This window comes from Lutra lutra, chromosome 6, assembly GCF_902655055.1.
Source record: "Lutra lutra chromosome 6, mLutLut1.2, whole genome shotgun sequence".
Taxonomy (NCBI): domain Eukaryota; kingdom Metazoa; phylum Chordata; class Mammalia; order Carnivora; family Mustelidae; genus Lutra; species Lutra lutra.
In genome coordinates, this window is record NC_062283.1 from 105,894,850 (window position 1) to 106,136,108 (window position 241,259).

Sequence of the window (241,259 nt, forward strand, 5' to 3'; positions counted from 1 at the left end):
ATAAACAAGATGTTTGAATATTTCACTTTTTGGTTTAATTTTCAAGGGTCTGGTTATTGTTTTTCTATAAAATATTACCCTGCCTAATAATTTCTGAACTCCTTATTCTTTATGTTCAACTTTTTTTGTAACTTTATCCTAAAAATTGCATGTCTAGATTTGCTCCCCAATTTAGCAGTGTGCGTAAGGTTTTGGGACCAGAGAAACCTGAATTCCAGCTCCAGGTCCACCATTTGCCTATTGATGGACCTCAGTCACTTGTTTCATGTCCGTAGCCCTTAGTTTTCTTATTTATGAAATGTGTATTGTCTCATTTATACTCCAAAAAACCTGGCTCATAATGTTTCTGTGAAGATTAAATGAGCTGATTTATATAAAGCTGTTCAGTGTCTGGCACAGAGTAACTGCCTAGTAACTATCAGCCATTGTTATTAAAATGTAGTTATACAAATGTTCTGCTCCTGCCAGTTGCTTCCTCATGATATACTAAAATGTATTCTGCCTCATCTTCATGCCTTCTCAGAGGATGCCACACATCCAAATACTAATCATATATCAAGTCTGTCTGTCATGCATCCTCATAAAATCATCCCTCAGAATATCTTCACTCCTTTTTCATCAGGTAATTATTGACTACACATATCATTTGATAGTTCATTTTTTACTGTTATTTATCTCTACTTCCCGAAACTATTATTTATACTATTATTTCAATCTTTGTGATTTCTGGTGTTAAGGATTTATGTTCAGTATTCCAAACCAGACTGTAAATTCCTTAAGGACAAGCATATCTTATATTTTTTTATACTCTATTATACCTAGCAGAATGTCTTGTTCTGTATGTAATATGTAGTGTTGATTTAATTTTTAAGTCTGTAAGATAAAGAATCTAAAATTATCTTAAATATATTTGTTTTACAACTGTGCTTATAGCACTGACTACATAATGGGATTTGGAGTCCTGAGAAATTACTACAGCCAGTGATGTGCTGGAGCTAAACGCTACTCTTACAAGAGCCAGTGGTGTGTATCTCTTTCCCAGTTCTGCATGCAATGATTTCTCATTGGTAGTTTGAAACAATCCATATTAGGAGTATTTATACTTTGGGAATTGGCAAACACTACAAATCTGAACTTACTTTTTCTCATCTCTTTTGTTCGCTTTCATTTTTTTCTTTCTTCCTTTATTTCCTTCCTTCCTCTTTTTTTTTCTTTCTCTTTCTCTCTCCCTCCCTTCCTCTCTCCCTGTCCCTTTCTTTGTTTCTTTCAAAGAAAATTATTATATATTTCCCAGGACACCACTGTTTAGAACCCACAAAGATAGATTTAGAGCCATTCATAAGATGTGTATAGATTTAAATACCTCTTAACTATTGAGCAAACTCAAATAATCTATGACTCTTTTCCAGAATCGGAAGGCATTCTGTGAACACAGAAATAACATATTCATGTGTTATAATTTACAATTATCATTTAAATATTAATATCCTCTGCAGGTTTCCTGTCTCACCTTTAGGTCTTTGATCCATTTTGAATTTGTTTTTGTGTATGTTGTAAGAAAGTGGTCCAGTTTCATTCTTCTGTATGTTGCTATCCAGATTTCCCCACACTTGTTGAAGAGACTGTCTTTTCCATTGGTTATTCTTTCCTGCTTTGTCAAACATTGGTTAACCATATCGTTGAGGGCCCATTTCTGGGTTTTCTATTCTGTTCCATTGATCTATGTGTCTGGTTTTATGCCAGCACCATACTGTCTTGATGATTACAGCTTTGTAATACAGCTTGAAATCTGGAATTGTAATGCTTCCAGCTTTGCTTTTCTTTTTCAAGATTACTTTGGCTATTCAGGGTCTTTTGTCATAAAAAAAGAATGAAATCTTGCCATTGCAGTGATTTGCATAGAGCTAGAGTATATTATGCTAAGCAAAGTAAGTCAGAGAAAGACAAATACCATATGATTTTACTCATGTGGAATTTAAGGAATGAAACAAATGAACACGGGAATAAAAAAAGAAAGAGAGAGGCAAACCATAAAACAGACTCTTAACTGTAGAGAACAAACTGAGGGTTGCTGGAGGCGAGATGGGTGGAGGATAAATGGGTGATGGGTATTAAGGAAGGCACTTGTGATGAGCACTGGGTGTTGTATGTAAGTGATGAATCACTAAATTCTATTCCTGAAACTAATATTATGCTATATGCTAACTAACTAGAATTTAAATAAAAACTTGAAACAAAAAAAATATGCTTTGCAAGTGATCTTGTTATTTGGCAGATAGTCCATATGTTTGTATAGTGTAGCTATGGCCTTAGTAGCTATTTTCCAGGGATTTTATGTATGTATAACCTATAATCCTTCTAAGCCACGAGCTCCTCAGAGGAATTTACTGGATTAAAGACAAGTGTCATTCAAGAGCTATACTAATGACTGTACAGGGCTCAAAGTAGTCACTCAGGAAAAAAAAAATTATGTCCATTTATTATTTAATTTTAAAATTTAACATTTTTGAAGATGAGAGGGAATTTAAAAGAAAAAGAATATGTTCTTGAAACTAAATAATTACCAGTGCACGATTACGTTCTTAGCCTTGGAGTTACAGATAGAGATTGCAGCAGCTTTTTTTTTTAATCTCTCCTTTTGTCATTTGTTCTGTAATTCAAGCTTCAGTATTTAAAAGTTTCCATTGTCTGCATTAGGTCAGCAATATAATCCTTGAGAAGCTTATATCTGTTTAAAACCATCAGCTTGATTTTTTTTTTTTTCCCTAAAGCACATCCAGTTCAGGTCCTGGAGTCAGCTCTGAGCCTCTCCGTATTGCATTCAGGAATAATATTCTTGAATGTGAGAGAGAAAGGAACAAGAGGAGGACGCATTAGTAAAATCTTGGTTCGTATGTGATATATTTTTCTGCATTGAAAAGATTTGTTATGAAGGTTGATATAAAATACCACTGAAAATAAAAATATCATTCCATATCATCATCACGTACTAACAGTCCAGTAATCCATCAAACATTCAAGACAATACTTTATTGTATGTGAGCCTAGAAATCCACCTCTTATTTCAGGAAAATGAGAAATTGTCTTACCACAGAGGCACTTGTGTTTAAATCATCTTGACCAAGAAATCCAAAGGAGAGCCGAATCCCCAGTATACAGTGAAACAGACATGGGGTTCTAACTCCCTTGCAATAAATTAAACTTTAATGACCGGATTTCCTCATTTGCAACTTCCCAATTTTGACAGTTCAAGTTTCTGGTCCTGGAACGCTCCCTGTGCTTTCTGCCGGGGCCTGAGCACCTTACGCTCCCATCCTCCAGCAGCAACTGCCTGCAGACAGACTGAATCTAGGACCTAACTTCTCTGTTAGAATGAAGATTAACGGGGCACCTGGGTGGCTCAGTGGGTTAAAGCCTCTGCCTTCGGCTCAGGTCATGATCCCGGCGTCCTGGGATCGAGCCCCACATGGGGCTCTCTGCTCAGCGGGGAGCCTGCTTCCTCCTCTCTCTCTGCCTGCCTCTCTGCCTACTTGTGATCTCTGTCTGTTAAATAAATAAATAAAATCTTAAAAAAAAAAAATGAAGATTAACAGGTGTTAAAGACATGTTAGTATTTAGATGAGTGGCTCACCCAGATGTAAAAAGAAGAGATTAAAGAATATTTGGGGCAGGGGCGCCTGGGTGGCCCAATCATTAAGTGTCTGCTTTCAGCTCAGGTCATGATCCATGTCTGGCTCCCAGCTCAGTGGGAAGCCTGCTTCTCCCTCTCCCACTCCCCATACTTGGGTTCCCTCTCTCTTTCTGTCAAATAAATAAATAAAGGCGCCTGGGTGGCTCAGTGGGTTAAGCCGCTGCCTTCGGCTCAGGTCATGATCCCGGCGTCCTGGGATCGAGTCCCGCATCGGGCTCTCTGCTCAGCAGGGAGCCTGCTTCCCTCTCTCTCTCTCTCTCTCGTTGCCTGCCTCTCTGTCTACTTGTGATCTCTCTCTGTCAAATAAATAAATAAAATCTTTAATAAATAAATAAATAAATAAAATCTTTAAAAAAAAGAATATTTGGGGCAGAAACTGCATCTCTGGAATATATAGTGTGACAGGATCAAACATTCCAAGTATTTGTCTTTTGTGGGATCACTAGAACCTTCCTGCTCACATTCTAAATGAGGAGAGTATCCACGATGGGATGTCTAAATAGAGACCCAAGATTATGGTGCTTACTGGGGTAAAGCAGCAAGGAAAAACATCCAAACTAAAAAGGCAGTTTACTCTGTAAACAGTAATTTTAAATTGACATTTGACTTTAGATAAGTTGAAACATCTGAGCCTAAATCCCATGCCAAATTAAAACATACATAAAAACCATACTTTGGGGTTGCAGACCTTTCAGAGATGGAGTGGTAGTATAAGTATATTCTTTACACAGACCTGCTCCTAGTCATGTATCTTCCATGTTTAAAACCTTTCAATTATTTCCTGTTTCACTGTAGACAAAGTCCAAGCCTCAGAATGGCAGGGAAGCCCTAATGATCTGACTCCTCTTGCCTCACAGTTCACTCCTTGCCCCCAAATATTTTCTGGGCTACTCATACCACATTTCTCCCATTACCTTGCTTTCAGGCATTTTCACAAGCTGTTCTTTACCCAAAGCCTCTGACTGATTCCTATATATCTGGGAGGACTTCGCATGGGCCTTTCTCCTGGGAAAACTTTGTACACTCCTAAAGGCAAGGCGAGGTGCCTTTTGTATTTTCTCCATACCCCAGGTACTTCTTCATGTAATGCAATGATGTATTTTAAGTGTCCATTTACATCTCTCTATCTGCTAATAGGAAGCCAGCTTCCTAAAGGCAGGGGACAGTTCATTTGGTTCATGCTGTGTCTACATACATACTACCTGCCTGTCAGTAATCACTGCTTACTTAATGAATAAATTAAGCTCTTGTAACATTCTTGCGTCATTGCAAGGAAATTGTGAGAGAAGAGAACCTATTTTGTTCATTGTATGTACAGCATACATCATACCTGACAATAGTAGATGCTTGATAAATATTTATTGAAGAAAAATTTGGAATACTGAATAACATTTAAACTATAATGCATTGCCTTTGATGTAATGGCTAACATGACATTAACACTAATATCTCTAACAAGAATGCTAAACAGTTTCAGTTCTGTTAAAATCATAATAACCCAGGGGGGAAAATACCATTCTTGTTATAACAATCATTACTACTGTAAATATTAATTATTTTGCCTATTATAGATCAAGAATTTTTCCCCCTCAGGTATTTTCCTGATTAAATATTTGTAGTCTATTGAGTAGTGTTTTCAGATTTGCATCTTTGATTTTTAGTAATATCTAGCATCCTTGAAATATGTTATTTTTAAGCTACAAAAAGCACTTCTTGATTCCTACATAGGAACGTGGTTGGGTTTCTACATTCCTCAAAGAAAAAACAAAAGAAGTTATTTGTACACATCTTCACCTAGAAAACTTCTGGAGAAAATCAAAACGTTTAGCTAGAAAGGTACCTGAGGGATGATCTTGTTCAGCATCACACTTAGGAATGAGTGGTTTCTTCCTCCTTTTAAAGGAAGAGGAAGGCAACTAGTATTTAACTAGTCTGCTCCAAATAGTTAAATATTATTCCTTAAAAATGATGCTCGTCCACACACGCATACACATCACTCACAGTCATTACCTCTACATATAGTGTAGACAATTTGCATAACTACTTTAAATGATAAAAACACTTACAAATCTACCTGATCAAGGAGAGGTAAGTAGAGTGTGCATAGATTTATGGTAATCACATCACATCCACACAAGTGGTATTCTCCACCACTCCGCATCCCAATCTCTACCACTGGAGTGAAAGAATCTCTTTTGTAGTCCTAAGTCAAGAAAATCTCTGGAGTCATAATGATTATTGTCATATAAATTATATTACTATAAAAATATACCCCTATTTCATTTTTTTGAAGATTTTATTTATTTATTTGACAGAGAGAGACACAGCTAGAGAGGGAACAGAAGCAGAGGGAGTGGGAAAGGGAGAAGCAGACTCAGTGCTGAGCCCCTAGGGAGTCCTGATCCCAGGACCCTGGGATCATAACCTGAGCCAAAGGCAGATGCTTAATGATTGAGCCATCCAGGCTCCCCCCTAGTTTATTTTTAATAAAGTAAAAGGACAACAACAAAAATTATTTGGTATTCATTTCTTAATCTTGAGAAGTGCTTGAAGTTTGAGCTTCCCATTTAAGAAAAATGAGCAAATTACAAAGTTAACAAAGTCTTCATATTTCCTCTCTCTCTCACATAGCACTCTGTTCCTTACCTCCATAGTTCCTCATTTGGGCCTGACTTCTTAAAATGTTCTTTTCTCTCTTTGAACTCAGGAATCATCAGGCAAAGCTAGTAACATCAGAGGTGTTCACTGAATAGCTGAGCTGAAAAAACCCACCTTCTGAAAGCAGAGTGAAAGTGGAGCCTCATGGTGGTCTGGGGAATATGGCATTTCCATTCACAGTCCAAGCAACAAGAGAAACAAGGTGAGAGCATGAGAGTTGGGCATCTTAAGGTAGTGGCAAAAGAATAGTTTCAGGAAAAGCTAGGTGGAGATAGTGGCTATCCAGTAGGTTACTTATTATGTGGTATGTCTGTCAGGAGCCTGCATTTGCATTCAAAGTCAGGGACTCAGGAAAACAAACAAGAATAAATCAGGGTCCAAGGCCAAGGGGGAATGTGGGTACACAAGAAGGGGACTAGAATAGAGCTTTGAACACAAGGATCAAAGTAGAAGACGCTTATCAAGCTTGGGTCAATACTGGATGGCTGAGGATGCTGAGCCACTGAGTGTTGGTCTAAATGATTCAGAAAGATCCTTGGGAAAGGTGTGCTGGGCCTTGAAACATATTTAGAGACACCAGACTTACAGAGGATGGGAAGGTAGAGTATTGGAGTTGATTTCTAGACCTTTCTCTCATCTCATGATTTCCTTCAGAATTCCTGCCCTGGTCTCAGGGGTTTCTCTATATAATTAATCCTTTCTCCTTATGCAATTTTAACTATAGGATGGCCCCTTACCAGTTAAGACTGTCCCTTCCCACATCTCCAGAAGGCCCTCACAAGTTAAGGAAGAAGCAAACTGTCAGCAAAATTAGTCCAGTGAGCACAAGAAAATACTGAAGCTGAGCTACCTCTGCTTCTCACATTTTTTATCTCATACAGAATGGCAGCCAGAGTAGTAAAGTACACTCAAGGAAAAATATGTTGCTCTTATAAAAGGTAAAAATGCCTGATGAAATGTACTTAGGAAATAACCATGGCTGACCATTAATCAACTATGTATCCATATCACTAAAAATAATCTATCACATAAATTCCCTCTTCCCTCTTAGCTGTCATTATCCTTGATCAAGTCTTATTATTGCTAATTTGGATTCTTAGAGGTCTCTGTTGGACAATCCTATAGCAATTAATTTTTCTCTGCTCTAATTCTATCTATATATCAAAGCCACTGTGATTTTTATCACTCTGTTACTCCATATTTTTCAATGGTTACATATTGTCTACCAAATTAAGTTCACTTTTTAAAATCTGGCCTAAACATTTTTGCAATATTACTTTCCACCATTAATCTGTACCCAATAAATCTATAAACTTTTATTATTCCTGGTTTCCCAAATACAGTTATCTCTTTCTCACATCAGGCCCTAGTCTTTGCTGTCCCCTGCTGAGCATGCCCTACCTCCATCTCTACCAATAAAGTCCTACACATTCTTCTAGATTCTGCTTAAATGTCTAAAGTATTTCCTCTCACCTCTTCAATTTTCCATGGCTCTCTGTCTCTCATGTCAACTTTACTCATCCCATTCTGTGCTGGACTGAGAGTTTTCTGTGTCCATGGCATAAGGCTTGCTCCTCTTAATATTAATAAACCTTTTAATTTAACTGAAGCAAGCATGATTCTTATAGACACACACATATGAGCCACACACAAACAACACTATTTTGCAATAGAGTACTATGCCCAGTAAATTTAGAATTTTTTTAAAGTGATACCTGTACACTAAGCTTCCATGGAGAAAGTACAAAGATTCTAATCTTACAGAGACATGGTCACCATGCAGAGTGTATTTTCAGTTTTCTAAAGTTTGATTTTGACCATCATCCTCTTGAAAAGTCTCATGTCTACAAAATGCTTTCAGAATCTTTATGGAAACCACCATGTAGTCAAATGAAAGAGGAGAATTGAACTAATCAGGAAATCATAAAAATCATATTTTAGCCATTCAGTCATTCTGGTAAAATCTATGGAAACTGCACATAGTAGCCAGGGTTTGTTTTTTTTTTTTTCTTTATCAAATCAAGCAGTTGACTCAAAAGGAAAGCTTCATGACAAGGTTTGTTTTGTTTCTTTAGTAGTGGTTTCATAAGTATGGGTCATGGGTCAGGATGGAGGTAAATGTTAAAGCCCTCTTAACTTACAGGGGCACCTGGGTGACTCAGTTGATTAAGCTGTCTGCTTTCTGCTCAGGTCATAATCCCAGGGTCCTGTGATCTAGCACCTGTTTGGGTTCCCTGCTCAGCAGGGAGCCTTTTCTCTCTCCCTCTGCCTGCTGCTCGTCCTGCTTGTGCTCTCTCCCTCTGTCAAATAAATAAATTAATTTTTTTTAATCCCTTTTAATTTAGAAACTCCAGCCCCTGTCATCTTGGTATCTAAATAGTGCTAGGGAGAAAATGACGTATTCCACATGAATCTGGAAGTAAACATGATCAATATCCTGAAAACCAAACTTGACATGGCTTTCGATTTTAAATGAAATCAGTATAGTCTTCTTTTTTAAATCATTCATAACCGTCTGACTCAAAAAACAAAACAGACAACCAAACCATTAATTTTGATTCTACCACAGCAAAACAAGTTTTGTAGTAAAAAGAGAAGGGCTAAGAGAATGAGAAGCTTTGGCTCCTAGTTCTAATTTAACCTCTGGCCCTGTAAACTTGGGTAAAACACTTCACCATTTAAATATCCCACCTCCAGTCTATAAAATAAGGAAGTAATCCTGTTGCCTTACCTACTTCATGATGAGGATTGAATAAAATAAATTAAGGGAAAGGATTTTATAAATTAAGTACCAAAATATCTGATGATTCTGATGCCACTTCCCATTAATCCTCCAATGATCTCCATCCAGCAACTGTATAGTTGGGCTAGCTGTCTTCCTCTCCACTTCATAGGCCACCATCTTGACAGAGTCTGTGGTTTTCTAGTTACCTGAACTTGCGAGGGCCTCTGGCTCTTCCTGTCTGCGCAGCTGAGTCTTGTACTTCCTTCAGAGACTTTGTTCCCCATGAAACTTTCGACCTACTAGGATCTTTTTTTTTTTCTTCCAGAATTCGTTGTACACTTATACCCTCCACCCCAAGCAGAATATTAGCTTATGACTTTGTATATTCTGGTTATTACAATTTCAAATCTTTGTGTCACTAGAGTATGAATCTGTATGTATAAAGACTGTGTCATCTAGCTCTTTTATATAACTCAAAGTGTCTAGCTCAGGGCTGGGCACTTCTTAAAAAGAATGAACTGGGGGCACCTGGGTGGCTCAGTGGATTAAGCCTCTGCCTTCAGCTCAGGTTATGATTTTAAAGACCTGGGACTGAGCCCTGACTTGGGCTCCCTGCTCAGTGGGGAGCCTGCTCCCCACTCCTACCCTCTGCCTGCCTCTCTGCCTACTTGTGATCTCTCTCTGTCAAACAAATTTTAAAAATAAATAAATTAAAAAAAAAAAAAGAACGAACTGCTTATTTTCCAACCTTCTTTTCCCAGAGTTACTGGTTAAAGGACACTTCATACCCTAATTTCTGATATCTAATAAATCAAAAAGACCTCTCTGTTTCATCTTCAAAATAAAGTCTCATATATAACCACTTTTCTCTTTCTCACTTCTCATATCCACATTTCATCTGCAGCCCTTTAAAACTTTACACTGCTTCCTTGTTTCAGCAATGGCTTTCAAATGATATACAGAACCAGAAAAATCCACTTTTAGAAACCAATTATGCCTGCTTTCTGCTTAGAACCCTTCAGTGGCTTTTTTATTACCCTTTAAATAAAATCCCACCACACAACAGTGGCCTCCAAGGCCATATATGTTCTGGCCCCCACCAACCTCTACAACTCACTATGAGTCATTCTCCCCATCTCCCTCTATCCCAGGTATATGGCACCATTAAACTTCTCACAGAAGCCATGGTCATTTGTCTTAAGGCCTTTGCACAGGTTTTTTTCCCTCTACCCAAAGTGTTCTTCCCTGGCAGTTCTCATAATCAGTTCCTTCCCTCCATGTACGGAAGCACCATGCTTGCTTTTTCTCCCCTAATTCCTTCTCTTTAAAGGGGACTATTTGAGCAATCCCATCTCATACCCTATTTATTTCTTTCATCTTACTTATTCTAATGGGTAATTATTAGTTGTTTTCTGATTTACTTCTGCAGTTATTTCTCTTGTCACTAGAGTGTAAGATGCATGAAGGTAGTAGGAACCATGTGTTTTTTTTTCCATCATAATGCATTCATAGTACCTAGTACAATTGCCTACCACACAGAAAGCACTCAAAAGTATTTGTCAAATGAAAATTTAACAAGTGAGATTTGAGTATTTGGTATATGCCAGGTGCTAGAAATACAAAGTAAAATAATTGCAAGTTTGTACCCCTAACTCCATGTTCAATGATGTCATCATGTTTTTAGCTTAAATTTGGCCATGGTGAGAGTATTAACACAAGAGAAATCATAAAATACTGAAAATCTGGGCTTCTGTCCATGCTACCCCTGCCCCTGCATGACATCCAGCTTATGAGGACATTACTCCAGATAGGAAAGTACATAATTATAAATACATGTGGAAAATATCATGGGAAATAGTTCTGGGAAGACTAAATATACATGTACAAAAGTTAAAGTTGGACCCTTAACTTACATCATATGCAAAAAATAAAATGGATCAAAGACCTAAATGTAAGAGCTAAAATTATAAAACTCTTTAAAGAAAACATAGAGAAAGTCTTCATGCCATCAGATTTGTTAATTTCCTGGCTATAACACCAAAAGCACAGGCAACAAAAGAAAAACATAGAAAAATTGGACTACATCAAAATTTAAAACTTCATGCATCAAAATATGCTATCAACAGAGTAAAAAGGCAATCTACAGAATGAGAGAAAATATTTTCAAATCTATATGTGATAAGGTGTCCAGAATATATAAAAATCCTACAACCCAACAGCAAAAACCAAATAACCCAATTAAAACAGAGGCAAAAGACTTATACATTTCTCCAAAGAAAATACACAAATAGCCAAAAAGGTACATAAAAAGATGCTCAACAGTACTAATCATTAGGGAAATGTAAATCAGTCCAACTTACAAAGAGACACTACCCCACACAAATTAGAATGGCTATTATTTTTTAAAAATTGAAAATAAGAATTTCTTGGCAAGGATCTGGAAAAATTGGAACCTTTGTGCATTTCTGATGGGAATGTAAAGTGGCACTGCCACTGTGGAAAGCTGTATAAAAATTATAAATGGACTTATCAAGTGATCTGGCAATTCCATTTCTGAGCATATTTTCAAAAGAATTGAAAACAGGGACTTGAGCAGATATTTGCACACCAACATTCATAGCTGCATTATTCACAATAACCAAAAGGTCAAAGCAGCCTATTGTCCATCAGTGGATGAATGCATAAACAAAATGTGGCCTATACATACAACAGAGTATGTTTCATCTTTAAAAAGGAAGAAAATTTTGGGACGCCTGGGTGGCTCAGTTGGTTGAGCGGCTGCCTTCGGCTTGGGTCGTGATCCCAGTGTCCTGGGATGGAGTCCCACATCGGTCTCCTTGCTTGGCAGGGAACCTGCTTCTCCCTCTGTCTCTGCCTGCCTCTCTGCCTACTTGTGATCTCTCTCTCTCTGTCTGACAAATAAATAAATAAAATCTTTAAAAAAAAAAAAAAGGAAGAAAATTCTAACACATGCTACAATATGGTAAATCTTGAGGACTTTAAGCTAAGTGAAATAAACCAATTACAAAAGGACGAATATAGTATGACTGCAATTTATATATGGTACTTAGAGTAGTCAGATTCATAGAGACAGCAGAGTGGTGGTTGCTGAGGGCTAAGAGGAGGGAAGGGGAGTTACTCTTAAATGGGTATGGAGTTTCTGTTTAGGAAGATGGAAAAAGGCTGGGAGTAGATGGTGATATTTGCACAACAAAGCGAGCATGCTTAATGCCATGCAACTGTACACCTAAAATGGGAAAAACAGCAATTTTTGGTTGCATATATTTTATCACAACAGAAAATAGTTACAAAAAATGTTATGGAAGTATAACAGAGTAAATAGCTGGATTAGGAAAGATTCTGGTGTAGGAATTAGGACTTCACAGAAGAGGTCACTTCTAAACAGAAAGAAGGGAAAGATATTTCTGGACAAAGGGAGAGTATGGACAAAGGAAAGGAATATGAGACTGTAGAGTACATTCAAGGGATGGCAGATTGGTGAAGGCTGGTCATGTAGAGAGCCTGAGCTGCAACCATCAAAAAATCCCCACAGCTCTGAATTAAAGAAATGTTATATTTCTACTTAACTTGCAACTTGACAACTTTCATATGTTGTATTTGGTATTCACCAGACTATATAATTATCGAGCATATCCACTTTCCCATTCTTACTAGATTTCAGGCAGTTTACTCAATTTAACAATAAACTTGAAGGTGAAATTTTTGCCCAAGAAGTGGAGAACTATATTTTACAGATGGCAGGCAAAAGAGATTTTCAAGGGGTGCCTGAGTGGCTCAGTTGGTTGGTTAAGTGCCTGACTCTTGATTTCAGCTCAGATCATCATCTCAGGGTTGTGAGATCAAGCCCTGTATCGGGCTCCATGCTGCGGTATGGAGCCTGCTTAAGATTTCTCTCTTTTTCTGCTCCTCCCCCTCTCTTTCTCTCCCTCCTGGTCTAAAAAAGAGAAAGAGATTTTCAGTATCCAGAAGTCAGAGTGAGAAGAATTGATACCAGTGCATTCCAGAGCCAATATGCCCAAGTATAAGCCTGGAGGGGTTGTCTTAATTCTCTAAGATGCTTTCAAGAATTATCAAAAATTTCATTATATTTTTTTCTCAGTAATCTAAAAAAAGTAAATGTTTTAAGCCAAAAGTTAATGCTTTGTCTTGCATGATTAATTGCACAGGTGTATTATAATGTTGCCAAATAAATTTCACCTGTTATTGCCACTTTGACCATAAAGAGTTGACCACAGTGAAAAGAAGTAAAAATCCTAATATTCTGTCAATATGATTCAGCATGGATTATGTCAATATTATTAAAGTGTGAAACAGTGTTTCTGCCACCAAAAACTATTGGATAATTAGACCAAGGCAAACCTGCTTCATTTCATCTAAATGCGTTGAACTGGTTCACATACCTCTCAGAGACCTATCCTAAGTTCCAAAGTTTCTTCCAAGATAAAGTCTCATGTACCAGAGGATCTAAATGAAGGAAGAAATAAATGGGCAGAGGAATGAGTTTTAAACAAACAAACAAAAAGTTTGAGACAGGAGAGCCTCTTCTGTCTGCTTCTTTGCATTAAATATGGGTTAAATATCTTCTGAGAAGGTAATTTGCAGGCCTTCAACTGAAAAACTAAAGGCATTTCTTCTGAACAAAAGAGTTGTTAATGATCATTTTTTCTTCCTTTCATACATCATCTCACTCTACCCTATTTTGTTCTTCTTTCTTACTCTTATTATAATCTGCATAAGAACCTAATTTAGTTAAACATCTTCCACCCAGTACCTTGGGAGAATGGAGGTTGCTTCTGTCTTTGGGTTTGGTTTTTCCCGTAAGTATGTTGTGAAAACTATATTTTAACTTTGTATCAAAACGCAGGCAGTTTCTTTCTAATTTTAGTTTCCCTTTCTGAACAGCAACCTGTAATCAAATTTTTGGCAGATAAATATATTACAGGGCTTTTCATTTTATGAGTGCTACTATTGAACTCAAGCATATAATATGGGAAGTTAAAGAACTTTTTTCATGCCAATCATTAATCTCCTCCTCCTCTTTGTTCCCATCACACTGTAACTCCACCTCTATTATTGCCTATACCAATTCCAGTGTAGTTAATATTATATTATCTGCTCCATGAAAGTAGGATTAAATTTAATTTACTCTTTCCTTCAACAAGCATTTATTGAGTGGCAGCTGTGGGCCAAGCACTAGACTATTGATTGGAGATATAAAGAGAAATCAAATAGAGTCCCTCTCCTCAAGGAGCCCATATTTTCCCCTTATTCTATCACATGCACTGTATATATGTTTGCTTAGTTAAATTAGTAGTATATAGTATATAAAACTATACATATAGTATTATATAGTGTATTGTATACCTAAAACTAATATTGTATGTTAACTATAGTGGATTTTTTTTAGAAGTTTGTCTTTAAAAGCATGAATTATTTGATATTTGTAAAATGTAGAGATGTTACTAAAGGTAAATGTTTATCATAAAGAGCTTTTAAATAAACCTTTCTGTCTGAGAGTAGGAATTGTTTCTTTACAAATCTCTGAAAGGTTTTTGGCTGCTACTGCCATCAGCTCTACCAAAGTTCCTTCTTTTTAAAATAGTAACTGGATATATATATATGTGTATATGTATACACGTATACACACACACACACACACATATCTCCAATTTTTATTTGTAGAATATACATATGATACATGTGTGTATATGTGTATGAATGTATGTATATATTTGGATGTATATGTTATAAATGTGTATCACACTGTACAGTACAGCAAATCATTTGACTGTTTATGTTGCCTCAAAATTTTCTCTCAGTGCCTTCATTAATTTTCTGTTTTTTTAACTGTATGGCCACATTTCCTAAGAGACTTATTTACTTCTGAGTTTCCTAGTTACAGCTTTATAGATGGCTAGAAGTTCTGTGGCCTTTTGTTACTCTAAGATTGAGTTCTGAGTTTATGACTCACTTTCTGGAAGTCAATTTTCTAACCCAGAGTCCATTTAATTTCACTGGCCATGATAATTTTGAAATAAACTCCTATATGTCCATAGTTAAAACTTTAGGAGCTATTATCAGCTCGAGTTTTACATTAAATTTCATTTTAATGATCACATTGGGCTTTATATTATTTGCTTCCTTAAATGCTTTTTTAGTAGGAAAATAAAAATTTTTTTATAGTAAACCTATCATAAAAGGAGGCAGGAATATGTGTAACTGAACACTGCTACTTGTTGTCTTACAGGTTTTAGCCTACCTTTCCTGCTATAAGTCATTGAGTAGCTATGTATATTTGGAGAACAGGAAATAGCCTACCGTGATTCTTTTCTGAAGCAACCAATTAGAGATATGCATTATGATAGTGTTCTGTGACTGCCTTTTCTTGACCTTGTCATCCCATTCCTAATACTATCATTATGCTTCCCGAAGCCCTCAGTCCCTGGCCCTGCCACTAAATTCACTTCAACTTCTTGCCTTAATTAAAAACTCACTCTACTCTGAGATACTCACTGCTTCTCCGTAGGTCTCCCCAAATGGAGAGGGTGGTCGTCTACACCCTTGGTGTCTCAGAATGAAGACGCAGAGTTCAGGTCCTCTGCATCTGGTGGTGCTTCAAACCAATCATGTAAAATCCCTCTCTCCCTAAGTTGGGTCTAACTTCAGAAGTTAAAGGGCAAATCTGGGGAGCCGAAGGAGTCATAGGTTTGCCTTCTTTTTCTTTAAAGACTTTTGAAGTATCCTCAGTATGTAAAGGGGCCAGAGCTGACCTGACTAGACCTCACATAGTAAGAGAAGCAAGGGACACCTTTTTACCTTGCTTATGGCAACGTTTCAAGTTCTTTCCCATACTTCTAAATCTAAAGTTCCTCAGTCAGGGAACCATGGGATTTATTCAGTAACAACCTCTAACAAACCCTGACATTGGTCCTCCATTGGGGAGGCCCCCACTCACCTTAAGGGAAGTGTTTCTCATTTATAGTGATCCCATAGCCCTTTAAAACCTTAATATATTATCTCTGTTCAAGAGAGAGACTTGGCCCCATATCTGGAGTTCTTAGAGAACTTTTAATTCTGTAAAAATACCCAAGCCTGAAACTTCCCTGAGCTCGGCTGTGAGCTGATGCTAAATTACTGCACACTTAACTTTATGTTTTTGCAGGGGGTCTGTCCGGTATCCATTGCAAGGTGATCGTGATGGGGTCCCCACTTGCTGGGAATGGCCAGCAATCCCTGTACTGATGGATGAAAGGTTATTCCAGACTTTGCTGTAAAAGAGAGGAGAAGGCAAGGGAGGTCAATGCTCAGAGACAAAAACCCTTTGCTCTTCTTTGCTCCTGCTTTTATTGGTCCTTCAGGATAATTACAAATCCTTTTCACTGTTTCTCAAGCACTGAAGTGTGACCAGGGGTCTTACAGGAACTAGGAGGATCTGTTTATAGGAAAGATACAATATGCTAATCAGTGTGTTCTTTGAGTTCTGCTAAACAGAGCCTAGGGGACAATACAGACATCTCTTAGATTGCAGGGCGGCTGTTTGGGCTAGGAAAGCTTCAGGGAAGTCAACTCCCTGCAGCATTCCAAAAGCAGAGCCCTCAGGTAGGCCTCAGCATTCCAAAGGTCTACGCCCTTCTGCATAACTTTCCCTGCCTCCAGCGGCCTCAGTGTTACATTTTAGCAAGCCAGGTCTTAATGGATGATTTCATGCTGTACATTAACCCCAACATCCTTAGAGGTCCACGTTTTCCAGCCATACCATATTCCACCCTTCCTTGTACTCAGAGTACCCGTGGATTCCGTGGATAATTCCCTCATATTTACTGAACAATGCAGCACCTGACATAGTCTTCCTTTACATGCCACTTTCACCATCATTTTGGGTGACATCCGGTCCAGGCATAATCCCAGTTTCATAATTTCCCAACCTTCTCATCTTCTGTTACCTTTTCCTCCACTTTATTTCAGTCACCCTCTGTTATGACAAACCTGTATTGTAACATCACTGCTTTACCTCCAAAAACCTAAATTCAACTATCTCATTTTTTTTTTATCAACTTCTTACTGTTGGGTCCCCCAATAATGAGTCCATGGTCAAAGGAGTGAGACTGATACAAAGCGAAGGTCAAGAAAAGCTTTATTTCGTGCCAAGCATCAAGAATCAAACTGACCAGCCAGGGATGTCTCTTGCAAAGAGACGATGACCCTTTGCCTTACAGACTAGCTTTTAAGGACAAAGGCCATGTGGTTGGGCCTGGCCATGCACAGGTGGCCAATGAGATTGTAACACAAAGAAAGCTGCACAGTCCTGCTAGGTCACACATAAGTGACCAATTGAATTACAATTTACCCTAGAGTAGATATTTGAACTAGCCTATCACCTTGGTCAGAATTGGCCCCCAAAAGGCACCCAAAGGGCAGGGCCCATACTGCTTGGTAGCTAGGAGACAGTATGTGCCCCCACTGATTGAATGCCTCCACCTGGCCTGACCCACCCTTGTATTTGGGTTTTGTTACTTGGGACTGGTTTCCGGGACTTGTTTTTAAGTAAGTTCCTGAAGGGGGGTGGGCAGGGTCAGGATGGAGCTGCTCTGGTTAAATAGGCCCTTACACTTACCCTTTCCTTCTAAATCCCTCGCTTAATTCTTCATTACATATTCTTCAGTACAACAAACACCTGATGATTCTACTTTTTTCCTATGTGCACCTTTCTGTCTTTGCTTCCTTCTCTAAGAATCCATAGTTTATTATATAAACATTTTCTTGCCAACATTCTCAATAATATTAACCCACTGTTTTTCCAATTGCTCTGGATTAGTGAAACCCCCATTGTGGACCAAATCTACATGTCTATATTTAAGGCTGAAGAACACAGCTGAAGAAAATAATAAAAACAGATCCATTATGCAGAGAAAGGGGAACCCTCCTACACTGTTGGTGGGAATGCAAGCTGTTGCAACCACTCTGGAAAACAGCATGGAGGTTCCTCAAAATGTTGAAAATAGAACTACCCTATGACCCAGCAATTGCACTACTGGGTATTTACCCTAAAATACAAACTTAGTGATCCGAAGGGGCACGTGCACCCGAATGTTTACAGCAGCAATGTCTACAATAGCCAAACTATGGAAAGAACCTAGATGTCCATCAACAGACAAATGGATAAAGAAGATGTGGTATATATACACGATGGAATACTATGCAGCCATCAAAAGAAATGAAATCTTGCCATTTGCAACGACGTGGATGGAACTAGAGGGTATCATGCTTAGCGAAATAAGTCAATCGGAGAAAGACAACTATCATATGATCTCCCTGATATGAGGGAGAAAAGATGCAACATGGGGGGTTAAGGGTGTAGGAGAAGAGTAAATGAAACAAGATGGGATTGGGAGGGAGACAAACCATAAGTGACTCTTAATCTCACAAAACAAACTGAGGGTTGCTGGGGGGAGGGGGATTGGGAGAAGGGGGGTAGGGTTATGGACATTGGGGAGGGTTTGTGCTATGGGGAGTGCTGTGAAGTGTGTAAACCAGGTGATTCACAGACCTGTACCCCTGGGGATAAAAATATATGTTTATAAAAAAAAAAATCCATTAATGCCAATGCAAATTGATGGTCTTCGTCCTGAACAAGATCCACAGTGCTGCTAGCAATTCTTCCATGCTATTTCAATCAAGTCTCTAACTCATTCTCCATAGTGGATTACAAATCTCAGCTCTCCTAGAAACACCTAAACTACCTCATCACCCCCACTCTTAACACATGACCTTGTCCTGCTTCACAGAGAAAACAGGAGCCATTATTCAAGTGTTTGAGCTTCCTATTCCAAACACATACATTTATTTGCATTTGTCCCTGTCCTTTCCATCTTCCTTCCTGCCTTAGTAGATGAGGTATCCTTTCTTCCATTTAAGTTTGATGCCTCTGCCTAAATGTAGGATCCCATTCTTCTCACACCCTCAGGAACCTGCTTTATCCATTATTCCTTTTCTCTTCTATTTTTACTCTTCTCTTTTATTGTTTCTTTCCACCAGCATTCAATATATTCAAGCCTTTCAAAATTGTTTTTTCTTTTCTTCATTGACCTCACATTCTTCTACAATTTAATGCAATATCACAGGGTTCTTTACCTTTCTCTATTGCATATTTGTAGAGAGAACTCTGATTTCTAACTATTGTAGCAGTATACCTAATAATTTGCTCTATCATATAATATGTAAAAATTATTTTAGATTACTACAATCTCATCACCAAGAAGAAAATTATCATATGACGTTCAATATTTCTTCGCAAATATTTTTGTCTTTAGAATATAATTACAAGTTTATAGTCAGAGTACTAGTTCAAAGTTACTCAAATCAATTATATGTGTATGGTTACTTTATCACTTTGACAAAAAGGCTAATTTGTTTCTACTTGTATGTAATTTTATGGTTTATTTTCTTTATTTAAAAAAACTCATTTTACTCTTGGTATATGCACAAACTTTCACATGGTTCAAATTCGAAGGTGAACTAAAAGAAGACTCATTCCTATCCTATCATTCCATCCCAGTCTCACCCGCCCCTGATGGGGAATCATTTTCATTAAGTCCTGGTACATTCGTCTTGCACTTCTTTTTTCATAAAAATTTGGTATCTTTATTCTTTTTTCACCCATATTTCTTCACAAATGCTACCATATTATATACATTTCTTGTGTTTGCTTTTTTCACTTAACGATATATTCTGGTTAAGGTCTGTAATATTATTTTATGTTATATTATATATATATATATAATTTATATTTACCATGTTTCCCTCTCTATGTAGTATTTCTTCACTTTTCACTATTTCTTTGGTATTTAGAAGGATTTTTCTTTTCTTCTAGAGGTTATAACTTCTCCAATATCTTTTTGCCAAAAATAGTCCGCTTTTCCTTGAGGCTTCTATGTTTGGTTTGTTAATTCTAAATGATATATTTGACTGAACATATTATTTATACACCAAGGAGTTTATTTTACTCTCTATCTTCCCTCCCCATTTCCCTATCATTTGTAAGCAGTTGGTTTATTTCTATTTTGTCAGAATATGTAATGCTTACATAATCTTCCTCTACCCTTTGTATGTACCCCTACATTAAAATATATTCAATATATACCATCAATCCTTGTGCCTGGGTTTCTTCAGTCTTCTTTTTGTTAGATAAAGCTCACCCTCTAGTTGTATTTTTGAATACAGTACTCCTTTAGTTCTCACATTTTCAAACTGTTTTTATATAGCAGTGACATTTGAAGAACAACTTTTCTAGATATAAAGTCTTCAACTCACATGTTTTCCTCTTGCTTTATAAACATTTTTGCACCAAAGTTGTCTTGCTTTGTATCTTGCTTTCACAAACTCTGATTTCAGCTTTGTTTCCTTGTAGGTTATTTGGTCTTTTTGCCTGAAGACCCAGAGGCTTTTTTGTCTTTCATTAAAGTCTAAGAGTTTTACCAGGATGTTTCTCTGAGTTCACCATCTGGGAAGTTTTTTAAATTATAACTTTAAATAACATCTTTATTCCATCATTTTGTTTTTCTTAGTCAAGGACACCAATTATATGTGTGTGAGATCATCTTTACCTATCTTTTATAGCTATCACTCCCTCTGATTGTTTTTCTATTTTATTTTTATGCTCTTAACTATTTAAAAACATTTCCCCCATGTTATATTTTCAATTGATTCTATTCTATCCTGGTCAGCTTATAGGTAAGTCTTCACTCCTGAGATGATTTTGTTTTTTAATTCTGTTTCTTTCTGGAGTTTTCTTAATTCTCATATTCCTTTCCTCATCCCCTTCTGAATTTCTGATTAGCATGGGCTAATATACCTAAATGCTTTATTATTAGTATTTAATACAATTTTCCTACTTTTTATGGTCTTTTTTTTTTGGAATTTTCATTAACAGAAATGTTTTAATTCTTACTATCTGTCTTGTTTTTATAATATTCTTTATGGTTATTGTCAGCTATTTTCTATTTATTTTAAATGCCTTAGATTAGATTATCAAAAAGAAATAATTCTATCTAGACAGGTATGAGGCATTTGGTGACTTACTAGTTTTCCTAGTTCAAGAGCACCCTCTTCTGTTGGTATAATGAATTGTAATTTCTTTACTAAATTGCATTTTTTATGAAGAGAATTGGTTTGTCTTTTTAGTTTGTAATTCTTTGCTTACTTGTAGCTTCATTTCCCACTTTTTTTTTCCCTTAATTTATTCACTACCAAGTCCTTTTAATTCCCCACAAGTGGGACCCTGTCCAGATTTCCATCTAAGATTTTCTGAACCTTTGAGCCAACTTCTTTTTGACTTTCTGGAGTTAAGTGTTCTGATATACAATGTCATATTAAAAAAAAAAATTATTCCACTGACACTAGACTAACATTGCTTTCTCTCTTTCATGAAGTCTCCACCTGACTCTACTTTGGTGTGTGCTCCAGATTTGCCCTTGCGTTTATCTGTCTATCTATCTCTATCTATCTGTCTATCTATCTCCCTTCTTCCCCATAAATTAACTTATGGTATTCTTCATCTCCTAGTTATGTTGTGGGCATGTATCTGTGTGATTTTACTTACTCTTTTATTTGTATAATTTTTAGAAGATGTATGTGGAGTTTTTGATTCAGGTGGCTATAATTTTCCTTAAATTGTAATGTTTCTCAGGGTCCTGTCTTAGAATTGTTCTCTTTTTAGTTTTCACAAACATTCTTTAAGTGACCACAACCAATTCTATTCCTTTAATTTAATTAATTTTAAGACTTATAGGCTGAAGACTACCAAACTTTATTTTATTGGTGGCTCCACATTTTTTTAATTAATGACCAATAAGATATCTCAACAGGTTATTTCCCACATGCTTTTATATATGCTTAACATGCATAAAACTAAATATCTTTTATTCTCCATCCAAGCCCATATCTGGTTCTGTCTCTTATGTTCATAAATTATATCACAGCACCATTCCCAATGTGCCTTGTCATAGTCATCTAAGTCAGAAAACTACCTACCTCTCTTGGCCCATCAGTTTCCAAATGCTAATGATTCTACCTCCTAAAGATCTCAAAATTGTCTTCTACCAGTCTCCAAATTCTGTAGTTTAGGGCAGCGTGAATTCCTGACTGGATTATTACAGGGGCCTCCCCAACTGTAATTTCTGCCTCCACTTTTCCTTCTTCTACTCCACAGCCCACATAATTCTGAAAAAAAAGTTTAATTTGATTATGTCACACACATACCCTCACAGTGCTACACTGCCTTCATAATATAATTTAACTCTATCAGATGTTCTAAATGACCACACATAATCCCATGACTGCTTACGTCTCTAGACTTTCCTCTCACCAGTCCCTGCTCTGATGTCTCCCTTCCCCAATAAAATACACCAAAATAGAAATGCCATGCAGATTGTAGTATCCAAATTGACCACAGCAATATTTCTATTCCATGATGCTGATACAGAGGCATACTACTCCTGCTCAAAAAGTGAAGTCGAGGGGTGCCTGGGTGGCTTAGTTGGTTAAGCAACTGCCTTCAACTCTGGTCATGATCCCAGAGACCTGGAATCAAGTCTCACATTGGGTTCCCAGCTCTGCGGGGAGTCTGCTTCTCCAGCTGACCTTCTTCCCTCTCATGCTCTCTCTCACTCTCTCTCTCTCAAATGAATAAATAAAATCTTTAAAAAATAATAAAAAATAAAAAATAAACATTGATTTGAAAAAAAAAAGTGAAGGCTAATTTCCCTCCCCTGAATATAGTCTAGCTTTAGTGACTCACTTTTTTTTTTAAAGCTTTACTAAGGAATAATTGACAAAACTGTCAGATAGTGTACAGCCTGGTGATTTAATATACATGCATATTGTGAGATGATTTCCTTCCTAAAGTTAATGAAAACTTCAACCAATTCACATATTTATGCTTCACCCCTTTTTTGGTGAGAACATTTAAATTCTACTTTCAGCAAATTTTAATTGTACAATATAATGTTATCAACTATAGTCACCATGCTACATGTTAGATCTTCAAAACTTACTCAAAACTGAAATTTTGTATCATTTTTTTTTAATTTTTTTATTTTTTTCAGCATAAGAGTATTCATTATTTTTGCACCACACCCAGTGCTCCATGCAATCCGTGCCCTCTACAATACCCACCACCTGGTGCCCCCAACCTCCCACCCCCCACCCCTTCAAAATTCTCTGATCGTTTTTCAGAGTCCATAGTCTCTCATGGTTCACCTCCCCTTCCAATTTCCCTCAACTCCCTTCTCCTCTCCATCTCCCCTTGTCCTCCATGCTATTTGTTATGCTCCACAAATAAGTGAAACCATATGATAATTGACTCTCTCTGCTTGACTTATTTCACTCAGCATAATCTCTTCCAGTCCCGTCCATGTTGCTACAAAACTTGGGGATTCATCCTTTCTTTCTTTCTTTTTTTTTTTTTTACAGCTTTATAAACATATATTTTTATCCCCAGGGGTACAGGTCTGCGAATCGACAGGTTTACACACAACACAACACTCACCATAGCACATACCCTCCCCAATATCCATAACCCCACCCCCTCTCCCAACCCCCTCCCCCCATCAACCCTCAGTTTGTTTTGTGAGATTAAGAGTCACTTATGGTTTGTCTCCCTCCCAATCCCATCTTGTTTCATTTACTCTTCTCCTACCCCCTCAACCCCCCATGTTGCATCTCCTCTCCCTCATATCAGGGAGATCATATGATAGTTGTCTTTCTCCGATTGACTTATTTCGCTAAGCATGATACCCTCTAGTTCCATCCACGTCGTCGCAAATGGCAAGATTTCATTTCTTTTGATGGCTGCATAGTATTCCATCATGTATATATACCACATCTTCTTTATCCATTCGTCTGTAGATGGACATCTAGGTTCTTTCCATAGTTTGGCTATTGTAGACATTGCTGCTATAAACATTCGGGTGCATGTGCCCCTTCGGATCACTATGTTTGTATCTTTAGGGTAAATACCCAGCAGTGCAATTGCAGGGTCATAGGGTAGTTCTATTTTCAACATTTTGAGGAACCTCCATGCTGTTTTCCAGAGTGGTTGCACCAGCTTGCATTCCCACCAACAGTGTAGGAGGGTTCCCCTTTCTCCGCATCCTCGCCAGCATCTGTCATTTCCTGACTTGTTAATTTTAGCCATTCTGACTGGTGTGAGGTGATATCTCATGGTGGTTTTGATTTGTATTTCCCTGATGCCGAGTGATATGGAGCACTTTTTCATGTGTCTGTTGGCCATCTGGATGTCTTCTTTGCAGAAATGTCTGTTCATGTCCTCTGCCCATTTCTTGATTGGATTATTTGTTCTTTGTGTGTTGAGTTTGCTAAGTTCTTTATAGATTTTGGACACTAGCCCTTTATCTGATATGTCATTTGCAAATATCTTCTCCCATTCTGTCAGTTGTCTTTTGGTTTTGTTCACTGTTTCCTTTGCTGTGCAAAAGCTTTTGATCTTGATAAAATCCCAAAAGTTCATTTTTGCCCTTGCTTCCCTTGCCTTTGGTGATGTTCCTAGGAAGATGTTGCTGCGGCTGAGGTCGAAGAGGTTGCTGCCTGTGTTCTCCTCAAGGATTTTGATGGATTCCTTTCTCACATTGAGATCCTTCATCCATTTTGAGTCTATTTTCGTGTGTGGTGTAAGGAAATGATCCAATTTCATTTTTCTGCATGTGGCTGTCCAATTTTCCCAACACCATTTATTGAAGAGGCTGTCTTTGTTCCATTGGACATTCTTTCCTGCTTTGTCGAAGATGAGTTGACCATAGAGTTGAGGGTCCATTTCTGGGCTCTCTATTCTGTTCCATTGATCTATGTGTCTGTTTTTGTGCCAGTACCATGCTGTCTTGATGATGACAGCTTTGTAATAGAGCTTGAAGTCCGGAATTGTGATGCCACCAACTTTGGCTTTCTTTTTCAATATTCCTTTGGCTATTCGAGGTCTTTTCTGGTTCCATATAAATTTTAGGATTATTTGTTCCATTTCTTTGAAAAAAATGGATGGTACTTTGATAGGAATTGCATTAAATGTGTAGATTGCTTTAGGTAGCATAGACATTTTCACAATATTTATTCTTCCAATCCAGGAGCATGGAACATTTTTCCATTTCTTTGTGTCTTCCTCAATTTCTTTCATGAGTACTTTATAGTTTTCTGAGTATAGATTCTTAGTCTCTTTGGTTAGGTTTATTCCTAGGTATCTTATAGTTTTGGGTGCAATTGTAAATGGGATGGACTCCTTAATTTCTCTTTCTTCTGTCTTGTTGTTGGTGTAGAGAAATGCAACTGATTTCTGTGCATTGATTTTATATCCTGACACTTTACTGAATTCCTGTACAAGTTCTAGCAGTTTTGGAGTGGAGTCTTTTGGGTTTTCCACATAGAGTATCATATCATCTGCGAAGAGTGATAGTTTGACTTCTTCTTTGCCGATTTGGATGCCTTTAATTTCCTTTTGTTGTCTGATTGCTGAGGCTAGGACTTCTAGTACTATGTTGAATAGCAGTGGTGATAACAGACATCCCTGCTGTGTTCCTGACCTTAGCGGAAAAGCTTTCAGTTTTTCTCCATTGAGAATGATATTTGCGGTGGGTTTTTCATAGATGGCTTTGATAATATTGAGGTATGTGCCGTCTATCCCTACACTTTGAAGAGTTTTGATCAGGAAGGGATGCTGTACTTTGTCAAATGCTTTTTCAGCATCTATGGAGAGTATCATATGGTTCTTGTTCTTTCTTTTATTAATGTGTTGTATCACATTGATTGATTTGCGGATGTTGAACCAGCCTTGCAGCCCTGGAATAAATCCCACTTGGTCGTGGTGAATAATCCTTTTAACGTACTGTTGAATCCTATTAGCTAGTATTTTGGCGAGAATTTTTGCATCTGTGTTCATCAAGGATATTGGTCTGTAGTTCTCTTTTTTGTTGGGATCCTTGTCTGGTTTTGGGATCAAGGTGATGCTGGCCTCATAAAATGAGTTTGGAAGTTTTCCTTCTATTGCTATTTTTTGGAACAGTTTCAGGAGAATAGGAATTAGTTCTTCTTTAAATGTTTGGTAGAATTCTCCCGGGAAGCCGTCTGGCCCTGGGCTTTTGTTTGTTTGGAGATTTTTGATGACTGTTTCAATCTCCTTACTGGTTATGGGTCTGTTCAGGCTTTCTATTTCTTCCTGGTTCAGTTGTGGTAGTTTATATGTCTCTAGGAATGCATCCATTTCTTCCAGATTGTCAAATTTGTTGGCGTAGAGTTGCTCATAGTATGTTCTTATAATTGTCTGTATTTCTTTGGTGTTCGTTGTGATCTCTCCTCTTTCATTCATGATTTTATTTATTTGGGTCCTCTCTCTTTTCTTTTTTATAAGTCTGGCCAGGGGTTTATCAATCTTATTAATTCTTTCAAAGAACCAGCTCCTAGTTTCGTTGATTTGTTCTATTGTTTTTTTGGTTTCTATTTCTTTGATTTCTGCTCTAATCTTTATGATTTCTCTTCTCCTGCTGGGTTTAGGGTTTCTTTCTTGTTCTTTCTCCAGCTCCTTTAGGTGTAGGGTTAGGTTGTGTACCTGAGACCTTTCTTGTTTCTTGAGAAAGGCTTGTACTGCTATATATTTTCCTCTCAGGACTGCCTTTGTTGTGTCCCACAGATTCTGAACTGTTGTGTTTTCATTATCATTTGTTTCCATAAATTTTTTCAATTCTTCTTTGATTTCCTGGTTGACCCATTCATTCTTTAGGAGGATGCTGTTTAGTCTCCATGTATTTGGGTTCTTTCCAAATTTCCTCTTGTTATTGAGTTCTAGCTTTAGAGCATTGTGGTCTGAAAATATGCAGGGAATGATCCCAATCTTTTGATACCGGTTGAGACTTGATTTAGGACCAAGAATGTGATCTATTCTGGAGAATGTTCCATGTGCACTAGAGAAGAATGTGTATTCTGTTGCTTTGGGATGAAATGTTCTGAATATATCTGTGATGTCCATCTGGTCCAGTGTGTCATTTAAGGCCTTGATTTCCTTGTTGATCTTTTGCTTGGATGATCTGTCCATTTCAGTGAGGGGAGTGTTAAAATCCCCTACTATTATTGTATTCTTGTCGATGTGTTTCTTTGATTTTGTTATTAATTGGTTTATATAGTTGGCTGCTCCCACGTTAGGGGCATAGATATTTAAAATTGTTAGATCTTCTTGTTGGACAGTTCCTTTGAGTATGATATAGTGTCCTTCCTCATCTCTTATTATAATCTTTGGCTTAAAATCTAATTGATCTGATATAAGGATTGCCACTCCTGCTTTCTTCTGATGTCCATTAGCATGGTAAATTCTTTTCCACCCCCTCACTTTAAACCTGGAGGTGTCTTCGGGTGTAAGATGAGTTTCTTGTAGGCAACATATAGATGGTTTTTGTTTTTTTATCCATTCTGATACCCTGTGTCTTTTGATTGGGGCATTTAGCCCATTAACATTCAGGGTAAGTATTGAGAGATATGAATTTAGTGCCATTGTATTGCCTGTAAGGTGACTGTTATTGTATATTGTCTCTGTTTCTTTCTGATCTACTACTTTGAGGGTCTCTCTTTGCTTAGAGGACCCCTTTCAATATTTCCTGTAGAGCTGGTTTGGTATTTGCAAATTCTTTCAGTTTTTGTTTGTCCTGGAAGCTTTTAATCTCTCCGTCTATTTTCAATGATAGCCTAGCTGGATATAGTATTCTTGGCTGCATGTTTTTCTCATTTAGTACTCTGAATATATCATGCCAGCTCTTTCTGGCCTGCCAGGTCTCTGTGGATAAGTCTGCTGCCAATCTAATATTTTTACCATTGTACGTTACAGACTTCTTTTCCCGGGCTGCTTTCAGGATCTTTTCTTTGTCACTAAGACTTGTCAATTTTACTATTAGGTGACGGGGTGTAGATCTATTCTTATTGATTTTGAGGGGGGTTCTCTGAACCTCCTGGATTTTGATGCTTGTTCCCTTTGCCATATTGGGGAAATTCTCTCCAATAATTCTCTCCAGTATACCTTCTGCTCCCCTCTCTGTTTCCTCTTCTTCTGGAATCCCAATTATTCTAATGTTGTTTCGTCTTATGGTGTCACTTATCTCTCGAATTCTCCCCTCGTGGTCCAGTAGCTGTTTGTCCCTCTTTTGCTCAGCTTCTTTATTCTCTGTCATTTGGTCTTCTATATCGCTAATTCTTTCTTCTGCCTCATTTATCCTAGCAGTGAGAGCCTCCATTTTTGATTGCACCTCATTAATAGCTTTTTTGATTTCAACTTGGTTAGATTTTAGTTCTTTTATTTCTCCAGAAAGGGCTTTTATATCTCCCGAGAGGGTTGCTTTAATATCTTCCATGCCTTTTTCAAGCCCGGCTAGAACCTTGAGAATCGTCATTCTGAACTCTAGATCTGACATATTACCAATGTCTGTATTGATTAGGTCCCTAGCCTTTGGTATTGCCTCTTGTTCTTTTTTTTGTTGTGAATTTTTCCGCCTTGTCATTTTGTCCAGATAAGAGTTTATGAAGGAGCAAGTAAAATACTAAAAGGGTGGCAACAACCCCAGGAAAATATGCTTTAGCCAAATCAGAAGAGATCCTGAATTGTGAGGGGGGAGAAAGGGGATAAAAAGGGGTTCAGAAAGAAAGAAAAAAAAAACTATTAAAAAAAAGAAAGCCGATAAAGAAAAAATATAAAAAGAGGAAAAAATATATATATATTAGATAAACTATTTAAAAAACGTTAAAAAAAAGAAAACGGTAAAAGTTAAAAAAAATTTAGCAGAAGAAGAGAAAAAGAAAAAAAAATTGAAAAAGAAAAAAAAATTAAATTAACTGCAAGGCTAAAAAATCATGGGGAGAAAGCCATGAGTTCTGTGCTTTGCTTTCTTCTCCTCTGGAATTCCGCCGTTCTCCTTGGTAGGTGAACTTGGTCCTGGCTGGGTTTCCCGTTGATCTTCTGGGGGAGGGGCCTGTTGTAGTGATTCTCAAGTGTCTTTGCCCCAGGCGGAGTTGCACCGCCCTTACCCGGGGCCGCGCTGAGTCATCTGCTCGGGTTCGCTTTCGGGAGCTTTTGTTCCCTGAGCGCTTTCCGTAGAGTCCGGAGGACGGGAATAAAGATGGCGGCCTCCCGGTCTCCGGCCCGGAGGAGCCGAGAGCCCGGGGTCCCACTCCTCAGTGCGCCCTCAGAGAACAGCGCCAAATGACTCCCGTCACCCTGGCCTCTGGCCGCGCTCCGAGCTGACCGAGCCTGCGACCGGTTCAAGGCAACCCTGAGCTGAGAGTCACTCCTCGGCTCCGTCTCTGCAGCCGGCTTCCCCGTTCTAATACCGGTAAGCTCTGCGACACTCAGACACCCCCGATCCCCCTGCGACCCTGCGGGACCTGAGGCCGCGCCTACCCCGCCTGGGCTTCACCCCAGTTAAGCCTCTGGAGCGATGTCCCTCAGCGGAACAGACTTTTAAAAGTCCTGATTTTGCTCCGTCGCTCCGCCGCTCGCCGGGAGCCGGCCCCTCCCCCCGCGGTCGATCTTCCCGTCGCTTTGGATTCACTTCTCCGCCAGTCCTACCTTGCAGAAAGTGGTTGATTTTCTGTTTCTGGAATTGCTGTTCTTCTTCTCTTCAATCTCCCGTTGGATTTGTAGGTGTTTGCAATCTTTAGATAAGCTATTTAGCTGATCTCCCGCTACCCGAAGTAGTCTCAGCCTGCTACTTCTCCGCCATCTTGACTCCTCCTCCAAATTTTGTATCATTTTACCAACCCCTCCCTATTTTCCACACCCCAGTTACTTTTCTACTATTTCTATGAACTCAATTATTTTTCTACCTCCCTCCCTCTCTTTCTCTTTCTCTCTCTCTCTTTCTCCCTTTCTTTCTTTATTTTATTTTATTTTTTTTCAGTCTTCCAAAATTCATTGTTTATGCACCACACCCAATGCTCCATGCAATACGTGCCCTCCATAATACCCACCACCAGGATCACACAACCCCTCACCCCTCTCCCCTCCAAAACCCTCAGTTTATTTCTCAGAGTCCAAAGTTTCTCATGGTTTATCTCCCCTCCAATTTCCCCCAGCTCACTTTTCTTATCCATCTCCCAATAGTACTAGAAGCCCTAACAACAACAATCAGACAATAAAAAGAAATAAAAGATATTCAAATTGGCAAAGAAGTCAAACTCTCTCTCTTCACAGATGACATGATACTTTATAAGGAAAACGCAAAAGATGCCACCCCTAAACTGCTGGAACTCATACAGCAATTCAGTAATGTGGCAGGATACAAAATCAATGTACAGAAATCACTTGCTTTCTTATACACTAACAATGAAAATATAGAAAGGGAAATTAGAGAATTGATTCCATTTACTATAGCACCAAGAACCATAAGACACCTGGGAATAAACCTAACCAAAGACATAAAGTATCTGTACTCAAAGAACTACAGAACACTCATGAAAGAAATTGAAGAAGACACAAAAAGATGGAAGAGCATTCCATGCTCATGGATTGGAAGAATAAACATTGTCAAAATGTCTATACTGCCTAGAGCAATCTATACTTTCAATGCCATCCCAATCAAAATTCCACCAGCATTTTTCAAAGAGCTAGAACAAACAATCCTAAAATTTGTATGGAACCAGAAGAGATGCCAAATTGCTAAGGAAATGTTGAAAAAGAAAAACAAAACAGGGAGCATCATGTTGCCTGATTTCAAGCTACACTACAAAGCTGTGATCACCAAGACAGCATGGTACTGGCACAAAAACAGACACATAGACCAGTGGAACAGAGTAGAGAGCCCAGATATGGACCCTCAACTCTATGGTCAAATAATCTTCGACAAAGCAGGAAAAAATATACAGTGGAAAAATACAGTCTCTTCAATAAATGGTGCTGGGAATTGGACAGCTATGTGTAGAAGAATGAAACTCAACCATTCTCTTACATATACACAAAGATAAACTCGAAATGGATAAAAGACCTCAACATGAGGCAGGAATCTATCAAAATCCTAGAGGAGAACATGGGCAGTAACCTCTTTGACATCGGCCACAGCAACTTCTTGCAAGACATGTCTTCAAAGGCAAAGGAAACAAAAGCGAAAATGAACTTTTGGGACTTCTTCAAGATCTAAAGCTTCTGCACAGCAAAGGAAACAGTCAACCAAACAAAGAGGCAACCCATGGAATCGAAGAAGATATTCACAAATGACACTATAGACAAAGAACTGATATCCAAGATCTATAAAGAACTCCTCAAACTCAACACACACAGAACAGATAAGCATGTCAAAAAATGGGCAGAAGACATAAACAGACACTTCTCCAAAGAAGACATACAAATGGCTAACAGACGCATGAAAAAATGCTCATCACCTTTAGCCATCAGGGAGATTCAAATCAAAACCACATTGAGATACCACCTTACACCAGTTAGAATGGCCAAAATTAGCAAGACAGCGAACAACAAGTGTTGGAGAGGATGTGGAGAAAGGGGAACCCTCTTATATTGTTGGTGGGAATGCAAGCTGGTGCAGCCACTTTGGAAAACAGTGTGGAGATTCCTTAAGAAATTAAAAATAGAGCTACCCTATGACCTTGCAATTGCACTACTGGGTATTTACCTCACAGATACAGATGTAGTGAAAAGAAGGGCCATCTGTACCCCAATGTTCATAGCAGCAATGGCCACAGTCACCAAACTGTGGAAAGAACCGAGATGCCCTTCAACGGATGAATGGCTAAAGAAGATATGGTTCCTATATACAATGGAGTACTATGCCTCCATCAGAAGGGATGAATACCTAATTTTTGTATCAACATGGATGGGAATGGAAGAGATTATGCTGAGTGAAATAAGTCAAGCAGAGAGAGTGAATTATCATACGGTTTCACTTACTTGTGGAGCTTAAGGAATAACACAAAGGACATTGGGAGATGGAGAGGAGAAGTTAGTTTAGTGACTCACTTCTGATAAGTGAAATTCTGTATAAGTAATGCTGCATGATTTCCAGTACCAGGTCATAATGTCAATATAGTTTCAGACTGATGTTCTCCTCTACCCTGAATGACCAAATATGAAGCCCAGCTACTATACTGGAGATATCATGATGAGAAATCATGTAGAGATAGAGGGAGAGGCATAAGGTCCACCTTTTCCAACCCTAATAATTTACGTGTAGGCACCAGATATATGAATAAGTCACCTTCATATTTTTTCAACTCCAAGGCCTTGAGCTAAACCTATGGTGAGTGGAACAAATGTAAACATTCTGATGAACTGCCTAGCATGAAGATTCATAAGTAAAACGTAGGCCATGAACTTGTGGGATAGTTTGCTACACAGAAAGGAGAAGTAAAATAAGCAGTCACACACAACCTAGCTGTATTAAACTATTTTAAATTCCCAGATGTTGCTTGGTCTACTTTGTGTACTTCATACCTGGAACATTCTCTTTTTTTCTCTACCCTTTTAGCTATATAATAGCTTTTTCCTTCAGGATTCAGTATAGAAATTGCTTTTGAGCCTTTTCTAATTCTACCAAGATTGTGTTGGTTAATTCTGTGTGCCTTTATAACATCTATATTTACACCAAACATTAATTATAATTCTAAAAGATATTTAAATTGCTTTAGTTCTTTTAAGTCTGTATGTCCCATGAAGTCCGGGACATCACTATATCTCTAGAAAGTAGCAACACTGTCTGAGACCAAAATTATTGTTGGATAAATAAATGAAAATAGATCACATGTAAAATTGGGTTAAGAAATTCAAGTAATGCTTGATACCAGGATGAAGATTATTGAAAAATTAATAACTTAATAACAACTGGTATCACCAGTGGAACACCTGCTACAGATCAGTTGCCATTACAAAAACACCTTATAGGAACTATCTCATTTAAATTGTAATTTGATCCTATAAAAAGGTACAGGCTCAAGTATAGCCTTTGTTATCTTGGTTCAAATCCCAGCTTCACTCAACTTTTTTATCTGCAAAGCGCTGATTAAGTCAGTTGAATTCTCTCAGTTTTCTCATCCATAATACAAAAATAAAATCATTTTAATATGAGAACTAAATGAAATCATGTATATATTATGCCCAGTATATGATAGATATTCCATGAATTATATTTACTATCATTTTCACTTTTCAAATGAAGAAACTGAGACAGGTAAAGATATATAGAAAGTTAAATAACTTTCCCAAGGTCATATGGCCAGTAAGAGGCACAGCTAGAATTTCATCCTAAGTTTATCAGACCTACACGCATGCAACAAGCCAGTATGCTGTACATTACACTCATTCTTTCCCAATTTAGCACTTTGACATTTACTCATTACATGCCCTATTCTGGTAATTCATACTTTTAAATGACACCCTTATTGAACATCAAGGGGAGGAGTGAACAATTAAAGAGGAAGATGTTAATGCAGAAGCATTAACTCACTGAATGAGGGACTCTAAATAAAAGTATCGTACTAAGGTAATGTACCCATTGGCTAAAAAGTAAACAATACTTGAATGTTATAAAAATATATTTATTTTCATTTTTTTTCTTTCTCTTTGTTAAGGTATATTTTTATTTAAATTCAATTAATTAACGTAATGTATTATCAGTTTCAGAGGCAGAGGCCAGTAATTTATCAGTCTTTTATTTTAATTTTTTTAAGATTTTATTTATTTATCAGAAAGGAAGAGAGAGAGAACACAAGCAGGGGGAGCAGCAGAGGCAGAGGGAGAAGGAGCCTGATCCAGGACTCCATCCCAAGACCCTGGGATCATGACCTGAGCTGAACACAGATGCTTAACAGACTGAGCCACCCAGGTGCCCCCCATCAGTCTTATATAGCACCCAGTGCTCATTACCTCATGTGACCTCCTTAATGTCCATCACCCCATTACCCCATCCCCCAACCCACCTCCCCTCCAGCATGATTCCTATGATTCCATCATGATTCTCATGATTCCTATGGAATCAAATCCAGTTTGATTCCTATGATTAAGAGTCTCTTACAGGGCGCCTGGGTGGCTCAGTGGGTTAAGCCGCTGCCTTCGGCTCAGGTCATGATCTCAGGGTCGTGGGATCAAGTCCTGCGTCGGGCTCTCTGCTCAGCAGGGAGCCTGCTTCCCCCCCACCTCTCTGCCTGCCTCTCCATCTACTTGTGATCTCTCTGTCAAATAAATAAATAAAATCTTTAAAAAAAAAAGTCTCTTACAGATTGTCTCCCTCTCTGATTTTGCTTATTTTATTTTTCTCTCCCTTTCCCTATGATCCTGTTTTTTTTCCTTAAATTCCACATATGAGTGAGATCATATAATTTTCTTTCTTTGAGTGACTTATTTTACTTAGCATTATACCCTTTAGTTCCACCCACATCCCTACAAATGGCAAGATCTAAATTTTTGATGGCTGAGTAATATTCCAGTGTGTGTGTGTATGTGTGTGTGTGTGTGTGATATATATATATATCTATATATAGATATATATATATATAATCACATCTTCTTTATCCATTCATCTGTCTGTGGACATCTGGGCTCTTTCCATAGTTTGGATATTGTGGACATTGCCATTGAAGTGCAAGTACCCCTTCAGATCACATTTGTATCTTTGGGGTAAATACCTAGTAGTGCCATTCTGGGTCATAAGGTAGCTTTATTTTCAACTATTGAGGAACCTTACAATATTTTCCAGAGTGGCTGCCTCAGCTTCCATTCCTACCAACAGTGTAAGAGGGTTTCCCTTTCTCCACCTCCTCACCAACATCTGGCATTTCCTGACTTGCTAATTTTAGCCATTCTGACCGCTGCAAGGTGATATATCATTGTGATTTTGATTTGTATTTCCCTGATGCTGAGTCATGTTGAGCAGTGTCTGTTGGACATTTGGATGTTCTCTTTGGAGAAATTTCTGTTCATGTCTTCTCCTTATTTCTTGACTGGATTATTTGGGGGTTTTTTGGGTGTTGAGTTTGATAAGTTCCTTATAGATTTTGGATACTAGCCCTTTATCTGATAAAATATTTGCAAATATCTTCTCCCATTTTGTCAGTTGTCTTTTGGTGTTGTCAACTGTTACCTTTGCTGTGCAAAAGCTTTTTATCTTGATGAAGTCCCAGCAATGCATTTTTTTTCCTTTTTTTCCTTTGCCTTTGGAGACATGTCTAGCAAGAAGTTACTGCAGCCAAGGTCACAGCCATTGCTGCCTGTGTTCTCCTCCAGGATTTTGATGAATTCCTGTCTCATATTTAGGTCTTTCATCCATTTTGAATCTATTTTTGTGTATGGTGTAAGTAAATGGTCCAGTTTCATTCTTCTAAATATGGCTGTCCAATTCTCCCAAAACCGTTTGTTGAAGAAACTATCTTTTTTCCATTGGATATTTTTCTTGCTTTGTTGAAGATTAGTTGACCATAGAGTTGAGTGTCCATTTCTGGGCTCTCTATTCTATTCCACTGATCTATGTGTCTGTTTTTATGCCAGTACCATACTGTCTTGATGATTACAGCTTTGTATAATAGGGCTTGAAGTCTGGAAGTATGATACCACCAGCTTTGGTTTTCTTTTTCCACATTCCTTTGGCTTTACAGGGGTCTTTTCTGGTTCCATATAAATTTTAAGATTATTTGTTCCAACTCTGTGAAAAAAAAAAGTTGATGGTATTTCAATAGGGATTGCATTGAATGTATAGACTGATTTGTGTAGAATAGACATTTTAACAGTATTTTTTCTTCCAATCCATGAGCATGGAACATTTTTCCATTTCTGTGTCTTCTTCAGTTTTTTTGATGTGTGTTCTATAATTTTCTGAGCATAGCTCCTTTGCCTCCTTGCTTAGGTTTATTCCTAGGTATCTGATGGTTTGGGGTGCAATTGGAAATGGGATTGACTCCTTAATTTCCCTTTCTACTGACTCATTATAAGTGTAAACAAATACAACTGATTTCTGTGCACTGATTTTATATCCTGCCACTTTGCTGAATTCCTGTATGAGTTTTAGCAATTTTGGGGTAGAGTCTTCTGGGTTTTCCATATAGAGTATTATGGCATCTGCAAAGAGTGAGAGTTTCACTTCTTCATGCTGATTTGGGTACTTTTATTTCTTTTTACCATCCAATTGCTGAGACTGCTTCCAGTATTATGTTGAACAACAGTAGTGATAGCAGACATCCCTGCCATGTTCCTGACCTTAGAGGAAAAGATCTCAGTTTTTCCCCTTTGAGAATTATATTCACTGTGGGCTTTTGTATATAGCTTTTATGATATTGAGGTATGTTCCCCTATCCTATACTGTGCGAGTTTCAATGAAGAAAGGATGTTTTACTTTGTCAAATGCTTTTTCTGCATCTATTGAGAGAATCATATGGTTCTTATCATTTCTTGTATTTATGTAGTGTATCACATTAATTTATTTGCAGATGTTGAACCACCCTTGCTAAATCCAGCTTGGTCGTGGTGAATAATCAATCCTTTTAATGTACTGCTGGATCCTATTGATATTATCTTGGTGAGGATTTTTGAATCCTTGTTCATCAGGGATATTGGTCTGTAATTCTCCTTTTTGGTGAGGTCACTGTCTGGTTTTAGGATCAAGGTAATGCTTGCCTTATAGGAAGAGGTTGGAAGTTTTCCTTCCATTTCTGTTTTTTGAAACAGCTTCAGAAGAATAGGTATTAATTCTTCTTTAAATGTTTGGTAGAATTCCCCTGGGAAGCCACCTGGCCCTGAACTCTTGATTGCTCAGAGATTTTTCATTACTGCTTCAATTTCCTTGCTGATTATGGGTCTGTTCAGGTTTTCTATTTCCTTCTGGTTCAGTTTTGATAGTTTATACCTCTCTAGAAATGCATCTACTTCTTCCATATTGCCTAATCTGTTGGCATATAGTTGCTCATAGTATAGTCTTATAGTTGTTTGTATTTCCTCACTGTTGTGATCTCTTCTCTTCCATTCATGATTTTATTTATTTGGGTACTTTCTCCTTTCTTTTTGATAAGTCTGGCCAGGGGTTTATCAATTTTGTTAATTCTTTCAAAGAACCATCTCCTAGTTTCTTTGACATGTTTACTGTTCTTTTGGTTTCTGTCATTGATTTCTGCCCTAATCTTTATTCATTCTCTTCTTCTGCTGGGTTTAGGCTTTATTTGCTGTTCTTTCTCCAGCTCCTTTAGGTGGAAGGTTAGGTTGTGTATTTGAGATTTTTCTTGTTTCTTAAGGAGCACTTCTGTTGCTATACACTTTCCTCTTAAGACCATCTTCGCTGCATCCCAAAGGTTTTGAAGAGTTGTGTTTTCATTTTCATTTGTTTCCTTGAATTTATTAAATTATTCTTTAATTTCCTGGTTGATCTGTTCACTCTTTAGTAGGATGCTCTTTAGCCTCCATGTATTTAAGTTCTCTCCAAATTCCCCCTTATGATTGAGTTTAAGTTTCAAAGCATTATAGTATGAAAATATTCAGGAAATGATCCCAATCTTTTGGAACTGGTTGAAACATGATTTGTGGCCCAGGATGTGATCTATTCTGGAGAATGTTCCATATTCACTCAAGAAGAATGTTTATTCTATTGCTTTGGGATGAAATGCTCTGAGTATATTTGTGAAGTCCATCTGATCCAGTGTGTCATTCAAAGTCCTTATTTCCTTATTGATCTTCTGCTTAGATGGTCTATACATTGCTGTGAGTAAGGTGCTAAAGTCTCCTACTATTATTGTATTATTATCAATGTGTTTCTTAAATTTTGTTATTAATTGGCTTATATAATTGGCTGTTCCCAAGTTAGGGCCATATATATTTATAATTGTTAGATATTCTTATTGGATAGACTCTTTAATTATGATATAGTGTCCTCTTCATCTTTTATTACAGTCTTTGATTTAAAATCTAATTTGTCTGATTTAAGGATTGCCACCCCCAGCTTTCTTTTGATGTCCATTAGCATCATAAATGGCTTTCCATCCCCTCACGTTAAATCTGGAGGTGTCATTGGGTCTAAAATGAGTTTCTTGCAGATAGCATATCAATGGGTCTTGCTTTTTTATCCAATCTGATTCCGTGTCTTTTGATTCAGCATTTAGTCCATTTACATTCAAAGTAACTATTGAAAGATATGAATTTAGTGCTGTTGAATTACCTGTAAAGTCACTGTTTCTGTATATTGTCTCTGTTCTATTCTGGTTACTTTGGGGCTCTCTCTTCACTTAAAGGATCCCTTTTAATATTTTTTGTAGGGCTAGTTTGGTGACCAAAAATTATTTTAGTTTCTGTTTGTCCTGAAAGCTTTTTATCTCTCCTATTTTACATGACACCCTAGTCATGTAATAAAGTATATAATAAAGTCGTGTAATAAAGAATAAAGTATTCTTGGCTGCATATTTTTCTCATTTAGCAACCTGAAAATATCATGCCAGTCCTTTCTGGTCTGCCAGGTCTCTGTGGATAAGTCTGCTGCCAGTCTAATGTTTCTACCCTTGTAGATTATGGACCTCTTGTGAGCTGCTTTCGGGATTTCCTCTTTGTTCTGAGATTTGCACATTTCACTATTATATTTTGGGGTGTCGACCTATTTTTATTGCTTTTGAGGGGGCTCTCTGTGTTTCCTCAACTTGGATGCCAGGTTAGGGAAGTTCTCTACTATAATTTGTTCCAATATGCATTCTACCCCTCTCTATCTTTCCTTTCTCCTGGATATAGTTATTCTAATATTGTTTCACTTTATGGTATCACTATCTCTCAAATCCTCCACTCGTGATACAGTAGTTGTTTATCTCCCTTTTTCTCAGTTTCTTTATTCTCCATTATTTTGTCTTATATATCACTAATTCTCTCTTCTGCCTAATTTATCCTAGCAGTTAGAACCTCCATTGTGTATTGCATCTCATTAATAGTCTTTTTTATTTCAACTTGGTTAGATTTTAGGTTTTTTATTTCTCTAGAAAGGGATTCTCTAGTGTCTTCTATGCTTTTTCCAAGCCCAACTAATATCTTTATTATCATTTATTCTGAATTCTAGTTCTGACATCTTACTTATCCCCATGCTGATTAGGTCCCTGGCAGTCAGTACTGCCTCTTTGCCTCTTGTTCTCTATTTTGATGTGAGTTTGTCCATCTTGTCATTCTGTCCAGAGAAAATAGATGAACAAGAGAATAAAATAGTAAAATGGCAACAACGATCTCAGGGAAATATACGCTAAACAAATCAGAAGAGACCCAAAAATGATAAAAATATAAATAAATACATTAAAAATTTTTAAAACAGAAAATATAAACAGAAAGGTGAATAGAATAGAGCAGTACACTAGGTTCTGGGTTAGTACACTAGGTTAGAAGGAACTGTATCCCAAAATTGTAAAGAAGGAAAAACTTACATATATGCAAAAATAAAATTTAATTCTATGAAAGGATAGAATGTAACAGTAAAAATGAAAATGAAAACATGTTTTTAAAAAAGAGTTGATAAAATAAATTGGTTGAAAGAGGAAAGAGAAAAAATTAAAACTGAAAGAATAAAGAAATATGGGGGGGAAATCATAAATTCTAAGTGCTGTATTCCCTTAGCACTGGAGTTTTGCATTCTCAATGATTGGTAATTTTGGCCTTTGCTACATGTTCTTGCTGATCTTCTGGGGGATGGGCCTTTTGCACTGGTTCTCAAGTGTCTTTGCTACAGGCAGACTTGAACCACCATTGCCAGGGGGCAAGGCTAAATAATCTGTTCTGCATTGCTCTCTGTGGCTTTTGTTCCCTGAGGACTTTCTGTACAACTTTAGAGGATGAAAATAAAAATGGCAGCCTTCCAATATCCACCCCTGGAGCCAAGAGCATGGGGCCCCACTCCTTAGTGCACCCTCAGGGAAAAGCTGTCAATCACTCCTGCCTCCCTGGTCTCCATCAGCACTCTGTGCTCACCCAGCCTGTGACTAAGCATTTGTGTCTCAGGCACAGGACCCCATTTCCATTCTCTAGACCCTGCAGACTCCTGTAGTGAACACCCTTGCTACTCCTCTTGGGAGACAAAGGGATGTCTCACCAGTTCTGCCACTTGTTTGGGCCTCTGCTTGGAGAACAGTCACCCAACTATGTAGTGGTTCATGGTTTATGGCACCCCCCAAGCTGAGAGTCCACGGGGCTCACTGATTTAAGCCAACTTCCCTGCTTTGATGTCTGGGAACTCTGCCATACGCAGGCACCCCCAGTCTTCCTGTGACCCCGAGGATCCTGAGACCACACTGTCCCACCTGGGATTCCAATCCACTTTTTCACCTGAGCGCCTTTCAGGCAAGGACATCCCTCAACAGAGCAGACCTCTAAAAGTTGTGATTTTGTGCTTCTCTGCTATATCACTTTCTGGTAGCCAGCTTATGGAGGCTCCCTCCCCCTGTGTTTTCTCTTCCTATACATCACCTCAGATTTACTTCTCCAAACCTCCCACCTTGCTGAACATGGTCACTTTTCGATTTATAGAGTTGCAGCTATACTTTTATGCGATCTCCTGTTGAGTTTGCAGGTACTCAGAATGATTTGAAAGCTATCTAGCTGAAATCATGAGACCGGCTGAAACTAAGGTCTCCTAACCCTCCACCATCTTAGACTCCTGAATGTTGTAAAAATTTAAACACTAATTTGACCCAACCAAAATTCTGATACTGCTATGTTAAGAGGAGATGGTGCTGAGGGAATGAGAAGTATTTCAACATGATAAGCCCTCTCTGTCATGGAAGGAAGTCAACATATGATTTCTAAAGTCAATAACTAAGAAATAGCTATACATACATATTATTTAGAAATAAAAGCTAAGGAAGGTTCCAGTCCAAGGTAATGATATATAAGGTTCCTGAACTTACCTCTTTCCAAGACACACCAAATTTATAACTAGATTTGGATAAATTCCCTCTGGAAGAGCCCAGAAACTGTTAAGTGACTCCTACACATTGGATGAAGAGGAAAATGCCCACATCAAATGGGCAGGAAAGGCTTAGACACACTCACCCTAAACCCCACCCCAGACATAGAAACATATAATCAAGAAGGAACTCAAAACACTAAGATCCTCCCTGAAGAGTGAAGGTTTGGACTCAACATCTAGTTCCCCAGCTTTTTATTTTATTTTATTTTATTTTTTCAGTTTTCAAGATTCATCGTATATGCACCACACCCAATACTTCAGGCAATACATGCCCTGTTAATACTCACCACCAGGCTCACCTAACCCTCCACCCCCTCCTCTCTGAAACCCTCATTTTGTTTCTCAGAGTTCACAGTCTCTCATGGTTCAACTTTAAGATTTTTACTTAAGCAACATGTCCCCAAAACACCTACCTCAGAAAGCCAGAGGGGCTGGCATCCACAAGACCCACAAAACTATAGCAAACAAATAACAGTAATTAATGGTCTCATAAGAATTGAGTGGATATGCTCCCACAGATCAGTATAGAGAGAGCAGAGAGAAACATCTGTCTCCCAGTCTTTCCCAAAAGAGGCCTATTTGCATACTTTAAAAGCTGCCACCTCAGGGTCGAGGTTCTAACTTAACACACACCTAGAGGCTTACTGTGGTTGTCCCCAGAGACTGGGCAGGCCACCAGACACCATCTCTCTGTTTTCCCTCTGGCCCATTTTGGGTCACTGATATTTCCCAGGAAGGAGCTTGAGCACATGACTGACAGCTCAGCTTTTGCAGCTCCTGTCCAGGAAACAAAACCATTGGTTACCTGACTCTAGTGGCTGGGCGGGGGGGGGGGGGGGCGGGGGGTGAGCTGCATTTATAGGCTTTACAGGACTGTAGCCAAAAAGAAACAGTTATTACCTGGCTGTCTATAAGGTTCACTTCCTTCATGAGACCTCTCAGTCAAGACTGGAACAGCTGGCTATTTTATCTAATATGTAGAAAGCAATACAGAGAGTTGAGAAAATGAAGAACCAGATGAATATATTTCAAAGAAAAGAAAAAAACAAAACTCTAGAAGCAGGCCTTAATGAAATGGAGATAAGTGATTTATGTGATAAAATGTTTAAAATAATGGTCATAAAGATGCTAAGTCAGTAGAAGAATGTATGAACAAATCGAGAATTTCAACAAAACGAGAAAATATAAGAAATCACTAAACATAAATCATAGAGAAGTATATAATGTACTGAAAAAAATTCAATAGCAGGCTCAACAGCATACTACATCAAGTGGAAAAAAGTATCAGCTAGCTTGAAGACAGTGGAATTCATTCAATTTAGAGGAGCAAAAGGAAAAAAAAGAATAAAGACAATTTGAGACTTATAGAACACCATCAATCAGACCAATATTCTCACTATGGGAGGGCACTTAAATAGAAGACAGAAAGAAAGGGGCAGAAATATTAATTAAAAAAATAATGATTATAAGCTTTCCTAACCTGGGGAAAGAAACAGACATCCAGATCCAAGATGTCCAGAAAGTGCCAGACAAGATGAATCCAAAAAGATTCACACCCCAACACATTATAAGTGTACTGTCAAAAGTGAAACAAGAGAATCATAAAAGCAGAAGAGAGAAACTACTTCTTACTTCCAAGAGAATACCTATTAGATTATCAGCAGCTTTTTCTGCATAAATTTTGCAGGCCAGCAGGGAGTCACATGATATACTTAAAGTGCTAACAGAAAAAACTACCAACCAGTCATACTCTACTCAGCAAAACTGTCCTGAGAACTGAAGGAGAAATAGAGTTTTTCAGACAAGTGAAAGCTGAAGTAATTCATCACCACTAAACCACCTTACAAAAAAATAATAAAGGGATTTCTTCAAGCTGAAATGAATGAATGCTACTTAGTAAAAGGAAAGCATGAAAGTATAAATTTCACTGATAAAAATAGATATATAATTAGATTCCAAATACTCTAATATTGGAAAGGTGGTGGATGAATCGCTTACAAATCTAGCAAAAAGATTAACTGCGATAATTTGTTAATGGATACATAAGGTTAAAAAACATAAATTGACACATCAAACACAATGTGGGCAGGGAGTAAAATACAGTGCTTTAGTGTACATGCATGATTAGGTTATTATCAGTTTAAAATAAGCTGTTAGGTAAATAAACTGTTTCAGGTAATCACAGTAACCACAAAGCTAAAATCTATAGTAGATATGCAAAAAAAAAAAAAGAAAGGAATTTAAGCATGCCACTACAGAATGTCATCAAATCACAGTCACAAATAACAGAAGAAAAGAATAAAGTAGCTATAAAACAGCCATAATACTATTAACAAAATGGCAATATCTATCCATACCCATCATAATGACCTTAAATGTAAATGGACTAAATTCTCAAATAAAAGAGTAGCTGAATGGATTAAATAAAATAAAATAAAATAAAAAAGCCAATGCCAAAGAGCAAATATATGCTGCCTACAAGAGACTTAACTTCAGATTTTAAAGACACACACAGATGGGAAGGGATATAAAAAGATATTCCATATAATATAATGATAAAGGGGCCAGTCCAATAAAAGGTGTTCCTAACATATAAAGTGAATATTAACAGACATGAAGGAAGAAATTGATTGCAATACCGTAATACTAAGGGACTTCAGTACTCCACACTCAACAATGGATAAATCATTTAGACAGAAAATCAATAAGGAAACATGGATTTAACAGATGTTCATAGAATATTTCATCCAAAAGCAGCAGAATATGCATTTTTCTTAAGTGTACATGGAACATTCTCTGGGACAGATTATATATAAGACCACAGAAAAAGCCCTAGTAGATTTAAGAATATTAAAATCATAGCAAGCATCTTTTGCAACAAAATGGTATGAAATTAGAAATCAATTATAAGAAGAAAACAAAAATTTACAAATATGTGAAGATTAAACAACATATTACCAACCAACCAACTGAGTCAAAAAAGACATTAACAGAGAAATAAAAAAAAAACCTTAAAACAAATGAAAACAGAAATTCAACATATCAAAACTTGTGCGATTCTGCAAAAGCTGTTCTAAGAGGGAAGTTTATAGTGATACACTCCTACATTTAAAAAAGAGAGAGAAAGAGAGAAAGACTTCCACCTGAGAGGAGGAGTCAAGATGGTGTAGGAGTAGCAGGCTAAGATGGCATCAGATAGCAGGAGTTCAGCTAGATAGTTATCAAACCATTCTGAACACCTACAAATCCAACAGGAGATCAAAGAGAAGAAGAGCAACAATTTTAGAAACAGAAGATCAACCACTTTCTGAAAGGTAGGACCTGCAGAGAAGTGAATCTGAAGCAACATGAAAATAGACCACAGAGGGGAGGGCCAGAACCCAGCAAGCAGCAGAGTAATGGAGCACAAAATCAGAACTTTTAAAAGTCTGCTCCACTGAGGGACATTGCTCCAGAGGCTAAGTGGGGGTGGAGCCCCTGTGGGGACAGCATGATCTCAGGTACTGTGGGGTCACAGAAGGATCAGGGGTGTATGAGTTTAGCAGAGCTCATAGGTATTAGAGTGGGGAACCCAACTACAGAGATGGAGCTGAGGAGTGAGCTCTCACTGTGATCTGTGGAACAGTCAGTCCACTGCTCTTTGAGCAGGGACCCCACAAGTGGCAGATCCAGGGAGACCCCCCAGGAAGAGCAGCAGGGATCTGCTGGGTTTGGAGACTCCAAATGGGGTTGTCTTCCAGAGACAGAAACACTCGGTCACAAGCCAGGTGAGCTCGGAGCGTGGCTGCAGACCAGGAAGAAGGGAGTGATTGAGTGCTTTTCTCCAAGGGTACACTGATGAGTGGGGCCCCTAGCTCTCAACTCCTCCAGGCCACAGCTTGGGAGGCCACCATTTTTATTCCTGTCCTCCAGAGCTCTACAGAAAGCATTCAGGAAACAAAAGTTCCCGAGAGCAAACAGGAGCAGATTGCTTAGCCCAGCCCCTGACAAGGGCAGTGCAATTGTGCCTCAGGCAAAGACACTTGAGAATCACTACAACAGGCCCCTCCCCCAGATGATCAGCAAGAAATCCAGCCAAGACCAAGCTCACTGATCAAGGAGAACAGTGGAATTCCAGAGGAGGGGAAAGCAAAGCATGGAATTCATGGCTGTCTCCCCATGATTCTTTAGTCTTGCAAAGTTAATTAATTTTTTTATTTTTTTCTTATTCTAATTTTTTTAACTTTTGTTCTTTCCTCTTTTAACATTTTTTAATGAGTTTATCTTAACAATATCTTTTTTTTTAATCTTTTTGAACCTTTATTATTATAGTCATATTTTATCTTTCATTGTATCTAACTTTATCTTTTGTATACACATAGGGCTTTTTCTTCTAAAAATTTTTGGGATACAACTTCTTCTAATAAATCAAAATATACTCTAAATCTAGCACAGAGTTTGTTCTAGTCTCCAGCCTGAGCAAATTCTCTCCACTTTCTTTTTCTTTCTTTTCCCAAACAACTTATCTTATCAACACCTTTTTTAGAATTTTTTTAAAATTTTCATCTTTACAGTCATTCCAGCCATACATCATGTTTACCCTTATTTTTGTGTATATGTATATGTATGTGTGTGTATATATATATATATATATATGTGTGTGTGTATGTCATATAGATAGATAGATAGATAGATAGATAGATATTTCTTTCTCTAAAAGTTTGGGAGGAAGTTTATTCCAAGAGACCAAAATACTCCCAAAATCAAGTGGGTGGCTCTGTTCTATTCACCAGTCTAATATATATATTTTCTTTTTTCTTAATTTTTTTAAAACTTCTTTTTAAAACTTCTTCTAAACTTTCTTCTTCCCACAATTTAGGGTCTCTTCTGATTTAGTTAATGCACATTTTTCTGGGGTCTTTGCCACCCTTTTAGTATTTTATTCTCTCATTCATATATTATTATCTGGATAAAATGACAAGGCAGAAAAAATCACCACAAAAAAAAAAAAAAAAAAAAAAGAGAACAAGAACAAGAGGCAGTACCAAAGGCTAAGGATCTCATCAATATGGACATTGGTAATATGTCAGATCCAGAGTTCAGAATGATGATTCTTAAGGTGCTAGCTGGGCTCAAAAAAGGCATAGAAGATATTAGAGAAACCCTGCATGGAGAAATAAAAGCCTTTCTGGGAAATAAAAGAACCAAAATCTAACCAAGCTGAAATCAAAAAAGCTATTAATGAGGTGCAATAAAAAATGGAGATTCTCACTGCTAGGATAAATGAGGCAGAAGAGGGAATTAGTGATATAGAAGACCAAATGATGGAGAATAAAGAAGCTGAGCAAAAGAGAGACAAAGAACTACTGGACCACAAAGGGAGAATTCGAGAGATAAGTGATACCATAAGATGAAACAATATTAGAATAATTGGGATTCCAGAAGAAGAAGAAAGGCAGAAGGTATATTGGAGTGAATTATTGTAGAATTTCCCTAATATGGCAAAGGGAACAAGCACCAAAATCCAGGAGGCACAGAGAACCCCCCTCAAAAGCCATAAGTATAGGTCCACACGCCGTCATCTAATAGTAAAACTTACAAGTTCTAGTGACAAAGAGAAAATCCTGAAAGCAGCCCAGGACAAGAAGTCTGCAACATACAATGGTAAAAATATTAGATTAGCAGCAGACTTATCCACAGAGACCTGACAGGCCAGAAAAACTGGCACGATATATTCAGAGCAATAAATGAGAAAAACATGCAGCCAAGAATACTATTTCCAGCTAGGTTATCATTGAAAATAGAAGGAGAGATAAAAAGCTTCCAGGACTGGGACGCCTGGGTGGCTCAGTTGGTTGGATGACTGCCTTCGGCTCAGGTCATGATCCTGGAGTCCTGGGATCGAGTCCTGCATCAGGCTCCCAGCTCCATGGGGAGTCTGCTTTTCCCTCTGACCTTCTCCTCGCTCATGCTCTCTCTCACTGTCTCTCTCTCAAATAAATAAAAAAAAAAAAAATCTTAAAAAAAAAAAAAGCTTCCAGGACAAAGAAAAACTAAAAGAGTTTGTAAACACCAAAGCTGCTCTATAGGAAATATTGAAAGGGGTCCTCTAAGCAAAGAGATAGCCTAAAAGTAGTAGACCAGAAAGGAACAGAGACAGTATACAGTAACTGTCACCTTACAGGCAATACAATGGCACTAAATTTGTATCTCTCAATAGTTACCCTGAATGTAAATGGGCTAAATGCCCCAATCAAAAGACACAGGGTATCAGAATGGATAAAAAAACAAAATCCAACAATATGCTGTCTACAAGAAACTCATTTTAGACCCAAAGACACCTCCATATTTAAAGGGAGGGGATGGAAAACAATTTACCATGCTAATGTACATCAAAAGAAAGCTGGGGTGGCAATCCTTATATCAGATCAATTAGATTTTATGCCAAAGACTGTAATAAGAGATGAGGAAGGACACTATACTATACTCAAAGGGTCTGTCCAACAAAGGATATAATAATTTTAAATATCTATGCCCCTATGTAGCAGCCAACTACATAAACCAATTAATAACAAAAATCAAAGAAACACACTAATAATAATACAATAATAGTAGGGGACTTTAACACCCCCATCACTGAAATAGATCATCCAAGCAAAAGATCAACAAGGAAATAAATGCCTTAAATAACACACTAGACCAGATGGATATCACAGATATATTTACAATATTCCATCCCAAAACAACAGAATACACATTCTTCTCTAGTCCACATGGAACATTCTCCAGAAAAAATCACATCTTGGGTCACAAGTCAGGTCTCAACTGGTATCAAAAGATTGGGATCATTCACTGCATATTTTCAGACCAAGATGTTCTGAAACTAGAACTCAATCACAAGAGGAAAGTTGGAAAGAACTCAAATACATGGAGACTAAAGAGCATCCTCCTAAAGAATAAATGGGTCAACCAAGAAATTAAAGACTTTTAAAAAAAATTCATGAAAACAAATGAAAATGAAAACATAACTGTTCAAGATCTTTGGCACACAGCAAAGGTGGTCCTGAGAGGAAAGTGTATAGTGATATAAGCCTTGCCCAAGAAACAAGAAAGGTCTCAAGTACACAACCTAACCCTACACCTAAAGGAGCTGGAGAAAGAACAGCAAAAAAAGCCTAAACCCAGCAAGAGAAGAGGAATAATAAAGATCAGAGTAGAAATCAATGAAATAATTTATATGGAACCAGAAAAGACCTCGAATAGCCAAAGGAATATTGAAAAAGAAAGCCAAAGTTGGTGGCATCACAATTCCGGACTTCAAGCTCTATTACAAAGCTGTCATCATCAAGACAGCATGGTACTGGCACAAAAACAGACACATAGATCAATGGAACAGAATAGAGAGCCCAGAAATAGACCCTCAACTCTATGGTCAACTCATCTTCAACAAAGCAGGAAAGAATGTCCAATGGAAAAAAGACAGCCTCTTCAATAAATGGTGTTGGGAAAATTGGACAGCCACATGCAGAAAAATGAAATTGGACCATTTCCTTACACCACACACAAAAATAGACTCAAAATGGATGAAGGACCTCAATGTGAGAAAGGAATCCATCAAAATCCTTGAGGAGAACACAGGCAGCAACCTCTTCGACCTCAGCTGCAGCAACATCTTCCTAGGAACATCGTCACAGGCAAGGGAAGCAAGGGCAAAAATGAACTAATGGGATTTTATCAAGATCAAAAGCTTTTGCACAGCAAAGGAAACAGTGAACAAAACCAAAAGACAACTGACAGAATGGGAGAAGATATTTGCAAATGACATATCAGATAAAGGGCTAGTGTCCAAAATCTATAAAGAACTTAGCAAACTCAACACCCAAAGAACAAATAATCCAATCAAGAAATGGGCAGAAGACATGAGCAGACATTTCTCAAAGAAGACATCCAGATGGCCAACAGACACATGAAAAAGTGCTCCATATCACTCGGCATCAAGGAAATATAAATCAAAACCACAATGAGATATCACCTCACACTTGTCAGAATGGCTAAAATGAGCAAGTCAGGAAATGACAGATGCTGGCGAGGATGTGGAGAAAGGGGAACCCTCCTACACTGTTGGTGGGAATGCAAGCTGGTGCAACCACTCTGGAAAACAGCATGGAGGTTCCTCAAAATGTTGAAAATAGAACTTCCCTATGACCCAGCAATTGCACTGCTGGTTATTTACCCTAAAGATACGAACGTAGTGATCCAAAGGGGCACGTGCACCCGAATGTTTATAGCAGCAATGTCTACAATAGCCAAACTATGGAAAGAACCTAGATGTCCATCAAGAGACGAATGGATAAAGAAGATGTGGTATATATACACAATGGAATACTATGCAGCCATCAAAAGAAATGAAATCTTGCCATTTGTGACGACGTGGATGGAACTAGAGGGTATCACGCTTAGCGAAATAAGTCAATCGGAGAAAGACAACTATCATATGATCTCCCTGATATGAGGGAGAAAAGATGCAACATGGGGGGTTAAGGGGGTAGGAGAAGAGTAAATGAAACAAGATGGGATTGGGAGGGAGACAAACCATAAGTGACTCTTAATCTCACAAACTGAGGGTTGATGGGGGGAGGGGGGTTAGGAGAAGGGGGGTGGGGTTATGGATATTGGGGAGGGTATGTGCTATGGTGAGTGCTGTGAAGTGTGTAAACCTGGTGATTCGCAGACCTGTACCCCTGGGGATAAAAATATATGTTTATAAAAAATAAAATTAAATAAATAAATAAATAAATAAATAAATAAAAGAGCAAAAATCAGAAAGTGGCACTATGCAAAACTAAGAAGCTTCTGCACAGCAAAGGAAACCATCAACAAAATGAAAAGACAGTAAGAAATGGCAGAAAATACTTGCAAATCATATATTAGATGACTTAATATCCAAAATATATAAAGAACTCATACAGTTCAATAGCAAAAAGCAAACAAATCAATTAAAAAAAAATAAGGGCAGAGGAACTGAACAGACATTTTCCCAAATAACACATACAAATGGAAGACAGGTATATGAGAAGTTGTTCAACATCATTAATCTTCAGGGAAAAGTAAATCAAAACCACAGAGAGATTTTACCTTATACCTGTTAGACTGGCTATCATCAAAAAGACAAGAGCTAACAAGTATTGGTGAGGATGTGGAGAAAAGGGAGCACTTGTACACTTTTGGTAAGAATGTTACTTTGTACAGCAACTCAAAAGTATGCAGGAAAAGAATATGGAGTTTGTTTTTTTTTTTTTCAAAAATTAAAAATAGAACTGCCATGTGATCTAGCAATTCAATTTCTAGCTATATATTCAAAGAAAATGAAATCACTATATCAAAAGAGATATCTGTACCCCCAGGTTTATTGCAGCATTATTTACAATAGCTGAAGTATGGAAACAATATATCTATCAAAAGATTAATGGATAAAGAGAATGTGATGTGTGTGTGTGTGTGTGTGTGTGTGTGTGTGTGTGTGCAATAATATGTAATAGCATTCATTATAAAAAAAAGAAGGAGGGGCACCTGGGTGGCTCAGTGGGTTAAAGCCTCTGCCTTTGGCTCAGGTCATGATCCCAGAGTCCTGGGATCAAGTTCCCATTCTGGCTCTCTGCTCCGCAGGGAGCCTGCTTCCTCCTCTCTCTCTCTGCCTACCTGATATCTCTCTCTCTCTGTCAAATAAATAAATAAAATCTTAAAAAAAAAAAGGGAAATTTTGTTATTTGTGACAACAAGGTTAGACCTTGAGGGCATTTTGCTAAGTGGAATAAATCATATAGAGAAAGACAGATACTGAATATCTCACTTATAGATGGAATTTAAAACAAACATCCATACAGACAGAGAACAAACTGGTGGTTGCCAGAGGCAGAGGGTAAGGGGAGGACAAAATAGATGAAGGTGGTCAAAGGGTACAAATTTCCAGTTATAAAATAAATAAGTCCTGGGGTTATAATGTACAGTATGGTGACCATAAAAATACTCTGTTTTATATTTGAAAGTTACTTAGAGAGTATATCTTAAAAGGTCTTATTACATGAAAAAAAATTGAGTAGGTGAGATGATGGATATTGACTAAACTCACTGTGGTGATCATTTCACAACATATGCATATATCAAAACATGTTGTATACCTTACATGAATATAATGATATATGTCAATTATATCTCAGTAAAACTAAAAAAATCAATTTGATTAAAAAGTAAGAAATAAAAGGTAAGCATAGCTGAAATTCTTGAAGGTTTGTGCCTGTGGATAAAGGACTTGAGGGTAGAAGGGAGGAGGAGTGAAGAACTAATATTTCCATTTTAAACCTTTAGGAAACATTTGACTTTATAAAAAATGAGTATGTGTTTGATTTAAAATAACTAAAATAGATTTTTTTTTCTCCATCTAGAATTTATATTAGTGAGTGGAGTAAGATAGAGATCTAACATTATAGTTTTCCAACTGCCTGTCCAGTTGTGATTTAGGCCAATTTTTATTACAGAGAAAAGTAGTTTTTTTTTCTTTCTTTCTCACTTTTTCACATTATTTTTATTTTATGGAGCACCAAGAAACATAAAAATATAGATTCATACACATACCCAGTTCTTTTTCTCCGTCAATGCCATACCATTAGATAATTTATACCTGCTTTTATTCAAGTCACAAATGGGAAGAGCAGATTGGTCAGAAACATCAGGTGCAATATCAAAACTAAATTTTTAGAGGATGAACACATGAGAACATTTGTTTCACATAGGTTTTTCCTAAGACTCTCTAGACACTTTCTATTAAATGTGAATTAAAATAATCTAGCACACAAATGGCCAAAAAGCACATGCAAAAGTATTCTACATCAAGGGGGGGGGAATGAAAATTAAAGCCATAGTGAAATACACTACACATCCACCTGAATGACTAAAATGTAAAAAGTGACAACACCAAATGTTAGTAAGAATTTAGAGCAACTGGAGTTCTCATAAATTGATGATAAGAATATAAAATCATACCACCTTTTTGGAAAATTTTCTGGAAGTTTCCAATGAAATCAAACCTACATCTACTCCTATGACCAGCAATTCCACTCCTAGATATTGAGCCAAGATAAATAAAAACATAAGTTTGCAAAATGGCTTATGCAACAATGCTCAAGTTGCTTCATTCATAAAAGCCAAAAACTGGAATCATCCTGGGTGTCCATTTAAAAAATAAATAAACTGTACTATATTCACATAATGAAATTCTACACAGAAATTAAAAAAGATCAAACTACTGGTACAAAAAGGATGGATAAATCTCAAAAACATTTTTGTGATTTAAAAAAATCTGTTACAGGCTAAATTATATTTCCTCAAATTTAAATATCAAAATCCTAACCCCTAATACTTCCTCAGTATGTAACCATCTTTGGAGATAGGGCCTTTCAGGTGGTAATTAGGGTAAAATGAGGTCATATGGATGGGCCCTAATACAATATGCTGATGTCCTTATAAGAAAAGGAACTTAGTAACAAACTATAGAAATGATCCCTGAAAGAAAAGGACCACCAGTACCCCAATGTTCATAGCAGCAATGGCCACATTTACCAAACTGTGGAAAAAACCAAGATGCCTTTCAATGGACTAATGGATAAAGATATGGTCCATGTATACAATGGAGTATTATGCCTCCATCAGAAAGGATGAATACCCAACTTTTATATCAACATGGGTGGGACTGGAAGAGATTATGCTGAGTGAAAGAAGTCAAGCAGAGAGTCAACTATCATATGGTTTCATTTACTTGTGGAGCAAAAGGAATAACATGGAGGACATTGGGAGAAGGAAAAGAGAAGGGAGTTAGGGGAAATTGGAGGGGGATAGGAACCATGAAAGACTGTGGACTCTGAGAAACAAAGTGATGGTTTTGGAGGGGAGGTGGTTGGGGGTTCGGTGAGCCTGGTGGTGGGTATTATGGAGGGCATGTATTGCATGGAGCACTGGGTGTGGTGCATAAACAATGAATTTTGGAACACTGAAAAGAAATAACATAAAATGAAAAAAAAAATAGAAAAGAAAAGGAACTTAGGACATAGACAACACAGAGACAGAGAACAACCATAGAGGACACAGCAAGTGTGTAGTCATTTGCAAGCCAAAGGAGAAAAAAAAAATCTGTCAACACATGCATGTTCTTCCAGAACACAGGCATCTAGCTTCCAGAACTGTGATAAAAGACATTTCTGTTGTTTAATCCTTAGTCTCTGGTACTTTTTATGGCAGTCCTAGCAAACTAATACAGAAGCCTTACACCAAAGAGTACAAATAATACAACTCCAATTTTATGGAATTCTAGAACAGACAAAAAAAATTTTTAGTGAAAAAAATCATAACAGTTGTTGCCTTTGAGGAGTGGGCTAGGGCATTACCTAATTACAAAGGGACATGACAAAAGTTTCTGGGGTGATGATAAATTTGGGTGATAAATTCTATTCAGTAAATAGAGTTACCCTTCTGAAGTTTACTGATGTGATGTCATTAATGTGTCTACTGTGTAAATACTAAACTATAAGCATTTTTCCTTTATCTAATGCTGGTGAATGTTTCTAAAACTTTTCACCCTATTTCAGCAAAGTGAGTGGTGTAATGGTGGTGTGTTTGTCAAAATCCATGAATGTTCACTTAAGATTTGTGCATTTCACTACACATAAATACTACATCAAAAGAAAAAAATTGTAAAGAGTCAATGAGCCCATCCCTGACATAGTAGCCATTCTCTTCCCATTTCTTCTTTTATTGCTGCGGTTGTACACCCAAGCACCAGTGGTGCCATTGTATTTTGTATTTTTCATTTGAATATTTGCTAAAACCCATCAAGGTGGAATTCCCTGGTTACCATGTGTCTGCTGTGCTCATTTATCCAAAAGGATTAGTTGAAGAATGAAGCTGACTTGAGAGGATACTTAAATTTTAATTCCCTAATTAGGGGGGGAGCTCAATTGTACCACTGGCCAAAAGATGTTTTGATCCTCAACCGAAGTAAATTTTATGGAATGAAAAACATAACTTTAAAATATACAGGGACTAATACTCAAAATTATTTGAGAAACAAGAAAATAGAAATTTCAAAAAACTAACTAATAGCAACTGAACCTGTTCATGTTATGTGGTTCTGGCTTTCTTCAGGTGTAAAATGAGGAATCCCCTGGACTAGTTCAAACTTCAAGTATATCAAAGAGATTACTTCGATATCAGCCACAGCAACTTCTTTCAAGATGTCTCCAAAGGCAAAGGAAACAAAAGCCAAAATAAACTTTTGGGACTTCATCAAAATCAAAAGCTTCTGCACAGCAAAGGAAACAGTCAAGAAAACAAAGAGGCAACCCACAGAATGGGAGAAGATATTTGCAAATGACAGTACAGACAAAAGATTGATATCCAGGATCTATAAAGAACTCCTCAAACTCAACACACACAAAACAGATAATCATATCAAAAAATGGGCAGAAGATATGAACAGACACTTCTCCAATGAAGACATACAAATGGCTATCAGACACATGAAAAAATGTTCATCATCACTAGCTATCAGGGAGATTCAAATTAAAACCACATTGAGATATCACCTTACACCAGTTAGAATGGCCAAAATTAGCAAGACAGGAAACAACATGTATTGGAGGGGATGTGGATAAATGGGAACCCTCTTACACTGTTGGTGGGAATGCAAGTTGGTGCAGCCTCTTTGGAGAACAGTGTGGAGATTCCTCAAGAAATTAAAAATAGAACTTTCCTATGACCCTGCAATTGCACTACTGGGTATTTACCCCAAAGATACAGATGTAGTGAAAAGAAGGGCCATCTGTACCCCAATGTTTATAGCAGCAATGGCCACGGTTGCCAAACTGTGGAAAGAACCAAGATGCCCTTCAATGGACGAATGGATAAGGAAGATGTGGTCCATATACACTATGGAGTATTATGCCTCCATCAGAAAGGATGAATACCCAACTTTTGTAGCAACATGGATGGAACTGGAAGAGATTATGCTGAGTGAAATAAGTCAAGCAGAGAGAGTCAATTATCATATGGTTTCACTTATTTGTGGAACATAACAAATAGCATGGAAGACATGGGGAGTTAGGAGAAGGGAGTTGGGGGAAATTGGAAGGGGAGGTGAACAATGAGAGACTATGGACTCTGAAAAACAATCTGAAGGGTTTGAAGAGGTGGGGGGGTGGGAGGTTGGGGGAACCAGGTGGTGGGTATTAGAGAGGGCACGGATTGCATGGAGCACTGGGTGTGGTACAAAAACAATGAATACTGTTATGCTGAAAATAAATTTAAAAAAATGATTAATAAAAAAAAAGTTCAAGTACATTTTGTATAAAGGGGGAAAAAACTTCATTGTTACCTATGTCCTACTGCCTATGGGTTGTCTCACATGTCTTCCAAACATTAAGAGTCTACTTATTGAGAAATTCTACCTTGTATAATTTCTTAAATTGCCTTAGGGCATCAGCTACACAATCTCCTCAGTATTTTGACTCTTTACGACCTAGATATCAAGTTCATTTGTTTCTCAGTGAGTCAAATCCTTTTTACATCACTAAGTACTTCTCATTCAATGGGAAGGAAGTGAGTGGGAAGCTATGCCTAAGGGCAACCCACAGAGTTAATGGCTCCACAGATTTGATCTTTTTTTTAAGGTTTTATTTATTTGACACAGAGATAGAGAGTACAAGTAGGCAGAGCAGGAGGCAGAGGGAAAGGGAGACTCGGGCTCTTTGCTGAGGGAGACTGATGTGAGGCTCAATTCCAGGACCCTGGGATCATGACTTGAATCAAAGGCAGCCGCTTAACAGACTGAGTCACCCAGACACCCCCACAGATCTGACCTTCAAGAGGGAAACAAAGAGTGGTCCTAAATCTATGAGTCTTGGGATAAGGCAATATAAAATCTTAGTCTGTATTACCAGAGTTCTTCTCACAATTGTCAGCTTTTGGACTATACCTGAAAAAAAAACTTGTCTACTTTTCTACATAATAGCACCTCTGAAGAAATCTCTTACTACCTGAACTCTTCACTTTTCTCCCATGTAGTCTCCTGTAAAGAAAAGATATTGACTTCAGTATGGTCTAGGATGAATGCTGCTCTGTCTGTGGAGTTAACCTAATCTTATACTATTTAGCTGTGAGAACCAAGACCTAGTTATAATTCAAAAGACATCTGATAGGGGCACCTGGGTGGCTCAGTGGGTTAAAACCTTTGCCTTCAGCTCAGGTAATGATCCCAGGGTCCTGGGATTGAGCCCCGCATTGGGCTCTCTGCTCAGCAGGGAGCCTGCTTCCCCCTCTCTTTCTGCCTGCCTCTCTGCCTACTTGTGATCTCTGTCTGTCAAATAAATAAATAAATAAATAAATCTTTAAAAAAAAAAAAGACTATGAGTTCCACCCAAAATGCAAATCATTTTGGGGGGGCCTGTCTTTCTATAAAAAATATTACAGAGAAGTGTATTTTGAATCCCTTTTATGTCTCTTTAAGAATAATAACTCAAAACATATAAATAAATCCTTAAATACATAAAACCCTAAATAAAAACCTTACAAAATTAAATAATATGTAGGTTCTAAATCAGAAAAGTGGTATCAGAAAAATATCAGAAATATTATTATTGCTCTGTGAAGTTTCTACACACTATGTTACCCTGTCCAGTTTTACTTTGAGCATACATTTGGATCTTTTTACTCTATTTGTGAACTCAGATGTGACAGCACTTCAAGGATAATCCTCTGTATGATTTTTGAGCTTCTCTCTCCTTGGCCATTCTCTACTTCACATATACTCTCATTAAACATCTCTCTCCTCAAGTATAAATCATAATCAATTGATGCCTCAGCTAACTCCTTTTCAAATCTTCCTGTTGCTTGGATGCAATGAAATATGAAGCTCATTAGTTCTACCAATAAAATACCTGCACTATAATGCTATATCTCAACCCAAATCAACAGGAATTAGAAAATCCCAGAAATAGAGGTGTGCCTGGGTGACTCAGCCAGTTAAGCATCTGACTCTTGGTTCCAGCTCAAGTCTTGATGTCAGGTTCATGAATTTAAGCCCTGCATTGAATTCCACACTGGGCATGGAACCTACTTGAAAAAAGCAAAGCAAAGCAAAACAAGAAAGGAAGGGAGAAGGAAGGAAGGAAGGAAGGAAAGAAGGGGAGAGAAAATAATTTCTGAAAATAGTAATGGCCTGATCAATAACCCAATGACTGTAGGACTTTATAATCCAAACCCCAAGAAGTAAATAAATGGGTATTTGTTGAGCCTGATTGCACTTTTGACCACATTTTTCACTGACTATTATTTCTCAAGGTATGGCACGATGGAAAGTAAATGAAAATTTGTTAATCTCTGAAGTGTCTAGAAAAGCAATTCTACCATGTCCAATCTCTCAGACTTCTTTAGAACTTAGACTAATATAAAAATAATCATTTGATGCACACCAAATTTTAGCTAACCTCACAAAAGGATCTTTTGGGCTATTGAATGTCAGACAACTGTACATTTCTCAATTTAGTTTCCAAAAGACATTAATGTGGCAAATCTCAATGTGTATCTACTGACTGACAAGATACAATTACTTTTTGTGTGGAATCAATTTAATAGATAACTGAAGATTATAGTACCCAAATATTCATTAGATAATACAATAGTGCTAGAAGGTAATATAAGCTGTGCCAGTGGTTCATTCAAGTTTTCATCCATAGGAAATCTAAATGTATTAGATCATTCTTCACACATTCTCTCCAGGCCTTTGCCTGCAGTTTTGAATGAAAAAGAAATTTAGGTTGTTAAACTCAATAATCATCATAACTTTACAATATTAAGTGCAATTTCTATGATAAATCCAAATATAGTTTTACAAATATTTTTAAGAGACTAGCTTTACTAAATATTCCAGATTAAGTCATTTTAGTATTCTCATCTGGAATTGCTAAAATGTGAAATGATTTCTTCTAAAACTAACCTGAACTTCATCAGCTCGCTGAAACTGTCATCACATATTTATTAGAGTGAGTAGCATAACAGATATAAGCTAACAAGTATGGAATGACAATTTCTATCACTACCACTAAAGATTAATAATAACAAAATTGAGAGCACTTTTTTTTCTATAGGGGGAGAATGCTTCTTTTAAGTACACAGATAGAAGATAAGTTGAAACCACTGTTCACCATGTCTATGCTGAGGAAATAAAATTGGCTTATCCTATGTCTTGATTTAACTGTACCTGTAGGGAAAAACATAATATCCCTTTTCCCTTGAGCTTCTTCCCTAAAGCTATTATTCATATCTGTTGCTAAAAGATAGATCTAAACAGAGGCTCAATAATGAGTAATAATAAGTAAAAATATTTTGGGAAATTGTCACTCTTGGTAAAATATTTGAGAAAGAAATGTTGAAAGTATAAATATCCATTGAAAACTAGACAGCTCTGGGGTATCAAAGCCTGAGAATCAGGGTGACAAACATGACAAGCAATAAGAAAACCCAAACAGAAGCATTCTCATATACCCAGTCATTACTAACTAGATGATGAAACTATATAGCTTATATATATATAAAACAAATACATAACAATAAAAATCTCTCATTATTTCAGATATCCCAAAGACTACTAAGATAAATATGCCAATTTGGCAATTTATTTCTAACAGCTTTATTGAAGTGTAATTAATATACAAAAAAAACTATGCTTATTTAATGTATATAATCTGATGGGTCTGAAATATCCATACATTTATGAAACTATTACCACAATCAAGGCAATAACACAACCAATAACATCCAAAAGTTTCCTTCAGCTAACATGGAAATCTTAAAAATCAAAAATTTTTATTATCTTGGAGAATTCAGGAAAATAAAGGTACAAAGGGGATGGTTAACATTTCTATGATTTCACAGTACAAGAGAAACTCTTTGTATTTTGTAGATTCCAGAAATCCCCTCAGTGGAAGGGTGTGGGAAATATATAATTATAATGTATCATTAATCTCATAAGAAAGAAATATCCCCAAGAAAAAATCTTTTGATACAGACTTGGCATCTACCCAAAATGGATAAATGAAGCATTCCCAAGCTGGTTTAAAAAACTAATCCTAAAGAGATGGTTAAGTATAATTTCCTGCCTGATACCAAAACATGAATTCCTTTATCTTCTCAAATTAAAAATATCCAATCTCTAAGCTTCCTGCAAAGGATTAGTTGATCTATGAGAATTCATTGTCACAATTTTAAGTTCATTCTATAATATAGATGAAAAAACAAACACATACAATAAAAACTAAGATTTCTAGTTAAGCTGTTGCTTTCATATATGAGAAATATTAACTAATTACAAAGACAATGAGCTGGTTTCAAAAACAAGCACTCACTTATCTGTGTTTTACTTCATTAAACATAATGAATCTGCCAACTTGAGAGTAGGCAAAAAAAAAAAAAAAGAGAGAGAGAGAGAGAGAGAGAGAGATTCTGACACCCTATTGTCTATTCCCCAGCTCAGAGAAGCACACATCCATTAACCTGGTAAGTGAGCAGGGCTTCTCTATCAACGTTCAGCCAAATTTCTGAATCAGCCAAAATATCAATTCTCATCCCATACCACACTCTTACCCAGTGAATCTATAAAATACTGAGCAATTACAATGTGCATCAGAGAAATAGACAGTGAAACATGAGTTTACATCTCATGCCAACAGAGCCTCACTAGAGAATTGTTTTGGGCTAGGCATTTGGTGTGTCACATCATCCTACAGCTAGAGATCTAAGAATCTACAACTCCCAAGTATTCAGTGATTAGCACACACATTGTGTAGCCAAAAAAAGAGATGGAGAGAGAGAGAAAGAGAGAGAAGGAGAAAAAAGGAGAAAAAAATCCCTGAAGCTCAAATGAATACTATTTTTTCTCCTTAGTTCTAAAAGAATAAACTTTAGATAATAAGTTGTGATAAAAAACAGAAGAAATTTTTAGAAAAATGTTTGGATTCCATAATAAGGTGAAAGAAGATATGGTTTATATGATGAAATAGTAGAAAGTGATAAGGAGTAAAATAGACTTAGATTTAAAGATAAGGGAGTGAGATATAACGAGTTCAAGTAAGAAAATTAAATATGCAATAAATAAAAAGTAGGTACAGCAAAAACAAATGGCATAGTTTAAATCCAGTAATCAATGAGAAGAATAAATTTGAGAATATGTTTCAGAATGCAAAGGAGAATAGTAAATATTGAGTCAATATGGAAGAAAAATAATGTATGTATTCATTGTATGAAGTCTAGATGTTTGTAAGAACGTTTTAAGAGTAGGAAGAAGTAAGAAGTTAGAAACAAAGAGTCACCAAAGGTACAGTGAAAAACAATCTTCCCAAACTAAAACAAAACAATGTGTGAATATACATTCATTTATTACTTACATAATTATTTGGGGTCTCATTCTACAAAATACACAGGATAAATTAAACAAAAGAGATATGTGCCACATTCTTGCCTTTGTCAGTAATTGGAGAGAAAGACAGATAATCATATAAATAATGTAAAATTACAACCAGGTCAGAAGCAGATGGTGTATAAGAGTATGTGATGGAGGGATTTGACCTAGTCAGGAAGTCAGAAGTTTCTCTGAAGAAGTTTCATTTCATATGAGTCCTGAGAGGCAGTGGGAATTAACCAGGGAACTGGAACATCCCAGACAGAGAAATAAACTATGTAAAGTGTTTTAGTAAAACTGAACATAACATGGTTGAGGAACCATAAGAAGCCCAATGAGACTGGGGCCAAGAGACTCAAGAGGAACATGTATAAGATGATAATGAAGGGGTAAGTAGGGTCTGCTGTAGATCAGAAACTTCAGCCATTTATTATTATTTTTTTTATTACCATTTTTTTCTTACCAAAAGAAATACTTTTTACACCATAACCCAGTACACATACACATATGTATATATATAGAAATCAATTTGCTATTTCATGAAAGCATTAAAAAAACTATGAAATAGAACAGAATATGGCAGGACATATCAGAGTAATTTTTTCATGGTAAGAGTAGGCAACAGTTGATAAAATCTTTTGTTTAGATTTATGTACATTATGTTTTATGTGTGTGTACATACATTATATGTGTATATACATACATACATCTATATATACGTACATTCACATATGTGTATTTCATTGATATAATTTTTTCAAGCTCTTATAATTTAACAAATTGACCATGTTAGAAATTTTGCTTTTTCTTCAAAAGCCATTGAGGTCATTTAAGCAGATATGTGAGATGAACAGATTTGAATTTGGGGGGAAATAGTTTATCTTGCTACAATGCAGTTTTTTCTAAAGAAGCAAGTCAGAGGCTCTTACAGTGAGAGTCCAGGTAAGAGATAAAAATGACTCTTTTTTGTTTTAACTTTGCTGGGTAGCAGAGGAGACTGAGAAAGTTTCCAGAGATGATTAGGAGTGAAAAATCAACAGCACTTTGTGATAAAAGAAATGTGGACACATTTGTCAAAGATAACTGTTTGGTTGAAGTGGGCCTATAGTATTACTGAAAAGGAATCCAAGAGTAACAAAATATTGGACTTAGAAGAATAAACAAAACCATCTAACATGAAATTCTCCAGAAAGCACATGTTACTAACAAATACACTGAAATTGGGTTGGCTTCAGATTATTCTTTTACAATGTGAAATGCCAAGAGGCAATGAAAAAAAAAAAAAACACAGAAGGAAAAAAAGTTGGTGAGCTAAAGAGGTTATGCTAAGCCAACTTCCCATTCAGGCATGAAGGAAATAGAAAGTTATTATAAAATACAGACATATTGAGAAAAATGTATCATCCACAATCTTGAAAAGAAATTACTTGAAAATATGCTTCTACTAAGAGATAAATCCTGATTTAAAAATAAAGAATAAGGAGGTCATTGTAAAAAAAAAAAAAAAGAGCAAACAAGATTAACAGTGGATAATGAAAACAATCTAAAATAGAATTGAGTTTAAATGATTACTAAAAATAAGGTAAAACTGAACACAGAATAAGAAAAAAAACTCATGAAAGAAAAGATGTATATTATAAAACATAATGAAATTACAACAGTTAGAGAATAAAGCATAAAATATATTAACAGATGATTAAAAGTATGCTATATTCCTCACCTAACAAAAGAATAACCCAAAAGATGCAATTACACTAGATTCTGATGATTAGACAAGAAAATTTAGGGCATATTTTTGAATAAGTAAAAGTATAGCTACTCCAGCAATGTCTACAATAGCCAAACTATGGAAAGAACCTAGATGTCCATCTACAGACGAATGGATAAAGAAGATGTGGTATATATACACAATGGAATACTATGCAGCCATCAAAAGAAATGAAATCTTGCCATTTGTGATGACGTGGATGGAACTAGAGGGTATCATGCTTAGCGAAATAAGTCAATCGGAGAAAGACAACTATCATATGATCTCCCTGATATGAGGGAGAGGAGATGCAACATGGGGGGTTAAGGGGGTAGGAGAAGAATAAACGTAACAAGATGGGATTGGGAGGGAGACAAACCATAAGTGACTCTTAATCTCACAAAACAAACTGAGGGTTGATGGGGGGAGGGGGTTGGGAGAGGGGGGTGAAGTTATGGATATTGGGGAGGGTATGTGCTATGGTGAGTGCTGTGAAGTGTGTAAACCTGGCGATTCATGTTATTTCTTATGCTCGCTCTCTCTCTCTTTCTCAAGATGAATAAATAAAATCTTAAAAAAGAAAAGAAAAGAGGAGAAAAGAAGAGAAAAGAATGTGGATGGACATGAAAATAGAAACTTTAGATATATGACCAAATTTATTTATGAAGACAATGTCCAGGGTTTTATTTAAGCCCCAAAAGTCAGGAGAACAACAAAAGAGAACATAAGCAAAGTTGGAGAAAAAAAATAATTAAAATAATTGCTTAAATTTGAAAATAATAGAAGTTGATTTTAAAATTTCAAAATTTGACTCTCTGTAAAAACTAATACTCTTTAATAAATTTACCAGAAAACAAAATACAAAGATAATTAGTAATGAGGAAGCATACTGGAGGAGATGGCAGAGTAAGAGAATCCTGAGCTTATTTTATTCCACAGACATATGAAGGCAACAGCTACATTTATGCAACCAACTCTGAAAATGACCTGAAGACTGGGTGAAGAGATTTCTAGATTTAATCCTAGGGAGAAGCCCACACTGAAAGGAAGAGGAGAGGCAGAGATGTGGTTGACAATCAAATCCCCAGCATGACTAACAATAAACAGGAGGGACATCACAAGCATGGAGGAGTAAGAAGATCAGACCCCATACTAGAAACCCTTGGTCCTGTGAATTTGCACTAGGAAGACAAGTCACCATAATGTCTAGCTTTGAAAAGAAGTGCAGCTTAATTCCAAGAGCTTTAAAAATTAATGAGATTTAGGTCTAGAAAATCTAAGGCTAACAGGAAAATGAGTCCCCACTTTTTTTTTTTTTACATTTCAAATCTTGCTTTTATTTTATTTTATTTCTTTTTGGTGTTCCAGAATTCACTGTTTATGCACCACACCCTGTGCTCTCTTAAAGAGCAAGTAAACTAAATAACTCAGGTCTGAGATAGCACAGAAGCAACAGTTTGAAACATGCCTAGGATACACATGAAGATGATTTATTGACTAATTTTAGAATGTGTGCCAGAGGGCAGAGATCTGCAAGAGATTTCTCTGAGATCATAGGTGCTAGTAAATGCCATTTTTCATGCCCTCCCCAGCCTAGATAGCAGGATGCTTGCAGGAGCCGGTTCTAACATGCTCCATCTACCCTGCCAGTACTGTGTGCCATTCCCCAGCAGACCCATTCATCCAACCCATGAGCCTAGACAAGCATCTCTCCAAAGCAGTCCCTACCCCACCACACTCAGGCTGGGACTGGTGCCATTTCAATTACTCCTGCTCTAGGAAAAGGAAGAAATAAACTAACACCCAGTGCACCCACAGTTCCTGCAGGTAAGCCTCATAGCTAACTGTGTGGGGGCAAGCCCTGCCCTTTATCTCCAGATGTGACAGAAGCTAATTGCAGACAGTTTGAATGTTGGCCCCTCCCACAAATTAGCTCTCAGTGGCTGCAGCCAAGCCTCTCAACTGAGTAAAATAAACCCAGTATGCCCACAGCAGGCAAAGTGGGTCATTAAGGCAAGTTGGGCTAAAGTCAACTGTGGCTCAGCCACAAAAAGAGGGCATACACAGTCCATACAGGGGTTACCCCCTTGTTCTGGTGACTAGGTGATATTGTGCTGTGGGGCACCACAGTTCCTTTCAACACATGGCTACTACTTTAATATCAGAAAACAGAGCTGACCCACCTAACAGAGCAGAGAAAATATAAAAAGTCAGGGCTGAAGGATATAATAACTAAAATGGAAAATATGTGAGAGGAAATCAATAGCAGCTTAGAGGATATAGAATGGACACATGATCTGGGAGAAGTGTGATGGAAAGCAACCAACCTGAACAGCAAAAAGAAAAAAAAGAGTAACAAGAAATGAGAATAGGAAAGGGAACTCTGTGACATCATCAAGCACAAAAACATTTGCATTATAAGGGTCCCAGAAGGAGAAGAGAGAAAGAAGGGGGAAGAACACATATTTGAAGAAATAATAGCTGAAAACTTTCCTAATCTGGAAGAAGAGACAGACACCAGGTCCAGGCAGCATGAGAAGCCCCTAACAAATGAATCCAAAGAGGTCCACACCAACAAAAATAATAATTAAAATGGCATCAAGTAATGACAAAGAGAGAATCTTAGGGCACCTGGGTAGCTCAGTTGGTTAAGCATCTGCCTTCAGTCCAGGTCATGATCCCAGGGTTCTGGGATCAAACCCAACATCAGGCTCCCTGCTCAGTGGGGAGTCTGCTTCTCCCTCTCTCTCTGCTTTTCCCTCTGCTTGTGCTCTCTTCCTCTCTCTCTCTCTCTCTCTAATAAATAAATAAAATCTTTAAAAGAGAGAGAGAGAATCTTAAAATCAGCAAGAGAAAAGAAAACAATTACATATATGGGCAACTCCAAAAGGCTATCAGCTGATTATTCAACGATAACTTCAAAGGCCAGAAAAGAGTGATGTGATACATTCAAAGTGCTAAGGGAAGAAAACCAGCAATCAAGAATACTCTATTGGTAAAACTACCATTTAGAATTGAAGAAGAGACTAAGAGTTCTCAGAAAGAAGTTAAAGGAGTTCATCACCACCAAGCCAGCCTTACAAAAACATGTTAAAGGGAATTATTTAACTGGAAAGAAAAGCCCATAACTGGAAGAAAATTTGAAAGGAAAAAAAATTTACAGCTAAAAGCAAACATAGTAAAGGTAATAGATTAATTATGTATAAGTCAGTATGGAAGTTTAAAAAAAGTAGCAAAATCAATTATATCTACAAAAATTAGTCAAGGAATACACTAAATTTTAAAAAATGTATTATAGATTATCAAATACATAAAACTTGGATGGGTAGTAAAAATTTAGTGCTTTTAGAATGTGTTTGAACTTAAGCAAACATCAGCTTAATATCAACTGCTATATACATTGGATGTTATTTATGAACCCACCAGTAGCCACAAATAAAAAAAAAAAATCTGTAATAGACACACAAAAAATAAAGAGGAGTCCAAGGATAATATTTTTTTTAAAGATTTTATTTATTTATTTGACAGAGAGAAATCACAAGTAGGCAGAGAGGCAGGCAGAGAGAGAGAGGAGGAAGCAGGCTTCCCGCTGAGCAGAAAGCCCGATGTGGGGCTCGAACCCAGGACCTGGGATCATGACCTGAGCCGAAGGCAGTGGCTTAACCCACTGAGCCACCCAGGCGCCCCAATCCAAGGATAATATTAAAGAAAGACAAACCACAGGGAAAGAGAGCAAGAGAAAAACAGAGAAACAGAGAAGAACTACCAAAAAATTTTAACAAAATGACAGTAAGTACATACCAGTCAATAATTACTTTAAATCTAAGTGGACTAAATGCTCCAATCAAAAGACATAGGATGTTGAATGGATTAAAAGAGGGAATGTACCTCTGTGCTGCCTACAAAAGACTCAATGTTAGACCTAAAGACACCTACAGACTGAAAATGAAGGGATGGAAAAAGATATTCCATGCAAATGGAAGCAAAAAATAATTAATAATAATAATAATACAGAGTAGTAATACTTACATCAGACAAAAGAGCCTTTAAAATGAAGACTATAGCAAGAGACAAAGGACATTACACTATGATAAAGAGAACAATTCAACAAGTGGATATAACAGTTGTAAGTATCCATGCACCCAAAATAGGAGCACCTAAATACAAAAACCAAATAGTAACAGAAAGGAAAAAGCTGATAGTAACACAATAATAGTAGGGGACTTTAACTCCCCATTTACATCCATGGAGAAATCATTCAAACAGGAAATCAACAAGGAAACAATGACTTTAAATGACAGATAGGTTTAACAGATATTTACAAAATTTTCCATCCAAAAACATCAGAATACACATTCTTTTCAAATGCACATGGAACATTTTCCAGAATAGATCACATTGGACCACAAAACAAATCTCAATAAATTTAGGAAAATTAAAATCATATCAAATATCTTTTCTGACAATGGTATAAAACTAGAAATCATTTACAAGAAAAAACCTGGAAAAAGCAAACACATGGAAACCAAACAACATGTCACTAAGCACTCAATGGATCAGTGAAGAAATCAAAGAGGAAATTAAAAAATACATAGAGAAATGAAAATGATAGTGCAATGGTCCAAAATCTTTGGAATGCCTCAAAGCAGTTCTAAGAGGAAAGTTTATAGCAACTCAGGCCTACTTCGAGAAACAAGAAAAATCTCAAGCAATCTCAAATAAACATACAGGAACCTGAAAGAGCACATAGTCAAGCCCAAAGTTAGTAGAAGGACAGAAATAATGACCAGAATGGAAACAAATACAGACAAAAAAAAAAAAAAGAAGAAGAAGAAGAAGAAGAAAGAAAAGAAAGGATCAATGAAACCAAGAGCTTGTTCTTTGAAAAGATAATGAAATTGATAAAGCTTTAGCCAGACTCATCAAGAAAAAAAATAAAAAGAACTCAAAGAAAATCAGAAATGAAAAAGGAGAAATAACAATCAACACCATAGAAATATGAAGAATTATTAGAAAATGCTGTAAAAAAAACTATAAAAATTATGCCTACAAATTGGACAACCTAGAAGAAATGTATAAATTCCTAAAACTGAATCAGGAAGAGGTAGAAAATTTAAAGAGAACAATTACTAATAATGAAATTGAATCAGTAATCAAAAAACACCCAACAAACAAAAGTCCAGGATGAATTGTTTCACAGGTGAATTCCACCAAATATTTAAAGAGTTTAAACCTATTTTTCTCAAACTGTTACAAAATAGAAGAGGAAGGAGTGCTTCCAAACTCATTCAATAAGGCCAGAATTACCCTGATACCAAAACCAAAGACACAACAGAAAAGAAAACTACAAGCCAATATCTCTGATGAACACAGATGCAAAAATCCTCAACAAATATTAGCAAATCAAATTGAACAGTGCATTAAAAGGATCATTCCCTATGATGAAATGGGATTTATTCCTTGGATGCAAGTCCAGTATTCACAGATCAATCAATGTGATATATCATATTAACAAGAGAAAGGATAAAAACCATATGATCATTTCTAGATGCAGAAAAAGTATTTGACAGTACAGCATCTATTCATGATAAAAACTCTCAATGAAGTAGGTTTAGAGGGAACATACTTCAAAATGATAAAGGCTATATGTGAAAAACTCACAGCTAACATCATACTCAATGGTGAAAAACTGAGAACTTTTCCTCTAAGACCAGGAACAAGACAAGGATGTCTGCTCTTGCCACTTTTATTCAACATAATACTGAAAGACCTAACTGCAGCACTCAGACAAGAAAAAGAAATAAAAGGCATCCAGACTGGTAACGAAGAAGTTAAACTGTCATTATTTGCAGAGAGCATGATACTATATTTAGGAAACCCTAAAGACTCCACCAAAACACTATTAGAACTCAAAAATTTTAAAAAGTTGCAGGATACAATATCAACATACAGAAAACTGTTACATTTCTATATGCTAATAACAAAATAGAAAGTGAAAATAACAATCTTATTTACAGTTGTACCAAAAAGGAATAAAATGCATAGGAAATAATTTTAACCAAGGAAGTGAAAGACATAAACTCTAAAAATTGATAAAATTGATAAAAGAAATTGAAGGCAACTCAAACACATGGAAAGATATACCATGCTCATGGATTAGAAGAATTAATGTTGTTAAAATGTCCATTCTATGGGTGCCTGTGTGGCTCCGTGTGTTAAGCCTCCGCCTTCAGCTCAGGTCATGATCTCAGGGTCCTTGGATCAAGCCCCACATTGGGCTCTCTGCTTGTCAGGGAGCTTATTTCCCCCTCTCTCTCTGCCTGCTTCTCTACCTACTTGTGATCTCTATCTCTCTCTCTGCCAAATAAATAAATAAGTAAAAATGTCCATTCTACCCAAAGCAATCTATGGATTTAATGCAATTCCTATGAAAATATCAATAGTATTTTTCACAGAACTTAAATCACAATTCCAAATTTCAGGATATACTACAAAGGTACTGGCACAAACACAGACACGTACAGCAAAAAGAACAGGCTAGAGTACAGAAATAAACCCACATTTATATGGCTAATCTATATACAACAAAGGAGACAAGAATATACAATGGGGGAAAAGACAGTCTTTTCAATAAACGATGATAGGAAAATTGGACAGCTGTATGCAAAAGAATGAAACAGTCCATTTTCTTTCACCATACACAAAAATAAACTCAAAATGGATTGAAGACATAAATGTGAGACCTACAACCAAAAAACTACTAAAGGAAAACATAGGCAGTAATCTCTTGGAAATCAACCTTAGTAACACCTTTATGAATGCCCCTCAGGCAAGGAAAACAAAGGCAAAAATAAACTTTTGGGACTATACCAAACTAAGAAGATTTTGCATGGTGAGGGAAACCATCAACAAAGCAGAAAAGCAACTACTGAATGAGAAAAGATATTTGAAATGATATATCCAATCAGGGGTTAATATACAAAGTATATAACAAACTCATACACCTCAACAGAAAAAAAAAATCCAATTTAAAAATGGGCAAAAGACTTGACTAGACATCTTTCCGAAGACAACATACAGGAGGCTAACAGACACATGGAAAGATGCTGAAAAACACTATTTGTCAGGGAAGTGTAAATCAAAACCACAATGAGGTATAATGTCACACCAGTCAGAACGGCTAATATTAAAAAGAGAAGAAATTACAAGTATTTGTAAGGATGTGGAGAAAAAGAAACCATTATTGATGGGAATGTAAGTTGGTACAGCCACTGTAGAAAACAGTATGGAATTCCTCAAAAGTTAAAAATAGGGGTGCCTAGGTGGCTCAGTGGCTCAGGTCATGGTCTCAGGGTCCTGGCATCAAGCCCCGCATCGGGAATCTCTGCTCAGTGGGGAGCCTGCTTTCCCATCCCCTCTGCCTGCCTTTCTTTCTTTTTTTTTTTTTAAGATTTTATTTATTTATTTGACAGACAGAGATCACAAATAGGCAGAGAGGCAGGCAGAGAGAGAAAGGAGGAAGCAGGCTCCCTGCTGAGCAGAGAGCCTGATGCGGGGCTTGATCCCAGGACCCTGAGATCATGATCTGAGCTGAAGACAGAGGCTTTAACCCACTGAGCCACCCAGGTGCCCCTCTGCCTGCCTTTCTGCCTACTTGTGATTTCTCTCTCTCTCTCTCTGTTAAATAAATAGATAAAAATATTTTATAAAAATAAAGTAAAAATAGAAATATTGTATGATCCAGTGATTCCACTGGGTACTGAATATTTACCCAAAGAAAATGAAAACACTAATCTGAAAAGCTATATGCACTCCTATGTTTATTACAGCATTATTTACAAAGGCCAAGATATGGAAACAACCCAAGTGTCCATTAATAGATGAATGGATAAAAACTATATTGTATAGAAACAGATAATGGAATATTACTCAGCCATAAAAAAGAGATCTTGTTACTTATTTGTAATAACATGGATGGGCCTAGAGTGGATTATGATAAATGAAGTAAGTCAGGCAGAAAAAGACAAATGCCATATAGTTTACTTATATGTGGAATCTAAAAAGTGAAACAGATGAACAAACAAACAAAAAAAAACAGATTTTGAAGTACATAGAACAAACTGATTGTTGTGAGAGAAGGTGGGTTGAGGGGATAGGTGAAATAGATGATGGAGATTAAGAGGCACAAACTTCCAGTTTTAAATAAATAATTCAAGGGGATGAAAAATACAGCAGGAAGATATAGACTATTATATTGTAACAACATATGGTGACAGTTGGTGACTACATTTATTGTGATGAATACTACACTTTAATAAGACATTTATAAATATGTTAACAAAGAAATGTCATAAATTTCTATTGTTTTCATTTCTCACTACATTCCCATCTCTTAACATAATCTGGTTCAGCTCCCACTGCTTCACTGAACCTGTGCCCTTAGGACTGTAAGTCAGCTCTTCATTGCTATCCTCAAAGGCCCTGTTTCAGCCCTCCTTTTCCTTATATTCTCTGTGGCTTTTGACACGTTTCCTCCTGAAGTAATCTGTCAGTCTCTGGGATGAAGCAGCATTACCTTTATGCTTTGTACTCTGTCTCTTTGGTGACTGTTCTTATCAATCCTTTCCCCCCAAACACAAGTTTTTTACAAGGTTGCAACCTTTGCCTCTTCTTTCAACTAATACTTTCTCTTCTGGGAAACTTATCAACTCTTATTAATAATTGAACTATCAATCATTTCTAGAAGGATGACTCCCATATTTTTGGCAATCATTGACTCTTCTATTAAGATGCAGGCCCACATCTTCAAAGGTCCAGTTGATGCTTCACATGAATATCCCACCATTGCTTTAAGGACAAGAGACTTAAAATAAAATCCCGCATCTTCCCTAACCATGTGCTCACTCACCTGACTTTCAGTTCATAGGTCTTTCAAACCCCCAGACCTGAAATCTGAAACCTACTCTTCAAACTCTTAGGTCTAGCTCTTATTTTCATCTAGGTTAGTTAACTTGGCTTCTTGAGTATTCGTAGTCTTGATTTCCCTACCTGTAGAATGCGGTTAAGGTGAAACTGAAATGAGAAGATGAGGTCATGGATGTTACTGTGATCTGTAAATTTAGACTGCTATGTGCATGCTATGTACAACTATTTTCTCGCTCAGCCTAGAACATGGCATATAGTAGACACTCTGTAAATATTTGGTGACTTACTGAAATAGTGAATGAACAAATGGTTGAACTATTGCAACCTGTACTTCTTTTGAATGCCTATAACATTTACTGTATGCTGTATCATCCTTTTGGCTCAGATTATGTACTACCCAGTCTTTTGTTAGGTACATATTCACTATATGTGTCCTGACTTCTTGAGCAGATATTCGGATTCCTTGTCTTTCCTTATGTTACTCCCAGGGCTCAGCAATGTCCATATACAGAGCAGATATGAACTAGTAGTATTTGTTTTTGTTTTTGTTTTTGTTTTTGTTTTAAGATTTTATTTATTTGACAGAGGGAGATCACAAGTGGGCAGAGAGGCAAGCAGAGAGAGAGAGAAGAGGAACAGGCTCCCTGCAGAGCAGAGAGCCGGATGTGGGACTCGATCCCAGGACCCTGAGATCATGACCTGAGCTGAAGGCAGAGGCTTAACCCACTGAGCCACCCAGGTGCCCCAAACTAGTAGTATTTGACTTTACATCTCATTTATAAATCTTAAGTATATATCAACTAAATTTTTCCATTGAAGGGAATTGATGCATGTTATTTTGCAAGCCCATATTCTTCAGGATTTATTTATTCATATTTTAAATCATAACTCATATCGTTCAGAAACTAACACTAAACTGTGATTTTAATGGCATGGTGAAATAGGGTTTAGTCAAGGCTCCTCACTTTTCAGATTTGCTTCAATGCAGTCATAAAATTCCTTCCCTGTTGACTCTCAGCGGCCAAGGGCATCTTCACTTAGATATGTGTAATTTAATCAAGCTGCTCTGGCTATGTTAAACTAATCTATGTGTGGAATTGTAACTATACATTGTACCAGAAGTCGGAGCAATTTTCTTTCTTTCTTTATTCACAATGGCATTTCCACACTCAAACAATAACTTTGCTGTCTTTTCTCCCCCTTTGTTATGGAAACTTGTTCCCAGAGGGACAAACAAAGCAAAGAAACAGTTCCCACGCACTGACCAGCAGGGCAATTATGACAGAAGGGGAAATACGTTACATCAAACTGCACAGCCTTTGGGTTATCTCGTCTCTGTGAAGAGGATTTTACAGCTGGATTTGAGTGGGTGGAATTGCTATGTCACCCACAAAAGTATTTTTATTACCAACTTCCCAGCAGACTTTTACTCATAGCTCTGTCTTTATTATTCTGAATATTGGCACATTAAATGCACTAAGGTTTAATGAAATAGAAAGGAATGGATGATGGACACTTCTCTGTCACATCTGAGCCAAACAGGGTTTTACATCTCATAAGTTATAGGTGACTGCCACAGGCTTGACTCATCAAATACAGATGAGACACATTGAATACGGATGTCATAGGCTAACAGCTCAGTATATTTATTAGTCTGAATGACTCTTTAATTTCCCTTTCTCGAATAAACTCCTCCAGGGATGTGGCTTAGACAATTTTTAGTCCCTCATAACTTATTTTAAAATCACCCAATATAGAATTTTCAATGTACAATTCTCAAGGGTTTCACTATGAAAAGCATAGATTCCTAAGTTATACACCTGTACTACTTTTCTAGGGCTGCTGTAGCAAAGTACCACAAACTGACTGGTTTAGACAACAGAAATTTATTTTCTGAGTTCTAGAGGCCAGAAGTCCAAAATTAAGTTGTCAGCAGGGCCATGCTCTAAGGAAGTTTGGTTCTAGGCTTCTCGCCTACCTTCTATTAGTTCCCTGGCTTGGTGGCAGCATAACTGTGATGTTTACAATCCCTGTGTGGATATATCTCTGTGTCAAAATATCCCCTTTTAATAAGAACACTAATGATCTCATCTTAATTTGATCATCTGCAAAGACCCTATTTCCAAATCAGGTCACATTCACAGGTCTTGGTAATTAGGACTTCAACACCTTTTTCAGGGACGCAATTCAACCCATAACAGCTTCATGCAGTCACTGCAGTAGATGCCCTTCTTTGGGACAGAGCAACAAAAGTCAGCTTGAGCACCACAGGAATCCAGACAACCTTGGATTTGAAGCCTCAGAAATGGCAATACTTCCATCTCCCGAATCATAATTCATGGTTTTAGGTTATATCACATTTGGTTGTTTTTTTTTTTTTTTTCTTAAAAGGAAGCAAAATTGTCCAGACTGGAGAAATGTTGATCTACAAATAACCATACAAACTAGCTTTTTCCACTTTTTTTTTTACCATGAGAAGAAAGATTTGGGCATTACCAGCTATACCTAAAGGTTATTAGATACTTTAGAAAACAAAATAAGCAGAAAAGATGCAACTCTACCTGACATTATTTCTTAGGGGAAGAGGGCAAAGCCCTTCAAGTTAACAGGATGCACACCAAAGTAATAAAGGACAACATTTCGAAAAATGGACTTTTGATTTTTTAAATTTAATTTAACTTTTTTTCAGTGTTCCAAAATTCATTATTTATGCACCACACCCAGTGCTCCATGCAATACGTGCCCTCCTTAATACCCACCCCCAGGTTCACCCAACCCCCCACTCCCCTCTCCTCCCCTCCAAAACCCTCAGTTTGTTTCTCAGAGTCCACAGTCTCTCATGGTTTGTCTCCCCCTCTGATTTCCCCCAACTCATTTTCCTCTCCATCTTCCCACGATGTTTTTATAAGTTTAACACTTAACATTGTGGAAACTTTCTCCTTTGAAACATGTAGTTTATTTTCTTTTTCATTTTTATGGTCTCTTGAATATTATATTCAACTCTACAGCATATTGTGATTCAGGTGGTTTCCCAAGCTAAGTATGTTTATGATAACAAACACAATAATACAAAATAATACAAAGTAATAATTAACATTTTGTTCTTCCCATGTGCCATGCTTTGTGGTAAATTCTTTGCATGTATTAATTCACCTAATCATCACTGCAGCCCCCTAGATAAAGCATCAGTGTTTATCACCATTTTACAGAAGAGGCACAGAGCTAACTTCCCTAGGGCCACACTACTACTAAAAAGTGGAACTGAAATATGAAGCTGGAAAGTCTGGCTCTAGAGAATTGGTATATTAACTTACAAATCTGTAATTTTTAAATGTTCCAGTAAGCCAAATTACAAAAACTGAAGTTCTTCTTTTAACTAGCCTTTTGAAATTATCCTAGATCTTACTGCCACCTAGATGAAATTGTTCACTGAAACCAAGATTACAATTTTTTATTCACCATGAGTATAAGCTTTCTGTTTGTTTATATTCACGATTTGGGTTTTTTTGTTTTTGTTTTTGTTTTTTACTTTATGGTACTCTTAACTGGGTAGACCTGACTAAAGTAAGGCTGTTTTGAGGTAGGTTGGTTACTCATATAATCCTTGGGGCGGGGGATATATATATATATATATATCTATATATATATATATATATATATGTATATATATATATTCAATCAGAGAAGTGAAAACATACACACAAACACATGGACACAGATTTATTAAAAAGAATTCACTTGTGTGATTGGGGTGGTTGGCTGAGTAAGTTCAAAATCTGTAGGACTGGCCATCAGGAAAGGGAGATCACAGAGGCTGTAACTCATAGGCTCAAGTTGAAGCAGCTGTCCACAGGCAGAATTCTTTTTCTCAGGGAATCCTTAGCCCTGCTATAAGATCTTCCAGGCACACTGTCTAGGATAATCTCTCTGAGTTAAAGTCAACTGATCATAGAAAAATAATTACATCTGCAAACTTCCTTCAAAGCAACACCTAGATTAGTGTTTATTTAAATAGTTGAGGACTATAGCCTAAAGCTGACATGTCAACACACACATTTTTACATATTTATATACATATATACAATATGTATTTGTATGTACATGTTTATAAAAAGAAGTTACTTATTCCATTTAGGTTTTTGGACTGTATAATAAACAATACAAAAAGACAGTTTGGGCATTGTCAAGTGGAACCACTTCTTAATGAGAAAAGGGTGTTTTTTTTTAATTTCCAAAGAGGAAGTTTTATCCAAAACTTTTTTTTCAAATAAAAGTATTTAGATGAAGAGGACTCAGTTGTAAATTCTTCTAAGAGAATTTTTTAAATTGCTGTTTCTCATATAATTTTACTTACAAAATCTTTCCAGGAAAATGATGCAGATAAATTTAAGTATTACCAGTTTATGGAATAGTCTGGACTTGGTGGGACTCTGATGGAAAACAACTTTTCTTCCACGTGTCTTTCCAAACCATCTCTTTTGGACCTCCCATCTACACCCATGGGTGATATCTCAGGCAGACCTCAAAGCTCTTCCAGTCACTTGCAGTTCGATTTTCTGATATTAAGAAAACCACTCCAACCTCTTGACCTCTCACCCAGTAGCTGCCTCCAGCAGCTCCTGGATGGGAAAAGAGAAAGAGTGAAGAAGTCTGAGATGACTGCTGCTATTGTTTCAGCAGATCTCCAGATGCTAGCTCTTCCTGTCATGGGATCCTTCATAGACCTCTGATGCTGTATTCCTCCAGGTCACAAGCTGCAATTTCAGTCTGGCTTACTTGACTCTCCCTCACTTATACCCTAAACAATGTAAACTCCTTTAACTGGGGTCACTTCCCCTCATCTGGCAGTGCTCTAGGAAAGTGTCCTTTCAGGATGGCTCTAGTCCAATCAACTTTCATATGATCTACCTAGCTCATGGGAACATTCAGCATCTGGGGTAACATACCATCTCCAAAGTAGCCTTTCATCCTTGCTTTGCCATTAGGGAAAGCTACAGCCAGCCCCTGGATGATAGGCTACTGCAGACAAGTGACAAATACCAGACACTCCAAATTCTAGGACATAAGATTAGGTCCTCCCAAAACTTTCCAACAGTGTTCTCTTCCCACTTTCCCTTAAGCCCAGCAAGGGTTGAGTGGTGAGCTGTTGGCTCCTTTCTTATAGATAATCTCCATACATGGTGCTCCTAAAGCATCAACTGTTTGACATGTGGGGGAGGGATGATAAGCACAGACCTTCCTACCAAGCCTACAGCTTTCTTCCAAGAAATCCACCCCTAGTCTATCACCTCTAGCTCACCACTTTTCTTATTATTAAACTGGAGGTGAATGATAGATCACAGAACCACTCTCACCATCTCTTAGCAAGTCCTGTGTGCATAGTCTATCACTCTTTAGAATCCATGGATGTTTGACACTGTTGACTTTTGCTTGGAGCCTCAAGCAGGACTGTGGACTATGGGATATTCCCACTTAACTTCCTTCCATAGGTTAAGGGAACAATTATATTTTGAATAATAAAAAGTATTTCTTTGCCAATTAATCTTTGATGTATCAATACATATTGTATCTACAAGCATAGTTCTGAAGCAAATCTTTCATGACATTATGAGGAGAAACTTTTGTCTGTTCTTTAGGAATAAAGTGGAATAAAATATGTTCATGCTTTAGGAATTTGTTATGGCACTTCTGGGCTTGTTATGGACTGAATGTTTGTGTCCTCTGAAATTCATGTGTTGAAGCCCTGACCCACAGTATGGCTGTAATTAGAAAAGGGGTCTCTAAAGAAGTAAGGATAAATTAGGTCATAAGTGTGAGGCCTTGATCTGATAAGATTAGTGGCGTTATAAGACCAGAGAGTTTGCTTGTTCTCTCTCAACCTGTGTGCACATAAGAAGAGATCATGTGAGTGTGCAGTGAGATCGTGACCACTTACTAAGCCATAAAAAGGAACAATGAAATTATGATCTTAGATTTCCTAACTTCCAGAACTATGAGAAATAAATTTCTGTTATTTAAGACACCCGGTTTATGGTATTTTGATATGGCAGTCTTAGAAGAACTTAGAGGGCAATTCACAGCTCCACTTACTCGTTCATATTTTCTCTTAATAATTGTGATTCCTGGATCACTAGATTAAGAGGTCTCCATCATCATACTAGATCTAATCATAAATGTTTATCCTATAAATACAGTCTTGATGACACATTTCCTCTAAGAAAAAAATATACATGTTACAGGAAGAAGATCAAATAACAAAGACTCATTTCAGAAAGTAAATCACTTACCAGTTAATCCAAACTGCTAGCAGTATATGAAAAAGAGACTTAATTTGGGAGCAGAGAAATCAAAGTACTAGGAAGAATAAAGTTAGGGCCTCTATTAGAGACTTCACATAATATTTGTGTGACTTTAAAGAGGCAACCATTCTGTGAGTTTTTAAAAAAAGAATTTATTATTACACAACCAAACCCATGGCACATAGTTTAGAAAAATAGGAATGTAGGCAGCTGCCTCCATTGGCATCATTATGTGACCACAACCAAAGAGGGTGATGAGTAGTTAACTCCTGTTGTTATTTCTCTCTATCAAAATTAGTCCCACTAATGGTTCATCATACTGGATGATGATTCTAAAAGATTCTGTCAAAAGAGAATCTCCTCTACTACTCACTAAAAATACTACTCATCCTTTCTAGTTACTCAATGCCAAATCAATTCTGGTTCAAGACCAAAGCTAATATTAGAAGAAAAAAAGTCTTCAAGTGTTTGTTTATTTTAAAAGAACAAAATCTACCCTAGGGAATAGTGGAAAGTGTAATCCTTCGGTCCACAGGGGTGTGGTGGTAGGTGTTATGTGAGGCCAGGCCTGAGAGAAAAGACAAGGAAAGGTTTTCTTTTTGTTTTGTTTTGTTTTGTTTTCCCATTTTCAGACTAGCCATCTGTGACTTAGAAATAAAAATTAAAAAAAAAAAAAAGAGAGAGAAAGAAAAAGTCTTTAGGAATCTTTGGCTTTCCTTTTGCCAATATCTTTGAGAGTTCACTTTCTGTTCAAAATGTAAAAGGGACATAATTATTTCCATGTCTGACTAATATGCACTTGTTTGTGAAGGGCTATAATTCTGTAACCCATGTGGATCATGGTCTTGGTGTGTACTGAAAGTAAAAAATGAGAGCTGTTTTCATCCTGGCTCCTCTGCTGACTGAGTCACCATGTCCTTGGGCGAGTTATTTCCTCTCTGTGTACTTGCTTTTAAAAACAGAGAGATAATAGTGTTCCTGACCTCCTTACCTCACTGAGATGTTGTCACCATTAATAAGCAATAGACCCATATTTTTAGAATAGGAATGAAATTGCTTAAATTTTAAAATACTTTCTCTCCCATAGGTTTATTTTGTACATTTTAAAATTCCTAAATGTATTACAGGGCAGATTTTGTGAGGCAAAGGGCCTTACAAAGGCAGAGTTATAGTTGACTTTGTGGGACAAATCATTGGAATCTTTTCAGTTTCCTTATGAATAGGACAAAGACTGATGACATTTATTTATTTTGGAGACTTTTTTCAGAAAGTAACCTCCCAAGTAAATTTTAAAAATTATAGAATGAGCTAATAAGAAAAAATTATCACATTATAGTAAAGATAACACTAAACTAAGAGTTGGGGGACACAAAAATCTAGATTCTAGATCTTGATTAACTTACTTAAGTCAAATTAGCTTCCTAACCTTGGTTATTAGTGTAAGAAATGAGAGCAGATGATAGTAGTTATTAGGTCTAGAATACTAAACAGAACAAGATACAAATGAAATAATATATGTTTCCTTAAAATGATAAAACACTGTGTAAATGCTTTAGGTTTTGTTGCTGCTGCTGAGCCAACCAACCCCTTTCTCTGGTCACCACAGCATCACCTCATCTGCTTCAAGGACAGTGGTTACACCAATTTCCTTGGGTATGAAAACAGTGCCAACATGTTCCACATAATTGGAGCTCCCACCCAGCCATTTTTCACTTTGACAGGGGGAAAAAGGGAAGGGAAGGGCCATGTTTCATGGTTAGGCCAATCTTTGATTCAGATGTAAAATGAAAGCTTTGAAGCAGAGGTGATGGGTCTGTGTTGGCTAGGAAAATGAACTGTCTCCCTCCAAGAAGCCTTAAGTTCCCTTATTTCAGGGTGTGTCGCAAAGACATAAACAGACAGTCAATTTTCCATACAATAAGGTTTGGAGTATTGCCAGTCTAGTCAAGGGCTGAGGGAAAGATTTGTGGAAGAAGGCTTTCAACATTTTCAAACATTGAATGGCAAGAAAGCATTTCTTTCTGGATGAAGCTCAATTAGTCTCTGAATCAGCAAATTAAAAATAAATAAATAAATAAATAAATAAATAAATAAGGAAGAACATGAAGTCTCCTTGATTCCTTTGCCCTCTGTTTGAGACCCAAGCATTCCTGAATCATCTCAGAAAATAACCTGTATTTTGAGTTCACCAGAGTTTGTCAGCCTTCCTTAGACACTTCAGGCCATCCTTACAATTCTTTGTTCTTTATACTGCATTCCTCTCAATTGTATACTTAATGATCTCTTTTCTTATGCCATTGTCTATTATTTCATGAGGAACCATCTTTGTAACCAGATTATAAAATCTGTGGGTGTAGGAATCATGCTTCTGGCTTTTCATGTCACTTTGTAACCTTAATTCCCTGAGATTCAGACTTGGTGGACTCAACCCTTCCAGGGTAGGTCTTTGTGTGTTTTTGTCTTTCTTTTACTGGTCCCTGAACATCACTCCCCATGACTGACAGTCACACGTTTCCTTTGGTGCTTTGCTCTCCATTTCCCCTCCTCCTGACTATGTTTTATGCTTCCAGACACATAAGTGACATCCACAGACCATTTACAGAATTGCCCTCTGGGAAGTGAGCCCTGAGATGCTGGCTATGGTGGATCTAGAAAGAATAAAAATATACTCAGTATGGAAAAAGAATTCCAACAATCACCCCATGGTGAGAAATAAATATTGGCAACAGATATAGAAAGGAAAAAAGAAACTATTTCTCAAAACTGAATATCAAATGACAACTGTGCATTATTTTAAATATGAGGTGATTCCAAGAGCAAACAGAGAACAGAGAACTTTTAGAAATTGGGGTTTAACTCCCATGTTTTCACCCTACCACTTTCTACAGTTGCTTTAGGCTCTTCAGAGTAGATTACCAAGGTCAAAGAATACTCAGTAAGGGTAGGAGAGTGAGAGAAAAGGAGAAGCAGAAATGGAGGAAAGATCAGTCACTCTCAGCTGTTCAAAATACTATGTATATCTTCTTTTCCACTGGAGCCAGGACAATGACAGCTAATACACTGTAAAAAGCCAAAAATTTTAGCCCTTGGATGGAATAGAGTGGATTAATAGTTCAGCTTTATGTAGAGTTACTGAGACAAGGATGCAGGTGCCTAGGGCTAAGGACTAATTTAGCATGAGGATGTGCTAGACTGATGACTCCAAATGTTCACATCTTCTTGTCATCTGTGCCCTTTGAGATACGCCTTTGCACATTTTCCTTTTTATTAGGTGAGATCTATTTTTTCATCTCTTGAATCTGGGCTGACTTTGTGACTTGCTTTGGCCAATAAAATGACATAGAAGTGATGGCATGCTAGTTCTAAGCATAGGCCATGAGAAACTTTTGCTTTACCTCTCCCTCTTGGAATTGGCCTACCAGCAGAAGGATAAGACTGGGTTGGCCTGCTGGATGAGAAAAAACACATAGTGCAGTCTTCTACCACATCACCTGAACTATATCAGCTGACCACATGAGTGAGATATTGCTAAAACATTCTATTCCTAACCAATCCAACAATAAATATATGGAAGATGCATTAGTGAACCGAGAAGAACTAAGCAGTGATCAGTTAAGCAGTGCCCAGAACTACCGAGCTAGCCCATAGATTCATGAGCAATAATGAACACAATAAAAGAGGATACAGAGTCTTTCAATCAATAGCTCGGCCATGAATTTTGCCTATAGGAAGAGCCACATACATAAATATGAACATAGCCAAGAGCCTAAGCAAATTACTTTCAGAGTTCATACTTTTACCAGGAATCCAGAGTGGGTTGTGGCAAAGCAAGCATTTTTAATAATAATAATAATAATAATAATAATAATAATAATAATCTTAAAAGCTAACAAATGCTTATTTCAAGGCCACCATCTTCTCTGATTTCTACAAACATGAGATGCTATTACCCTGGTTTTAGGAGCAGGAGCTGAGGGTAAGAGAAGTAGGTGGGTATCAAGAGCTAAGATGGAAACTGGTTGTCTGATGACAAAGCTCAGTTTATGAACACTACACAATAGTGTCACACTGGGGAAGTGGCAGTATTGTCACAGCTTGGTGCTTGCCAACCAAGGACCAAGGTGTGAGGCAACTGTCCTATCTACAGTGGGAATAGGGTTTGGGGGTAACTAACTAGGCTTATGCAAAGTTCAAGGAGACAAGGGGGCAGCTGGAAAGAAGGCAGCTGTGTAACACCTGTCAGATATTGCAGCAATAAACAAGCCCAGCAAATCCTACTTCTCTCCAGAGAATACTTGTCTCCATGGTGAAATAATGCAAAACTGAGCAAGAGTCAGTCAGAACCCGGGAGAAAGGAGGACTCAAGGTCACAAAGGCTTAGCAGATTGCTCTTTACTCTCTGCCTCTGACTCATCAATCCCAGAGGAGTAGCACTTGCTTGCTATCAGCTTTCCCAGTCATCTCAACAGACAACAGGATGGGGGGAGCAAATCTGGAATAAATCTTATTCCGTTGGAAAACTCTTTGATTTGGTTGGGGATTTCTCAGTGCCCCCTGTAAGCATGGCAAAATATATTTACCTGTTTTCTGTATGTTTAACCTTCAATTCTCATGAAAATTACTATGTTGAGTGCTCTGGAATATCCTTTTTTCAAGAATCAAGTTATAAATTTATCCCTTTGTATAAAATTAATAGCTCATTTTGCTGTTAACAGCAACCATGAGATATGTATTAGTATTCCCATTTTACAGATGAAGAAATTGAATTTTGGGGAGAGGGTAAGCAACTTGCCAAAAATCATAAAGCTGAGCCCCAGTCAAACCTATGTTGGCAACTGTCATAACTCATGCTTTCAACTCTTATCTATTGTCTACAATAACTAGTATTCCAATGGAACTTTTTTTTTACTATGCCAATAAATATTCTGGATATGTATTCTGGAGTCAAGGGTAAGACTCATTTTGAACTCTTGTCTTTCTTCTCTTTAAGTAACAATTTAGAAATGGCACTGAAGATAGAATTCCAGAGTTGTCAGCACTCTGACAGGTAAGTCCTGTGCATCTTAAGAATTATTTCCCTTCTAGGGACGCCTGGGTGGCTCAGTTGGTTAAGCAGCTGCCTTCGGCTCAGGTCCTGATCCCAGCGTCCTGGGATCGAGTCCCGCATCGGGCTCCTTGCTCGTCAGGGAACCTGCTTCTCCCTCTGCCTCTGCCTGCCATTCTGTCTGCCTGTGCTTGCTCTCTCTCCCTCTCTCTCTCTGACAAATAAATAAAAAAATAAAATCTTTAAAAAAAAAAAAGAATTATTTCCCTTCTAACATCATCACACTTGCAGATTGCTTTTAGCAAATTTCAGTTCTGGTGAAATGCAACAGCAAAACCATTAGATTTTTTCTCAGGTGTTTATTTTTCAAAATTAATACTCAGGACACAGGTTCCCATTTATGAATCAACCCCACCATTGTTTTTTCTGAGCTATATTGGAAATCTGGGATATGTATTCACCCAGCCAACCTGCTGTTGCTTGGGACACAGTGACAGGGTGCACTCAGCCAAATGATGCAGCTGTGGGGGAGGGGCCAGTCAAGAGACTAAGCATGTTCTGTGGATTATTTTCTTACACTCAATTCTGTTATGGTGAGTTTCTATGTGGAGAATGCCTGGATGACAAGTGGAGGAATATGAGTGCCAGATCTTCAGAAAACTCATCATTTTCTTATCATTTCCTTTTTCTTATGCCTTTGCACTTTCAAAGTGTTTGAAGTTCACGTTTTTGTCCAACACAAGTCTCACTGTATCTGACCAGAGCATAGTGGAATAGGAGGGCATCCAAGTCCTCTATTTCAATCTTCTCCAATGCATGGAGTCTACCCATTGCACTCTTTTAGGAGATATATAACTTTTGTTCAAATATTTCCAGTGACAGACAATTCATTAACTCATAGGAAAGTCCAGTTAATTATTTGAGTCATTCAGTTTACCAGTGTGACAGATATTAAAGGTCTCCTCTATATGTCAGGCATTGCCCAGAGATGATAAAACATCCTATGCTCAGGAAATTGACAGTCCAATATTAGAACCATAATCAGCCTCCCTTTAGCATCTAGCCCTTGTTTTTTTTCTTCTCTCTTTTAAAGAGTGACAAGGTAAGTTCAGCTTTAGACACCTGTCCCTGCAAAGTAATGATCCTTATGCCCCTGGGAGAAACTCACTGTGAAGTTAGTATCAGTCACATACATCTTCCTGACAGTGAGTCATAAAGCTTTTCCTTTTGACAGGTTAGAATAGGAGAATAGTTTCTGACCAAGAGAAAATAGGAAGGGAGATCTACTGGTGCTGAAAATGTTTATCATGGCTAGACTTTGTTGATTTAGCATCAATGTTAACTGTGCCACAGAATGTGAAAAGAATAGGATTTGTTATTAGCATATCCCTAGGTGCTAATGATCAGCACTGAATCTCTCATGACTTCTACTGACCACTTCCTACTTCTTAAAATTTCCTTTTCCTTTGCCTTTGTGATTGCTCCTTCTCAACTGGCTTCACTGGTTTTTTTCTGCTGTTTGGTTACTATAAAACTTAGTATTCTCCAGTATATTAAATTTGTCCCTATCTTTTCTTATACATAAGTTCTCTCATGCGGTTCCCATTGCTTCCACTAAATCTAAAATTTGACCATTCTACTCTTCACTTTGTATCTGCAGCTTTCATATCTCTCGTGGGTTCCACAACTATATTTCCAATTTCCTAATCCACTGTATTTCCTTTAGGCAAATCAAGTTATTCCCTTTTCCTGTCCCCTTTTCAGTTTGGCAAGCTCATATTCATTTTCAAAATTCAATCCAAATGTTGTATCTTCTGGGAGACATTTTATGATCCATCCAGGCAGTTATTAATGTATCCCTATGCATTGGTGAATGGTTAGCAGTATGTGCATCAGACATCAGACATGGTAGATGCTGTGCTGAATAATGAATGTACCACATTTAGGAGGATCTAAAGTCTGTACTCCATAGGGTATATAATCCAGAAGAGAAAACAGAGGTTGTACATGTAATTTAGGTACATTGATTTTTATAAGGAAGCTATGTGTTATGGTTACCTATACTATAGCTAAGACTATCCAATAGCATATTCTATATCTGTGAAATGTCCTGTATCTGCATAGTCCAATATGATAGCTACTAGCTACACATGACTAATAAATAAATGAAACATGTCTAAGGCAAGTGAGAAATTAAATTTTTCAATTTATTTGATTTTAATTTATTTAAATTTAACTATCCAGCTAATAGCATCTATATTGGAAATGTAGTTCTATTTGTTGAGGAAGTTTTCTCTGAAAGAATGAAATTTATTTTTGCACATGAAAGGATGAACAGATCTGAAGGGCAGTTGAGAGGTGGAAAGAATATTAGAGTGTAACACTGTAAAGGTCCCAGTCTCACAAATTCATGTTCCTCTATTAATCCCATACCCTACCCCCTAGCTTTTGTAAACTTAAGATAGTTCCTGACACATAGTAAGTGCTCAACATGTATTTGCTATTATTATTATTATCATCATATTGTTCAGGTTTATAGACTTCATAAGTTTTATTATGTGAGTTCTCCATTTGTGTACTGTTAGTCTCCATCAATTTCATAAAAGTGGGAACTGTCTCAAATTCTTTTCTGCTTTGCCATAGCATCCTAAAGAGTTCTGTGCAGGCAAATTCACTCTCCACCTGAAACATGATACATTTTAAGGGAATTAAATTTCAGTGAGGGCATAAAAATTCAAGGGACGATCATCTCCACACACTAAGGTTCTGAGCCTTACAGCTCCCAAGGTCAAAACAACGAGTTAAGCTAATCAATTCTGAGAACTTTCAGTTAGTGCTTAAAGTAAGTGTTATGCCTCATGTCCTCTGTAGTTTTGGATTCATCTGCAAGCCACTTTGCAGTGAGAATTTTGCCTCTTACAAGAAATGTAATCCCACCTCACACCCTGCTCCACATTGCCATCGAAAAGAAAGCATTCCTGTCCCTTTTGTACAGATACAATTTTACCTTGTTCTTGTTTCCTGTAAGCTTTTATTTATAACATGGGAAAGGTGTGGGCAAAGGAAGTGCTATTTTGGAATGCATGCTTATCAACACATAACAGGTGTACTATGAATGCTGGAGGAGCTGTTTTAACATAGTAAATTCCTGAAAGTACCTGCCAAAGCCAATAATGCAGGTGGCTTGGCCATCTGAGCAGCTGACTCCACAACCTCATCCCCAAACCTAAAGAAGGGCTTCTGCTTATTTTTAAAAAGCAAAATCCACCAAGAAATCTGTATAAAGTATCAAGAGCTATAGATAGATGAGAAGAAATTGGATACAGAGAATTGAAAAAGGGAATTATCAACAAACTGCAGGTGAGAGAGAGAGGCAGAAAATGACTGACAAGACCACAGCAAGGTCCTTCCCACTACCAAACCTGATTCTGCCATTTGTCGTTAAGAGAGACTTCTCACCAAATTTTACCCAGTGTTTAAGACCTCGTTTAAATCCCATTTTTCCCTAAAGATCAATGAAGACCTGTTATTGCTGAAACACCAGGATATTTTTAATTTGTATGTTGGCATTTAATTATACATTGTCTTATGTTATTCATTAAGATTTCATGGGCTTGGGTTTAGCTTCCCAACCAGAATATAAATTTCATAGAGTGAAACAACTGTGACATATCTATCCTGAATTCCCAATGTCCTAGCATGAAGCAGGGACCTTCATGGAGCCCTTGATAAAAATCTTCTGATTTATTCAATTATATGCTAGAAGGCAGACCAAGCAGTGAGACCAAAAAAAAAAAGGAGGTTGGGGGGGGAAGAACCGGGTTCAGGGCTTGCCCTAATGAAAGCAGCTAAACTTTCCTGAGATGACTCATACAATAAGAATGCCAACACTAATGAGCGGAAGTGGGGTAAATGGCTTAGACACTTGAACTCTGCTGTTCTCTTATTATTGGCTGACATATGGATTACATTGTCCCCTGACAGTCTATAAGGGGCCAAGTTCTTGGAAAAGAAATATCTATTCCAACATTAAGAAAAGGTCTATATAAAAGGGTTTCTCACTCAAGAGGCTGGTGAAAATTACTAATCAGGCAAGTTGTCTGTCCTATGGTCCCCGAATATTAGAACTAGAAGGAGATTCAGATATAATCTGACCCGAGTCCCATTTCACCATCAAGGAAACTGAGGTCCAGTGATATGAAATGATTTGTTCAATGTGATATACCTGGTGAGTGGCAGAACTGAATCTAGAACCAAGGATTTCTGGTTTCTAAAGCCAATGATCTTTCCACATCAGTTTCATGAGGAGAAACAGAATTCTACTGGCCTAGTTAAATAAAAACTACCTATGATTAGTCTGTTTTTCTCCTCATTTGATTTCTTTCTTTAACCAGCATGGACCCCAATCACTTAAACTATTCTCCCACCAAATCTGGATATCAGTTTCCTCATCTACATGTCCTATTGCTCCTGCCCCAAAACTCTACACAAAGTGAACCCAATAATTTTCCTGTTCCTGTACTTCCTATGGCTCCAACTCTCAGCAGCTATTCCAAACCTGGAGCTCTCTCCTTTGCTTCACATGCCTCACTCTCATTAGCAGCCTCACCTGCTACTTCACAGAAGAAATGGATATTTGTCATGTAAAATTCCTCAAACTTCAACACAATCCACAAATTTACATTGTTTCCACTAAACCTTACTTCCTTCCCTCCATTTTACATCTTCAGGGCCGGGTTCTATCAACCCCCTTTCTGCTATATAATCAACCTCTCTCTTTTTGTTGGCTTCTCTTCAGCACATAAATATGTTCAAATATGTCAACATGTCTTCGATAAACCCTGTCTTGACTCTGTATTATCCCTATAGCTGTCATCCTACATATCCTTTTCTTCAGAACCCAAATCCTATGGAGGAGGTTATTCTTGGTGACTCTAATTCCTTGCTTCCCGTTTTCCTCATAGCACACTGTAAACTGGTGATTCTTGCCCTTAATTCTGAAAATTACTAGAAAAGATCACCTATAATATCTTAATGTGCAATAATCATTTTTATGCCTATTTTTAATTATGGCAAATATATGTAACATAAAATTTCTCATTTTAGTCATGTTTATGTGTATAATTTTATGGCATTAAGTATATTCACAGTATCATACAAAGCATCACCACTATCCATTTCCAGAAGTTTTCATCATCACAAACAGAAATTCTAAATACATTATACAATAACTCCCATTCTCCTCTACTCTCAGCCCCTTCTTCTTCTACCTTATGTCATTAGGAATTTGCCTATTCTAGATACCTTGTGTAAGTAGAATCATACAGTATTTGTCCTCTCATGCCTGGCTTACTTCATTTTGCATGTTTTCAAAGTAGACCCATGTTGTAGCACATTACCAGAATGTCATTCCTTTTCAAGGCTGGATTATTCCATTATATGTACATGCCACATTTTGTTTATTGACCCATCAGTTGATAGACATTTGAGTTGTTTCCACCTTTTGGCTTCTGTGAATTATACTGTTATGGACATTGGTATCTGTTCTGCTTTCAGTTGTTTTGTGTACATATGCAGAAGTGTAACTGCTGGATCGTAAGATAATAATTCTATGTTTAACTTTTTGGGAACTACCAAATTGTTTTCCACAGCCGCTGCACTATCTTGGTTTTGACCACCAACGCATACAACTTCCAATTTCTCCACATCCTTGCCAATGTTTATTATTTGGGGGAGTTTTTTGTGGGGGTCTTTTTGTTATTTTTTTGAATAATAGCCATCCTAATATGAGCAAAATGGAAACAAAAGGATATGAATTTGTAGTTGGCGAAACCAGTTGATATTATACACTGTAGGTTTCCCAAAGAGTTGCTGAAGTTGAATGAGGGAAACATTGAAGTTTCCCATGTAAGACAAAAAAGAAAGAAAGTAGCCCAGAGCTATGAAAAGGACCATGCTGACAGAGTTGATGCTGCTCCAGAAAGAGCAGAGAATATACATTAAGGAGAACATAAAGACCCAAACTTTGGAAAGTAAATGGCATTTAGGACTCTTGTGATCTCTAAAAGCTAATTGTAGAGTACAGAGTTCAGTCAAATCGCGGTTGTTAAGATGGACAAAATAGCAAAGAATGTTTTCATTCACTTTAAGCTGGAGACTGTGCAAGTACTTGAAATGACTTCAAAATGATCTCTATTTCTGTTTAATGCCAGCCAATTACAGATGAAAGCATGACAGACACTAATTTTTAGTGAGTATTTAACCAAGAACTATTTACCTTGGTTTTCCACTGCATCTCCAGCCCTCATATTTGTACTATCCAGTAATGAAAACTCAACCTTGGTAGTCAGCTGGATATCCCTGAATCAATAAATCTAACTTTTTTTTTTAAAGATTTTATTTATTTATTTGACAGAGAGAGATCACAAGTAGGCAGAGAGGCAGGCAGAGAGAGAGGGAAGCAGGCTCCCCGCAGAGCAGAGAACCCAATGCGGGGCTCGATCCCAGGACCCTGAGATCATGACCTGAGCCGAAGGCAGAGACTTTAACCCACTGAGCCACCCAGGCGCCCCAATAAATCTAACTTTTGTGGGTTGCCGTTGATCTTCAACTTGTCCTTCTTTGGCTATGACTAGTACTCACTTAGGTCCCCATTACTGAGTTATTCTTCCTCTAAGACTATGGATGTGCCACCACCTGCACAGACTGCCCTCTGCTCTGTAGTCCATCTCAACAGCCTTGATCTAGGTGAACCCTCTCCCCTAAAATTAGTTTTTAGAGATCATAGGACTTGTGAAAGAAAAGCTTAAAGTAAATGAGAATGCCCCAGTTGACACTAAATGAAAAGGGTGTGGGCTCAGATTCAGAGAATTTCCTTGAATTGATCTATACTTGTGCAGTCAGAAGCTTTTTCAAAAATGCCATCCTACTCAACGTTCTAAAAGTATGATTTTTTTATTTTAATGGGAAATTTATATTTGATTGAAAAGATAGAATAACATTCTCAGTTTAATATTTCCCAGAGAAGCTTGTCATTCACTGGATCATATGCTTAATATAGGTTCAAAACATAGAATTTAGGTAATTTATTTCCAAGTAGGAGGATGAATTTATATGAATCAAAGAACAAAATAATAATAACAACTTTCCTTTGAAGAAGAATACTTTAAGGGATTACTTAATACACATTTATTAAGTACGTTCAATGTGCAAAGCAATATCTTGGGAATTGAATAATATACAAAGATTTTTATGACATGTCTTCTTCAGGAAATTCACTGCCTAATAAGAGAAATGAATACACAAATATCTTACTGTATTTTTTATTGTTGCAAATGCCAAAAAACTAAACATTATGATTGGGAACTTGAAGAATGATGCAATCCTTCCTGGATGATAAGATCAAGTATATTGGAGGAACAGGTACTTGGATTTTTTTTAAGGATAAAATAGGTGTAGAGATAAAAAGGTGGGATGTATATTTATAGGGAAAAGAACCACTGGAAAATCAAAGACAAAGAGGAAAACACCATGGACTGTGTTCGTGAGCTATCAAGTACAAAAGTTTGGTTAAAACATAGTACCTAAGTGGGAAGAAGTGGAGAAAAGAGGCTTAAAACCAAATCAATGGGACTTTCGAATGGTAGGAGTTACCAAAAGTGTTTAAAAAGACACAATTCACCAAGATGGAGGCAGAAGAAGGAGAAGAAGGAGGCAAGGGAAATAAGAGGCAACTAAGATAACTCCAGAGAACTATCAAGTATCTTAATTTTCAAGATCTTCTTGTCCTCTATGTGTAATGTGTTTTGATACTATGCAATGACTGAGTATCTGCCCTCTCTGTGTATACAGTGCTACCCTGCCTGACTGTACATTTTACCATGATTTACTGCTAGATCTATCCCTCTGAGTCCAGTGTTCAGTGAGAATATATACGTCAAGGTCCCAAGTCTTCCCAGCCTTCACCTTTCTGCTGTAGTTAACAAAGCCATGGCTGGCAATGTATCAAAAGGATTACTTAACAGACATAATGGGCTGTGTGTATAATATTACAGGCAAAACTAATGATGGGTTTCAACACCCAATGAAAGAGGCAGAGAAGGAGTGCCCCCTGAAGGTAAGAACAAACCTAGATAGTGCAATGCCATGGACTCTATAAAGCAGTGTTTCAAGAACAAAGTATTGAAAACCATCTGTTTCTGTGGACATGAACAAAAAAGCTATGGTATTTGGGAATGACCATATTTTATACATATCACATATGTTCTAATTTATACTTCAGTGCAGATGTTCCCCAAAGACATGGTTTGGGGTCTTACTGCACACCTACCATAATGCCTGACACATAAGAGCATCCAAGTAATTGTTTCTTCAGTAAGTGAATGAAGTGATAGGTAGTAGTCATTCAATATCACCTTCAAAAGAAAATATTGCTAATTACGAAGTCAGGGAGGAGGGTAAAAAGTGAATGGTAAGGAATGAGAAGCAAAAAAATGCAGACTGAAATACTCAGAAAGGAAATAGTAAGATAAACTAATGAATAGCACAAGACATTAGTAGGGGTTTGTGTTGGTGGTGGTCAGTGTTATTATTGTCTGCTTTTGCCTTTTGTTTTTTAAGTATAAAGGATATTGGAGACCTTGTATGGGTTGTGGAGAAAGGACAATTAAAGGATGATAAAAAGCAGACATAGGTAGGGATAGTGTGAGAGAAAAGATGACTTACAAAACAAATAAATGTTCTTGATGAAGTCCCAAAAGTTCATTTTTGCTTTTGTTTCCTTTGCCTTGGAGACAGATATTGAAAGAAGTTGCTGTGGCCAGTGTTGAAGAGGTTACTGTCTATGTTCACCTCTAGGATTCTGATGGATTCCTATCTCACACTGAGGTATTTCATCCATTTTGAGTTTATCTTTATGTATGATGTAAGCAAATGGTCGAGTTTCATTCTTCTGTATATAGCTGTCCAATTTTCCCAGCACCATTCATGGAAAAGACAGTCTTTTTTCCATTGCTTGATTAGTTTTTCCTGCTTTCTCGAAAATTAGTTGCCATAGATTCGAGGGTCCATATCTGGGCTCTCTATTCTGTTCCATTGATCTATGTGTCTGTTTTTGTGCCAATACTATGCTGTCTTGGTGATCACAACTTTGTGATATAGCTTGAAATCAGGCAATGTGATGCCCCCAGCTTTGTTTTTCTTTTTCAACATTTCCTTAGCAATTCAGGGTCTGTTCTGGTTCCATACAAATTTTAGGATTGTTTGTTCCAGCTCTTTGAAAAATATTGGTGGAATTTTGATTGGGATGGCATTGAAAGTATAGATTGCTCTAGGAAGTACAGACATTTTAACAATGTTTATTCTTCTGATCTATGGAGCATTGACTGGCCTTCCATCTTTTTGTGTCTTCTTCAGTTTCTTTCATGAGTGTTCTGTAGTTCTTCAAGTACAGATCCTTTACCTCTTTGGTTAGGTTTATTCCCAGGTATCTTATGGTTCTTGGTACTACATTAAATGGAGCACTGGGTGTGGTGCATAAACAATGAATTCTGGAACACTGAAAGGAAATTTAAAAAGAAAAGAAATTTTTAAAAAAAACTTTACAACAACAAAAAGAAATAAAATAAATTAGAATTCACTCTATTGAATTATTCATAGATTCACTTCATTGAATATGGAAAATAAGAGAATACTATGTTGATACTATGCTTGCAATGAAAAAAATACTCTCTGTCTTGAAAAAAAATGCTTTTTTCTTAAGACAAAATAAAAGAAAGAAAGAAAACAAGCTGAGGGTTACTGGAGGGGAGGTGGGTGGGGGGGATGGGGTAATTGGTTGAGGAGCATAAAGGAGGGCATGCGATGTGATGAGCACTGGGAGTGATACCCAGCTGATGAATTTTGGGGCACTACATCTGAAGCTAATGATGTACTGTATGTGGGCTAACTGAATTTGAAGAAAAAAATGCAATCCAAGGTTCTATGTTTTCTTGTTTTCCCAAATAAATGAATAAATAAATATCCAAAGAAGATCAGAAAACATGAGATAGAGCAAGTCCTCAGAAAGGAAGTGATACTTATTCTAAGCAAAGAAAGGAGACATTTTTATGTTAAAAAAAAAAATCAACAGATCTTTGGAACATAAATATTGAGCTAGATATAGAGAAATCCCTAGATGAAGAATTATGTAATTATGTTGGCCTTCACTTCCCATGAAAGAAGGAATGAGAAATTGTACAGAGTTGAGGTTTGATGATTAAGAAGAGTAGGAATGATTAAGAAGAGCTATCTTGGAAATACATTTAAGATTTATAATACAGAGTTATTAACCCTGAGGGCCATAGGTGATGACAAAGGACTTTGTGAATTGTAGGAGGTTCAATCAATGTGTTTTGTGACTTCCTCCATGAAACAGCTCAGGGATTTGTTAGACAGGTACATGCAAAGGTCACAGAATGAGGGGCTTCAGATCATTAAGGAGAGAAAGCCAGTTGGTAATAAAAAGAGCTAGAATTTCTCAAAATTTAACTTTAATAATTACTTGCTTAGCAATGATCTCTCCCAGTGAAGTGTAAGCCCCATGTAGGCAGGGTACAGTGCCAATTCAGAGTCAGTCCTCAAAAGATAGTCGCTGAAGCACAGAAAAGAGACGAGAGGAGAGGGAGAGGAGAAGGGAGGAGAAAATAAGGAAGAGTAGTAGGACTTTTAGACCTTTTGTTTAGAATGAATGGTCATGTTGTTCTTCATGTTATTTGAAAGAATGTTCCCTTTGTCAAGAGGAACACCCACTATACATTCAGAGCACAAAATAACGTGCTGAGAACTATTTTACATTCTTTCACTTACTTTAGAAGAAGAAGCTAAAAGCATGTTGAGTGTATATTAGCTAGAGAAAAGTCATATAAGGCAGTCAATAAGATGCCCATTAAGTTTTCATTCCTAAGAGAAAGTGAAGTCTGTTTCTGACAGCAATATCAGATTAATCAAGAAGTCTCTTAGTGAAAATAACAAGAAAAATGGCACAATTTACTATTACCAAGGACATGTTCAAAAATAAACCTATCTCATCAGATCTTTGAGTAATATCAGTTATCTTCTATTGCAATCTCAAATACTTGATAAAATGTGTCCCTGCCTCTCAAATATGTTTTCAGATAATTCTTCAGAGAAAAGTGGTGTTAGTTACTCAGGTGATAACCATCTGCATAAGGGGACAGTTCAGTGAGTAATTTTTTACAAATGCTTTTTAGCCAAGTTTGTAACAATAAAAGAAATTTAAAAGTAGTCACATCCATAATTAAAGCCTTATCCAGGCCAGAAGGTGTCTTAGTAATAGAAAAGGAATGTGGAAGGAGCTATGATCATAGGATCAGTAACATCATGGGAGGACTTCAGGGTTTCCCTGGGTCCCTGCATTTCTCAAGGTTGAAATCTTCCAAAATTTTCTGAGGGACATGTTATTTCTTTTGACTCATCTTCTAGTCCTAGAATCTCCCGGGAAGGACCTATGGAATATATCACTTTAATGGATAGGTCTAGCCATCTAGTCCATAATTGATGCTAACAGATGCAAGAGAAATAATGCAGATGATTAATAGTGACTTAGAAAAATCAACAGGTGCAATTCTACTCCAGTTCCTGGATTAAGAAATATAGAAACATCCTTGGCATACCCCATCAACTTGTCCCTCCCACCACACCACGCTTTTGTCCATTCTGGCCATTCTGACTTAAAATTAGATGCCCTGGCCAGCACTCTAATCACAGTTGAACCTACGCTATGGTAACAAAAGGCTGACCCCTAAGTGCCTCCTATGCTACTTTAGTAACATCTCAGCACACCCAACAGAGATCTCATTCTGATGACACTCTGCCCTGAGCTCCCCATCCTAAGATCTTTCTATGTGACCACTTCAATATTTATTCTGATACCTTCTTGGGGTTCTAGCTTCCCTGAGAGGACTGTAGTCCTGACTTTATGTTTCCAACATTTCTTTCTCAGGAAGTAAAGATCTTACCCTCAATACCACCCAAGTGTTTGTGTTATTTATTGCCTACCTGGATTGCCAGAACTTAACACAATGTCTGGCACATAGCAACTACCTTGTAAATATCTGTTGAACAGAATTGAAACATGACCTGCTCTGGGTTTCCTGGGTCCAATGCCAATTGTTTGAAGTGTGCCTGAGGACTATCACTTCCTACCTGCCCTCTGTGCTGTTCCTTGCTTGGCCAACGGCAGCTCTGCTGCCAGTCAGGCTGTTATTGAGTGTGGAAGGCCTAATGTCAGGTTTTAATCATCTGGTTGCCATATCCCACTTTAGGTAATAGTCAGGCCTAGCTAATAATTTCCAAAATTTGACAAGGACAATCTACTCCCAGGTCCAGTGCCTCTTACAGTTACTTTCCCATTAACAAAGCACCTATTTTGAACTTGATTCCCTAAGTCAAGTCAAATTTTATGTGATGCTCCTCAAACAACTAAGCCTTTAGGTATTTTCTGTATTATATATAGACTTAGTTCCTCTGGTGTGGTATATAAGTCTCACACGCAATGCATATGACAATGCATGTAACTAATATTTTAGTATTGACCCACATTCTGTCCTCTTCTAAAAGTTATCTAGTTAAAATGTACTAGACTATTCCAGGACATTCTGAAATTTTATCAAGTAGACACAAGTTTTTCTTGGCAAGAGAAACCGTAGTCAACCTTCAGAAAAGGATGTTTAGAGAAAATATTCAGTTACTTATCCTGTGTCAAGTAAAAATTTAAGCAAGAAAATATGTGATAACAGTAGCTGCTCATCTACAGAATGGCATATGTATCAAAATGCTTTTGTTATTTCACAATGTAAGAAATTTAAGATGTAATTATTATCAGATGTTTATATATGCATAGGACTTTAAACTCATGCTTTCATCTTCTCTGTCAAGAAGAGCAGTCGTCAGCCTGAAAAGTTCAGAAGAAACAATAAGAGGGAACTAAAACCAAGATAAATGTAGAGATGATAAGTGTATAATTGTAGAAGAACTTAAGTCTCATGGTCTGGACAAAAATGTATATGGATATTTCAGGGGAAGGAAAGTAAGACGGGGAGATGTAAACAAATTTTCTGAATTGAATCTATGAGGAGCCAGGGAAAACAGAAGATAAGCCACTGTGGTTCACATTTCCAAAGAGGAGAGACAGATTTTACAAAACACACACCAAAAGATTTGATATGTGTTTTGGGCAAAATTCTTGACTGAATTATTAAAAACTGGGTTTGTAATACATGAAAAGAAAATAGGGATAATGAAGAATAAATCATCCCAGATTAATTGTTGGTAGAGTTACTAAATTGGCAAGAAGGAATGATATAAACGTGGCATATCATAATTGCAGCAAGATGTTAGACAATGTCTTTTATAAAATTTTTCTTGTGTTCAAAACAAAGAACTATAAACTGGATTACAGAAATTAGTTAGCTTTAAAATGGGGTTGAAAAACTGCAGTTAAAAAAAAAAATCAGTGTCGATGTAAAGGAAATTCCAAGAAGGTCTCTCGTATTTCCTTCAGTGCTTTCAGCGGTGGTTTGAATAAGAATTCTCAGCAACTCTCAGAGTACCTATGCTGGGACAGATAGCAATTACCCACATGACAGAAACAGGACATGAAAGAGCTCATTTGGCTTCAGTATCAAACCAAATCAAACAAAAATGAAACTTAGAAGAAAGAAATAACTTTTCACATGGATTTGAAGGGCCAGAACATTATTATGAAAGAAGGTATTGAGAGAGATGGAGTAGGGAATAAAAAGCAGAGAGCTTTGGTAAAAGGACAGTGTATTAAGCATCCTAGGACAGCCATAACAAAGTATCAAAAACCAGGTGACTTGAAATAGAAATGTGTTGTCTCACAGTTCTGGAAGCCAGAGGTCTGAAATCAAAGTGTCAGCAGAACCAAGCTCTGATGTCTCTAAGGGAGAAATCTTTCTTGCTTCTTCTAGCTTCTTGCCAAAAATCCTTGGCATTCCTTGGCTTGTCCATGTATAATTGTAATCACATGACAATCTTCTTCCTGCATCTTCACATCATCTTCTTTCTGTGCGTGTCTGTCTCTGTGTCCTAATTTCCCCTTTTCATAAGGACACCAGTCACATTGCATTAGAGCCCGCCCTAATGACCTCATTTTATTTAATTACCTCTGTAAAACCCTGATTCCAAACAAGGTCACATTCTGAGATATTGGGAGTTAGGACTTAAATATATCCTTTATAGGGGGACACAATTCAACCCATAACAAGCCACTCAGTGTGAATGAATAGCAATGTGGTCAACATGAAAAGCATGACTGCAAAGATCAGGAAGAAAGGGAGTTCTGCCTCCCAGGTCAGGGCTCACCTACAGAACTGAGGTCGGTTCTAGGCCCTTTAACAAGTGATCAGGATGATGAGGATACTTAAAACCAAATTTTTGGACCATGTTTTAGAGGAAATGGGAATGTCTAGCCTGAGGAAGAACAGGCACAGGGGGAAATGAAAGCTGCTTTCAAATACATGATCAGCTGGCTGAAAGTAGAACTAGAGTTGTTTTTTATGGCTCTGAAGTCAGAATTATATTACTAAGAGAGATTGATTCAACTGGATGAAAAGAAAATTCTAAAAGGTAGTGTGTCCAGAGGCAGTTAGAATTTCATAGAAATACTGGATTCTCTATCTTTGGATGTCTTCAAGCAAACCTTGAACACAGAGGGAGGGTGGTTTAAAGGGAATGATAACATTGGAAATTAGCTTGGATCATGAGTCTTCTGACTTTGATATTCAAGTAGTCTATGAAAGAAGTTATTCTTTTAACTAAAAAATATTAACACCCAAAGTAACCCATAATATCTTCTAAGGAAATGGAATATATAACCAAAGTTTAGGATTATCTTCTATTAAAAAAATGTGAAGGAAAGAAAAATGAGAGGGATCATATATTTTAACTGTATAAATAAAAAATAGATGGTGTAAGTAAATGAAATAGGATCAGTAAGAATATAGAAAAACCACAGGATCAAATAAGGGAAGCAGAAACCTTATCCAAGTCACAAGAATTTTAAAATAAAAGCAGCATTTCAGTTTTTATAGAAGTAATGTGAAAGATGAAATATAGAACAGGAAACAGAAAATTCAATAAGGACTAACATTTTCTACCCCAATACCCAAGAGCATAAAGGAAACAGGTAGAATAGATATTGTCTGATGAAGTGAATTGATTTCTCTAAAGAGGTTTGGAGGGAGGAAGAGATCAGTGAAGATGAGCTAATAGAAGGAGGTCATGTGGGCAATGGAAAGGGTACCAAGTTTGGAAATAAGTCTGAAGACCAGCTCATCTTGGCTTAGCCACCAACCACTGCACACAGTCGCAAAAAACACTTCTCTCCTTCTCAGTTTGCTCTGTTATTAAAAAACAAACAAAGAATCAGACGATGTTTTAACAATTCCATCCAGCTGTAAGTTGTGACTCTGATGACTATCCACAGGTAGGGAGTGAGGAAATATTTTAACACAATAATGACTTAAGAACATACAACTTTAAAACACTGAAAGTAAGAAACAGCAAATGTACCCGTGTAAAGGACTGGAATCATAAGCAAAGGATTGAAACAATAATAATGATACTGTAAATGGGGATGTGCCAATAAGCCAAACATCTACATACAGAGACTCTTTGAGTTTCAAGGAAAATAAAAGGGAAGTCATTAAATAGTTAACGTATTAACTATTACACTTGAAGTGTTAGCTTTGTACTACCAGTGAACTTATGAGTACCTTGTATATAAGTTACAAATATTTCTGTAAACTCACTCATTCCTAGTACATTGCTTTGTAAGATCCAAGATATAATATACCCACAAACTGGAGACTATGTGTTTGGCTTCCAAGTCTAATAATGTCAATTTCTAGGGAGCATAATTTAGATTTAAGTTCTCAGTTAATTTTTCTGCAATAGCAATTTCATAAAAATTCTCCACATTTGATATGAATTTAATGGTTACTATAACCTTGGTTTTTAAATCTAAAGAAAGACATAAATCAACTAATATTCATTCATTCATTCATTTATTCATTCATTCATTTATATTATATTCAGTTAGCCAACATATAGTACATCATTAGTTTTTGATGTAGTCTTCAATCACAACATGTGCCCTCCTTAATACCCAACACCCAGCTACCTCATCCTCCCTCCCTGATCTCCTCTAAAACCCTCAGTTTGTTTCCCAGAGTCCAGAGTATCTCATGGTTTGTCTCCCTCTCTGATTTCTTCCCCTTCAGTTTTCCCTGTAGTCCTCATGATATTCCTTATGTTCCACAAATAAGTGAAACCATATGATAATTGTCTTTCTCTGCTTGATTTAATTCACTTAGTATAATCCCCTCCAGTTTCATCCATGTCAATGCAAATGGTGGGTATTCATCTTTTCTGATGGCTGAGTAATATTCCATTGTATGTAAACTTTTATTTCTAATTCAGAATAAAACATACAATAAAACAAAAGGATTCAACATACAAAAAAGGTTTAAGTTGACAGTGTTACATTGGGATCTTGAAGGATAAGTAGGAAGAGTTGTGATTTTTTTTTGCATTTTTAAAAAATTTCTTTTCAGCGTAACAGTATTCATTGTTTATGCACCACACCCTGTGCTCCATGCAATACATACCCTCCCTAATACCCCCCACCTGGTTTCCCCAACCTCCCACCCCCCGCCCCTTCAAAACCCTCAGGTTGTTTTTCAGACTCCATAGTCTCTCATGGTTCACCTCCCCTTCCAATTGCCCGCAACTCCCTTCTCTTCTCCATCTCCCCATGTCCTCCATGGTATTTGTTATGCTCCACAAATAAGTGAAACCGTATGATAATTGACTCTCTCTGCTTGACTTATTTCACTCAGCATAATCTCTTCCAGTCCCGTCCATGTTGCTACAAAAGTTGGGTATTCATCCTTTCTGATGGAGGCATAATACTCCATTGTGTATATGGACCACATCTTCCTTATCCATTCGTCCATTGAAGGGCATCTTGGTTCTTTCCAAAGTTTGGCGACCGTGGCCATTGCTGCTATAAGCATTGGGGTACAGATGGCCCTTCTTTTCATTACATCTGTATCTTTGGGGTAAATACCCAGTAGTGCAATTGCGGGGTCATAGGGTATCTCTCTTTTTAATTTCTTAAGGAATCTCCACACTGTTCTCCAAAGTGGCTGCACCAACTTGCATTCCCACCAACAGTGTAAGAGGGTTCCCCTTTCTCCACATCCTCTCCAACACACGTTGTTTCCTGTCTTGCTAATTTTGGCCATTCTAACTGGTGTAAGGTGGTGTCTTAATGTGGTTTTAATTTGAATCTCCCTAATGGCTAGTGATGATGAACATTTTTTCATGCATCTGATAGCCATTTGTATGTCTTCATTGGAGAAGTGTCTGTTCATATTTTCTGCCTGTCTTTTGATATGATTATCTGTTTTGTGTGTGTTGAGTTTGAGAAGTTCTTTATAGATCCTGGATATCAACCTTTTGTCTGTACTGTCGTTTACAAATATATCCTCCCATTCCGTGGGTTGCCTCTTTGTTTTGTTGACTGTTTCCTTTGCTGTGCAGAAGCTTTTGATCTTGATGAAGTCCCAAGTTCATTTTCGCTTTTGTTTCCTTTGCCTTTGGAGACATATCTTGAAAGAAGTTGCTGTGGCTGATATCGAAGAGGTTACTGCCTATGTTATCCTCTATGATTCTTATGGATTCCTGTCTCACGTTGAGGTCTTTTATCCATTTCAAGTTTATCTTTGTGTACAGTGTAAGAGAATGGTCAAGTTTCATTCTTCTACATATAGCTGTCCAATTTTCTCAGCACCGTTTATTGAAGAGACTGTCTTTTTTCCACTGTGTATTTTTTCCTGCTTTGTCGAAGATTATTTGACCATAGAGTTGAGGGTCCATATCTGGGCTCTCTACTCTGTTCCACTGGTCTATGTGTCAGTTTTCATGCCAGTACCGTGCTGTCTTGGTGATCACAGCTTTGTAGTAAACCTTGAAATCAGGTAACATGATGCCACCAGTTTTATTTTTGTTTTTCAACATTTCCTTAGCAATTTGGGGTCTCTTCTGATTCCATACAAATTTTAGGATTATTTGCTCCAGCTCTTTGAAAAATACTGGTGGAATTTTGATCGGAACAGCATTAAAAGTAGATTGCTCTAGGCAGTATAGACATTTTAACAATGTTTATTCTTCCGATCCAAGAGCATGGAATGGTCTTCCATCTTTTTGTGTCTTCAATTTCTTTCATAAGTGTTCTGTAGTTCCTCGATACAGATCCTTTACCTCTTTGGTTAGGTTTATTCCCAGGTGTCTTATGGTTCTTGGTGCTATAGTAAATGGAATCGATTCTCTAATTTCCCTTTCTGTATTTTCATTGTTAGTGTATAAGAAAGCCACTGGTTTCTGTACATTGACTTTGTATCCTGCCACGTTATTGAATTGCTGTATGAGTTCTAGTAGTTTGGGGGTGGCATCTTTTGGATTTTCCATATAAAGAATCATGTCATCTGTGAAGAGAGAGAGTTTGTCTTCTTCATTGCCTATTTTGATACATTTTATTTCTCTTTGTTGTCTGATTGCTGTTGCTAGACTTCTAATACTATGTTGAACAAGAGTGGTGAGAGTGGGCATCCTTGTCGTGTTCCTGATCTCAATGGGAAGGCTGCGAGCTTTTTCCCATTGAGGATGATATCTGCTGTGGGTCTTTCACAGATAGATTTTATGAAGTTCAGGAATGTTCCCTCTATCCCTATACTTTGAAGCATTTTAATCAGGAACGGATGCTGGATTTTGTCAAATGCTTTTTCTGCATCAATTGAGAGGACCATGTGGTTCTTCTCTCTTCTCTTATGGATTTGTTCTATCACATTGATTGATTTGCGAATGTTGAACCATCCTTGTAATCCAGGGATGAATCCCACCTGGTCATGGTGGATAATCTTTTTAATGTGCTGTTGGATCCTGTTTGCTAGGATCTTGTTGAGAATCTTAGCATCCATATTCATCAGTGATATTGGTGTGAAATTCTCCTTTTTGGTGGGGTCTTTGCCTGGTTTGGGGATCAGGGTAATGCTGGCTTCATAAAAAGAGTCTGAAGTTTTCCTTCTGCTTCAATTTTTTGAAGCAGTTTCAGGAGAATAGGTGTTATTTCTTCTTTGAAAGTTTGGTAGAATTCCCCAGGGGATCCGTCAGGTCCTGGGCTCTTGTTTTTTGGGAGGTTTTTGATCACTGCTTCAATCTCGTTACTAGATATCGGTCTATTCAGGTTGTCAATTTCTTCCTGGTTCAATTTTGGGAGTTTATAGTTTTCTAGGAATGCATCCATTTCATCTAGGTTGCTTAGCTTATCGGCATTTAACTGTTGATAATAACTTCTGATGATTGTCTCTACTTCCTTGGTATTAGTTGTGATCTCTCCCTTTTCATTCATAATTTTATTGATTTGAGCTTTCTCTCTTTTCTTTTGGATTAGTGTGGCCAATGGTTTATCGATCTTATTGATTCTTTCAAAAAACCAGCTTCTAGTTTCATTGATCATTCTACTGTATCTCTGGTTTCTACCTCATTGATCTCAGCTCTAATCTTGATTATTTCCCTTCTTATGTGTGCAGTTTTTTTGATTTGTTGTTGATTCTCCAGTTCTTTAAGGTGTAGAGACAGCTGGTGTATTCTGGATTTTTCAATTTTTTTGATGGAGGCTTGAATGGCTATGTATTTCCCCCTTAGGACTGCCTTTGCTGTATCCCATAGGTTTTGTACCAAAGTGTCTTCATTCTCATTGGTTTCCATGAATTGTTTAAGTTCTTCACAAAAAATGGAGAAACATTCCAAACAGACCATTTAAAGCCATGGAAGCAGGAAACAAAATGAAAGATTCAGGAAATCACAACTGGCTAAGTATTTCTGAAACAAAGTACTAAAGTAGACAGTAAGCAAAAGGTGAAACAGAAGGAGATAATTAGTTCACAAAGGCCTTCCTGGATCACTCTAGCAGGGAAGGTCTTTCTTAAGGGCAATAAAAAGCCACTAAAAGACTTTGAGCATTTAAATGATAGGTACAACTGGTATTTTGAGGAAAATTATTCTGGCTGCAGAGTGGGGCGGGGGGGTGGTATGAGCTGGAGAAGAAGTGAGAGAGGCAGGGAAATGAACTGAATTAAAGCCATAGCCAAGGAGGTGGGGCAGGGAGGTTTTAGGAGTGAAATTGGTGGGATTTTGGTAACCAGTGAGACATTTCAGATCTGCTATAGAGCTAGTCATAGAGAAAGAACCACATAAAGAAAAACAGGTTTGGGGGAGGGAGGTCCAGTTTGGACCATATTTAATTTGAGATGCTCAAAAGACAAATACACACACCTCTATATCACCTTTTTCTTTTCTAGCCCATACACATTTAAAAAGTCTAATTTTAGACAATACAAAACCTAATTATCTGATTTATTTTATTAGTTAAATCTCTCTGTAAGAAAATAAAAGAGGGGTGCCTAGGTGGCTTAGCTGGTTGAGTGTCAGACTCTAATTTCAACTCAGGTCCTGATCTCAGGGTCATGGGATCGAGCCCCATGTCAGGCCCTGCATTCAGTTTGTCCCTATCCCTCAGCTCCTCCTCTCTATCTACCTATATCTATCTCTAAAATAAATAAATAAAATCTTTAAAAAAAGTAAAAGAGAACTGTTTTCCTCCAGACTAAAATCAAACCCCTGTGATGCTCTAGGGAATGACAGTTTCTAAAACAAAACCTCCCCTAATGCTATAAAAGGTAATATCCAATCAAAGACCAGTTAATCAAATGCTTTGTCAATAAAAAGTAATTGTATATGTCACACCTGGATCATCAAAGTTTAAGGAATGGGAATGCAAAAGATATGCTTAATAACAAAACTGAACACAACCTCATCTTCCAGGATTCAAAGATTCTTCAAGTAAGTGTGCTCTTTGCACCTTACTTAAAACTGTGCATAATGTGTAGAAATGTTTTTTTGCCTTTGCTGGATAGCCAAGTCAACTATCCTGCTCTGTGTAATGGTTTGCATTTGGTTTGGATAGAAGAATCTGAGGGTAAAAGGGAAGGGGACAGTAGGCCAAGTTTGCGTTCTCCTTTGGCAACATAGGGCCAGACTCACAGGAATGTGGTCAAGACATAATGTAACATTTAACTGATATTTAACATGCCATAGTTGGGAAGGCCACAGAGTTGCTGCAGTGTGTGTCAATAAGCCCTATGAGAAAAACAGACTGTACAAATGTTATTTCCAAAAGTCACACACTGGCAGGGTGACAGACACTAACACATTTGGGTAGCAATAGCCAATCCAAGGTTTTCTTGCATAATTAGTAGATTTGGTACTCTTGAAAAAAGGACATTTTCCATGAAGAACTTGCTTTGAAGGCAGACTTTCACTGCCAGGTCTCCTGGGAGAATCATTTTTTCCAGCTCTCACTTTTGCTATCTCTGACTCATCTCTCAAAGTTTAAGGAAAAACATTCTTATGGGGGGAACATGTTGGGGTCAAGATAGAACTTTTTGAGTGTCTGCAAATATCCACTATTATCAGAGCGTCATGTAAGTTTGCGAAAGCTCCAGTGTGGTGACCCCAGTTTGGGGGTCCATCTTGGTTATAGGGGCAGCTTGACATGCAGCACCAATGGTGCACCAATAATATTTCATATCATGCACCAATAGTCCCTAAGATCCACAAACCCTGTCATTCTTGGGAGGAAGTAATGATTTACTCTTGAAAGAGGAAATAGGGATAAAGTTCTGGATAATGTAGGGTGGGCAGTCAGGAGGAAGTGGAGGAAAGGGAGATCATCCAGACACTTTGAGAAATGACTAGAAAGTATCAAACAAATTTGGGTGGCCTTCCTAAGCCCCTGCAAAAATAATCCCCCCACCCTGAATTAGCTATGATAGAAACAAATACGGCCCAGAAGAACAAACTTTGGCTGTCTTGGCCTCTTGGATTTTAAAAGCATTTGAGGGAAATAAATTGACCCTCTGATGCTGTAGTGATTAAATATGGCATTATCTTTGACTTCTTGTTGCAACTGGTTCATCTTCCAAATTCTTTCTCATTCCTTATCAGTACCTCAGGTTTAAATTGATCAAATTGTGAGTAGGGGATATACAAGGGCAGATAATGGCAACTAGTTCTTACTGGTGTGTTAAATATGACCCACACTCCTAACCGGTGGACTCTGCTTCATACCACTCACTGAGCAGTAAACTCTCAAGATCTTGGTTCAAGCTATCAGTAACCTCAACTAAGAATAATTCCTTTTACCAAGGTTCAAGGAGATAATTAGAGCTCTCTCTGGCAGGTGAGTTTGGCAGAGACTGGCCATATGCCTTGACATTGACAGTGTAGCCTGCCTCTACCTCTGGAGGCCTCATCACTAGGGTTCACACAACTTTGGTCCTACGTAAGTTATATACAAGAAAAATAAAGAAATTCTCCTTTGAGGTGGGGGGGCTGATATTTTCTGATCTTTTTTTTTTTTTTTTGTAAGAACAATTCACCATTCTATAAGCAGTCTTCTATGGCCCTGGTTTTATTTTAATTACATATATCCATCTTCTTTTTTTTTTTCTTCTCCCAAACCTGGGCAGTAAAGATTTACACATTTAAAGAAACCACATACAGAAAGAAACCACATTCTTGGAATGAAACACCCTGAAATAGCATCTACATATTTCTTTTGATGGATGTTGATGCCTTCCACAGGTTTAAAATTACTCACAGCAATTGGGGCAGCTTTTAAGGGGTTGGGAGGGTGCCCACCCTTCTTCTGCAGGATCTGATATGCTTCTGACCTACTGTCTGTGAGCAAGGCAGGCCCCAGGAAATTTTTCTTGGAGTTCTGGTTTACTTCCTACCAAAATATAAAAGATTCTGATATCAAGTTTGTAAGTCATAAGAAAATGCATGTTCTTATTGGAGTCCAGGGATTGGAATGAAAGGCTGTATCCTCTTGAGTTTGATTTTACATATGAAAATTTATAAAATCAAATACATATGGACACACACACACATACACACACTTTTATGCTAACTTTTTGTTAGACTTAAACTTATTCATTCCTCAAAGGCCATTATAAAAAATATCTGGTGAACATATTATTCCTATTTAAGTAAAAATATAAATTTGAAATCAGAAGGTTCTCTCAGTGTACCTCCTCTGGAACAGAGTAGTGACTGCCCAGAAAAAGCCTTTATTGGTAACACTTTATTGGGACAAAATCCTTGGAGAACCATATCATGGAGGGTTGTAGCAGACAACTACAGGAGCCCCAAAAGGGATAAAATCTCCATATGGCATGGGTCAGAGTATGCTAACCCTTTATGCTCCCAAAAGGCTCTGGAAGAATGTACAACTTTGAGCTGTGACATTGCTGCACCTCTGGAGAGATGCCATTTCTAAGTGATGGCCATGGCCCTTCCACAAGAGACAGCCTGTGTCTCCCAGACCACCGCAATTATGCCTCTACTCTCCTGGCCTCTGCCCGCAGCATGGGTCAAGATGCCACTATCCACTTAAGAGCACTCTCGTTTACAGTCCCAAGGGGATAGTGAATACCACATATGTGAATTTTGGGGACATGCACTAGGGAAAAAACCCAGCTTGAATCAGAAATAGTACAACAGTAAAACCCAATATATAGTCAGTATTTTTCAGGGGTTCTATATAAGTGAATGTTCCAGAAAAACAAAAATAACTTTTTAAATCTCAAATGCTTTTAAATGATTGATTTGATGAAACAAAATCCAAAGTACTATTATGCTCTTCCTTACCTTCTCAATTTTTGGATAATAACTTTACCATTATTAATAAACTGAAATCAAAATTTTCTATTATTAAATATACCTGATTTAGTGCCATATGCATTCTCTTTTGATCTCTTACCCCATCCTCACATAACCTGAGCTTTAGCTAAAATGGACTATTCTCCGGTTCCCTTTATATTTATCACTTTTAACACTTCAGCCTTAATTCAGGCATGTTTGTTGAGAACAACTCTAGCTCTTCTCTGGTCCCCATTTCCGCAGCTCTTCCCAACTTTCCTGACTTAATGCATTAGGTGGTCCCCTCTGATCCACCTTTTTTGCACAAGTACTGGAAATAATATTTCCCTAATTGAATGTCAATTTTTGAAATTTTTGTTGTGACATTTGCTAGTCTTTTTCATGATTATTTATATACTTATTTATGTGAATATAAGTTGTTGAGATCAACAGGCATATTTTATAGACCTTAGTTTACCCTGTTGTGTTTTAAAATAGTACCTGACATGAACAGATATTTTAAAGCCATTTGCTGAATGAGTTTATAGTAAAGGTCTTGGCTGGCCAAAAATGAAATTTGTTATAGCTGGCAAGTGAAGCTAAGTGAACCTCCCTCCATTCCCAAACCAAGTTCCTTTGTCTATTCTACAGTCATTAATCTAAGTAGAGGCTGAGAGTCTCCCTGAAAAAAACAAAAAACAAAAAAAAACAGTCTAACCCTGTCCAGAATTGGAATCCATTTCTTACTTCTAGTGCATGTTCTAGTGCATGGAATAAAGCCTACCACATGGTAGATGTTCAATAAATAAATAAACCAAATATTGTGACAGAGCCAGGTTTACTGACTTTTCCTTGGCTAATTTAATGAAGAATATCACCTCATCTTACAAGAGATTTTAGTCTTCACCTGCAGGAAGAATAAGGATGTTGGTGACTGACAAGACTATCAAGGAGGTAAACCACGGGCCTAGTGTCCACTATGGCCACTGTGTCGCCCTAGCCTGCAGTGGCAGTCACTATATCTTGACTCCTTAGGCTTCAGCTCAGGAGAGATAAAGGCACTTATGGAAGAGTATTCCCAGCTTTTTGGAGACAAGAGCAGCAATGAAGAAGAATCCCAGGCTCCCTCTATTCCTCGAATAGCAGTGGGAACAGGGATGATTCGTATGAATCATGACCTCACAGAAGATTCTCTCAGAATATATGGGTATAATTTACAAGGGAACGGAGTTGCTACATAAAAAGATTGCTGTCGTTAGCTGGTAAAATTTGGTCTTATTGTTTAAGATGATATTATTTTGCCCAAGGATAGGTATGGTACCACTTTGGAAATGAATAACTGACTGACTGAAGGAATGAATGAATGATCACACATAATAAAACTGAATTCTTAGAAAACTGTTTCCCTGCCCGCAAAGATGTTAAATATTTTAGTAAATCCTAATAGGGAAATATTTAAAGTCAACAAGTATCAGAACCAATGGGGATCTTAGCAACCAACCAGTGTGGAGCTCTGGTTTGCTGATGAAACTCCAGTCTTATGGCTTGTTTTTGACCTAGTTGGGACCAGCATCCAGGCCTGCTGAGGCCCGGGACTGGAACTTTCTCTGTACTAGAATAGACACTCCCTAAAGCATGAGGTGGAAGTCAGTTTTTCTTGGAGCCAAACTGGGACAAGGAAAAATGTCTATACTAAGAAGAATCAGGCTCTGAACCCTAATGTTCAGGTCACACTGATCAGCATCAATGACTCCTACTAATGAACAAGCCAACTAATTTCCATTCCTATTAAGAGAAAGAACTACATAGTGTATCAAAAATTTGATCTTTTGTTTAATAAAAGCTACCACAAAGACCATACTTCCCTTGAACCATCACATCTCAAAGTAAAATGACTTTGAATTGCATGAACTCTAAGAGTCATTTATTTCCATGGTTGTTTTTAATTCAGGAGTGGAGGGAAAAGAGGAAAAATTCATGGATAGCAATAGAATAAGGATAAGTGTATCTGGAAACTTTCCTTTAGCAGCTAAAATTCTGCTTAGAAACGTGTGTGTGTGTGTGTGTGTGTGTGTGTGTGTGTGTGTATGTGTGTGTGTGTGTATAGTGTGTGTTCAATTACAAAGTCTTTTTAGTTGTAATGATAGTCAGCCTTTCATCCATTCAGCAAATATTTATTAAGCACCAACATCTTGTCAAGAATTATGCTAGATATAGAAAAATCACAAGGACCTAAGAGCCAAGTGCAGACCACATGGATGACTTACCTAAGGAATTGAGTCCTAACAGACAATAGTTTTTAACCCCATGAGGCCTGGGAATAAGGGGACTGCAGACTGAGGCAAAAGAGAACATAGTGTTCTTGGAATAGAAAGCTGTTCATGGAGCCTGGAGTACTGAGTGGGGGAAAGGGTGCAGTGACAAAGGAGGCTGGCGGGAAGGAAAGATCATATAAGGGTTTGAGCTGTGTCTCACAGGTGATGAGGAGATATGAGAAATATCGAGGAAGTGTTACATGATCTGATTCATGTTTAAGAAGAAGTCAATCTTAAATGGCCCTTAAATATAAGAAAATAAGCTCTTTTTAATTTAGAGATACTGCTTATTACCTATTGGATTAACAAAAACCAAAAATTTTACATAGGGCAGAGAAACAGGCACTTACCCATATTTCTGGCAAGAGTAATAACAACTTGACTACACATACTAAAATTACAAGTGCACATATCTTTGACCCAACAATTCCAACTCTCAAAATCTATCCTGCAATTACTCTCACGCCAGTATAAAGTGACTTGTGTAAGACTTCCTTCATTGTAGCACTGTTTGTAATAGCAAAATATCAAAAATTATTAAATGTCCATTAAAAGCAGACTGGCTAACTACATTATATTAGCTTCACATTATGGACACTTTGCACTTTAAAAGAATAAATAACTTCTTTATATGGAAAGGTTACCTAGATACATTGTATACTTTAAAAGACAAACACAAAACAGTGTGTACAGCATGGTATCTATATGTAAATAGGAAAGACATATTAATATATTTTGTTGTATATGTATAGAATATCTATGGAATAACATAAAAAAAAATCCTCACCATGATTATCTGTGTGGAAGGAAACTGAGTGGCTGGAACACAGAGTTGGGAGGGATGCAATCATTTGTGACCTTTGCCCAAAGAATTTTCATAGAGTGATGTGGGCAGAACCCAAACCACAGCTGAGGACTGGATGGATAAGGAGTGATGGATATATAAGACCACTTTCAAGAAGACTGGTTGTGGAGCAGCTGAGAGCAACAAGGCAGGGTTCAGTGTGGGAATAGGAGAGCAATATCAGACCAAGAAAAGTCTCTTTTGAACTGGAAAACAGACTTGAGGTTGTTTTCAAATACAGACACAGAGACCAAAAGGTGAAAAATATAGGATAAAGAAGGAGACATTGATGATATGAGGCAAGTGAAGAAACAAAAATATAATGAATTTCCAAACAAGATTTAAAACCACAAGTTCTTGCCTCTCCACCTACTTGTGATCTCTCTTTCTGCCAAATAAATAAATAAAATCTTAAAAAAAAATAAAAAAAATAAAACCACAAGTTCAAGGATGACACATTTTTTCTACTTTTTTCTTTCTTTTCTTTTGCTATCTACTCTCTATTGTCTTTAGAATGGTTGTTTGTACCAAGAAAGACTCACTAAATGTTTATTTACCATCCAATGTCATGGCACCCAAACTTGTGTCTTATAATATTTCTTTTCACTGAACATGGCTACCACATGGCACCTCCAAGAAGATATGCTATAGCCAACAGTATATGCATGTATTAAAGCAAGATCAAAGTGACATGCACCCACTTTAGAAAGTATAGGCAGGAATCCTACCAACCCTACATCCCTACCTGTCTCTGGAAGAATGAAGAACATTGCTCTTCCCTCCATCTCCCTGGCCTCCACTGTGAATCCTGCATAGAGCTCCTAGCTCTGTTTGGGTCCTCCACCACAGGCTGTTTTCAGCAGGTCCAGACCCACATTCAGTGTACAAGTCAGGATACAGCCCCACAAATTCCTTGCTAAGTTTTTAGTGTTTTCTATACCCCAGCATTCCAACCCCGCTGCCTGACTTTTTTCAAAGTGAAAAATTTGACTTATACTCCCCCTAGTGACAGCCCCAGGAATGCCTTTCAGTGACCTAAAGCATTCCTCATTGCTAGCAAAGAGAAAGAGCTAGCCCCAAATGTGCACTTTCATTTCCTTCATCCCTGCTTGACACGTTGGCTGGCATTGCTTTCTGTGATTAGAAAGAAATATTCAGCAAACTGAATAGTGAGAAACAATAGATGGGAGGATGAGTTTCAGTCACTGTGTAATGAAGACATTGTCAAATCTTCCTTGTTCTGTGAGGAGGAAAGTATTAGAAGCAGAAAGGCTCTGGATATGCAAAAAGTAGAGGAGAGAAACATGGAATATGCTGGATGTGCCCAGTCTGTTTTTGATCACTGCCACACACAGGCTCAACTGAAGAAGACAGAAATCATAAGGCTTAGGGCAGTGAGGACATACAGCCTGTAGAAAAGACAGCTTAAGAGGACAGTGATAGCAGTGATTAAATATGTGCAGGCTGACATGTGGAAAATTAAACTTTCTTGTTCATAACAACTCAAATTAGTGGCTCTCAAACATTTAAGGGTCAGTTTGAGAACTTGTCAATCTATGAACTTTCTCTCCAGAAAAGCATACTTTCATAATTTACAAAGAATCATAGGGAAAACTTAATGGCTAATAAACATAGAGACAGATGTCAAGTCTACTTAAAAGTTTGGGCAAAAATATCTGGGATATACTATTTTTTACCTGTCAATTTGGAAAAGATCAAATAATTCAATAATGCAAAGTGTTGTCCAAAGTGTTGAGAAACAGGCATTCTTACACTATTGATTCATTATAAACTGGCACCATCTTTTTTGGAAGATGCTCTATGTGTTAAGCATCTCCCCATGCTATAATTACAGTTCCCATCTTTATGCCTATTATGATTCTCTAATTTATATCACCAATGCAGTTCAGGCATCTCTTTGAGCTTTAAATATGAATAATGAACTGGCTTCACTTAACTGTCTCAAGGTTCTGCAAATCCAATATGTGCAAGGCAGGATTAAAAACTCCCACAAACAGGGCCCCCTGGTACTGTTCCCTGCTGCTCTTTAACACCCCCATCCACTTAGTTGTATTAGTCAGAAATCCCGGAGGCATCATTGACATTTTCTGCAACTACTTCTGCCTACTTGCCATGTCACCACACCACTTTAAGCCTTCATCATGTCTCACCTGGAAAAACTGTAATAATCTAACCTGTGTCCTGACACCTACTTTGTTCCTCAGAGGGCTACAGTCAGAGTAATCCTTTCAAACCTTAAATCTAATTATCATAATCCCCTTGCTTAAAGTCCTGCAATTGCTTTTAAGATAAAGCAATCTACATTTACAGAATCCTAAATGTAGCCTGGAGACTCTATAATGTCTCGCTTCTTACTACATTTCTAGGTCCCTTTATCCCATACGCTCCTTTATTTCCACACTCCTGCACTCTGACACACTCCAGCTCTCTGACTTCTTTCTCTTTCTTTAAAACTCCTTTTTTCTCCTGCCACGGGGCTTTTTTATATGTGCTTCTTCTGTCTCAAATGATCTTCTCCTCTCTTCACCTAGTTAAGTTCTACTCAGGATATAATCTCAGTCCCTAAAGAAGTCATCCCTGTCACCCCTACTCAGCTCAGTTTTCTTTTGTTATTTTGTATGTGAGAGCATAGAGTTTTGTATGTTTTTCTTTATGGCACTTATAACAATTTGTAATTATGTCCTAATCTATGTGATTATTTTAGTTCTATCTTTTCCTGCTACTAGACTGTAATCTTTATGACAGCAGAGCCCTTGTCTTTCCCAAAGTATGTTAGTGTGTCTTGAAATAGCAAGACATTGTGTGTGTCTTGGCACTGTGTGTGAGTGTGCATTTGAAAATGTGAGGAAGAAAAGACACAACAGTGTTAACAGTGGTTATTTCTAGGTGATGGCCTTATGCATGTTTTTTGTCCTATTTCATTTTTCTGTTTTTTAGTATACTTTATACAATGGGCATGCATTTATTTATAACCAGACAAAAATCAGTATTGTATTATTAAAGACCTAATCAACTGAATTTCAGAGGAAATGTCAAATATGAGTAAATCAAAAAGGATTACCAGAAAAAGTATGGAAAACTAACAGCATAAAACAGAGTCTAAAATGAAATTGTTTTAAAAAAAAAAACAACTAACTAACCTTGGGGTAAGCAACAGAACAAAAGAGGTTGTTTTTTTTTTAATCTGAATTAGCATCCTCAGAGACATTTGAAGAATGCTATTTTTATCATAACAAATGGCTATGAAAAAAGAGGGCAATCAGAGAACAAGAACAAGATTGATATAATTAAAAATATATTTTCAAAAAGTAAGTGAATGAGCTGCATGATAAAATATACACAACTGGGGGCGCCTGGGTGGCTCAGTGGGTTAAGCCGCTGCCTTCGGCTAGGGTCATGATCTCAGGGTCCTGGGATCGAGTCCCGCGTTGGGTTCTCTGCTCAGCAGGGAGCCTGCTCCCCCCCCTCTCTGCCTGCCTCTCTGTCTACTTGTAATCTCTCTCTGTCAAATAAATAAATAAAAATCTAAAATATATATATATACACAGCCGAAGTTAGTGAGCTAAAAGATAAGTCAAGTCAGTCTCTCAAAACAGGAAATTTAAAGCAATGGAGACTATGAAACAATTGTCAAAAGACATGGCAGGTAATCTAGGTGGTTCAATCTATGTAGAAGGTTAAAAAAAGAAATAGTAGAATAAAATTTATCTGAGCTGGAGACAAAAGAGATTTTAAAACTGAGTTCTAGAATGTACCTATGTTTAGAAATCAAAGAGATAAGAAGAAAAGAACGAAGAAAACTGAGAGGTAGTAATAGGCAGAAACTCATGGGAGTATCATGTCCTGGAAGCCAAGGGGAAAACATGCTTCCAGAAGGGGAGAATAATCAAAACTGCTGATGGGCCACGTAAGATGATCACTGGATTTAGCAACATGAGTGTAGAAAGTGACCTGGATACAAGTGGTTTCTGTAGAACCATGGGAAGAAATTGGAGACAGTGAGTGAATATAAGTAAGGCTTTAGATTTTTCTTACTATAAAAGGAAGAAAGAAGTGAAAGATAACTGGAGGGGAAAGTAAGGTCAAGAAACAATTCGTTAGGGCGCCTGGGTGGCTCAGTGGGTTAAGCCGCTGCCTTCGGCTCAGGTCATGATCTCAGGGTCCTGGGATCGAGTCCCACATCGGGCTCTCTGCTCAGCAAGAAGCCTGCTTCCCTCTCTCTCTCTCTCTCTGCCTGCCTCTCCGTCTACTTGTGACCTCTCTCTGTCAAATAAATAAAAATTAAAAAAAAAAGAAACAATTCGTTATGAAAAATAACAGCGTCTTTGAAGGTTAATGGAAAATCCAATAGCGAGCAGGAACTTAAACTTGATGAAGCAGGAATGAAAGGAGGAATAACTGGAGCCATGTCCTTGCACAGACAAAAGGAGATGGGATGCAAGGCCAAAAGAGAGAAGCTGGGCTTGGCAAGGAGCTTGGAGAGTTTAGTTAAGAGCAGGAAAAAGGGCTACTTTGGGAGATGTGGGGGGTGAGTAAACGAGGTACCGGGAGCCTGTGGAAGTGAAAGTCTTCTATTTTCACAAAGCCTTTGACTTGACAATAAGGACAGAAGAGTGGAAAAGAGAAAAGAGTAGCATCTATGTATGACTCAGAGATAGCAAGAAAATCCACTTCACCTTGATGCTTACAATAATCTCCTTCAATGAACTCAACTGGGACAGCAGTTGTTTGTGCATAAACTCACATTTCCTTTTCTGTGGGTTTAAGCACATGACTTGCTTCTACAGTGATACTATCACTATGGAATATCACTATACACATAGGTTATATGTACATATATTTTTAAAATGTCATTCATTAGTCTCAGCATTTAGAAAACGTATATAAAAACTGAAACCAAATATAATTAAAGAGCATAATGAAACTATTATAAACCTTGATAATATAAAGACAATATGATAAATAGAATTGGGGCAAGGGAATGAGGTAGACATAAAGTATGCTAAAAATCTCATCTGTGTGTGAAGTTAATAGATGCTGTGTAGAATTTATATATCAAAATTTAGCCCTTAAGGCAACTACCAGGAAAAAAAAAAACTGAAAATAATAATATAACACTTTTAGGAAACAGAAGGAAAGATAGAAGTTGGTTAAAGTTCTTTAAATTCCTCATCTTATAAATCACTGGGTTAATATATCTATATACTCTAACTTCATAAATCAAGAAATTAAAGTGTAGTTTAAAATTATATTGGTCAATTCCCAAAAAAAGTGAAGAACAACATGACTACTTCTAATTAATTACTTCTCATACATTTCAGTATCATTTGATTTACCTGTGTGTTAGTACACATGGATTATTTTCATGATGTTAAAAAGATTAAGTAATTTCAGAATCCCTGAATGCTATTTTTAAATCAAGTAGGACTTCCAAAAGATTATAAAACTAAATATTTGTGAAATCTGGCTCATTTCAGACTTGACTCCACCAAGTATTAACATTAATGTGCTAGCTTTCATCAAAGGGTTGCTTTGAGAAGTAATCATTAAAAAATATTTCCTGTTTATTTTAAAGCTGTTGTTGAGGTCAGTGTTTATCATATGATGTAACATTCACTATAGAGACTTTCAAGTTAGTGTCTTTTAATTTCAGTGCTAAATAAAGCTTTGCTTCTGCTGAAAGTCTGTCTTACTTTTGTTGTTTGTTGGTTTTGTTCACCTTTTTGACCAACAATCAAACGGAAAGCCTTATCCCAACAATTGTGTTACTCTGTATGGATGGCATATTTGTATTTTCCTTCTCCTTGGTCCTGGTTTTCTGTTTATATTTTATCTTTTAATTTTACCTATTTGGAACTGTATGATGTAACATCATTTGTAAATTGAAGTAGGGCAAAATAAGTAAAGTTTGTTACATAATAAAATACACTGTGTTTGACCATTAATAAAATGCCGTAGTCCTTCTACTTTCCCAAACTGCCAAATCATACGCAAGAGGTTTCCATCACCCTATAGGTTCCACTGGCTAAATTTAGGTGCAATTTTACAAAGTATGGACCAGTATGTCCTCAAAGTTTTTCAAATAAACTGGACAAAATTTTCAAACACACATACAGAGAGAAAGCTTAAATACAATAAATCTAAATACCAAATATGAAAGAACATTTCCAAGTAGTCAGATCCATTCAAAGATGGGAGTGGACTACCCTATCTTCAGCAATTTGTCCTCTCCTAGGACTCCATATTCCTTTCTGCTGGAGTAAGGGAAACACATGTTTAGGTTCCCCACACCAGGAACACTGTCCAGTATTCCGCCTCTGATGATCTCAGTGTTGGAAAACATCACTGGATTATATATTCAGGATAGGAGACTTGATGTCTAAATCTCTGCCTTGTCCTTTCCCTATCCCCGAATCGAAGACAAGTATTAGTTTCATTGGCCATTGGCTCAGTCAGTCTCAGTCACCATGAAGGAATGTCTACTTCACCTGTAGCCTTGGTCCCTTTGGAGACAGTTTATTTTTTGGCCTCCACCCATTTCATGAATTAGTAAGAAGATGCCTGCAAAGGACAAAAGTGCTAACTCAGCAGCCTTAAATGTAGTTTGGGAAGCTACAATGAAAGTATATACAACATTAAAATTGCCCCTCCATGAGCTCACCTCATTGTCAGATTCAGCTGCAGAGCCAACACCAATGCTGGGGTGCCTGTATGTCTCAGTCAGTTAAGCAGCTGACTCTTGATCTAAGCTCAGGTCTTGATCTTAGGGTTGAGAGTTCAAGCCCGCATTGGGCTCCTACCTAAAGAAAAAGAAAAAAAGAAAACCTAATACTGAATCCAGCTACTTTGTAAGCAAGTCATGGTAATCATCTAATACTTATAACCATTGGAACAATTTGTAATCTTCTATTTTCATATATTGCTGCATCATATACAGTACCCATTTTTCTATTATTTTAAGGGATTAAGCAGACATGGTTACTCAGCATTACAAACCAGAATCTTTTCTGAGGTTTTGATGAGTTGGGAAATACTCAGGGAAAAAATTTCAGAGGACTTGAATCATTTAAAGAATTATGCAGAGCAATACCATATAAGGTCATATAACAGAGAGTGCCTGGATCACCAGTGACTTTAATTCTCTGAGGGTAGAAACTGTAAAGATTCATTCAGACTAAAAGGGGCTCCAGTGTCTGATGTCCATAATATCTCCTCAGAGCTCAAATTGCAACCCTGTCCTTGGGTAGAAGTGAAAGAGCCAAGGAAAGAAGAAAGACAGACTCTGGGTTAAAAATGAAATGAAGGAGGGAAACTCAGGACTTAACAACACCTACATTGTACCACCTAAGCCAGACACATCTAGATCTGTGTTCAGACTGCATCAAAAAATGGTCTGCAAAATTTCATCCCTTTCCATGATTTAGCTATTTTGTAACTTTTTCTTAGTTCTATGTAGAATTGTCATGGTAAAAAGCTAAAAAATTATAGATGTTACACAAATGATAAATTAGAGGGTGAGTCTCCACTTTACAAAAGGATTATTGGCTTCACAAAAGAAAAAGTCATAGCATTTTAAAAATGACTACATCCCATTTTAGACCTAAAATATATCATTTGTTTTGGTCAAGATCCCAACAGATAACACCACACTCAAACCAGGATCATTTATTATGCAAAATTTCTGTAGCTCAAGCTTAGCTCATTATTACCTAAAGTCTTGACCTAAAATATGCTCAGTGTTATGCTAGATGCTGGAAGAGATTCAGAAGTATACAATATTCCTTTCTTTAACTCCCTTAAAGTTTAATGAAGCTTAAAGTTTTGTTAGAAGGACAAGACATATGTATATGAAGTAGTAATAACCACTATAAACAGAATTTGTTTTAAATTTTGTGGTGTGTTTTGCAAAAGCTTTGGAAGACTGGAGAAGCTATGATGGCTAAAGTGATCTAGGGAGACTTCATGGAAAAAATAAGAAGTGTATAACCAGAATGGGACAATTTCTCCAGCTAAAGAGAAGAAATGGAAGGAACACAAAATGGGAACAGTTATAGATGTTAACAAGATAGTCTGCAGACTGAGAAAATAAGTTCCGGAATACAAGGCAGATCCTCAACACTGGTGCTTCTTTTAAATGATGGGCCCTATTTTAGATCTAAGCCATATTTTAGATCCAAATAGATCCAAGCAATGTGAGATGATAATCCATTCCACCTCTACTCACTCATATAGACCTCCCTCCAACAGTTCTGAAGACAGATGGATGAAGATAGAAAGTTAGAAGGAAGTTAACTGATAGATGCTGTAAGACTACAGCTGCTGACTAAACATGCAAAAAGAAGCCTCCCATTTCACCAGTTACATAATTGTTTTCCTTTTCTCCACTAGCAACCAAATCAACCCTGATGGCAGGTCACAGCAAGTTTCCCGGCTATGGTTCACAAAGATTAACTTCTGTGTATGAGTTGAAGAGACACTAGGTTTGAAAATGAAAAAAAAAAATTTTTTTTCCCTTACCTATGATATCAATTTAATGCTTGTTTTTTTGTCCAAAATACCATTTCTTGCTAGGTGAAGTGAATCCTTACTGGGTGGCTCAGTCATTGGGTGTCTGCCTTCCACTTGGGTCAGGATCCCAGAGTCCTGGGATCAAGGCCCACATCAGGCTACCTGCTCGGTGGGGAACTGCTTCTCCCTCTCCCATTCCCCCTGCCTGTGTTCCCTCTCTCTCTCTCTGTCAGATAAATAAATAAATAAATAAGAAATAAGAAACATCACATCATCAAAACTGTCCCACTAAAGTGCCCTGAGGCTTCCCTGCTCTGTAGATAAAAATCTTAAAAGAACATTTTGACCTGGAAATCAGGAATATATAAGCCAAACCTGAATGTAGACAAATGGTAGGGTGACAATGTAACTTAGTCTCCATCTTTCCTTTCTCCTTCCTTTCCTTACTCACACTCCTATTTTTTTAAAGTGGTTGTGCCATTGCCAGTAAAATCAAGGATGATGGAGAAATCTCTTTGGGGGTATTCCCAGTTACTGACCTCACTGAAAGGGAGTGGGTGGGAATACCACAAAATGCTTAAAGGAGCACATAATCAATCCTAAAGGAATTCCGTTCTCCCCAAAGCAAAAGTTTGCGTGACTCACCAGGGTAAAGATGAAACTGCCATCTTTCTTTCCATAGCTGATGTAGTCACATAGAAAACTGATTGGAACTAAGCTCCAGGATAGGATAGAGATTTTGATGTTTTATGTACCAAGATAAGATCTTGAAAATTGATGAATTCGTATGCTTTCTTTCTATCCTGAGATCTCTGTTTTTGATTCCTGTAGTTCTCCACCTGGCTATACCAAAACATCTGGGAAGCTTTTCAAAAATGCTGACCTCTCTACACATTCACACACAAAAACACCTCAAACCTTCTTTCAGGGTGTTTTTTTTTTTTTAATCCTTGATTTTCTATGGTTTGAAAATGAGATGTGTATGTGTAGTTTTTTGGCATTTATCCTGCTTGGTGTTCTCTTAGATCTGTGGTTTGGTGTCTGACACTAACTTAGGGAATTTTCACTCATTATTGTTTGAAATATTTCTTTTGCTCTTTTGTCTCTTCTGATGCTGGTATTGCCATTGCATGTACGTTATACCTTTTGTAGTTCTATCATCCTTGGATATCCTGTTCTAGTTTTTTTTTCCAGTTTTTATTCTCTTTGCTTTTTGGTTTTTATGGATTTTATTAATCTATTGTCTAGCCCAGATATTGTCCAGTCTACTAAGCCCATCAAAGGCATTCTTCATTTCTGTTACAGTATTTTGCTTTATTTTGTTTTTATCTCTAGCAACTTACGGGGTTCTTGCTTAAAATTCACATCTCTCTACTTACATTGCCTGTCTGTTCTGGCATGCAGTCTGTCCATTAGAGACCTTAGCATATTATTAGCATATTAAATAATAATTAGCATATTAACCATAGCTGCTCTAAATTCCTGGTCTGACAGATTTCTATGACGTCGGACATTTTTCTCATGTTCCCTTCCAGCCAATCACCACATTCCATAAGCAACCAGTTGTGACTTAAATCATATGGTACATACTCTTGTATATGATTGCTTATGCTCAAAATAATGTTTTTGAGATCCATTCATGTTAGTGCATATAGAAGTCATTCATTCCCTTTACTTTTTAATGTACAATTTGCTGACAGTCACTGCATACATTGTTATGCAACCACCACCTCAATGTAGTTCTGAAATAAATTTTATTACCTCAAAAGAAAGCTCCATATCCATTAAACATTATACCCTATTCTCGCCTTCATCCTTCCCCTGGCAATCACCAGTCTTCTTCTATCTGTATGGATTTACTTATTCTGAACATTTCATATAAATGGAATAATATAGTATATGACTTTTCATGTCTGCCTTATTTCTCTTAGCATAATGTTTTCCAGATGCATCTGCATTGTAGCATGTATCAGTACTTCCTTCTTCTATGGTTGACTAATATTCCATTGTATGCAAGCACCACATTTTGTTTATTCATTCAGTGGTTGATGGACATTGTTTCTACCTTTTGGCTATTGTGAAGAGTGCTGCTATGAACATTCATGTACAAGTATTTAAGTATCTATATTCAGTTCTGTCAGGAAATATCTAGACGTGGAATTGTTATGGCAATTCTATGTTTAACTTTTTGAGGAATTTCCAAACTGCTTTCCACAGAGGCTGCACCATTCTACATTTTATACCAACAACATACAAATGTCCCAGTTCTCCACATCTTCACCAACAGTACTCATTCCTACTTATCCCTGTTAGTGTTCCATTGCATAAATATATCACAATTTGTTTATTCCTTTTCTAATTGATCAACATTTAGGATATATGGGTATTATGAATAAAAATACTCTGGACATCCTTGTACAAGTCTTTTTGTGAGCAAATATTTTCATCTCTTTTTGGTAAATACGTAGCAGTGGAATTGCTGACTCATAGGATAGGGATATGTATGTATAACTTCATAAAAAATTTCCAAACAGTTTTCTGAAATTGTTATTCTATTTTACAGCTCTGTCAGGAATCTATGATAGTTCTCAATTCTTTATATCATGGCCAACATTTAATGTTATCAATCTTTTTAATTTTGGTCATTCTAGTTGGTGTAGAATGTTATCTGTGGTATCTCATTGTGGCTTTAAAATTCATTTCCCCAAACACAAACAATGTTGAGCACCTATTCTTCTGCATCTTGGTCATTTGTATATCTTACTTTGTAAAGTGTATAAGTTTAAGTTTCATTCATTTTTCATGAGTTGTTTGGCTTTTTTATATTGATTTGTAAGAGTTTTTTATATTTAAATATTCTTGAATATGCATTTTGTAAATGTGTTTTTTGGGTCTGTGGATTGCCTTTTCATTTTCTTAATGGTGTCTTTTGATATTCAGAAGTTTTCTATTTTGATCTTCAAATGTCCTTTTTTCTTTATAATTAGTGCCTTCTCTGTCCTAAGAAATTTATACCTACCCCAATTTTGTGAAGATATTCTCATGTTTTTAGAAGCTTTTTAAAATTTAACTTTTTATTTAAATCTATGATCCTTATCAAATTGATTTTTGATTATTTTATGGAGTGGTGTCAATAGAGTTTTTTATAAAATTAGACATTTATTCTAGCACCATCTGTTGAAATGGTCCACTCAGTTACTGATTTCTCTAATTCCTTCTTGCTCACTTGGAATTGCAGGAGCAATTGTACCATGTGCTAGGAATGGGCAATAAACCCACAGTATCTCCAAGGTATTCCTGTATATCCTTCTAGATGGCAGGGTCTCTGTGTGTGTGTGTGTTTTTTCAAATGTCCTTGACAATGTTGGTGCCTATAAGCTCCTAGCTTCTCAGTCCTGTCCAGCCTTTTCCTGACCCCTCTGAGGCCAACACTGGTAATATAACAGTAGGCACAGATCCCACCAGCTGGTAGGATCTGGAACTCATCTCATTACTGTGGTTCTGTGATAGCTAAGATGAGCCTTGGGCTCCTGTGAGTATATGGAGTTACAGCCTTCCCAAGTCCCATTGGGTTTACACAATCCATAGGACTGGGCAGCTGGACTGCCTGAGTTTCCTGATAGGTTTTTGTTCTCCATCCAACCTTGGGAATGCTGTTCCACTGAAACTCCTCAGTGAGGGCCCAATAGTCAGCTAGCTCTTGCCAGTGTTCCCCTTCCTACAGGACTCTAAATTGGATCCTCACCCCTTGGCTGCTGTGCCCATCTGCCCAAAAGCATTTCCTGGAAATTTCAAACACAACAATCCACCAACAAGATCAAACTGCCCCTGGGTGCTAAAATCACCAGGCATCGTTGACACTGGATTTGGGTCACTTTCATCAGCAATCAAGCCTAGAATGGTTTCCCCCACCTTTAGAGTACCCTGGTCCCAGGAGCTCCTCTTCCCACCATTCCACTGCAGTCAACTCAGCATCTGGTTTACTGAATATTTATATGTTCAGCTGTTTTCAGCCATTTGTTTTCTTCTTTTGCTTAAAACTAATTACCCTTTACTGAGCACTGAGTTATTTAAACTGCAGTAGGGGGTGACAAGATTTTAATTAATTTACTTACCAATGTTTCAAAACAATGAAAACTTACTTTTCTGCCCACCCTTTCCTATGGTTGGCTCAGTGTCCCTTGCTGTGAATTAACTCTCACATTATAGCCCATTCATCCTTGTCAGCAGAAACAGCAGGAAGGAAAAAGAAAAGAATGGAGAAATAACCAAAGGAGATTTATTTACATCATGTGTTCTCCTTTCAGGGTGGAGAGGGTAAGGTGAGCAGTATCCTTTAATCCACTGATGTCAAGATGTCTGCCTTTCTTTTTTTTTTTTTAATGTGTGTTTTCATTTGATCTAAACAAGTGTGCTGGGCTACATCTTGCTGCTTTCATATATCAGACAACAACCCCTCTGTAGTAACAAGATGGAGAAGCCTACAGTTCTACTTTGCCCAAAGTGACACATATAGGAGATTATTTTTAAAATGAAAGGCATACTTGCCTAATAAATAATCCTGGGCAAGTTTAAGTGGCAGGCTTGTCTTTCAAAGAAGGACAATCATCAAAAATATGTTTTATGACATGCTGAGCCATTATTCCCTAATGTCACATTTTTTTTTCTCAAAGACAACAGTATTTTTGAGATCATGTAGCTAATGAGCACATAGTATTGGAGGGCAATGAAGGAATTTTGCACCTTGTCTCAATTTCAGCTGCCACCTCCCAGTTGGAAGGAAGCCATGTTTCAAGCTAAAAACAAAACACATTTCTTAGGCTGAGAAGAAGACTGGGTATAAAGTTGGAGAAGAAATGGAGCCCTAATCACCTTGGGTTTTGCTATTATACATAATAATTAATGTAGAAGAATAAAATTCAGAAGACAAAATAAAATTCATAAAGGCAATTCCCCTTTATATACAAGCCAGACCCTACATGTAAAAAGAGTGTGTAACTAACTAATCAGTTGAATTGAACATGATTATGTATTCCTGTCTTTCTAGCAGTTTGCAGTGGTGTCAAATTCCTACCATAGGAGATGGAACAGAGGAGCAAACAAAGCAGGGGCTGTAAACCCAGCCCCTCCAGCACTGGGCAGGGAAGTGAGTAGGTGAGGTGAACCCATTGGGGATGCTGATAACCATGAGGGCACAGTCCTTTTCTACTATCTGACAGGCCAGCTGCTGCTCAGCCCCAGCCTAGCAAGGCCATATGGGAATGCCACCCCAGTGTTGACAGATACTCCGAGGTTTTTCAAGAGAAGTCGGAAATCTGGGTATTTATGAGAATTTTCTAGATTTCTAAATATTGGCAATTGGCTTAAAGAATGTTCAAACCCCCTAAATCCAACAGTAAACATGTGCACACCAGATGCTACTTTCAGACTTCTGGTTTGTGAGCTGTGTTCTAAAGCATGGGAAAGAGTGGGGAGGAAGAGGCATATTTCAGGCTGGGTGAAGTCCTGCAGAGGTGAGATGAGCATAGCATAAACACATATCATATGTGTTTAATATTTTATTTATTTTTTTAAAGATTTTATTTATTTATTTGTCAACGAGAGAAAAAGCAAGCACAAGCAGGGTGAGTGGCAGAGGGAGAGGGAGAAGCAGACTCCCTGCTGAGCAAGGAGCTGATCCAGGTGGGACTCGATCCCAAGACCCTGGAATCATAACCTAAGCTTGGGAACTGACTGAGCCACCCAGGTGTCCTATTTAATATTTTAAATTTAATATATTATATATATATAAATGTCTAAGCCTTTTGTATCAATGAATATATATATATACCCATATATATTCATAGAAATGGTCTTTCATTCATTATTTATCTATATATACACCATCATTCACATTGCCTTGCATATACAAGGGAGCTGTTAAATGTTTGTTCAAAATGTACTTAGTGAATACCAATACATGCCAAGAACTGTTCTAGGATCCTGAGACAAATTAGCAGGCAAAGATTCTAATTCTCAGGAGGGGTCAGTTTCTAGGGGTGGGCAGTCCGGTAATCAATGAACATAATAAGTCAATTATATTTTGTGGTAGGAGGTAGGAAATGCTACAAAAAATGAAAGTAAAGTAGGTGAAGGGGGCTAAGATTACTGGGAGTGGTACAGCTTGCTGAGATTATACTGAGTGAAATAAATCAAGCAGAGAGAGTCAATTATCATATGGTTTCGCTTAGTTGTGGAGCATAAGAAATAAAACGGAGGACATGGGGAGATGGAGAGAAGGAAGTGGGGGGAAATTGGAGGGGGAGATGAGCCATGAGACACTGTGGACTCTGAAAAACAATCTGAGGGTTTGGGAGGGGCGGGAGATAGGAGGTTGGGTAAGCCTGGTGGTGGGTATTATGGAGGGCACATATTGCATGGAGCACTGGGTGTGCTGCATAAACAATGAATTCTGGAACACTGAAAAGAAATTTAAAAAATAAATAAAAATTTTAAAAATATATATTACATTGGTTAAATTTTTTTTATTCTAAAAAAGCTAAATGGATTTTTCTATTTTTATTTTAATTCCACTATCTTTAACATATAGTGTTCTATTCATTTCAGATATACAATGTGGTGATTCAGTAATTCTATATATTACTCAGTGCTCATCATGGTAAGTGTACCTTTTAATTCCCACTACCTGTTTCAGCCATCCCCCGCCCACCTCCCCTTTGGTAGCCATCAGTTTTTCTCTATAGTAAAGAGTCTGTTTCTTGGTTTCTTTTCTCTCTCTCTCTCTCTCATTTTTCCCCTTTGTTCATTTGTTTCTTAAATTCCACATATGGGGACGCCTGGGTGGCTCAGTTGGTTAAGCAGCTGCCTTCGGCTCAGGTCATGATCCCAGCGTCCTGGGATCGAGTCCCACATCGGGCTCCTTGTTTGGCGGGGAGCCTGCTTCTCCCTCTGCCTGCCATTCTGTCTGCCTGTGCTCGCTCGCTCTCCTCTCTCTCTGACAAATAAATAAAATCTTTAAAAAAAAAAAAAAATAAAAAAATAAATTCCACATATGGGTGAAATCTTATGGTATTTGTCTTTTTCTGACCAACTTATTTCATGTAACATAATATACTCTATTGCAAATGGCAAGATTTCATTCTTCTTGATTGGCTGAGTAATATTCTTTTTTAAATTTTTTATTTTTTATAAACATATATATATTTTTATCCCCAAGGGTACAGGTCTGTGAATCGCCAGGTTTACACACTTCACAGCAACTGAGTAATATTCTTTTGTAGATGCACCACATCTTCATCATCCATTCATCAATCAGTGGACAGTTGGGCTGTTTCTATATCTTGGCTATTGTAAATAATGTTGCAATAAACATAGATGTGCATGTATCCCTTTGAATTCATGTTTTTGTATTTTGGGTGTAAATACACAAAAGTGCTATTACTGTATTGTAGAGTAGTTCTGTTTTTAACTTTTTGAGGAACACTCCATACTGTTTTCCACAGTGGCTGCTCCAGTTCCCAGTCCTACCAACAGTGCATGAGGGTTCTTATTTCTCCACATCTTTGTCAACACCTGTTCTTTCTTGTGGTTTTTGGTTTGTTTGTTTTTTTTTTTAAATTTAAGCCTTTCTGACAGGTGTGAGGTGATAGCTCATTGTAGTTTTGATTTTCATTTCCCTGGTGATGAGTGATGTTGAGTATCTTTTCATGTGTCTATTAACCATCTATATGTCTTCTCTGGAGAAATGTCGGTTCATGTCTTCTGCCCATTTTTAAAAAGATTTTATTTTATTATTTATTTTATTTTAGAGAGAGAAATAGAGAGAGAGCACAAACAGAGGAGCAGAGGAGCAGAGGGGGAGAGAGAGGGAGGGGGTTAGAATATCAAGCAGACTTCGCACAGAACGTGGAGCCCAAAGTGGGGTTCAGTTTCATGACTCTGAGATCATGACATGAGCCAAAATCAAGAGTCAGATGCTTAACTGACTGAGCCACCCAGACATCTCTCTTCTGCCCATCTTTAGATTGGACTATTTTGGGGGGGAGTATTGAGTTGTATCAGTTCTTTATATATTTTGGATACTAACTTTTTATTGGATGTGTCATTTACAAATATCTTCTCCCATTCAGTAAATTGCCCTTTAATTTTGTTGTTTCCTTCATTATGCAGAAGCTTTTCATTTTGTTGTAGTCCTAATAGTTTATTTTTTATTTTATTTCCCTTGCCTCAGGAGTCGTATCTAGAAAAATGTTGTTAATGACCTATGTCAGAGAAATTACTGCCTATGCTCTCTTCTAGGATTTTTATATTCAGATCTCACATTTAGGCCTTTAAATAGATTGTTTTTATGTTAACCTAATGGTAAAGCAGGATAGGAGACATCCATTAAATCCACTGGTAATTCCAAAGTTTTATTTCAGTGATTATGCCTAGTTTTTCTTCCACTTTTTTTTTTAACCAAGGACTATGTAAAATTACAAAGTGAATTTCTAATTTCACATTTTTGTAATTCTTTTCCTACTCATATACTGGTTAATCATTTGTTTATTTGTTCAGCTATTATTTAATGAACACTCACTATATGCAAAGCCCCAAGTCAGGGATAGGGTAGAGAAAGGAGGACATGACAGAGACAGAAATAAAAGAACTTTGGTAAAACAACCTCAGGGACAAAAACTGTACAGAAATATTGGCCAGTTCCCCAAGAATGATATGCCTTTAAGGATCAAATTGGTTTTCATCACTGCTGAGAATAGTTTCATCTCTGAGGGAACCAGAGCCATGTCTATCCATCTGTAGAGATGTGGGTGGCCTCTTATATATTTCACACCATTTCTGCTGCTTCCCCTCTCTAATCAGACACATGACCATGGTAAAAATTAAATCAGTGTGGGCTCCCAGTGTAATCTCAGGAGCCAATGCTTCTACCTTTCTGTGATTCTTTCTTGTAAATACTCATGCATTTTTAAATTATCTATAGGACGATAGAGTGTACATAATAGGCAAGATATGGTGATGGTGAGACTACTGGTTTGGGAGGCGGCATTTATGTGCATACCACTGGTAACTTGTAAGATTTAGTCTTTCCGACTGCAAAATGAAGTAAACCTGTATATCCTTCACATTTCACAGGATTCTTGGGAGAACCAAATGAGTCACTGGAAGGACCCCTGTAAACTGTAGCTAATAATAATAAGACAGAGTTCAAGTTTATTGAGCGCTGATCACGTCAAGCATAGTCTTCCTTTACATATATTAACTCAGTTAATGCTCACAACAGTCATTGAAATAGGTGACATTATCTTCAAGGAAACCCAGACACAGGGAGGTCCAGTGACTTGCATAAGGTTAAACAATAGTCAAATGGAACAGCCAGCAATCTATCCAGGCTATTTGACTCCAGAAACAAGGTCTTTAACCCCACTTGTAAACATGCTATACAACTCATAGAAACATGATCCATTCACTGTGTTCACCATCTTCAATATGCAAAGTGCCATGCTAAGTAAGATGATGAATAGAGGATTTAAAAAAATTTTTCTGCCTTCAAAAACCTAACGGATTCATAGGAGAGCCAAAGCAATCTATCTCATGCTGAAGTCCTTAAAAGCACATGTGTGTGTTCTCATAGACATCACATACCCATCCCTGTCTTATGTCTTGACTCAAACTCCTTACCATCAGTAAAACTCACATGTGAGTGCTTAGATCAAAGGAAGAGATCTTCCCACATATGAAAAAATAGAGCCAAGCTCAGTGGTGATGGGGTTCTTGAAAACAGAGTAGGTGTGGTGGATGTTAGATGGCTAGGACCTAAATTCTTTACCACCAACAGCTACTCCAAGGATGTCCTTTCAATTGGAGACAGATGTGGACAGCCCATTTTCTCAGTGTCATGTTTTAAGAATGGATCAATATCACAACCTCCCAAGTGATATCAAGGAATAGCACATGCTTAAAAGAGACAGTTTCCTATGGAGAGACTGAGGGGAGGCTGTAGGAGACCCTTACAAATATGTGTTACATCATAACTCAGCAGTGCTTACCTCCACTTTTCAAATATTCTCTGCTCCAACATGTTCTGGGGACTTATGCTCTTCTTTGTGAGGTGGAAACAAGTGCTGACTGGAGGTCTTCAAGGATTCATTTAGAATTCATTCCCCCACAAAATAATCAAGAACTCATTTTTTAAAGCACCATTACATTTTCATTACTTTGTTCTATTTTATTTCTCAACATCCCAGTGAAATTTCTATTCTGCTTGGTCTCCTTCAGTGACCCACTGCTTAACTTTCTACAATCCAAATTTCATAAAAATGCAGATCCTAGTGTTTCTTTATTATTACCTACATATCACAATAAGGAAATTAAAAAGGGACTGCTTTAATTTCATAGACTTCTGATGACACATCACATTAAGAAGTGGTTAGAAAGGTAGCTGGTAATATGAATTGAGCAACTCAAGTTTGGATCTTTAAAAGGCACATTTAAAGTGGGGAAACCCCCAGGATCTAGCCTCATTTAAGACTCTTCCAGAAAGATGAAGTATGAAAACAGATAAAGAAATCTTAGTGCCTTCAGTATCCACTCTGATTCTGAGTTTCTTCCTGTGAAGGGGGTCATTTAACTTTTGCCTCTTGCCCTGAAGGCTTAGAAAAAAAAATAAAGAACCTCTTTTACAGAAACCAATTCAGATTAACCCTCCAAGATAAACATAAACTGAACCTCCCAAATCTTTGGGGGCATTAATTATAGATTGAAAACAAACAGCAAATGAAACAACACAACCAAAATAATCCAGAGAAAGAGGGGATGGTCCCAAGAGGCAGAAACCAAGTTCTAGAGAGGATGCATTTATCCCCAGAGGCATTTGCTTCCCCCGCCGCCCCCCCCCCCCGGTCTATTCCCATGAGAATGAGAGAAAGCAACCAAGTAGTCGAGGTTTTCCGTGCCATTCATACCAGGGTAGTTAAAATATTTCATTTAAAAAAATCTTTTTTAATAATGTTTTTGTTATGTTATGTTAGTCACCATACAGTACATCATTAGTTTTTGATGTAGTGTTCCATGATTCATTGTTTTCATATAACACCCAGTGTTCCATGCAATCTGTGCCCTCCTTAATACCATTGTTTGCGTATAACACCCAGTGTTCCGTGCCATCTGTGCCCTCCTTAATACCCATCACCGGGCCCACTCATCTCCCCAGCCTCCTCCCCTCTAAAACCCTCAGTTTGATTCTTGGAGTCCATAGTCTCTCATGGTTCCTTTCCCCCTGTGATTTCCCCCACTTCATTTTTCCCTTCCTTCTCCTAATGTCCTCCATGCTATTCCTTATGTTCCACAAATAAGTGAATCTGTATGATAATTGTCTCTGTTTGACTTATTTCACTTAGCATAATCTCCTCCAGTTCCAACCATGTTGATGCAAATGTTGGGTATTCATCCTTTCTGATGGCTGAGTAATATTCTGATGTATATATGGACCATTTCTTTATCCATTCATCTGTTGAAGGGCATCTCTGTTCCTTCCACAATTTGGCTGCTATGACATTGCAGCTATGAACATTGGGGTGCATATGGCCTTTCTTTTCACTACATCTGTATCTTTGGGGTAAATACCCAGCAGTGCAATTGCTTGGTCATAGGGTAGCTCTATTTTTAATGTCTTGAAGAACCTTCACACTGTTTTCCAAAGTGGCTGCACCAACTTGCATTCCCACCAACAGTGTAAGAGCGTTCCCTTTTCTCCATAACCCCTTCGACATTTGTTGTTCCTTGTTCAATTTTTGCCATTGAAACTGGTGTAAGGTGGTATCTCAATGTGGTTTTGATTTGAATTTTCCTGATGTCTAATGATGTTGAACATTCTTTCATGTGTCTGCTAGACATTTGTATCTATTCTTTGGAGAAGTGTCTGTTCATGCCTTCTGCCCAATTTTTGACGTGATTATTTAGTTTTTGGGTGTTTGAGTATAAGAAGTGCTTTATAGATCTTGGATACCATCCCTTTATTGTAGCGCCATTTGCAAATATCTTCTCCCATTCTGTGGGTTGTCTCTTTGTTTTGTTGACTATTTCCTTTGCTGTGCAGAAGCTTTTTATCTTGATGAAGTCCCAAAAGCTCATTTTCATTTTTGTTTCTCTTGCCTTTGGAGAAGTGTTTTGAAGAAGTTGCTGTGGCTGCTGTCAAAAAGGTTACTGCCTATCTTCTCCTCTAGGATTTTGATGGATTCCTATCTCACATTGAGGTCTTTCATCTATTTAGAGTTTATCTTTGTGTATGGTGTAAGCAAATGGTCGGGTTTCATTCTTCTGCATATAGCTGTCCAATTTTCCCAGCACCATTTATTGAAAAGACTGTCTTTTTTCCATTGGATAGTTTTTCCTGCTTTGTCAAAAATTAGTTGACCATAGATTGGAGGGTCTATATCTGGGCTCTCTATTCTGTTCCATTGACTTATGTGTCTGTTTTTGTGCCAATACTATGCTGTCTTGGTGATCACAGCTTTGTGATATAGCTTAAAATCAGGCAATGTGATGCCCCCAGGTTTGTTTTTCTTTTTCAACATTTCCTTGGTGATTCAGGGTCTTTTCTGGTTCCATACATATTGTAGGATTGTTTGTTCCAGTGCTTTTGAAAAATGCCATTTTCATCAACATGGTTGGAGCTGGAAGGGATTAATGGATGGAAAGATGAGGAGCTTCCAAGACCAGAAGAAGCTGAAAGAATGTCTTCCTCCATTCTTCCTGTATAGGACCCTCAGACATTTTATGACCAATTCTTATCCTCAAAAATTCCCTAAACTCCAAAGCATGTTTCAGCTTCCAAGAGCTCTCACAAAAATCACAAAAAACTTTTTTCTCCCATCTAAACCCAAATCCTTACTCAAAAAATTCCTTACTCCTGAGTATTTTTTGATTTGTGGCTAATATTTCCAAATCAACTGTAGGTGTTGCAGTACATGCTTGTTGCAGACTGCTTTGATTGACTAACACCAGAAGCAAAAAATAGAATTGACCAAATCTGTTAAGTCTATTCTTATGTCAAAACACTAGCTTTATTGGGCCAGGGAAGAATGATGAAGAGTGTTGTTTCAGTCTGGTGTTCAACAACATTCGACATGCAAAGAAGGAGCCCTTATACACCAAAAGGCAATTGCTTGAACTTCAGTATTTACTAGAAATGTCCACAGATGAAAACAGAGGAGTATGTTATATTGACTTTTTTCCAATATATATGTACAACTGCAAACTTTTAGTCACAAACCTACTTTTTCTCTTTGTCTCTTAATTCCTTCCTACCTTGAAATTGTTCACATTATCCCATTTACAAGTTGTGTCCTCTACAATCTTTTAAAAGCTACATTTTTTATTTCTTTTGGTGGCATGTAGGAAAGGATAAAGCCTGTCATTGTAGGTAAGCTAATATTTCTGAAATTAGATATATAAGAAAGGGAAAAACAAGCGTGTTATTTCATCCCCCAAAATTGACATGATTTAAAGTGACTGATTATTAAGCTAAAAGATTCTTCTCTACATGTTTGTTAGTCAGTAATTTGCTTAATTGCATTTGATTAATCAAACTGAATTATATTTTTCCTTTTGTATACCTTTATTGTTGGTGCTGATTTCCAACTATTAAGCAACAGATATCTTCATTATTGCAAATTAGCCAAAGAGTTATTAATCAGAACAAAAAAAATAAGTATAAAAATTCATAAGTTAGAATGTATTAAAATATGGGAGAGGTTGGTAAAAAGCACAAACTTTTAGTTATAAGATAGTAAGGTCTGAGTATCTAATGTATGACATAGTGATTATAGTTGATAGACTTCATAGACTATAGTTGATTGACTATATCGTATAGCTGAAATTTGCTAAGAGTAGAACTCCAATGTTCTTACCAAAAAAGGGGGTAGGTGGGGAATATGTGAAATGATAGATGTGTTAAGTAACTTCATGGGTATCTTTTTACACAATGCTTTTTTTTTAAAAAAAATGTGTCCATCAAAAGGAATGATAGGAGAAAGAACAGGAAAGCTTCAAGTAGAAGACACTAGCAATTCATGAAGAATTTCTACAAATCATTACAAAAAAAAAAAAACAACGTAATAGAAAAATGAGTAAAAATTTGAACAGATATTACAAAAACAGAATATCCAAATGGTCAATTAATAAGTGTAAAAGCACTCAATCTCATTAATCTCCAGGGAAATACAAACAAACCTACTATGAGATATAAGTAAATATAAACAAGAATGAATAAAATAATCTAGAAGGGAAATAGCAACTTTTGGTGAAAGGAATGAGTGCAGGAATTAAAATATACTCTTGGTGGGAAAGGTAGCTGGTTGGAAAACTGGCAGTATCTGTGAAACTTGAACATGAACTACCTTACAGTCACCAGAAATGTGTACATGTGTTCACCAAAGACAGTGCTAGAGAGTATTCCTAGGAACCATATTGATAATAGCCCCAAACTGGAAACTACCTAAATGCCCATTAAAAGTATAATGAATAAAGAAACTATGGTATATTCACACAACAAAATATGACACAGTCCTGAGAATAACCACACTATGACTCTGTAAAACAGTGTGGCTGACACTCATGATCATATCACAGAAGAAGCCAGACACGAAAGAGTACATACAACATTTTCTAGTTACGTAAAGTATAAAAATTGGCTGTTAGAAGTGGTTACTCTTGGGAAAAAGGACTCAAGCACAACAGAGGCCTTCCGAGTACTGGTAATATTCTGATTTTTTTTTTGTCTGGGTGCCACTTACAAGAGGCAGTTGTTTTGTAGGTGAAACCAGTAAGTTACATACTTATAACTAGAGCGCTCTTCTGTTCTATAGTACACTTCAAAAAGGTAATAAACAAAAAGCAAATTGGACATAACTAACTTGCCTTTTCACGAAAATGCTCTCAGTCCACAAACAATGCTGTACATTTTAATAGATGAAGATTGCCTGCCTTTTTTTAAATTGACCTTTGTAATCAAGAAAATATATTCCTTGAAATGTTTTCTTCTACCACAAAGAGCAACAAGTACCAAAAATTTACAAACAATACCTATTTTTCTTTAAAAAGATGCAATAATTCCTTTCACTAAGCTAAATAAATAAACTAAGAAGTTTTTGTGCTGATTATGATACTGTTTTGGTGTACCTGATGCTTTATGGTTAGTAAAATACTTTCTACATTCACACACAATATCTGTCCCCTGAGCCACATGTTAAATAGAGCCAATATTATTATTATTTTCCATTTTATGGATAAGGGAAATGAACCTCAGAGAAGTATCATGTGTCCATGATCATAAAAAAATAATAACTTATCACCTGGGTTCAAATTTGATGGAGAATTAATGCAATACACTACAGTTCAGCAGATAGCCTTATTTTAATTTTTCCTGTACTCAGAAAATTTCATAATCTGCCTGAAACTTCATAATCTGCCTGAAGTGAAGCAATCCCCCTGAAAATTCTAGATTCATCATTCCTCCACTAAAGCTGAAGTGTTCTTTAGTGCAGAATTGCATAAAAGATTAATAGAAATTTCTTTTTTCCTTTTAAAATATTTTTATAGCTGGTGACAATTTTTGTTTTTAGTATGAAAAACCTACCTGAAACTCCTCAGTATGTTTAAAATGAGTTCACTTATGTTCCTTATCTTTGCTCCGAGGTAATTAAAATGCTACAATACCTGGATCACCTTTGACTTGGTCCTTGGTGCCTTTGTCTTGAAAGTCAGAAAGGTAATAAAGGGTTAGATGACAGAGGTAAGTCCTCAATTATATTTTGTGACTTTTATATGTATTATAAAAAAAATTATAAAAAATGCAAGAACCTGAACTTTAAGTCTGCTTAGCACCTATTCTGATTATTAACTTTACAACCAAATATCTTGCATACACATAGACTAAGAAAAATAAGAATTCAAAACACACTACCTCCTAGATGGGCTGACAGTTAGAAAACAGAATGTGTGAGGAAAAACTAAATGAATAAGGGATGTGTGTCATAAAGCAGAGAAACCTCAATGGCAACCTACTAGTTTTCAAGATTGAACTGTCTTATCAGTCACATAAGACAGAAGAGAAGAAAAGGAGGTGAAGTAAATATGTAAAATGGTATGGCTTTACTCACGGACTCTAGATTGACTTATGAGCCACTGAAAGCATCTCTTTCCAGGATGGATCTCCAGATTCACACACTTGTCCTTACTCTGAAGCTTAAGACTCAGCATTCAAGTTCCTAGAATAATAGGAATCCTCTCCTTTTTAAAGTAGTACTTTATAAAAAAATGACATCAATATTATTATTACTATTATTATTATGAGGTATTACTTTTGAAATATATTTTAACATGTTTTAATAATCATCATACTTTCATTGTATCCTTGGCCTCTTAGTAATAGATTCAAATCAGCTTTAACAGTTGAAAAATAACAAATAAGATTACCATGAGAAAGTGATACCTTATGTGTAAGTGGCTAATAGAATAAGTAACTGATTTTGGTGCTTGAAATTCCTATAAGCTTTTATATTCTCTATCCATTCTGCAGTATATTGAATAATAATATTCATAGGGGCGCCTGGGTGGCTCAGTGGGTTAAAGCCTCTGCCTTCGGCTCTGGTCTTGATCCTAGGGTCCTGGGATCGAGCCCCGCATCGGGCTCTCTGCTCAGCGGGGAGCCTGCTTCCCCCCTCCCTTTCTATCTGCCTCTCTGTCTACTTGTGATCTCTGTCTGTCAAATAAATAAATAAAATCTTTTTAAAAAGTATTCATAGATGAAAAGGGCTTTTCAATAAATGTTAAGTAAAGAAATTTTATTATGTTAAAATATCACCACTGAGGCTAATTCAGTTATTCTCAAGGCTGATCACTAAATTGGTGGCCAGGTTGCCTAAACAGCATTGGCTGTACACCACACTTACATGACAATCAAATTCTTAGGAATGTGAAACTTCAAGGTTCTTTCATATGCTGACCAGAAAAGCACAGAATTTCAGATGTCTCTCACCTCTACAGGCAAGCATATGGCATGATGGAGACTGAAAACAACGTTAGGAGCTTCTTCTTGTCATGGCTCTAAAACCAAGGTGCCACTTTTTTTTTTATAAGTAATATTATAGCAGAACTATGGGATTGAGTCTCTGTACAACTCCTGAACTTCCCAGATACTCCCACCAACTTCTACACCTACTGTTGTGCATTACTTACCTACACTCCCAATCCAGTCATTTTATCTGTCAAGGTCTCTCCTGACTCTCAGAGAATTATGGCAAAAGCCAAACTTTACCGAAACAATATAACTGCTTTCAAAGAACAGAATGCTACAGTAATTCTTCACATGTATCTGATGGTTCTAAAATGGTGCTAAAACAAAGTCATCTATTCTCTTTGACTAAAAGTGAAGAATTCTTCCATGTTTGAGTGACATCTAGAATTTAGAGACTGAGGACTTCAATTCATAACCAAATATTAGTTCTTTATTGCTGCAATAAAGAATTACAACATAACAAATAACCCCAAATTTAGTGGCTTGAAACAGTACAAACTCTAAATTTCTCTTAAGTCAGGAAGTCAGTACAAGTCTCACTGGACTAAAATCGAGGTATTGGTCAGCCATATACCTTTTTAGAGTTACTGGGGGATGATGTTCCCTGCTCATTTGGGTTGTTGGTAGAATTCAGTTGTACTTAACAGGTTAAAGGCTGAGGTCCTTGTTTCTTTGCTGGCTATCAGCTGAAGACCATTCATGGCTTCTAGAGGCCATCTTTCTGCATCTTCAAAGGCAACAAGATGGGTTAAGTCCTTTTAATGTTGCATCTCTCTGACCCACTCTTCTTCCATCCTATTCTACTTTTTTTTTAAAGATTTTATTTATTTATTTGACAGACAGAGATCACAAATAGACAGAGAGGCAGGCAGAGGGAGAGAGGAGGAAGCAGGCTCCCTGCAGAGCAGAGAGCCCGATGTGGGGCTCGATCCCAGGACACCGGGATCACGACCTGAGCTGACCACAGAGCTTTAACCCACTGAGCCACCCAGGCGCCCCCATCCTATTCTACTTTTAAGAACTCATGTGATTAGATTGAGCCCATCTGAATAATCCATGATAATTTCCCCATCTCAAAGTCTATTACAGTTACATCTCTTTCAATTACATCTGTAAAATGCCTTATGCATTATAAGAAAGCATACTCCCAACACCAGGGATTAGGACATGAACTTCTTTGAGGGGCTGTTATTCTGTCTACTCTCCCAATCTTATATGTCCCTGGCTGAATAGTTTTCTCTTTTGAAAAGAATAAGCTTACTAAAGCATTTCAAATGAAGAAAATTTGCTGACTGACAAACTGATTTTATAGAACTTAAATAGCAAGGTCATCTTTGCTTCTTATTTGTTTTATGCTCGTATGTTATCAGTACAATCTACATGAAGAGATGAAACGGGTGAGCAGTGCTATGAACTGAATTATGTTGAAGCCCTAACACAAAATGTGATAGTATTTGAAGATAGAACCTATGAGATGTAATTAGGTTTGAATGAGGTTATAAAGGTTTATGATGGGATCAGTCCCCTTATAAAAAGAGATACCAGAGAACTTGCCCTCTCTTTCTCTTTGCCTTTAAGAACATGGTGAGAAGGCAACCATCTATAAGCCAGGGAGAGAGTTCTCAACAGAATTTAAGCATGCTGGCATCCTGATCTGACTTCTAGACTCCAGAGCTATGAGAAATAAATTTCTGTTGTTTAAGCTACCTAGTCCATGATAATTTATTTATGGCATCCCAAGCTAAGATAGTCAGAAAAGTGGATATAATCCAAAGAGACTTATCTCCATATTTTCAACCTAAGGAAATGTAGTATCATAATAAAGGTGAAAAACAACTTCAAAAAGCAGTAAACTTTATATTCCATTCAATATGCTTTTATGTTATCACAATTTTATTAGCTAATAGCAGAAAGTCTTACCCAAATACGTTGGGATTTTTCTAAAAACTGATTATCGTTGGAAGGTTTGAGACCTTTTTTTTTAATTTAAATTCTTTTTCTTTTTTTTTCTAATTTTCTTTTATTTTTTCAGTGATCCAAGATTCATTGTTTATGTACCACACCCAGTGTTACTTATAATAATGATTTCCTCTTGTATGTGGTTATAGATCAGATCTCTATCAGCTAACAATAATAATGTCAAAGAATAATTTCTTTGAATATGAAACTATATAAAATTTGAACCAAGTATTAAGAGGTTCGTTACCAATTACTAAGGCTTACCAATGGATTTCTCTTACCCCACTGTAGATATAGCAGGTTTCATAAGCTTAATGCAAAAACATTGAAGATTGTTAGTGAACTGATTTATCTAAATGTTTCTAATTTTATAATCTTAAAATATTGCTTATATATTTGCCTTTTTTAAGATCAGAGAACCTCCTCAATAACACAATGGCAGGATGAAAAGAAATCAACACAAAGATAAAGCTGTTCATTTTGGTGAGCAGCCATACCATGGTATGATATCAAGGACCCAGGAAGGTCCTTTTGGTAGATAGTCTCTAAAGATGGTTACCATAAGTCTCTTCCCTCCCTATACAAATATTCTACCCTCCTCCCAAGTCTTCCTCCTCTTGAATCTAGATTGCCCTTGAAACTACTTTGACTAAAAGATTACAGTAGATAATATTCTCATATTTCTAAGCCCAGACCTTAAGAAGACAACCAGCTTCTACTTTATTCCTCTTATAATTATCCTTCTTGGAACTCAGCCACCAACAAGTAAGGAGGCTCAAGAAGCTAAATAGAGAGGCCACATGAAGGAGAACAAAGCCCCTTGCCAATAGTTCCAACTGAACTCCCATCTGGCAGCCAGAAATTACTTCCAGCCATATGTCTGAAACCATTTGGACCTTCAAGCCATCCCCATCCTACTTCCCCAGCTGACACCACATGAAGCAGAAGAATTGCCCATTCAACCAGAATGGGAGAAAATGGAAAATAAGAGCAGGGTGAAAAGGAAGATGAGCATTATAATTTTTAATTGAGTAACTAGAGAAAAATTCATGAGAATGTAACATGAGGGAGTGAGCCATGTTGATATGTGTCCTAGGCAGTGGGAATGGCCAGTGAAAAGGCCATAATCCATGAGTACCTGGCATGTTTGAAAAGAATCAAGGAGTCCAGTATGGTTTGCAACAAGGTGATGAAGGGGGAGAGTGGTAGAGAGGTCCAAGATAATAGGGGTCCATAATAGATGGGGCTCTGTAGTGGGTTGAATGGTAGCACCCAAAAGTATATGCCCACATCCTAACCCCTGGATCCTGTAAATGTGATCTTACTTGAAAAAAAAAGTCTTTGCCTATGCAAATAAATTAATGATTTCAATATAAGATTACCATGGATTATCTGAGTGGACTTAAATGCAATAACAAGAGAAGAGAGAAAAGTCTATATGAAGATGGAGGCAAAAATTGGAGCCATGCAGCCAAGGAACACCTGGAGCTCTTAGAAGCTGGAAAAGACAAAGAAGCTTCTTCCCTAGAGCCTTCAGAGAGAGCATGCTGCTATCTTGATTTCATACTCTGGCCTCGGGAACTTGCAAGATTAAACTTCTATTGTTTTAAGACACCAAGTTTGTGGTACAGTCCTAGAAAACTAATACAGTCTTCCTAGAACATTGTTAAGATTTTATTTTGCAACTAGACAAATATGGGATCCATTACAAAGTTAGAGCAGAGAAGCAACATGATCTAAATTACATTTTGTGATGGACTGCTAGGTTGACAATAAAGTGTTAGGGCCCAAGAGTAGAAGTCAGGATACCAGCTGGGAGTCCAATACAAGCAAGAGAAAAAAGCACAGGCAAGTATTGCTGCAGTGTTAGGGACAAAGAGTGGTTAGATTCTGGATATTTTTTTCATGGTAGAGAGAACAGAGTGTCTTGATAGGTTGGACCTAGAATATGAAAGAAAGGGAAGAGCGAAGGATGACTCCAAGGTTTTGGATGTAAGCAAATGGAAAAATGGAGTTGTCATTAACTGAGATGGGAAATCTTGAACGTAGACAAGATTTGGGGGGAAAGATCAAAGGACATCAATTTGGACCATGTGGAATTTGGGGTTTTATGAAATGTCCAATTGGAGATGTCAGGCACCCCGTTGTATATCGAAATCTGAAGTTAAGAATAGACTATGGGGGGGGGGAAGAATAGACTATGGGCTGGAAATATTAATTAGGGTACATCAGCATGTAGATGATATTTAAAACCACAGAACTTGGTGAGAACAACAAGAAAGTAAATATAAAGAAGGGAAGAGGACTAAGAACAGAACCCAGAATGCTCTAGCATTAGGAGTGAAAGGAGCAGAGGACAAGAAAGGAGACCAAGAAGGAGTAATTGATAAGAAGAAATCCAAAAAGTGTGGTATTCTGGAAGTTTAAAAGTATGTCAAGAAAGAAGGAGTGATAAAACTGTGTCAAACATGCTGTTGGGACAAGTAAGATGAGGACTGAGAATTACCCAATGGCCCTAACAACTGGGAGGTCCCTGGTAAATTTAACAGTCCAGGTGAAATATGAGGGCATAAACCTGGCTACAGTGAGCTTAGGAGGGCATGGAGAACATGAGCATGGAAAAATCATTAGAGGAACTCTAACACAAAGAGAAGCAAAGAGATGAAATGGCAGCTGACAAGGGAAGGAGGGCCAAATGAAAGGGTTTTTTTGAAATTGAAATAAAAAATATCATGCTAATGGTTGTCATTGAAAAGAGAAAAAGAAGAAGAGGAGGAAGAAGAAGAAGAAGGAGAAGGAGGCAAAGAAAGGGAAGAGAATTGCTAAAACTATGTTCAATGCGATGGGATCTATTGTGCAAGAGTGAGAGGATTGGCACAGTGAGTTCTTCTCCAGTGTAGCCCAGAGAAAGAGGATGTGGTTATTGGTGAGGTAGGGTGATAGTAATCTGGGGCTATTCTCCTTTCTTTGCCTCAATATGATTGGTGAAGCAGGAAGTGAGGCACCAGCTGAGAATCAAGATGGGAAAGAGGGTGTTGGAGGTTGGAGCAAGGAGGAGAAGATATGAAATAAATGTCCAGGACAGTGGACAGGTAAATAGCTAGGAAATTAGACTGATTGTCTAGCAGCATTGAAGACCCATTAGATGTTTGTAATGATAAGTTTAAGGTGCAACTGGTCAGCACTGCCAAGTGTTTTCTCCAACTAAGTTCATCTGTACTGAGGCAGTCATAGGGCAACCAGCTCTTGGGTTTAACCAGGGCTCCAGGTTTACTAAGAGATTCCTACAACGTGAGAGAGGCAAAAGATAGCCCAGGATGTGCACTGAGAGTGGCATGATGGTTGGCTTTGGAATTTAAGCTGATAAGGAAGGGAGAGATGCCATCAGGGGGATGAAGGGTAGTGAAGAGTGGAGAGACTAATGGATATATGGCCAGGAAGTTGGGGGATCAAAGAACTATTGAAAGTACCAGAGACAGTAAGCTGGACATGAAAAGAAATTCAAAAGAATTTAATGTTGTAAATACTGAACACCAGAACAGATCAGAAGGCGGAAGCCCTCCCACTGGACTTTGAATCACTTTAGGAGAAAAGAGAACTTCCCTATCTATTATTTCCTCTGCTAAAAATGTATTTTACTTTAAAAGCTCTTTATTTGTTCAAGTTTACAGAAAAGCAGGCAGGCTGTATTTTTATCCAAGCCAGTTTCCAGCTGTCCCATCTTCAGAGGTGATTCTCACTGGATTCACAATACACTTTTCACTTTACATGTTGAATGTGTAGATGTTTCTTCCCCACACCAATGACTATGATCTCTACCTGTCTTTCCCAACCCCTTTTATAACCTATAGTTTTTCATTCTTTTATTCTCCTTATCACTCATCTCTCCTAAAATTAGAATATAATGCTTAACCCCGAATAAAACAGAGCTGCCACACCATTGCCAAGAATAGTGAAAGGACTAACTTGCTATCCTTTTATGTCATTTACTTTCCCAGTGTCATGTCACTGTTGGGTTCAGTGTTTTTCAGGAAGTAGACACCCACCTTCTCATTGAGTAAGTGCAAAGGGTGAAACACGTCTCACAGAGCCATATTGCATCTGGAGATCTCTCCAGGGGGAGATATGCAAAAATAAGCAACAGCCCCAGGCAAGTAGGTCTCATTATATTTTTATTAACACAGTAACTCTTTTACCCAAGCAATATCCCTAATTGAATAATTACCTCCCACATTGCTTTCCCTTTGGCTTTGGAGCTAAACACCAGGCTCTTTCTTAATTAGCGTTCTGAGCTTTGAGTCAAGTTCCTTATGTTCTGTTACCCAGCTGCTACACAACTACCCAGATGTTGCACGAGGCCCTACCTAAATATAGCTCTTTAAGCACATTCAGAATCCTCCAGGAAAAAATAAATAGCACTAGTATAAGATTTTATTGACAAGAATCCATGTCTACCACTTAAAAGTGCTTTTTTAAAAAAAATAGAAATAAGTCAAAGAAGCAATATGTTATACTGACTATAAAATTTCAAACTACTGACCTGATCAGGTAAAAAGAGCATCAGGTAATAAAATGTGGTACAAGTTCATTAAACAGCACTTTATAATTACTGAGTAAAGTAATTTAGCAGTAAAATGGTAAGTATTAAATAAGGTATGTTGGGGGGGGGAATCTACTTATGTTTTGCATTTAAATGTTTTAGTATTTAAATGGAAACCAAGAAGGCAAAAATATTCTGAAGTGAAAACAGAACTGGAATTTCCATCTTCCATCCACATCATAAATGAGATCATTCCACAGCAGTGCCTCCTTGCACACCACTTTGAAATGAGGGCACTCAGACAGCATCTGTGGCCTGGGTCCAATGCACAGAAAATCTACCCTATACTGGCTTCTGAAGGATGCATCACACATGTGTGTGCATTGAGCATCCAAACACACACACACACACACATACAGTGTAGATTTACAGCTCTACTGAAACTCACATAATTTATGGTTATGTCTTTAAAATTTATGACTACACTACTAAAGTAGCCTCAGGCAGAAGTGGCAGAAAACATCGCTCCTTTTATATCATTTTGGAAATAAACTTCATTTATTTGGAAAGGTAACAATATATGACACTTTGACATCAAAAATAATATTTAAGAATATAGTGATCTCCTAGAGCATCATTTCATATCTCCAAAAGGGTTAACATCTGAATTACATCTGAATTTAGAGAGCCATTCATGCCGCCCATGTGGCTCTGTCCACTCATGGAGATCACAGTTGTACAGCTTTGTCTGAGCAAGTCACCAACCTGCTGTAACTCTTCTTTGTTGACTTTTTACTTACAAGAGATGTGTTATCAACACAGAATATCAAGTGCATTGTGCAACACTTGCCTTCCTTCAGGACAGCATGCCAGCTTGGTGAAGAATTAACAGATGGAGCTATGGGCCAGGGTACAGAGGTGGATAGATGGCACTGCTCTGCAAAGGGAAATATTTAAGGGAACTCACAGCTGGAAGGAGAAATGAAGTAGGTTAATTATTTCAGTACAGTGAATAGCGGGCATTGTTTGCATTGACAACGGGCCCCTGTGGGAGATGAGTGTATATACCCTGTAGGGGCAGCCCACTCCTATCTGGCACCTACCAGCCCTACCTGCACTGTGGTCAATGGTGACTTTTAGAGAAGCTTGAGCTTCTGGGTTCCCAGGTAATGACCAGCCTGCCTTCCACTTCTCTTAGCACATCTAGGGCTACCTATGTCCTACAGCTCTTTTGCTCATGTCCAAAATTTGAAAGAGAAGTACTGCCATGAAATTTATACCACACAGGGCTCATTTTTGTTTCCTTCAGAATACTATAGAAATCAGACATAAAGGATAAACTAAGGGGCTGGGTCTGAAGGAGATTGAAGAAGCAGAAGGAGGAATGCCCCACTGCATTCATTCATGTCTGAAATTGAGGGAGATCAGGGGTGGGGAAGGAGAGAAGGAAAACGACTTTTTGGCAGGGAGGGAACACCTGAAGTCAATGAAAGGAATGTTAGGTAACTTTGGAAATAATTTCTTCAAATTCTTCAGTTTCCTCCTGCATTTCCTGTCAGCTGTTTGGCTATCTACCAGGGAAAAGAAAAATCTCCTAATACTGTTCCAGTGGGAATTTGAATTGTTAAGTATGAAAAATAACAATAGCCCACAGGCTAGAGAAGGAAATGGCAAAATTCCTAAATAACTTGAGGTGGAGAATAAAGAGAAGTGTAAACTTTTGTGTTTTTCCACTTTTCTGTGTGGTAATGCACAAGATAAATCTCCCTGCCATGAAGACTGGTGATGAATTGATATGGAGTAGCCCCACACTCTGGCAGAATTACACATCCACTAAGTATTTTGCAAATAACTAACATTGAACATTCAGTAAAGTGAAAGTTAAGGATTTGGTTTCTCCAGCCAGACAGACTATACTTATGTCCAAGCTCCTTTCTATCTTTGTGATACTGGCAAGTGATTTACACATGTTGAAACCCAGTTTTCTCATGTAGAAAACAGGAGCAATAACAGCACTTCTCTCACAAAGTTGCAAAGATGAAGTTATTAATACATGTAAAGTATTTGTAACACCTGGTACATAGTAAGTACACAACACATGTTAGCTATTATTATTATGACTATCATTACATCAATAATAGTTACTCCCAGGGGCACCTGGGTGGCTCAGTGGGTTAAAGTCTCTGCCTTCGGCTCAGGTCATGATCCCAGGGTCCTGGGATCAAGCCCCACATCGGGATCTCTGCTCAGCAGGGAGCCTGCTTCCTCCTCTCTCTCTGCCTGCCTCTCTGCCTACTTGTGATCTCTGTCAAATAAATAATAATAGTTACTTCCAGATGTAATAACAAATACTTTGTATTTTTAAATAAATTTTCCTAAGTTCTGGTGAAATTAATCATCCAGTGTTTATGATATGACAGAAAATTTCATGAAAATAATGGTATTTTACTTTTGTTTTTATTCCTCAATACATACATATAAATTTAATTACATACGTAACTACTTGTGTATGTACTATAAATATACATAATATTTTGTATATTTTTAATATATTTAATTATACATATAGTTTTAATTTTATATTGCCAGCCTAGATATCCTAGTGGAGTTGACAAAAAAAAGGGTTGTAGCCTTGTTGCAAAATGGCAATAAACTGATTACTGTAGAGCTGAAGTTAAGTATAGCTCTAGTTTTTTGCCATTCCATTAAGAAATAGGGAACAGAGGCCAGTGGGTTCTATTACCCTGCCTGGCAAGCATTAAGCAATGTCATGCGTGGGTAGATGGATGGATGGATGAATTGCTCCCAATATGTTTTCAGGATATCCTTCTATCGATATCATTTCCCTCTGCTTTATCCTTTAAATTTCCCTTTCAAATATTGATTCACATGTAAATAGCTTTTGAGTTGATCACAAGACAGAGTAAAAAGAAAACACATATTCGCATGTCATCCACCATGCTTGTCATAATTCTCTCCTATGCCTCTTTTTCTTCAAAAGCTGCCAATTCTCTCATGCAATTTACCTCAAATAAATTAAAAGCAGAGGTATTTTTGCACCTACCATAACCAGTATACCGTCCACACCCTGCAATAGACGATGAAATAAATGTGAAAAAATATCATATAATAGTCACTCTGTCCATCTGTTTTCTTAGAATTTAGGCTCCAACAGAACCAAAACCATGTCTTCCAGAAACTGTGCATGTCCAATAAATATGATTTGAAGCAGTCTGTCTGGGAGGACTCAGGTTCTGTATGTGGTTGTCCTTATTCCAGCTTACCACTGCCTGCATGATGCTTATTCCTCATTCTATTTCCACTTGCTTCTGTTTCTTGTCTTCTTCCAGACTATGGTCAAGGCCAGAAAGCTCCTCAGTCTACCCTTTGCTCAGCTAGGGGTGTCTCCTCCCTTCTTCAACTTGCCTGCTATTAAACCGAGCTTTTTATAATACTCAGACTATGTCAGCCCTCTCAGATGAATTACTTTTTCTTTAAAAAAAAAAATGATTCATGATCTTGACCCTGGGGCTGGAAAGTAATGTCTCATTGAGTGAAAAGGCAGCATAAAACTTTTGAGAAACTAGTTTATTTTTCAGCTCATACCTGTTAACTTTCCAGCAGTTGCTGGAAATTATTGTGAAGAATACAAGAAAGAATTTGGCCATGTTGTATGGAAATAGCAATAAAAAATCTGTTCTGTATATAAAAAATTAAGGAAAGCAATTATTACTAGTCCAGCTACTAGTAGGATTCAGTCATTGTTTCATGTGTCATTCAGGATATAATAACCTCTTTGGGAAAAGTTTATTCCAAAACATTACTACTAATAACTTTTTCGTCATCTTATTTATGTGAGGTAAACTTAACTGATCTTAGCACCAAAAGAAAAAAGAATGAAAGTAAAATTTATCAGGTTAAATCAGTGTCAAATTACTAATTTGCATTGGTAATTCTGAATTATTCTGAAAGACTAATTAAATAGGGAATAAGAGGAACCAAAAAGATTAAGTCCAGTTGCTCTACTTATTTTTTGCATTTAAAAAAATGTATGTCATACATTATTTCAATAAGAAAAAATAGTTGTATTTTTTATTTCAAATGTAGCTGAAGTGTCTGTTCATATCTTCTGCCCATTTTTTGATATGATTATCTGTTTTGTGTGTGTTGAGTTTACTCTTTCCATTTTGTATCTTATAGAATTCTACTCCTTTGTCCATTTACAAATAAATATTTATTTAAAATATACTTTGTGCAATGCAACAATATAAATAAAACACAATTCCTGACCAGAATAAATTCGTATTTCAAAAGGCGAATAAGTAAATAAAAACAGCAATACTATATATGAAAGAGTAGCAATTTCATCATAAGATGACTCAAAGAAGCAGTGGGTAATTCTCTCAGGAGAGTTAGTAGGTAAAAATATAGAGAATATATCAGATAGTCTAAGTGGTAAAGAACATTCTCAGAAGAAAATAAACCACATGTGTGAAGACATGGACACATGAACCAGCATGAAGTGTCTCGAGAACTGCAAGCCAAGCATCATGGCTGGAGCATGAGGAGAGAAGGTAGGTGGTGAGGTGGCAATTTGCCAGGGCTAGAGTCATAGTGGGTTTGAACGTCATGATAAGAAGCAGAACCAGCTCTTTGTGCCTGCGCCTGTGCAGCTACCGAGGGCCTCATGCGGAGAAGGGCTCCATGCCTGGTTTAATGCTCCACTGTCACCATCTTGAAGTTTTTAATTTTGAACAAAAGGTCCTGTATTTCATTTTGTACTGGGCTCCACAAACTATGGCCATCCTTATGTTTAGGAGTTTAAACAAGAAGGAATCCTTTAAACAGCATGCATGAAATCATTTGGCATTCCCTTTGCCAGAATATACAGTGTTTAATTCTCAGCCTCCTAACTCAGCCTACTTTCCACTTAAAATCTTAAACAATGGTATATAAGTTTATAGATGAGCTTTGGTTTACATTCTAGTTATACAATGATTTATATTATTGCTTATCTAGAGAATAACAAATTAAGTTATGATTGTCAAAATCATTCATAATTCATTTATCTGTCTTTAAAATGAAAGTCCTTGGCCCAATAAGCAATGCTTAATTCAACTCCAGTAGTCATATTGAAATGGATCCATTTCCAGTATCCATCTTTTATTTGAAGCATCACATTGATTCAGTTTACCGTTTCAGTAAGAATGACTTCTCCATTTTTTTCCACCACAACCCTAGACCAACATAGCCAACATGTTTTAGTTTTTCGTTTTGCTTTGTTTTTATTGAAGTACAAAATTTAGGAGACACACAAATCTTAAGAGATTAATAAATATATACATGTATATGCATTATAGTATATACATATACACGTACATACTCATGAATGTAACCACCAACCAAGGTACAGAACCAACCAGATCAAGGTACAAAATATTTCCAACACCCAGAAAGATACTTTATACCCTTCTTAGTCACTACTCTCCTAGAGTTAACCATCAGTTTGACTCCTATCATCATCTTGCCTATTCTTTTTAAATTCTAGTACTGTTAACATAGTGTTATATTATTTCAGGTATGCAATATAGTGATTTGATAATTCCATACAATACCCAGTGCTCATCACAAGTACCCTCCTTAATCCCATCACCTATTTCATCCATCCCCCCACCCACCTCCCCCTGGTAACCATCAGTTTTTTCTCTATAGCTAAGTCTGTGTCTTGGTTTCTTTCTTTCTCTCTCTTTTTTCCTTCTGCTGGTTTTGTTTGTTCATTTATTTGTTTCTTAAATTGCACATATCAGTGAAATCAGATATTTGTCTTTCTCAGACTTATTTCACTTAGCATTATACTCTCAAGCTCCAACCATGTCATTGCAAATGGCAAGATTTCATTCTTTTTTATGACTGAAAGAAGATGTAGTGTATATACACACAATGGAATATTACTAGGCCATAAAGATGAGTCTTTGCCTATTCTTGAACTTCATATAAATGGAAATTTTGGTGTATTTTACTGATTATTATGTCTGTGCAGTTTATTTCTATTGTGTTTAACAGTATCTATTTTTATTAGTGTGTGAATATACCACAAATAATTTATCCATTCCACTATTAAAAAACATTTATTACTGAGTCTCACTGATGAATCTTTAATTAGTTTTGAAAAGTTTTTGGTCATTATTTAAGCATTGCCTCTCTTCCAGTCTGACTTCCCTGTTCTGAGGTTCCAATTACATGCTTATTAATTTTTTGAATGGGTCCCACAGGTCTGTATGCTTTATTCTGAGCATTTCCTTGCCTTTTTCTTTCTGTACTTCAATAAGATACTTCCTGTGGACTTCCACTTCATGCATTCTTTCTTTTTCTGTGCCCGATCTGCTCTTAATCCCATCCAATGAGTTATTAATTCTGAAATTAACACTGTATAAATTGCATTTTCCTGCATCTTCATAGCCTAGCCTTATTTTTTATTGTATGTAATACATCATATATAAAAGTACTGCAGAAGCTACAGATGATATTTTTCCCCAATGAGGATTTATTCTTTCCTCTGTTAGGGTGTTTTAAAACACAGGTTTTATTATTATTTTAGGTATGGCAAGTAAAACATCAGGAGATGACTGACATTGAAAAGATAATTTGTTATACCCACAGATCCTAAGAGAAGGGAGCATGCCACACCAGAGGAGGTCACATGAGAAATTTCCAGATTGGTCAGGAGACAGAGGGAGGGGGAAACCATAAACAAGAGCCTTTATAGTAGTTCCTGTGGAAAGGAAATGACAAGGCAGGGTAAACAGGCTTATGATTGGCTCGTTTGAATATGCACAGGCTCTGGGGCATAAGGGCCCTTGTTAGGACCTGGCCATGGAGCGATTAGGACAGGGGGATAGTGGCCTAGAGTAAGAAAGTCCATTAAAGTTTATGGTCAAGAGTATGGACTCTGGGGGTGCCTGGGTGGTTCAGTGGTTTAGGGCCTCTGCCTTCGGCTTGGGTCATGGTCCCAGGGTCTTGGGATCAAGCCCTGCATTGGGCTCTCTGCTTGGCAGGAAGCCTGCTTCCCCCTCTCTCTCTCTCTCTCTGGCTGCCTCTCTGCCTACTTGTGATCTCTGTCAAATAAGTAAATAAATAAAATCTTTAAAAAAAAAGAGTATGGGCTCTGGATTGGTTGACTTGCATTTGAAAGGTGTGCTCATGGGCAAGTGCTTACTCTCTCTATGAACTTGTCAGTCCTAGGAGGGGCAGTCCCTCCAGAGTCAGCAGGGTCCCAAGATATCAAAGCATCAGAAAACAAAAAATAAAAGACATGGTTAATACATTAAGGAACTGATAACTTCAATAAAAATTTGTACTAACTTGAAGGTAGGTTAAAGTATTAGTAAGAAGACTCTGGTTTGTTCTTATTCCTCAGACATTGCTCCTTGAGGCTTTCCTTTGGTAGTTTTAGTATTAACTTGATGGCCTCCCATCCTACACAGATTCATGATTTGGCAAGTGTCTTAGGGAGAGAACTTCCATATTTGTTTTTCAGGCTACTTCCCTCCAGAAGGACTTTGTTTCCTCAGCACCCCTGGACAATGGGAAACTTCCTTTTGCCTTCATGGCCAGCAACACAGACTCCAGCACCACCACTGAAACATAGTAAATGGCATATAGGGAAAACTCAGCTTGTGTTCTGGCCTCTCCTTCTTCTTCCTATTTGTTACACCAGTCCCATGGTACCTCGCTAGCTTCTCCTTTCCCTAGTAAAATTCCTCCACTTAGGAAAAGCTTAATCCTTAGTTCACATTGCAAATTGTTGATGTTCCTGGAAACAAAACTGCTAGCTGACATCAGTTCATGTCAGAAGAGCTTTTTGCTCTCTGGAATATCATTTATTTAATCCTCATTATTTTCTCAGCTTTTCAGTGCCATTAATAGTATTGTTTTTGCAACTTACTCTATTTTTATTAGTTTCAGTGAGGGAGTAGCCTGCCACAACCTACTATATCCTACCCAGAAGCAAAAATGAGTATAGATCATGTGTTTTTAAGGCTTATCTTCTATTTCAAAGAAGGAGCAAAAGTAAGAAAAATTTTTTTAAAAAGATAGATGAGAAACACTTAATGCATTAGAGGGTACCTGAATCACTATTCAAAATATTGAGAAAAAATGCACATTAACTGATTTTTTTATTTTAATCAAATGTATATATGGGCTTTCTAAATAAGTATTCCTAGCTGTCTTACTTTGTTGGTTGACACAGTTCCTCATGATTCAAAGAAAACAAAGACACTGAAGCCATGAGCAGGTAGACTTACAAGGGACTCACAGTGAAGAGAAGTCAGGAATTATCATTCTCACTATACACACGAGGGATAAAGAACTTAAGAAAATTGTTCAAAATAAGTTGGAATATACAAGCAAATACCATACTAAACGTTAAGAGATTTTGTTTTATTTTCTAAAGAGTGAGAGAGTACAAGAAGGGGAATCACAGAGGAAGAGAAACTCAAGCAGAATCTCCACTGAGTGTAGAATCCAACATGGGGCTCAATCCCACAACCCTGAGATCATGACTGAAGCCCAGTGAAATCAAGAGTCAGAGGCCCAACCAACTAAGCTACCCAGGTGCCCCTAAACCTGAAGAGATTTTAAAGGAATGTTGGCAAATATCCCTAAATACATATAGTACCACATCTATAACATAATAGACATTTTTTAAAAAAAGATTTTATTCATCTGAGAGAGAGAGAGAGAACACAAGCAGGGGGAAGAAGAGGGAGAAGCAGACTCCTGCTGAGCATAGAGCCTGACCGGGCTTGATCCCAGAACCCCAAAATCATGAAATGAGCCAAAGTCAGACACTTAACCAACTGAGCCAACCAGGCATCCCAGTAGAATTCAATAACTGCTTATTCAATTCAACTTTTAGCAGAATGAATAGATGAATGAATGATGACTTTTAAATATTTCTTATTGGGTGCCTGGATGGCTTAATTGGTTAAGTGTCTGCCTTTGGCTCAGGTCATGATCCTGAGGTCCCAGAATCGAGTCCTACATTGGGCTCCCCACTGACCCCCCCCCCACAGAGAGAGTGTTCTCTCTCTCATGTTCTCTCTCAAATAAATAAGATCTTTTAAAAATATATATTTCTTTTACTTTTCTAAACAAATTAGCTGTAAAAATAATAATGTTTGGAAGATTCAGTGGTAGAGAATAAAACCAATAACTAAAAAATAATAAATTTCAATTAAAATGTCATGATGTAGTAGTGTTTCTAAAGTCCATTGAAAGCACACACACACACACACACACACACACACACACTCATGCAAGATTCTGAATAATGGCAACTGAAATTATAATCCAATAATTTAATCTAGCACAATATTGGCAAAAGCTCCTCTTCCTTGAAAGAAAAATGAATCACACAATAACCGTTGAAGTTGACACAACAGCTAAACCAAGTCTCAAACTAATATTAATGTTGGAATCTATAATGTCTATCACAGACTGGCAAATAAAACGGACTTTGACTCTCTATAGGGCAACAACTGATTCGTAGTTATTAACAATGTCTGCTATCCCCACCATGACTACATTTGTTTAGCAATAGCAAGTCAATGTAGCATGGTGATTAAGAGATCTGGAGTCGGGGCACCTGGGTGGGCAACTGGTTAAACATCTGACTCTTTGTTTCAGCTCAGGTCAGGAACCTGGACTGGGGCTCTGAGCTAAGTACAGAGTCTGCTTGAGACTCTCTCTCTCTTCCTCTGCCCTTCCCTCTCTATAAGTGCTTTCTCACTCTAAAATAAGTAAAGAAATCTTAGAAAAGAGAGAGAGAGAGATCTAAAGTCAGTCTGCAGGGATTTGAATACTGGAAAGCTATTTGACCTACTTAAATCATGGTTTCCTCATCTGTATAATAGGAAAAATCATAGAAAGAATTTCATAGAGATTAAATAAAATAATATAAATTACCTGTTTAGGATAGTGTCTAGCACATGGTAGAACCTTAAGAATTGCCAACTATTATTTTGTCAATCTATCTCTATTATATATACATACATTTAGGTTTATTTTTATATGTTTATGAAAAAACATATAGCACATATAAAGTGTGTATATAGTGTGTATTTGCCATTTCTACCACCAACACCCTTGTTCACACCCTTATCACCATAACATATGGCAATGTTTTCTTAACTGTTTAAAATAATTATTGTGTATATGTCATATGGCTACTAGTGGATCAAAGGAACATGTAAGGATAGTACAGTTGACTATGTAGTTAAAGCTCCAACTTCCATTCAACCCCAGATAATTTATCTAAGCCGCTCATGGAAATTCCATTCCCCTTGCCAGTAATTAGTTCCAGAGTGGACATCTGACTCAATTTCCAGCAATGAGAGAGTAAAGAATGACCATGAAGGGTTACTGGCTTACTCCTAAAAGAGAACCACAGAATGATTTAATCCATTTTCCTTGGATATCATGTAAGGAATATGATAGCCATCTATCTACCAGCCAGAGGAAGACATCTTTAATAGACATGACAAAGAGCTATAAAAAGAATCTGAGTTTGTGATGAAATTGTTGAGACACTGAGCCAAACTTAGTGTCTAACTGACCTCAGAACTTTCTGTTACATCTGGTATTAAGTGCACTTATTAAGTCACTATGAGCCCCCATACTAACACTAGTGGCTTTTAGTTAGTGGGTGCTCAGCAAATATTTCTTAAAGAGATTTTAAAAAATCAATAGAAGGATATTATCCAAGGTGAGATAATTAGTGCAATACTTATCTATAAAACAAACTATTTTTAAGGCATTACTAAGAGGATCCCTTAGTGGAAAAATAAAAACTAAAATCTTATCAGGTCAAAATCAAAAGGATATTACTGAGCTTCAGTAAAAAAAAAAAAAAAAAAGGAAATGAAGGCTCTGTCTGCTAGGAAAAATGAGGCAGAAGAGAGAGTCAGTGATATAGAAGACAAAATGATGGAGAATAAGGAAGCTGAGAAAAAAAGAGATAAACAACTATTGGATCACAGGGGGAGGATTTGAGAGGTCAGTGATACCATAAAGTGAAACAACATTAGGATAATTGCTGTCCCAGAGGAAGAGGAAAGGCGGGGGCAGGGGGAGGAGACAAGAAGGTATATTTGAACAAATTATAGCTAAGAACTTCCCTAATCTGGGGAAGGAAAACAGGCATTTCAGTCCAGGAGGCACAGATAACCCCCCTCAAAATCAATAAAAATAGGTCAACACTCTAACATAAAATAGTGAAGCTTGCAAATTTCAGAGATAAAGAGAAAATCCTGAAAGCAGCTTGGAACAAGAGGTCCATAAACTAAAAGGCTAAAAACATAAGTCTGGCAGCAGACCTGTCCTCAGAGACCTGGCCTGCCAGGATGATATATCAGATGATATATTCAAGGTGCTAAGTGAGAAAAATATGTAGCCAAGAATACTTTATTCCAAAAGACAATCATTCAGAATAGAAGGAAAGATAAAGAGTTTCCAGGACAAACAGAAACTAAGAAGAATTTGTGATCACTAAACCAGCCCTGAAAGAATATTAAAAGGGATCCTTTAAGCAAAGAGAGGGCCCCAAAGTAACAAAGAACGGAAAGGAACAGAGACAATCTACAGGAATAGTGACTTTACAGGTAATACAATGGCACTAAATTCATCTTTCAATAATTACTCTGAATATAAATGGACTCAATGCTTCAATCAAAAGACACAGGGTATCAGATTAGATTTTTTTAAAAAAAGACCCATCAATTGCTATCTACAAGAGACTCTTTTTAAACCCAAAGACAACTCCAGATTGAAAGCGAGGAGGTAGAGAACAATTTATCATGCTAATGGACATCAAAAGAAAGCTGGGGTAGCAATCCTTACATCAGACAAATTATATTTTAAACCAAAGACTGTAATAAGAGAAAAGGAAGGACACTAAATTAAAGAGTCCATAATTAAAGGGTCTATTCTAACAATTATAAACATTTATATCCCTAACTTGGGGGCAGCCAATTATATAAACCAATTAATAACAAAATTAAATAAACACATTGATAATAATACAATAATAGTAGGGAACTTTAATATCCAACTCACAACAATGGACAAATCATCTAAGCAGAAGATCAATAAGGAAACAAGGGCTTTGAATGACACACTGGACCAGATAGACTTCACAAATACACTAAGAGTATCTCATCCCAAAGCAACAGAATAAACATTCATCTCTAGTGCACATGGAACATTCACCAGAATAGATCACATACTGGGTCACAAATCAGGTCTCAACCAGCACCAAAATATTGGGATTATTCCCTGCATATATTCAGACCACAATGGTATAAAACTTGAACTCAATCACAAGAGAAAATTTGGAAAGAACACAAATACATGAAGGTTAAAGAGCATCCCACTAAAAAGTGAGAAGGTCAACCAGGAAATTAAAAAGAAACTTTTTTAAAATTCATGGAAGCAAATTAAAATGAAAACAGAACTCTTCAAAACCTTTGGGATGCAGCAAATGTGCATTCCAAAGATGGAAGTATATAGCAATATAAGCCTTTCCCAAGAAACAAGAAAAGTCTCAAATACACAACCTAATTTTACACCTAAAGAAGCTGGAAAAAGAACAGCAAATAAAGCATAAATCCACCAGGAGAAGAGAAATAATAAATATTAAAGCAGAAATCAATGAACTAGAAACCAAAAGAACAGTAGAATAGATCAACAAAACTAGGAGATTATTCTTTGAAAAAATTAACAAGATCACTAAACCCCTAGCAAGACTTATCAAAAAGAAAAGAGAAAGGACCCAAATAAATAAAATCATAAATGAAAGAGAAGAGACAACAACCAACGCTGAAGATATACAAACAATTATAAGAACATATTATGAGCAACTATATGACAATAAATTAAACAATCTGGAAGAAATGGATGAATACCTAGAAATATACAAACTTCCAAAACTAAAACAAGAAGAAATAGAAAACCTGAACAGACCCATAACCAGCAAAGAGATTGAAGCAGTAATCAAAAATTTCCCAACAAACAAGAGTCCAGGACCAGATGGCATCCCAGCAGAATTCTACCAAACATTTAAAGAAGAATTAATACTTATTCTTCTGAAGCTGTTTCAAAAAATAAAAATGGAAGGGAAACTTCCAAACTCATTCTATGAGGCCAGCATTACCTTGATCCCAAAACAAGACAAAAAGGAGAATTAAAGACGAATATCCCTAATGAACATGGATGCAAAATTTCTTACCAAGATACTAGGCAATAGGATCCAACAGTACATTAAAAGGATTATTCACTACAACCAAATGGGATTTATTCCTGGGCTATAAGGTGGTTCAACATCCACAAATCAATCAATGTGATACACTACACTAATTAAAGAAAGGACAAGAACCATATGATCCTCTCAATAGATACAGAAAAAGCATTTAACAAAATACAGTATCTTTCCTTGATTAAAACTCTCCATGGTGTAGGGATAGAGGAAACATACCTCAATATCATAGAAGCCATATACAAGAAACCAACAGCAAATATCATTCTTAATGGGGAAAAACTGAGAGCTTATCCCCTAAGTCAGGAATATGACAGGAATGTCCACTCTCACCACTGCTATTCAACATAGTACTAGAAGTTCTAGCCTCAGCAATCAGGCAACAAAGAGAAATAAAAGACATCTGAATTGGCAAAGAAGTCAAACTTTTACTCTTCGCAAATAACATGATATTCTATGTGGAAAATGCAAAAGACGTCACCCCAAAATTGCTAAAACTCATACAGGAATTCAGCCAGGTGGCAGAATATAAAATCAATGCACAGAAATCAGTTGCATTTCTGTACACTAATAATGAGACAGAAGAAAAATTAAAGACTCGATCCCATTTCCAACTTCACCCAAAACCATAAGATGCCTAGGAATAAACCTAACCAAGAGGTAAAGGATCTAAACTCTGAAAACTATAGAACACTTATGAAAGAAATTGAGGAAGGCACAAAGAAAAGGAAAAACTTTCCATGCTCATGGATTGGAAGAACAAATATTATTAAAATGTCTATGCTACACATTCAGTATAATCCCTATCAAAATAACATCAACTTTTTTCACAGAGTTGGAACACATAATCCTAAAATTTGTATGGAACCAGAAAAGGCCCTGAATCACCAGGGAACTGTTGAAAAAGAAAACCAAAGCTGGTAGCATCACAGTTCCATATTTCAAGCTATATTATAAAACTGTAATCATCAAGATAGCATGATACTGACACAAAAACAGATACAAAGATCAATGGAACAGAGTAGAAAACCCAGAAATGCACCCTCAACTCTATGGTCAACTAATCTTCGACAAAGCAAGAAAGAATATCCAATGGAAAAAAGATAGTCTCTTCAACAAATGGTGTTGGGAAAATTGGACAGCCATGTGCAGAAGAATGAAACTGGATGATTTTCTTACACCATACACAAAAAGAAACTCAAAATAGATGAAAGACCTCAATGTGAGACAGGAATCCATCAAAATCCTAGAGAAGAACACAGGCAGCAACCTCTTTGACCTTGGTCATGGTAACTTCTTGCTAAACATATCTCCAAAGGCAACAGAAATAAAGGCAAAAATGAACTATTGGGACTTCATCAAGATAAAAATCTTTTGCACAGCAAAGGCAACAGTCAACAAAAAACAAAAGACAACCTACAGAATGGGTGAAGATATTTGCAAATAGTCTCATGGGATAAAGGGCTGGTGTCCATAATCTATAAAGACCTTATCAAACTGAACAGCCAAAAAAACAAATAACCCAGTCAAGAAATTGGCAGAAGACATAAACAGACATTTCTCCAAAGAAGACATCCAAATGGCCAACAGACACATGAAAAAATGTTCAACATCACTCAGCATCAGGGAAATACAAATCAAAACCACAATAAGATATCACCTCACGCTGGTCAGAATGGCTAAAATTAACAAGTCAGGAAACAACAAATGCTGGCAAGGATGTGGAGAAAGGGAAACCCTCTTCCATTGCTGGTGGGAATGCAGGCTGATACAGCCACCCTGGAAAACAGCATGGAAAAAAAGTTGAAAACAGAGCTACCCTATGACCTAGCAATTGCCCTCTAAGTATTATCAGAAGGATATACACATCGTGATCTGAAAGGGCACCTGTATCCCAATGTTTATAGCAGCAATATCCACAATAACTGAACTGTGGAAAGAGCCCAGATGTCCATCAACAGATGAATGGATATAGAAGATGTGGTATACACACACACACACACACACACACACACACACACACACACACACACTGGAATATCACTTAGCCATCAAAAAAATGAAATCTTACCATTTACAATGACATGAATGGAACTGGAGGGTAGTATGCTAAGCAAAATAAGTCAATCAGAGAAAGACAATTCTCATATGATCTCACTGATAAGTGGAATTTAAGAAACAAAACAGAAGATCGTAGGGAAAGGGAGAGAAAATTAAAATAAGATGAAACCAGAGAGTGAGGCAAACCATAAGAGACTCTTAACCATAGGAAACAAACTGAGGGTTCCTGGAGGCGAGTTGGGTGGAGGGATGAGGTAATAGAGTGATGGGCATTAAGGAGGGCACATCATGGTGATGAACACTGGGTGTTAGTTGCAACTGATGAACCACTAAACTCTACCTCTGAAACTAATAAGAGATTAGATGTTAATTAATTGAATTGAAATAAAATCTTTTAAAAAAGAAGTTAGATTTCAAGTAATGAAGGTATAAACAGTTTAAGCAATTCCTCCTGAAAGTAACTGGGAAAAATTAGTGAAAACAACTGTTTGAAGGTATTGAAAAAATGACCAAAGGCTAGCAGAAACTTCGAAATAATTTCATCTTGAAGAGTGTTACAGAATTCAGTAATAACTAAATTTGTGGCATTCATACCTGGTGGGTTCTCCCCAGTGACTTCTCCCCAATCCTGGAAACAGAAAACTGTACCCTGGCTAGAGGTGGCAGATGACAGACTTAAGAGGCACAGAACAGCTATTCCTTTAAGGAGTAAATTTTGAAAGCACAAAGACTATAGAAAGGCTAATACCTAAAATCTAACTTTAAAACCTATATAGCAGATCAATACAAAAAAAGTTGTGTTTCCTTTTAATTTATAATGTATTCCTCTAATCATTTCATCATGATACCATTTTACTATGAAAATGTCTAGACACTAATAACTCAGATATATTACTCCTTTCTTTCCCACTCTAGAACTCCCAAACAGCCATTATAGAACTTATAAGATCAATCCAAAATTTTTAAAGGAATATATATATATATATTTCAATATAATTATAACTTTTCTAATCTAAATATAACAATTGTCTTGAATTAATGATAGACTATGTTTTTGCTGTTCTAACATGATCGCCTCATGTCTTGAAGATTGAGAAAGAAGGGAAGGAAGGAATGGAAGAAAAGGAAAGGAGGAAAACAAAAAGTTGTTAGTTCTACGGGCAAGTTTATCAAAAGAATGTGTCTTAATTGTCTGTAGGAATAAAAGTGAAGGCCCATGGCCTTAAGGACTTATTATTAAGAAAATAGTTTAATGTTTGTTTAAGGAATAATTAGGCTGGGGGCTAATGTTCAAGATCATACCAGAGATTTTTATTACTGTTATAATAGTTTAATTTTAATAACACTATTTCCTACAACTGAGTAATTGTTTAATTAATCAAAGTGAAAATAAATATTTGTCCCTGCTTCTCTCTCTCTCTGAATTCAAAATGTGGTCACAGGAGTTGCCAAGATAACAAAGTTTATTAGTATGCATTTTATTTGCTCTTACTGTTGAAAATTGTTCTGAAAGTATTTTGCACAAAAAAGTTTTCTTTCTATTCCAGAAACAATAATTATTCTTGAGGCATAATTTTGCTTCTAAAATAAAAGTATACAACTTTATTGGCAACAACCATCCATTCCTCTTGAGGCTGTGGTGTATTTTTTTTCACTTTTTTTTTTAATTTTATTTTTTATAAACATATATTTTTATCCCCAGAGGTACAGGTCTGTGAATCGCCAGGTTTACACACTTCACAGCACTCACCATAGCACATACCCTGAGGCTGTGGTGTATTTTAATAATAACAAAACCAGGGACACCTGGGTGGCTCAGTAGGTTAAGCCTCTGCCTTCAGCTCAGGTCATGATCCCAGGGTCCTGGGATGGAGCCCCACATAGGGCTCTCTGCTCAGCGGGAAGCCTGTTGCTCTGCCTACTTGTGATCTCTCTCTTGATCGAATAAATAAATAAAATCTTAAAAATAACAATAATAACAAAACTACAACACAACTCCAGGGGAAAAAAAGTTAAAAACAAATAAAAAGCCACTCTTGTGAATATGTCAAGTACCCTCTTTTCAAAATCTCTTTTTAAAAATATAATTTAGTTTGAGCTTAACAAAACAAAGCACTGAGTCAAGGTTCAAAGAGAAAGCGCGCCAACGGTGTCTCTCTGTCCGTCTTAGGTTAGTCACCAAGGGATGTAGAGCCCAACAGGCAGCCGCCAGTCACTGCAGGAGCTTCAGCGGCCTGCACCGGAGCAAGAGCCCAGAGGGCGCCCCTGAAACTCCAGGACACAAGCCCGAGGTCAGAACTTGCACACAGCGCTCTTTGCTACCTTCTTTTCCTTCTCATTGGTTAGACACATCCAGAAGCTTTTGTTGAAAAAAGTCTGGTTCTCTAGGGATTTGAAGTCCACCAGGGGACTGCCAGATTCCCTGCCCTTTGTGGGGCCCGCAGCCCAGCCAGGTCAGCAGAGTTCCGCCCTAGGCACCCGTAGTGTCCACAGCTCCTGTAGGCTTACATCCCCACGGGAAGAAGCCGAAGGTTGATTGGCTTTCGTTAAATGCATGCGGTGATCACCTGTCCTGCTGCTTGGAGTCCGGCTTCTTAACGTCAGCTGTTCACCAGGGGCCAAGCTGCGGCTCCCACCCTGCCCGTGGGACCTGTGGCTGGCCAAACAGCGGGATAGGAGAGGCTGGTTCCCATGGAGCTGCACCGGCTAGACCTCACCACCCCACCACACACAAGAAGCCGTCGCCCTTGGCGGCCGGGAGACTCTGCCAGGTGTTGCCAGTTTAACCAGTGCTCTCTCACAAGGATCTGCTCCTTGCATCCAGCACATGGCTAGCCCGGGGTGGCGTGGCTCTCTCTGGGAATGGCCCCAGCAGCGGTCCACTGCCTTTGCACCAAGACAGCGCCTTCAGCGTCCAGCCCTTTCCCGCACAGCACCCATGGCCTAGAGGGAGGTGTCTCTCTGTTTTTCTGGTGTCAGCAGCCAAACATGAGGGGCCTAGGACTGGTGCTGTGTCCTCCAAGAGAGCTTGTTCGGGAACCGCCTGTCTCCTTCCCCACAGGGGTTGGCCGCGGCCTGGCAGGGCAAGCCTTAGGTTGTGCAGAGGCTACCCAGCACGAGGCCCCCGCTATTTTCTATTCCTTCCTGTCGTCAGCGGGCATCTGAAGGAAGACCTGCTGGGCGTCTGCGTCCCTGAATAAAGTGCTTTCAGGTCTATGCTCTGCTTTTCCACTTAACCTCCTTCCCAGCTCAAAAGTTCTTTAAAAATCTGTTTTCAGTTAGAGATTTTTGTCTTGTGTACATCATCATAAGTTTGGTCCAAAGACGTACATACCAGAACTATCCTTTTCACGGAGTGAACAGCTCTTGCTCCCACAGCCTCAGATAACCTGCCCTGGAGCACAGAGTCTGCACGAAATTCTTGGGAGAGAACACACTGCAGAAACGGGAAATTTTTTGAGTGATTATGATCCTGTTAGTGAAGTGCTTGTTAGAGCCCATCTGCCCTGTAACTTGGTGTCAAGAACCTTCCGTAGACCAGTTTTAGGAAGGTCAGCTGGAACATGAGGACTGTCAGACACTTTTTGTCATTTGATTTAATTAAAATGGAATGGAATATAATGGAATTATTGACTTGAATGGGTTCTTGTTGGCTGGAGTTCACAGGAACGATGGAAGAGCCTTGAATTATTTAGTTCAGGCCGGCTCTAATTATCTAAAGTAGTTTGAGGACCACCTTCTCTTTCTCCCAACCTCAGGCAGCTCAACATGGCTTTACTTTCTCCTCTGGGACCGCTTTTTAAGTATTCCCAATTTCCTTTTCCTGAGATTCTCCCACTAGCCCTGCCTCATCCCTCACCCCTCAGGCCTTGCCTAGCATCTCTGCCTCCCAGGGAAACACTGTTCCTCAGAGCCCATGGCATTTCCTTGGCCTTGTGCTGCTGCACTACCCCAAGACCTGTGCACTGCAGGCCAAAGGTGGCGGGGAACGGGACAGATGGTCCATAGCTTTCAGCTCTTCCTGCGTGGGCCAGGCATTCATGCCCATGATGTGGAAAAGTAGTCTTTTCTTCTATGAGGGAACTCTGTCAGGGCCCTCAAGTAGCATAGCACTCAGCTTGCCTGAGGTTTTCTTAGAATAAAGTGTGCCCAGGACCTCCATCCTCATAGCAAGTTAGAGGCCAGGTGTTTGCCCCATTGGTGTTTTGGTGAGCAATTACTGCAGCAGGGAGCTCAACAGGTAGGTAGGCCTCCCCTGTGCTGGGAGAGGCTGGCCTGACCACCCAGGGCAGCCCTGTGTTTTGGCCTTGCTATGGGAAATGCAGTGTAATTGACCTGGCTGTCCTGACCCAACCCTGGTCCCAGTGACACTAGGGATTTCTGTTCACCATGGGGCAAGAGAGCAACTGAGGCAGCCTCTCAAAGAATAGCAAAGGGGAGCAGGAGTTTGTGGTGCTGATCCCCCTGTCTTCTTGCTCTACAACCACCTGGGCTTCCATTCGGGGCCAGAGTGGGAGTGGATGGAGCAGGTTACACAGCAGGGCACTCACAGTGTTGCTGGATTTCGGTCCATTGTCTTCCTGGGTGGCTCAGCAGAGCTGTCCTCACCCAGGGGTGGGCAGTACCTGTCTGGAGGAAATCGCCCTGCTTCGGTCTATTGCTTTTCCTCTTGCTCTTTGGTGCAAACTTATGTTAACTTGTGTCCGGGATAGAAGGGGCCATAGCAGAATGTTCAGATGTGTTAGAGACCCCAGTGGGGCCCCCCGGGACCTCTGCCTCCCACGCTGTTCACCTAGTCCCTTCTGTCTCCTGTGCCCCAGCTCTGTGGCTGTCCCAGGGCCCAGGCCTGGCCCGAGTGAGCCAGAGGCCATAAAACATGGTCAGTGGGTGTGGTCAGGACCCCTGGGAAAGCACTTGGTACCGGGAATAGAACTGAGCTGTGAACAGGACCATTGCGTGTCTAGACCCCCATGTTCTCCTCTTGGCTTAAAGTTTCAGGTATGTGAAACAAACAAGTTCATGGATATTTAGTTTCCTGGCTAAGATGTGCCCTGCTTGCCCGAGACCTACCTGTGGGCCCACATGTCACAGTGCAGTCAGCTCCCGGGACCCTCCTCAGGTGGGTAGTGCCAGAGATGGTGGCCACCTACCTGTCTGTCAGGTGTTACTCTGGGGACCGGGAGTCCGTGTATTTTAGGACAAGACACTGGGCTCATTCGTTCTCACATCTTTCTCTCAGGAAATTCTATGGCACCCTTTTTGCTGTTGACACTAATTTGTTGGGAGAGTCTGAGAATATCTTCTCTATATATGGAGTTCTGTAAACAAGATGGGTTCACAGAGAAAGAAGTGATTTTGATTTGGGGGTGATAGTGATTTGCTACACATGAAATGAGACTTTAGAAAACATCCAAAGCCTCTGCAATAAATTGTAAAGACATAATGCTTTGTATTGTCCAATGAACTAAACTGCTGAAACTTTGTACCATATATGATTTTCCTCGTATGAGCAGCAGCTTCTAAATAAACCAGATGATTTCTTGCCTAAGGAGAGAGAGAGAGAGAGAGTGAGCACTAGCTCTGAGAACTGCAAGTAAATTCATGTAAACCGTCTTTCTATAGAGTGGATGTGAAACCTTTCAACAGGTGTGAGCTGAACCTCACAGATGAGCTGAGCACTTCCTTAGATGCTGCAGGGAAGGCAAGGTTCTTGGCCTCAAGAACTCATCCTCTGGCTGAGGCATAATAAGACACCTATGAAAATCTTACCACAATAAAAGTGGTATCTTTTATACCATACTATCTTCAGTATCTTATATCTATGTATCTTATATCTTTATATCTAATGTATGCATATATATTGTCTAAAATATTCCAGTTTATTAAAAAAACATTTGTCAGTTTCTACACCAAAGAAATATCCCAGCTTGCTATCCTCCCCTCCTTTTCCTACAAAGCTCTGTTCTGGATCATAGCTGCCTCCGTTCTTGAATAGACCTTTCTTTCGTGCCTTTCTTCCTTCAAGCCACTTCCACACATGCTGGAAGATAAAGTGTACTTGGAAATAACAGATCCTCTTCAAAAAAGAGCATAGTATGTCCTTTAAAATATACTATATGTCCCAAGTTTGGTACAGTGCACTTTAATATTGTTGGTTTTTAAATACAGAATCATTAGCCAACTCTCTCAAAGACTATTCAATACTATCCTGCTTTCATTTTTTAAAATAAAACATAAATATCCCCATGAATTAATAAATATAGGAGCTATACATAGAAATTAGCAGAAGTGGAGAAGTTTGCAAGCTTAGATCCAAACCACACAGAGCAAATATTTTCTAAATGGGCAATTTTCAATATCTATAAACACTTCAGCATATGCAGTGTGACCTAGAGTGTATGACTTAGGCTGGACCATAACCCGTGTTCTAGTCTGGGTTGGATGATGCACTGGTGTTCCAACCAGGAAGGCCATAACCCAAAGGTGGTGGTACAAGAGATCTCTGCATCTTGTTAAACAACCAATGCATTGCAAGTTCGCCTACGCAACTCCAGAAATGGGTTTCTATAAGTGAACATAATGATCTGTTGCCTAGCATGATGAAATATTGGAAACTGTCTCTATTCATGAAACTGTGAAAATGTGAATTGGCTAAAATTATTTTAGAGACATTCTCCATCCTTAAATGAATCAGGTGAATGAACCCAACAAGGCCTGTACTCTTTATCCTCAGGGATAAGACTTAAATACTGCTGTGTCCAGATACTACCTCTGGAGAATTCTATTTCCTGTTGGGTCACAGAGGACCCAAGATGATTGCTCAAATTTTAAAGAAATAGATGATCCGTAAGGGGGCAGAATCTTGCCTTGGGAATCTGGGCATTAATCTTGAATGAGCCTCCCTATGTTAGAACATCAGAACACCTTTAAAAGAACTAAGAATGGGAACACTCATGAGCCTATAGAACCTGTGTATGAAGTGTTCCACTGACATTTAGGTCTTTTTCTTTGGCTACAGCACAAGAGGGTGGTTTGGTATGGTATTGTATAGCATAGTAAATAAAACTACTAAGAATAGCTTGTGCTTTGAAAGCAGTCACCGTGTATCAGGCAGTTCTTTGCTGGGGATCAGTAAACTAATTCCTAAAAGACCAGATAGTAAACATTTTAGGCTTTATGGACCAGAAGACAAAATTGAGGGTAATATTTAGGTACTTAAATAACCATTTTTAAATGCAGTCATTTAAAAATAAAATAAAAAATTCTAAGCTCACTGTACAAAGAGCTAAGGTCAGACACTTGCTAACAATTGAACCTGAGAAAGCAAAGAGTCAAAGGCCCCTATTCCCTGTGGTTGGCAGGCAGGATCTCTTGTTCCTTCTGTAAAATAATGAAGCTTTTATCAAGGGCCTCCCAGTGCAAATAACATTTATGGTTCCAGATGGCACACTTGGGCCATTCATCTTTACATAACCGGATGATTAGTACAGAGCAGCGATTGTAGCTAAATCATCTGTCAGTTTGCCTTTAGACCTGATATTATCAGCCCAATATTTGGGATAACTGATGACATGTACTTAGGCATGGAAGAGAAGATTAAGGTTTACTATCTCTAAAAGGAAACTCAAGAGACAAGAAAGCACTAAGATTGCTTTGGGTCCCAAGCCTCTGGCACCAATGAAAGGCCCTTTCTGGCCAGCATCCTGAAAACGGGAGATGTTTTTCTGGCTAATGGTGCAGGGATTCTCTGATATGGGTGTCCCTTTTTCCTGGCTCTTTAATCAGCAGCAAAATCAAGGGGAAGTAGTTTTGTTATGTGTAGCTTCAAATCAGGGAGCATTTCAAAACATCCAGGACTTGGGACTTTTCAGTTCTCTGAACATCCCTTACTTGGCAAGGTGCGACAATGAAGGTTCTAGTCAAATTACAGAGTGTTCTGCATGTAATAGGCAGTTACTGTATATCCCGTATGAGGATTTCAAATGCTAAACCATTTCAATTCATAGATGTCTAGAAGGGCTTGAATGTCTCCTGTGAGCAAAAAGCACTCGGTATCCTTGTGCAGTATAAGACTCGATGACCTACTTCCTGCCCAAAGATAAAATTAGTACTAACATTGTACTAAAGTCATGAATACTTTCAGGGTTCAGCTGATACACAGGATTATCAAAATGAATGGTTATATGATAAGTGTGTGTGAGTTTCATAATCCTAGAGTCATCAGAATCTATTTTTCAGGTAGAAATAATTGAATATTTTCCACTTACTATAAATTAATAGATTTCTAACTGCCCATATGGAATGTTTGCTATGTTATTATTAAGTTACTCTGTCATAGGAAGCTTGCTTTCCTTGGATATTTTGATTATACCCAGCCCATTGGCAGCTAAACTACTTAAGACCTTGAACCCTTACCACCTCCCCTAAAATGAAGTTGTGTTTGTTTTCTGAGTCAGTTTTGTGATTTCCCTGCTGCTTAGGAACAGCTTGTACTCTCAGTTTATATACCTCTGCTTGCTGCTAAGGGATAGCAGACAAATTACAGCTGGTGAGGAGGCTTGTGAGCATCTTTGCTGAACACCTCTAGGAGCCCCAGAGAACCCACCGCCACATGGCTTCTAGAGGGGGAAGCTTTCAGACAATAGCAGACTGGACCCTACCTGTGGGAAGTCCTAATCTCCACTTTTGCAGCCTGGGAAATTAGTGCAGAGAAGCACAAAATGGGAACCTAATATCCCACAGTCACACATCCAAATTAAATTAACTTGAATCCATTATTATCCTAAATATGGTATTAATCAAATTATAAAGTAACAGATATATTCTTTCATTCTGGTAGATAACAAGTATTTAAGTGAGTTTTGTTTTGTTTTGTTTTGTTTTAGCACACAGAATAAATGCTACTTTAATACCCCTTAACAATAAATATTTATTAGAAACCTTCTCTGACCCACACTGTGCCACTCTCTCTCTCTCCTATGTCATCTCTTTTCCTTTCCACAACTCATAAACAGCAGGGCAGGAGTTATAACCCAGCTTTTCTGAACCAACACAGGGTACGAAGGTGCTCCATTGGCTTTGTGACCTTACGCGGAAATCTTTCTCAGGACTGTTTAGTAGACATTATGTAATATGTTTTTTAAGAGGAACCAATGTGGTAAAACTGAGAATGAGAACAGTTTGCTTTTAATTTCTTTCGGAGGGATTGTGTGAAATCAAAAACTCCTACATTGAGCACAATGGGACTTTTCACTTAGGCAGTCAGTACAAGCAACCTCGATTGGAACTGCCCAAAGTGACTATTTTCTTAAGAAGGAGAAACAAGACAAAGTTCATGATAACACTCTCCTAATGGAACCAAACTGAACCACCCAGCTTAACTTCCCTAGGGGAACCTGCGTCAAATTGAACACAAATATTTACCTAGATGTACTTGAAGAGGAACCCAAGACTCCTTCCATGTGTGGATTGCTAACTTGCTCCAAAGAGCAAGCAAGCATTAGATGTTCTGATTTAGTCCTAAGTTATGATTTATAGAAATATGTTATAGTCCATACATTATATAATGTATTTATACAAATATAAATATGTGTATATTTATTAAAATATATTTAAAATCTATTAAAATATATTAGAAATAAATATTATATAAACACATTATATAAATACATATGAAATATGTAGAAAATATATCTAGAAACATGCCAGCAAATATGTCACTGATTTTTTTTTTCTCTCTCCTACTATAATATTGGGTATTCTCTTGTAGTTCTACTTGTCTAGGGAACTCTGCAAAGACTTGTTTGCATTTTCCCTGCACTCAGTCTGAGGAGTGGTAACAGAAACTTTGCTTATACCAAATAACAGTTTCATAAGGGTGTTGGGGGTAGAGGAGAGAGGCCTGGTCAAAATCCCTTTAAGTGCCTGAAGTGGATGAGCTGACCCTTCACAGAGCCAGCTCTCAAGTTCTGTTGTTCGGATAGAGTAGATATACACTCAATGTTCTGTTCCTGGCAAGATATTCCTGGCATAAAACCGTGCACCTCCTTCAAATACCACAGGGCCAGCTATATGATTTGCAGGGTCCAATGAAAGATATAAAGTTATAGATGCTTGTTCACAATGTAAGAAAATAGCTTTTTCCTTGTTACAGCCTGTCAGGGTGTTTTTTTCTTTGCTATTTAATGTACCATTCCCTCAGGCAGGAAGGTACTCGCTGGACAGGTATAGGCCTTCATTGCCATGGGGGTCCCTAGTCTCCCCCAGCTCAGCAAGTGAGGTTTCCTCCAACTGTCCTTTTATCTGCACCCAGGCCTACCGTGAGGCAGAGGAGGATAGCGGTTGCTGGAACAACGCAGGGACTAGGCAGCCAAGAATCTGACCCTGGGAAGCAGCAATGTAGCAGGAAGAGAGACCGTGTGTGAAGCAGCCTCCAGGCCCAGTCACATACTCTGCGGTCCCATTAGACTTACAAAACACAAATTCAAACATAAAAGTTTTGACCCCAGAACATTCAACCCCAGAGTGTGGAGCCCTTCTGAGAGTGGAGCTTGGTTCAGTCACACTGGTAATTCCCATGAAGCCAGTCCTGGCTAGCCCGGAAGTCCCCTCAGAGCACCTATTTGCTACAAATAGGCTCTCTGGTCCCAAAATTGGTCATGTGACAGCAGTCTCCCTAAATAACGAGCAAAGAGACTCTTAATGCTTTCAAGGCATCCCTGCCAAGAGCAGCTTTCCTAATTCAGGATTTAGCAATAGATAAAAATTGAGTTCAGGGATCTAAAACCTTTGTTGCAGTCTCAAAAAATTCTAACTCATCCTTAGGATGAACTTGTAAGTAGAAAAACTCGCCAAGCTTCTTTGCTGATGGGCCAAGGGGAAGGTAGATAATGAGAGAGCCCTAATCAGATAGCACAGAAGCCACCAAATCACGAAAATCCAAACAAATGAGAAAGCATTATCTTATCAGCGGGGCCAGAAAACCAGACTGTGAGGGAACAAGCTCTGGGCACCTGGAAAAGAAGATCTTAGGAGAGAAAAATAAGAAAGAAAAGAAAAGCACCATGACAGTTAGGCTTGAACTCTGAGCTAGTAATGGAACAAAACCCAGATTTGCTTAAAAGAAAGACCATCTTGGGCCTTGCGTTTTCCCAGAGTTCCTTCCTATGTTAGCCTCAATGGGTTATAAACCTCAAATATAACTCAGGACTATTTTGACACAGAAACTATGTAACTGGGGCATTGGGCTCAGTCCTTTGCATTAGCTCTCATGCTACATCGTCAGACCACTCTTTATTAGCCTCATTTGCAGCAGGAAACCAAGGCTTACAGAGGTCCCTTGCCCACAGCCACTCAGTGGCGCACAGTGACAGAAGTGAGGTATGACCCAGCTGCCTGCCTCTATACCTGTGCAGTTAGCCCTGTCCTTCCTGCTCCTAACACTGGCTGCCTTGTATTCCCTCAGGAGGCATAAAAAGCACTTTTTAAAACCCTGTGTCCCTCTTTGTGTTTTGGAGATTATAATCACTAGAGCAGAAGAACTCAGGCAGAGCAGCTAATGAGAAGCAACTCAAGGAAATAAAGGAAATCTTCAAGCTCCTCCTCCTTTCTCTCTTCCTTCTGGTATGAATTACCCCTGCTAGACTTTCTATGCACCCACGTCCTCCTTGTAAAATAAAAATAATAATGAAGTCTTCATCATAGTATTGTGGTTAAGAGCCAAGACTGGTGATCCATGCAGATCACTTAGCGTATCCCTCAGTAAAATTTGCCATCGTTAGTATAAACATTCATATTAGTGTTAGTGTCAATTTTGGAATGGGGAAGAATGTTGAATGCATATGGGCAGGCACTGTTAATCTCTTTCCATAGACTAAAAGTACGAAAAAGCAGAGCAGCTTGTACAAAGTGGGTGACGGGGAATTACAAATTTAGAGCCCACTGCTGATTAAAACCTGTGTTGTGTTATAACTATCAAGAGGCACACCTAATGGAGTTTATTTTCCAATCTGTGTTCTCCTAATTTCCTGAAAATTCTTTCAGAAGCTCCTCATATCCTGTATATGGCCAACTTCTTAGTCAAACAGGAAAAAATCTAAGGGAAAAACTAAATCTCAATGTACTGGAACCCCAATGTTGCCAGTTTATATCTGCTCCAAAATTTATTTCTGAAAAATTTCACATCAACACCAGTTACTTGGTTTATTTATTTTGTATTTTACCATTTTATTACATATAAATGGCTTAGGGATTGCATCTTCTTATTTATACATTTTACTGGTTACCTTACATAGAGTAAAAGTTCTCTGCTTTCTAATTCCTAGCACTGCAATACACAACAAAGTAAGTACAATAAAGGCTCAGCTACTGATAAATAAAGGCTGTACTTACTAAGCTAAAGAACACTTCCTAACATTCTCTCTGGGAATTCTTTCTCCAGTCCCCACAGACTGGATCTCTGTAAGTTTAGAGTTTGGATCCTAAAGAGGGAACACACCCACCAGGAGACCTAGCAAGAATCCCATTGTACACTAAGGCACACCGTCTCCCCAACCACCTGGGGCAACTCAGACCAAACTACTGGCAGGTAAAAAGAAGAATCCCCATCTTGGCAGGGGTAATCCATCCTGACCACCAGTCAGGAGAAGGAAGAACTGTTGTTCCCAGAGAGCAGAGAGGAATATGTTTGGCACACAGGTGTTGGACTTGGGCTTGTCTCAGAATTCCCTTGCCCAGTTACAAGACTCATTATCTGTACATCATGAACCCAACAGCCACAGCCTGAGAAAGGGGCCAGAACCCTCCTGGATTTCCCATCAAGTAAGTGCCAAAGACCAGTGGAGAAGCTGGCCCAGGGTGAAGGGAATTTTGAAAGGTTAATGAAGGAAGGAGAGAATGAGTAAACACTTGTGACCTTCAGACTAACTGCAGTAGTGAGGGAAGTAGTTTGTCTCGCTAATCATCCTCTTATGAGTTTCCCTGAGAGAAGACAAGGCCCACCAGAATCCTGTAGGAGCTGGTCCCCAAATTCATAGGGAATAAGTAGATCCAAGCAACACAAGGAGAGGGCTCTTGTATGACTGGTGTCACAGTCCTGACCTCCCTTCAAGACGTAGATGCATCCTCCCACCCCATCGGTGGAGAGGTTGCTGCCAATCAGCACTCTTTGGGAATCACCTCAGTGGAAGAAGGCCCCGCTCCAGGTCATGGGCCCTTCAGGCAGACCACATGTAATGGCTGCTCAGTGCAAGTTGGGACAACTCTTCAGATCCCTCCGCATACATACACACACAGAGAGACCGTATTAGGACCACACATCAGCCCAACTTACCCTTCTGCCCAAGTTTTCTTCCTCTTTGGCCCCACTTTAATAAATTTCCTCTACACTATGCTTCATCTCAGAACCCACTTCTTGGAGAAGCCAACTCAGAGCAGTCGCTGATACTAAGATTACAGGGAACTCTTTATCAGATAATCATGCTGCTTCATCTTCAGACCCTACTTTATCTGATGGGTCAGAGGAACACCAAGGAAGATGGCAGGCTTGATCTGCTTCACTAATGATACCCATCTGAGGTCTATTCACTGGCAGAGAACATAGGAGCAAAGACTGAAAGGTTTTTCTTCCACAGGCTAAAATGAAGAAGCAGGGCAGGAGCTTCCCACTTTAGTAACTGTGGCAATAGACAGTCTCTCCGAATATCCTCAAAATATAACCCCCGTCAGGAGACCAGCATCAGGTGTCTACCACAGAGAAGGCACCACTCACTAGCCAGAATGGACCAATGATGATACACAGAGGACTGTGGGCAGTGGTGTTCTGGCAAAGGTTTAACAACCAACAAGCAATCCAGAGGGGGGAAAAAGCACTGACTTATAACATTTGCTTATTTCTGTGATGTAAAGACTCCCACCATGGCTGATTTTAAGTTACCAATAGGACATCACTGATTGTGAAGTCAGAAAGAAATGTACAATAACATACCATCACAGAGTATTTCCACCATACAATTGTAATACATATAAATAACCTTAAGGGGATAGATAATAGTAAAATATATATAACAATGAAGAAGTGACAAGTTTTGAGTATTACCTCTTTTTACTATAATTTATTCCATTGTAATTTTATATAATTCAGTTTGATGTAATGGCATATTTAACAATTGGCCCATAAAATTCCTGAAAATTTAACAGTCAGCTCTAACAAGTGGGTACAGACCAATTCCAACATATCATCTGATACAGGAGCAGTTGAGAAAAAGACAGCCCCTTTTTCTTACTCCTCTTACCAGTCCTCAACACAAAAAGCTAGAAGAAGAACAGGGAGGAGGAAAAAAGAAAGAAAAAGGCATGTTCCCCTCTCTCGTGGCCAGACAGACACAGAAGTAGAAAATGTTCTAGTTTTCTGTTGATGCAGAATAAACCACCACAGAATGTAATGGTGCTCTCTCACGGTTCTGAAGGCCATCTGGTCTCCTCTGGGTGGTTCTTCTCTATGAGAAGTTAGCTGGAGCTACACTCATCTGGTGCCTTGACTGGTTTCTCATGCTGGAGACAGCCCATTTACAAGTCTGTCACCTTGGCAGACACAGCTGGGAATCTGGCTCAGCTAGGACTGTGGCTTGACTGGACCTCACTCTCTATCCATGCAAGGGCAGGGCCTTTCCTTCTCCATGTGGTATCTCTACGTACTATGTTGACATGCCAGATTTCTTACATGACAGCACAGGGTTTCCAAAAGGACAAAAGAAGATGCCAAGCCTACTTATGACTCAGGCTCAAAATGGACATAGCATCCTTTCCACTGGTTAAATTCAATATTGGAGGAGACAACAAAGGGCATGGTTCGTGGAAGGCCATCTTCAGAGACCAGCTATCATGGGAAGGGGATACCTGAGAGGTAATAAGGAGATAAGGCTTAAATTGGATTTGAAATAAGAGGTTTGCATTTGAGATTGGAAAAACTTCAGGTTTTAAGTAACAAAGTGACAGGAAAGTATAGATTCTAGACAAAATGTTACTATGGATAAAGAAGGAATATTTGACATAATAGTGCAGGGGAATTTGAAATAGTATAAAATAACTCAGTATATATATCCCTACTTGGTCTAAAGTGTTCAATAAACCAACTGTATATGACTACAAAAATATCAGTAATGATTATGAATTTTTAAGAAAATTTATGTTTTTCAACCATCGTAACAAAATTAAGGTAAATATTTAGAGGTGTTCTCTTCATCTGCATCAGGTTTCACTCTTGCTTTTAAGGATGAACATCTTAATTTCTATCTGAACAGTGCAATCCGACAACTGTTTTATATTTATTTCATTTTTGCCAAACATTTTAGTGTAACACTCAGCATGTGATTCTCTCCCATTTTCCAAAATCTTTGCAGTTTTTCCAAATATGGAAATTATGGAAAAATAAGTGTTCTCTGGGACACACCCACATCCTGCTCAATTTTGAACAGATTAAGAAACAATTGGTTGGAATTTACAGTATTTATTAAATCCTTTCCTAGACCTAAATAGTACAGTGGAGGACATTTGTAAATTATCACTGGGAATAACACAGTAATAAAACTTATCTGTAGTGGTAACGTATCTACTTCTTTACAGTGTCAAAAACATCTTGGATATGTTATTATATCCTAGTCTTGAGCCACCTGAAGTAGTAGACTACTATTATTGCCTGTGTATTGCAAAAAAAAGAAAAAAGAAAAAAAAGAAATTAAGGCCTAGAAAATTTAAGTAGTTTGCTTCAAGTCTGTAGTTATGAGTACCTAAAACCAAGTCTTCAGGCTTCAAATTAAGTAGGCCAATTTTCCTAATTTAATGAACTGCTAGAATCTTTCTTTCCAAAACCTAAATCTTCATTTCTTCAGACAGATTTAGTATGAAAGAAGATTTTTATGGAATATGAGAACAGTGGGTCCTTACTCCTATAGAAGTGTTATCCCAACTCGGGCAGTATTTCTCTTCTAATTTACTGTCAACGCCTCAGATTTTCTATTGCTTTTGTAGGATAGCACTACTTTTTTTTTTTTCCACAGCCAAGATGGTTAAGACAGAGTGTCCTTTATTGGAAGGCAGGTCACACAAAGCAGGCAAAACTCTAGTACTTCTAGCAGGATCCAAAAGGTGATTCAAGTAGCCAGAGTGAATAATGGTGTCTAATTTGAGGGTAGCTTCTTGAGCTGAGGTGTGGCTATAGGCGTACATTTCTACATGAAACTATCATTCGAAAAGTTTGCTGTAAAGTACAGCCTGTTGTAAGAATTGACTTTTCAGCCGAATTTTTAATTAACATCAAAGTTTCTTAATGGAAGATTGCATAGTAATTAAAACCATGAGTTTTGGATTAAGACCTGGGTTAAAACATAATCTCCTACATATTGTATATGTGAGCATTCAACAGTCACCCAACTCTAAATTTCAATTTCTTCTTCATAAGACAAATTAATAGTGAGTCATTGACAGGACTCAGAAAATTGTATATGTTAAAATGGATAACACAATACAGTCACCAATAAATATAAGTGATATACATTACAAAGGGACCACCACGATTAAATCTAGCTTACCATTTGTCATCACACAAAGTTGTTACATATTACTAACTGTATTTCCTGTGGTATACCTTGTATCCTTACATCTTATTTATTTGATAACTGAAGTTTGGAAGTTTTAATCCCCTTTCCCCATTTTACCCATCCTTGCACTTCCTCTGGCAACCATCAGAGTGTTCTCTGTATCTGTGAGTATATTTCGGTTTTGTTTTGTTTGTTTTTTCAACTGCACATGTAAGTGAAATCATACAATATGTGTCTTTCTCCATTTGATTTATTTCACCTAGCATAATACCTCTGAGGTCCATGCATGTTGTTACAATGGTAGGATTTCATTCTTTTTATGGTTGAGTAATAATATTCTATTATGTATATGTGTGTGTATAGATATCTATATCTTTATCTATACTGCATCTTCTTTACTTTTTGTATTAGTGTTTCAATTTTCTTCAAAAAAAAATACCCCAAAACCAAATTGCTGGATCATATGGTAGTTCTGTTTTTAATTTTTTGAGGAACTTCCTACCATTTTCTATAGTGGTTGCACCAATTTACATTCCTTCCAACAGCATACGACATCCTTCTGCACATCCTTCCCAACACTTTTTTCTTTTTGATACTAGCTGTTCTGACTGATGTGAGGTGCTATCCCATTGTGGTTTTGATTTGCGTTTCCCTGATGATTACTGATGTTGAGCATTTTTCCATGTATCTGTTAGCCATCTGTATGTCTTCTTTGTAGAAATGTTTATTCAGATCCTCTGTCCATTTTTTATTGGATTCTTTGTTTGATATTGAGTGTGGGAGTTCTTTATATGTTATGGAAATTAACCCCTTATCAGTTATATCATTTGCAAATTTCTTCTTCCATTCAGCAGTTTGCCTTTTTATTTAATGGTTTCCTTAGCTGTGTAAAAGCTTTCAAGTTCAATGTAGTCCCATTTTTTTAAAATTTTTGCTCTTTTTCCATTACCTCAGATAACAGAATTAAAAAAAAAAAAATTGCCCAGACCTGTGTTTTTTTCTAGGAGTTTTGTGGTTTAAGATCTTACATTCAAGTCTTTAATTCATTTTGAGTTTCCTTTTGTACATGGTGGAAGAAAGTGGTCTGGTTTCATTTTTCTGCATGGAGCTGTCCAGTTTTCCCAACTCCATTCATTAAAGAGTCTTTTTCCATTGTATATTCCTGCCTCCTTTTTGAAGATTAATTGACCACACAAAATGGATTTATTTCTGGGCTCTCTATTTTGTTCCAGTGGTATATGTGTCTTCTTTTGTGCTGGTAACATACTGTTTTGATTACTACAGCCTTGTAGTATAGTTTGAAATCAGGGAGTGTGATACCTCCAGCTGCATTCTTCTTCCTCAAGATTGCTTTGGCTACTTGAAGTTTTTGAAGTTCCATAAAAATTTTTCTAGTTCTGTGAAAAATGTCATTGGGATTTTGATAGGGATTACCCTGAAGTTACAGATTGCTTTAAGTAGTATGGACATTTTAACAGTATTAATTCTTCTAATCAGTGAACTCAGTGTATCTTTCTATTTGTTGGTGTTGTCTTTGGTTTCTCTTGTGAATGTCTTATAATTTTTAGAGTATAGGTCTTTCACCTCCTTGAATAAATTTGTTCCTAGGTATTTTATTCTTTTTGATGCAATTGTAATGGGACTTCTTTTTTAACTTCTTTTTCTGATGGCTCATTATTACTGTATAGAAATGGAACAGACTTCTGTATATTAATTTAGTATCCTGCAACTTTTGAATTCATTTGTTACTTCTAATAGTTATCTGGTGGAGTCTGTAGGGTTTTCTATATATAGTATCATATTGCCTGCAAATAGTGACAGTTTTACCTTACCAATTTGGATGTTTCTTATTTCTTGTCTTAACGCTATGTCTAGGAATTCTAGTACTATCTTGAATAAAAGTAGTGAGAGTGAACATTCTAGTCTTGTTCCTGATCCTTTCTTGTTCCTGATTCTTTGCTTTTCACTATTTTCACTATTGAATGTAATATTACTTGTGGGTTTGCAATATATGGACTTTTTCTGTTAAGGTACATTCCCTCTAAACCCCATTTGTTGAGAATTTTTATCAAAATTGATGTTGAATTTTGTCAAATGCTTATTCTGCATCTACTATGATGATCACATAATTTTTATCCTTCATTTTGTTAATGTGGTGACTCATGTTGATTGATTTACAAATATTGAACCATCCTTGCATCCCTGGAATAAATACCACTTAATTGTGGTGAATGATCCTTCTGATATATTGTTGAATTTGGTTTGCTAAGATTTTGTCAAAGATTTTTACATCAATTATCATTAGGAACAAGAGTTAAAATAAAAATATTGCCCCTCCTACCTAGACTCAGAAGGCAAAACTGATTAACATATACAAATTATTAATATAAATAATTATTGGGACAAATTTTGATGAAGTATTGAGGACCAAAGAGAAACATAAGATCTATAAAATTTGAAATAATGGACTCATTTATAAAGGGGGAGAAGAATAACTTTCATTATATTTACTTCCATGTTTTAACATGAAGTGAATCTATCAAAATTTTTCCAAAAAAACCTTAGTTTGAGACTCATATACTCTGATGGAAATACAGAGTCACAAAGTTCCTTCACTTGTTTATTAAGCACTGGGTGCCAGGGACGTTCTTATAGGAGGGAAAACAGCAGTACAGAAGAACTATATATAGCTGCTTACCTCAGAAATTTTTCTCTGTTGCAGAGGATGAATTATTCAACAAATAATTACTATAAGTAGAGGAAAACATTAGAAGAAATGTTATTTTGTGTGCTTTGAGGCATTAACTTTATCTGAATTCAAGAGCTAAATTTGCTAATTTTCCCTGAAGATCTGCTCCATTCCCCCTTTGCTTCCACCAAGGTTTTTTCATCATTGCAAGAGGAAGAATTTCCTTTACTAAAGAGCTGTAAATATGAATTCCTTCAAATCAGCCCTCTTTGTTATACTTCCATCTATGCAGATGCAATTATTCCTCATACAAAAACTTATTTAATTGATCAGAAACTACTATAAGATTTTAAATACTAAAGAATAAATAGAAACAAGCACTATGGTGCAAATTTTCTGAATAAAACTGATGTTGATATCAATGTCCCACTAAGGGGATGCTCTAGACTTTTAAAACAAATAAAAGAATGAAAAAAAAAACAATAATAATAATACCAATAACAAAAATAATAATCATGATGATAGCACAGATGTAGGTGCTCTTGAAGAATGTTTATGACCGAGATCTCTGGTCCACTCTTACAGATCTCTCCCTTCATCTAATGTCAGCTGAGTCACTCATCTTTCTGTGTATCAGATTTGTTGTACTAGTTCAATATTTACTGACTGTTCATGATATACAAAGCACAATCCCTAAAGGTGAGCTAACACAGCTTCTCTGCAGTTTGTTTTCTTTCTGCCTTTGCAAACTTGCACCACAAACTCCAACAGGGTAAAAGTTATTCCAGTCAGCCCACTATTTGTGTGAGAATAACCTTGATCTTGACCACTTCTTGGATGCAGCAAACTCTGAAGTGAGTTCTGCAGAAGAGAAAACGTTGACTACAAGTAAGAAAGGGTCCCTGTCCTCCCGGAAGACATTTAAGATAAGAGTCAGAAGATTAGTCAAACAGGTTTAGTGTTGAAGAGGAGAAAATGGTGGTCAGCTTTAAAAGAGAGTTCAAGACTTTCTTCTTCTTTGCTATTATGTTACATTGCCCAGCAGGTTATGGGGTCAGGCATCAACAGGGCCCTTCGGGAGATGGTGGAATACTTGATGTGATCAAGGGGCCATATGTGGCCCTCCACTGTGCCCTCTGAGGTTCTCTTCTCCTTTTGACTCTTCTACTCTTGAGATGGACAATGTCTTTTTATTCTTTCTCTCTTCAGAGGTCCCTACTCTGAGCAGGTCTGGGTGAGTAACTTAGATTCAATTCTAGGTCCCAGAAAGAAATGTCCTTTCCTTCTCTTTGCAGGTGCTTTCTTCTTTGGATCCTTCTTTCTGTACTGACCCATGTCATGAAACCAGGGAACTATGGAGCAGACATAGGAAAAAGGGGACCAGAAGTATGCTGGGCTTACTCTTAAGGACAACCATAGACAGTCTGGAGCCTTCAGAAGAGAAGGACTTGTTCCCCTAGTTGCTGAGGAGGTTAAGATGAGCTTCAATCATCAACCCTCTTTGAAAAAGGATTGCCTTAACTAAGAAATCCACCTTGCTCAAAGTTATACCTTCTTCCAGGGACAGTTTCCATTCACAACCTATCCATACTTAACAAAACTCTGAAAAGCCATCCCAACTCCAGAGCGACCCTTGAGGTCTGCAAAGGCCTTCATGGGGATTGCATTATTGCTCAACTTCTCCCTCTTCCCCATCCTGCTTCTTATTCATCCCTTTGACAGCCCAATAGCAATAGCAATACTTAATTCATGTACTGCTTATTTAAAAAAATAAAATTGTAGAAATAAAACTGTAGAAACCATTCATATCTTACATTCATATCATATCAAAATAAAATTGTAGAAACCATTCATATCTTACAAGTTATACAAAAACAGGTGATATGGGCTATAGTTTGCCAACCCTTGCTCTATACCACTTTCCTAAATTAAGTCAGCTTTGGGAATCTTAGTATAAACATATGTCATTATGATGCACATTTCCAAAGTTAAAATGTTTAAACTAGAAATGCTTACAGTTAAGTCATTGGTGGGGAAATCAGGAATACCAACTCAGAAATATTAAGCTAAACCAGTCACATGAATAAAAACATTCCCACTCTCCATGTTGTATTTTTTCATGAAATAAAAATATTTTTGTTTGTTTGTTTGAGGGTCAAACATTCTTGAAGTGGAATATGAAAATCACTTGGAAAAGAAAAATATTATCAACAATTAGATTTAAATTTGGGAGCTGTGATGAAGAGTAGTTTTCTATAACTTTCTTACTTTGAATTTCATGGAATCTGGCAGCAGTCTAAGGTACAATATCACCTTCATGTGTAATTTACATTGAAAAGAAGCTGCAAGGAAATGACCCACTGAACCTATTCATCAAGAGACCTAGTATCTGCTCAACAGCTATTGTGACTTCAGGCCAGGTATGCCACTGCCCTGGTCTTTAGCCATGGGCTGACATCCCTGAAACCCTCTACCTTCCATCTCAGAGTTCTAGAAGAACCAGCAACTGGGATTGTCACCTTAAGGGCTGAGTAGTCAAAAGTATTCATGTATGAGTTATTGTGAGTAAATAAATAAATGAAGAGCTCAAAAAATATACTCAAGTGGAACTATTCTCCACTTTGATTTTCTTGTTCACTTCCTGCTCAAGCTTTATTGTGAACTATGGACAGAAAAAAATTTCAGTGGTCTATTTGATGTTAATACCTAGTCAAGGTCAACCTTGTATGAAAATAGACTCTATTTCAGTTTTGAAATTCCAATTAACTTTGTATCAGATAACTGATTTTTTTCATCAAAAGAAGAGACTGAACATTGCATTCTAGAGAATTAAAATTTCCCAGAAGAGAGTGTCTAGAACAGAAATCTGATATGATTCATGCATTCTTTTTTTTCCCCTTCTCTGTTGTAGGTGTAATCTTTTTAGAGGAATTCATGGTTAATCCTATAATGATATCTGAAGGAAAATCAGTGAGGAGAGAGTAGACCTGATTTTTCTAACCATAAACACTGTCAATTAGAGCTAGAAATAACTTTGGGAAACCATGGCCACAAAGACTATGGTTAAACTAAAAATAACATGATACAATTTGAAGGGGGTGGACAGTAGTTCAGACAAGAGGCTTTCCTTTATTGCAGGTTTTTCAGGCAGAGGTCACTATGAAGTCAACCATTGTGGTTTCCAATATAGATCCTCAATGTAATTCTTTTCCTTTATTGGACTTCCCAACCCCTTAAAGCTCCCTCAGACTTGCTTTTTTTTCTGGGAAACCTGATTAGGCAACTTCTTCATTTGAGACTGAGAGATAGAACATCAGGGCAGAAAGAGGAACCAGGATGAAGGAGTAAGAGTTGAACATCAGATAGAACTTTCTCTTAATAATGGTGCCTAAACTTTTTTTTTTCTTCACCATGGCCCATAACCATCTATCTAAGAAATAGTGGGATTTGTCTATTTTTGAACTAATTCAGTCCAGCTTGCCCTGGCACTTAAACGTTACAACCAAGCAGTGTTTCGTAAAAATCAACTACTTTTTCATCAGTTAACACCAACTTATTTTATTGAAGAGAAAAACAAATCTTTGTAAAATAATAAAGCTACATAATGACACTCGATGCTGCTTTATCACAGTTTCAAAACTTCAAACATGAATTGAGTAACCATGCTTTAAGGGAAAAGGGGCATGATTTGAAATAGTGATGTTGCTTGGTCATTCGAGTTATAAAGCCAAGATATAAAAGAAATGGTGAAATACAGGAGAAAACTGGGTCATAGAATAACCCATAAGGTTGAAGGCCAAAAGTTAGAGGCTTCTGGGCTCAATGCTATCTTGTTCATATCCTGAAGGGAGCGCATTACTCTCACTGTGGCAAAACTCTACTACAGGGTACCCATCTCTTTTTTGTTACTAACAGAAACTAATTTTGTTTAGGGGAAATATTGTGTCCAAGCTAAACACACACACATACATACACACAATATTTTTCAACTTCCCTGTAGCTCCAGATGTCCATGTGACATGGTTCTCTCCAAGGAGATGTAAGTGATAGTATGTTCCTGGGAAATTTTGCTTCAACTCTACATTCCATGCCTCTTTCCCTTCACCTTTCCCCTTCTTTCTTAAAGGCACTATGTTTGGAAGTAGAAGAACCAAGTCATAATCATAAGGAGGAGATGCCAAGATAATGGGACAGGGCAGAAAGAGCTATACCAGCCCTGGACTGCTCTCTCTGGTTGTCTTTGTTCATGAGAAAAAAATAAAGCCCTATATATTTCAGCCATTGGTGTTTTGAACATTTGAGCCAAAGACAATCCCTCGTCTTGGCGGTTAAGGAGCCCAAGGCCCCCTTCACTGACCAAAGTAACCTGCCTGATACATAGCACCGCCATGTTTCAAATCCACATCTGTTTCCCAGGAAACCCCTCTTGTCTACATCTTTGTCTTTGCTCTTTGCCTCTGCTTCCTCCAGGGAGTCCTGGCACCTACAGTATTTAGCTATGGCTCATGTTCCTAAAAATGATTCCCTTTACAATGTTAAATAACAGACTTCTCTTCTAACTTTCTCATGCCAGAAATGTGTTCACAGGTTTTTTGCCATTGTCCTTTGGAAAACCAAAGGAAGTTCAGGGCAAGTTTTGTAAAGAAGAGGGCACTGGACCTGGGCCAGGCAGGATGTCAGGGATTTCACTGACTGAGGTCATGGAAAGAAAGTCATTTCAAGCAAAATGAGCCCTTTGAGCAAAAGCGTGGGGAGGATCAACTTCAGTTTGGCAAGAGCAGAGAGTATGTGAAGGCTATATTTACTTTTTTAAGCATTTTTTTTCTTTTTAATAAGGTAACATTTTATTTATTTTGAAAGATTTTTCCCATCAAGGGGAAAGTCTACTTTTAGTATGATATCAAAAGCTCAATGCCACTCCGAAACAAAGAAAATTACATACAAAAATAGGCAATAGCAGCCACTACTAGCTATGGTGGGATTACATTTCCCTATTTTCTCTCTTAGTTGCAAAGGAATATCAGTGAACCACAAAGTTTCTCTTCCCTGTACTGTCTTACATATTTGTAGATTTCACTCTATCCTAATATTAGGATATTTACATATTAAGTTCCTACACAGCCTTGAACATGAGGTAAATACCCATTTAACACCTCATTGTTCTTTCTTATTTTCACCAGTCATAATAGGTGGACATGGTTAATTTGGTTCATGATTTTATATCAGTTGAACTCTGTACAGCTTGTATTTTTACTACTCTGTGAGTCAACATATCCTGGAAATGGGTCTTTGATGTGAGGTTTTTAGAACGGTGTAATATCTCAAGAATAGCATGAAGTGCTTTTCAGGTGATCATACATCACTTCAAGACAATTAACTGAGAGGAAGTAGTGACAGTTGAAACTCAGCTATTAATACTTTTTTTAAAGATATTAATTACAAGTTCCCTTATCAGCTGTGCTGCTGTGTTTAAAAAAAAAAATTAAAAAATAAAAAAAATCTTATGGCTGCTATCAAATACCATCACATTTTTGCAAACAGTTGCAGCAAACAAACACAGAGGCCCTGTGAGTACTGAATAGGGTTGCCTGGGGTTTGACACAACTGTTTTTTAAGATTTATTTATTTATTTGAGAGAGACAGCACGCAGGCACAAGTGGTAGGAGCAGCAGAGCGAAAGAGACAAGCAGATTCCCCACTGCGCTCGGAGCCCAACACGGGGCTCAATCCCAGGACCCTGAGATTGTGACCTGAGCTGAAACCAAGAGTCAGACCCACAACCGACTGAGCTGCCGGGCGCCCTTGGCCCAACTTTTTAAAAACATTCTTCTAACTCGGGGTTAGTGCTGCTTCTCCTCAATCATCCATTTCCTCTAATAATGGCTTCTGTAGATGGGCTGACAATCAGTTGTCATCCCAGAGTATGCCTTAACAGTCTTCCACAGGACTCTTCTCCAGCATGATTTACTATTCAGAAGAAGTGGAAGTGAACACTGACAGATCAAGACCGCACACCTCTCTGTGTGATGCCTGTTTCCAAGGATGGTATCGAGACGATCAAGGGATTAACCGTGAAACCTTCGCACATCTTCAGGCCTATCACTCTGAAGTGAGTTGCAGTCAGATGCGTGGCTGCATCACTACACATTTTAAGATTCTTTATTATGACAAATGTTCCACGTGCCTGTTTTGCATTATTGCAGATAAAAGTTAGGCTCTATAAATGTAGCTGTATTGACTTTTTAAAAATTACTTCTGCTGGGGAGCCTGGGTGGCTCAGTCATTCAGCGTCTGCCTTTGGCTCAGGTCATAATCCCAGGGTCCTGGGATCGAGCCCCACATTGGGCTCTCTGCTCAGGGGAACCTGCTTCTCCCTCTCCCAGTCCCCCAGCTTGTGTTCCCTTCTCGCTGTGTCTCTATCAAATAAAATCTTTTAAAAAATTTTCTTATGCCCTACATGTTTCCAAAATTATTTCAGAGGTAGTGTACAGTGAAAAATGGAGATGCAATAAGACCACAAACAACAGTGAGTTTGAAAAAGTGCTGAATAATGACTCTGTAGGAGATACTGATACCAGACGACCAAACCTCAGGAGACCCACGGCAACTGAACGCATAACTGACCTCTGAACTTGAGGGCGGCAAAAGCATGAAACAAAAACAAAAATGTGATGTGTTACATTGTGCTTGCTGCAAATAAACAGAAGCCAATGGTTTGGCAAAAGTCGTATGAAAGGATTTATTGACTATCAGTCTCAAATTAGATTGATCTGAAGCACTGTGTTCTGAAGCCTGGGAATTTTGTTCAGTGCAGATGGATCCCGGGCTCTGCTGGAGATACTAAATGGACACCAAAAGTTGAGAACCAAACTACGTGATGGGCAGTATTTGATGAAAAAAAAAAATTGTAATTGAAGTACAGTTGACATAGAACATTACGTCAGGTTGTTGTGTAATGTTTTTTGACTTGACCATCACATACATTATGAAATGGTCACCACTTTAAGTGTAGTCACCATCTGTCACCACAAACATTATTAAATATTATTGACTATATTATCTATGCTGTACTTTTCATCCCTGCTGTGTATAATTTATTAAGTGGAAGTTTGTTCCCTTTAATTTGTCTCACCTGTTTCACCCATCCCCCACCACCCTCTCCTCTGGTAACCACTGGCTTATGCTCTGTATTTATGAGTCTGTTTTCCTTTTTGTTTGTTGTTTTTTAGATTCCACATATAAGTGAAATCTTATGGTGGTAGTCTTTCTTTCTCTGACTTATTTCACTTAACCTCTAGATCCATCCATGTTTTTGTAAAAGGCAAGATTTCATCCTTTTTAAAGGCTGACTAATATTTCCATTGTGTGTGTGTGTGTGTGTGTGTGTGTGTGTGTGTGTGCACGCGCACACGCACGTGCACACATACCACATCTTCTTCATCCATTCATCTAGATGGACACTTACGTTGTTTCCATATCTTGGCTATTGTGAATAATGCTGCATTAAACATAGGGGTGCATATATCTTTTCAAATTAGTGTTTTTGTTTTTTAGGGAGTAAATACCCAGACGTGGAATTACTAGATCATATGGTCTTTCTATTTTTAATTTTTTTGAGGAAAGTCCATACTGTTTTCCTCCATACTGTTTTAAATAGTGACTGTACCAATTTTAATTCCCACCCATAATGTGCCAGGATCCCCTTTTCTCCACATCCTTCCCAATATTTGTTATGTCTTTCCCATACCAGCCATTCTGAGTGGTATAAAGCATTATCTCATTATGGTTTTGATTTGCATTTCCCTGATTAGAAATATTGAGCAACTTTTTGTGTGTCTCTTGGCCATCTGAATATCTTCTTTGGAAAAATGCCTATTTGGGTCCTCTGCCCATTTTTAATCAGATTATTTTATTTTGTTTTTTAGTTTTGTTTGGGTTGGATTTCTTCTTTGTTTTTTTGTTTGGTTTGGTTTGTGTTTTGTTTGGTTTTGTTGTTTTTTGGCTTTTGGTTTTTGGTTTTTTTGGTCTTGAGTTGTATGAATCTTTTACATATTTTACGTTTTAGATCATTCACGGATATCTTCTCCCATTCAGTAGGTTGACTTTTTGTTTTGTTGATGGTTTTCTTAACTGTGTGAAAGCTTTTTAGTTTGATGTAGTCACACTTGTTTATTTCTGCTTTTGTTTCCCTTGCGTAAGGAGACAGATCCAGAAAAACTGCTAAGTCCAACATCCAAGAGATTATTGCCTATGATTTCATTCAAGAATTTTATGGTTTCAGGTCTTACATGAAGGTCTTTAATCCATTTTGAATTTATGTTTGTGTGTGGTTTAAGAACTTGGTACAGTTTTGTTCTTCTGGATGTAGCTGTCCAGCTTTCCCAACACTGTTTATTGAAAAGACCATTTTTCCCCATTGTATATTCTTGCCTTCTTTGTTGTATACAAATTAGCCATCTAACCGTGGATTTATTTCTGGATTCCCTATTTTGTTCTGTTGATCGATATGTCTATTTTTGTGCCACTCTCAGACTGTTTTGATTACTATAGCTTTGTACTATAGTTTGAGATCCCAAATTGTGTCCTTTGTTCTTCTTTGTCAAGATTGCTTTGGCCAGGGGCACCTGGGTGGCTCAGTGGGTTAAAGTCTCTGCCTTCAGCTCAGGTCATGATCCCAGGGTCCTGGGATCAGGCCCCATATCGGGCTCTCTGCTCAGCAGGGAGCCTGCTTCCTCCTTTCTCTCTCTCTGCCTGCCTCTCTGCCTGCTTGTGATCTCTGTCTGTCAAATAAATAAATAAAATCTTTAAAAAAAAAAAAGATTGCTTTGGCCATTCAGGGTCTTTCATGTTTCCATACAAATTTTAGGGTTGTTTGTTCTAGTTCTGTGAAAAATGCCATTGGAATTTTGACAGGGATTGCACTGAAGCTATAGATTGCTTTAGGTAGCATGGACATTTTAATAATATGAATTCTCTCAATCCATGAGCATTGTATATCTTTCCATTTATTTGTGTTGTCTTCAGTTTCTTCCATAACTGTCTTAAAGTTTTCAGAGTATAAATCTTTCACCAACTTAGCTAAATTTATTCCCAGGTATTTAATTCTTTTTGATGCAATTGTAAATGGGAAGTTTTTCTTAATTTCTCTTTCTAATAGTTCATTATTGGTGTATATAAATGCAACAGATTTTGTATATTAATTCAGTATCCTTCACCCTTATTGAGTTCATTTATTCTAATAGCTATTTGGTGGAGTCTTTAGGGGTTTCTATATATAGTATCATGTTGTCTGTAAATAGTGACAGCTTTACTTCCTTACCAATTTAGGTGTCTTTTATTTCTATTTCTTGTTGGATTGTTGCAGCTAGGACCTCTGGTACTATGCTTAAAAAAAAAGAAAAGAAACTGGTGAGAGTGGACATCCTTGTCTTGTTCCTGATCTTAGAGAAAAAGCTTTCAGATTTTCCCCATTGAGTATGATAAACTGAGCCATAGAACATGGAAAGGATGCAGTGAACCTGGACATTTTGAGGCTAGGAGCTAACAGTTATGCTCCTCCTCACCCATGAAAGACTCCAGGAGTACATTTCATTTTTAACTGGATTTGTGCAGTCCCAAATAAATGAGATTATAGTCAGTCTCTGGTTCATAGATGATTCCATGAACTGCATTCATCCTCATAGAAGACCGAAGTCAGGTTTCTTATTTCAAAATCTTTTCAGGAATTTACAAAGCCCTAGGCAGAGGTTAAGAGCTTAAATGACCTACCCGAAGAAGGCATTTTTTTAAATCCCATTCCAATAGAATAATACTTTTAATCAGATTGGCCCAGTAGTTCAGCTGTACAAAGAAAGGTCACGGGGGGGGGGGGGGACTTTGGGATGTCAGATCAACTGAGTTCAGAGGGAGAGTGGGAGGTAGACCTTGAAGAGAGTCCCTCAAGACTTTTTGTAGAGGGTGTCCTCATTCATGGATGAGGAGGGCAGAGTGAAAGCCTCAGAACCAGTATGAATGATCACAGTTTCTCAACCTAGGAAATAAGACAGGGAACTGACTCACATACTTTTCCCATATTTCCCCTGTAAAGTCCATTCTACTGGGCACAAATATATCTGCAGAGTGTGGAAGAGGCATTTTTCTGGAGACAGCATAGCTTTATCTCAACATTGTACCAACCCCAGAGACTCTACTTTTCATGACAGTGAAGGAAATATATTAGCAAGGACCCAGATAAACTGGAGTCCCTTATGTGATCATACTTTTTTCATACTGTATTCCAGACAATAAGCACGTACAGTGAATACATTTAGCAACAAAATGAGGACTTCTAGGATGGTGCTGCGTGCCAAGAATGCTGTGGTATAATTTCTGTGTGGGTATTGTAACTTGGCTCTTTAAAACTCTTAAGGGATCCACATTTGCCTGCTACAGAAAGGAAGATGTAGTTAGCTGTACAGTTGTTCACTGTAATGGAAGAGGCCCCTTGGTGTGCAGGAGGGTTTTGGATTTGAAGACCGAAGACCAGTGCAACTTTACTAGCTGTATGATCTGAGGCAAGTCATAATCTGAGCCTCAGTTTCCCCTTCTATAAAATGAGATGAATGGTTCCTTTCTCATCTTTCAAAATTGTGACAACTATGAATATTGAAAATAAACAACTTCATAAAAAGTCTCTAACTATCTATAAAGCACTGCATAAAATATTCCAGTCATGTACTGAAACAGGTTGCTACCTGTTGTAAGGAGTCCCGAACACCACAGATAGGTCCTAGAGTCAATATGGTATTTAAATACTGATGATCCCCATAACTATAAATCCAGCCAATCTCCTCTAGTCTCCTACCCATGCTATTGCAAACATCTTTCTAAAGGTTAATTTCCATTATAACAGTCTTTTAAAATTTTTCATTGTCATGGTTCTCAGTATAGACCCAAGCCTTTTAGCAAAGCTCATTAAGCCCTTCATGATTGGCCCCACCTCATCCCAAGTCCTGTTCACATCTCTCTCCTCCTGCTCCAGAATCCAGTCATGCTGACCTGTGGTTCCTTGAGTTGTACCACCTTCCCATTTCTGTGTATTGTTAATGCTGTTTCTGGAATGATTTTCCTACTTATTGTATCTTGTACAGTTTTTCAAGGCTCATTTTAAATACCACTTCTTGGGGGTGCCTGAGTGGCTCAGTCAATTAAGCATCCGATTCTTGATTTCAGTTCAGGTCATGATCTCAGGGTTGTGAGGTGGAGCTCTGTGTTAGGTTCCACACTTAGCGGGGAGTCAGCTCAATAGTCTTCATCTGCCCCCGCCAACACGTGTGCACACACTCTCTCTATCAAATAAGTCTTAATAAGATAAATAGAACTTCTTCCAACAGACTTTTAATAATTTCTGCCTTGCACTACTAACACATGTGCACACACACACGTACACACACACACACCCAGCCTTCCATCTCTATAGCCAACATTTTCCACAACACTTCTTATACTGTAATTGTTTTTTCTCTATTCTCTGTACCAAATGAGCTTGTTGAGGGCAAGTACTGAGACTTTTAGTGTTTTCTATCCAACAACTTGCTCCATGCCTGGCACACTCCTCATTCTGGCCAAGTGTGAAGAGCTGAGTAGATTCACCCAAAAGGAACCTTCTTCCAAATCCCTGCCTAGACAGGAGAAACTTCTCTTTAATTAGACATGACCTTGAGGTTGTCCAGCAGATGGGGAAAAAAAAATAGTTCAATTGCTTAATCATAGGCCCTGTCTTTTGCCAAAGGATTTTAAAGGAAGATTTATAACCATCTGGTTATTCTTCAGAGCAGCCACAGCAGGCCAGAGGGGAGAAGGCTAGAGGCCAGAAGAAAGATCAGTGGGGAGTGTTCCCAAAGTCCAGAGCACACCTGGCACTTCAAATAGGAATGAAGAGTCCACGGGAGTCACAGGACCAAAGAGAGCCACTCCCACGTGGGCACATCTCAGTCTCTCGGCTTATCAGAAAGAGAGAACTTCCTCCCAGCATCATGAGCTTGCCCTGGACCCACCCCTGGGGGAGTGGCAGAGGAAGAGAAAAGAACCTTTGAACACTTATTTAGAAATTTCTTTACTTTACAAATCATAGAAAACTATTTGACCACTACTCCCTCAAAAACAACTGAACTCTTCATTATAATAGTGAATAGATTAGTGTTGATATCCTGACATAGTTAGGCACCATACAGTAAGCCCAGAAGATGTGCTCCCTCCACATTAGATCTTGTCATCTAAGGAGCCATCTTTGCCATGTAAGTGGTTCCCTGTCCCCTTTCATGTGTGGTCCCACACATGTACCCATGAGCCCACTCCCATGCCCACAGTCAACCAGTCCACCACTCATGAGTATCCTGGTATCTGAAACAGCATAAAAATCCCTTGGAAAGTCAATGCCCATTCTCCCATTTTCCCTTAGCAGAGTGGATAGATAATCTGCTTAGGTCTGCCACAATACAGGAAGTGAGGGAAATTTGCTTAACAGTTTGAGCTGCAGTGTGCTTTTCAATTTCTGCTCTCAATCACATTTCAGGCAGATGGAAGGACAGAGGTGCACACCATCATGCATGTGCCCCCCTCAAGCAGCTGCTTCTCCTGCCATTCTCCTGGCTGTCAAAGATGAGAGCAATGTTATCTATCACTAGGTCTCCTTTCAATCTTTTAGCAGATTCTTATCCTGAAAATCTGTACTTCTGGTGGTATTTCTGGCTTTCTTTACTCTGGGCTTCATCCATATTCATTTTCCTTAAAATGAGCACTCCAGAAAAAGAAGGGAAAAACCAAAGGAGGTTAAAGATGATGACATTATTTATTGAAAAAACATCATTCTTCAACCATTTTAATATACAATTAGATGGGTTAAATGAAAAACACCCAAATTACTTCCAATGATATTAAGAGATTAGGGAAAGAATCAAGGGTGATGAAAATGTGCAAATCCTAGTGATTTATGTTTCATTCTATTTGCATTTATGCAGTGAGCATGCATGTAGGGTTGCCAGATTTAACAAATAAAAATAGAGGCTTTCTGGTTAAATTTGAATTTCAGATAAATAATGACTGATTTTCTTTTTCAGTGTAAATATATCCTAAAGATTGCATAGGACATACTTAATTTAAAAGCACATCATTATTTGTTTAACTGGATGCCTTTTATTTTATCTAGCAACCCTCCATGTATTACTGTGATAATAAATAGTTAAAAGAAAAATGACTAATGTATAGTTAAAAGTAAAATAACTACTGTAAATAACTAATGTTAGCAGTAATTCTCTCCAAATGATGGAATTTCTGCTCATTTCAAAAATTTTCATTAAACTTCTCTGAAGGAGAGGAGTCAAGATGGCGGAGAAGTAGCAGGCTGAGACTACTTCAGGTAGCAGGAGATCAGCTAGATAGCTTATCTAAAGATTGCAAACACCTACAAATCCAACGGGAGATCGAAGAGAAGAAGAACAGCAATTCTAGAAACAGAAAATCAACCACTTTCTGCAAGGTAGGACTGGTGGAGAAGTGAATCCAAAGCGACGGGAAGATAGACCGTGGGGGGAGGGGCCGGCTCCCAGCGAGCAGCGGAGCAACAGAGCACAAAATCTGGACTTTTAAAAGTCTGTTCCGCTGAGGGACATCGCTCCAGAGGCTTAACCGGGGTGAAGCCCACGCAGGGTCAGTGTGGCCTCAGGTCCCGCAGGGTCACAGAAGGATAGGGGGTGTCTGAGTGTCGCAGAGCTTACAGGTATTAGAACGGGGAAGCCGGCTACAGAGACAGAGCCGAGGAGTGACTCTCAGCTCGGGGTTACCTTGAACCGGTCGCAGGCTCGGTCAGCTCGGAGCGCGGCCGGAGGCCAGGGTGACGGGAGTAACTGGGCACTGTTCTCTGAGGGCGCACTGAGGAGTGGGGCCTCAGGCTCTCGGCTCCGCCAGGCCAGAGACTGGGAGGCCGCCATCTTCATTCCCATCCTCCAGAACTCTACGGAAAGCGCTCAGGGAACAAAAGCTCCCAAAAGCAAACCCAAGCGGATTACTCAGCCGGGCCCCTGGTAAGGGCGGTGCAACTCCACCTGGGGCAAAGACGCTTGAGAATCACTACAACAGGCCCCTCCCACAGAAGAGCAACAAGAAACCCAGCCAGGACCAAGTTCACCTACCAAGGAGTGCAGTTTCAATACCAAGGAGAGAGCGGAATTCCAGAGGAGGAGAAAGCAAAGCCAGAGCTCATGGCTTTCTCCCCTTGATTCTTTAGCCTTGGAGTTAATTTTTTTTTCCTTTTTCAATTTTTTTCCTCTTCTTCTGCTAAATTTTTTAAACTTTTACCCTTTTCTTTTTTAACGTTTTTTAACTAGTTTATCTAATACATTTTTCCTTTTTATATTTTTTCTTTATTCATTTTCTTCTTTTAATTGTTTCATTTTTTTTTCTTTCTGAACCTCTTTTTATCCCCTTTCTCCCCCCTCACGATTTGGGATCTCTTCTGATTTGGTTAAAGCATATTTTCCTGGGGTTGTTGCCATCCTTCTAGTATTTTACTTGCTCCTTCATATATTCTTATCTGGACAAAATGACAAGGCGGAGAAATTCACCACAAAAAAAAGAACAAGAGGCAGTACCAAAGGCTAGGGACCTAATCAATACAGACATTGGTAATATGTCAGATCTAGAGTTCAGAATGACGATTCTCAAGGTTCTAGCCGGGCTCGAAAAAGGCATGGAAGAGATTAGAGAAACCCTCTCGGGAGATATAAAAGCCCTTTCTGGAGAAATAAAAGAACTAAAATCTAACCAAGTTGAAATCAAAAAAGCTATTAATGAGGTGCAATCAAAAATGGAGGCTCTGACGGCTAGGATAAATGAGGCAGAAGAAAGAATTAGCGATATAGAAGACCAAATGACAGAGAATAAAGAAGCTGAGCAAAAGAGGGACAAACAGCTACTGGACCACGAGGGGAGAATTTGAGAGATAAGTGACACCATAAGACGACACAACATTAGAATAATTGGGATTCCAGAAGAAGAGGAAACAGAGAGGGGAGCAGAAGGTATATTGGAGAGAATTATTGGAGAGAATTTCCCCAATATGGCAAAGGGAACAAGCATCAAAATCCAGGAGGTGCAGAGAACCCCCCTCAAAATCAATAAGAATAGGTCCACACCCCGTCACCTAATAGTAAAATTTACAAGTCTTAGTGACAAAGAGAAAATCCTGAAAGCAGCCCGGGAAAAGAAGTCTGTAACATACAATGGTAAAAATATTAGATTGGCAGCAGACTTATCCACAGAGACCTGGCAGGCCAGAAAGAGCTGGCATGATATATTCAGAGCACTAAACGAGAAAAACATGCAGCCAAGAATACTATATCCGGCTAGGCTATCATTGAAAATAGAAGGAGAGATTAAAAGCTTCCAGGACAAACAAAAACTGAAAGAATTTGCAAACACCAAACCAGCTCTACAGGAAATATTGGAAGCGGTCCTCTAAGCAAAGAGAGAGCCTAAAAGTAGTAGATCAGAAAGGAACAGAGACAATATACAATAACAGTCACCTTACAGGCAATACAATGGCACTAAATTCATATCTCTCAATAGTTACCCTGAATGTTAATGGGCTAAAGTCCCCAATCAAAAGACACAGGGTATCAGAATGGATAAAAAAACAAAACCCATCTATATGTTGCCTACAAGAAACTCAGCTTAAACCTGAAGACACCTCCAGATTTAAAGTGAGGGGGTGGAAAAGAATTTACCATGCTAATGGACATCAGAAGAAAGCAGGAGTGGCAATCCTTATATCAGATCAATTAGATTTTAAGCCAAAGACTATAACAAGAGATGAGGAAGGACACTATATCATACTCAAAGGAACTATCCAACAAGAAGATCTAACAATTTTAAATATCTATGCCCCTAACGTGGGAGCAGCCAACTATATAAACCAATTAATAACAAAATCAAAGAAACATATCGACAATAATACAATAATAGTAGGGGACTTTAACACTCCCCTCACTGAAATGGACAGATCATCCAAGCAAAAGATCAACAAGGAAATCAAGGCCTTAAATGACACACTGGACCAGATGGACATCACAGATATATTCAGAACACTTCATCCCAAAGCCACAGAATACATTCTTCTCTAGTGCACATGGAACATTCTCCAGAATAGATCACATTCTTGGTCCTAAATCAAGTCTCAACCGGTATCAAAAGATTGGGATCATTCCCTGCATATTTTCAGACCACAATGCTCTGAAGCTAGAACTCAATCACAAGAGGAAATTTGGAAAGAACCCAAATACATGGAGACTAAACAGCATCCTTCTAAAGAATGAATGGGTCAACCAGGAAATTAAAGAAGAATTGAAAAAATTTACGGAAACAAATGAGAATGAAAACACAACGGTTCAAAATCTGTGGGACACAACAAAGGCAGTCCTGAGAGGAAAATATATAGCGGTACAAGCCTTTCTCAAGAAACAAGAAAGGTCTCAGGTACACAACCTAACCCTACACCGAAAGGAGCTGGAGAAAGAACAAGAAACCCTAAACCCAGCAGGAGAAGAGAAATCATAAAGATCAGAGCAGAAATCAATGAAATAGAAACCAAAAAAACAATAGAACAAATCAACGAAACTAGGAGCTGGTTCTTTGAAAGAATTAATAAGATTGATAAACCCCAGGCCAGACTTCTCAAAAAGAAAAGAGAAAGGACCCAAATAAATAAAATCATGAATGAAAGAGGAGAGATCACAATGAACACCAAAGAAATACAGACAATTATAAGAACATATTATGAGCAACTCTACGCCAACAAATTTGACAATCTGGAGAAATGGATGCATTCCTAGAGACATGTAAACTACCACAACTGAACCAGGAAGAAATAGAAAGCCTGAACAGACCCATAACCAGTAAGGAGATTGAAACAGTCATCAAAAATCTCCAAACAAACAAAAGCCCAGGGCCAGACGGCTTCCTAGGGGAATTCTACCAAACATTTAAAGAACTAATTCCTATTCTCCTGAAACTGTTCCAAAAAATAGAAATGGAAGGAAAACTTCCAAACTCATTTTATGAGGCCAGCATCACCTTGATCCCAAAACCAGACAAGGATCCCAACAAAAAAGAGAACTACAGACCAATATCCTTGATGAACACAGATGCAAAAATTCTCACCAAAATACTAGCCAATAGGATTCAACAGTACATTAAAAGGATTATTCACCACGACCAAGTGGGATTTATTCCAGGGCTGCAAAGCTGGTTCAACATCCGCAAATCAATCAATGTGATACAACACATTAATAAAAGAAAGAACAAGAACCATAGGATACTCTCCATAGATGCTGAAAAAGCATTTGACAAAGTACAGCATCCCTTCCTGATCAAAACTCTTCAAAGTGTAGGGATAGAGGGCACATACCTCAATATTATCAAAGCCATCTATGAAAAACCCACCGCAAATATCATTCTCAATGGAGAAAAACTGAAAGCTTTTCCGCTAAGGTCAGGAACACGGCAGGGATGTCCGTTATCACCACTGCTATTCAACATAGTACTAGAAGTCCTAGCCTCAGCAATCAGACAACAAAAGGAAATTAAAGGCATCCATATCGGCAAAGAAGAAGTCAAACTATCACTCTTTGCAGATGATATGATACTATATGTGGAAAACCCAAAAGACTCCACTCCAAAACTACTAGAACTAGTACAGGAATTCAGTAAAGTGTCAGGATATAAAATCAATGCACAGAAATCAGTTGCATTTCTCTACACCAACAACAAGACAGAAGAAAGAGAAATTAAGGAGTCAATCCCATTTGCAATTGCACCCAAAATTATAAGGTACCTAGGAATAAACCTAACCAAAGAGACTAAGAATCTATATTCAGAAAACTATAAAGTACTCATGAAAGAAATTGAGGAAGACACAAAGAAATGGAAAAATTTTCCATGCTCCTGGATTGGAAGAATATATAGTGAAAATGTCCATGCTACCTAAAGCAATCTACACATTTAATGCAATTCCTATCAAAGTACCATCCATTTTTTTCAAAGAAATGGAACAAATAATCCTAAAATTTATATGGAACCAGAAAAGACCTCGAATAGCCAAAGGAATATTGAAAAAGAAAGCCAAAGTTGGTGGCATCACAATTCCGGACTTCAAGCTCTATTACAAAGCTGTCATCATCAAGACAGCATGGTACTGGCACAAAAACAGACACATAGATCAATGGAACAGAATAGAGAGCCCAGAAATAGACCCTCAACTCTATGGTCAACTAATCTTTGACAAAGCAGGAAAGAATGTCCAATGGAAAAAAAGACAGCCTCTTCAATAAATGGTGTTGGGAAAATTGGACAGCCACATGCAGAAAAATGAAATTGGATCATTTCCTTACACCACACATGAAAATAGACTCAAAATAGATGAAGGACCTCAATGTGAGACAGGAATCCATCAAAAACCTTGAGGAGAACACAGGCAGCAACCTCTTCGACCTCAGCCGCAGCAACATCTTCCTAGGAACATCACCAAAGGCAAGGGAAGCAAGGGCAAAAATGAACTATTGGGATTTTATCAAGATCAAAAGCTTTTGCACAGCAAAGGAAACAGTTAACAAAACCAAAAGACAACTGACAGAATGGGAGAAGATATTTGCAAACGACATATCAGATAAAGGGCTAGTGTCCAAAATCTATAAAGAACTTAGCAAACTCAACCCCCAAAGAACAAATAATCCAATCAAGAGATGGGCAGAGGACATGAACAGACATTTCTGCAAAGAAGACATCCAGATGGCCAACAGACATATGAAAAAGTGCTCCACATTACTTGGCATCATGGAAATACAAATCAAAACCACAATGAGATATCACCTCACACTTGTCAGAATGGCTAAAATTAATAAGTCAGGAAATGACAGATGCTGGCCAGGATGTGGAGAAAGGGGAACCCTCCTACACTGTTGGTGGGAATGCAAGCTGGTGCAACCACTCTGGAAAACAGCATGGAGGTTCCTCAAAATGTTGAAAATACAACTACCCTATGACCCAGCAATTGCACTGCTGGGTATTTATCCTAAAGATACAAACATAGTGATTCGAAGGGACACGTGCACCCGAATGTTTATAGCAGCAATGTCTACAATAGCCAAACTATGGAAAGAACCTAGATGTCCATCAACAGATGAATGGATAAAGAAGATGTGGTATATATACACGATGGAATACTATGCAGCCATCAAAAGAAATGAAATCTTGCCATTTGCAACGACGTGGATGGAACTAGAGGGTATCATGCTTAGCGAAATAAGTCAATCGGAGAAAGACAACTATCATATGATCTCCCTGATATGAGGGAGAAAAGATGCAACATGGGGGGTTAAGGGGTAGGAGAAGAGTAAATGAAACAAGATGGGATTGGGAGAGAGACAAACCATAAGTGACTCTTAATCTCACAAAACAAACTGAGGGTTGATGGGGGGAGAGTGGTTGGGAGAGGGGGGTGGGGTTATGGACATTGGGGAGGGTATGTGCTATGGTGAGTGCTGTGAAATGTGTAAACCTGGAGATTCACAGACCTGTACCCCTGGGGATAAAAATATATTATATGTTTAAAAAATAATAATAAAATTTAAATTAAAAAAAAACTTCTCTGAAATTTCCATATTTTTAACATAATTTTTATAATCAGAACTAAAAAAAATCTGATAATAAAAAAACACCTCTGGATCAAGTGAGGCTTATATTTACTTACTTGGTATCCAAAGAAAATATAGCCATTTCAGGAAACAGCATTTATGTTTCTTTCCTAGATAGTGGGCAGAAGAACGAGCTAGGTATGAGGATTCAGGATCATCACCCATGGACTAATTGGAGAGCTAAAACTTGATTTAAACCCAGGAATTCAAAATGTGAAGGAACTTTTCTCTCAACAAGAAAAGAAAAAATATATATAGTGTCCATTATAGAGCCTTCCTGCATTTGAACGTCCTGGAATGGGGCACAAAAGAATAGGGGCCATCGTTCAAAAGTGAAAAAGAGAATGGTAGGGGTTTTCTTTTTCAACAGTGTATAAATTAGAAAAAGTGTGAATTCAGATTTCCTAATGTATGATCAACAAATCTTGTGTTTGGGCTTGCATTTACCCTACCTCTTCTGAACTCATCACTGTCCTAACTCTGTAAGCAGACAGCAACAAACAAACCAAAATTCGCACCCACCAACAATGCTCTTGTAACTTCAGTGTCACAGACCATAGATCCCCTGAACCTTGGCAAAGCTTTCAGAATCCTGAAAATTTGCTTTAAAAGCACATAAAGTTACTCTGTTTGTTAGTAATAAAAACCCAAAGTTGTTTCTTCCCATGATTTACCAAATAGCATCAAAGAACTCGCATTATCATTTCACAGAAGTCCCAATCAGACACCAAATTTGTTTTGCTTTTCATTCACTTCAAAATTCACTTCAAGGATGATTTGTTGAGATTTGGTAGTCTCTGTGGTTTTATATATCAACCTAGAAAATGGTTCCTCACGAATTTCCTAGGATTTTTCATAAGTTTACATGATTAATGACTATTACAAGTTATTAAGAGCTTAACATAATAAATATTAACTACCCATTGCACTAATTACTGGTTCTTATTCAGAGCTGCTTTTGCAATGCGAGAGGCTGTGAAAGGTCTCAAGGGAAACAAAGATGGCAGAGACGAACCATACCGCTTAGTACAAATCTCAAGCATCAACTTCTGAGTGTCACTGGACAGTTTTCCCACCCCAGCCCCGCCAGTAGGAGGGTATGCAGGGGGCAGAGTTTTCAGAAAGTCCAGATAGCCTCTCAGTGCTTCTTGACTTTTGGGTTTGCATTTGGGTTTTATTTCCCCTATGTCATAGGTTCATTATTCCAAGACAGGTAGGAACCATGTGAAATGAGAGGGAAGGATATTCTCTGCCTGTGAATTTCCTTGGATGATGAAAAGCTCACCTTTTATTTCAAAGATACAAGAGAAACAGGGCTGCCTTGATAATAAAACATCAGTGCAGTCCTGCTCCGGCTCCTTTGCATTTCAGAAACCCTATACTTCTGAAAGTTCAGAGTGCTAAGCATGTGGCCTGTTGCCTTCTGGACGCTGCAAACAGCGTGCAATTGCTCAGGCTGCTTGCAATGCCAGCAAATTGGAGGAAACGGACAAACCAGAGAAGAAAGACTGTGATTATATTTGCCACTCATTTAATAACATTTCAAGGGGATGATGTGGACAAGAGTGGGGAGCAACTTGAAAAAAAAAAATGAGAAAGAACTTGCCTGACCTCTTCAGCCAGGTTTCCTAGGGTTGATGGAGTCAGTTTAAGGAAAACTGATGATCTTGTCTCTTTCATTTAGAAAAGAATGTATAGGGACGCCTGGATGGCTCAGTTGGTTAAGCGGTGGCCTTCAGCTTGGGTCATGATCCAAGGGTCCTAGGATCAAGTCCTGCATAGGGCTCCTTTCTCAGTGGGGAGTCTGCTTCTCCCTCTGCCTGCCACTCTGCTTACTTTTACACTCTTGCTCTCTCTGACAAATAAAATCTTTTTTAAAAAAGAAAGAAAGAAAGAAAGAAAAGAAAAACAAGTATAACTTAGATCCAAGCAGGAAGAACTAAAGACCAAAATTTCAATCAGCAGATATTTCCAAAATCTTTGTCCTAAGACCATAGTAGACATGTATTCTAATAATATCCTGAAAAGAACATAAAGAGAAAGGGCAGCTGTCTGAGGAGGAAGTAGCTTCCCTGGAACCTGGGATCTGGGTACCCAGCCATCGCAGGTGGGCACCCTTTGACTCACTCTGTTCCTTCCTTCCCCTGGAATATTCAAAACAGGAAAGAAATCCAAGGGCAGAATGTTCGGAGTTTTGTTCAAAATGAGGAGTCCAGCTCCTGCGTCGCTTTCTGGGAAATATGTTTTCAGGAAAACTTTGTCTCTTCTCAGCATCCTCACTTCCAAGAGCCTGAGATCTGACTGTGATTCATACTGATCATGAAACCAGAGCTACCTCAGAATCATGCCCTAGAAAAATTGTAAGCTCCTTGGGATAAATTTGAGAACAGGCAGCTCCTAACCAATTGTAGAATCCAAGTTCATCTCTAAGACATCCTTGGGAACTCAGAATATGTTTCTCTGCAGAGTTACGGTAGACCAGCTCACCATAGCTGGCGACCCTCATCACAGAGCCAAGACAGTGTGACATCAACAACATTCTAGAACCTAATCATCACTGCTTCTGAGAAAACACAGCACAAGTTTCAAACAGCGTTACCAGAACCACAGCCCTCTCCCTCTCCTCAGTTCCCATCCTGCTGAGCCACAACGGGGCTCCTTCCAGCATGCAGCAAGGCAGGCTCAATAGGGCTGGGGGTGGGGGTGGGGCTGGGGGGGGATGGACTCAGCCCCGGCATATCTACAGGCTGGGGCTTGGCTGAGGAGAAGCTTCCGGCAGATGGAGCATTACAGGGCTAAGCCCCCCAGGGAGAGCTTCCAGTGGAATTCCACCGGAACAGCCCCCACTGGGTCTGGTGGAGGCAGGAGGAAGGCTCCGGCAGGGAGTGGTGGAAAGAACCAGATGCAGAAGGGAAGCAGTGCCAGCTAGTGGAACAGAGGTTTAAGGACAGTCGCTTTCTTGGGTAATGGCTTCAGCAGGGACTCCTGTGGGAACTGAGGAGAATGGCAGTAACTGAAATTTTCTGTTGTCTTTACTGGCGGAGGCCCCTTGAAATGAACCGTACTTATCTGCAGTTCAGCTCCACAACCCACCAGGCCCCAGGTATTGCCTCAGACCCGGCTTTGATAACCATAGCCCTGACCTTCTCCACCTTGACGGGGACTTCCTATCCCTATACAATGTCAGCAATTATCTTTCTGTTCAAGCACCAGAGGGGCAGGGCAGAGATGCTCCTTATTTTGGAGCTGACTAGATCTTGGCCAATTTGTACGAGCATATCCTGGAAACAAATCATTATGTCTCTGTGGCTAGACTTCTGTTGTTTTCTTTTTTTTTCCTCTCGAATACTGAAGACCCACTATGTGCTGGACTTGCTTTGGTCTTGAGGAAACAAAAATAAATACTAATGGTGGCGGGGTGGATTGTTTGGTGACAACACACTTTAATACAATGAGGCAAATACTATAGAAGCCATTGGAATCAAATGCTGTTGGACCAGCGGGAGGGAGTCATTTTCCACATCGACCTGGTAGAGACCTAAAACCACGGTGAGTTAGATTTGAAGCCTCTCAGGCAGCCATACTCAGCACAAATATAATCACATTTGGAGGTACCCAGGGAGTGTGTCTAGGTGCAGCCACCAAGATCAGAATAATCACAGTCTCCTTCAACTTTGGATTCTTTGCCAACTAATTTAAACAAATTCACCCAGATGCCTGTTCATACGGTCCCCAAGCCATGCGGTTTTCCTTCTCGCCTTCATCCCACACATGATCTTGTTTTAGAGAATCTCCCTCCATGTCACAGGCCATTTGATTAGAAAGTAAAAGAGCCAAGGCCTGCTGGACTGAGCCCTGACAACTCCATCCCCCGAGCTGGGTGGTGGATTTTAACCTCTTTGTGGCTTGACTTTCTCATCTTTAAAATGGGGTTTTTCCAACCTTGCAGATTCATCATAAGCGCTAAACTGTATAATGCATGGAAAATGGGGTACACTGCCTGGCAGAAAGCATCCACGGAATACATGGAAATTGCCCGTTCTCTTTGCCCCTCCTCCCTAGAGGCTGCAGTGGGGAAAGAAAGAAGGCTGCTCCGCCTGTGATTCTTGGAAGCTCTGTACCTCACAGCCCATGTCCCAGGACATGCCATTTCCCCCTCTTTGGACCTGAGGGAGACATGTGTTTATTCAATGACAGATGAGGACTTGGTCTCCATTGTCCAGCCCTTGATACCAGGAGGCATCACCAGATGGTTTCTCCCTTTGCCAGAGAGCCTCCCAGAGGTCCACCATCTAGACACCCTTGACTGGCACAGGTGGGTGCCCTTGGGGCAGTGCTCCCTGGGGGTGCCATGCCCACTGGCCAGGGCCTAAGGAACAATTTTCTTTCTGTTTCTCGCAGGCTGATCTGTGCCCTGCTGCCCCACTTAGGGAGAAGAGGGAGGGGCCAGGCCACACAGTCACAGGGACTCGGGGACTTGGTGGGATGCTGCGTCTGATGGCCCTGCCAGGAGCTTCTCCTCCACCCTGTCTAAATTCACGTGGCTGCGGGAGGAAGCTGCTGGGGCGGAACAATATGCTAAGATCCCAGTGGGCAGCGTGTTTCTCCCTCCCTGGCTTATTCTCTTCCCTTTCTCCACTTAGAGCCAGGCAGTAGGTTCTGATCCTGCTGATCTTGTAGGTTCTGATCTTGTTGATCTTGTTGGGTAACCGGTCATGGCTCCGTCGGAAGGACGGAGAGGGGAGGGCTGCAAGTCTCCGGATTTCACTTTCTCAACATCTGAACTTTAAGAAAACATATGCAGGGTTTGAAAGAAATAAAAGAAAAGGGTTATAAAGACAGTGTCTTAAAGAAAGAAGGGATGTGCAAGCTTTCCTCTGGCCTTCTGACTTTCTTCCGAACTGGAAACAGACCCCCCAGGGGAAGAAGAGGAGCATGAGCAAGGCCTTGGGGGCCTATATTCATTTCCTATTGCATCATAAATTACTACCAACCTAGCAGCATGAAACACCATTCATTAGCTCACAGTGCCATGGGGGCAGCGGGGACCGTGTCCTACTGCTCACAGATGCGTAGGTCCGGTACAGAGTGCCCTCAGAATATCACAGGCTGAAGCTGAGGTGACAGTGGGGAGGAGTCTTGTCTGGAGACTCTGGCAGAAATTACTTCCAGCCCACTCAGGTTGGCAGAACTCCGTTTCTTGTGGTCTTTGGGTGGAGGCCCATGTTTGCCACTGGCTGGCAGTCAGGGCTGCTCTCCATTTTACTCTCATGCCTGAGACGGTGTGTGAATCCTTCTCATGCTTTGAATCCTACATTTCCTCTTCTGCAACCAGCAGGAAAAAACACTCTGCTCTTAAGGACCTATGTCATTACATCAGGCCCCCCTGAATATTCTCCCTAATTTAAGGTCAACTGATTTGGGACTTGAGCTACATCTGCGAAAGCCTTTCATGCCAATACCTAGATGATGGTTTTCTGAGTAATTAAGAAGAGGTATGTGTACCCCTGGGACCAGGAATCCTGGAGGCCATCATAGAATTCTGCCTCCCGTCGTCCCAGAGCAAATAACTGAAATTGCTTCTCAGCAGCACCGTTAAGGCCATGAAGGGAAGGGCTGGATGAGGTGGCCAAAAACACAGGACCAGAGGAAATCCTGCAAAGGTTCTCACCTTTGTTCTACCCAGGCTTGGCCATGAAACTAGTATGAAAACCTCAGCTCCCCAGTCCTGAAGCCACCGTGTGGAACTGGGCAATGGATGCCTGAGAAGTGACCAGTAGTAATCATACTCTCAAAACTAGGTACATCTCAAAACTAGGTACATGTTAAGGCTCAGACATGTGGTCAGAATTTAAATGGAGTTATATAAGTTAATGACAGTGATATTTCTTGCACAGCCAAAAGATAGAAGTTGGACACCTTGGTGTCTTCCCCACTAACAGCATAGGAACAATTTCCTTGATTTATTTGCTGATATATTTTTTTCATTGTTTCATGAATGAATGACCAAAGGATGAAGCTAGTAATGAATAGTTTGCAAAAGTTCACAAGGGCCACCAGCTTCTTGAATAAATCTCTCTTTCAGGTAACAGAAAAAAGGCACCAGGGCAGCTCTTTTAAAAAGTATGTTTGGAGAAAGGTTATTAAGTATTGTATGTAAAAAAAAAATCAAGATAACTGGGAAAATGCTATATCACAGTGGTAAACTGATTTCTTTCTGGAAGGATTTCTTTTTTTTAAACATCCTTAAAATGCCAGTGTGTATTATTTTGAGTGGGATAGCATATGTAGCATTTTCAAAATGTCCTTGACATAAAGAATCGCCTTTTGTGCAGGTAATGCATCAGGAAGTCTGGGCTCGGTAGCTGCAGTAACAAAATCTCAGCGGCTTACCCAGCGCTGTGTTGTTTCTTGTTCGCTTTCCATGATAGCTGCTAGGGGGCTCTTCTCACCATGCTCTTCACTCTTGGATCAAGGCTGAAAGGGCAGCTCCCACTGGGCCACTGCTGGTCCATGGAAGAGAGGGAAAGAAGACGCTCGAACCTTGCTAAGGTCTTGAGGCTTTTGCTGTCGGTGGCACGTGGCAGTCGTGCCCCGCTCCATTGGCTAAAGCAGATCACGTAGCCAAGCCTGATGTAAACAGAGAGAAGATCCACCTGCAGAGGAAACATTTAGTGACACTGATTCCATGTGGAACCTGTATTGAAAACCCCACCATAGGAACACAGTGCTTGAAAATCCCCCTGGGCTTGGGGCAGCCTGTATTACATATGACAGAGGAAGAAATTGGAACCACACGGCAGTGCAGAATTCACGGGCAAATCTTGGATTTGATTCCAAATCAGTTGCACTTGTAGTTTATGCTTTTCTTTCAATTTGAGAAAAACTGTGAACAAAAGAGAATGAAATAATGACCCAAAATTTCACTCCTTTAGTTTAATATGTTTAAATATTTTCAAAAGAAGAAAAACATTGTCTTCCATTATCTTCTGCCTAAAAATTCTGATTTTTGGATATGTCCAAGAGAAAATGGAAGCCTGTTGGCTTCTCTGGGAGGGGAAGAGTGTTTGGTTTCCTTCCATAAGTTCTTAGTGGGACAGCGCTCCAAGCATTGTTTGGTAACACAGGCCTGCTGTCCTGCTCACTTCAGAGCCCTGGGCCCTCCTTTTCGGACAGGGGCTGGGTGCAGATTGGTCTGGGTGAGGGAATGAAAAACAAACAGATTTCTACAAATAATGACCTGACTCTTCTAGATCTGCACCGATAATGAGGCTGGTGAAAGACTCTGGACCCCCACTGACAGAGCGTGTCATTCTTTCACCGAGAAAAGAAGATTCGAGAGAAAAGGTACAAAGCCAAGGTGAAGGACCGAGACTTTATTTTCTTCTTTACTTCCCACCCTTCTATCCTTTACTTCAGAGCTGGGCAAGGGACAGAGACAACTTGCCCCAGTTGAGAAAAATGTAAAACGTTAGGGATACCACTTACCGATTGGCTAACTACTGATCCAAAACTTCATTCTGGCTGCAGACAAACAGCACATTGAATTTTTTACTGATCACCCCAATAACAGTTGCATACCAACAATCTGTAGCTGACATATAAGGAAGAAGGATGACTCTGTGAACTCGACTTCTCTCAGAAACACCTTTATACTCATGACCTGCGGCTGCTGATCCATCCAGTGCAATAAGAGAAGCACCCAGAATCATCTTTAAAAATGCGATCACAGCTATTGGACCTCACCTGTCACAGCCACTACCAGTCACTAAAGTACCTTCATCTAAAGAACTTCTAATACACATACACACACACACACACACACAATACATGCTCTTATATACTTAAGTTAAAAATCATATATTTAACTCATTTCTATAGTTTCAAATTCAAATCATTATACTGATTTTAACTGTATACTAGTTTTAACTGATGCCCTTTCACCAAGCCTAGAACTGGCCCAGTGACTGTGTTTTGTGAACTGTGTGGATTTGTTCTCTCCTGGGCCACGTGTTTTGAACAACTTAGCTATTAAGCCTTGTATTTTTAACTCTGCCCCCAAAGGTCTTTGAATCATAGGCAGTGAGATTGATCTGTATTTGACTCTGCCTGAATGAAATTAGTGCTTGTTCTTAGCCACGTGTCATCAGAAGTAGAAATCCACAGGTGGATGTGATGGGTGTGCTGGCTCTTGGGAAATACATAGTAGGGAGACTCCACACAGAAGGTGCTGGATTTCAAGTCCCTAAGAGGTTTTATGCAAAACAAGTCCTTTTACCCTGCCTGAAATAGGACAAGACTAGCAAAGTGTTCACAAAACAATAACAGACACTCTTTCTTCCTCCACATGGTCTTTATAATAGTCTAATTAGCTTAAATTATTTTGTTAGCTTAAATTTATAATTAAGATGTAATAAGAACCTCTCACTAACTTATAACTAGAAGTCATAGCTAATCATCCTGAAACATCAGACAGTTTCTCAACTTGATCTTATTATAAAACTGCCTAGAGAAATGGAATATGATATTTTTTTCTTCATCTAGGCTCTTAAGGGTATACATTTTAGTTATAGCTTTGGACAAGTGTTACAAATTATATTCCCAAATTTTCACAATACCAGAGAACTAGAGGAAATTTAAAGAAAAAAGAAAAGGCTAGGGCTATGTCAACAAAGACTACAGATATGAGCTAACTTGACTGTAGCAAATAAGTCCTCCATGTTGGAAAGGAAATAATATATATGTCACTGCCTTGTAAATATTTTAAATTTCCTTTTTATAAAAAGCAGCTTTAAGAGAATTTGAATCTAGTTGCCTAAACCTTAAAATGATAGTAAAAGAAACACCTCCCTCCATCATCCCCTCTGATCCCACTATGCACAGCGAGCTTTCAAGACAATTATAAAGCATCCTTTTAAGTTGATAGATAAGAAATTAACTAGAAAGGGTTTTGCAACTTTAGGAATATAAAAGCTCACTTTCCAAGAGCCTAACAAAGAACTCTGTTTCCCTATGTCCTGACAGCTGATGCTCACTCATACTTGACTCGGAAAATCCAACAGGGGCTTCTCCATCTTCTGACCACAAATCCACACATCCACTTTTACCCATACTTATGTCTTGTGCACCCTCCTTTTGACAAGAAAACAGGTGTTGCCAACCCTATGAAGCATCTCCCCTTCTTCCTGGCCCCCAGCCCCTTCCCCTTTATAAGGAAACACTTCTGCCAGTCTCTTATTTCCCACAGCCTCTTTTATTCTTCTCCTCTGGGTGCATCCATCGGCACATGGACAAGCTGGTGTTTAATATTCTCAAAAAAACAAATTACAATAGCAGCTAAGACAAACTGTCTTAATCCCAGAGAACCCTCTGTTCTGATACGCTGCTGTGCTCCTCTTCATAGCAAAACATCGTGAAACATGAATCCATTCACCGTCTTCATGCCTTCACCTTTTCCCTCTGAGGGTGTCGCTCTACCCTCCACTGATTCATCTTCATGGGGCGGCTGACAAGCTGTGTGAGGCCGTTTCCAAGAATCACATATCTGCCCTTGTGTTACCCAGATTCCCAGGAACTCTCAAAGAAGTGACCACTTCCTCATCTATCAAGCACTTTTCTTTCTTTCTTTTTCTTTTCTCAGTGACCCCCACACATTCCTCATTCTCTTTTACCTTCTGCCAGTTTCTTCTCTCTCTTTTATGTTCCTCTTCTTGACCCAACCTCCAAGCTTATAATGTCCCAGGATTCAGTCTTTCTTCTCTACATGTTCTCCCTGGTCTTGCATACTAGTTATGTGCTAATGACTCAGGGGTCATCAGTTAGGATTCATACCTCAAATAACCAAAAATCAAACTTGTCCTAAAAGTAATAAAAGTGTGGGGGGAGGCGGTGGCTTACATGAATGAAAAGTCCAGAGGCAAGTATTCTTCAGGGCTTAATGATGTCACCAGGGAACCAGTCTCTTTCCAATCTCTGTCCCCTCCATGTTAGCTTTATCCTCAAGCCAATATCTCCCTCATATTGACAAAATGGCTGCAGTGGTTCCAGACTTTACATCCACAAATCATGTCATCTGAAATGAGGAACAGGATTGTTTATAATAGCTTTCTCAGGGGTCTCAGAAAAATAGGAAACATGAAACCCAGCATGTGCCATTTGCCTAGATTTTTCACAGACCTTCTTCTGATCTGATTCCTTTGGATAGGGTAAATGCCATGTACAGGGTGCCTTAAATCTAAGTTTCCTAAATCAATAACAATGCAGGAGAGGTATGCAAAAAATTTCTATAGGCTAAATAATCTATTTCCTTTCCATCTATGTTGAACTTAAGCCAATTACACTAAGATACAAGATATTTGGGACCTTATCTTTAATCCTTTATATAGCCCTGCAATTTTCTTATACAAAATATTAATATTCTACAGTTTTTAACTATCCTGAAGGGACTGCTGATTCTTTATCATTGTTTTTATAACAATATATCAATTGGGGAGGTTTGGAAAGAAATATGATTAATTCTGTTTGGTTGCGTTTTGTTTGAGATGCAAGGGTAAGATTGGTCCAGACGGCCTTTGGATATAGCTCTGGATCTTAACTTTACCAGTTTTTGTTACTAGCTATAGTAAAGGATTTGAATGACTGGGTTTAGGCAACTTTGTGCTTCTATCATACGTATCTTCCTTTGTTTCTTTGTGTCCTACAAAGAATTTCAGGCTGAACAAGTTTTATAACTAAAATTAGAATCCTTTTTGTATATACACATTAATAGCAACTCAAAGACAACACTGCCTATAGAGATGAATAGATTTTTAATATAATTTTTCTCAAAAAGTACACATCAAAGATTATAGTTACTAAGTTTAGCCTTAAATAAATACAGAATGAGTGTCTTCACATTATCTTGAGCTCAGGAAGAATGGAAGTGTGAATGTATTAATGGAGTGAATAAACAAGCAGAAGTTGAATCCTGGGCATTTACACAGAAGCTAGGTTAATTCTGTAAAGCTATATTATTTTGTCAATACTTCATGAAATATGCCTCTTTAAAAATATGTATTTTTTCACAGTCATTTGAAAGCTCTTGGATCACTCAGAAATGGAGTAGTTTGCAGTCATATTATTTAAAAATTCTTGGTTGCTAACTGACTTGGTGAAAAGCTAATAGCACAACTAATTAGAAATCATTTTGGCTTCCTTTACCTGAGGTAGGATCATCTTCAAAAACAGTCCTCATGTTCATTAGAATTGGAATTATAATTAAATAGACAAAATGTGTTGAGTTCTTATCAAAACAGTTTTTAAAATTATAGATACTTGGAAATAAAAAAAAATCTTAACAAAATTTTACCATACTCAAGAAGGGAATAAGATAAAAATATAGCTCTGGCTCTTTGTGTTTGTCTCTATGCTGAATTCCCCTAAGATGGGAGAGTTAGTCAATCTTGTCTTTCTGGCAGCACTATCCCCAGATGCATATCCTCCCATGGCAAATAGAAGTACCGCAGGATTTGTGCGTGGAGGGTCTCCTTATTGATGGCTCAAGAAGGCATAAAGGGAAGAATTTGGGTCCAGTGGAGACAGGAGTAGAGAGAGGAAAAGAGGGCAGGAGAGACTCCTCTAGAAGCTCATAAAATACAGACATAAAACCTTACACCTTATCATAATAGACAGGAAAAAATGGCACCTAGCCCAAAATTACACAATATCATTGTATCTTCTTTCTCCCTGTCAAGGAGAGATCTCACATACATAAGACAGGCCACTAGTGACTGAACAAGGGTGTGAATTGGAAAAGAAGAAGGTACCAGACATCGTGATGCTCTGGGAGCCCCAAGGCCTTGTAATCCCACACTTTGATGTTAGTTTCCATTTTCATTTCCAAAGGAGAAAGGAATTGTGATTATGCCATTCAAACACTCATGGAGTTAACTTTCTATGTTGCGTAGTCAAGTAGTACAAAGAAAGGAAGGCCTTTGGGATACATTTTGGAAATAGATTAACTGTTGGTGTAATATCAAAAAAACACAAAAATTTCCCTGAGGTTTTTCTTCTAAGTAACTGAGTGGATGATGGCTGCCAATGACTTCAACAGAAAGATGCTTAAGAGATAGGGTTGGGGATGAGGATTGGAAATTAAGAGTTGTAATTTGGCCATGTTAACTCTGCAATATCTTCAGTGGTCCAAGTGAATTGCAAACTTCAGAAGTTTTGTTGCTGCACTTAGACCAACATTCCTCATTCACTGGAATGATGCCCCCATCCACCATGTCTTTCAGAGGCAAAGCCTGAATGTCACCCTAGACCAGGCCTTCCCCTTCCCCACCAGCCATCAGCTCAAGCTGTCTCCATTTTACCATCTTTTTATATCTGACTTTCATACCCAGTGCCATCTCTATGATCCAATTCTGGCTACTCTGTGTCTCTCCAATCATTAGGACTGAAAGAATATTGTGTGAAACTATTGCTGGATGGTAACCCTCACTGCACAAGGCACAACCCAAGTGACAATAAAGATTTGATGATCTGGAGTATGGTGCATTTTATGTTTCTTTTAAGTCTTTCCTTTTTGTATCCCTTCCACACACCCTAGTGCCAGCACTATTTTCTGGAGCACTCCCGCAGCAGTCTGGTTGACCAGCACTCCACTTAAGATATCCAGACAGTTCCAAAGTCTGAAAAAATCTTAGCATCACCCTATTCAACCCAGAGTTTCCAGCCCAAATTTATCCATCTTAAGAATTCCAGCTTTACCTAGCATTTCCTTGTTTCTTTCAAGCTATGAAGCAATAGAAGGAGGAGAGGGAAAGAGGACAAAATAGAGGAGGAGAAGAAAAATCTGTGTATATGTCATCTCATTTCCACCCTCTCAAACATTATCATCATTTTAATACAGTATGCTATTCGGATCATTTTCCTGTTCCAAGGACCATCAGAATGTCCAGTGAACACAGAGTCTGCTTATATATAACCAGTGTTGCTTACAGAATCAAGAAAAAAGAGGTGATCCTAAGTGATTAAAAACTGTTTAAATTTCTTCAAAGTTCTTGGGATAAGAGGGTTTCCATTGGTATTGACAGGGGAAACAGAGATTCCCCCACAGATAGGAAGATGGAAATTATTCTAATTAGGGAAAGTCAGGGAAAACCAGTCCATTTAGAGCAGTTCATGAGGAGGTATGCCTCAAGAGACGGGGACACATACAGGAGGCCGGTGTTGGCATGTAATGGATGTTAGCAGAGCCCATGGGCAGGAATTTGAATTTCATGCCTAAGGTAACTAAGAAATCCTCAGAGCAAATTTGACCAATTATCTACAACCCCAGTGGAACAGCCACGGTAAGAAGCACACTTCCCTTCTGTTTTCCAGACCCCACCTCCATAAGAAGTTAATTTGAATTGCACAACCCAGTCTTCTGCCTTAGACAGAAACATTTCGTTTTTTTAGAAATTACCAAAAATATTTATAGCTTGACTAAGCTAATTTAAAACACATAGCAAAAGCATGCCATGCCTTGTGCTCTCTGGGCTGCAGCTGTGGGAGCGGCTGCACGCCTCTCAGCCGGAGAGGCGGGTACTGGGTCGGTGGGGACCCCTTGTCAGCAGTGGCACTCTCCATTCATCATGACCTTGCATAGATTACACAGGACCTCTTTGCTCACTAAGAAATGCAACCATTTCCTGGAACATTTTCTTCAGAACCTAAACTTTCGAGGCATTTGAGCCTCAGGCAAGACCCTGAGCTCGAGCTCATCTCAGAGTCAAGTATTTTGTGTACTGACCCAGCAAAATATTTTACAATCTGTTTCCTAATCCTGGAAAAGCTGAGTCTTACCCTTGTATAAACCGAAAATTTGCCCTAAAAAATGAAAGCAATTAAATAAAACAATAGGGAAAAGATTTCCTTTGTTCTGCAGAGAAAATTCAACATTTGCCCGGGAGCCACAGCCTGCTCTCAGGAATTTCAGCAGAGTGAAGGCAGCCAAGCTTGCCCTAAGCACCTGAACCAGACACCAGACATTCTGCACCTTCTCCCTGGTGCTTCAGTGGAAACTGATTTTTTTTTTTTTTTTTAGCTTCTGTAATATTAAGAGATATGCCGAAAGGTTCTCGAATCTCCATAGAACATAAATTTCATCAATTATAGATATACTGGACAGATTCTTATTTTTCTGATTAAACTAGTAATGCTTCCTCTGGAAAAACTGTTTTGTCATCAACTAGAGAGGGCATGGAAGGAGAAATTTAATTTTTTTTTCCTCCAAAATGTACAAGGAGAAAAGGAATACGGAAGAGGGGACGGGGAAGGAGGCCACTAGGAAGTGGGAATGAGCCCCAGCCACTTTTGTTCTGAAAACATAGCAGATGTTGGTTGCAACAGTGCATTTGATACATACATGCCTCCTGATAAAAGCAAAGGCAACAAAATTACAAAGGCCAACATTATCATTGCTGAAAAGCAATATGCAAATTATGGTCTTAAAATAAGCCTGGGAGAGGCCTGGGCTTCTCTCACATGAAGGCGACTTCTTCACTAGATGGCTCTTTTTATTTATTCTCGGGTTAAGCAAGCGTGGACGTTTCCATGAAGGGCAGTGTTATGATTCATGACATTTAGCAGATGAGTTAGGGCCCTCTCCAGAAATGAGCCTCTCGGCCCAGGCGGAGCAGAAAATAGCTTAAAATGAGTCACACAACGTAAGAGACGGTACAAAAGATGATTCACCGGGTCCCAAGGAAAATAAATCGGAGTGAATGGCTAGTGTGCCCAGGGAAACTCAGTCTCCTTGGGCAGAATTTATTGGTCTGCCTCATACTGAGCCCCGTCACCGAAACTGGTGGGACGAGGTGCTGGTGCTGAGAATGGGATGGGTGGCAGGGAGCTCCTTTTGAGGCAGTGAGCCCTGTAGTGGCTACTAGCTTCATTTAAGCATCTTCGTGGCTAAGCGATACATCTGCACTAAGGGCTGCGAAGTATATGATGTGAAATGATTTATCCAGAAGGCTGCACAGCTGGCATCAGATAAAACACTGGAATCATTTTAAATGTACATTACCTAGACTCAGCATTCCCGCCCCAATGCTAAATTTAAACCATTCCTGTCATTTCAGACTCTCTAATGAAATCTGTTTCTCTAGGATGTCTGTCTTGGAAATAGCATGCAACCCTCACCCCCATAAAATGGAAGAGAATTTGAAACTTACAAATCAGCTGCTGTTCTACCTTCCTCTCGCGCATGCGTGCGCTCCCTCCCCCACCCACACACGCACATATTCGTGCACAACCCTACTTCCCTCTCGTTCTCTCTCTCTCGCTCTCTTTCTCTCTTTCTCTCTCAAGAATTTCAGAACAGAAGAAGGAATGCATGGAAGTGATAAAGATGAGCTTCCCAGGATGGCAGAAGGAGTAGGAGGGGTTGGCCGGTGCTTGCGGATAACTCACAGCGGCATCGAATGACTCAAGCAAGAGCCTCAGAGGGATCCTCGGTTCCCTCAGTGGCCCTTTAGAAGAGAGACCAAAAACGTGGTATCATAAATGTTCCCACAGTATCACAGCTTTACTGAATCCAAGGCAACCACAAGCTTACCCTGCTGCTTGCTATGCTCTAGTCACACAACGTAAGAGACGGTACAAAAGATGATTCACCGGGTCCCAAGGAAAATAAATATGGACCCTGCCCTAGAAACCCTACAGAAGACACGCAGCACACACACGTGATTTAGTATCTAATGGGAAACCTTACAGCGTCTGAGTCTATCCTCTTCCATGCTTGAATACTGAAGCACGTTTTTAAACCTTCCAATATTTCTTGATGCAATTTAAAGGCAAAATCAACATATGAATGTTACTATCCTTCTCTCAACCATAGATTCCAAAACTTTTTCAAGAAATTAAGAACCCAGGCACCTCGGTGGCTCAGTTGGTTGGGCAATTGCCTTGGGCACAGGTCATGATCCAGGAGTCCCAGGATGGGGTCCCACATCAGGCTCCCAGCTCCAAGGGCAGTTTGCTTCTCCCTCTGACCTTCTCCCCTCTCATGCTCTCTCTCACTCTCTCTCAAACGGATAAATAAAATCTTTAAAAAAAAAAAAAGTAAAGAAAGAAATTAAGAACCCATTTTAAGAAGAACTCAGGAAAAGTTCCACTTTGAAGCCCAAACACAAATGTTCTTTGCTGTTGGTAAAGAGGAGACTTGCTCACATCACTGGTGATTGTAATACACAGTCACAGGAACACCACATCTTTAACTTTTCCCACATGTCTTGGTTTTGCATGATGATGCTGCTACTGCTTACCATAGTTCTTCATCTCATCTGGAACAAGTTAGTTGAGGAATTGGACGCTATGCCAAGGGAGCCAGTAAAGACGCCTAGGAGCCTGCCCAATGTGTAGCAGTGCTCATAAATGTCTGTAAGTGTAAGAAAGGGTTGGCAAGCCTTATTTTGTCTCAATAACCTTCTTCCTTCCCTCAGTGTGGCTCAGAAAGAGCAGGTTTCTGTGGCCCTCTCTCATGCTGAGCAGACAGGCAGGATACCAGGCACCCTGAACCAACAATGGTTCAGTAAGGACTGGGAAAAGTCTTTGACTGTAGGATGCCCAAGGCAGTAGATCCTCTGAATGCTTCCTTAGAGAGTCCAAACTACCTGCATTGCTGGATCTCTTGTTTCCAGGGCTTCCTGTCAAGGCATTTGACCAAAAATCTTGTGGCCATCATGCATTGTGACATTACATTGCTCAAATAGTTAATGTGGCTGAAAGCCTCCACTTGACATTTCAAGGAATGTGCATAAACCCACTGGGGGAAAAGTGGTTCTTCATAGGAAGTGCTCAAGTCCAACGTCATATATCACTTCAAGTGTGAGAATGTCCTTTTCTTAAGTCATATCATTGGTGCTTCCAGCCTTAGTTAACCCAAGGAAAACCACTTGAAGTAGTCACTACCACAGCTAAGAACTTTAGCCTTCCTGGGGTCCTACCATGTTTTCATCCATAGTAAGTATTGCTGAAAAACCCAGCCCCTCACACATTTCTTGATGTGGGGCTTGCCATCAAGAGTATAAAAAGTCAATCCATTATTGACAACCTAGTGGATGTCAGTACATACTGTTGAAAGCAAATAACTGTTTTGTGTCACCATATTACTATGTGATGAAAGATCTGTGAACTCACAAGATCAATTGCAGTCATCTACAGAATGTAACCACCTCTATGGTGACAAGATGATATTGCTATATTATCAAGCCAAAGCATCCTAAACTGGCTTTGTCCTACAGATTGGACTGCTGGCTATAATACTTCTGAGTGGAGTCAGCCCAAAGGAAAACTACCTCAATGAAGGTAGGTTAACGAAGGCCAGTTAACTCCTTCTTTTTTTTTTTTTTTAAGATTTTATTTATTTATTTGACAGAAGGAGATCACAAGTAGGCAAAGAGGCAGGCAGAAAGAGAGGGGGAAGTAGGTTCCCCACCAAGCAGAGACCCTGATTCGGGGCTCAATCCCAGGACCCTGGGATCATGACCTGAGCGGAAGGCAGAGGCTTTAACCCACTGAGACCCAGGCACCCCTCACTCCTGCTTCTTACTTAAATGTTTACTCAGTTCTCAGAACAAAGTTTGACCAATCCCTATTGACTTTCAGAATGCACACAGAATCCATATTTCCCCTTTGATTAAAACATGCACTGATTAGCAGAGCTTGGTAATACATACTCAGTCACGCAAATCTTTTTTGAAAGTATCACAAGATGCTTCAGAGGCAAGACTTACCAAGACTCAGAGTCAAATATAAAACTAGATTCAGCTCTTAAGCATATTCCTTTTCTACTTAAAAATATTTGCAGATCTCTCTATTGACATAGGAAATAGTTTTGGTTCTTCTAATAGCAGTGTCTAATACTGGTTATCCCTTCAGGGTGTCCAGTGTTCCTGGTCAAGGCTGGGCTGTGTTTACTACAGAGTAATCAGGGTAACCTAATGGTCACTGACAATGTGTAAGGGGGACTGTGAGCCATTCCCTAGGGCCTGGACCCAGAATTCCATGCTGTGCTTTCCTAAGAATAACCTATTTTATAAGCAGAAAATGAGAGATAATTCCCAGTTGTGTTAGAGAAGCTCAAAGAGCTTTGTGTTTTTTAGAAAATTAACTTTGATGTCAACCCATTGAGATAAGACACAGCTGTTAACCAGGTTCTTATTGGAAGATTGCAGTCATGAGCAGGGAAGGGCATGGTATGCCAGTAAGCCAGCTGTAGTACAATCAAACATTGGGATTAAACATTTTTGCACTTGGCTTCCTGCTGAAGTGTCACTTCATGCTTTCATGAAACACATTTATTCAATATGTGAAGCTAAAGAGTCATCTTCTCATTAGCGTTTGAAAGTTCTGGTAGTTGATGTCCTGGCCATAGAGCCACTACTGTCTTTGTTAAAATATAGCCACTGTGATGTTTGGTACCATGTAGAATTATATTCTGATAGAAAAATATGCATGAAATAAATGCCAAATTTAAGTCATAAGGGCAATTAAACAAGTGATTTTTATCACCCAAACTATTATTCACAATTGCTTCAGACTTTTTTTTATTCCATATGTTTTGTTTAATTGAACACGCATAGTATCCTGCACTAATCAAGATTTTGAAGCATTGTTTATTCAGTAGCCACTGTAAAATAATTGACTGTCAAATTGATTTTTTAAAATGTACTCTGTAAATCCTAGGCATTGTGAATATCTTTAGAAATCAAATTAGGTCCTAAGAAAGCACTTGAATATGTACCCAATAGGCGGCCTCATACCTCCTGAGCCGGTCCACTACCTTCTGAGCACCGTACAGATCCACGAAGCGGAAGGGCCCTCGGAGACACAGGGGAAAGCCGAGCCCGAAGACCGCGCCGATGTCTCCCTCTGTGGGTGTGGCCAGGATCCCTTCCTGCAGGCACAGGACCGCCTCGTTCACAAATAGTTCTAACATTCATTTAGGGGATTGAGTCACAGCTGTGTATGGGCATAAATAGCATGTATGAAGTTGGTTCTTCTTCTCAAGGATGGGGTGGGAAGGCAGAGAGACTCCGAATAAGACAGTCACCATTTACTCACATGACCATTCACAATGGGAAAGAGAACTCAATGTAACGCTCTACTCCCATTATACTGGGTGCAGGGATCGAAAAAAAGAGAAAGTAACTTGCCTTTTTGTCTATCTTGCAAAGAGAACAGGCTACCTATTTGGTCAGGGAAAATTTTAAGCCCAAATACTTTAATGTATTGATATAGCTTTGGGGACAGGCGTATTACACTGAGATTATTTTAAAAGCTCTTCCTTCTATTCAAAGAAAAAGAAAAAGAAAAAAACAAGGACAGTGTCCAGAAAGCACACTGCCATTCAGAACTACCACCACGACCCTACCACCCCCCACAAAGAAATAGAATGACCCGTCACCATACGTGGTTTGATTTTGTCTAAGTATAACCTTAACAATCCTTGCTAATCAGTATTTTAGCTCTATAAAAAGAAGTATCGTACTTTGCAGTCATTTCCTAATTAAAAACACATGCAAGAAATGCAATAGCGAAGGAAAGGAGGTAAAATATAGCATTCCTTAGAAAAGGAAAGTGACTATTTTCTCTTTATGCTTTGACTTTTGCTTGATTTCCACTGTCCACATTCTCGGTTCTTCACCATAATGTCCTGTGTGAGCTTGGGCCTGTCCCAGTTCCAGAAGTCTTTCAACAGTCTGTGCACTTCACCTGCCTCTGAACCCAGTGCTTTGGGATTTGGTGATGAGTCACATTGCCAGCACAAGACCCATTGGCACAGATGCCCCCTCTTGCCAAAACTCTGCAAGTCTACCTAATCCCCACGTTGCCCATTCCTTTCTCCAGTTTGGCCTCCTTTTCAGAACTGGGTCTCTGCCTAGGTTTCTCTTTCATTGTTGCCAGTTAGTTGCCCTGTATGGTGGACTTTTTACCCTCAAAGACAGGTGCTATATCCTGAACCCAAATTAATGGAGACTGAGCCCTGGTGGTTCTCATCAATGGTGGCTCCTGCTTCCTGTCCTTTCAGTCAAATAGGGACAGATCATCCAAAATCTGACTTTTGCTTGCTGGCTCCTAGAGCTCAAGTTCTCAGTTTCTGTGTCACTATGTACTTACCTGGAGGACGGTGTACCTTGTCTCCAAGATCGGGGCAATGATCCCTCCCCTTGCACAGGCACTTTTTTTTTTTTAAACTTGCATTTTGAAATAATGGTAGACTCACAGGAAGTTGCAAAAATGATAAAATGAGTCCCAGATACCCTTCAACCAACTTCATAAAATGCTGGTATCAGAAGTATAACTGTGGTATGATATCATGATTATTGGACAATATATTGTACACCATCAAAACCAGGAGACTGACATTAGTATATTATTGCTAACAAAAGAAATTTCCAGGGCGCCTGGGTGTCTCAGTGGGTTAAGCCGCTGCCTTCAGCTCAGGTCATGATCTCAGGGTCCTGGGATCGAGTCCCGCATCGGGCTCTCTGCTCAGCAGGGAGCCTGCTTCCCTCTTTCTCTCTCTCTGCCTGCCTCTCCATCTACTTGTGATCTCTCTCTGTCAAATAAATAAATAAAATCTTTAAAAAAAAATTTCCATCATTTTTAAACCTTTATTTGTGTGCTTATAGTTCTATGCAATTTTATACTGTGTGTAGATTTGTGTAACAACCACCACAGTCAAGATACAGAATTATTCCATCACCACAAAAGAACTCCTTCATGCTGTCTCATTGCATCCATGCCCACCATCTCCCAGCCACACCCTCCTCACATCTACTCTCTGTTCCCTGCCAGCCACTAATTTGTTCTCCATCTTTATAATTTTCTTATTTGGAGACTATTCCATAAATGAAATCTTACAGCATGTAATCTTTCAAGACTGATTTTTGTGCTAAGCCTAAGACCTTTAAGATCTATCTGGGCTGTTGCTTGCATCGCTCATTCTTTATTCTTATACTATTGCACTGTATGGATATATACCAGTTTGTTTAGTTGAATGCAGGATAAGGAAGGATTACTGTTGCCATCTTGGAGACAAGTTACACAGTTTGACAGGTAACTGAGTAAAATACTGGCACAAATACTGAAACCTCTTCACCAACAGTGTGGATTTGGGTTGAAGATTTAAGTTGCTTCCAGTATTTTGCTGCTATAATTAAAGTTACTATGAATATTTGCATACGGGTTTTGTGAGAACTTAAGTTTTCATTTCTCTAGGATAAATGCTCAAGAGGGCAACTGGTGGATCATGTGCTAACTACAGGTTTAGTTTTCTGAGAAACTGCCAAACTATCTTCCATAATGGCTATACCATTTTACATGTTCACCAGCTAATGAAACCCAATTTGTACACATCTTCCCTCACTGGCAATTGGCATTATCACTAGTTTTCATTTTAGTGACTGTAGTAGGTGTACGATGACCCCTCACTGTCTCTGTAATTGGCATTTTTCTAATGTTTGATATTGAATGTGGTTTCATGTGCTTATTTGCCATCCGAATCTTCTCTATGGTGAAAAATCTGTTTATTTCTTGTGCATATTTTGTAATTCATTTTTCAGATGTCATTCCTTATTCTAGATAGAGTCTATACTTTGTCTTTCATCCTTTTAACAGGGTCTTTCACAACATAAACATTTTAAAATACGTTGATATCATGATTTTGATATCTTAAGAATGCTACATATTTTTGGAGAAACCAAGAATATATATTTGTATGTGCTTGAATCTGCATAAAGGAACTGGAAAAACACCTAATCTTATGAAAGTGTGGGGCATCTGAAAGTGGGTACTGGAGGACATAGGCATGGATAGGAGATGTGACTTTTCATCTTTTTATGTTAAAGTTTTTAACTATATGAGGATATTAATTTTTAAAATGGAGCATGAGATTTGGAGTCAGATCAGTTTCAATACAGGCTCCACAGATTAGCTGTTAGAGTTTGGAAAGTTACTTTTTACTTTAGTTTTCTCATCTGTAAAATTAAATGTAAAAATAAACATAGTATTAGTCATTTTCATGAAGATTAAATAAGATTATGTGAAAATAGCTTAATAATTTAATCTCCATTAGTTATGAGATTAAATTATGAATAACAAACCAAAGTAAAATGTATATTTAATACAAAATAGTTCAATTTTTTTCCTGTTGTTTCATGGATGTCTTTGGTGACATACTGCTCAGTTTTTCTAGGCTTTGTATATATTTTTTACTTTTTAAAATTATATTTTTAATTATTTTTATTATTTCTTTAATGATTTTTATTAACATATACTGTATTATTTGCCCCAGGGGTACATGTCTATGAATCATCAGGCTTACACATTTCATAGCACTTATCATAGCACATACCCTACCCAATATCCATAACCCAACCACCCTATACCTACCCTCCCACCCCCCAGCAACCTTCAGTTTGTTTTGTGAGATTAAGAGTGTCTTATGGTTTGTTTCCCTCCCAATCCCATCTTGTCTCATTTGTTCCTTCCCTAACCCCCACAACCCCTGGCCCTACCTCTCAAATTCCTCATATCAGAGAGATCATATGATAATTGTCTTTATCTGATTTACCTATTTTGTTCAGCATAATGCCCTCTAGATCCATCCACGTCATTGCCACATCTTCTTTATCTATTATATTACACCACATCTTCTTAACCCATTCATCTGTTGATGGACATCTAGGTTCTCTCCATAGTTTGGCTATAGTGGATATTGCTACTATAAACATTCAGGTGCATGTGCCCCTTTAGATCACTACATTTGTATCTTTAGGGAAAATACCCAGTAGTGCAATTTCTGCGTGATAGAGAAGCTCTATTTTTCAACTTTTTGAGGAACTTCCATGCTGTTTTCCAGAGTGGCTGTACCGGCTTGCATTCCCACCAACAGTGTAGGAGGGTTCATCTTTCTCCGCATCCCCTCCAACATCTGTTGTTTCCTGACTTGTTGATTTTAGCCATTCTGACTGGTGTGAGGTGGTATCTCATTGTGGTTTTGATTTGTATTTCCCTGATGCCAAGTGATGTGGAGCACTTTTTCATGTGTCTGTTGGCCGTCTGGATATTTTCTTTGCAGAAATGTCTGTTCATGTCCTTTGCCCATTTCTTGATTGGATTATTTGTTCTTTGGGTGTTGAGTTTGATAAATTCTTTATAGATTTTGAATAATAGCCCTTTATCTGATATGTCATTTGCTAATATCTTCTCTCATTCTGTCAGTTGTCTTTTGGTTTTGTTGACTGTTTCCTTTGCTGTGCAAAAGCTTTTGATCTTGATGAAGTCCCAATAGTTCATTTTTGCCCTTGCTTCCCTTGCCTTTGGCAATGTTTCTAGGAAGAAGTTGCTGCAGCTGAGGTTGAAGAGATTGCTGCATGTGTTCTCCTAAGGATTTTGATGGATTCCTGTCTCACATTGAGGTCTTTCATCCATTTTGAGTCTATTTTTGTGTGTGGTGTAAGGAAATGGTCCAGTCTTCTGCACGTGGCTGTCCAATTTTCCCAGCACCATTTATTGAAGAGGCTGTCTTTTTTCCATTGGACAATCTTTCCTGCTTTGTCAAAGATTAGTTGACCATAGGGTTGACAGTCTATTTCTGAGCTCTCTATTCTGTTCCATTGATCCATGTGTCTGTTTTTGTGCCAGTACCATACTGTCTTGAATATTATAGCTTTGTAATAGAGCTTGAAGTCTGGAATTGTGATGCCACCAACATTGGCTTTCTTTTTCAACATTCGTCTGGCTCTTTGAGGTCTTTTCTGGTTCCATATATAGTTAGGATTACTTGTTCCATTTCTTTGAAAAAAATTGATGGTATTTTAATAGGAATTGCATTAAATGTGTAGATTGCTCTAGTTAGCATAGACATTTTCATAATATTTGTTCTTCCAATCTATGAGCATGGAACATCTATTTCGTTGTGTCTTCCTCAATTTCTTTCATGAGTACTTTATAGTTTTCTGAATACAGATTCCTTGCCTCTTTGGTTAGATTTATTCCTAGGTATCTTATGGTTTTGGGTGCAATTGTAAATGGGATCGACTCCTTAATTTCTCTTTTTTCTGTCTTGTTGCTGATGTATAGAAATGCAACTGATTTCTGTGCATTGACTTTACATCCTGACACTTTATTGAATTCCTATAGGAGTTCTAGCAGTTTTGGAGTGGAATCTTTTGGGTTTTCCACATAAAGTATCCTATAATCTGCAAAGAGTGAGAGTTTGACTTCTTTGACAATCCGGATGCCTTTTATTTCTTTTTGTTGTCTGATTGTTATGTTGAATAGCAGTGGTGATAGTGGACATCCTTGCCATGTTCCTGACCTCAGGGGAAAAGCTCTGTTTTCCCCCATTGAGAATGATATTTGCTGTGGGTTTTTCAGAGATGGCTTTAATGATATTGAAGTATGTACGCTCTGTCCCTACAGAGTTTTGATCAAGAAAGGATGCTGTACTTTGTCAAATGCTTTTTCAGCATCTATTGAGAGTATCATATGGTTCTTGTTCTTTCTTTTATTAATCTATTGTATCACATTGATTGATTTGTGGATGCTGAACCAAACTTGCAGCCTAGGAGTAAATCCCACTTAGTCATGGTGAATAATCCTTTTAATATACTGTTGGATCCTGTTGGCTAGTATTTTGGTGAGAATTTTTGAATCTGTGTTCATCTAGGATATTGGTCTGTTACTCTCCTTTTTGATGGGATCTTTGTCTGGTTTTGGGATCAGGTAGTTCTGGCCTCATAAAATGAGTTTGGAAGTTTTCCTTCCATTTCTATTTTTTGGGAACAGTTTCGGGAGAATAGGTATTAATTCTTTTTTAAATGTTTGGTAGAATTCCCCTGGGAAGCCATCTAGCCCTGGGCTCTTGTTTGTTGGGAGATTTTTGATAACTGCTTCAATTTCCTTGCTGGTTATGGGTCTGTTCAGGTTTTCTATTTCTTCCTGGTTCACTTTTGGTAGTTTAAATGTCTCCAGGAATGTATCCATTTCTTCCAGATTGTCAAATTTGCTGGTGTATACTTGCTCATAATATATTCTTATAATTGTTTGTATTTTTTGGTGTTGGTTGTGATCGCTCCTCTTTCATTCATGGTTTTATTAATTTGGGTCCTTTCTCTTTTCTTTTGGATAAGTCTGGCCAGGGGTTTATCAATCTTATTAATTCTTTCAAAGAACCAGCTCCTAGTTTCATTGACTTGTTCTACTGTACTTTTGGTTTCTATTTCATTGATTTCTCCTCTGATCTGAATTATTTCTCTTCTCCTGCTGGGTTAGGCTTTCTTTGCTGTTCTTTCTCCAGCTCCTTTAGGTGTTGTGCGTTAGTTCATTAGTCTTAAGATGTGTACTTAAGACCTTTCTTGTTTCTTGAGAAAGGCTTGTATCAGTATATACTTTATTCTCAGGACTGCCTTTGCTGTGTCCCAAAGATCTTTGAACAGTTGTGTTTTCATCTTCATTTGTTTCCATAAATTTTTTTAATTCTTTAATTTCCTGGTTGACCCGTTCATTTTTTGGTATGATGCGCTTTAGCCTCCGTGTATTTGGGTTCTTGTGATTGAGTTCTAGTTTCAGAGCCTTGTGGTCTGAAAATATGCAGGGAATGATCCCAATCTTTTGGTACTGATTGAGATCAGATTTGTGACCCAGGATGTGATCTATTCTGGAGAATGTTTCATGTGCACTAGAGAAGAATGTGTATTCTGTTGCTTTGGGGTGGATTGTTCTGAATATATCTGTGATGTCCATCTGTAATGTTCTGAATATATCTGTGATGTCCAATGTGTCATTTAAGGCCTTTATTTCCTTTTTGATCTTTTGCTTGGATGATCTGTCCATTTCAGTGAGGAGGTGTTAAAGTCCCCTACTATTATTGTATTATTGCTAATGTGTTTCTTTGATTTTGTTATTAATTGGTTTATATCGTTGGCTGCTTCATGTTAGGGGCATAGATATTTAAAATTGTTATATTTTCTTGTTGGACAGGCTCTGTAAGTATGATATACTGTCCTTCTTCATGTCTTATTATAGTCTTTGGCCTCAAATCTAATTTATATGATAAAAGGATTGCTACCTCAGCTTTCTTTTGATCTCCATTAGCATGGTAAATTGTTTTCCATCCCCTCACTTTAAATCTGGAGGTGTCTTTGGGTCTAAAATGAGTTTCCTGTAGATAGCATGTTGCTGGGTCTTTTTTTTTTTTAATTCATTCTGATACCCTGTATCTTTTGATTGGGGCATTTAGCCCATTTACACTTAGGATAACTATTGAAAGATATGAATTAGTGCCATTGTATTGCCTGTAAGGTGACTGTTACTGTATCTTGTCTCTGTTCCTTTCTGGTCTATTACTTTTAGGCTCTGTCTTTGCTTAGAGGACCCCTTTCAATATTTCCCATAGGACTGGTTTGGTGTTTGCAAATTCTTTTTTGTTTGTCCTGGAAGCTTTTTATCTCTCCTTCTATTTTCAATGATAGGCTCGCTGCATATAGTATTCTTGGCTGCATATTTTTCTCATTTAGTGCTCTGAATATATCATGCCAGTTCTTTCTGGTCTGCCAGGTCTTTGTGGATAAGTCTGCTGCCAGTCTAATATTTCTACCATTGTATGTTACAGACCTCTTGTCTTGAGCTGCTTTCATGATTTTCTCTTTGTCACTAAGACTTGTAAGTTTTACTCTTAGATGACAGGGTGTGGACCTATTCTTATTGATTTTGACGGGGGTTCTCTGTGCCTCCTGGATTTTGATGCTAGTTCTCTTTGCCATATTAGGGAAATTCTCTGCAATAATTTGCTCCAATATGTCTTCTGCCCTCCACTCTCTTTCTTCATCTTCTGGGATCCCAATTATTTTTTTATAGGAAATTTATTAATTTTATTTTTTATAAACATATAATGTATTTTTATCCCCAGGGGTACAGGTCTATGAATCACCAGGTTTACACACTTCACAGCACTCACCATAGCACATAACCTCCCCAGTGTCCATAATCCCACCGCCATCCCAACCCCCCTCCCCCCATCAACACTCAGTTTGTTTTGTGAGATTAAGAGTCACTTATGGTTTGTCTCCCTCCCAATTCCATCTTGTTTCATTTACTCTTCTCCTACCCCCTTAACACCCATGTTACATCTCCTATCCCTCATATCAGGGAGATCATATAGAGTGATAGTTTGACTTCTTCTTTGCCGATTTGGATGCCTTTAATTTCCTTTTGTTGTCTGATTGCTGAGGCTAGGACTTCTAGTACTACGTTGAATAGCAGTGGTGATAACGGACATCCCTGCCATGTTCCTGACCTTAGCGGAAAAGCTTTCAGTTTTTCTCCATTGAGAATGATATTTGCGGTGGGTTTTTCATAGATGGCTTTGATAATATTGAGGTATGTGCCCTCTATCCCTACACTTTGAAGAGTTTTGATCAGGAAGGGATGCTGTACTTTGTCAAATGCTTTTTCAGCATCTATGGAGAGTATCCTATGGTTCTTGTTCTTTCTTTTATTAATGTGTTGTATCACATTGATTGATTTGCGGATGTTGAACCAGCCTTGCAGCCCTGGAATAAATCCTATTTGGTCGTGGTGAATAATCCTTTTAATGTACTGTTGAATCCTATTGGCTAGTATTTTGGTGAGAATTTTTGCATCTGTGTTCATCAAGGATATTGGTCTGTAGTTCTCTTTTTTGTTGGGATCCTTGTCTGGTTTTGGGATCAAGGTGATGCTGGCCTCATAAAATGAGTTTGGAAGTTTTCCTTCCATTTCTATTTTTTGGAACAGTTTCAGGAGAATAGGAATTAGTTCTTTAAATGTTTGGTAGAATTCCCCTAGGAAGCCGTCTGGCCCTGGGCTTTTGTTTGTTTGGAGATTTTTGATGACTGTTTCAATCTCCTTACTGCTTATGGGTCTGTTGAGGCTTTCTATTTCTTCCTGGTTCAGTTGTGGTAGTTTATATGTCTCTTGGAATGCATCCATTTCTTCCAGATTGTCAAATTTGTTGGCGTAGAGTTGCTCATAATATGTTCTTATAATTGTCTGTATTTCTTTGGTGTTCGTTGTGATCTCTCCTCTTTCATTCATGATTTTATTTCTTTAGGTCCTCTCTCTTTTCTTTTTGATAAGTCTGGCCAGGGGTTTATCAATCTTATTAATTCTTTCAAAGAACCAGCTCCTAGTTTCGTTGATTTGTTCTATTGTTTTTTTGGTTTCTATTTCATTGATTTCTGCTCTGATCTTTATGATTTCTCTTCTCCTGCTGGGTTTAGGGTTTCTTTCTTGTTCTTTCTCCAGCTCCTTTACGTGTAGGGTTAGGTTGTGTACCTGAGACCTTTCTTGTTTCTTGAGAAAGGCTTGTACCGCTATATATTTTCCTCTCAGGACTGCCTTTGTTGTGTCCCACAGATTCTGAACCGTTGTGTTTTCATTCTCATTTGTTTCCGTAAATTTTTTCAATTCTTCTTTAATTTCCTGGTTGACCCATTCATTCTTTAGAAGGATGCTGTTTAGTCTCCATGTATTTGGGTTCTTTCCAAATTTCCTCTTGTGATTGAGTTCTAGCTTCAGAGCATTGTGGTCTGAAAATATGCAGGGAATGATCCCAATCTTTTGATAACGGTTGAGACCTGATTTAGGACCAAGAATGTGATCTATTCTGGAGAATGTTCCATGTGCACTAGAGAAGAATGTGTGAATGTGTATTCTGTGGCTTTGGGATGAAGTGTTCTGAATATATCTGTGATGTCCATCTGGTCCAGTGTGTCATTTAAGGCCTTGATTTCCTTGTTGATCTTTTGCTTGGATGATCTGTCCATTTCAGTGAGGGGAGTGTTAAAGTCCCCTACTATTATTGTATTATTGTCGATATGTTTCTTTGATTTTGTTATTAATTGGTTTATATAGTTGGCTGCTCCCACGTTAGGGGCATAGATATTTAAAATTGTTAGATCTTCTTGTTGGATAGTTCCTTTGAGTATGATATAGTGTCCTTCCTCATCTCTTGTTATAGTCTTTGGCTTAAAATCTAATTGATCTGATATAAGGATTGCCACTCCTGCTTTCTTCTGATGTCCATTAGCATGGTAAATTCTTTTCCACCCCCTCACTTTAAATCTGGAGGTGTCTTCAGGTTTAAGCTGAGTTTCTTGTAGGCAACATATAGATGGGTTTTGTTTTTTTATCCATTCTGATACCCTGTGTCTTTTGATTGGGGACTTTAGCCCATTAACATTCAGGGTAACTATTGAGAGATATGAATTTAGTGCCATTGTATTGCCTGTAAGGTGACTGTTATTGTATATTGTCTCTGTTCCTTTCTGATCTACTACTTTTAGGCTCTCTCTTTGCTTAGAGGACCGCTTCCAATATTTCCTGTAGAGCTGGTTTGGTGTTTGCAAATTCTTTCAGTTTTTGTTTGTCCTGGAAGCTTTTAATCTCTCCTTCTATTTTCAATGATAGCCTAGCCGGATATAGTATTCTTGGCTGCATGTTTTTCTCGTTTAGTGCTCTGAATATATCATGCCAGCTCTTTCTGGCCTGCCAGGTCTCTGTGGATAAGTCTGCTGCCAATCTAATATTTTTACCATTGTATGTTACAGACTTCTTTTCCCGGGCTGCTTTCAGGATTTTCTCTTTGTCACTAAGACTTGTAAATTTTACTATTAGGTGACGGGGTGTGGACCTATTCTTATTGATTTTGAGGGGGGTTCTCTGCACCTCCTGGATTTTGATGCTTGTTCCCTTTGCCATATTGGGGAAATTCTCTCCAATAATTCTCTCCAATATACCTTCTGCTCCCCTCTCTGTTTCCTCTTCTTCTGGAATCCCAATTATTCTAATGTTGTGTCGTCTTATGGTGTCACTTATCTCTCAAATTCTCCCCTCGTGGTCCAGTAGCTGTTTGTCCCTCTTTTGCTCAGCTTCTTTATTCTCTGTCATTTGGTCTTCTATATCGCTAATTCTTTCTTCTGCCTCATTTATCCTAGCCGTCAGAGCCTCCATTTTTGATTGCACCTCATTAATAGCTTTTTTGATTTCAACTTGGTTAGATTTTAGTTCTTTTATTTCTCCAGAAAGGGCTTTTATATCTCCCGAGAGGGTTTCTCTAATCTCTTCCATGCCTTTTTCGAGCCCGGCTAGAACCTTGAGAATCGTCATTCTGAACTCTAGATCTGACATATTACCAATGTCTGTATTGATTAGGTCCCTAGCCTTTGGTACTGCCTCTTGTTCTTTTTTTTGTGGTGAATTTCTCCGCCTTGTCATTTTGTCCAGATATGAATATATGAAGGAGCAAGTAAAATACTAGAAGGATGGCAACAACCCCAGGAAAATATGCTTTAACCAAATCAGAAGAGATTCCAAATCGTGAGGGGGGAGAAAGGGGATAAAAAGAGGTTCAGAAAGAAAAAAAAATGAAACAATTAAAAGAAGAAAATGAATAAAGAAAAAATATAAAAAGGAAAAAATGTATTAGATAAACTAGTTAAAAAACGTTAAAAAAGAAAAGGGTAAAAGTTTAAAAAATTTAGCAGAAGAAGAGGAAAAAAATTGAAAAAGGAAAAAAAAATTAACTCCAAGGCTAAAGAATCATGGGGAGAAAGCCATGAGCTCTGGCTTTGCTTTCTCCTCCTCTGAAATTCCGCTCTCTCCTTGGTATTGAAACTGCACTCCTTGGTAGGTGAACTTGGTCCTGGCTGGGTTTCTTGTTGCTCTTCTGTGGGAGGGGCCTGTTGTAGTGATTCTCAAGTGTCTTTGCCCCAGGCGGAGTTGCACCGCCCTTACCAGGGGCCCGGCTGAGTAATCCGCTTGGGTTTGCTCTTGGGAGCTTTTGTTCCCTGAGAACTTTCTGTAGAGTTCCGGAGGACGGGAATGAAGATGGCAGCCTCCCAGTCTCTGGCCCGGAGGAGCCAAGAGCCCGAGGCCCCACTCCTCAGTGCGCCCTCAGAGAACAGTGCCCAATTACTCCCGTTATCCTGGCCTCTGGCCGCGTTCCGAGCTGACCGAGCCTGCAACCGCTTCAAGGTAACCCCGAGCTGAGAGTCACTCCTCGGCTCTGTCTCTGTAGCCGGCTTCCCCATTCTAATACCTGTAAGCTCTGCGACACTCAGACACCCCCTATCCTTCTGTGACCCTGCGGGACCTGAGGCCACGCTGACCCTGCGTGGGCTTCACCCCGGTTAAGCCTCTGGAGTGATGTCCCTCAGCGGAACAGACTTTTAAAAGTCCAGATTTTGTGCTCCGTCGCTCCGCCGCTCGCCGGGAGCCGGCCCCTCCCCCCGCGGTCTATCTTCCCGTCGCTTTGGATTCACTTCTCCGCCAGTCCTACCTTGCAGAAAGTGGTTGATTTTCTGTTTCTAGAGTTGCTGTTCTTCTTCTCTTCGATCTCCCGTTGGATTTGTAGGTGTTTGTAATCTTTAGATAAGCTATCTAGCTGATCTCCCACTACCTGAAGTAGTCTCAGCCTGCTACTTCTCCGCCATCTTGACTCCTCCCCCCAATTATTTTAATATTGTTTTATCTTATGGTATCACTTATCTCTCGCATTCTTCCCTCGTGATCCAGTAGTTGGTTGTCTTTGGCTCAGCTTCTTTATTCTCTATCATTTGGTCTTCTCTATCACTAATTCTTTCTTCTGCCTCATTTATCCTAGCAGTAAGAGCTTCCATTTTTTTATTGTTCCTCATTAATAGTATTTTTAATTTCAACTTGGTTAGATTTTAGTTCTTTTATTTCTCCAAAGAGGGATTTTATTTCTCCAGAAAGAGATTCTCTAATATGTTCCATACCTTCTTCGAGCCCAACTAGCACCTTGATAATCGTCATTCTGAACTCAAGTTCTGACATATTACTAACGTCCATATTGATTACGTCCTTAGGCATCAGTACTGCCTCTTTTTCTTTCTTCTGTGGTGAGTTTTTCCATCTTGTCATTTTATCCAGATAAGAATATATGAACGAGAGAATAAAATACTAAAAGGGTGGCAAAGACCCCAGAAAAATATACGCTAACCAAATCAGAAGAGACCTGAAACTGGAGGGTGAAAAAAATAAAAATTAAAAAAAAAAAAAAATATATATATATATATATATATATATATATATATATATATATATATTAGACTGTTGAATAGAACAGAATCACCCACTTGATTTTGGGTTTATTCTGGTCTCTTAGAGGAAACTAACTCCCAAAATTTTAAAGAAAAAAAAACAACTTACATATATATACACAAAAATAAGGGCATATGGATATTGGGGAGTGTATGTGCTATGGTGAGTGCTGTGAAGTGTATAAACCTGGTGTTTCACAGACCTGTACCCCTGGGGCTCATAATACATTATATGTTAATAAAAAATATTTAAAAAAAAAGGTAAACACAATAAAGGAATGGAAGTTGAATATAAAGATGAAAATTTAAAAGGATTCTTAAAAAGTAATTGATAAGTTGGTTGGAAAAAGAAAAAAAAGAGAGAGAGAATGTGATCAGGCTGGAGACTAGAACAAAGCCTTGCATTAGATTTAGGGTATATTTTGATGTATTAGAAGAAATTGTATCCCAGAATCTTAAAGAAAAAAACCCTATATGTATATAAAAAATAAGCTTAACTATAATGAAGGGATAAAATATGAATATAACAACGAAAATTTAAAAAGACTTTTTAAAAAGGTATTGTTAAGATAAAATAGTCTAAAAACATTAGAAGAGGAAAGAGGAAAGGTTTAAAAATAGAATAAGATAAAAATAAAATTGAGAAATGTAAAGGATCATGGGGAAAAAGCCCTGACTTCTATGTGTTGCTTTCCCCTAGCTCTGGAGTTCTGCAGTTCTCATTGATCATGAACTCAGTCTTGGCTGGATGTTTTTGCTAATCTTCTGGGTGAGGGGCCTGTTGCAGTGATTCTCAAATGTCTTTGCCTGAGGCAGAATTGCACTGCCATTGCCAAGGGCCAGGCTAAGTAATCTGCTCAGTTTTGCTCTTGGGAGCTTTTGTTCCCTGAAACTTTCCATACAGCTTTGGAAGACTAGAATGAAGATGATGGCCTTCCAAACTCTGGCCCATAGGAGCCGAGAGCTTGGGGCCCCCATTCATCAGTGCACTGTCAGTGAAAAGTAGCCTATCCCTCCATCTCCCCCATCTCCAGGCACACTCCGTACTCACCCAGCCTGTGATGAGCGATTCTATCTCTGGCATATAGCCCTGTTTGGAGTCTCCAAACCCAGCAGATTCTTGCTGTGTGCTCCCATGCCACTCCTCCTGGAGGAGGAAAGAGGGGGTCTCTCCAGATCTGACAGTTGTGAGGTCCCTGCTCAAAAAGCAGTGGCCCTTCTGTGCCTTGGATCATGGTTTAAGGTAACTCCAAGCTGAGAGCTCACTCCTTGGCTCTGTCTCTGTAGCTGGCTTCCCCGCTCTGATACCTGGGACCTCTGCCATACTCAGACACCCCTGGTCTTTCTGTGAACCCACGGGTCCTGAGACCACATTTCCCCACAAGGGCTCCACCCCAACTTAGCCTGTGGAGCAACATCCCTCAGTGGAGCAGATTTCTAAAAGTTCCAATTTTTCTGCACTGCTCCACCGCTTGCTGGGAGCTGCCCCCTCCCCACCGTGGTCTCTCTTCCAGTCGCTTTGGATTCACTTTTCCACACGTCCTACCTTCTAGAAAGTGGCTGATTTTCTGTTCCTAGAATTGCTGCTCTTCATCTCTTCTATCTCCTGTTGAGTTTGTAGGTGTTTGGAATGGTTTGATAACTATTTAGCTGAACTCCTGGGACTTAATGATATTTCAGTCTCCTACTTCCCCACCATTTTGCTTCCTCCCCCTAGGCTTTGTATATTCTGATGAGGAATTACAGTATCTGCATTTGTGAACTCTGCTTCAACTAATGCTTAAGTAAGCACTTTTTGATTTATGCTTATAATAAGCTGTGTTCTTTATATGAAGTACCAATCTCTAATACTCTCATTAAGTAGAAAATTTTATTCTTAATGAATAGGTGAGAACTCAGGGCTGAGAGAGGTAGAGTGACTTGGTAGTTTATCTAATTCCAGAGCTTTATAACTAATTTTGGGGTACCTGGTCAATTCAGTTGGTTAAGCATCCTCACTCTTGATCTCAGCTCAGGTCTTGATCTCAGGGTCATGAATTTTAGCCCCACATTGGACTCCACACTGGGCATGGACCCTACTTTAAAAAAGAACCCAAACAGCATATATCTAACTTTGATGCCAATATAATCCAGAATATTTTCCATGAAACTCCAATCCCTCAGGGATACTGCTTAAATAAATAAATAAATAAATTGGTTAAATGAATTTAGTGTAAATTTTAAAATAAAGCATGTTGAAAAAGTCCCTTCTTGAGAGTCTTCATTGCATAATGACAAATTAAATGTTCCGAGGCTGCTTGGTAATGAGTATGATGTTGATGGTGATGGTTTTAGATATGTGGTTATAGACATGCATCTAATATAAAATCATACTAAATCCCTCTTTTTCCTAAAAGTTTTCCATGTCTCCTGTGGCAAAATGAGTCAAATACACTATTTTATTACCTATTAGACTGGTGACTCTTATGTTATTCTTGAAAGGTAGTAGAATTCATCTTTTCATTTCAGTCTATTTTTATTTCCATTTCACTTTTTATTGGTAAGTGCAATTAGTAATTTTTTCAGAAACTTTAAAATTTTTTAGAAACTTTAAATGACTTAATTGAAACCAGTGACATATGTAACAAATAGAACTTTAGAGATAAAATAGTTATAAATTCATTTTCTCTAAAAATTAATTTAAAATGACAATAAATTTTATTTCTTCTAAATATTACATAAGAAGAACTGAGTTACAACAACACAATGCTTTAAATATTTTTAATAGAATCATCTATAATTTCTATCAAGAGAACACTTCAGAAGTCTAAACTAAGCCATTTAATAGTGTCAGGCATAAGTTGTTATGAATTGAACTTAATTATGATGCTTTTATTTTCTATCTTATTAAATACTTCTTTTCAGTGAGGGTGAACATTATACTATTTCCTCTTCGTCCTAAAGTATACAAAATATACTTTTGTAAAATTCCAGAATATATTGTTCCACACCATTTTAAGACTCATTCATTAAAGTAAGCTATAAACTGTAATGGAGCAAAATTTGCTTGATTTGATGTTTATGACTTGATTTTTTTTATTATTTTATTTTACCTTCTGTCCTTTAAGCTCACTTATTTGGCTCACAATGAAATGAAGACAGAAAAATAAATTGATGAATGTACTTTGTGTAATTCTATTTAAACATTTATCCATCTTTAAATATTATCCATGTAGCAACTGTGTGTTTATACAGAACACAGAAAACTCTCACACTTCCAATTCTTAAGCTTATGATTTTGATGTAATTCACTACTAAAAGTTCTAAATTAATATGCCATCTGTTTCTATGAATCTGGAAGTGCCTCATTTGGAGACTTTTATTACATTAAACATAAAAATTTGGAATTTTGAACTTATAGTTACCTGTAAAACAGCTCTAATTTCTAATTTTGGAATACTATTAAGATTCACATGTTCTTAAAACATAAACCTCAGAGGATTCCAAAGAAGAATCTAAGACTGAAATGGAACACAAAATTAACACCAATTTTAAAAATGCTTAGCTTGAATAAAAACCAAATTCAAATATTGATAAACTAACTGATTTTGTTAACTTTCTGCTTTGGAGTTACTTTCTTTACTGACTCATAGTCCATATAGGAAGACCCAGCAATTAATATGTTTATTAGAAAAAGGTTTGTTTGTTTATTGGCAGAGAGAGAGAGATCACAAGTAGGCAGAGAGGCAGGTAGAGAGGAGGAAGCGGGCTCTCTGCTGAGCAGAAAGCCCAATGTGGGGCTCGATCCCAGGACCCTTACATCATGACCTGAGCTGAAGGCAGAGGCTCAACCTGCTGAGCCACCCAGGTGCCCCAGAAAAGGCTTTATTTAAATATGCTTATCTACTGCTCTATCTCTATGGTATATATATATTTCCCCATTACTAGGTGGATTTATTAATTTTTTTGCAGCCTTTTGGTTCTTTTAAATTTTTTTTATTTTTTCTTTTTAGTGTTCCAGAATTCATTGTTTATGCACCTTACCCAGTGCTCCATGCAATATGTGCCCTCCATAATACCCACCACCAGGCTCACCCAACCACCACCACCCCGCTTCCTTCCAAAACCCTGTTTGTTTCTCAGAGTCCACAGTCTCTCATGGTTCATATCCTCCTCTAATTTCCCCCAGTTCCCTTCTCATCTCCATCTCCCCATGTCCTCCGTGTTATTCCTTATGCTCTATGATATATTTTAGTAATTTATCAGATTACACAATTTACTTTTCTCTTTGTATTGTTTTTACATCACAATAGGATTCAAAAGTCTTTTGCTTTAACAAATTTAAAAAAAAATACTCTGAAACAAGATCTAATAGATGGAAATAATCTAAATGCTTCCACCATAGTTTTTGCCTTAAAATATTTGATAGCTATAGCAAATGAAGATAGATCTTTACAGTGTACATTCTCTGACACTGGGGCTTATTTTATGAAGGAAACTCAGCTGAATAATTGGAGCTTTCATGTTAACCAAGTTCAGGGTACTTGCTTTACAGTCTCAAATTTTAAGATTAAACACAAGGTAAATCAAAATTTATACTGAACAAGAAATATGTCTGGTTTTCTTTTCTATAAAGCCATTTATCTAATAGATTTTTGAGTTTATAGTTAATTTCTCAATTTTTAAAGTATTATATATTTACAGAGCTTAGAATTCAAGCCCTTCTAAAAAAAGACTTGTGCCAAAATAGCTGCTTCCTGACCCAGCTCAAACGCAATCCCTGTTCAGCTCTTTCACCCGTTTTTTCTTTATTTCAATCTACATCTTAAAACCACTTAACTGAGGTATGACTGATAGGTAAAAAGTTGTCCATATTTAATGTATACAGCTTGATGAGTTTGATAATAAGTGTACTTCCCTGAAACCATTACCACCTTCACCACCATCAAGGTCATAGACATATCCATCACTTCACAAACTTTCCTCTTTTCCTCTTTACTAGTAGTAGTAATGTGTGTGTGTGTGTGTGTGTGTGTGTGTGTGTGTGTGTGTGTGAAAGAGAGAGAAAGAACACAGGATTTGTCTTGGCAGATTTTAAGTATAAAATCAGCAGTGTTAGTTATAGGTGGTATGAAGTGTGGTAGATCTCCAGAACTTATTTATACACAGTGTTCTGGCCATTTGGGGCCAACTAGTGAAGGAGCACAACCACGCAAAATCACCACAGGGAAAGTGAGGCCATGCTTTTTAGGCTACAATGTGGAGATGACTAGGGGAACTGATGAGCTGTTGAGATGCTGATGTGAGGTCAGCCTGCTGGTATTGAATTGGCTTGGGCTGTAAGAGCAAAGCACCATGCTGAAGTCTACTGAAAGCTGAAGTCATCAGTTAAACTCATCAAAGTGGATAATCACATCTACTCAGAAATAAGAAAATTCTGAGCAACTCAGGATATATGAATTGGACCTTAAGAGGTCAAACCAGGACCAGCTAAAAGGGAAAATATGCACGTCTTTTTGAATGAGTGTTTTCATTTTCTTTGGGTAAATACCCCATAGTAGAATTACTGGATCATAATGGTAATTCTATTTTTCATTTTTTGAAGAACATCCATACTATTTTCCACAGTGGCTGTACCAGCTTGCATTCCACCAACAGTGTACAATGATTCTTTTTTCTCCACTTCCTCGCCAACATTTGTTATTTCTTTTATTGTTTATTTTAGCCATTCTGACAGGTTTGCCATGATGTTCATTGTGATTTTGATTTACATTTCCCTGGTGATTAGTAATTTGGGCATCTTTTCACATGTTTGTTGAGTTTTAGGAGTTCTTTATATATTTTGAATATTAGCCCCTCACTTGCAAATATTTTCTCCCATTTGGTAGGTTGCCTTTTCATTTTATTGACTTCCTTTACTATGCAGAAGAAGCTTATTAGGTTTGAAGTAGTCCCATTTGTTTCTTTTGTTGCCTTTGCTTTTGTTGTCAAATTCAAAAAATCCTTGCCAAGACTGATGTCAGAGAGTTTATCACCTATTTTTCTTCTAGTAATTTTATGGCTTCAGGTCTTTATTCTGTCTTTAATCCAGTTTGAATTAAATTTTATACATGATGTATGATAGTTTTTCCAACAGCATTTGTTGAAGAGACTCTCCTTTCCCCATTGTATGTTCTTGATGCCTTTGTTGTAAATTAACTGACCATAAATGTATGGGTTTATTTCTGGGCTCTCTATTATGTTCCATTGATCTATGTGTCTTTTTTTATGGCAATACCATGCTGTTTTGATTACTATAGCTTTGTACTACAGTTTGAAATCAGGAAATGTGATGCCTCCAGCTTTTTTGTTTTCCCCTCAAAACTGCTTTGCTATTCAGTCATACAGTTTCAGAACTGTCCTATTTCTGAGAAAAAAAATGACATTGGAATTTTGATAGGGATTCCTTTGGGTAGTATGGTCATTTTAACATTAATTCTTCCAGTCCATGAGTACAGAACATCTATTTATGTCTTCTTCAGCTTCTTTCATCAATACTTTATAGTTCTCAGTGTTACAGATCTTTCACCTCCTTGGTTGAATTTATTCCTAGGGATTTTATTCTTTTTGCTGCAACTGTATATGGGATCATTTAAAATTCTCTGATAGTTCATTATTAGTATATAAAAACAAAAGATTTTTGTGTGTTTATTTTGATTCCTGAAACTTTTACTGACTTCATTTATTCTAACAGTTTTTGGGTGAAGTCTTCAGGGTTTATAGTGGTAAATAAAGTATATTATCTGCAAGTTGTGACGGTTTTACTTATTTCTTTCTGATCTTGATGCCTTTTACTTCTTTTCCTACCAAAATGCTCTGGCTAGGACTTCCAATATTATGTTAAATAAAAGTGGCAAGAGTGAGCATCCTTGTCTTCTTATCTTTCAGCTTTTCACTGCTGAATATGATGTTAGCTGTGGGCTTGTTGTATATGGCCTTCATTATATTGAGGTACATCTCCTCCATATCCACTTTGTTGAGTTTTAATCATTAATTGGTGCTGCATGTTGTCAAATGCTTTTCCTGCATCTATTAAAGATGGTCCTTCATTTTGTTAATGTGGTGTATCACACTTTTTTACAGATATTGAACCACCCCTGAAATGCCACTTGATCATAACATATGATCCTTTTAATGTATTATTGTGATTTGCTAATATTTTGTTGAAGAATTTGCATCAATGTTCATTAGGGATATAGGATTGTAATTTTAGTTTTTTTGTGTGTGTCCTTTTCTGACTTTGGTATTAGGGTGATCCTGGTCTTGTAAAATGAGTTTGGAAATGTTCCCTCTTCTATTTTTTTGGAAGACTTGGATAAGGATTGTTCTTAATTCTCCTTTAAATATTTGGTAGAATTCATCGCTAAAGCTGTCTGGTCCTGCACTTTTATTTGTTGGGAGGTTTTTGATTGCCAATTCAATGTCCTGAATAGCAATTATTAGTCTGTTCAGGTTTTCTATTTATTATTCAGTCTTTGTAGGTTGTGTGTTTCTAGGAATTTATCCATTTTTATAGGTTTTCAAATTTACTGGTATATAATTGTTCATAGTAACTTATGGATCCTTTTTATTTCTGTGGTCTTAGTTGTAACATCTCTCATTCTAATTTTGTGTCCTCTCTTTTTTTCCCCTTGGGGGGGTCTTGCTAATGATCATTTTTTTAAATTTATTTTTTATTTTTAAATTTTATTTTTTCAGTGTTCCAAGACTGTTTATGCACCACACCCAGCACTCCATGCAATACGTGCCCTCCTTAATACCCACCACCAGGCTCACCCATCCCCCCGCCCCCCAACCTGTTTCTCAGAGTTCAGTCTCTCATGCTTTATCTCCCCCTCCAATTTACCCTAATACACTTTTCTTTTCCTTCTCCTAATGTCCTCCATGTTATTCTTTATGCTCCACAAGTAAGTGAAACCATATAATTGATATTCTCTGCTTGACTTACTTCACTTAGCATAATCTCCTTCAGTCCTGTCCATGTTGATACAAAAGTATCAACATCCTTTCTGATGGAGGCATAATACTCCATTGTAGATATGGACCATATCTTCTTTATCCATTCATCTGTTGAAGGGCATCCTGGCTCTTTCCACAGTTTGGCAATTGTGGCCATTGCTGCTATGAACATTGGGGTACAGATGGCCCTTCTTTTCACTACATCTGTGTCTTTTGGATAAATACCTCATAGTGCAATTGATGGGTCATATAGCTCTAGTCCTAATTTTTTGAGGAACCTCCACACTGTTTTCCAAAGTGGCTGCACCAACTTGCATTCCCTTGCATTATGAAAGAGGGTTCCCCTTTCCATATTCTCTCCAACACTTGTTGTTTCCTGTCCTGTTAATTTTGGCCATTCTAACTGGTGTTTAAGGTGATATCTCAATATAGTTTTGGTTTGGATTTTCTTGATGGCTAAAGATGATGAACACTTTTTCATGTATCTGTTAGCCATTTGTATGTCTTCTTTGGAGAAGACATGTTCAGGTGTTCTGCCCAATTTCTGACATGACTGTTTTTTTGGGTGTTGAGTTTGAGAAGTTCTTTATAGATCTTGGATATCAACCCTTTGTCCGTAGTGTCATTTGCGAATATCTTCTCCCATTCTGTGGGTTGCCTCTTTGTTTTGTTGACTATTTCCTTTGCTGTGCAGAAGCTTTTGATTTTGATGAAGTCCCAAAAGTTCATTTTTACTTTTGTTTCCTTTGCCTTTGGAGACATGTGTTGAAAGAAGTTGCTGTGGCCGATGTCGAAGAGGTTACTGCCTATGTCCTCCTCTAGGATTTTGATAGATTCCTGCCTCATGTTGAGGTCTTTCATCCATTTGGACTTTACCCTTGTGCATGGTGTAAGAGAACGGTCGAGTTTCATTCTTCTATACATAGCTGTCCAATTTTCCCAGCACCATTTATTGAAGAGACTGTCTTTTTTCCACTGTATATTTTTTCCTGCTTTGTCAAAGATTATTTGACCATAGAGTTGAGGGTCCATATCTGGGCTTTGAACTCTGTTTCACTGGTCTATGTGTCTGTTTCTGTGCCAGTACCATGCTGTCTTGGTGACCACAACTTTGTAGTGAAGCTTGAAATCAGGCAAGGGATGCCCCCTGCTTTGTTTTTCTTTGGGGTCTTTTTATTTACCTTTAAAAAAAAACCCAGCTCTTAACAGTTCCATTGATACACATGTCTTTCTAGTTTCTATTTCATTTCTTTACATTGTGACCTTTGTTATTTCCTTCCTACTACTAATTTTGGACTTCATTTGTTCTTTTTTTTTTTTTTTTTTGAGATATAAAGTTAGGTTGAGATTTTTTGTTGTTATCTCTTGATGTAGGCATTTACTGCTATGAATTGCCCTTTTATAAACACCTTTGCTGCATCCTCTTTTATTATGTTGTATTTCTATTATCATTTTTCCCAAGGTACTTTTTTATTTCTTTTTATTTGTTCTTTGGCCCATTGGTTGCTCAGTAGCATGTTGTTTAATCCCCACATTATTTCTGAATTTTCCAGTTTTCTTCCTGTGATTGATTCTTGTTTATACCATTGTGGTCAGAAATGATGCTTGATATCACTTTAGTCTTCTTAAATTTATTAAGCCTTGTTAGTAGCCTAACTTATGATCTATCCTGGAGAATGTTCCATGTGCACTTGAGAAGAATGTGTATTCTGTTGTTTCTGGATGGAATGTTAAATATATAACTGTTAAGTCCCTCTAGTTTAACATGTCATTTAGGTGCATTATTTCGTTGTTGATTTCCTCTCTGGATCATCTTTGGAAAAACTATTATTTTCTTTATATCAAGTTAGATTTAGGACTAGTGGATTTTAGGGCACCTAAGGAAATTCAAAATCTTTTAAAAATCATACTAAAATTTGAGATGTAAAGGGAGTTATAAGCAATTTATAAATAGTCCCCTTTTGCTATTGATTAATAAAAAGCTCTCCAGACAAAAGACAAAAAAGAAAAAAGTTCAGTCTCTTTCCTCCTGTCAATATGCCAACAGTATACTAGTTGCTCCAAACTGGCTAAAGTAACGCGAAGCCAGAAGGAAAATGAGCTAGTTGGTAAAGTTCTAGAGTTCAGCCTCACAAGACAGGACAGTGGAGAGAAGAAAAGAGAATGGATCTGAGGTGCAAATAGATTGATATCCAGCACAGTCCATACCTTTGATCTTCAGCCTCTATTTCTGTCCTTTATTTAGGCAACAATTTCCACTCTCAACACAGAAAACAAAATTCTATAAGGTGCCATTTCATAAGATGATGTCAACTCATGAACACATGGAATAATCTTATGAACACATGGAATAATCTCTAAAATTCTATGTATGTTAGATGATAAAATATGTCTCAATAAACTTAAAAGGACTGAAACAATACAAAATAGATTCTCCAAACTTAACAAAATTAAAACAAAAATAAAAGGATAGAGAAATTCCCAACTATTTTGAAATTAAATATACTTCTAAATAATCCATGGCTCAAAAAAGCAATCAAAAGGAAATTTAAAAATTTTAAACTGAATGAAAATAGAAACAAAACAAAAATTTATGGAATGAGGGATGCCCGGGTGGCTCAGTTGGTTAAGCTGCTGCCTTCGGCTCAGGTCATGATCCCAGCGTCCTGGGATCGAGTCCCACATCAGGCTCCTTGCTCAGCGGGAGCCTGCTTCTCCATTTGCCTCTGCCTGCCACTCTGTCTACCTGTGTTCACTCTGACAAATAAATAAATAAAATCTTTAAAAAAAAAATTTATGGAATGCAGGTAAAGCAGTGCTAACTGGTAAATTTATAGCTTTAAATGCCTATATTTAGAAAAAAGCTCTTAATAATCTAGGTTTAAACATCTGGGAAAAGAACAGTAAAAGCTAAAGCAAGCAGAAAAAAGGAAGTAATGAAGATCAGGGTTAAAACCAATGGGAAAAAAAATAAGGGAAAAAAATCAATGAGCCTCAAAATTTATTCTTTGAATAGACAGACAAAAGTAATATGATCAAGGAGAAAAGAGAAAACACAGACTCAAGAATGAAAGTGGAGACCTCACCAATCTTACAGAGATTAAAAGGATTAGAAATACTGTGAAAAACTTTTTGCCAACAAACTATTCAGATAAAGTCCTAGACATAAATTATTGTAACTGACTCAAGAAGATATTTAAAAATCTCAGTACGCCTACAGCCTACAGAGAAATAGAAACTGAATTAATAAAGATTTTTTTCATCCAAAAAAAAAGCTCAGATGGCTTCAGTTGTTAATGCTGGCAAACATTTAAATAAGAAATAATACCAATTATTTATAAACAGTTCCAGAAAAGAGGAGGAATACTTTTGAACTCATTCTATGAGGCCATTATTACACTGATTCTAAAGCCAGAAAAAAACAGAAGAGAAAACCACAGACCATTATCTCTCATGAGTTACAGAAGTAAAAGTTCTCAATTAAGTATTAGCAAATCAAATCCAGTACCTCTTTTGAGGTGCTATTAATGATCCATTTCTTGATTTACTGGTAAGTCACTTAGCTGAATATTTTTGTCTTTTGCACTTAACTGTGTTATGGTTCAAGATTTTAAATAAAACACATAAAGGAATGCTTAGTCTGTGCCTTCAAAGTACAAGTAATTTAGTGAAAGATAAAGACTAATAGGAAAACAGAACTAATGAAAGAATATGACAAGTACCCTGTAAAGGCATAAAGTGCTGAAAGGAAATGGGAACACAGTCAATCCATGTATACTGTTTTTTTTTTCTTTTGAGAAGCTACAGGGAGAAAAAAAAACAGGAAAAAATTTATGAAGGAAGAATAATTTGGGTTGCCTTAATCATGGATGAAGAGAATTTCAGTAGGACAAGAGAAAGAAAAATTTAGGCAGACATCTGTATGAACAAAGCAAAATCTATTTGGGATAAATAGCAGGTCAGGTTTGGCTCTACCACCAGATGTAGAGATGGTGGGGAGGGGAATCACTTGAAGGCCAAACTGAGGAAATGTGAACTTAACTCAAAGTGTAGAGGGAGTAACTTAAGTTTTAAGCTTTCAAAGCACAGACAAGACATATTCCTTGGGGCTATTAGTTTGGGAATTAACAAGTTTAATGAACTGCACCAGGCAGATGGAAAAAGGGTTAGCAGCTAAGGGACTAAAGAAGTGGTTCTTAACCATGTTCTCAAACTTTCAGGAGTCAGATCCAAACCGTTTTCATAACTTGTCTTATCTCAGCCTCTCAAGTTTCCAGATACTGTATGACAAATGACACTGCAACAGACTGAATGTAGAAGCAGCTAGGAGAATCCAGGAGTCCTCTATTAACCCAGACAGCCAAGACCTAAACCTGAAATACTGAGTCATATGTTTTTATATTTATATTTATTTTGTACTTATTTTTATATTTATTTTGTATTTGTATTTTTATATATAAAAATATAAAATGATCCCAATCTTAATTTTGTTTTGTAAAAGTTACATTTTTATTAAAAATGTTATTTAACATATGGTTATGATTTTTAAAGGAATTGAATTTTTACATTTCTAATTTTGAATACATTAAATACAAATAGATGTAACACATATAAACAAAAGCTCTCTAGAGTTTTCAGTAATATTTTATCAGTATAAACCTTTTGTACTGAGACCAAAAGGTCTAAGAATTTTTGGAAAGAAAAAAAGAACATAAAACACAGTAGTAGTAATGGAAATGAGTGAAATGAATAATGAAATGGAAAAAAATAAATGATAGGAGTTGAACAACCAATAAATGTGGGGGGGGGGCAAATGGGGAAAGAGATAAAGTAGAATCCAAAAGTTCAGCCCAAATGACTTGTAAGAATGACAAAATAAGAGATAAAGAAATAAAGATCAGGAAGTTTGGGGTATCAAGAATTCAGTTTTGACACAGATGAAATGGCAGCCAAGCAGAGAGACAAGTAAAGACAGCCAAGTAGAGAGACATTAAAAAAATAAAATCCATAAAGACTAAGATACAGTTTGATGGTTATGTGTGTAGGAAAGACCAGGTTTTTCTGGTATCTGAACATAACTGACCATCACTTCAAGCAAAAAAGATACACA

At 38.0% G+C, this 241,259-nt stretch overlaps 1 long non-coding RNA gene across 1 annotated transcript; it reads left to right on the plus strand.

The window, feature by feature from the left end:
- The first annotated feature begins 919 nt into the window (after positions 1 to 919).
- Positions 920 to 124,732, plus strand: LOC125103176 (uncharacterized). Its single transcript, XR_007128305.1, has 5 exons — positions 920 to 1,023; positions 6,399 to 6,551; positions 82,483 to 82,539; positions 123,122 to 123,220; positions 124,681 to 124,732. It is a non-coding gene; the product is annotated as an uncharacterized LOC125103176 (long non-coding RNA).
- Positions 124,733 to 241,259: the final 116,527 nt, after the last annotated feature.